Here is a 279036-nt window from a genome sequence, read left to right as displayed (position 1 = left end):
TGAAACTCATTCATCTTCTGCTCTCGAGCGCAGTCTGAAAAGTACTTATTGTAAAAAGCTTCCACAAAGGCATCCCACACCCGGGCCGTACCTTCGGGAAATACCCTCCTCTGGGTAGCTTCCCACCAAGTACTGGCGTTACCTTGCAATTGGTAGATTGCCAGTGTCACCTTGTCTTCATCTGTACATCTCAATAAGGCAAAAACCTTTTCCAACTCCCTAATCCAGAGGGTTGCAGCCTCAGGATCACCCGCGCCAGTGAACTTGGGCGGCTTGAGTTTCAGAAATTGCTCCACCTACTTGTGCATAGGCTGATTCCCATTTCCATTGCCAGCTAACGGAACATCTACAGGCACAAGCGTAGGTGCAGGCACAGGTGCAGGCTCAGCAGCGGCAGTTTGATTCTGGGCTTGCTGCCCTACTAAGATCTGTAAAGCCTGCAGGATCTGGTCCAATCTAGGATCCCCTGGTGCTCTCCTTCTGGCACCAGCCTGACCTGGTTCGGCCCTCCTCCTAGGGGCTCTCGGTTCAGGATTGTCCATCTCGCAGGATCTTTACAGAAACCTGCTTTCCAATTCCAACAAGGAATTAGAATTCCTGAGCAACCTACTTACGAATGAGAAAGCTAACAACCAAACACAGGCACTTAGTGTCTTCCTAACTCACTATCCCAAAACCCATCGCACCTTATCACTCCAGGTTTCGACCAAACTTGGATCGAGCTGACCTTGCTTTGATACCAATTTGGACGGGGATGTCACGCCCCGAACCCCGCTATGGTCGTTATGATGCGACGACCCAGGACTCGTCGCCGACCCTTTTCTTTTTATCTTTTAATTACGCATGCGGAAACGATCACAACAATCCCCGGACAACAACAATAAACAGGGATAGTTAGGAAAACAATTCACAACAGTCAAACTACACTATTTTGATTTTCGCTTGATTAACCCCTGGGAACATTCTTACAAGCCCACATCGGGCGCTACCACAAAAGCCAGCAAAAAGAGTAAAGGCTAGGGTTAATCTACTCCATCAACAAGTCGATCCCAAAAGCCGCCTTCCGACGCCCGAACCAAACCGGTGCAACAACATGCTAGGGGCCCGAAAAGTGGTTAACAACAACAAATGAGACGAAAGTCTCAATAAGTTAATGCCTAAGCCCCGCTTAGGAGGCTAACTCGCACGGGGTCCCTAACCGTGCAATACAAAGATCAACAAGACATCATTAAACAATCACAGGCATCCTTACCTCGCCTTGGGACACTCGTTGATGAAATGCATATGTCGCAAACTCGAAGCATCTAGATCAATTACTCATGCATCAATGCATCATAAGCGGGCGTGTCCCGATTATAAGATAGAATCCACTTGAGCACGTCCCATACCATGCCTAGCAGTTTCTACCACATAATCGAGCACTATGCATCACACGTATTCCAGCTTATTACGCCTGGGGCCACCACACATCAAGCGATACGCAGCAAGATGGCGGTCTACCGGTAAAAACCGGGCTCCGTCCCGCCCCGTCGGGCACGGCTACGTCAAACGATCTACAGTAAGACGGCATTCCAATACGGCAACATCAAACGATCTACAGTAAGATGGTATCCCGTAAGGAGCATCAAGTCCGGCCTCGGGCCGCGACAAGGCATCCGGGGTATCGACACTCCAGATAATCCCCAGGCATCCGATAAATCGGGCATCGTCAAGCGATACACAGCAAGACGGCTCCAACGTGTGACCACACGAGCACACAAGCATTCCGGCCAATTATTATCTTCTCAATTAGCCCATGCATACATGAATCGTGCTCTCCTCGATGTCATACAATAATACCAAGTGGCCACACATGCAAACAGTCAATCAATTCTTGCAAGCTTCGATATCAAACACGAATATCAACTACCAAGTATCACTAACATTACTTGGCATAACAGAATAAAATAATTTAATTCCAAAAGTCTCATAAATTTTCCACAGAAACTTTCGATCAAACAATTTTCCATAAAATCAATTTAATACGACAATACGCGGCAAAATCGCCAACATTCAAGCTAGAAATCATAATTTGAAATTATAAATTTTCCGAAATAACAATAAATTAAATTCGGAATTAATTAATTACTAATATCCGAAAATAATTTAATTTTCCAAAATGTCAAAATATTTCCTCGAATCGAAATCATTCAAATCATTTCCTAAATACGCCAACTTATACGGCGAAAACCAACATTGGCATCGCAATTTGACGCTAGAAATTTTCCGAAAATAATAACATTTAAATTTCGGAAATTAATTATTTAATAATAAAATATTAATATTTAATCCGAATTTATCATTTAATAATAAAATAATATTTAATTCCGAAATAAATTCATTTAATAAAATAATCAACAATAATAAAATAATTAATAACCTATCATCAAAGATCATCTAATAATCCAACATTAACTTAATCTAAACCTTAATTAATCTACCGTAAGCAAGTTTAACACCCTAAACACGGGATTAGGGGTTAACTTACTCGGCTAACGCCGGCGATGACGCGAGGACGACGGCAGCGACGAGGGCGGTCCGCGGTGGTTTCCGGCTCGGCCCGGCGAGTGACGGACGGGCGACGAACGAGCGCGGCTGCTGTGGGGGCTGCTCCGGCGTGGCTTGGCTGTTCCCGACGACTGGGACAGCAGCAGCGACGGTCGTAGGTGGACGGCGAAGTCGGTCCCGGCAGCAAACGGAGCTGGGTAGGGCGAGCTCGGTCCGGCGAACGTCCGGGACGGCGGTGGTTCACAGCGGGGAGGAGCGGCGCTCGGCGGTGGAGGAAGAAAAGCGGGCGGACCGGCGAGGACACGACCCGAGCATGGCTCGGTGGTCCGACGATGAGCGGTTTTGGGGTGACAGCGGCAGCGCAGCTCGACTAGAGCGGAGCCACGGTGGCGCGACGAGCGGCCGGTTCTGGCGAGGAGCGATCGGCGTGAACAGAAGCAAGAACAAGAAGCCAGAAGGGGACGCGAAAGGGATGAAGAAGAAGCAACGGCGAGGAGGAGGAAAAGAGAAGAAAAGGAAAAGAAAAAGAAAAGGAAAAAGAGAGGAAATGATGGGTTGGTGGGGAGTGTCAGGCGCATGGGGGGGAAGCCGGCGGGAAAAGAGGGGAGGAGAGAGAGAGAGAGAATGGTCAAATCGTACTCAAGTGCGATCCGACGGTCACGGTTTAAACCCGAAAAACGATCCGACGGTCCCCGAAAAATCCTAATTAATATTTTTAGGATTTGGCCAAAATGGTGCTAATAAAAACACACCGCGAGGGTGGTCTACCAGTCCAAATTCGCACCCGATCAAAAATTCATTTTTCACGTATCCTGGTTAATATCGAGATTGGCCACACTAATATCGACACCGTCCAATTAAATTCGTTCTGGAATTCCGAGAAATTCGACACCAAAGTTTGGGCTCTAAATAACGGCCAAATTCGATCGAATGCGATTCTTAGCGAAATCTCAATTTTAAAAACAATAACCGGGAGTGATCAGTTCCCGGGCGAGATTTTACTATAAGCACACCGACGAATTACACGTTTTATAAATCCCAAAAAGGGGTCGAAATTCGGAATGTCACATGATTAGAGACTATACATCTTGACAATGAAAAAAACGCATGATGCGAAGGAAACACCACAAGGTAATAATGAATCGATGTAACCAATGAAACACCGTTATCCATTTTCTATGAATCTCATCCTTACTTGACATAATGCCCGTATGCATCTCACTTGTAATCAGTTGATTACTCACATGTTATTGCCACAAGGTGTGCATCCATCATTGAAATTGTTGTGGTCATAGCTAGAGAGCTTTGGCATTGGAATTGCAAGCTACCAAGCTGCTTTACCTGCGACGAAGATATTATTTTTAGGATGTTCCGTATATGAGCCTATTCAAATTGAGCTTGCAAAAGCTTGTGATTTTTTTCTCTATGTAGATAGTTTACCATGACAAGTGGGTATAGAGTTTGGAAAAAAAAAATTCTCGAGTTCAAATTGGAGCTCGCCCGACCCGACTCAGCCCGGCCCGTACATCAAACTTGTCTACCGGCCACTCAGAAGTGGCAAAGCAATGCAAGTAAAGGCATCTAAAGGAGAGTGTTTTGTTTGTTTTGATCAAACCCAGAAGGGGGGGGGGGGAGGTTTTCAAAACTCCCCTTTTTGACTCCATATTGAGCAATGGTCTCTCTAATTGCTAGATTATTATACTAGAATGACATTGAGATGGACTATAATCTCACGCAAACCCTAGTCACTTTTCAGCCACTAATTGTGCTTGTGTAGCATGAAAAGGAGCAACACAACTCCATTAAGCAATTGCCAACCGAGCATTCCAAGAACTCTGACCCGACCCGATCCACCACTCCCACTTTTCGAATTCAAACGGTTTAATCGTGTGGGACACGCTGCAATTAGCTTTTGTGTGGTGTTTTTCCTTTTTGTCTATTGCCAAGAAACAGGGCCCAATTCCATAAAAAACCCCAAACTTTAGCCTTTGTCCCAATTATATCCCAAACTTTTTTTTGTCTCATAAAAAACCCCAAACTTTTACTTTTGTCCCAAATCTACCCCGTTTACTATTCATCCAATTTTTTAATATTATTTTTTCGAATTTTTTTCTTTTTTCTTTTCTTTTTTTCACCCTCAACCTCCGGCCGGCGAGGTCGGCCCCGCCGGCTGCCCGGCGAGGTCGGCCTCGCCAAAGAACGGCGAGGCCGAGCCTCGCCGGCGGCCGGCGGGGCCGAGCCTCGCCGGATCTGGCGAGGCTCGGCCTCGCCGTTGCTTCAGGCGAGCCGACCTCGCCGGGGCGGCCGGCGGGGCCGAGCCTCGCCGTTCTTTGGCGAGGCTCGGTCTCGCCGTTGCTTTGGCGAGGCCGAGCCTCGCCGGCTACCGGCGGGGCCGAGCCTCGCCATATCCGGCGAGGCTCGGCCTCGCCGTTGCCGGCGAGGCCGACCTCGCCGGGCGGCCGGCGGGCCGAGACTCGCCCGGCGAGGGCGAGGCCGACCTCGCCAGTGCCGCGGGCCGAGCCTCGCCGGATCCGGCGAGGCTCGGCCCCGTCGGCCCCGGCCCCGGCGAGGTCGGCCTCGCCCGGCCAGCGCGAGGCTCGGCCTCGCCCGGCGCAGCCGGGGGGCCGACCTCGCCGGCCCTCGCCTGCGGCCGGTCGCCCGGTCCGGCGGCCGGCCGGAGGTGAGGGTGAAAAAAGAAAAGAAAAAGAAAAAAATTCGAAAAAATAATATTAAAAAATTGGATGAATAGTAAACGGGGTAGATTTGGGACAAAAGTAAAAGTTTGGGGTTTTTTATGAGACAAAAAAAAGTTTGGGATATAATTGGGACAAAGGTTAAAGTTTGGGTTTTTTTATGGAATTGGGCCCAAGAAACAGGAATAAAGTCTAAAGTGAGACCTGACAGTAGCAACTTTTGGTGATGCTTCGTGAGCTGGGTTTCCATTCCTGACACTGCCATAGACAATACATATCTGTTTTTCATGTACAAGCATGTGACTGCATATGGATAACTGGTAATTAAGTAAGAACACTATTATTCTTGGGCAGTGTTTGCATAGACAAAACTCTTTTAAGTTTATCTCGAAGAGCTCGTCAAAGAGAGAAGATACTCTGTACTAATTAAGTGTATTGATATAATTGGTCCATGAATGTTTTTTCGTCGTTATATGATCGTCCCCGAACCTATTTTTTAGTTCAGTTCTATTTTAGAGTTTTCAAAAGTCGACCCAATCTTAATCCTTCATTTTGAAAAAGCCTAATGACATTAACTAACGTAGACGTCAACCTCGTAACTTGCCATGCATCGATTTGTTTGTGTGGTTTGTCCACCTGGAGTCAAATAACACCATCACTCGCTACCTCCATCAAGCTCACACATCGCTTTCCACTCCTACCAAACTCGACAAAGCTCAGATACTAGCACCAAAGCTCAGCTCCGCCACCGCATGCTTGAGTAGATTAGCACTGATCCGCCACCGCCAACATCACCAAAGACCTAAGCTTCAACACACTCGGCGCTGCTCTACTTACAACTAGTCCATCGAACACCAACCCATCTCCCGGAAAATGATATCTCAAGGAATCATAGATAATCCCAGACGAAAGATGCTCGAAAAAGTGGAATTCTATGCTTAGCACCAGTTGCCAAAATCAATTATGCTCAGCCTAAAGCTACTTTAACTCTCGTTTCTTATGTCTTGTGATTCCATATCCGTTAGCACTTACCGCACATGCATGCAACCCAAATTTCATAACGTGGCAGTTCCTTTACATTTTTCTTTTGGCCCTAAGCTCCCGTTCAGCATCAAGTATTTTCACCTAACGACCGTCTCTATCATATTCATTTGGGGTTAACCAAGATAACCTAATAAAGGCCAAAAAGCACAAATCACCCTCCCCCACCACCTCCCACCACCCCCACCCACCACTACCACCACCTTTATTCATACACTATAACTCTCCAAAACCAAAACCACCAAGATCTCTGGCTTCTAACCCTACCTTTCCAGTTGTCAACCTCCCAAATCTTGCCACGTGTCCTCGCCTATCCACTTTTGTCTCTTTTTGGTCCTCTCTCTTTTCCACTTTCGAAGTTCCTTCTTTTCCTTGGCCCCTACTCTTTCGCTCTTTTCCTCTTCTCCTGTCTTCTCCACCAACTAAAGTCGCAACAAACTTACTCATCACTCCGCTCTCTATATAAACCCCCATCAACCCCTCTTGCTCTCCTCCATGCCCAACCACAGCTTATCTCTTGAACTATTCTTCAGCACACATTGGCAAGCGCTCTTTAATTTCGCACACCCACCATTGCATTTTCTTGAGCTGATCATCGAGTTGCTCTCTTGAAGTTTCTATCCTCTTCCAAATTTGGTAGACGATTCTGAGAAGATCAAGAACAAGGTATCTGCCATGCTGAAGCAGATGCTCATGGCCTTGTCGGCGATGGCCAAGTCGAAGTCAATGGCTCTCAGGAGGAAGACGAACGCCCTCCGGACCCGCCTCATCATCTTCTCGCTGCTGCACCACAACAAGAAGTTCTTCGTCAGCACCCTCTCTCACAAGATCCAGAACCTCCTCTCGCATCACCACCACCACCAAGACGAGAAGAAGCCCCGCGAGGAGGCCGACGATGCCGACGTGGCGGCGGAGCAGCCAAGCGAGAATTCCATTGTTAGCTACTACAACAGCAAAGCCCTGGCGCACGAGTCTATGCCCATTCCGACTCACTGCGAGCCGGCCAAAGACGAAGAAGAAGAAGAAGATGATGATGATGAAGTTGACGAGAAGTACCCAGATTTGAGACACACGTTGTTTGATGACATCGAGGACTCGTCGCTGGGTGGGTCGGTAATCGAGTTGGTGAAGCACTCCAAGGAAGACAGAGGAGAGGAGTTCGTGCTGGAGAACGAGATCGACCACGTCGCTGATCTGTTCATAAAGAGGTTCCATCGGCAGATGAGGTTGCAGAAGATGGAGTCTTTCAAGAATTACCTGGAGATGCTCAGTAGAAGCGTCTGATTATCGACCATCGCTAAGGATTGACCATTATTTCATTACGACAAGACTTCATGTGCAGTTGTATCTAACGTTTTAAAAGAAGAAAAAGAATATTAATCTTCTCAATAACAAAGTTAGTCAGCAGTTGTTTTCTAGTCTCTTTAATTTTGCTTTTGTTTCTCGTATTGAGAAAATTATGAATGCCTTCTGGTGGTTTTTGGATTAATGCCAGAAGAGGTGTTGTAATTTGGCTTTCGCCCCATATAATAAGAGACTGAGCTTTTATGGAGACGTGTAATTCTTTCCTTCCTGAAGCAAACTCTTTCTTTTTCCCCCTGAACTAGGGATGAGCGGTTCCAGGTTCCGGGTAGGTTCCGCCTGGAACCTGAAACCTACCCTCGGGTACAGGTTCCTCAAAATGAGGAACCTGGAACCTACCCGTCGGAACATGGAACCTGGAACCTACCCTGTCACAGGTTCCAGGGTCGGTTTCAGGTTCCAACAGATTCTTTTTTATTTTTTATTTTTTTTTAGTTAATCAAAACGAAAATGAACATTCATAAAAAAGAATACAAAAGACAAATTATAGAAAAGACAAATTGCACCATCCCCCACCCTACAACAATGTAAAACAACATCAAATGGCTTATAGAAAATGCAGACAGAAAAAGAATCAAGAATTGGAGTGCCATGAAAAACTGAGCAAGAAAACCATGCAGTAGAGAAGAAATAGCATAAGTTTGCAAAATTAACTAGCTTAAGTATGCTCTTTTGAATCATATAACATAAAGTCCATTCAACAAACCTCTAAATGGACCACCCAACTATTTGCACCAGATCCAGAGCCATTGTGAAGATGATAACCAGGCAATGTACCATCTAAGCAGACTGAACATTGTAGAACAAGATTAAATGAGAACCTCAAACATCAATTTTTTAGCTTCGAATATTCTCAAAAAAACACCCAAAAAAAAAAAGAGAAAAACCTTGTCATTCTACCGTGAGCTCAAACGAAACAGGCAAAACAACCAATGGCACGAGGATGTTAGGAACAGAACAGTGGATCAACCAAAAGAAAATCTCTAAGAAATAAGACGCGAGCCCGTCTTAGTTACATGCACAATAATCAACATCTGGAAAAGCGAGAGCAGAATTCTAACCGGGGACACAAAATAACGAAGCTTAATAAACAAGAAAGACCAAAATCTTGTAAATCCATAAGTTGCCTACGAATGAAGCGAACCCAGACACTACTACATACAGAGAAACACCAACCTTCTTAACTATGAATCCCGCACCACTTACGAGCAGAAAGTCATTAAAAAAATGGGGGGCTGTTAAGAAAAGTTTGAGAAAGTACCAGCTCCTTTGGCAGCAGCACCCTCAATGAGAGTGAGGCCAACCATGAGCTCACTCATGGTTGTTTCCCCTTTGGCAGCAGCAACAAAAAGAGCAAATCTCGAAGGCCCTTAAGATACGATCGCAATCGACAATTAACCAATCGGTTAACTCCCCCCCGCCCTTCCTTCTCTCTCCTCACATTCAATCGGGGACAGATCCACCGCATTTTCCCTCTCCTTACATTCACTAAGCGATGAATCTAGATGAATGTGCACGCAAGAGCACGATTTCACGCAACTCAGGCACGATCGTTGTGACTTAATTCAATCGATCGATGCAAAAGATGAACAGAAGCAATGGTGGGAATTCAAAGAGAGAAGGCGTGAATGGCAGGGGTTGTTCGAAGACGTTACGTACTAGAGCGACGGAGCTTCAGAGGAGGAAGACGGCGGCGAGCCCGAATAATCGCAGCGAATCCGCGTGGGGAGATCACGAGACCTGCGGCGAAGAAGGCGGAGCGAGGCGGAAGCGGGAGAGAACCGCGGAAGCGGGAGCGAGGAGCAAGGCGAAAGCAAGAAGCGGGAGCGAGGAGCGAGGCAGAAGTGGAAGCAGGAGCGACCGAGCGAGGAGCAAGGCAGAAGCGAAAGCGGGAGCGAGGCGGAAGTGGAAGCAGGAGGGACAAGATGGAGGGACAAGGTGAATTAGGGTTTCTAAATACCAAATGTGTAGTTTATGTTTTAATTTTTAGGGATCCGGTTCCTGATCTCGGTTCTTGGTTCCGGTTCCGATCCGGTTCCGGTTCCTGGTTCTGATCCGGTTCCGGTTCCAGGTTCCGGTTCCGGTTCCTATAGGAACCGGAACCGGAATAGCCGGGTCCTAAAAATGAGGAACCGAGAACCGGACCCTCTGTCCATGGAACCTGGAACCGAACCGGACCCACCGGGTCCGGTTCTCCGGTTCCCGGTTCTACCCTAGAACCGCGCTCACCCTTACCCTGAACTGCTGTTGTGTGTGTGTGTGTTTTTCTATCCTAAAGTGAAAGTATCGTAACAAGTTAGTAAGTTAGCACACCTTATGATCACATCTAAGGCTGATAATTTTCGGGAAAAGTGCCAAAAAAGTCCTAAACCTTTTACATTAGTGCCAATTTAGTCCTAAACCTTTTTTTGTTGCAATTCAGTCCTAAACCTTTTGCATTGGTGCCAATTTAGTCTTAAACCTTTTTTTGGTGCCAATTCAGTCCTAAACCTTTTAAATTGGTGCCAATTCAGTCCTAAACCTTTTGTTTTTGTGCCAATTTAATCTTTCCGGCCAATTTTGACCAGAATTTGCCAACGTGGACGCATGCCAGCCGGCGGCCAGTCACTGGCGCTGACGTGGCGCCGACATGGACAACTTTAATATTATTTTAATATTTTTTTGAATTTTTATTTTTTTCCTTTTTTTTCTTTTTTTTCCACTTTTTTTTTTGGTCTCTCCCTCTTCCCTCAGAGGCCAGAGGCCGGCAAGCTCGACCTCGCCGGCCACTGGCGAGGGCGGCCTCGCCCGGCGACCTCGCCTCGGCCTTCGGCGAGGTCGAGCCTCGCCCGACCAAGGCGAGGCTCGCCCTCGCCGGGCGAGGCCGCTCTTGCCAGTGGCCGGCGAGGTCAAGCTCGCCGGCCTCTGGCCGATCGCCGGTCGCCGGACCGGCGACCGGCCAGAGGGAGGAGGAAGAGACCAAAAAAAAAAGTGGAAAAAAAAATAAAAAAAGGAAAGAAAAATAAAAATTCAAAAAATTATTAAAGTTGTCCACATCGGTGCCATGTCAGCGCCGGTGACCGGCCGCCGGCCGGCAGGCATCCACGTTGGCAAATTCTGGTCAAAATTGGCCGGAAGGACTAAATTGGCACAAAAACAAAAGGTTTAGGACTGAATTGGCACCAATTTAAAAGATTTAGGACTGAATTGGCACCAAAAAAAGGTTTAGGACTAAATTGGCACCAATGCAAAAGGTTTAGGACTGAATTGGCACCAAAAAAAGGTTTAAGACTAAATTGGCACTAATGCAAAAGGTTTAGGACTTTTTTGGCACTTTTCCCGATAATTTTCGGTACCACCAGTTGACATGACATATAATTGAGTGCGTTCGTGTCAAACTTAAATAGTCCCAGCCGTAAACAATTCAACTAGCTTATATATAAATAATTAACGTGTTATGTGCGAATTGACCCTTTTAATCCGTTTATGACACATTTAGGCATGCTTAGTAATACGGATATAACATATTCCTCGTGCAACATGGTACTTTCAGACATGTTCCGATGCGTTCATACACATTTTGCATGTTCATGTATAGGTGTCCATATCTCAAATGCGTGAAACTATTATGTTGTGTAACCTGCTAATAAACATCTTGAAATTTGGATTTTGATTTGGTGGGACAATTAATAAACTTGGTGAGACGCAATTAAGAGGCAACATAAATAACAACATGAGGACACAGAATTACCGGCCCTCATCACATGATCCTAACATTACCGATCGAAAGGGAGGAATTGGAATAGCCATATCTTCCGCCATCCCTGTGGTTTTTTTAGTATAGTTCCTCTAACCAGTTTTACGATTGTTGGATCAAATAAGCATCGATTACTTCCGGTGAAGCAAGTATTCTATAGATCGTACCTATATTGGACCAAGCTAATAATTACATTCTCGACCTCTAAATCATTTGAACATTGTCAATGATCTAGTCCAAGAATTTGTTCATGAGAATGTCCAACATATCTGGCTTTTAGCTATAGCCGTGGCCAAATTGGACCCAAGATACTGCAACGCCCGTCCCAGCTTGCACTGGAGACCACCTAGAAAGGCCCACTCAGCCACCCAGTCTCTTGTTGATGAACCATGAAGATGGTAAATCTATCAATTATGTCACACGATAAGTTTTCCATCGTTTGTAATTTATTTAATTTCGGGTTAATATTACGAAAAATTCCAAACTAATACACGTGTGATAAATTCACCCCAAACTTATTTTTTGACCATCGAAAACCTCCAAACAGATACACCCGTGATAAATTTACTCAAAACTAAATTTTTTACCAACCAAAGACCCCAAATTGGTACACTGATGACAAATTTACTGTTGAAAATATGTCTCGAGTTTGAGCCCGAAGTAAAAATCTGAATATTTTAAATTGGATATTTCCTGATATGAAATTGGAATCAGCGAAGAAAGAAAGAATATTATTCTTTCCTAATTCTTGTGGACTTCACGGCCAGAAGAGGAAAGAAGAAATAAAATTAAAAGAAAAGAAAAGCATGGCTGGATTTTGTTTCCTGATCCTAATCTGCGTGGGCTTCTTTTGTTGACCAACATGGGACTACTTTTCAGGCGTTGGATATACGTGTATATATATGTTTATGGTCAGGGGATGCTTTTTCAGAAAAGACTACTTGAAGCGCCGCTTGCTTGCGAGTGCTTGGCAGTGGGTTCGTGATTTTGTTCGTGAAATTACACCAAGAGTTTAAGTGTTCGTAGCGATTAAATCTTGTAGCAAGATTTGTATATAATTCTTTCGCGAGATTGAGAGATTATTTTGTGAGGAATTGTGGGGCTAAACACTGTGTGAGTTATTGGGTGTAATTGGAGCTTGGAAAACACTTAGAGTGTTTGAGTGACTCGAGTGTGGTTGTAATCTCCGTTGTATCGCTTGATCTATAGTAGAATTCCGTGCTGCTCTCCCCGTGGACGTAGGTCACTACGACCGAATCACGTAAATCTGGTGTCCGATTTATTTTCTTATTCTGTCAATTTTATTGTTCGATCGCTTGACTTCCGCAACATTTACCCTCCGTTAGTTCTGTTAAATTGGATTTATAACATGAAAAATCACAAATCGGTACACATGTGACGTACGGAGGGTAAAATCGAAAACCGGTATACCTGTGAATTGTCATATGTCATCCAACTAAACAATTTGACTGTAAAATTTAACAGAAATTAAAGGAGGGTAAATTTATCATAAGTGTACCAGTTTAGAGTTTTTTTATGGTAAAAAAATTAGTTTTGGCTAGATTTATCATAGGTGTACTAGTTTGGGGTTTTTCTGGTATTAACCATTTGATTTCTGACTTCTCTTCGTGTACTTAGCCTATTGGTATACTTAGGGTATGTTTATTTGAGGTGAAAGAATTTTCCGCAAGTTAGTTTTCTGAACTTTCACGCGTTTGGTTTACTAAAAATGATTAGTCAATGAAAAATCATTTACGATCAAAGAAAATATGCATGATTAAAGTTAAAAAAAGGAATTCTCTAACCTTAAAAGGGGAAATCGTTGTTATCCTGGAAAATTTTTTCCCGAAAAGCATTTTCCTTTACCATGAAGTTTTCCCCGAAACAAATACACCCTTAATTTTGAATGTGTCAATGGGTCGGTTCGGATCGGGTTTTCATGATACCCGACCCGACCCGACCCGAAATACTGGACATTTGTGCTCGGCCCGACCTGAGACAAGACCCAAACAGGATATAGCCAAGTGGTATGGTATGGTCAGGTCGGATCAGGTCGGGCCAGGTTCCATGTTTCAAACTATGAATTCTACAAAGTCATAGCAGTGGTTCGTCCCCAAATCGTTGCCACGCTCTCGAGCTCCCTCCGGCCACAACAAGAACTCAAGAAGGAAAAACTCACGCGAGGGCGGAGGGTGGGTTCCACCCGAGGTGGCGGCGGCGGCCGCTTCGTGAGCTACTTGCCTCAGGATGAGGCCGTGACGAGCAGGCTCTGCGCTGAGGAGGAAGGGTCAGATCCGGTGGAGTCATGGCAGGAAGTGGATCTTCTTAACGGAGAGTTGTCGTGGGTGGTGGAGTCGTATTGCCCCCGCCGTAGCCACCGCCCCTGCCACCATAGCCCCACCCCCTCCCCTGCCACCGTAATCCCACCCCTGCTCGGCCCGCCGCTACGATTGCTCCCCCGCACCGTGGCGCTGCCGAGGCTAGTCATGTCGCCGATGAGTTTGCCGTCGGACTCGATCTGGAACTCGATGGTCTTGCCCTCGGCGAGGCTGCGAAAGCCCTGCGTGAAGACTCAGAAATCGCAGAAGAGATCACAAAAGAGGCAAGAGAGTGAGAGAGACGTGGAAGAGAGATCTAAAGGGTTTCCTTGTTTGGGTTGGGCTTGGGTACCCGGCCAATAAATTCAAAACAATACCCAAATGTTTCTCTGGTTACCCAAACAAGTTGAGGCCTAAGCCGATCCAATACGAAAATTTCGGATCGGGTCGGGTTTGACCTGGTTATTTTGACAGCCCTAATTTTGATTATGTATATACTCTTTATTTTTCCTAGCAAATATAAGCACATCTTCTAATATTTTCTTAAAAATGATTGATTGTATTACTTATAAAAATGAAATTATTCTCATCGTCCATGAAGTTGTTTAGACATAATTTGTTGCCGATAATGAAAATAGTTTTTATTGTCTTATTATTTCGAGCAATACGAGCGATCATATTTAGGAAAATATTTTCCGGATCATTTATTTTTTGCGAAATAAATAAAACCTAATGGCATCATTATGTGGGCACTAACTATCCCATATCAATAATTATTCATCAGTTCATGGCTTTGTGTGACAAAATTCGGCAGCAGATGTATTAGCCTTGAAATCTATTGACTAATGATTGTGGGCGTTGCACAATGTAACTATATCTAAAGCCAGTACACGATATATATATATATATATATATACACGATATATATATATAATTTCCACTTATTATATGCTTTTCTCATGTAATTTTAGGACTATATCCTATTGTAAATAATATACCTAGCATGGTACTATTTGTTGATCAAAAAAATTAAACAGAAATAATAACTCTAAGAAAGCGATAACAAAATTAATAACGACTAAGTCAATGTTTAAATAATCTTAACAAATAGATATGACTGAATTACACAGCAAATATAGACTTGCTAGATGCTATGACATCGAAAACACGAGGTGATGTACGGATTACCGAATCTACTTAAGGCAATTAGTTCCTGCGAACGGAACATTGTAGATTTGCAAACTATGCCTCTCAAGTTACAACACCTTACACCATTTGTAATAGCACTATACGAACATGTCTTTATCGAACATTTTTTGAAACCGGCACATCTCAGAGAAACACTCCTTAAGAACTAAAGAGACATGTCATTTTAAAGACAAAGAAAACTGCTGCATAAATCTGAAATGACGTGAACTCAAAAGTCATGTCGGTTATGCTCGCATTTGTTGAGCCATTAACCCATACTTGCAACAATTATGAATGATCCGAAGAGACATAACTGCTGCAAAAAACGGAAAGGACATTATCTGAAAAGACATAACTTTAAAGACACTCTTGTTAATTACAACATATTCAATAGCCTTGCCATCAGGCGACCTTCAATTTCAACTGGGAAGCTGCTGATTTTCTGTTAATTTCTGTACGTTATGTGCTCAGAAGAGCAGACAGGCTGAATTAGAATTCTCTGTTCCCAGCTAAACAAAAACTATCTTTTGGGATCGCGCACGCTATTTAATGTTGTAAAAATATAATACTAATGACAAATCTTAGTGGCAGCAGCAGACCCATCATTAGCTAAGATTACTAAGGGCCCGTTTGGTAACGTGCCAAACAGTGAAAATTTCTATTCTTTTGTTCCCAGAAATAGTTTAGGAACAGAAATGCGTTTGGTAAACTTTTTGTTCCTGGGCACATTTTTGCAAATATTTGTGTTGAGAAACAGTTTTGGAAGAGAAACAAGAAGTAAAAAAAAGTTGCTTCTTGTTTCTCGGCACAATTTTGAGAATCATTTTTTTTTCTTTTTCTTTTTTTTCTTTTCTTCTTCTTGGGTTGTGGCCGGTCGCCGGTGACCGGCCACAGCCCAGGGCCGGCGAGGGCGTCACGGCCCTCGCCAGTCGACGGCGGAGGCGAGGGTCCCCCCTGCCGGCGAGGGCGAGGGCCGGACCCTCGCCGCCGGGCGAGGCGGCTCGCCGTGGGTCGCGACGGCGAGGCTCGGCCTCGCCCGATCTGGGAGAGGCCGACCTCGCCGTGGGTCACGACGTCCTCGCGACGGCCTCGCCCAGATCGGGCGAGGCCGAGCCTCGCCGTCGCGACCCACGGCGAAGCCGACCTCGCCGTGGGTCACGACGTCCTCGCGACGGCCTCGCCCAGATCGGGCGAGGCTGAGCCTCACCGTGGGTCGCAACAGCGAGGCTCGGCCTCGCCCGATCTGAGCGAGGCCGACCTCGCCATGACCGACGGCGAGCCGCCTCGCCCAAGCGGCGAGGGTCCGGCCCTCGCCCTCACCGGCAGGGGGGCCCTCGCCTCCGCCGGGTGGCCGGCGAGGGCGGCCCTCGCCGGTGGCCGGCGAGGGCCGTGATGCCCTCGCCGGCCACAGGGCCGTGGCGGGTCGCCGGCCGCGGTCGCCGGCGACCCGGCCAATGGGAGGCTGTGGCGGGTCGCCGGCCGCCGATCGCCCGGCGACCGGCCATGGCCTGGTAGAAAGAAAAAAAAAATTAAACAATTCAAAATATTATTAAAATATTATTAATAAAAAGAAATTTGTGTGTAGTTACCAAACGCATTTATGTTCTTTTCTATTCCAGGAATAGAAATTTTGGACAGTTTACCAAACGCCTTCAAATGCACAGAAATTGTTTTTTTTTTTATTTATAATCGAGGTGTTCGCGCGGCCGGCGAGCTAGGGCTCAAACCAGCGGTGATGCCCGACTAGTCCTCGAGGGGGGCTAGTGCAGCATCCCACCGCCACGACCCCCCACTTAAATCACCGATGGGCGAGTTTTGAACCCAGGACCTCTCGTGAAAGGAACTGAGCGCAAACCAACGTGGCCACCGATGGGTGGGTAATGCACAGAAATTATTTCCGGGCACAGAATAAAAAAAAATCATTTCTGTTCAGAAATAGTTCCCGGGCACAGAATGATTGTCATGCGCACCCTAAGTGTACTAACTTTGAAATTACCAATCCCATATTAATGGTTACGGTGATCTGACATATAATCAAGGAGACAAAATCAGATCTGTGTCAATATTTAAGGATAGCCCACTATCGATTTGACGATGACTCACATAAGTCACTGACAATGAAGCTTTCCTCTTATGAAATTCTTCTTTTTTTAATAAACTTCTCTATTAAATAGCATTGGAAAAAAAATTTACTACGTTCAAATACAAATACATTCGTTTCGTGAAAAATAAATAATTTGATCCTTAAAATAATTAATTTATATTGCTTATAAAAATGATAGAACGAAAAAAAGTTTCACTGTTCAAAAAAATGAAATATTTTTCATTGACTAATTATTTCAAGCAATATAAATAATCAATTTTTTTAAAAAAATTTCACATTATTTATTTTTCACAAAATAAACGGAGCCTTAATCTAAAATTAGTTTTTATCAGCGATCGCCGATTTCCTAAGTTTTAAATGTAGCAATAATGTTGATTATTTATTTATTTAGCCAGGTCTACTGCTAAAGATTAAAACAAGCTGAAAAATGATAAATTTTATATAGAGGACATGATAGATTAATAGGAGGAGCACATGGTTGATGGGAGTCCACGATTCAATCTTAGATTTTTTAACGGTTTAAAAAATTTAGGAAAATCCCTCCCTCATTTTGTTGCAGAAATCGAGCTCTGAAGTTTGTGTCCGTGGAGTCACAAAGCTTCCCATTTCCAATGTCTAGGAGTAGTAGTAGATCGTGAGAGGACGAAAATCCCATCTTTCTTTCGATTTATATATTTTTTGCTCACCCAACCTAACATAGGCTAGGAATTTGCATGTGATGCCGTGAAAAAGAATAAAGTTTATATAATGGAGCCATTATTGAAGAGATTAGCTCTAGGTTTATATAAGTTCGATGCGTCACTAGGGGTGATAGGTTTCAGGGTGGGTAGGTTCTAGATTTAGAACCTGAAACCTACCTTGTTATAACCGGTTTCTAATTTTTGAACTTGGAACCTACCGTATTTGTCCTAAAACTTGTTTTGGGACATACCCTGTTTTTCTGCCCCATTTCAAGGTCTACCCGAGAACCTATTTTTCTTTTGTTCATTTTTCTGGTTTTATTTTTTACAGCAAAATAATATGAGTAGCAATGAAATAATTTAAAGTAAAAGATGAATAATAAAAATCACTATCCATCAAAAGTAACAATCCCTAAAATGAGCAATAAAAATTACTATCCACCAAAAGTAATAATCCAAATATAGTAATAGTATGATCAACGGTTTTTTTAATACAAGCTAAAAACCTGTTCCAAAACCGGTTCGGGTGGGTCTTCACTTTGAATTGGGAACCAGACCAATTCCAACTGGTTCCCGGACCTGTTTTTGGGGCTTCCCGGGTAAATCCGATTTGATTGCATACCCCTATACGTCACGGTCATTTGATCACGTGGATTGTATATGAGATTCCATATGATTAATATACATCAGACGTATGCAATCATTGTTCAATTTTATGTATCAATACTTGGGCGTGATAGTGGGGCAGCAACAAAATGAAAAGCACACTCAAGTTAGAAAATCTCCAAAGGACGAGTCAACAGAGTTCAAACTCTTGAAATGAACTATGGCATTCTACCCATATACAAAGGTAGCCTGGGAAAGGCGAACGTCACAACATGAAACGAACGGCATCATGGCATACCACGATCGAAAGAGGAAATGCGAATGTAATGTCGCAAGATCTGTTTGTAATCTACGATGCGACGTACCGTGACACTGGCTCATACCGAATTGATTATAATGTGAGATATTAGCTAATAGCTGTGGCAATTTAAGTGCTAAGATCGAAGTAGAAGCACGGTCTCCGACGCGTCGCCAGGAATTGCCGGCCCCATCATAATCTTATATATCCGTGTGCCAGACTCGTGTTGAGTTTGATCTATATCTTTGCTGGTCCCTCTGTTCTTGAAACAGAACCAAGAAAAATCGCATAGATCTAATGGAAAATCAGGGATGAGATAAATGCATTAGATTAGTCATAGCAGGAGGGTGTCCTCTCTCGCTTTTGCTCCATTGAAAATCGTTCTCACGTCCCTCATTTCCGACGCCGCCTAACACATCCAAACACACCCTAAAATCAGACACTGCGAAACCCAAACCGTCTGGCTTGCAGCGAACGGCTTGTCGCCGGTCGATAGACGACTGCAAACGATGTCTTGTCTCTCTTAGTATCTACCAATTGCTGATACAAAGTGACAATGACACAAATACTTTCTAAACTTTAATTTAATGTGCAATGTGATCCCTAAACTTTTAATTTATTCAATATGGTCCCTGAACTTTAGCCAAATATGTAATGTGGTCCATGAACTTTTAAATATAATCCCTAAACTATGTAAAAATATTTCATGTTGTCGTTCCATCAATTTAAGATCATGGACAATATTAAACATTTTCATATAGTTTAAAGACTAAATTGAACATGTATCAAAAGTTTAGGGGTCACATTGCATATTGGGCAAAAGTTCATGGATCGTATTGAACGGGGACCATATTGCATAAAGTCAAAGTTTACGAACTATTTGTGCCATTTTCCTTCGTTCAAACAACAAAAGCTAAATGTAGCTTGGAAAAGCTAGCGAAAGATGTCAAGCTCGAGAAGATTTCCTTACTTTATTCATGGTTCCCGGATTTAGGCCATACCCCATGTTCTTAGACCAACGAGAATCTCTCTTTCCTCTCTCTTTCGGTCCCATTGCATTGTTCTAGAGTTGGATGCCCCAAAATATACGTGAAAACCCAAGTTCTGTCTGCTTATAAGTACGCGAACTTGGCCGGCCTAGGGTTATACTGATCTTTACAGTGAGTCATGGCTTCTTCTCTGTGGTTTCTGTGCCTCGGCTTCTTGCTTCTTGCCTCAAGAGCAAGGAGCGCCGCGCCGAGAAAGCCGGTGGATGTCCCATTTGGTCGCAACTACATGCCGACTTGGGCTTTCGATCACATCAAGTACTTCAATGACGGTTCTGAGATTCAGCTCTCTCTTGACAAATACACTGGTAAGAGCATTGCAACATAAGTACTTGTGCAAGATCCCATAGGACTCAGTTACATTAGATCGACCAGGGTTGCACGCGATCTACTCTGAGAATGTAGCTATTTCCGTTAATACGTTGAATACATTGAAAAGCAGATGCGAAAATCTCTCAAAATGCGAGGTTTTTGGCTGTTACTTTTGCTGTGTTTTCCTTTTGACATTGCCTCTGCTTGTGAAGGGACTGGGTTCCAATCAAAGGGCTCCTACTTGTTCGGCCACTTCAGCATGCAAATAAAGATGGTTCCTGGCGATTCGGCAGGCACGGTCACCGCATTCTACGTAAGTCGCTGCCTTATCTTCTACTTTCCAACCAATTTACACTCTAGTTTTGGAGATTGTTGTTTCACTATTTGAGGAATTATAACTGAAACTCGAGGATTGTTGTTTCATTGTTGCAGTTGTCATCTCAGAACTCAGAGCATGACGAGATAGACTTTGAGTTCTTGGGGAACAGAACTGGTCAGCCATACATTTTGCAGACCAATGTGTTCACCGGCGGTAAAGGAGACAGAGAGCAGAGGATCTATCTGTGGTTTGACCCCACCAAAGACTATCACTCCTACTCTGTGCTCTGGAACTTGTATCAGATTGTGTACGTCTCTTTCGCTTTACTCAACCCATCCGACTCTCGCTATGAAAAATGAGTCAGGCCACAAACAAGCAAAGTTCTAACTATGTGAACTTTGGCTCATCGGCAATTTCACATCGATAAACCGAGTCTAGCTTGACCTTGTTAATACTTGAATCGAGCAGAGAATGAGCTGATCTGTCGTTCTGCTTCGATCCGTTTAAAGATTCCGACTTTTACGAAACTGAAGTCAAGTTATATCTTCTAATTGCACTTGGCACATACTCTGTTTGATCCGACGCCGATCTACGAACAGAGAATGAGCTGATCTGTTGTTCTGCTTCAATCCGTTTAAAGATTCCGACTTTTATGAAACTAAAGTCAAGTTATATCTTCTAATTGCACTTGGCACATACTCTGTTTGATCTGATGCCGTTCTACAATCTTTGAACCACAGATATTTTTTTATCCTAAATGAAATATTTCGGTCTAATTGTGTCTCGGAAATGTGATGTACCCAATAGGTTTTTTGTGGATGATGTGCCCATAAGAGTGTTCAAGAACAGCAAGGACCTCGGGGTGAAGTTCCCCTTCGACCAGCCGATGAAGATCTACTCGAGCCTGTGGAACGCCGACGACTGGGCCACACGCGGGGGGCTCGAGAAGACCGACTGGGCCAAGGCCCCGTTCATGGCCTCCTACAAGAGCTTCCATGTCGATGGCTGCGAGGCCTCAGTTGAAGCCAAGTTCTGCGACACCCAGGGCAAGCGGTGGTGGGACCAGAAGGAGTTCCAGGACCTTGACGCTGAGCAGTTCCGGAGATTGCAGTGGGTCCGAGAGAAGTTCACCATCTACAACTACTGTAGTGATAGAGTTAGGTTCCCCAATGTGGCTCCTGAGTGCAAGAGGGATAGGGACATATGAAATTCTTTCTTCTTTTGTTCAATCTTTTTGGAATTGATAGTTCTTTTTAGGGACTTACTAATTATCTTGCCAGATTTAGCTTCATCCCTCGATGATGGTGTTGTGGATTTTGTTATCTCTAGTGTGTAATAATCAACTTGATTGTTCGTCAATTGTCTCTATTGTTCAGTTTCTTTATGGGACGTAGACGACCCTCATGACTCGGAGAGGTTTTCCACGACCCTGCTGACCCGAGATCTTCTCCGGTTTCCCTCCAAGAAAGATAATCGAATCAAAGAAGATATGCATTCTGGACAGATGATGGTCCAGGAAGTTCCTAATCTTTAATTGCTCTCGAACTGGACAACCGAAAAATGTTTCAGACAACTATGAAATGAAAAGGAGAAGACATAACAGATATTTTGTGAGGCTGATCCAATCTTTTGACTTTTGTCTGCAACATTAGAGGCGACGTTTGTGGATCACAACCCACTGATCTCTTCACCTGTATCTCCATTTTTCTTTTGTTAAATCAAGAAGCATCATCGCTGCGTGGGGTTTTGTTGCTGATGATGCGCTGGACAAGGAGTGAACAAGTTTCTAGGATTACGCCCACTTGACCCAAAAAGTCAACCCTGTTTCAAGATTCGTTCCTTCCAACAATGACTAAAGTAGAGGAGATTGGTTGTATCAAGCACATGGAGTCGATTTTGTTGACCCATTTCTTTCCCCACAGCTCCATATGAATCGTCCAAGGCAACAAGAACCGAAAGAAATATACAGTAAATAATGCTGAGTGTCTTGGATATAAGAACTGGATTCGCGACACATTTTGAGTGAATTGAGTCTGTTCGATTTTAGTTTATTGTGAGAGTAGGTGTAGTGTGCCTTCTATATCGATTATAGTTACATGAACTATAAGATCATATGGATTTTACATGAGACCCACCTGGTCTAACGGTGTGTGCAAGCTAAGTTCACGTGAACCGGGATCGCACGAGCAGTTTCCAATTGAACTATCCTTCTTCCCACTCTTGTATAGCCCTCGTCATGAAGAGTCACAGATTTAGCAATATTCCGCATCCTCTTTGTGGCTTCAAACAGAGCATATAAGTTGCCATTTACATGTCTCGAAATAACTATGCGTCACACATGTTGTTGATACATTGATTGATTCCATCGGCGACATCGGATCTAATAACATGCCAAGAGACCGAGCTGCTCGTATCACGGCACAACAACCTTCACTAACGATGCCCTTACCTGACTCTCAGCTTTTATTTTCATACTTGTCTATTGACGCGGTCCAGACAGGCCAGACTTGAGATGGACAGCGGCAAGTTACATCAAGTGAGCTTGGTGACAGTAACGCTCTCTTGCCACCTCTTCAGGGGCTCGATCTCGTGGCTGCTCCTTGGCTGGCGAGCTCACGCTCCCCCTGCCACTGCCGCCGGGCGACGCCTCTCCAGCGGAGGCTTGCGGCCTCGACTCGGTCCGGACCTCCAGGAGCCTCTGCCTGATCTGCTGCGACTTCTTGGACTGGCGTCGTTTGAGGAGGTAGTCTTCGGGTATGAAGACGTCCATGTTGTTGTCCGATGAAGCAAAAATCTGGCCGCTCCTCTCCACTCCTCTGCTTCTTCTCCTTCCCCACGAAAGTGGGAATTCGATGTCGTTGTCATGATCGGTGATCGCTTCGAACGATTCGCCTCTTTGGATAAATTCTCTTCTTGTAGATTCCAGTGGCTGGTGGCGATGCCCATGCCATTTTGGCGCTCTGCTTTATTCAGTGATTCTGCTGCTTGTTCTCTTGGCTTGTCATGAAGTGGAAGAAGGATGGCCAGTCGTGTTTGGATTCTCATACTGCTAATCGGTGGTAATTTCTTGCATTTTTTTCGTAATTTTAATTACAAAATATTGTAACATGTAACAACTTAAACTCTTTACGATCAACACACGAGTTTTATTCTTTTTTAATTCGACGGTTTCGGAAGGATATGTTCCCCGAAAATACTTAGAAACACCCGAGAAAGAGAGTTACTTCGATGATAGATTGGGACATTGCAAGTGATTCTTGCTCTTTATTATATATAAGGGCAAAAGCAATCAAAAACCTAAATTATGCCTGTGACATATTTACCCTAAATTTTTTTCTGCGACATCAAAAATCCTAAACTTGTACCTTTGTGACACATTTACCCTCCGTCAAAGTTCTGTTAATGAGAACTGTTAAAAATCTGCATAGACGTTAAAAAGCAAATAGTATTGACATGACGTCCATGTGGCTTAAGTGAAAAAAAAAAACGGCGTTATTTTGATTGAAAAATCATTTAACAGAACTTTAACGAAGGATAAATGTGTTATAAAGGTACAAGTTTGAGATTTTTTATGTAAGAGGAAAATGTTTATGGTAAACGTGTCACTGTGAGGGTTTTGATGTCATGAAAAAAAGTTCGGGGTAAATGTGTCACAATGAGCATCATTTGTGATTTTTTGTGGCTTTTTCCCTCCATATGATGTGTTAGTGAAATTGAGAAAATTGTTCAAAAAGTCCTAAATCTATTCAATTCAGTCTTAAACCTTTCAAGTTTGCCAATTGAGTCATAAACATTTTCACTTTTTGCCAATTGAGTCTATCCGGCCAATTTTTGCCGGAAATCGCTGACCTGGACGTCGGCCAATCACGTGGCGCTGACGTGGATATTTTAAAATAATATTTTAATATTTTTTTGAATTTTTTATGGTTTTTTTTTCATTTTCTCTATTTTTTTGGGGGGTTTTGGAGTTAGAGTAAGTGTATTATGTTATAAAAATAAATGGCTTCGAATCAAAAGAGCAATCAAGTCGGACTTTGAGGCGTGATATCATTTTCCTTAACGATTTATTTGCCCCACAATGTTGCTAATGGTCACCGGCAAAAATCCTCCAAGATACAACAAAGTCTCAAAATGAGAATACTAGATAGCAATTCTAGTATTCCTCTAGGGTCTCTCTGGGAAACAATTGACAAATGATGGCTGCAGTTTTCGAAAGAAATCGATCTTCAAGAACATAGGCAACTCTTCACGAAAGGTTGCAAAGCTAACAAAGATGTTCCTTCGGACCAAGTGGCAAACTGAACAAATGCAACCCTTCGGGAAAGATTGAAAACTAAACAAGTATAATCTCCAAAATTTTTCTTTTTACCTTGGAATCATACAAAACAGAATTATCACGTATACGTGACTCTTCCTCAATACGAAGATGTTTCTGTATTTGTTCCAAGGTGAAGTCCTCCGACTTATGCATCGGCTTTTTTCCGTAGTCTTTCCAAGTTGAAGGCAATTTTGCAATAATTGCTCCAACTTGAAAGGTTTCTGGAATTTCAATTTTGAGGGCACGAATTTTGTTGACGAGCACTTGTAATTCGTGGATTTGTTCCAACAAGGGCTTAGTATCAATAAACTTGACATCAAAATACTTTGCGATCAAATACTTATTGGTACCTTGCTCCTCCGCTTTGTACTTGAATTCCAGTGCGTTCCAAATTTCTCTGGCCGACTTCATCTCAGTGAATAAGTCATACAATCTATCAGACAGTGTATTCAGCATGTGTCCACAACATAGCAATTCGTCCTCCTCACGTTTCCTCTTTTCCTTGTTTATCCTTTCAACAGCTTCCGCACTTGGCTGTCCTCCCTCAGTAGTAGGCTTCGGATCTTCAATAGGCGCCAATTTTGGATCCAGAATATAGGATATCTTCAGGGCAGTGAATAGGAACATCATCTTGTCCCTCCAACGAGCATAGTTATTCCCATCGAACTGATCCAGTTTGACCCATGTCTTGGTTCATGATTTTGAGTGTCTCCAACTCCATTGTTGAACAGAAATAAATCCTTAAGATTGTTATAAAAATAAATGGCTTCGAATCAAAAGAGCAATCAAGTCGGATTTTGAGGCGTGATATCACTTTCCTTAAGGATTTATTTGCCCTACAATGTTGCTAATGGTCACCGGCAAAAATCCTCCAGAATACAACAAAGTCTCAAAATGAGAATACTATATAGCAATTCTAGAATTTCTCCAGGGTCTCTCTGGAAAACAATTGAACAATGATGGCTGCAGTTTTCGAAAGAAATCGGTCTTAAAGAACATAGGCAACTCTTCACGAAAGGTTGCAAAGCTAACAAAGATATTCCTTTGGAAGAAGTGGCAAACTGAACAAATGCAATCCTTCGGGAAAGATTGAAAACTGAACAAGTATAATCTCCAAAAGTTGTCTTGAAAAGACACATGTAAAATTCGGAATAAAATAAAATAAAAATATATATAAATAAAATTCCGAATTTTCATAATTTCGCAAATTATTTAATAAACAAAAAACAACCTTTCAACTAATAAAGATTAATGAGATAACCTTACGAAATAGAATAAAAAATAAAGGGATTAGTGCTAATAAAGATTAGTGCTAAGTGCGCCTAATAATCGTGCCAAAATCGCGCACCCGCACGCGGGTATTGTGTGGACTAGCACACACCCCATTATCTTCACTCTCAGGAGCAAGAAGATATTCACAGTTATAAAATGGCCCACTTTCTCAAAACTTTCCTATGTGGGACAAAGGAAAGAGCATTATTTTGTTTGTTTTACAAACAAACATCCAACATATTACACATGTATTACGTAAAGTATACATACACTATGTGATTTCCATTACAGCTTTTGTCTCCCGCACGTTTATTGAACTTATGAAATATGTTCGTTCTTTTAGAGTAAGTGTATTGCACATGTATAATTTAGTTCAAGTTTCAATTCATATGTCAATTATTACATAAATAACAAAAAAAAATGGTTGTTCAATATCATATTCTATCAATTTTCACTAAATAGCACGAAAAGATAAAATTTAATTATTGAATCTAATATTCTAATCTTATAATTCAAACGATACTATTATTATACGCAAGAGTTTTCATTTAAATGCAATTGATTTAAATTCGTAATAACATCATACTTATATTGAATTATAACAGCGCTAAATTTTTGTCACGTGCTTTTAACAAAACTGCTGATATACACCTATCTGCCTCCTTTTCATGTTTAATTATTTTGTAACACAAAAGAAGGTATTTTAGGGTCAAACAATACCATTATAGGTTTTAACATTCTCCGTTAGCTCATTGACTGAGAAAATTAAAAAGTCCGGGTATTACTTTTTCTTCCATTAAAAAATAACAAAGTTAACGGAAGGAATGTCGTTAAATAGAAAATTAGAAGCAAAAAAATTTAATTTCTACAAAGGGTTCCCGAGTATCTATGTTGATAATTTTTGAGATAATGGCACAAATGGTTCATAAACTTTATTATAATATGAAATGCGATCCTTAGACTTTTAATTTGTTCAATGTGATCTCTAAACTTTTTTGTTCAATTTAGCCCCTAAATTATATGAAAATGCTCAATATTATCCTTCAATTAATTCAAGTTCAAGGACAACATTAAATATTTTCATAAGATGCATGGACTAAATTGAATATGTACCGAAAGTCCATGGACCACATTGCACATTAGGGTAAAGTTTAGGAACCACATTGCATATTAGGGTAAAGTTCAGGAACCACATTGCACAAATTAAAAATTTATGGATCACATTGCATATTATGCTAAAGTTCAATGACCATTTGTGTCATGTCTTTTCCGCCAATATTTTCTAAGAGGAAAAAAAATTCCTCAAGGAAAAAAGAAGATATCTTTAAACATCTGCATTTTCTAGAAAAAATAAAATGGTTAATATCACGAAAAACCCCAAACTGGTACACTTGTGACAATTATACCCCGAACTAATTTTTGACCATTAAAAATCCCAAACTAGTACACCTGTGACAAATTTACCCGAACTATTTTTTTGACTACCAAAAACCCCAAATTGTTACATCTATGACAAATTTATTTCGAACTAATTTTTGACCACTAAAAACCCCAAATTAGTAGACATATGACAAATTTACCCCAAACTAATTTTTTGACCATCAAAAATCCTAAACTGGTACACTTGTGCCAAATTTACCCTCCATTAAATTGGATTAATATCACGAAAAGCCACAAAATGATAAACTTGTAACAAACAAAGGGGTAAAACCTTAAACTGGTACACCGATTAACTACCACTTGTCATCAAACTTAGCAATTTGACAGTCAAATTTAATAGAAACTAACGGAGGGTAAATTTGTCACAAATATATCAGTTTGAAATTTTTGGTGGTCAAAAAATTAATTTATGATAAAATTATCACAGGTGCATCAATTTGGTGTTTTTGATAATCAAAAAATTAGTTCGGAATAAAATTATCACTAAGTATACTAGTTTGAGATTTTTTATGATTAAAAAAGTAATTTAAAATAAATTTCTCACATATATACCGATTTGAGGTTTTTCATAATATTAACCCAAAATCACCATCTTTGGTTGCTCTCCCGTGTCCTCCTCATGTTCATATGCAATCCTCTTTCGTGGCAGCCATTGCAGGAGAGCCATTGCTCTCTCTCTCTCTCTTCTCTGCTCTATAATGATTGCTTGTGTTTCGAGCACGCCCGATGCCCTTCAAGGGACAGCCCCAATTTCGTACTCCCCGCCGAGGTTCGGTTCCGAGGATGCTCTGGTCTTGCTCCGAAGGTGCGCGAATTTCGGACAGCTCAAGCAGGTTCACGCGAAGATGATCCGGAGTGGCCTGCCCAGTGACCAGTTACTCGTCCGGAAGATGATTCAAGTTTGCTCCTCGCAGGGCAAGATGGACTACGCCGCTTTGGTGTTTCGTCAGCTCGACAGGCCGCAAGCCTTCACGTGGAATCTCATGATCAGAGAGCACACGATGAATGGCGGGTCGCGGCGGGCGATTCTGTTGTATAATCTCATGCTCTGCAAAGGGTTTGCTCCCGATAAGTTTACTTTCCCATTCGTTGTCAAAGCTTGCGTCGATTCGTCGGTTATCGATAAAGGGAGAGAGGTTCACGGGATGGCCGTGAAGGCGGGGTTCTGGAGGGACGTTTTCTTGCAGAATACTTTGATGGATCTTTATTTCAAGTGTGGGGATAGAGAGTGCGGGTGCAGGGTGTTTGAGAATATGCCTGTGCGTAGTGTGGTCTCGTGGACGACCATGATCAGTGGTCTCATTGCTTGTGGCGACTTGGGTGCTGCCCGAGGGACTTTTGAGCAGATGCCCGATAAAAATGTTGTCACCTGGACCGCAATGATTAATGGGTATGTGAAAAATGGGCAACCTCAGGAGGCGTTTTATTTGTTTCGGAGAATGGAGCTTGATAAAGTTGAGCCAAATGAGTTCACACTGGTTAATCTGTTGAAAGCGTGCACGGAGCTGGGAAGCTTGAAATTGGGTAGATGGATACACGACTATGCTCTCAAGAATGGCTTCAACCTTGGGGTTTTCCTTGGGACAGCTCTTATTGACATGTACAGCAAATGTGGTAGTTTAGTAGATGCAAGACGGGTGTTTGATGAGATGCAGATCAAGAGCTTAGTTACTTGGAATGCAATGATCACTAGTTTAGGCGTCCATGGGTATGGAGAAGCAGCTCTTGCTCTTTTTGGCCAGATGGAGAAGGCAAATGTAGTGCCAGATGCAATTACTTTTGTTGGGGTTTTATGTGCTTGTGTACATATGAACAATCTGGAGAAGGCATATGAGTTATTTGTAAATATGAGAGACCTTTATGGCATCACACCTCTTCCAGAGCATTATGCTTGCTTGCTTGAATTATATAATCGCACCACTGTGCAAGATGAGGACTTTGATTTACTTAGCAACACACAGATGAAGCAGAACGATAAAATATTGGCAGCATTTTTGGAGGCAGATATTGCCCCAGATGTTTCAAGTGCTGATAGAATTTTTCATTCAAGTTTTGAAGAGGCCTCAAAAATGGGTAGTATCTACCAGTGTCAGCTTCCCCGCTTCAAATGGGACGTAGGCTGACAAATTGATGTTTCCATGCCATGGTCCATGTAGTATAGATACTGCCCGACTAATGTAGTCATTAGTATCGTCTTGACTACCAGCTACAGCTTTCATGCAGTTGAAGTTATGATCCTAAAGCTCCCTGACATGGCTTGAGCTGACGTTTAAATTTTGTCTTTGGAAGAACCTTTTACGCTGTATACATGATGATTTTCAAGCTTCTGCAACTTGGCTTGTGATGATGCTCTGATCAATTAAAAACTTTTTGTTTCAATCTCTACAGCATAGGTGGAATGGATTATTTGAGTTGCTATGTGATCCATTATTCTATTTTCAGTTTCATTGCACTCGTGTATGCTCTGACCAAGTGAAAAATTGCATGGCACTGTGATAATCCATAGCATGGACCCTGAGCTTAGATTTTCTTTTTTTACTTCTGTTCAATTGCAATGCGCTGTTGTATCAATGATATCAGATGTCATTGACAATTTTTATAGTTGGAGTTAGAAAATCTATCTGTCTAGCATAATAGCTTGGAGAGGATTGATAGGATTTCTAAAGTCCCTGGACAAAATGTTCTCTTGTAGATTGTTGGCTTGTATTGGTGCACTATTGCACAACCTTATTCCGAAAGCATTTTCTATGTTTTGTTGTCATTCTTTTATCGGATCCCCTTATCATTTTGCTTTTTTATCAACCTCTCAGTTTGCTGGTGTATCTGAAGTAAATCAATAGAGACATCTATAATTCAATCTTTTTCTCAATTGCTTGGCCTAATCACTCAATTACAGAACTACTTCAGAAACATATGTGGAATTAAGAAAGGAACAAGCATGTGGTTTACAAACTTGTGCAAAGATAAGTGAGGTTTGATATTCAAGGATTACAGCTAAAGAGCCGAGCGCTGGTGAGCCGAGATGTTAGATGGGTCACATGAGCTCCTCATGCAAACTTTGGCAGGATCCTCTTTTGAGAAAGCATAACTCTTGCTTAACCTGTTTAGAATTTGAAAGATCTTGGAAGCATGTAAATATAAGTCAGTTTCGCCTCACATTGGTAGTCCACATTATTTCATGGCTGAATCAGCACGGTCAGATTTGTTGGATCTAATTCTCAACCAAGGTAAGTATGGGGCATCGCCAAACTGTTAGAAGCGAGATGCGGTAGGTTTGTTTTGATTTAATGGTAAGTACTTCCATTATCTTTATTCATGCTCATCTGTTTTCCTTTTCATATTCAATTTCCTAGGAAGAATTAAAGTTTGTGAAGTAGATGTTTTATAGTCCTTACCCCATTACGTATGATGTGGTTTACTTATGCTTTTCCAGTGCGTCACATTTTTGGATTGACTGGGGCTGGAGCATGAGGCTGCTTTAGTTGATGTGATGTGAGATGATTCCACTTTTAAATTGCATAATGACATGCAAATAAGTTCATTGGTGTCGAACTATACAAAAAGTCTATTGATGCCTAAGAATCAATAAGTAGCAGATAGTAAGCCTAGCATCAAGCAATGTTGCGTCGGCTACTTGTTCGCAGATAATGAGGTTAAAATATCGAAATATACCTCACTGCCTGCTTGATTTTTTTGTTCTTTAACCAACTGGTTTTAATTGAATCTTCCCAAAGGTGAATGGAGTTGAAAAAATGTATGATTGTGATATTATTTTCTCTTCTTGAAGCCCGAGACAAATTATTCATGTTGGGCTTGTGGGAAGATCAAGAATCTTCGGAACATCAACTTTTCATTTTTAATAAGTGATGATGATCAAGTTACCTTTTGTTTGTCAAGTTTGTGCGTCCTAATCAAAAGTGAGCTACTTCTTTTCCACCTGATGGGATGATGCATTATAATTAATTTTGCTTTTCAATTATGTGCACTCTTTTAAAGTACAGTACTTCTTTCCTGTGACAGGAGGGTAACAAAAAAACTTGAAGCTGTTCAAGCTTGTCCCTAATAAGTGATGATGATCAAGTGACATTTTGTATGTCAAGTTTTGTGCGTCCTAATCAAAAGTGAGCTACTCCTTTTCCACCTGATGGGATGATGCATTATAGTTCATTTTGCTTTTCAATTATGTGCACTCTTTTAAAGTAGAGTATTTCTTTCCTGTGACAGGAGGGTAACAAAAAAACTTAAAATTGTTCAAGCTTGTCCATAACAAAAGAAATGCCCGAAGCATGAGCAAGTAGCAAAATGCTCAAACGAGGAGGAGCTTGTTGAACTATGATAGGAGAACTAGATGGTCATAGAGCTTTCAGTCTTCCAAGGTAACCGGCACATTGATTCCCTTCCCTGTAGCTGTAAAGAATGCAATCTCTCTCTTTAGTTTATAGATCTTTATGGTCCCTTTTGTGTACCTCCTCCGGTTATGTTGAATAGCATCTGCAGAACAAACTTCTACTTGTTTATGCTTTTAACCGGTTCTAGGTTTTGATGAGCCCATTCTTGGTAAGGTAGGCGGTGGAAGCCCCTGATGCATTATTAACAAAAAATCTGAGTATACTCTGTCTTTGTGCTTTGCCTCATTCAAATCACAGAAATTAACCTATTCAGTATATAGGGTGCCATGGCAAGTGGCATTCTTGTGAACTTAAAACTTACATAGCTAATTTGTTTGCTTGTGCCCACATTTATGCATAATATAATGAGCCAGAATCTGTTGATCTTACATAAGACAAGCTACATGCTGATGAGAGACCTTTGAAAAGGCTATTTTCCTTTGTTCAAGCCTGTCCAGGTTGTCTGGGCCCCTGTTGATGTGATGAGTACAAGACACATGATTGTCCTCACTCCAATATGTTTCTTAGTAGGAAGTGTCTTATGCATCAAATATAGAATTTGTAATTAACAAATTACATCTGGTGTAGCAAACTAATTAAGAATGCGATATTTAGAAATCAGAATACGAAATTGGTTTTCTTCTTATGTAAATGATGTAACTCCTTCATAAATTGAGCCTGCGAGCACGCGCGTGTGTGGAGCATTATTAATGCTAGGTATGCATATTTCGTAATGTTTCTGGTCAAGTTGTCCTGAAGAGACAGGCTTTTAATAAGTCTCAAATGACCAAGTGAATTTTTATTTAGATTGGTTTATGAATTTAGGCCAGATTGAAAATACAAGCGGGAGAATTTATGATTTAATCCTGAAATGCTTTTTCAAACTGAAGATTCTAATTTGACTTCAGGTGGGGAATTGTTCTTGGAAGTATTCACTATGAACGTGCAAAATTGGCAACCCTTCGACATTTCTCTTCGTGAAGCTATATGTAACAGGGAATCTTTTGCCGCCACTCATTTCGCTTTGTTTTAGCTTTTATTGGAAATATAAAGATTAGCGCCTGTCATATAATTTGGTAACAGAAACAACCACATCAAAATCTCCTACCGACACGTGGCCAAATGAGGGCGACAATCACAAGGGGACCACGTCATTGGCAGTGTCAAAAGCTTGTCCTATAATTGTAGCACTTTAGGCCATGGCCAAGAGGAAGTGATCCAAGAAGTAGGATAATTCTAGTTTCCAACTCTTTGATGGTAGGTCTTTTCATATTTCTCATAGGAACTTCCTGGAGCTGCAATTACTTTAGCACGGTAGGAGAAGCTTTGTCTTTCTGGGAACTATGGAGAGGCCTTCCAGCAGCATATGCCGGGTCAGTGGAGATCACCATGCAGGCCTTTTGTGCCACTACCTTCTTCAAAATGGCTCTGCCCAATTTGTTCTCCTCAATGTATACGAGGGATGTTATGCAGGCATCAGCCGATACCATAGCTTCCACGCCGAAACAAATGCCCATATATGTGCATCCTGCAATGGCCTGATTCTGCTCACTCTTTCATCGGCAAACACCTTCTCTTACCACATTTATGATCTGTTTGCCAAGCAGTGTGTCTCCCTTCCACAGCCTCATATCACAAGGCAAAGCATCAGTACGGGATTAGCTTTTAACGGCCAACACTACCAAGTTGTGCGGGTCTTTAGAGTTGAAGCTAAATCAGTTACTGCAGACTCCCCATCAGCATCTTCGGAAGAGGATTGGCTAGAAATGGAAGTTTTCTCATCTGAAACAGGCATGTGGAATCACTATTGTCCCTTAATCCGTCTACCACCTGAGCTTCCAAAACTCAGCACAGCCCCTCTCTTCGCGAATGGAGCAATACACTGGGAAGTTGGTGGATACTTGCTTACATGCACTCTCAGCCAGTGCAACTGTAAGCTCACTAGACTTCCGAACCATTCTCCGAATTGGACGTGGCACACGATGACCTTTGGACAGTGCTTGTGGGAATCTGAAGGTTTGGTACACTATTGTTACTCTAATTTCGAAGGAATCCACACTTGGGCTCTTCTCGAGGGACAAGATCGCAGCAACTATCCCAGTTACTCGAAATGCGATATTGCAAGTTTCAAGTGGAAACTAGTCCACACTGTCAAACACGAAACCTTAATCTCATGCAACCCAGATGTTTTCAGGAGAATTGAATCACTTGTTCACACTGTCAAACACGAAACCTTATTCTCATGCAGGCCAGATGTTTTCACGGAACTTGAGCAGAACAGGTATTGCTTTTCGTTGTTGAACTGGAAGCCGTACTCTATATATCCTTGCGGGTATAGCTCAGTTTTGAAGGTCATCTACCTGAGGCTTCCCGGTGTTATCCTTTCCTTCGATCCAAGTACCCGAATTTTGAGTGAGATCTGCACATTTGAATGCCCAAACTTGGGCTTCTACAACTGCTCAGTCTTCGTGGTCGACTATTGTCTTCAGGGGGAGTCTAGGATGGAAAACGCCGGATCATCCAGGGGAAAGGAGGAGCTCGTGCATCTGCCATTAGCAGATTTGATATCTACAAAGAAATGTAATGAGAGTCGTCAGTGAAACGAGAGTGGGGGAGCTTTTCTCTTTGTTCGCCAAGAGTATGTTTCGTTTTCTCTGGCTGAATTGCAGGATGTTTTGTTATTGTTCATTGTTGGTATTTTGCGTTCTTCAGAGTGTTACCATCGACATATTTTCACTTCACAGGTTGGATCAACCGTCCTTTATGTGATACACCGTTGAAGTTTGTGACAACCTCTACTGGTTTAGGGGGGCTTGGGCCTTCTTGACCTCTGTTTTCGCTCCTACCTTTGGGCTTCTGGCTTCCTATCCAAGGCTTTAAACTGCTATCTGGCATCGAAAGCCAGTTGAAAGCTAACCTGTGAAGGCCAAAACTTGGAGTCGTTCGCTCCTGTTGGCCGGTACTTTGACTTTCGGGTGAATACTTGTGAAGGGAAAATTCAACTCTGCCCTTTTGGCCTGCAATTTCTGGCCACAGAGAAGAGAGGGATGAGCTTCTTCGAGAGGCCGCCGGCTAACGCCGCGACCACTTGAAAATCCATCAACGGCAATGAATCATAGGGCTTCGTTAGTCTACTAGTTAGAGTGAGAGATTGTGTGGCCCTCCCATGTCATTGGCGAGGGTCGCGGTCGCGGGCCCTCGTTGAGGCTCTCGCCTGGGCTGTCGCCGGCGCCCCTAGTTAACTTAAGACCCTAATCTCCCCGTCTCTTTTTTTTTTCTTTTGGGCTGGTTCTCTTCGTTTTATTTTTCGTTTTTTGATGTTTGGGCTATTTTCTGACGTGAAGCCACATTAACATCACATCTCCTTGGAACTGGTGAAAAACATCACATTAAGTTTTCGATGCGCCACGTTTAGTAAATTTTTTGACATCTCGTCGGAAGGACTTGATTTTACCGAATTCAAACCTACTTTCATGACTGTTGATGCAATTTTCCCAATTTAAGTAAAACTCGCAAGAATGACAATCATTGAAGTTAACAATTCTGAAACAAGAAATTTATGGGCAGTGTTATTAGCACAGCTGGAATGGCTTCATGGACACAGCCTGCTTAGTTTGATTACCAAAATTGTGGTTGTAGGCTTGTACCCTTTGAATGAAATTTGGAGGGAAAGAATCGGTCTTCCAATTGTAAATGATTATCTAAGATGAAAATAAACCAAATTATGATTCTGTTACTTTCATGGAAAATGAATAATTTGAAAAATATTTTCTTAAAAATATCACTTGTATCAATTACAAAAATGAATGAGAGAAAAAAATATTTTATCATTCACGGAAATGTTTAGAAATAAATTATTGTCGATAGTGAAAAATTATTTCATTGACTGATTATTTCTAGCGATATAATGATCATTTTTAGAAAAATATTTTTTCAAATCATTTAATTTCGGGAAACAAACGGACCCTAAAATGGTAAATATCAAATTTGGCCCGCAAGTTTCGCCTCGAAAAATAGCAAATTGGATAAGTGTGTAGGTGGAAAGAGGACTAAGCACATCAGACCCAATCACAAGGCCCAATAGCCTTGAAAAGTCGAACTCAAAACCACACTTCTTCAAGATCTCTAAGGGTACGTTTGATAACCATTCTGTTACCAGAAATAATTTCTGCTCAGAAGTGATTTTTTTTATTCCATTCCTGAAAATAATTTCTAAGCATTTGAAGGCGTTTGGTAACTGCCCAAAATTTCTATTCCTGAAATAGAAAACGAAAAAAAATTCATTTGGTAACTGCATAATATTTATTTTTATTAATAATATTTTGAATTTTTTAATATTTCTTTCTCTCTTTTTTTCCTTTTTTTTTCTTTTCTTTTTTTCTTCTTCCCCTTCCTTGGCCCATGGCCAGGTTGCCAGCACTGGCAACGGCGACCAACCACAGGCCAAGGCTGACGAGGGCCGCCCTCGCCAGCTCCGGCGAGGGCTGGACCCTCGCCATCACCCTCACCAGATTCGACGAGGGAGGCTCACAGCCTAGGCGAGGGCCGCCCTCGCTGGATTTGGCAAGGGCTGGACCCTCGTCGCCGCCCTCGCTAGATTCGTTGAGGGCAGCTCGCGACTTGGCGAGGTTCGCAACGCCCTCACTAGCCCTGGCTTGTGGCCAGTCACCGGTGGCCGGCGGCCGACGACCGGCCTCAAGCCAAGAAAAGTGAAGAAGACCAACCAAGAAGAAGTAGAAGAAGAAGAAATTCTTTTCCATTTCTGATTCTTGTTCCCAGAATCAAGAATCAACTTTTTTTTTTATTCTTGATTCTATTCCAAAACTAATTCTGAGAACAAATTTGTGCCCGAGAATAAAAAATTTACCAAACGAATTTCTGTTTTTTTTTGTTCCAGGGAACAAAAGAACATAATCGGGTACTGTTTGGCAGGTTACCAAACAGCCCCTAACTTGCCGCCACTGAAAAAAAAAAACTTCTTAGACCCTTTTGAACTGATTATATAAATCAATCTCGATATTTAGGTGCTCTCGAAGAATTACGTCAACCGATCCAACCAACGACGACAAGGAATGGAAAATGCTGCTCATTTCATTACCTTTCATGCAAAATAAAGGGAAAATGATACAAATGATCCATGAACTTTGACTTAATGTGCAATGTGGTTTTTGAACTTTTGATTTGCTCAATGTGGTTACTGAACTTTAACCCAATATGCAATATGGTCCCTCAATTGTTAATTTTTTAATGTGGTCCAAGAACTTTTGGCATATGTTTAAACTAGTCCCTGGAATATATGAAGATGTTTAATGTTGTCTTTTCATTAATTTAAGTTTAGGGACAACATTGCATATTTTTATATAGTTCAGTGACTATTTTGAATATATACCAAAAGTTCAGAATTCACATTGAACAAATTAAAAGTTTAGAGACTACATTGCACATTGAACTAAAGTTCAAGGACCACATTGAATAAATTGAAAATTCAGGGATCACATTACACATTAAGTTAAAATTCAGAAAATACTTGAATATCATCGACCCGACATGTATGTGTTCGTGATTTGTCGAGTGGGCAAATGACGCGAACCTCGAAGAGAATCCAGACACTCGCTTTACGTTATTGCATATGATTAGCATTACTGAGGTATTTGAGATTCGAAGATAGTGGTTTCACTGTGGCGGGGTTGTCGTCAATTTCAGTGGCGTGAGCTTTCCTTGGAACGAGGAAAAAGACAATTTCATAATGCTTGCGAACTACGCAACGAAGTTGAAGTCAGCACAAAGTGGAGGGGCCAGATTGGTCGCAAATACCAAAGGGTTCAAACAAGATCAAATATTCATTTATGACTTTGAAGTTAATTTATATTCTGAGTTAGATACTCTCTCGGTATCTCTCTATACCTGTAGATTGCTAAAAAGTCATATGGATTATGTAGGACATATGACAATACTTAAAGTACTTATCGCTGATTTGGCTAGACTTTATCTATACAACAATGAGTCAGTCAATCGGTTTGTTGCTCGATTTAAGAAGACTAGAAATAGATGCCTCACTTCGCTCTCAAAAAATGTTTTCAGGAGCCTGACTTTCGATGAATTGAAATTCACTCTTAAAGAAAAATTCAAAGGCCAAGACATTGCCGATATATTTCAATTGGCAACGAGAGTATCTAAATATGAGTAATTGTTAAAAGACAGACAATAAAAGAGCCACATCAAGGCTTTATAGAAAACGTGGCTTTAATGAAAAATTATGTGTAGAATTTGACCCAAATGAAAATATTGAAATAAATGTGGCAAGAACGATGCTCGACAAGCCTTACGTTTGTCAATCCTTAAAGCCTCCCAAACTAAAAAATAAAAGAATTGTTAGGACTGAAGACACTCAAGTTTAATCGCTTAACTTTAATAAGTTAGATGAAATCTTCGATTTACTCTTAAAAAATGGCTTGATAAAAATTAGTGGAAGGCCAAGTTATCCCGAGTAAAGAAAATTTAGTAAACAAACAAATTGCAAGTGGCCCCATTCATAGAACCATAACATAGTTAATTGTGTTTTTTTCAAAAAAAAAATTCAAGAGGCAATTTTGCAAGGAAAAATTAAATTTGCCGATGACAAAGGAGCATATGATGGCTCTTGATATTTTAATTTAAAAGAATCAAATGATTCATCAATCATTCGATTCTTTTAAAAATGGGCATTTGTTGACACCAAAAAATGATCAACTTTTGGTTATTATCGACAAACATTAGACTAAATTGATGAGAGTAGAGTTTGATCAACAATGAAGTCAACAGTAGACAACTTGAAAGGATTCGACAACTCTCCAATAAAGTCATCAACACCAAACATCAGTTATCAATGAGAACCTTCACTAGTTAACGATATTTTCGACAACCATTGTAGATTTTTACTAAGTCTTTGAACTCGAACGCAATAATAATGATACAACACTAAAACATAACTGCTAAGTGATTATGTTATAACTTATCATAGATAAGTGTTGCTTCATAGTCGGAGATTGCGAAGTAACTTCTTATAACTGCAAATAGGATTATGAAGCTTTTTGTTCTTTCCAATTCAATAAACATTGTATGTAACTGCTATAGGTAATCATCTGTTAGGAGTGTACAAAGGAACCGGGAACTACCCAGAACCGGATCAGACCAGCCCAAAACCGGTGGTTCCTAAGGGGTTCGATCTGGTTCTCGATTCCAATAAATTGGAACCGGTGGGTACCGATCCAGTTCCCGGTTCCAAGTGTGGAACCATCCATCCGTCCACCCGGACCGATAATATAATATAATATATATTATATTATATATTTATTTAATTTTTAATTAAAAAATCATAAATCCTTAAACCTAAATTGCTCAATACTCTCACTCTCTCACTCTTCTCGGTCGATGTCATGGATAACTCGATACTGTGCTAGCTGACAAAGTGCTTCACCATTGGAAGAAGATTATTATGTGTGAGTGTTGTACAGATTCCACCATTTTCACGGCTCGTTGAAGCTTGAAATGATTCAACGCATTTTGCTGAAGTTCACTGTCTGCTTTTGCCCATTCATATCAGTGTAGTGCTATATGGCTTCTTCACATATAAAAGGAGTGGAAAGTTAAGACAAGTAGCTATTGCAATGTCTTTGGCTCGGGCTTGTTAGGAAGTTCTTGGCATAAATGTCTTTATGCGGTCATATTTGAAAAGTTTGAACAATAGGTGAAGGTTTCCACTTTCCAGTCCTTGGCTCTGGCTTGTTAGGAAGTTCCTAACTTGAAGAGCAATGTCCTAACTTGAACAGTAGGCGAAGTTGTATTTTTGTGTAATTTTTTTTGTTGCATATTACAATGCTGACGTGTGAAGCTTAGTAGGACCGGTTTCATGAACCCACCTGGGATCCGGACCGAATCGACGGTCTGGTTCGCGAGTAGATCCATGGAATCACCGGGCAGTTCCCAATTCCAATTTTTCGGAACCGGTCCTTGGTGGGCGGTTCCTAGTTCTAGTGTGGGAATTGTCCACTCTGACCATGCTCACTCCTATCGTCTGTAGATGATTATAGATACCTAAAGTGTATTGGTTGTAAGGACCTTATCATCAATTAAAGAACACACGTTCTCGCAAATTTATATTTTATCTTTACTTTCCTATAATTTACATGACTATCAGCAATTGCCTCCGGTCTCCTTATCTTTAATTTTCTTGTTATTTACTTTCCTATCCAAAATGCAACCTTTGTCGATTCACTTATCGATCCATCCATACTTGAAGGATTATTCATCATCTTTTGGTGAAACACTACTTAAGGTTTGTTATTCCTTTCACTCTTTCTGTTATTATAGGAAGAATCCAAATATCTCGACTTGTTTAATTTCATGAATGTAATTCCACTTGCTTTAATATTTTTCTTTTGTTTAAGCAGTAGAGTGATGTCCGAGCCAACTTTCAAGTATCTTGACTAGTCCATCTTCCCGAGCAATAATTAGGGTGCACTCCCTCACATCGATATGATGCATTCAAAATTTTACTTTTGAAGTACTCCCAACAGGGCTCCAACTCGAGACCATAAGGAAAGGTCTACTTTCCAGGAGATTAGAGAGTGGTGCTCCATGACATGTAGCTTGACTAGAAAGATCTCAAGAGCAAACTCCATTGTCATCTAAACCAACCCTTTGTCGGTACTTTATTCCTTACTTGCAGCATATCTAATGTGTGTTCACGACATTGTGGCCACTTGATCAGGTCTCGCTACATTCTTCTGCACAATTCTTCTCATTAGCGTTGATCATCAGCTTAGTATTTCAAATTGATAATTTTAGTGTATAAATATCATTTTTAAATGTTCTTGAGGCGCGTTTTGCGAGCGAGCTCGGGGAAAATGCTTCGAGTGCACTAAATGCATGTATTGTTGGACACGAAAATGGCACGCCCAGGATCACCATAATCAGAAACCGAAACACGATAATGGAGAAATTGTCGATTCGCGTACCTGGTTTGGAATCCATCGGACTTAAAGCGGAATTGGCGACGGTTTCAGAACACGAACTCAAGATCTTCTCCCCTATACCCTTCGTTAGAACACTGGCCTAATGAGATTGCCACTCACGAGAAGAAAGTTCTCTCTAGATCCGTATGTGAGTCAAATTGTGCATCATCAGGTTAGGGGAGGGACTTGAGCGCTATTTATAGAGTCTTCGACCACGGGCCCTCTCATTACGGGCCGGGCCGTACTCGGCCCACACCAGCCAGTCCCATATTAGACTTATTAAGAACCCATATATCTTACCTTTATTAGACCAAACTAATTCAGTCAATTTCAATTAATGAAGCCCACATTAGGAAATTCTTACATTCTCCCACTTGGGCGATATTAATTGAAAAAGAACTGTGTGCGCACCCTTATATTGGTCTAGAGATTATTCTTAATAGTCAATCCGATCCCATAAAGTCTCGAACACCGAATCATGGCGGTAACTGCATGTACTCACGCAGAGCCTTCCATGGTCACGAGTGCTTTTAACTTTACTAATATGGATTCAATATGGTAGTGTGTCAAATGGACAATACCTCATAATGAGTGATACTTTATGTGTTGTCCACTTTGTTAGTCCAAATTCTCTCTCCTTAAGTGTCACAAAACCTAATGTGTCACCAGAGAATATCCTTCATGGTTCCAACGAACCTTCATATGTCTTACCTTGATAGTTAACTGTACTTTATGTGTAACAAGACATATCGTTAAGGCTAATACTAAGAATGCCCCATAGCCTGTACTCAAGGTTTACACAATGTCTCGAGATTTTTCATCAAATATGTATACTCAACTTGATAAATCTACATTCACAAATGCCTCATTGAATGCAAAAGAGTTGATACATATTCAAATATTACAAAATGTAACAAAATCAGATACAAACTTCATAAGAGCAACATAAAACTAAACAGCTCCCACTAATTAACAGTATCCCATGATACTCCTAAGCCCATGTTAATGACATGTCGATCAAATACACAAGGGCGAAGGCCTTTAGTTAGCGGATCTGCAATCATATCATCTGTTGAAATGTGCTCTACTGCAATGTCACCATCCTGAACTTTTTCCTTTATAGTCAGGTACTTGACTTCCATATGCTTAGATCCCTTGAGACCTCTGTTGTTGTTAACAAACAACACTGCAGAGTTATTGTCACAATACAACTGTATGGGCCTATCCACAAAATCAAATACGGTCAACTCCTTAATGAGGTTCCGGAGCCAAATTGCCTGAGTAGCGGCCGAAAAGCATGCTACAAACTCCGCTTGCATGGTAGAGGATGTCATTGATTTCTGTTTCTCACTTTTCCATGATACTGCACCTCCTGCTAACTTAAAGATGTAACCTGTTGTCGACTTCTTTTCATCTTGACAGCCAGCAAAGTCTGAATCCGAATATCCAACTAGCTGTAGGTCCTGAACATGTTTGTAAATCAGCATATAGTCTTTTGTCCTCTTTAAGTACCTCAAAACCTTCTTGGCAGCAACCCAATGATCGTGTCCTGGATTTGACTGATATCTGCCTAGAAGTCCTGTTGCAAAAGCAATATCTGGTCTAGTACATACTTGAGCATACATAATACTCCCAAGTGCACTAGCATAAGGTATATTCTTCATTTGGGCTTTCTCAAAATCTGAATGAGGACATTGTGACAGACTCAACTTATCACCCTTACTGACAGGAGCAATTCCTGGCTTGCATTGTTGCATGTTGAATCTTTCTAAGATACGATCAACATATGCCCTCTGAGATAAGCCCAATCGTCGGCGAGAACGATTCCTATGAATCTCAATACCAAGGACAAAAGACGCCTCACCAAGGTCTTTCATATCAAAGTTCTTTGACAACATCCGCTTTGTCTCATGCAGTAAACCAAGGTCACTGCTTGCAAGCACAATATCATCAACATAGAGTATAAGGAAAATGAATTTCCTCCCACTGACCTTGCAGTATATACACTGATCTACTCTGTTCTCAACAAAACCAAATGAAGCGACAACACTATGAAACTTCAAGTACCATTGTCTAGAAGCTTGCTTGAGACCATAAATAGACTTTTTCAGTCTACATACAAGCGTACCTGAATCATCTGCCGCAAAACCTTCGGGTTGCATCATATAGACTTCTTCATTAAGGTCTCCATTGAGAAATGCAGTTTTAACATCCATCTGGTGTAACTCCATATCGAAATGAGCTACCAATGCCATGATCACTCTGAAAGAATCTTTCGAAGAGACTGGAGAAAAAGTTGCTTCATAGTCTACTCCTTCTCTCTGAGTAAAACCCTTGGCTACCAGTCTGGCTTTAAACTTCTCAATCTTTCCTTTGGAGTCCCTTTTAGTCTTATACACCCATTTGCAGCCAATGGGTCTATGACCTTCAGGTAATTCAACAAGTTCCCAAACTCCATTATGCTTCATAGACTGTATTTCATCTCTCATTGCATCCAACCACAGTTCCGACTGAGGACAAGAAACAGACTTCCATATAAGTCACTGGATCGCCTACGTAACCAATATCGTAGTCTTGCTCTCCTATATATACTAAATAGTCTCGGTGGTATAGCTGATCGTCTCTCCCTAATGGATCTCCTTATCGGAACAACAAATGGCCTCATCCCGTACACCGAGAGCCTTGAGGAACTTCATTAGGAGCGTCTCGACAACAGGATCCTGAGTCTCAACAGGTTCAGTCTGTGGTGTGGGAGTCTCCACAATTATCTGTATGGGAGGAGATAAAGATACAACATTACCCACCGTACTATTATCCTCAATAGTCTGTGAGCAGCTACTTTCTTCGGCCACATCAAACTCCAGAAACTTGGCTGTCTGTGATTCCACAATTCTTGTGCCTCCATTGGGATTATAGAACCGATATCCCTTCGAATGATCAGGGTAAGATACAAAGTAACACCGAGTGGTTCTGGAGTCCAACTTACTTAATGTTGGATTGTATAACTTCACTTCTGCAGGACATCCCCAAACCTTAAGATGGTTTAAGCTAGGCTTACGTCCAGTCCATAACTCAAAAGGAGTCAATGGAACAGCTTTAGTAGGTACACGATTCAGAATGTACAAAGCTGTTTTCAAAGCTTCACCCCACAGAAAAACAGGTAAATTTGTCCTACTTATCATACTCCTCACCATTTCCATAAGGGTGCGATTGCGCCTTTCGGCTACACCATTTTGCTCAGGACTTCCAGGCATAGTAAACTGAGCCACTATCCCAGAATCCTCTAAGTATTTGGCAAATGGCCCCTTAAGCTGTCCGGCATCGCCATGTTTGCCATAATACTCTCCACCTCGGTCAGATCTAACAACCTTTATGACCTTTCCCAACTGTTTCTCGACTTCAGTCCGAAAAATCTTGAACTTGTCAAGAGACTCAGACTTTTCTTTAATCAAGTACAGATAGCCATATCGAGAATAGTCATCAATAAATGTAATGAAATAAAAATTTCTACATAAGGTTGCCGTATAGGGTCCACTTATATCGGTGTGAATGACCTCCAACAGTCGAACTTGATGACGAGCTTTTCTTCCTTATCTTGGTCATTTTACCTCTACAACAGTCTCACGCATATCTCTAGGTCATCTTTAAGAGCAGGCAGGATGTTAGTCTTTATCACCCTTTCTACTCTATCCTTAGAGATATGACCAAGCCTTTTATGCCACAATGCATAAGACTGTTCCTTAGGTAGTGGTCTTTTGGAAACAACCTTTTCACCGTATAAGCGACGTATATGTCATTGGGAGACAAACACAATCAGTACAATCCGTTGGACATATAACAAAGACCCAACCTTATTTGAATTAAGAAACAAAGAAATAACATTGTTCTTGATTTCAAAAGAGTAGCCATACATGTCCAAACACGATACGGAAACTAAGTTCCGTCTAAAAGAAGGTACATAAAAGGTGTCTTTCAACATTAATCTAAAACCGTAGTCTAGAATCAAGATTACATCTCCCACAAACACAACATCGCCTTTCTCGTTATTTCCACACAGTGAGTCTTGACTCATCCTCGATTTGGCTTCCTCCGGTTTATGAATCCCTGTATGGTAAACGCAACATGATTAGTTGCACCGCTATCGAGCCACCAAGAACTGGATGGTGCTTCTGATAGGTTGGATTCACAAACAAGTGCCAAAGAATCATTACCTGTAGGCTCACGTTTGGACAACCAAGCTTTAAACTTTCCACAGTCCTTCTTTATGTGACCTTTCTTCTTACAAAAGAAGCAGTGGCCACCATCCCTTTTGAAGGATGTTTTCTTTGGACCCATATTGTCAGATTGACCGGTAGTTTCATGAGTACCTTTATGAGTACGATTTCTGAACTTCTTATCCTTCTTTTTGTGGGAACCAGAAACATATAAGGCTAGATGCCCTTTTTCCTTCTTAAGTTTCTCTTCCTCTGCCACCACCCTTGCTATCAAGTCATTCACTGACCAAGTCTCATCTTGGGAATTATAATTTGTCTTTATAATCCCAAAATCAGATGGAAGGGTGTTCAAGGCTTGATGCACAATACAAGCATCAGGAATGGAAACATTAAGAGCTTGAAGCTTCGTCTTTAGGTCTACCATCCTAAGGACATAATCTCTAACCCCAGCAGTACCATCATACTTCATATTGAAGAGCTTTTGAAGAAGTGTACCAACCTCAGCATTAGATGAAATGCGGTTTCTAGCCTCTAAGGCTGCCATCATTTCCTTAGCAGTACAGTCAGCTGGCAAACCACTTTTCAAGTGTTCTTGAATGGATTTCTTCATTGTCAATAAGCAAATCCGATTGCTCTTTTCCCAGCAAGATAGTCCGTTTTCTCGCTTTCAAGATCGGTGGCCATGATATCTCGCCCTTATCCTTTGTAAGAGCAATGTGAACATCCGCCAGCTCCATTCCAAATAGAAAATCCTCTTTCCATTTCTTAAAGTTCAAACCAGTAAGGACCTCAATGGAAATGGAATTGCCGTTTACGTAAAAGGTGACTGAAAACAAACAAACAATACAATCAAGATCATGTGAGTACTTATACAGAGAGTTACATACATCATCACATAATCACCTTTGGGCGAGAAAATATGACATGCGCTTGTACACTCTCCACATGACAATGCCCATGAGAACATATTCTAATCTTTCGTGAAATCACCACCTTTGGGTGTATGAACCACTAAGATCAGTCATTTCTCAAGCACATGCTATACATGTACCCCTCCATGAACTAGTACGAGATCACCTCCTTTGGGAGTATGATCACGCAATAGAACAGGAGACATCCCACCACAATATGAGACCGATATTTCTCAAACCCAATCAAGTGTGCCACTTTGGCGGTCACAACCCAACTGAATTCTTGAAAATCTCTCATACCAGGGATATGAGCTTTATGTATCACATTTACTATATGCATGTAATGCCAGACGTAAAGACAGGGGCGTATGTCTTTGAAATTACATGCCATGCTAATTATACTGTTCCATTCATTGATAGACAATGAATTACACTCTACACAGTCCTTATGTGGTGATATATATGTGAGCTACCATATGTATTTCCGAAACCATAGAGAAATACAAGAAAATACGCAAAAATACCCTAAAAATACGCGTATATAGGGTTCTATACGTATTTTCACATCTGTAAAAGCTTCAAACATGCAAAATAAATACACCACAATGTAGAGCATCTCGATACGAGCGCGTCGGTACCAAGATCGTCCAAAACGGACATCGGACACGCCCGCACGCGCCGTCGGAAGACGCGGCGCGTGCGCGCGTGTCAAAACCGGTCAAACCGGTCAGCAAGCCGGTCCGACCGGGCGACCGGTCCAACCGGTCAACGGTCAACGTACCGGTCCGACCGGTCATGGTCAACGGAGATCCGACCGGTTGACCGGTCGGGTCAGGATCCGGGTCGGGTCAACGGTCGGGTCGGGACCGGGTCAAGCCGGATCCGCGCCTCGGCCGACGTCATGCTTGACGTCGGCATGCGGTTTACGGCGGAAAGACGCGCCGGTTGGCACGACGCGCGTGTCCGTCACGCGCCGCCGCGCCTAGGGCGCGTGAAGGCGCGTGAAGGCGCGTCCGGCCTTCTCCGGCGACGTTCCGCCCACCATTTTTCTCGTCTCGACGAGTAGATTCCAAATATATAATAAAATTTAAATTTCATCCGACAAAAATTTTCGAAACTGGGCAAAAACCTCTCGGACAAAACGAAAACGGTCCTAATCCGCATGTTTCAGTTCTAATCTATGGCAGGCTCTGATACCACATGTTGGACACGAAAATGGCACGCCCAGGATCACCATAATCAGAAACCGAAACACGATAATGGAGAAATTGTCGATTCGCGTACCTGGTTTGGAATCCATCGGACTTAAAGCGGAATTGGCGACGGTTTCAGAACACGAACTCAAGATCTTCTCCCCTATACCCTTCGTTAGAACACTGGCCTAATGAGATTGCCACTCACGAGAAGAAAGTTCTCTCTAGATCCGTATGTGAGTCAAATTGTGCATCATCAGGTTAGGGGAGGGACTTGAGCGCTATTTATAGAGTCTTCGACCACGGGCCCTCTCATTACGGGCCGGGCCGTACTCGGCCCACACCAGCCAGTCCCATATTAGACTTATTAAGAACCCATATATCTTACCTTTATTAGACCAAACTAATTCAGTCAATTTCAATTAATGAAGCCCACATTAGGAAATTCTTACATGTATACTTGGTGCACCTCGGTTCCTCAGATGGTATACATAACTACGAACTAAGAGGAGCTGGCCGGTGCGGGTTCTTGCCTTCTTGACTAACCTCTTCGTGGATGGTGCAATTTTTATCGGGGGATAATGGCATCGCTAGCCCCTACAGTTTTTCATTATGCTCAATCTTATCCCTATTTTTTTTTTTTGTTAATGCGGTCCTTAAACTATATGTTTTCCATTCAAGTTACGTTTAATTCTTGTGATTGCAATTAATGAAGTTTATCTAAGATTCTCAAATAGTTGTTTCACCGTCACGGAGTGATCAACTATCTCATCAGTACGAGCTTGCCTAGAATGAGAAAAAAAAAAGATTAATACCACGAAAATCCCCAAACAGGTACACCTGTGACAAATTTACTCCAAATGAATATTTTGACCGCCAAAAATCCCAAACTGGTACACCCGTGATAAATTTACCCTAAACTAATTTTTCGACCCCTAAAAACTCTAAACTAGTACATTTGTGAGAAATTTTCCCTCCGTTGAATTGGATTAGTACTACAAACAATCACAAACTGGTACACCTGTGACAAATGGAGGGTAAAACCTCAAACTGGTATACCTATCAACTGCCACATATCATCCAACTCAGAAATTTGAAAGTAAAATTTAACGGAAATTAGTGGAGGGTAAAATTGTCACATGTGTACTAGTTTAGGGTTTTTTGCGGTTAAAAAATTACTTTTGAGTAAATTTATCACAAGTGTACCGATTTAGAGTTTTTCATGATATTAATCCTTAAAAAAAAAAAGACAACTTCATTGTTTGACGATTTCAATTTGGCTTTCTCCTTGTGCTTTTGGACATATCTTGAAGAAGCAAAAAGTGCGCACACGCTCTTAACTTCAGCTAATCAAATGCATAACGACGAAGGGGTCAAGCAAGATTACTGTGTATTAGCGACAGTTTTGCTAACCTAAGCAATGAGGTCAAGTCAACCGCGAGCGGTGGGGCGAGATTGATCGCATAATTTCAATAATCTACGGAATAAATATGTATTTATGACCTATACGTAGATTTATATATTCCGAGTGAGGTACTCTGGAGCATTTCTTTATGTTCGTAGATTACGAAAAAAAAGTCATATAAAAATGTGTAAGCAGAAGACTAATTTGCTTCTTCAACTGTCTTGAGGACTACCTGAAGAAGTGCTCGTAGATCTTATCTAATGAGGAAGAAAATTGGTTTGAGTATGGGTTCCACATAACACGAGAAAAAGTCTATTCATCGGAAATTATGACCTTTGATTATAGAACAAGTACTCAAGTGTGGATCCCACATGCCACGAGAAAAAAGTCTATTCATCGGAAATTATGACCTCTGATTATAAAATAAATACTCGGAGGACGCTCTTCTCTTATGAGAAAACCGTGAATATATATGATATAGGATTTTGTTGTCGGATGCCTCCAAGACGCTCGTTACATAAATAAAAAAAATATATTGTCATTCTCAATTTATTGTTTCTTTTTTGTTATGAATAATCAATGCATTGAAAATGACTATCTTTCGTAGTTAAGTATAGTTAAGGAGTGTCTTTACCCACTTTCCAGAGTACATCCAAGATGAAAAACAAAGAGGCATATGCAAGCGTGAACCGTTGGAACAAGATATCTCTTCCTGTGAAGATTGGTTCTTTTGGCAGTACGAAACGATGCACGTGCATGATAAATCCGTTTAAATCCTTTCGTATGAAGAGTTAAAACCACTCAAATCGATTACTTTCATGAATGTAATCTTCCACTTACCTTATTCCTTTTTCTTTTGTTTTAGCGGTAAGGTGGTGCCTGAGCTAGCTTTCGAGCATCTCAACTAGTCCACCTCCCCCGACGATCTTTAAGTACTTACTCCTTCATATTTGCTCGATGCATTCATGATTATACTTCCAAAATGCTCCCGTCAAGACTTCAACTCAAGAACACAAGGAAATAAACAAAATCTCTTGTCATCTAGCCATCACCTTGTTGGTACTTTATTCCTGATTCGCAGAATACTAAGTGTATTTGCGACATTGTGGCCCACTTGATCATGTGTCGCTACATTTTTCTACGCAATTTCTTGCTACTAAGTGTATTTCCTTCTCTTCTGACCAAAAAAAAAAGTGTATTTCCTTCTCAAACGTTTTTTAGGTGGGCGTTACAAGTGAGATCCAAATATGACTCGAGTGCACTGGATGCATGTATACTTGGTGCACCTTGGTTCTTCAGATGGGTTAGATAGTGACGGACTGAGAGAAGTTGGCGTGTGCGTGTTGCTGCCTACTAGACTTCCTGGTTCATGCCTAGGGCAATTTTTGTCGAGGGATAATGAAACGGCTAGTCCCTATGTTTTTCAATTTGTTTGATCTCATTTCTGTACTTTTTTTTGCCAAAATATATAGTCTCCAAATCATCTGTTTTTTTTTTTGTGTTCAAGTGAGTTCTTTTGTTAGAAAAGCAATGGGATAAATGCACTAAAAGTCCTAAAACTTGTCGCGAAAATACAATTGAGTCCTAAAATTTTGAAAATGTGCAATTAAGTCCTAAGACTTGTCAAATTTATGCAATTAAGTCCTTCCGTTAACACCGTCAATTTATTTAATGAAAAATGCCGACGTGACTTATTTAAATTACTTTCTCTCTCTCTCTTATGTGGTATTCTTTATTATTTTCTTCTTCAAATCTTATTTTCACGAGATTAAAAAAAAGCTAAAATTTTATTTAAAAAACAAAACAGAAAAAAAAATGGCAAGGTAGGGTAGGGCCTCGCTAGTGGGCACTACCGCCGCCCATTGCCAAAGGGGCCGGCAGAGGTTGCCGTGTAAGAATAATTGTGGCTCACGTGATGTCATTAATTAATGATTTAATAAATTAAGTGCTAAAATGTATTGGTTATGAAAAAGATGAAAGGACGCAATTATATGGAGAAGTTACAATTCCTCTGAGGAGGTGCGACTATTACGAAATGAAATGTGCTTTAATGGAAGGCACCTATTGATAGCCCATACAAATAGAGTCTAGTCCTCTTTCCACCCAAGAAGAAAGAACGTTGTATTTTATCCTCTATTAGATAAGATACGTTAAAGCGAAAAGTGGGTTAAGGGAGAGAAATTAGATTCCTTCATTTCTTCTATTTTCTGTAACAATTATCTTCAAAGGGTATTACTATGGATAAAGGTACATCTTCATCCCTTTTATTGTGAAAAATCATGAAAATCTAAGATCTTGGATTTCAGAGTTTTTCCACATAAAAGAATTACGATAATTCTTATAGTTGGTATCAAAGCGTGGTTTGGGATCTCATCATTTTTCCAATTATTGAAGATATGTATGGTTTATGGATACAGTTCACCGAACCTAATTAAAGTAAGATTTGAAGAAGAAAATAATTTTAAAAAATGCCACGTAGGAGAGAGAAAGTAATTTAAAAACGCCACGTCAACATTTTCAATTAAATAAATTGATGGTGTTAATGGAAAGATTTAATTGCACCAATTTGATAAGTTTTAGGACTTCATTACATTTTTTCAAAATGTTATAACTTAATTGCATTTTCTCGACAAGTTTTAGGACTTCTCACGCACTTATTCCAAAAGAAATTAAAAAGTTGACGTGAACCGCCACAACAGTGCCACGTTAGTAATGACTGACAAACAAGTGATGGTTGGCAAACAAGTGATGGCATGGGTTTTTTTTATGCCAAATGGACCAAAATATTAGAAAATCGAAAAAAAAAAAACCTCAAACAAGAGAGATGGTGGTTGAAATAGGCAACAAATTGCCTCACTAGGATTGCGCAACCACAGGCAAGACTGAATCTGCACAAGGTCATCGGCCCTCGTGACCATAAGGATTGGGACTGCGCAACACCCAGTCTATTGTAAATCGGTTATGCGTTCATTAGATATGATTTTAATATGAAACGACGAAAAGATTTATGAAATTTACTAAACTAAATGTATTAGAACGGTGATTTATATGCACTCAAAAATAAGAGCCATGACATTGTAAAAATTAGAGAAAATTCTAAATAAGGGCATGAAGTGTCCTCATTTTCTCAAATAAAGGCTTGAAGTAGATCTTGTGTTAAATAAGGGCCTAAAGTGGTTATAACAGTTTCAAATAAGGGTTTGAAATGGTTATAACAATTTCAAATAAGGGCCTAACCCCGCCGGCTCGCCGATCGGCCAAATTTTCCGACCGGTCAAGGGTATTTTCATTAAAAAATAATTTTAACATAAATTTTAGTTAAATTAAATTAAAAAAAATTAAAAAAAAGTTATAAAAAAAAAAACACAAAAAAGCAAGCAGGAGGCCCTGTGGCCGTCGCCCCATCGCTAGTAGGGCGGCAGCAATGGCCAACAGGGTTGCCAGTGCCTCAGTGAGGGCTAGTAGGCCCTCACCAAAATTGGGAGAGGGCGGCGACCCTCTACCAAATCTGAGCGAGGGTCGTCGGCCCTCGCCCAGACCGAGTGGAGGGCTGACGATTCTTGCCCAGATCTGGGAGAGGGTTGTCGCCCTCTCCCAGTTCTGGCAAGGGTCATCGGCCATTGCCGCCGCCCCACCGATGATGGGGTAGCGGTCACAGGCAGCCCTCCCGCTTGTTTTTTTTTTTTAACTTTAGCTTTTTTTTTCTTTTGTTTTTTTATGAAAAGAAAAAAAAGAAAAGGAAAAAAAATTAAAAGATGAAAATGCCCTTGACCCTAGTGAAGTCATACCCTTTTTTGAGACTAACATAGCCACTTCATACCCTTATTTGAAATAAGGTTCACTTTAAGCACTTCAAACCCTTATTTAAAATAAGATTCATTTCGGGTCCTTATTTGAGAAAATGAAGACAAATGCTCTTATTTGACACAGGGTCCAATTTGAGCCCTTATTTGAGAAAATGAGGGCACTTCATGCCCTTATTTGAAATTTTTCCTACAAATTATTAACCTCTCAATTGACATACTTTCTAAGGCATTGATTTATTTATTTTTTTAGTTTTTTGCCTACGAGAGGCTAGGAGATCAGCCTATTGCAAGTTAGAGCCGCATATCAAACGAGACAACGGAAAAGATGAGAATAGAGGTGGCCACGGTTCGGAACCGGCGGTTCCGGTTCGTGGCCAAGCGTGAACCGGAACCGTAACCGCCTCTGGCGGTTCCGGTTCCGGGTCGGAACCGTACGGTTCAGGTCCGGTTCCGGGTCGGAACCGTACGGTTCAGGTCCGGTTCCGGTTCGGAACCGGTTCCGGGCCGGTTCCTATTTTTTCTGTTTTTTTTCTTTTCCTTTTCCTTTTCTTTTTTTTTCTTCCTCCGCGGCCGGCCATAGCCGGGGCCGGCGCGGAGGTCGCCGGCCTCTAGGCGAGGCGGCCCTCGCCGGCGTCGGCGAGGCCGCCCTCGCTTAGGGCCGGGCGAGGCCGGCCGGCCTCGCCTCGACGCCGACGAGGTCGAGCCTCGCCGGTTGCGAGGCGAGGCCGAGCCTTGCCGGCGTCGGGCGAGGCCGGCCTCGCCCGGCCCCAGGCGAGGGCCGGCCTCGCCGGCGCCGGCGAGGTCGAGCCTCGCCCGGTTCGAGCGAGGCCGAGCCTCGCCCGACCTCGCCCGATTGCGAGCGAGGCCGAGCCTTGCCGGCGTCGGGCGAGGCCGGCCTCGCCACCAGCGAGGGCGGCCTCGCCCGACGCAGCGAGGGCCGGCCTCGCCCGACGCCGCGAGGTCGAGCCTCGCTGGTTGCAGCGAGGCCGAGCCTCGCCTCGCCGGGGCGTCCGGCGAGGCCGGCCTCGCCCGGCCCGGCGAGGCCGCCTCGCCCGACGCCGGCGAGGGCCCCCTCGCCCGGACGCCGGCGACCTCCGCGCGGCCCGGCCATGGCCGGCCGGCCGCGGCATGGAGGAAGAAAAAAAAATTAAAATATAAATTATAATTTTAAAAAACAGAAACAAGGAAAAAGACAAAAGAGAAAAAGGAAAAACAGAAAAGGAAAAGGAAAAGAAAAAAAAAAAAACAGAAAAGGAAAAACAGAAATGAAAATAAAAAAAATTAAAAAAATACTATTCTTGTGATAGAACATTATTCAATATAAATTGTGATTAAAATGTAAATTGTACTCAAATTTGGGGACAAAAAGACAAGAGAGAAAGAGAGGGCTTCAACTTAATAAATTATCATTAAGCACATTACAATTCGTTACAACGATCTTAAAAAAAAAGGAGTACAATATATATACCCTAAAATTATCCCAAAACCTAAGCATTCCGTGCGCAGGGGACCAGAGGTCACATATCGTCGGATTATATTTCGGTTTCCCTAAGCTCACGTGGGCATACCCGGTATGAGAAACAAGAGTTCCCGAAATATTTGCCAACTCCAATAGTTCTTTTACTCTCAATCGTCACTACCCGTTCCAGTACCGATAGTGGTAGCGGTAGTATCTCCGTCGTTAAAGAATTCGGATTCATTATTCCGATCTATCTCTTGTTGCCGGTATTGAGCCTTCGTCCAATCAGCAACACAAGCTTGCATCTCCACTGATTCTGGATATAATCTTGAACGATGTTCGTTCAAAATATTACCTCCGGCACTGAATGCTTGTTCGACCGCAACTGTAGAACAAGGGGTTGAAAAAATCTGTTTTGCAATAAGAGAAAGGATTGGGTATTGGCTTGCGTGCCTCTTCCACCAATCCAAAATAAAAAATCTGTACCACCTTCAGCTGAGAAACTCAAATAAAATGGTTAGATAACTCTCTAATTCAGAAATATTTCCTATTACTCCCTTTTGTTTTTTTTGTTTATGTAATAAAAGTTGGTACCCTCTACTAATTTTACCTGTACTGTCATTTTGTATCTCCGTAGATTGAGAAGATCTAATATCACCTAAATTATATTTAGTATAAAATTCATTATATAATTCTATTACTACGTTTTTAACCTCACGTACTATGGTTGTAACATTTGTCACATCATAATGTAAACATTGATAATACGCACGCAAAAAATCATTTAAGCCATCCAATTTGCAACGCGGATCAAAAACACAAGCAACTAAATAAATCATGGGAATTTCACTATAATAATGAAGCCATTTCATTTTCATTGCAACTACAGTAGGTTGTAATTCAACATCATTTTCATATTCATCAAAAGTTCCGACAATATTAGTACACTCTACTAAAAATAAATGTGTAGTAGGATAATAAACACCAGACAAAGTATAAGTTGCATCATTAAAAACCTTTAAAAGATCTAAAATTTTTTGGCAAATATGCCACTCTTGTGGGTATAAATTAATCTCAGGTATATTATTAGAAATGAATGCACATAATAAATCTTTATATGCTAAAGATTCACTAAGCAAGTGGAAAGTAGAATTCCAACGAGTTGGAACATCTCTTGGAAATCTTTTTGGCTTTTTGCCATTATCTCTACAAAATCTACCCCATTCTTTCATTTTTTTGGGGTGTTTCCATAAAAATTGAATCGCCGTTTTTATTGGTTGAAGAAAAATATCAAGAGTTTTCAAACCATCTTGTACACATAAATTTAAAACATGACAAGCACATCTAATGTGAAAAAATTTTCCACCAAAAGCGGGTTTACAAATATTTTCTAACTCGGCAATTGAAGCGGTATTTGCTGCGGCATTATCAAAACCAATTGAAAAAATTTTGTTAAGCAAATAATATTCTTCTAAAACTTGCCTAATTAGTCTATAAATATTATTTGCCGTATGATGATCATCGAAAACTCTAAATGCAATAACTCTTTTTTGAATAGTCCACTCGTCATCTATCCAATGACATGTTATGCCCATGTAAGAATGATTTTGCCAATGATCACTCCAAATATCACTACCTATATGCACGCATCCATTAAATTGCATAAAAAAGTTTTGTAAATCATTTTTTCCATTTTTGTAAAGATCTTTAATTACTCGTTTAGTTATATTTCTAGAAACACGTTTTGCTTGTGGAGCACATGCTTTTTGTACAAATTCATTAAAACCAAATCTTTCTCCAAAATTAAATGCTAAATGCTCAACGGAAATAAATTTGCCTAATTCTTCCTTATAAGTTTTTTCATTAAAACGAAATAAAGGGGAAGTGTTAGGATTGACGTACCCAGAAATTTGTTGTTGCCCGATATCGATTCCCGTTTCAGTTGGATGTTTGCTCACAAGATGTCGTTTAAATGTTCCATATCCTTGTCCACCTGTATATTTATATATTTTTCCACAATATTTACAAATTAGATCATACCTTTTTTGACCGATATCAAACCTTTCCATTTTCGTGAAGTGATTCCAAATGTCGGATGTAAATTCCCGTTCCGCTTCCTTTGTTGTAGATATTTCAGCAGGAGGATGAAAACTTTCTTGCGTCGGGACGCGCTCCACATCGTGAAAAATGTTGATTTCATCATCTTGAAAATCTGCATATTCACGAGGATCAAAAGAATGATGGGATTCCGTTGCGATATTCTTACCTTTGCCAGTTGGCACTCGACTTCCACTTGCCATTTTTCGAATGGATTGAGAGAATTGAGCGGATTAATTGGGAGAATTAAGAAAGAATTGCGTGGATTGAGAAAATTGAGAGAATTTCAGAGAATTTGAGAGAATTTCGAGTATTGAGAAAATTTGAGACTTGAGAGAAGAGAATTTGAGAGAATTGTATGTGTATTGTGAGAATTTGAGAGAATTTATAGGAAAAAAATAGAAGAAAATTTAGAATTAAACAAAATAAAACATAACCGTTGCAATTTTGCAACGGTTATGTGTTTTTTTTTTTTTTAAATTATCAAAATGCCCGTTGGGGCGTAGCCGTTGCCCCAACGGGCTGCAAGCCTGCGGCGGCGCAGCAGGGCCTGCACGTCTGCAGGCCCTGCTGCAAATAAATCTTTTTTTTTTTTTTTTTTTGTTGGGCCGTCCGTTGGCCCGTTCTCCTGCGGGTGCAGGCTGCTGCAGCGTGGCCTGCACTGCAGGCTGTGCTGTAGCCTGCACCGGCAGGCTTTTTTTTTTTTTTTTTTTTTTTCAGAACCGGCCCGGAACCGGCGGTTCTGGGCCGGTTCAAGTTTTTCAGGAACCGGAACCGGGACCGTATGCCACGGGCCGGTTCCGGTTCCGAACCGCGGGCCCGGTCAACGGGCCGGGCCCGGGTTTGACCGGGCCGGTTCCGGTCCGGTTCCGGGCCAAAACCGGCCCGTGGCCACCTCTAGATGAGAAAGATAAAATCTTCTTGGTTAATTTTTTTTTTTAATAAATGTTAAGTAAGGATGAGATAAGACATGGCTGCAAGTGGGCTTTTTAAAAGAACCTCATTTGAACACACATAGAAGATGGGCAAGAGTTTACAGCAGTCTAACATGCTAGTTCCGAAAGGACAACATTAGAAATCACGAACCAAATAGAATCGTTCCTCCGCGAGTTGGCATCAACCTTAATACTCTTTTGAGTATTTGTGCTCTCAAAATTAGTCCCAGGACTTAGAAACAACAAATAACTCTTGTGAGTTGACATAGTTAGTAGACATTGAGCCTCTCTTCCTAATCATATTTGATGGAGATTGACACCACAAATATCGTAACTTTCGTACAACGCTCACTTGAATATTATAACTTTTTTTTTCCGATCATTTGAATGTCACGACTTCTAATAAACGTTCACTTAAATACCATAACTTTCAATTGATTACTTAAGTCCTATAACTTTTTTAAAACGTTCACTCAAGTGTTAAAAATTTGACGTGACACGGTACCTATAGTAAACGTTTTAAAAAGTCATGTTACCGAATTGATCGATTGGAAATTTCTATGACACTCGAGTGATTGAATAAAAAAAGTTATAATACTCAAATAAGCGCTATATGAAAGTTATAATACTCAAATGATTGAAAAAATATTTACCGGAGCATCATACAAAACATGTAGTATTCTTTTCCCATATTTGATAGTAGACAATAACAGTAACCAAGGGATGCTCACCCTGGGGTCTTTGGTTACTGTTAACCCTAAGGATCATTACCTGGAAGGGTGGAGAGTAAATCCTTTCCGACTCTCCCATACACGCCTTGTTTTATGTCCTGGCGGCCGGACCCCCTCAAGCTCTCATGTTCCCCTCATTTGTTTATCTTTCTTGAGGGGAGGGAATACTTGTCTGTACTTTACATCCCGAGTGAAGTCTTTTAAGCACACGTTCAAGACCAAATTTGTTAGAATTAAAGCTGCATATTAAATGAAATAAAGAAAAGTCCCTACAATCAAAGACAAGAATCGAGGGCGATTTCTCCACAGAAGAGCAGAAAAAGGTAAAACTTCAATCTAGAAACAGCCGAGCTCACAAAACAGCTTCTTTTCTTCATCATCAACCTCGGAACTTTTGGAGAGACTTTTACTCCCAGAGCAATCATTCCTTCTCTGCGTCGGCGTTTCTTCCATCACCCCACAACGCCTACCCTCCCCCACAGAATCTCGCCACCCTCTCTGCCTATTCCTTGTTTCTCCCCTCCACCCTCCTGAGTTCTACATACTATACGTAACGTGTGTATATTTTTATGCTTATGTATGCCGATATGGTTGTTGTCCTTCGTCTGCGAATCTGTCGACCCAGTAGCCGATGGCTATGAGATAGATGGAGTGCATTGAGTAGGTGTGCGTCCGTGAGATTTAGAAAAATGGGCTCTGCCCGTCTGGCGAGATTCGATTAGATTTAGATTCAGATTGCTGTTCTTCGTCAACCCGAGAAGATATTCTTTCTTGTCATTCTTGTCGACCTTTCGTGCGTTGAACGTTCTTGGTTATTCAATTCGCCACACTTTAAGCCTGGATTTCTTTATTCGTCCCCGGTCTTCAACAGCCGGATAAAAGAATTGACCAAAAATCTCTGATGTCAATCCGCCCACCAATGAAAGCTCAGCTCTCTCGTTCGCTCTGGGTTGTCGCAGAGTAGTTCTTCTTCCATCTTCCTCATCCTCATGATCGAGTAAAAAAGCGTTTTTGTGGATACCCTTTTGGCAAACAGCGAGATTACTGTTAGGCCGTGCGTCGCGACGTTGAAGAAAGTAAGCCTTTTCGTCTCTGTAGTTCCTGGACGTTTTCCTGGTCAATCTTGAACGGCTATATCAGGAGAGAGAGAGAGAGACAGAGACAGAGAAACCAACTAAGGATATTGTTTGCCATTTCTTGGAATTCTTCTTCTTCTTCTTTTTGGCAGATTTTTTGGTATTTAATTTATGTGGTTTTGCCATGTTTAGGTCAATATAATAAGAGTGTCAAAACATTATACAAGGATGGTGCTTCCTCAAAGTCATCATCTTGCAGTGGCATGTAAAAGTCTCCTATTTCTTCCCGCTTCCAGATTTGACCACCTCCACCCCGGCTACTTTCGCCGTCTTCCTCGACGTCCGAACCTCCGATCTGGTGCTGGGAAGTCGGCGATGGCATCTTACGAATCGGACGATTCGGTGAGATCTTACAGCCGCCCGTCGGACAGGAGCTTGACGACGTCGCACCACCTGCGCCACGTGGATTCGCTGGCCACTCTGCCCTCCGGGGCTGGCAGGATCTCGCATTTGAATGCTGTGATCCTCGGCGAAGCTCTCGCCTCCGAAGAGAACGATCTCGTCTTCCCCAGTGATGAATTTTGCAAGCAGGCCCTTGTCCCATCTCCGCAAAAGGTAAGAGTTTTTCTTTCCTCTGTTTTCCAGGTTTGAGTTCTTCCTTTTTTGGGCTTCGGGTCGTTGAGGCACTTTAGCAAGTGCTTGGTGGGTCGATCTGACTCTGTCCCGTTTCGACGTGGTCAGTACTTGGAGATGTACAAAAGGTCTATTGAGGACCCGGCTGGCTTCTGGTCTGATATTGCATCTGAATTCTACTGGAAAAAGAAGTGGGGTGAGCCAGTATGCTATGAGAATCTCGATGTGCGGAATGGCGAAGTCAAGATCGAGGTTCACCTCTCTTGCCATGTCATGAATAATCTGAAGTTTTTCGAATTTTTTTTCTTTCGGAAAGGAATGCATCATTCCCATTTTTGTGATTTCGCTTGTTGACTGAGCAGTGGTTCAAAGGTGGTGTTACCAACATTTGCTACAATTGCTTGGATAGAAACGTGGAAGCTGGACTTGGAGACAAGATCGCGATCTACTGGGAAGGGAACGAGCCCGGTTATGATGGCACCTTGACCTACTCAGAGCTGCTTCAAAAAATATGCCAGGTTGATACGATGCTTATATGCATTATGTTGCTAGCGAGCATGTTGGATCATGAAGTAGTCTCTGTCAAAAGATGTTCAGTTAATTGTGATTGGTAACTGTGTATTGGTTCAGCTTGCAAATTACTTGAAGGACATCGGTGTTAAGAAGGGTGATGCGGTGGTAATTTATCTTCCCATGTTAATGGAACTGCCAATAGCCATGCTTGCTTGCGCGCGTATTGGTGCTGTACACTCGGTATTGCTAGATCTCTTTATCTCCCATATACATTTCGTTCTCCAGTACTTGATGTTCCTATACCAATTGCTTCGTTTCTTGTTTCTTTAAGGTTGTGTTTGCTGGATTCTCTGCTGAGTCTCTTTCCCAAAGAATCGTGGATTGCAAATCGAAGGTTGTTATTACTTGCAATGCAGTTAAAAGAGGTTCCAAGGTCATACATCTGAAAGACATAGTTGATGCTGCCCTTGTTGAGTCATCTGGCAATGGAGTTTCTGTAGGTATGGGATTTACCAATATTTACTTGTGATCTGATGAACAAATTGTCTTCCCTTGTTGTCTTCTCTTCCTTGCGAGCTTTGATTCAGTTAGGACCTAGAAGATGTTGATGATAGATGTATGGTCAATCTGGACTTAGTACTGCAACTTTAAAAAGGTCATTCACTAATTCATGGGATGAATGGTAAACTGATATTGAAGTAATATTACTAATTCATAAGGGAAAACATTGTCTTGAAGAATTGTTCTCATGAAAATCTGTAGCGGCATTTACAAAATCATGAATAATAATTTGGTAACTGTTATTATCCAAATCAATCTTCCAAGGTGATGTGAGCCTTCTTATGTTAGAGTAGAAGCTTTGTTGTCCATTTGCAATGTGGTAACCTTATCCTTTTAGAAAGGAGAACATGGATAGCTTCTCATATGGACCTTACTGGTTTATTTGCTTCTGGCTGCCTTCTTTTAAACCAATTGCTGCTGAGAGGCCAATGGAGTAAAGTGTCAAACTAGTCTATCTTGAAATCTTTTATCTAGTCTGAGGTGTACAAAAGACCCATACTTAGCCCTATAATTCTGCTCGTTAAAGCGATAATCTTGATAAGATATCTTTCTCCCATTCAATTATGATCGATTTTACTGAATGTGCTTTGATATGTTTGTTGTTCATGTCCTCAAATGACTTAACTAATTTCCTTTTCGGGCAGGTGTATGCTTAACGTATGAAAATGAATTAGCCATGAACAGAGAAAGCACCAAATGGAAGGAAGGGAGAGATATATGGTGGCAGGTTCATATAACTAAATTCTTGAAATCCTATATTTAGAAGATGGAATCACTCTATTCGGACAATTTCACCGGCATGTATAGTAGATTCTTCAAAAAGGGAACTTATTGTCCACTCGTTAGAAGAGTTGGACAATTTATAACTTTTGGATTGCTAGGCTCTCAACTTAGAAGAGTTTGAATTGGATTGTGGTGGTTGCTTTATAGTTGAAACTGATGAGCGATGTTTGGCTTCTAGGACGTTGTTCCTAAGTATCCAACGACATGTGAAGTAGAGTGGGTTGATGCAGAGGATCCACTTTTTCTCCTCTACACCAGTGGTAGCACTGGAAAACCGAAGGTAGGTTCAAGACTCGATTCATTCAGGATCATGCATCTTTCTTTGTTTCTTTTAGTATGTGCTAATATGAAGCTTCTTATAGGGTGTTCTCCATACTACCGGAGGATATATGTTATACACTGCCACGACATTCAAGTATGCGTTTGACTATAAACCAAATGACATCTTCTGGTAAGTCAATTCATCCATTATGTCCATGAAAAGGTCGCATCCACAATCTCTTCGACTATTTTGCAACTCATATTTCCGTTTCTACCCACCTGGTCTAGGTGCACTGCTGACTGTGGCTGGATTACTGGGCACAGTTACGTTACCTATGGACCTTTGCTCAATGGAGCATCTGTTGTAGTTTTTGAAGGGGTAATGCTTCACAGTCTTCCTTACAACATTTTATGTTTGCATATGGAGTGTGGGGACCTCATAAATAATTCATTCATGACTTTGCAATTTGAGTGTTCAGAACTTCAGATGAGGTTGATGTATGTCATTTGAATTCATAATTCCTTAAAAAAGTGAATCAGACTAGTTCATTGAAGTACTTGGTGACTTAGATCCTCTAAAAAAGAAATGCATGCTATTTGTTTTGGTTTTCTGTTATTTGCTTGCGATTAGCCAATGCTCGACCAGGTTATATTACCAGGGAGCTATTAAATAGATAATATTTGAGTACCATCACCAAATGAATCTAAGGAAGTTTGGCAATTTAGCATTCTATGAAGTGGAAGAATGCTCTTTTAACCCAAATAGAAGTATCATTGATGAAACAGTCAGAAACAGAATTAGAAAACTATAATAGCAGAAAGAAAAGGTGGTTCTCTAGTCCAAGAGTAAGAGAGTATCCATATTTTGTTCCTGCTATCAAAGTCAGTTGTACTGGAGACAGTAATTATGAAAACAGGAATCATTCTCTTGCCTGTATTGTTTTATGCTCATTTTGTTTGCACTCGCATTTAACCAATTATGTTGATTTGCTGCAGGCACCAAATTATCCAGACTCCGGACGCTGTTGGGATATCGTCGACAAATTCAAGGTGACAATTTTCTATACTGCGCCTACGTTGGTGAGATCGCTCATGCGTGATGGTGATGAGGCAAGTCTTTCTAAGATTTGACACCTAACTTTGTGGTTAGAAACTTAGCAATCCTCTGTTACCTTGAACTAATGTGGATCTTGACTTGAAGGTGTCTTGTCTAGATATATTGTTACTGAAAGTAATTCCATGTAACTTCCTCTTGTGTCAACTGACTTCCTCATCCATGTCCATTTAACCTAATTAACCATCTGAAAAACGGTTGGCTGATTGAGTGTCCTTTCAATGTATGTACCCCTGCATGTACATGCTGTTGAATTTCACCTACAGCCACTCTGTTTCTTCCATTATGTTGCGGTCATGAGTCTAGAAGCTCTTTAAAGTCAGCTTCATGATGGTACAACAATGTCATCAAGTTGCTTCTGGTGCTGCAGCATGTTACCAAGTATTCACGCAAATCCTTGCGGGTCTTAGGAAGTGTTGGCGAGCCTATCAATCCAAGTGCATGGAGGTGCAGAGCTTTATCCTAACTTTCTGATGTAGATAATTTTTCACTAGATCCATAAACCTGTGTACATTTCTTCAGGTGGTTTTTCAATTTAGTTGGGGATTCAAGGTGCCCTATATCTGATACTTGGTGGCAAACTGAAACTGGCGGCTTCATGGTACATTTTTATTCTTCGTTTGGGTTCATGTTAGAATTTTTCACAAAGAATGCCCGCAAAATTCACTTTATGGTCTCAATCTGACTCCGGTGACACTGACCTACCTTGCAGATCACACCATTACCTGGTGCCTGGCCTCAGAAACCTGGTTCTGCTACTTTTCCTTTCTTTGGGGTTCAGGTCTCTAAACTCTTTCATTCCCTTGACCTTTGAAAAACTCATTAGCCTTTCACAAGTGTCTCTCCGACTAATTTCCACCTTTGTTTTGTGCAGCCTGTCATAGTGGATGAGAAAGGGATTGAAATTGAAGGCGAGTGTAGTGGATACCTGTGCATTAAAAGTTCATGGCCTGGGGCATTTCGTACACTTTATGGTGATCATGAGCGATACGAAACCACATACTTCAAGCCATTCCCAGGATACTATTTTACTGGTGACGGCTGCAGCAGGTTAGTTGTTACCCATCAAATTATTGGTTTAGTTACTTGCATTATGCCTGTGTTCTTACTAGGGATGTTTGTACAATTCCTTCTTAAATATTCTTGTTTTTATATATCTTTAGAAGGTGTAGTTATGGTTATATCTTTTGCACTGTAAGTTGTACAATTTGACTTCATTATTTTTTAATTCGCTCAACCATTGATGCAGGGACAAGGATGGTTACCACTGGCTGACTGGTAGAGTTGATGATGTCATCAATGTCAGGTACTGCATAAATTTCTCATGATCTTCTCTTTAATACCTCTGCATTTGAACAGTTTTGTCGTGCTCATACAATGTGGCTTTGTTTTTGTTGAGCAACTTCCAAAGACCAATTCTTTTCCTTCTTAAAGCACTCAGTAATCCTTAGATACTGGACTTTTTATCTGATGATGCTTCACTTGCCTCTGCAGCGGACACCGGATAGGTACAGCAGAAGTGGAATCTGCTCTTGTCTCACATCCCAAATGTGCGGAAGCTGCAGTTGTTGCCGTTGAGCATGAGGTACTTTTGCGCGCTTCTTCCTCTGTGTTCTTTGTTTGCATGAGAGAGAGAGAGAGAGAGAGAGAGAGAGAGAGAGAGAGTAATTGATGAAAGTTTCTCTATGCTTGCTTTAAATGCTAACAAATCATGTTTTTGTCTCTAGGTTAAAGGACAGGGTATTTACGCCTTTGTCACTCTGGTGGAAGGTGAACCTTACAGCGAAGAACTGAGAAAAAGCCTCGTACTCAACGTCAGGAAACAGGTTTGCATCCTATTAACACTCAATTCTTTATTTGAAAACTAAGCACTCTTGCTTTCTGAAAACTCCCCTAAGTGACTTAAATTTGTCATCCGACAGTATGCAAGTTCTGGACATAGTAAATTTTTATTGTGATGATGATTGTGACGGTATCTCATTTTCATTCCACATACTAATCCCACTCAAAACAAATATCATTGAACCTCTTGTTTACTTACTCCTTTTAATCTGTCTTTGGGCTTTGCAAACAGTGCTCAATCCCTCCGTAATTACCATGGGGCACCTAATGCTATAGATCTCACTCCTACTACTCATTTGATTATTAGATACCTCTAATTTTTTAGTTGATTCCCTGATGACGTCTAATGATTTTGACCTTAGCTATCTAGAAGTTTTCTGATTCAAATGAACGTATTCATCACATGGAGCTCTATCTCTCTTTCCTTACATGAGGTGTATAACAAGAATGATCAAAGAGTGGAACACATGCTAAATGGGAACTTTTGGCTGATGGATCATGATGAACTCACTGCCTCTAACACTTCGCCAATATCTTTTCTTTTTGGTTTCTTTCTTTCTTTTTAACTTTTGTTAAATTCGTGTCGCTGTATGTATAAATGATAGCAAATGTAGGGCCAGGTTCCATTATATGTTGCAGGGCCTTTTTGGCTTCCTGTGCTATTATTGGCTTAATCGGGCTTCACAATAAACTCAATCTTCGTTTATGAACTAATAAACAGTTGAAATCTATTTTTCGGTCCATCTTGTGTAACTTCTGAGAGCTAATTCATAAACGTAACTTTCGACTAGGCAATCTGATTTATTGGTTGTCTGACTTTTAGATTGGAGCCTTTGCGGCACCTGACAAAATTCACTGGGCGCCTGGCCTACCGAAAACCCGCAGTGGAAAGATAATGAGGAGAATCCTGAGGAAGATCGCATCGAGGCAATTAGACGAGCTTGGAGACACCAGCACACTGGCAGATCCATCTGTTGTCGATCAGCTGATCTCGCTTGCTGATACCTGAACCACCAAAGTTTTTACTTATGAGGTCATTATCAGGATTTTCAGCCTCAGGCTCTCATCGTCGTTGGATATTTTGAGTTTGTAAGTGGCAAGATAGTGCTTATTCCGAGTCAGCTATTTCTTGAGCACTTCTCTGAACCTGTTGGCGTCTGACCTTTGTCAAAAGAACAATGAAATAGGTTGTTCTCCTCTTCTGGAACTGATTCTATATTAGCGGTGTAAAAACTTACTCGTTTGTCCGCGAGAACGTCAACATCATCAATTCTTTGGAATAACGTTAACAATCGCCTTTCTTCTTCTTCTTCTTTATTCATCTTTTTGTCCAAGAAACAAAAAGAACAGGCTGATCCGTGATCCAATTCATGGTAAAATCGTTGAAAAAGTCCTAAACCTATTGCACTTTTGCCAATTTAGTTATAAATATTTTTAATTTTGCCAATTAAGTCATAAATATTTTCACGTTTTGCCAATTGCGTCCTCCTGGCCAATCTTGCCTGAAAATCGCCGACGTCGACGCCGGCCGTCCTACGTGACACGACCGGCACTGACGTGAATAATTTTTAATAATATTTTTCCGAATTTTTATATATTTTCTTTTCTTTTTTTTTCTTTCTCCCTTCTTTTTCCTCCCGCCAATCGCTGGGCTTGGGCGATGGCCGGTGCCTGGCCAAAGGAAACACTTGGCGAGGACCGCCCACGCCGGAGGCCAGCAAGGGCTGGCCTCATCAGCTACATGAATTAACATGACCTGACCCGAACACCAATTATGTAGAATTTTAACAGCGCGGCGAATTCTGCAAGACTACAAATGCATTTCGGTTTAGTAGATAAATTATTTTTGTCATGTGGTGGAGAACGTGCTGGTGTTTGACCTTTCAAAACGCATTGAAAGTAAACCATCACATTTTTTATCCACTGTACCCACCCAAAGGAAGCCGTTGCGAGTACAAATAATCACCCTATACTTGTGGCTATATCTTCTTGGCAAAGGGCCATCGTCGAAAGAGGCGAGGATGAAGTGCGGCGATGGTGATGACCACGTTTGGCGAGGCATTCTTTACTTGCAAATTTCTTGTTGCGTAAGGCGAAAACGAACGATGTTGACTTCCGGCGAGTGGTGTTAGGGATGACGGTATAGGCATACGAACTGGAAAATTATCAAAAAAGTCCTAAACCTTTTGCAGTTGTGTCAATTCAGTCCTAAACCTTTTTTTTGGGCCAATTCAGTCCTAAACCTTTTGCAAACCGGCCAATTCAGTCATTTTGACCAGCCGGCGCTGACGTGGCCGCCGGCCGGCTGACGTGGCGCCAGCCGGCGTCCACGTGGTAATATTTTAATATTTTTTATTATTATTTTTGAATTTTTTCCCTTTTTTTCTTTTCCTTCTCCCCCCTGGCCTGTCCGGCCAGGGGGAGGCTCGCCGGCGAGGGCCCAGCTCCGGCGAGGCGAGCTGGGCCCCTCGCCGCCGCTGGGCGAGGGCGGAGCTTGCCCAACCAAGGCGAGCTCCGCGTCGCCGGAGCTGGGCATGCCATGGCGAGCTCCGCCTCACCAGATCTGGGTGAGGGCGAAGCCCGCCCAGCCATGGCGAGCTGGGCCCTCGCCGCCGCTGGGCGAGCCTCGCCAGATCTGGGCGAGGGCAGAGCTCGCCCAGCCATGGCAAGCTCGCCCAGCTCCGGCGACGTGGAGCTCGCCTTGGCTGGGCGAGCTCCGCCCTCGCCCAGATCTGGCGAGGCGAAGCTCGCCTAGCCATGGCGAGCTGGGCCCTCGCCGCCGCTAGGCGAGGGCGGAGCTCGCCCTGCCATGGCGAGCTCGCCCAGCCATGGCGAGCTCCGCCTCGTCGGAGTTGGGCAAGCTCGCCCAGCGGCTGCGAGGGCCCAGCTCGCCTCGCCGGAGCTGGGCCCTCGCCGGCGAGCCTCCCCCTGGCCGTACAGGCCAGGGGGAGAAGGAAAAGAGAAAAAAAAGAAAAAAGAGAAAAAAATTCGAAAATAATAAAATATTGCCACGTGGAGGCCGGTTGGCGGCCACGTCAGTGCCGGCCGGCCAAAAGGACTGAATTGGCTGGTTTGCAAAAAGTTTAGGACTGAATTGGCACAACTGCAAAAGGTTTAGGACTTTTTTGGTAATTTTCCCGCATGCGAACTTACCGGCATCCCAACTCTCTTGCACTTAGTAGAAGGCATTTGAGAGAGGATTTGGTCGTCGTGCTTGCGAGATGATGATTTTCTCAAGAGTGTCCAGAGTCTCCCTACTGGCACTAGGATGACCGTAAAGCGTCTTGATAGTGTTAAATGAAGAAGCCACTTCGATTGAGGCTCAAACAAAATGTAACATCTAATCCGTATCAACATGGAAATGGTAAGTCCAATTCTATACTATAGAAAACCACACGGGCTTTCGGTCTCCGAAAGAGTCGAGAATTCGATCTTCATTGGGTCGAGAATTTGATCTTCATCGGCATTATCCTTCCGGCGACGATCTCTACTGCTAATTTAGGAGATCGATTAGCCTTGGCCTTGAAAAGGGACATAGCATGACTCCCCGGGAGTTGCCGTCAGAAAATGATTGCTTAGACATCAAATACGAGATCGTACTATTAAATGAAACCAAACATCGCCGATTTTCCGACTGTTGAGAGAGCGATAAACGAAACTGGCGAAGATTCTGTGAATAATCGGACTATACATAACAAAATTTCATCTGAGACCATTAGCCATTCCAAATTTACATTTGAAGACTAAAATATGCTCGAACGGTGACAATTGTGTAACCCTGGCTCCTACCCTTTGCCAAAAGAAAACCAAAATTACAAACAAGAAGATTATCCTCTGTTTGCTCTTCGAGACCCGAAAGACAGCGCTATTCTGCTGTACAAATATAGCTTTTTGGGAATGATCTGCTGAAGAATCGATAGAAAACAGGGGAATCGCTTAAATAATGAACCTCCCGGAAATGACCACTGGACCACGCTTCACTAAAATCCGTCAATTTACAGAACAGTGTCCATGCTGCATCAGCGACGGAAGGCAGCAGAAGCCTTAAAGCTTGAGGGGCTGGGTAGGTTGCGCTCGATGTTCAATTGGCATGTGAGCAATCATGTCAAATTTGGAATGTTACGGTGATTGTCGGCGAATTCTCGTACCAAACGTTTTAAGACTCTCCCTCCCTTTCCTTGCATATGCCCACAGTTACTCTTAACCCCATCCGAGCTCCAACTGTCAAGACACTCAGACGCTGCGCCAGCAAGTGCCTTTAACCAAAGCGGGACCAGATTTTCTGACTCACCCAGTGTCAGATACTCTACTGGAAGACCTTGTACCTGCCAATGCAGTAAAGGGAATGATAGAACAACAATTTTGAAAGCAGGTGGCATATCATTTAAAAAACACGTGCATGAGAGAGAGAGAGAGAGAGAGAGAGAGAGACCGCAGCTTGGAGCCATGAATGCAAAGAGTCCCAACTGAGAATCGCCTTCCAGGATGTCCTTTCGCTAAAGCTGCAAATTGCAGCCACCTGTTGCAAGATTGCGGCGCACTTGTGAACCTGTCAAAAGAAAGCACCTTTACGTTCCCGTCATATAGCTATTCTACAAGATGAATGACTGTGACATAAGCTTATGGCAAGGCATTTAACATAGCCTGAAACCTAAGCGGTCCAACTTTTAAGTGAAGGTTTGAACAAAATAGGCTGCATGTAGCTTCATCGCTTCAAAATGCACTAAATATTCGTGCCAAATATTTTATTCCTTTATTTGCTTAATATTCTGTATTAAGATTAATATACAAATAGTTTACAATTGAGAGCACTTACTGAAATATCTAGACAACCGTAACTGCACACGCTAAGAGAAACTCTCAAAACAAGTTACCTCATCTGAATGAGCAGAATACCCAGTCTAGAATTGAAAAAGTGAAACTTTTTTCTTCATTTCTAGTCCAAAAATTGGAAATAAAAAATTAGTTGAAAAGGAATGTTATACAAGCTGCTAGTCAGCCTAAAAATTCCTATCCCGGCTCGGTAGTTTCAGCATAAAAAATATCTAAAGAAGTTTAATTAAAGAAAGCATTCAGAATAAATATTTATGCCTCCCACCCCAGCCCCTAGAAAGAAAAAGAAAAGGAATAAAAAGGAAACTTAATCCAACATGCAAGTGCCAAAACATTGAAATACAAGCATAACATCCTTACCCTTGACATTGCAGAAACACCAAGCAGAGCGTAGAAAAGGTTTGATACAAGTCCCTCACCACAATGACATGCAACATGAATGACCATGGCATTAAAGGGCTCCTCGGGCACACAAGCTATTGTTTCTGTTAAAGAGGTCAAAGCTGCCTCCAGGAAACCTGAAAGAATAGACAAAAATAATAGACCTTAAAGCAATTGCCATCAGCAAGATATCCATAAGTTGACAATTCTACATCAATAAAGTAAAATGATAAAGAAATTCAAGCAGGATGAAGAATATAAATCATCTAGTGGATAAGGCCACGATCTTGGAGAAATTCCACAACAATGTGAAAAATTAACCGTCGACTGCATGGTATGGTATGGTTTCTTATTCTCAAAGAGGCAAAGCTTTGAGGACCCCGTAAGCACATTCCTCGAATTCACGAGAATTTTTCAGACAGAAGTTATGCCATTAAGACAAAAATATCTTGGATTCGAGGAGTTAATGACTCCGACACAAAAAGAAAAAGCAATTGAATTGCTGCAGTTCATTGCAACTGGTGTAACAGAAAAGAACAGTTTAAGAGAGAGATAACAGGGTAACCATAAGAACAAAATGTCGGATCACCAAGGAGCACATATGCACTAGAGAAAACGTTACTGGCAGCTAGACTTCGCATTTAAATATGCATTAACAGATGTAATACGAGCTGTCAATTTGAATCAAATACATACAAGATAGATATGACATTGCAGCCAGAGCTGCACCACGATGCATAGCTGTGGAGCATATTGCTGCCTTTTGGAAGGAAACTTGAAGAGACGAAGCAGACACAGCCAGTACATCCTGAGGTATTAGAAGCAAAAAAAAAGTCATTCAACTTTAACAGATGTATTATCTCTAACAGCATCCTGTAAATCATCTAATCATGAATAAAAGGACAGGATGCATTGAACCTTATGTAGTCCTCGAATAAATGTTGATGCAAAGTTCATGTAGGCCTCCACTAAATCGGGTTCTTGGTCACATACGTAGGATGAGTTCAGCGACATCACTGATGCTGCCTGAGTAAATCTTTCAAAAGTGGTGACAAATAGAGGTCCATACTCTTCCTTTTGGCCAAATTCCTCAATGACAATAGAAGCTGACGAGAAGTTTGTTGCCACACATAAGCAAAAGAAATGAAAATATACTGACTATACGATTCATGTATCACCGCTGACATATTAAATAAAAGGTCCAATGCAAAACATCATGCTGATGATGAGATTGTAACAATAATGGTTGGTGATGATCCAGTGGGTCCCATTTATCAGTGACCTGCATTCTGAATAACTCTGTCCACCCAAGCATACAAACCCAACATAATACCAAATTGGAAACTGCTTGCTTCTGAAACAACTGCACCTTCAACTAAGTTGCAAAACTATATACAGGCTACATATTAATTCATCACTATTTCATAACAGCAAGCATGTGGTGAACCTCACCAATATCTCAGAACAGCTATGGACAAAAAAAAAACTTAGATGAATCAGTATGACTGAAACTGTCTTACAATGCACTAATGCATTATTCTTTCTCTTAGCAAAGTTAATCACATTACTAAACTTCAGATTAGTAAGCCAAGTTCAAGGACCTGTCAGGATACGAGAACTTTTTTTTATGGGTGAATCCGGAATAATTACCTACCAACTTCAGTTACACTGGCGTACCTGTTCTTATGAAGCATTCTCGATCTTGGAACATTGAAAAATTGGCTGAAAGGCAGTCTAGTATGCTGGGTAATAGAGTCAAGAAATGCTGCCCTACAAATTTAAACAAGTTCCGCTTCATACAATCGGCATACCAAAAACATCCTAAAGAAAAAATAGAAACCAAAACCTGAGGACTGAATCGCCTGTGAGAGAGCTCGGCAAGCTGCAGTGGACAAGTTACCATTCTCCATGTGTTGAGACCTAAATAATTTCTCCAAAATAGGCCAAAACACCCTTAGTAGGGCGAGTATTGGATCATCATCGGCAGGTCCACTTGGATGAGGCGTTGAAAGATAACTGAACACAGTTCCCATCCTGGAAGTGCACGACATTCACACTTTAACAAAACAAAATTATGGACCAACACAGCAAAGGAAATGTTGAGAAAAGTAACGTCACATGCCAAACAACAAGCAACCAACCAGCTATACAAAGTGCTAACTCAATATTCATCCAAAAGTTCATCAGCATGACCTCCACAGAAGAGGACAGTAGATAGGAAGTTATTAAATAAATCTTAAGCATGAGCCATAACATAATCAGTAAAGCAGTGAATGCAGACCTGTACAACCCTCTGGTGGCAGAGGACAAAGTTTGTGCATAAGTTGCTGGATTTGGTCTCAGAGCATGGCTGCCGTTTTCACTAATCTGAGAAATGATTAAGTATCGATGGTAAACTCATACATGCAGTCAAATGTAATTACGTAAGCAGCTAACTGCATTCAACCAAAAGTTCTGGGTCTTTGCCAATCAAAATTGATCATCTGGATATGCTAGGAGTACAAAATACTTTTGTGTGTAAAGAAGATGAAAACAAAGTCAGATCCATGGTTTGGGCACTAGCTCATGAGCAGGCAAAAGAAAAACACAGCTGCCCTTTGGAATTTCCTCCACTTGAGAATTTGAGATGCCTATTTGCAAGAAATCCAAAGCAGATTAGACACCTAACAACGTTTAAATTTGTTTTTCTTTCCTTTTCACATCTCTTAGTACAAAATTGAGCTGCCCCAAGTGATGTTTTCCCGCTTGAGCTAAAAACTTTCTGCCAGAACACCCAATCAATCCCATTACTTTTCTTTAATCATACCTCATATTTCAGAATGTCGCTTCTCTTAACTCTATCAAAACTTAGGGCTGAAGTCAGAGCAAAAGACTTACAGTTTGTTTTCTAGTGACAATATAAGTACCCTTCCTATCAAAAGATTCTCCTATTTCTTCAAAGTATATCCCGTAACTTTATCAGCTTTCTCCTGCCCATTTCACCATGCATCTCCATCATAATATCACATCTTTTCATTGGAGCATCTAAATTCTGTCTTCCACAGGAGCATCTAGTATGAATTTCTTCTCCACACAGATCAAAAACATAGTGACACTCCTATTGCATCCTCTAAGACACTTCTATTTGCAAAAGAACTCCACAACCGAAGTATGAGATTCACAGTTCCAGAGCCTCAAAATTTATGGAATTCTACTCCTAAACAGTGACCTTTTTCTGTTGCCAAGTAAAAGTTATATGCCAAAAAGGTACTGATGGATTAGAGGCCCACCTAAGAGAGAAATTTGAAACTCTAATAAAAGCACAGTCAAAGTACCACAAAATTTGGCCCATGTACTGCTCAAGAGGAAACCATTAACCAGTAATGAGACTAAACCTTTGCCATTAAAAATCTTCTATACTTGCAGTTCTAACTAAACAGGGACTTATTGATGACAATTGATAGTACTCCCTAAGTTTGCAAATAATGAGAAGCTTTAACAGGATATGTTAGGGATATTCTGTTTGTTGGCTTTAAAGTAATTATATCCTTATAAGAGATTGGAACAAAAATTGACCTCGTCGCTTTAGAAGCTGTTCAATAATGGCATGAAAATGGTAATTGACGGTACATTCGCTAAAGAGAATCTGCAAGCCTATAACAAGAAGCTAACATGAGAACTCGTAATGATCTTTCATGCAAATGGATATCCTTCTAAGGCTGTCATTTGAGAATTGCTATGGATTGATCACACTTGTAAAGCAAGGAAATCAAAGCATTAAAAAAACGTTTTTGTCTTCATTAACAAAGGCTTCAGTGATCCAAACAGATTAGCTGGATCTTGGATTCTTGAAAAATCAAGGGTTTAGAAAAAGAGAAATAATCTTGGGACAATTGTTGACGTGAATTTTCATCATTCGTTGAGATTCTTCCAACGAGTACCGAGAAGAATATAAAAGGTCTGCATGCCTAAATATCTGAAAAAAAATAGTAAACAATCAAGGAAACAATCTGAGGTGGAAGCTTCACTTACAAGTTTACTAATGGCATCATAACTAGCAGAGAGCAATCTAGTCAACAGATTATTCTTCAACTCTCTGTTAGGTAGTGAGCTGAGAACTAAACTAATTGCACTTACAACCTCCTCCTCATCTTCCAAAGGCAGATGTCTCTTCTCCAAACCCTGAACCAGAAGATATAGAAAAAAAAATAAGCGAAAAAGCTGCATTTATGAGCACGAGAGAGAGAGAGAGAGAGAGAGAGAGAGAGAGAGGGAGGGAGGGAGGGAGGGAGGGAGGGGACGGACAAACAAAATTCCAGATGCGATGAAACTTTTGCCTCAAAATAAGAGGTTTTTCAGGAAAAAAATAGCAGAGGCTTCTCTCACTTGAGCAACACGTGATGACCAGTAACAGAGAAAAGACTACCTAATCAGTAAAAAGGATTAGAGGATGGAGAGGAAAACTTGTTTCTGCGCTCTCTAGCCAACAGATTTAGCATGGTCATCCACAGCTAAGTACATGGTTTAAAAATAACCATATTGGAACACACACCGTCAAATGAAGCAACAAATAAGTGCTTGCCAAGGTCATAGCAGATCAGAAAGATATTCACCTCTCCAATCCACACCAAAATTTCCAAATTGGATGGTTCATAAAGTACTGCAGAAGCATCTTCACAAAATTTACGAAGGGCGGAAGCACAAGAATTGGATGATGGAAGTTCTGATATGCCTGTTGCAAGAAATAATCTGAAAGCATCGATTCAGTACAAAAAATAAACGCGCAAGTCTTAAACACAAGTTGTAGACAACATTTTTACGATACTTCAAATGATGTCAGAAAATAACCAATAAGGTAAAAAACATATAAAGGAGACGTAAAAAATAACTCTAAGATGTGCCCCCCTGAACCTCCATAAAAGAGAGGCTGCATTTTGAAATGTACTGATTTGAATGAACTAGATGAAGGAGCTCCTTACAATAAGGGCCTTGCATTTGATTGGAAAGCAGAGAACCACTTGGAATAGGAACCAATAATGTCCGCAAGTGCTCTATAAACCTACAAAGTAGAAGCCCTACTTAAAAAGTAAAGATCAAATGGATCATCCCTGATGTGAAAGTTCAGCATTTTATCTGTACTTGAGTTCCTATGGGACTAGTAAAATAATATATGTACGGAAAGGCTACATCTGACATACAAGGCACATAAAGCCCTTCAGCTCAGCAGAAGGCCTGGCTGATAATGCTATCACTAGCTGCATAATTGCAGAGAAGTCTGGGCTTTGGCCTTCTTGAAGGACAACTTCAGAAACCTGGAATATTTAAAATCCGGACAATTAAACAGCAGAAAACAAGATGACAAGGCTATCCTTACAAACTAAGCCACTTATGAATGACCGCAAGCATACATTCCTGATTAAAACCACGCAAGCAGCCACCATAGAGATGCAGCAGTTTGAAAATTGAAGCTGCTTCCCTAGAACATAACAGCAGGAAGTTTTCATTGTTTTATATCTTGAGTTACTTACTCTAGTAGACATATGGACAACGCAATTTCACAATTTAACTAGCTGTGGGCATAGCTTTTTCATCAATAAAACAACAATGCCCTTGAAGGAAGCAAATAAGCAAGGTAGAGCCCTAGCAACAGTGTATTCAAAGCTGCGCCCACTCCACAGATAAACAGTTCCTTCTTCCCTTCGTTAACCTTTCTAATCTAAGTTATCTACTTCTCTCTTTATTTTGATTGTTTGATCAGCAAAAGTCTCTCGCGTGACCATTATGTTGCACAGGATGAAAAGAAGGATTCCAAAATTCACCCTTAACAATGAGAAATGACAATCGGCCTTTCATAAATGTCGGGAAACAGATTTCAAACCCTTTTTCTCCCTTCACTTGCACTGCACTTGAGCGCTAACAGGTGACTTCACCCTCAGAATTCACTCATGCAGGCAAAGTTAAATCTTAAGTTAACCCTAAATTGAGGTACTCCAATATAAAGACCAATGATGATGCCTTTCATGAGCAGATCAAACCATTAAAACCACTCGAACAAACACAAGACATTAGAGAATGAAGAGAATATCCAATCTGCCAAGAAGAAACGCATGGTACAAAAATCAAATTGCAGATGCTCTAATCAAACAGATTGTGATTGCCAAGTCCAGAACTTATAATTGACCCCATCTCCTCCCTTGAACATGACTTTCAATTGAAATCCAATGAATCCATCTTATGAAAAGGGCCGTGTGACCGATTTGGTTGATTTTGTTGATGGTTTTGTTCATACTTTTGCAAAGTTGGAGAGATTGAACTTAATTGACTCAGATATTGTGATTTTTATTTTGTTTGGTGATGAGGTCAGTTTAGTTAAGGATTCAAAGGGGGCACTCATTTTCATAACTTGCCCATCTACAATTTTGGTTTATGATGAGCAGCACATATAGGATTCATCAACAAGACCATTTGGCGGGAGGGGGAGGGACGGTAGAAGGGAGAGAGAGTCTAGTAAACTTCAGAAGGAAATAGGAGGGATTGAGAGCTCATCTAGGAGGCTTTCCATATAAATGAGAAAGTTCTTATATAGCCGGGTCAAATTTCGACCAATTGGTAAAAGATTTGTACCAGTAGCCACATAGGCTGTGTCTGTGTTAGAATTTATCGTTTAGCACTCATTAAAGTGAGATAGCAAATCCTTTTGTACTTCAATTATTCCAATCAGTCGCGTGCATTATCAAAACCAAATTCCTGTGATTGCTTGGATTATATTTGATTTAAATAACGTGATTAAACCAACTAAGCACTTGCACTGCTTTTATATCGTTAGTTAGGGCCGTTCTTTTGACTTATTTTAAGCAAAAAGTCACTTAATGACTTTCCCGCCAAAACTTCAAATATTATTCAAACAAAAAAATTAGGGGAAAATATACTCAAATTAGGTAGGGCCGCTCTTTTGACTTATTTTAAGCAAAAAGTCACTTAATGACTTTCCCGCCAAAACTTCAAATACTATTCAAACATAAAAATTTAGGGGAAAATATACTCAAATTACATGTCAAAATTCGTATGTTTTGAAACATTTTAAGCGTTCCTTGTTAAATGAAAATCAAGTTGCATGAGCCACAAGATTTGGGAAAAAAAATAAAGTAAAAAGCTAAATAGTAAAAATCAGTCTGTCCAATGTATATTTAACAAGAGAAATATTGCAAGTAGCCACAGTTAACTTATAATGAATAAACACAAGCTGCTCATTCTTGCACAATGAAAAAGTCCACAACATAAACCTGATCAAGAAGCTCGTAGTGTTCCATTTAATTATCAACTATGCTAGCAAATCCAAGGACCCCAATTATTGATTCGTGTGATGAATCTGATGTTTCAACTACTTCTTTGAATATGTGCATTTATATTAAGATATAAAGTATTTGACTGGACTTTACTAGCCATCATGCCCAACATAGAAGCACCACTACAATATTACCAGATAAGGTATCTTAAAGTTTGACAAGCGACAAATTGAGTCCAAATTACTGATACAAAGAAGAGAACACAAAACGAATGAGTATGTGAAAAGGCATCTACATACATGTTTATACGTACACACATAAATACAAATGAGAAAGGGATAATGACACAAACGGTCCCTGAACTTTGGCCCAATGTGTAATGTGGTCCTTGAAATTTTAATCGTTCAATGCGGTCCCTGAACTTTAGCCCAATGTGCAATGTGGTCCCTAAACTTTCAATTTATTCAATGTGGTCCCTGGACTTTTGATACATGTTCAACTTAATCCCTGAATTACATGAAAATGCTCAATGTTGTCCTTCCATTAATTCAAGTTCAGGGACAACATTGAACATTTTTACATAATTTAGGGACTAAATTGAACATGTATTAAAAGTCCAGGAACTACATTGAACAAATTGAAAGTTCAAGGACCACATTACACATTGGGCTATAGTTCAGGGACCACATTGGGCCAAAGTTCAAGAACCATTTGTGTTATTTTCCCAATGAGAAAAACATGCCAGAGACTAGCATGTAATGTAGACTTTTAGGTATTAGTCTATCGAATATACTTTAAGTACCAATTACCTAAGAAGAGTCCAAATTCCACAATGCAATGACTATCAAAACTAGAATAAAGAGCAAATAAGTGTGAGTTTTAATTCCTATAAGTGCTTACCACATTAAGAGCGAATAATTTGGCTTCCACCTCCTTCCATGGTGGTGGTACATTCACTGGCATCCAACCACCGCAAAAGATCTACCAATAAATAAATGACGATTCAGCAACGTCAACCTAAAAATCTATTACACAGATAGAGTAAAAGGCAGGAAAAGGACAAAAAGGAAAACATGAGAGGCATAACAATTAGATATATATATGCAAGAAAAACAGGAATATCAGGAGCAAATTGACATGACGCAATGGCCTAGGAAGCACGGACACTCTACGAGGGTCTTCGTGTTGGTGTCGGTGTCGGACACCAACACGCGTCCGACACGCGACCGACACGTGGTCAACAGGTGTCAGACATCTGACACGTGATTCATGCTCCTGACACACCAGCAACACGTGAGTCCAGCATCCCGACATGCCATTCCAACACTCACAGAGTCAATTTTAAACATTTTCAATAAATTAGGGATCAAAATGTAAATTCATTCTACGCTATTTTTTTATTATTTATTTATTTGTGGATGAATCAAATTAATTTGATTGAAATAATCATAAAAATGATAATTTATCATGTATAAATAAAAATATACATTTAATATACAACATATCCCAACGTGTCGAAATTCTCTATTTTTTGAGAAATGACATGTCGTGCCGTGTCGTGTCACGTGTCGGTATCGGTGCTATTTAGGCGATGGCCATGGAAACTTATGGTGCAAAGGATCAAAGTCCATTGATTTCAGTCTTGCAGTCATTGGAGTAATTAAGGTACAAATTATAAAACAAAAGTTCCCAATAATACAGAAAAGAAAAGGAATCAGTAATTTCTCCTTTGCACCTTTTGCATGAACGTAGCAGATCCTAAAAGCTGACAAATATCCACCAACAGTTCAACAAGATTCATCCTGAATTGGACAAGGCCATCAGGTAGATCAACCACTCCACTATCATCATTGAATGTAGATTCGTCAACCTGCAAAACAACAAATTCAAGTGTTTAAACAACTCAAGGAGAATGTTTAAATAATAGCATTAAGTGAAAACCACACATCCTTACCAGAAGGAAAAAAAAATCTGAACAAACTATGTCAAGAAGATACTTTAACCAGCGATAGAGGTAAACTCCTGAGGATAAAACAATGACAAACATGTGGTTGTAATTTACGTTTTATTCCCTTTGTTCAACCCTTCCTCTTCATCTAAGTAAATCGAGCTCAAAATCAGGACAGCCAAAGATAAACAAAATCGTCACAAGGAAGATGTATTGAATAGATTTAACCAACAAAATCCAAATCTCACTCTTTCTAATACGTAATTAAATTGTACTGATCACCCAGGGCTGAAAGAGGCATTGCAAGCAAACCAACCAGGTATAAAAGATTCCATCTATTGATCAAATGCCCAAAATTTATCACACATCTATTGATGCCAGGTTGGATGCTAAGATGAAGGTACAATAACCAAATTTGATGGGCATTCATGAAGCAAAAAAAGAGAGAAAACAAGTCTTTTCATGTTTTCGCTCTTTAGACTTTAGTAATAAATCGATAGCAGCATACATATATCTCATGCAAACAGTCGGAGAGAGAAAGAATTCAGAGTTTCTATGTACCTTGAGGACAAGAAAAGTAAAAGAAATAAGTCAATCCCAATTTTACTATTGGTAAAAATTTAGGAGCTTCATGTGTTTGCTTAACTTGCAACAAGATCTTAAATTTCCATTGTCGTTCCGGAGCATGATTGACTATGTTTAGCAAAACAATCTTTACAAGTGCCATTGGAAATAAAAAGCAAAGTTACATTTCTTCCTAGCCCTTTTACTTGTTGCAGATGCCAAAATAGAAATTCTAATGAACTACGGGAGGTAGGGAAGAGATGAAGAAAGAAAAGTGGAAGAATAGCAAAATATTTTGGGGCACACAATGGACATAGATAAGCACCTCTGCTGGTTCTCCTCGATGCTTCATTTATCAAACATGTGTCTAACATCCATGTGGCAACCCTAATATTGACTCGACACTGGTTATTGTTTTGTTCCTAAAACACCTAACAGTATAACTGAATCCCTTGTACAGAAGAGCATGTCATAGCCTTTCCAGATACCACTGGTCTTGCCCCGTGGCATGCATATTTTCAAAATGCAGAGTTCACAACTCAAGTTGACCTTAAAGATATCAAATTTGTCACAGTTGCCCACCCCACAATATGCACTACCTTCATGATAAGAGTTGCTCCATATCTTTTATTTTGTCAACTATAATGCAATGTCTCAATGCCCTTTTTCCGTTAGAAGATGGACACATGAGGACACACTTATTCAAATCCGACCCAAAGTTGAACTAGGTGTCAGAGATGAGAAGAAACCTGAGCACGCAATAAAAGAGCATCAAGCAATGCCGAGAATATAGAAATAAAAACATCTTCAAAGTGCTTCCTAATGTTTGCAATGTCCACATCAAGGCCAAGCATAAAACTTGCAAGGGTAGACCTGAAAGTAAAGATGATGAATAGAGCTCAAATTTAATTTGCCTTCACAATAGTAAAGATGCGAGCTCAAAACTTGCAAGTGTTCACTTATTCAAAGGAGAGCATAACAAAGTTCGCTATCATATAAGATAATAAGGAGATACTGTCACATCAAGTACAATCCAAGTGTCCCCAATTCCAGTAAATGTTCCAAGAATGTCATTTCCGTAGTGCAAGAGACAATGGCTTCAAATGGTAGGCTCATCAATTATCATTTCAATACGGCACACCTATTTAAAGAATCAACCAGCGAGACAGTAAAGAAATTTACAAGTGTTTCACAGAGAGCCTAAAAAAACCTGTTCAAGTTTGGAGCTTAAGCATGGCAGAAAGCCTACACGATGATGATAGCCGAGACACTAGACATCCCTGGTATGTGAACCCCCTAAACCACCCCAAATTCACATCTCAACCCAGTCAATGGTGTGTGGTCACTCTTTTATGTTTCCTCCAATAATCAAAATTCCGTGCTCTAGTTTTCCTCTACAGAACAAATAAGAAGATACAACCGATTGGATATACCTAGCCTACTATATTGTATCCGCTAAGATCACTAAAAATGTTGAAATGAATTAGAGATGATTTTCAGCAAACAATTTTATCACAAGCTCACAGAGACAGAAGTAAAACAAAAAAATCAACTCATCTATTTTAAACATGCATTCGAATTATAAAAAGAAGAGTGAAGGTCAACAGCCGTCAAGACTGAAGCACAAGAGCAGTCTACTGAATATCATATCAGATCTAAGTCTAATGACTTCTGTCTACTTGAATTAACGGAACCAAACAAAATCTAGCATACCAAAAATCAAGAGAAATTGATCGACAATAATTACCAAAATTGCAAAGTTGAGTCTGCAATCTCCCAATCCTCGCTTGGAAATTTGACACAGCTGTCATTACAGCAAAGAGTAAGACATTGCCATAACATTAAAGTTCCAAAGGGTTCAACTAGTCCTTTGATGCACTGCATTCTAAGCCCATGGTATTTAACGTATAAAGAAATTAAAGACATTCAACTGCCCATTATACAGAACAAAATTGTAGTTAAACTGTAGAATCACATATCACCTCAACAGCGCCTCTGCTAATGCAAGTGCTTCGGCACTTGCTTCTGCAATCAAAGCAGGGGCCTGGTTCACATTGAGCAAAGGGAATGAAAAGCTAGTTAACAAGGTAATGTATAGAATATATGAGATATTTTAGCAGGAAAAAATCAGAGAGAGACTAAACTTTTCCAGCAGGCCATTTACCACGGCAGGAGTGTAGGAAATTTCTCAACCACTGCAATGGTCTGTAGCTAAATGAAGTAAAACATGATTCCACAAGGTACTTACTGCTTGTCCAATTTCTGAAAGTAAGCGCGCAAGACCAGCAATTACTTTCTCATCTCCATTGGTAAGAGCCGGTAGAAGAAGCATTTCGTTAAGAAAACGTATCCTAGATAATAAAACTGGGGGTAGCCCCTAGAAGAAGCAAGAAAAGTCACAAAGTGTAATGAAGAGTACTAGAAATATATACGGACACTAGTAACATCAAATGCCAAAAATGGCCAAGATGCATCCACAGAGGCAGACCCCCATTCTTGAAATCACAAATTTACAGCACTTTGGAGTTGAAGACTGGCTCTGCAGTTAATTATTCACAGTCTTTTGATACTCAGAAGCACAACAATTTTATATGCTAACCGGCACCAGACAGAGTGGTCCAAAAATTATCCCCATGCAAAAAAACCACACAATTGAAATAATAGAGGCATTCCACCTTAATAAAAAAGGTGCAAGCTTACAAGAATTTTCATATCCAACCAGATGGTCCAAATTAGGTATAAACTGACACACTGTCTCATGTTGAAGAGATGGTTCTTGGGCAAGAGGAAGAATATCTTCTACAGGTAACAATAATTCCACAACACTACAAATATAATGAAGACATTAAGATATAAGATGGTCCCATCAAATGGCATTACTATACCTCATGTCGAGTTATAAGTTCAGTAAGAACTTCAATTGCTGAGTCAAATGAAGATGAGACCTATAACAACAATAGAAAAGGCATTAGGGCTTATACATATGTACAACATTACAAATATTATGTATAGATAGAACAAACAATGACTGTCATAATAAATTAAACCATTCCTAGAACACACAGATAATCTGAAGTTTTCGTTTTACTTATGCATCACTTAATGTATACTTTCTTTTTCACATTATTATTCACAAGCTCTGCATACAAATACTGGGACACCCTTTCATTTGCACTGTGGATAATATCATTTGAAACAGGGTGATTTCACTCCCCAATGATTCAAGAAAAGGATTAAGAAACTTCAAGAAATAAAATATAATGATTAGTTATGTCCTGAATAAGCATTTGCATGTTACATCATGTAGAAATTGAAGCAATGATCTTATGTGAAGCTCCATAAGTGTTAACCCTGGTTAAGTCAAGTCACACATTATCCTCTCAGATTGAAATATCATACAAACTCACTATTTATTGCACAAAAAACATTTATTACACATGGTGAAAACTGCATATACTCACATCAGACAAGACCATTACAAAAGAACTAACAAATTATAATTACCTGCAAAGAATTAAATACAACATTAAGAAGAGGATGTGCAGACAGTGACCCCTGTGGAATCTCAGAAAAGCACCCAGCTCGAACCTACAATAAAAATCTTTATCACAAAAACCAAGAATTTCACATTACCAACTGTACAAGAGACAATATACTACATTTTTTTATATTAGTGAGAATAAGGAATGATACACTCAGAAACCACATCCATCGAAAAATTCGGGTAAAGCTACTGAAGAACATGACTCCACATATAGAAAGATGCACAAGGAGTTTAATCCTTTAATTAAACACTATGAATAAATACAGTAGAAAGGAGGTTAGCCATTAAAACATTACAACTCTTACCCAGCTCAATAAACATCGTAAGATTTTTCTATTTTGTTCTGGGAGTTGCATAACGCCATCAAAACCTTTTTCAGACTGCTGCAGCAGAAACTCGAGAACCATAGGAGTCTGTGCAAGAAGCTGGTCCAGGAAGTGACATGAACAAATCAAGACAAAGCAAGAGGGTAAGAGAAAACGTAGAGATCTAAATGCAACAGGAATATATTCATGAACCTCTTGGCCATGCTGGCTTCTACAAGCAGCACTTAATCTGCAATCAGCGTTCTGTTTGTCAACTACTTCTTCAGGCAGAACAGTAAGCATTTCTAGTACAGCCAAATTGCCACCATCCTGGCTCTGCAGATTCCGGAGACTATAAAAGAGCTGTTCAATTGGTTTCTCATGCTCACCAGCATGAACTATGAGTGCTGAGAGCGCAAGGCAGATTTGTGTCAAAAGCTGTCATTAAGAAAGTATGACCCTCATCAAATCGTTACATGCACAAACAAATAATTGAGGCAGTATCAAAGAAACATTATCTCAAGAATCCTCCACTCGTAGAATAAAGTGACACGTTGCATCTATTTGACATGGCAAAGAACCGTCAAAGTCCCATTAGGAGAGAAAGGAAGCACCTGAGGGGGACCAGAACTAAATCTTTTTGCAGCCACAAGAAGCGCGTTAAGCAAGGCTTCTTTAGCCCCTAACTGCAAACAGTGCCCTTCATTTTGGATCTGCAAGAAGAGAAAAGAAACACATTGACAGTCATATCACGGTTCAAGGCAACAAAGAAAGATAGTTTCACCATGAGTACTTTTGCATGTTTCCATTCTCTCGCTGATTTCAAGCAATAAACAACCTTTAAACTGCAATAGGCCAAAGGAGGACAAAGGAGATGGAGATCGCTATCTTACGGAAATCCCTACTATCCAGAAATGACTCCTAATATGCCTATCAATGCCACGAAGCTTTCTTCTATAGCATGAGCATAAAACTGTTCTTCATGCTCATAAACTGGCCTGAGAGATAGCTCAATTTCCAACGTCGACTTCTGATGGAATACCTGCTTGCCATAGGCATTTATGAGCCGGGGTATTCTCTTAAATAAGATTGCCTTGACCAGGTCTTCCCTTGTTCCATTATACTCAACCGACCTTTTTCTTATACCTAATGAAAATGGAAGATAAGCTCCTGTGTATCCCCATCATGCTTCTTCATTGTCCGGTCCAATAAATGTCAACCTCAGAAAGCGAGTCCCTTTTCCGCAAGATTACATGACATTTCAAATGGCTCAAACGCCGGAACTAAAGTCAAGTGTACCAAAATTTCCTAGTGATTGGACATCTGAATTTGCCCAACCCCCCTCCCCCAGGCGGCCCCAACCAAAAAGAAAATTCCAAAAAAATCAAGACTTTAACCAAGAAAAGAAAAAAAGGCCTAATGATTGAGGAAAAAAAGCCCGACCTCGCCGCAGCCCAGCTCCCCAAGTCCCCAGAGAAACAGGTATATCACCAAAATTTCATGAAGATGACCAAGCCAAAACATCCGCAGATGGAAAGAAACCAAAGAAACAGGTATATCACCAAAATTTCATGAAGATGACCAAGCAAGAACATCCGCAGATGGAAAGAAACTAAAGGGAGAGAGAGAGCAGCATCGCGACCACTGTCAGATTCCAGTATCACCAAATTAACACACTTCATACTATCTATACGCGACGTTTTGCTGAGCTCAACCGCCCTGAATGCTAAAGCACATACAACTCCTTTAATCCGGTTCCGATCATTCAATTCCCCAACGTACGCCTAGCGCAACTACCATCTCCATCGAAGAGCTCAGCCACTAAGGAGCCTAAAAACCACAATCAAAGCATTCGACTTTCGACCTCCGAACCGACCAGCACCACCACAACGACAACAAGAAGAAGAAGAAGAAGCCGCCCCCGTCGCAGAGCGGAGGTCGATCGGGAGGGAGGGAGGGAGGGGGGAGGCGGACCTTGCGCTTGAGGATCTGAGCGGCGAAGAACTCGACCTCGAGATCGGAGGAGCGGAGGTGGTCGGGGGAGGCGAGGAGGGAGGTGGCGACCTCCCAGACGGCGTCGGTGTGCTGGAACTGGACCAGCCATTGGTTGGCGGCGACGCGGTTGCAGGACTGGGCGTCGTGGTTGAGCACGTGGACGGCTTGCGCCACCTTGATCCGCAAGTCCATACAAAAGCAAAAGCACACACAGCCCCCCCGCCCCCCGCAACGACGACGGCGTCGTCCCGACCTCCCTCGCTCCTCGCTGCCCGTCCCCTTCCCTTTAAAGCTTTTGCTTTCGTCCGTCTCGCTCGTACGCGCAGAGGAGAGAAGAGAGAGAGAGAGAGGGGGGGGGGGGAGGAAACGAGAGAGCGACGCCTGGAATTCTTCTTGCTGCTGCGGCTGCGAGGAGAGAGAGGGGGGGAGAGTGCTGGGGGCTCGATCTGACGGCTATTTTCGCTGTTTGGTGATAATGTGGTGGGGCTACTTTTCTTTCTTTCTATTTTTCTAGAAAAATTTCTGCCCAAGAAAAGGGGTATAAATTCTCTTTCTGAAAAAAAAAATGGCCATGTATGAATCAGCCTAATCACCTAATAAACCCTGAATTTTAGGTCCGGTTTCAATTCCACCCCCGAACTGATTTTTGTCTGAATTTTTGGGTCGGTCTCAATTCTACGCCGTACTTTTTCTTGTTTAAAAGAAAAAAAATCAAACTGTAAATCTAGTCCCGGATATGTCCCGAACCTTTTTTTTTTGTGTGTTTTAAAGAAACTACCAACTTTAGTGTTAATGCCATATTTCCTTTGAGCTCTCTTTTTTTTTTTTGTTTGGTTTACAAAAAAAAAATCACGAGCTTTCAATGCAATCTCGAATCTGCCTCCGTTAACCTTCCGTCCAAAAATCGACATTAGCTATTCGATGTGGTATTTCCACGTCGGTAACAAATCCATGTCAGTAAGGTGATGCAGAAAATTATCTCGCAAACGAGATCGTTCTTTGATAAGAAAATTAGGGAAATTAGGGACGATTAACGACGATTTTTGGACAAAAGGGGCAAATTTGGGATTAGAGTTAAAATTCAGGGTAGATTTGGGACTCGATCTAAAGTTTGATTTTTTTTAGACCAAACAAAGTTCATGGTAGATTTGGACTGGACTTAAAGTTATGAGTTTTTATAGACAAAAAAAAGTTCGAAATACAATTGGGACTTAACCTAAAATTTGGGATTTTTTACGGAATTAGTCCGGTATAGATCTAGAGATGAACAAATTAAATGAATGCTTGAGCAAATTGGGAAATTTTACTTCTAGAAGTGGATTTTTTCTATGATTAACTAGTCAGGCATATATGTTCATAAATATATCTTTATATTCGTCCATACAAAGTAAAATTCTCAATCTAAATGTAGATCTGGAAATGTATACCAAATTGTGTTAATTTGGATAAACGGAGTAAAATCGCTTTATAATGCGAAAGAAAAATCTTTTGATATTTTTTCTTCTCTGGAAGAGAGTTTTGATGGTGTAACCCCAAATCAAACATCACCAAATTTACATCCTCTTCACGTCCTTGGTTTGATCCGAAGTCGAAGACGATTGGCATCTTGATAAACTGAATCCAATGGAGTTCTTGAAAAAGTCTTGATAAGAATCAGCATCCGCGAAAACTTCACGTATGTCTCCTTCTATCGGAGTGATGAAATAAACGGAGAAACCACCTATTTATAAAACTTTTATCCGCAAATATTCGATCTTTTGACTGGGATCAATGTCAATTTGATTTGTGTATTTAACTAACTATTGATTAAAACTTATTTCTTACTTGACTTTTTCTCGAAAAATAACTCAAATTCAAATTTATTGGATTTTGGAAAAAAAATTATATTCATTTTCGTTTTTGGCTAAATGAATTTTTACTTCAAATGATATAAGCTATATTTAAAACAAGTGGAATTAAAGATAAGTGCCTTTTAACAGGAGGGGAATAAAACTAAATGAAACGTAAACATGAGAGTTTTGAATAAGTTGTAATTTTTATTCTTTTATTGTAATTTAAAATTTACTTACTATTAAGTGAGATTTATTCATGTAATAAAATTTATCCATCAAACTTTTCAAATTTATTACATATTCATGTAATTAACAAAAGCTATACCTCAAGTTGTAAATATGATTCATGTAATAAGATTTATTTCTCCTTTTTACTTAATTTCAAATTAAACGGATAAACAATATACTTAAAGATACTCTATTGTTATTTGCCTTTTCAAAATAAAATGAACGAGATAAGACTAGAGATATAATTGTTTGGGAAAGATACTAAAAATATATTTATCTTTTTCATTGGATTTAAAATACATTTCAAAAAACTTTCTTTCATTCATTTTTTTTAATTTAATAAATGATAGAACGTTTGACTTTCGAGGACGACAAATCATTAACCCAACTAACAATTAGTTGAACATGGGCTGCGTGGCAATCACGAAAAAAAAGTTAAGTGCCACGTGAAACCACTGGAGCGAATATTCTCTCAATTTTGATTTTAACTATATATATATACTTAATTCTAAGAAAAAAGTACTAAATTTTATTTTGAGCGAACTTTTTTTTGTCTCGCAAAAAATTACAAACCTTTACTTAAATTTCAAATCTAGCCCAAACAATTTTAAATTTTTACATCACAGGAACCGGATTTGGGACTTAAATTAAAATTTGGGCTTTTTATTGAGACAAATAAATTGTTCAGATCAAAATTATCACTCAAGGTATAATTGATGTTTTTTCTTTTTGAAATTATATATATAATAGAATTAGATAGATTTAATGGGTGAACCAAGGTAGTGCCAAAAGGCCCAAAATGTCTGCCAGTTCATTCGGCTGAAAACCCACTTTTAGGTGGTCCAGGGTCGCGAAGAGTCATGATTAGATTTGGTTCTAGAAAAAAAAAAAGTATCTGAGTGTGCTTTGATAAATTTTTTACCTTTTTTTAATCCAAAACTTTGAGGACATGTGAATATATATAAATGGGAAATTGTCAAATAAGGACCCAAAGTGAGTGCCTTTATTCAAAAGAGGACCTTAAGTGAACAAAGTATCAATTAAGGACCCAAATGCCCAAACTAGTATCAAATAAGGACCTGAGCTTGCCGGCCGGCGACCGGCCGAGTCCCCTTCCCGCTCCAAGTTCTCCCCACGGAAGCCCCCGCCGGAGTCCCCGGGCTCTGCCGCCAGCCCTGCCCCGCCTGATGCGGCCCTCGACAACCCGGATCTCGGGCCCTTCCTCCTGAAGCTCGCGCGCGACACCATCGCCTCTGGCAACGGCCCCGCCAAGGCCCTCGACTACGTGATCCGGGCGAGGCCGGCCTCCTTGAGCTCGCCTAGATCTAGGCGGAGCTCGCCATGGCCGGCGAGCTCGAGCTCGCCCAGATCTGGGCGGAGCTCGCCGGCAGCTCGCCATGGCCGGCGAGCTCGAGCTCCGCCGGTCGCCGGGAAGGGGAACATTTGGCCCGCCGGCGAACTCAGGTCCTTATTTGATACTAGTTTGGGCATTTGGGTCCTTAATTGATACTTTATCCACTTGGGGTCCTCTTTTGAAAAAAGGCACCCACTTTGGGTCCTTATTTGACAATTTCCCTATATAAACAAGTAGTTTCCCAAGTAACTATTTCATAATTTTTTGAAATTCAAATAATATTATAAATTTTACGAAAAGGTAGAAAAGATTTTTTTCTTGCTTTTACTTAATCCGTGACAATCAGTCCCTCAAATTAAATCAACAAAGCAAGTACGAGTTACAAATGATTGGCGATCCACTAATGCAAAACAAATATCCATTTGGTTAATCTCGATCCTTAGTTTTACCATGCTTTATGCTATTTAGGAAGTCCAATTCTAAAAAAATTTAGGATCCCGCTTTTTGGGCTCTATTTTGACTTTTACACTCCCTAAAATTGTGTTTTGATTATATTATTTGTGGGGTCCCACTTTTCTAGAGCCCAACCTTTTTAGGGCATGTTTGGTTCGGTTTTGGGGAATGCCTTTGGCAAAATGTAAAGACCTTTGAGCTAAAAGGGTTTTTCGAAATGAAAGCAGTATTTGGTAATATGTTTTTTAAAATCACATTTGAAAGCAACTTTGGTCTAAATACCATTTGGTAAAAATTATTTGCAAAAGACTTTTGCTGATATTTAAAAAAAAAAAAAAACTGGCCAACCGACCACTACCGTCGGCCAAATCTGGTCGCCGGCCAACCGCTGACGGCTAGCTCTAGTCGCCGGCGACCTCAGGCGATGTCGTCTGACCTCGGCGACCACAGCCTGAGGTTGCGCGACCCCAGGCGGCGGTCGCCTGGGGGTCGGGTGACTCCGGCGAAGCCGCCTGAGGTTGCCGGATCTCAGGCGGTCGCTTGGGGTCGCCGGACCTCGGGCGGCGGTCGCCTGGGGGTCGCGCGACTCCGGCGAAGCCGCCCGAGGTGCCGGATCTCGGGCGGTCGCTTGGGGTCGCCGGACCTCGGGCGGCGGTCGCACAGGGTCGCGCGACTCCGTGGCCGCCCGAGGTGCGGATCTCGGGCGGTCGCTTGGGGTCGCCGGACCTCGGGCGGCGGTCGCACGGGGTCGCGCGACTCCGGCGAAGCCGCCCGAGGTGCCGGATCTCGGGCGGTCGCCGGACCTCGGGCGCGGTCGCTGGGGGTCGCGCGACTCCGGCGAAGCCGCCTGAGGTTGCCGGATCTCAGGCGGTCGCTTGGGGTCGCCGGACCTCGGGCGGCGGTCGCCTGGGGGTCGCGCGACTCCGGCGAAGCCGCCTGAGGTTGCCGGATCTCAGGCGGTCGCTTGGGGTCGCCGGACCTCGGGCGGCGGTCGCCTGGGGGTCGCGCGACCCCGGCGACGCCGCCTGAGGTACGGCGACCCCCAGGCAACGGTCACCGGGGCGCTAGCCCTCAGGCGGCGGTGGCCGGCCGCCGGATCATCTGCTTGGAAGACGATGAACAGTGCCCGATTACATTCCGAAAATGCAACTTCTCAAAGCTCCTCATGGGCTCTATTCAGCCAAAGGCCCTTGGAAAACTTTGGAGATGCAATTGCATCTCCTTAAAGCTTCCCAAAAAATTTGCCAAATAACTTCGCATTTGCACAAGGGACTTTAGACCCCCAAAGCAACTTTTAAATGCTGAACCAAACAGGCCCTTAGAGCGTTCCACTTGTTTTCTTTGTTCTTCTTTCTTTTTCTTCCGTATCTCTGTATTCTCTCTTTTTTGCTTGTTCGACCGATAGTTCCCACGGGTGAGGTGTATATATAGGATGCACGGACCGATAAAGGAGTTGTAAGTGATGAACAAGGAGAAGGGTTTGGCTCCTACAGAATGGAGGGCGGCAATGGAGAGGAGCTTTCACAAGATGGACGAGGAGGTGATCGCGTGGAACAAGGGCATAGTGGCAATGCACTAGAGGTGCAGGTGCGAGCTTCACTCGCCGGAGTGCAATGATGTCGGGTCGACAACCGTTGTCACCATCGTCACCCCTGACAAGATCGTTGTCGCCAACTGCGACGACTCTAGGGTCGTGATCCTGCACAAAAATTTCTCCCCGTAACTCTCCGTTCTCTCTTGCATTGAGCATTTAATTCTATAAAAAGAATGAAGAGTCAATAGTATATCTGATCATGGCCAGACAGACAATAGACCACCTAAGCTCGCCCGTGCCAAAAGGGTGTGGAGATCAATTTCAAGGGGACCTTGGCAAAGAGACTTGGTTATAATGCTCGGCCAAATCCAATTGGGCCCCATCAAAAGAGCAAATAGACAATATGCACAAATATAAAGAGAGTAGGGATAGAGATTTATAGTGGCTCGGCCCCCCACCTACTCCACCTCCCGAATCCGCTCGGGAGGTTCCCCAGCTCCACTAGAAGCGAAGGAAAGCAACGCTATTTCATGGTTTGAGGCTCCGATGAAAATGAACCTACACAAATTTCTTCGGCGCGACCCCAATGAGGTTTAAACAGTGTCAATGTGCTAAAACCTACACCAAGCAGGTGGAACATATGTTGCTTCCCCTCGAATCGATTCTAAAAGGCATGAACACGGATAAGTTACGGATGGTAAGGTCGGCGAATGATCATTAGGCCATCAGAACTCATAGTTGTTTCACTGAGGATCTTGTCTGTATCTATTTTCGATCGAACACTAAAACGAGCGTATTACAGGAAGCATATCTCACAGTATATGTTGCATTAACCATCATAGTAGGTGCATCCACAACCAAAACTGACAACTCAACCACTGCAAGGAAAGCTCGAAACATAGAGTTGCAGGAAGCATACTTCAAGCACAGTGAGTACAGTGGGGAATTGTGAGCAAACTGTATATCCTACTTGGTGGCTTGGGCAATAATGGTACTTATTGAACTCTGTTGTTCCTTTGCAGCTTCCACCAGTGAATCCTATCACGAGATGGCAAAGTGGTCTTTAGATCAGAGAAGCTCAAATAAAAGTTCATAAGAAAGCACGTAACAAATTGAACAACCCAGCAGTCGAAAGATAGAGAGAGAGAGAGAGAGAGAGAGAGAGAGAGAGAGAGAGAGAGAGAGAGAGAGAGAGAGAGAGAGAGAGAGAGAGACCTGAGCTGCTATCAACCGTGCGACTGTTTTCTTGCTTGACTCTTGAAGTTCACCAGCAATCAAAAGCTCATCCAAAACATAGTAAGCCTTAAATGTTGATAGCACCAAACATTTCACAAATCATTTATCCTCACAGATAAAAACGAATAAAGCAATACGAAAAGAAGATAAAGATGTAATCTCTTGTACTGAATGAGCATAACCTACCTTATGGAAGTTAAATATCAAGTCCAACTCGCAAACCTGTGAAGAATTCAAGATATTGTGGTGAGATCTGGAACTCAACACAAACATCTTAGTATTTCATGAATAAAAAAGTTTGTACTCACACTGCCAAAGTACCGGTCCAAAATCTCAACAAAATGATGAATTATCTCCAGGACCTCCAATTCATTGTCATCCTGATCAATGCACATACAAAAATAGAGACTGGCATATCTGCACAACATCATTGAAACAAACTTGGTCGAAAACAATATATGGCGCAAAGTGCCACAAACTGAACCCATGTACTCTTCTGTGGATGAAAATCTAAAAACTCTATATAAATTACCTTTTGTAAACAACCTTAAGTCCTCTCCACTCCACAAAATTACAGAGTTTAGGTCCTCTAGTAAGAACCAATCCACTGAGCTCTCGGATGACCTTCTCAGATGTCAGGGTAACCCATACGAGCATATCAGTAAAATGGGGTGCGAAGAAACAATATATCAACAGAGCAATACAAAAAGGTATGTGACAATAACTTCAGCAAGCAGCCACTAAGCTCAGGTGCTCAAATCTTATCAGTTTATCAAGAATCATTGACAAGGTTTAAAGAAACAGTATATCAGAATAAAAAAAATACCTTATTTCTCTCCTTCTGTGTGTATGGAGAATACCATTTTGTCAACCTGACCTTCCCTTGACGACTGATTAGAAGTACAAACTGAATCTAAAACACGGCACAGAAGAGAAAGAAGTTAAAATCCAGCTTTAGTCAAATGACGGCCAACATAGGAAATTGACTTAAGAGAGAGAGACAGAGAGAGCTGCTTATGTGTGATGCAATCATATTCAAATGAGAAGCACATATAATTAACAAAGAGAAAGTAGGAGAAACCCAACTTTGGGAATTAATGCGCGATTGATAGTCATATATCTATCTTCAGCCAGATAAGCTTCTCTATAATATATGGTGCCATCAGAATCTAGAAGCACAGCTCTTGGATGCAAAATGTCTATTCATGCTCTCATCGACCATGCTCGAAGCGAGTCCTCAAGCAAAGCACATAGAATCAAGCCGACCAACAGAGTTGCTTTATCTTGTCAGAAGCTCCATGTTAAACATTTTCGCACACAACAAATTTCTGGAAAGTCGGAAACCGCATCCACAAGCTCGTCATTTGACAGAAACCACATGACGACCCTCTTCAAATTTAAAGACAGATTTGATCAACAAAAAACAAAGCTCCCCCACCAAACCCCCTCCTAAAATGAAAAGAGCTATCATTATCTTCTTCAATTACGATCAAGAACAAAGAAAAACAGCCGAAAAAAAGAACCAATGAATCGCGATGAAGCTCTTCACCGATTTAATTCAGAGAAACAACGTCGATTTGGAGGAACTAATCAACTACGACAGACGACGGTATTCAATTTCACGTAGAAGTCGAAAAGTCACGTAAAAAAATGATCTCAACCGGCGATCAAAGTCATGAGACAGGAGCTAATTTCACACAGAACAAATCCCAAGAGGGGAGCCCAACATAACAACATCGACAAATCTAACAGCCTGAATCAAGAAAGTCAACTAAAGCCGCAAGAGATCATCAGAATTCCAAGAACGAGAGGCGCGACATCATCGGCAAACAGGAAACGGATTCGCGGGTCGACGGAGAAGCTTGTTCCCGACTAACCCGGATGAGCAAAAACGTAAAAGGGTGTACCATGATGGAGCTCGTCAGATCGAATTCAAGTTCTTCCAATTCCGCATCAACAACGCCGGCGACTCGGGGGTTGATCTTCTCGTTCACGCTGTCTCGGCTTCGGCGTCGTCCTCGAAGAGCCTTAAGGAATGGAGGAGGGCTGCCTCAGGCCGTGATGGGCCTGGAGAGCTTCGTGCCATATGCGTCACGGGCCAGGAATCTTGGCCCTCCCAGGAACCCAACTCGTGATAAAAGCCAGTCCATTGAAGGTCGAGCCCTTCTCCTTCTTCTCTGGGGTTAATTCCAAAAAAAAACATCAACTTTAAGTCGAGAGACAATTCTGGCCCGAACTTTTTTTTATTCCATAAAAAAACACCAACTTTAGGTCGAGGGATAATTCTGGCGCGAACTTTTTTTTGTCCCATAAAAAAGCATCAACTTTAGGTCGATGGACAATTCTGGCCCGAACTTTTTTTTATCTCGTAAAAGAGCACAAACTTTCATTTAAATCCCAAATTTGGCCCCCCATTGACTTAATATCTGAAGTTACCCTTGTTTGAGAAAAAAAGTTATGGTGGTGAGCCTAGCGAATCTCTTCCATGGCGTCTGTCGACGGGCGGTGGTCTACAGTTTTAGATTACGACAAAACGACGAAGTTTGGCTAGAAAGATTCAATCTGGAGATATTTTTGACTTGCCGGTGAAGTGAAGGAGACGAACAGTTTCACCGTTATTCTTCAAGTTGTGGTTTAGAGAATAAGACAATGAATAATGCTTTAAATCCAGTCAGCAAGTCACGTGGATTTATTGCTAAGGTGGAATAGTCAAGTTGGAAAATCAATTGTTTTAAATCAATAAGGGCCAGATTTGGGATTTAAGTGAAAGTTTGTGCTTTTTTACGAGACAAAAAAAAGTTCGGACCATAATTGTCCCTCGACTTAAAGTTGATGCTTTTTTATGGAACAAAAAAAAGTTCGGGCCAAAATTGTCCCTTGACCTAAAATTGGTGCTTTTTTTTGGAATTAACCCTCTTCTCTGTGTTGGGTTTTCATAGATTTTATTGATAGCGTTCAAATTCTTCAGGTCCCTCATTGAAGTTTTAGCCTCATTCTTCCCATGCAAACGGGTTACCCCTGTTGACCTTCATCCCTCGACATAGGTCTTCTTCACCCTTCTAAGTATCCCTTCAGTTTGCAGGAATTTTCTTCTCTGCAAAATTCCGAGAACATTTTAAACATTCAGAGTCAATACGAAATCTCTCTACATTGGTGCCGCCCTCCCGCAATCAGATGCTCTGGGCATATACTCTGTTCTCTACCGAATTTTCTTCATTTAACCTTTATTTTGTGTTAATTCAAGATTAGTGTTTGCGTCCACCGATCATCGGTAGCCAACAGTTCTGTTAGTTAGTGAATACACGTGACGTGGATCAACAAACAAAATGAGATTAACAGATCCCAATCCATCATATCTTCATTTGAAAACTAGAAGGATCATGGGATGCTTAGGGCCCGTTTGGTGACGTGCCAAACAGTAAAAATTTCTATTCTTTTGTTCCCAGAAATAGTTTGGGAACAGAAATGCGTTTGGTAAACTTTTTGTTCCCGGGCACATGTTTGCAAAAATTTGTGCCCAGAAACAGTTTTGGAAGAGAAACAAGAAGTAAAAAAAAGTTGCTTTTTGTTTCTCGGCACAATTTTGAGAATCAGTTTTTTTCTTCTTTTTCTTCTTTTTGTGTTGCTCTTCTTGGGCTGTGGCCGGCGAGGGCATCACGGCCCTCGTCGGCCGCCGGCGGAGGCGAGGGTCCCCCTTGCCAGCGAGGGCAAGGGCTGGACCCTCGCCGCCTGAGCGAGGCGGCTCGCCGTCGGTCATGGCAAGGTTGGCCTCGCCCAGATCGAGAGAGGTCGAGCCTCGCCGTGGGTTGCGACGGCGAGGCTCGGCCTCGCCAGATCTGGGAGAGGCCGACCTCGCCGTCACGACCCACGACGAGGTCGGCCTCGCTCAGATCTGGCGAGGTAGGCGGCGAGGGCCGCGACGCCCTGGCCTGTGGCCGGTCGCCGGCGCCGGCGACCCGCCATGGCCAAAGAAGGAAGGATAGAAAGAAAAAAAAAAGAAAAAAAATATTAAACAATTTAAAATATTATTAATAAAAAGAAATTTTGTGTAGTTACCAAACGTATTTCTGTTCTTTTCTATCCCAGGAATAGAAATTTTGGACAGTTACCAAACGCCTTCAAATGCTTAGAAATTATTTCCGGGCATAGAATAAAAAAGAACCATTTCTGAGTAGAAATAGTTCCCCGGCATAGAAACATTGTCATACGCACCCTTAAGATACTCAACTTGGCCATTGCAAAACATGAGACAAAAGACGATTCTTTTAGGTCATCTTTTGACCCTTAATCTTGTCCAAAAAATCTTAGACCTATCATAGACCTTTCAATTATGCCAATTGAGTCCCAAACCTTTTCACGTTTTGCCAACTGAGTCCATCCAATCCATTTTGGCTGGAAATTGCTGACGTCAATGTCGATCGTCCTATGTGGCACAGCCGACGCTAACGTTGACAATTTTTAATTATATTTTAGTAATTTTTTTTTTCGATTTTTATTAATTATTTTATTTTTATTTTTTCTTTTCTTTTTCCTTTCCTTTCCTTTCCTTGCTTTTCTTTTCTTTTTCTTTGTTTCTTTTTTATATATGGCTGGCGAGGGCACGGAGGCTCTTGCCTGTGGCTGACGAGGATATGTAAAAAAAAAGAACAAAAAATAAAAAATAAAAAAATTATTTAAAAAATTATTAAAAAAATTATCCACATCAATGCTGGCCGTGCCATGTAGGACGGCCGACGTCCACATCGGCGATTTCTAGCCAAGATTGGCCGAATGGACTCAATTGATAAAACATGGAAATGTTTAGGATTCAATTGGTAATATTGAAATGTTTAGGGTTAAATTGGTAAAAGTGTAATAGGTTTAGGACTTTTTGGATAATTTTCTTCTCAACTTGGCCATTGCAAAACATGAAACAAAAAAAACGTATTTTAGGTTATCTTTTGACCTCTGATCTTGTGGCCGCTGATGATCCTATGATACTAAAATGGAAAAATGACACAAACAGTCTCTGAACTATGACTCAATATGCAATTTGGTCCATAAACTTTTAATTTGTTCAATGTAGTCCCTGAACTTTAACCCAATGTTCAATATGGTCCATGAACTTTTAATTTGTTCAATGTAGTCCATGAACTTTTGGTACATGTTTAATATAGTCCCTGAACTTTATAAAAATGTTCAATGTAGTCCTTCCATTAATCCAAGTTCAGGGACTATATTATACATTTTCATATAGTTCAGGAATTAAATTGAACATGTACCAAAAGTTCAGGGGCTACACTGAACAAATTAAAGATTCGGGGACCACAATAAACATTAGGCTAAAGTTTAGGGACTACATTGAATAAATTAAAAGTTCAAGGACCAAATTGCACATTGAGTCAAAGTTCAGGGATTGTTTGTGTCATTATCCCTACTAAAATCTTTGCATGTTCATGTCCAAAATGGGATTCATGGTGCAATCTTCATGAGATGTTTAGTCGAATAGTTTCACCCACCTCGATCCTTTCAGCAATGCGTGAGGAACTTGGATGCCCACTGCAATATCCATGGTTCTATATAATATGATATTGATGATGATTGAGAAAGGTTACATAAAAGTAAGGAACTGCTGGGTATTTGTCGTTTTGTGTTGACTTTGATTGAAGATCGATATCTAGCTTACAGTAATGCAGTCATTAATCTTTTTTATATACTCAATAAACAGTTTCATTTTTATATGTATACACATATGCTGATCAAAAGCAACTCTTTCCTTCCTTTTGTCCACTCAGCATGTCTACTGACGACTCCTAAGATTATTGGATCTTGAAAAACACATCACCACATAAAAAAGGGGACAATGGTACCACGAGTACCTAAGCTTTCATCCTTTTTCACTTTTGCTCAATTAAGTGTCTGGGCTTTTCAAATGTGGGTTAATGGGAGGCCTTTGTTAAAAGTGCGCGTGATAAATGCTAACTCGGATACAACTGCCGTTAAATAGTCACTAGTTACCAACTTATTAGATTCAATGTTACCTCTTAAGATGATGCCATGTTAGTAGAGACATATTGGGTGATTAAAACTGTCTAAGTCAACACTCTCTCTTTCCTTATCATCCAACACCTAAATGGAGATGGCACAGTTAATGCCAACTTGGATACAATTTCCGTTAAATAGTCATTAGGTATCCACTTATTAGATTCAATATTACCTCTTAAGATGATGCCATGTTAGTAGAGATATATTGGGTGATTAAAATCGTCTAAGTCAACACTCTCTCTTTCTTCATCATTCAATACCTAAATGGAGATGACACAGTTTTTGCTAAGTAAACAAGTTGAGTAAAAGAAAAAAAATGGGTAAATTTTCCAAATATAGATCTGAAATGTTGAATCATTGACTTAAAATTATGAAAAAAAAAAAATTTAAGTAGCACCGAAATTATGCTATGAAGAAGCAACTGTACATAATACAGGTTGCAGATAAGTCTATAAAAAAAAAGCAACTCCTTTCAATTTGGGGTACTTGTAATTTTTGGATCACTGAGATCTAACCGATCTTGACAAGGAAGAATAGACCTCAACATTTTATCAATTATATCACTAGGACTCGTCCGATTTACAGTCAGTTCCTCGCTAAAACTAAGGACAAGAAAACCACTGAAAAAGACTCTTTATGTGGTTGCCTCAAAGGCTCAAGGATGACTTATCAGATATGGTCACCATCTTTGTTTTGCCGCTGAAGATTTCGCATCAAACACAAGCTTCCTGCAGAGAGGGCATGTGAACTGAGACCTCTCCAACCACCTCTCAATGCAGTCCATGTGGAACATGTGGCCACATCTCTGGAGCTTGCTCACCAGGTCCTCTCCCTCATAATCCACCAAGCAGATAGAGCAAGTCTTTTCATGATCACCATCTTCTACTTCACCAGATTTCTGCAAATCTTGAAACCTACCCACCGGGAGTTGGAAACTGGACGAGCTCTCTTGGGGTTGATACTTGCAGAAGATGAAGGCAAGGACTCTTGAAATGGCTCTCCTCAGCTGCATCAGGGGAAGCCACATGCAAGTGTAGAAGATCAACATAGCAGTGGAGACACCAGATTGTGCATACACTAGGCAATACATTTTCTTGAACTTTTTCTTTTTGTCTCTCTCTCTGGATTTCAAAAGGGTTTCTTGTTTTTTTTTTTTTCGTTTTCTGGGTGTGTGTGATTGATGAAGTAATCACCAAAGCAAAGGTTGATGTGAGCAAGGTAGGGAAGAATATGGTCCTATATATAGCGAGATGGGCAGCAAGTCAAGAATGCCCTCCTTCGTGGTTTAATGTTTCTGGTTTCCGGGATAGATCAAACAATATTCTCGGTAGATAGGCTCTGACTTTACAGTGATTATTTTATTCTCTAACATAATTTAATTAAAGGTTTGGAAATTTGGGGGTGTGCTCCATCAGAAGAAGTAATTTAATTGGGCTACTTAGTATTTTAAGGTGGTCATCGAACATTGAACGCGGCGGAGATGCAGGGACGGCGCCGACCCCCACATTCCCCGATTCCTATGTTTAATAATTGAATCCTGACAAACAACATATGATCTAATTCACTTGTAAACCATTCTAGCCCAAAAGGAAAAAGAAAAAAAAAAGAAACACTAAAGCAGTATTGACAAAACAATGTTTAGGGTTTGCTTAATGCTTCATTATGCAGTTTTGTTTTGGCTTACTTCATCCCTAATCTTTGCTTTATAAGTCAGTACAGTGTACTCGGTAAGTAATTATTACAAAATGCAATTGGGTCTTCGATCTTTTTGGGTATAATCGTATAAGTGCATTGAAAGTCCTGAAATTTGTCATGCAAGTGCAATGAAGTTCTAAAACTTTCAAAAAAAGCAATTAAACCCTAAAACTTGTTATGAAAGTGCAATTTAGTCCTAAAACTTTCAAAAAATATAATCAAGTCTTAGAACTTATCAAATCGGTCCAATCAAGTCCTTTCATTGATTGCATATTTTGAAAATTTTAGGACTCGATTATACTTTTGTGATAAGTTATAGGACTTGATTGCATTTTTAGAAAGTTTAGGACTCAGTTGTACTTTGTGACCAGTTTTATGACTTCTAATACGCTAATCTCATCTTTTTGGAAGGACCTTGGAGTTTTCACTGCAATTAAATGCTCTAGCTCTTTTATTAGTAGGAAAAATTTCCTTTTGTTGCAAGTTGTCATTGATACCGGAGAGATCGGAGATTTAGAAGGTAACACAAGAGCGACAACAGAATAGCTTATCACCTAAGGAATACACCTCAAGACATGCGGCATATGACAGGAAGATGCTCCCCACCTAAAGAATTCACATTATGATACATTTTATGTGATTTACCACTTAATGGAATCCATTAAGACACTCACTCACCTTCAAGAAAACCTTAGAGGGTTTTATACATACATGATTTGAATTAACCCTCCAAATATAGGAATATCCCAAGATACTAACCTCCAACGATTCCTCAACCAAAATATAAATACTAACATTGACCACCGTGAAAGACAAAGATGCTAACCGCTGTGAGCCACCGTAGTCAAGTCGGTCAGCCCAACGACCACCACCACGATGGTCACATTTGACCACTATGAAAGACAAAGAGTGATATGAGCACAAGATGTAGATATGATTTTGCATCTCAGTTGCCAAGTTGACCACCATGATGGTGGTCTCAAGAGTCGGAGTGGTTGTCAACCACCTACAAACGTAAAAATCAAATTAGTAGAGACAGAACAAGGATAAGGGTAGAGAGGCTTCAATCTATCGCTGTCGTTGGCGTCGCGGTTGGGGTCACGTAGTCAGAAGAAATATTCTCCCCCTTGCTTTTTTTTTTTTTTAATTGTTTTAGTTATTTATTTTTATCCAGGTGGAATTGGTTATTTTGTAGGTATCTTATCAATGAGTAAAGCGAAAATTGATATGTTTCCTATTTATCTTTCATGTAAATTAATAAGATGATTTTACAAAATATTATCAAATGTCAATATTTACATATATGCAATGCGTAAAGTGTCTATGTTACTTATATAGTGAAAATTTAAAATTGTTGTTCACTCTTAAAGTGTTCAACATATCCCTAAAAGTAATAAACATCGATATCCTTTTGTCTTCATCAATCGGGCAAACAAAATTACAATAACAAAGAAGAAATAATTTGAAAAATTCTTTTTCTTTCACTGTTTAAACGCCTGTCACATAAAGTGTTTCTTCTTGCTAGAGATTCATGATTGTTCTGCTATCTTCAATTTTAATTTCTGAAACAAAGTCAACCCCTAAAGAAAAATAAAGGTTGAGATCGAGACTTTATACTTTGAACTTGAAAAGGACAATCTCCATCAACGACATGAACCTTGACTTCCACTCAATTTTTATTTTTTCCGAAAACACTTTCTTCAGATGATTCTTAGTTCCATCAGTTTATTTGCTGCATGATCTATCAAATCTTCCAACTTTAAGGATTTGAAAATTCATGAAAGTCAACTCAATGTAATCAGTTCATTAATCTACCATTAAAAAAAAGGTTTAAAGTCAAGTCCAAACGCTAACTCCTCTTCTGAGCATGACCGTGGCACGACCATTAGAAGCAACATGACATGCATGCCATATGAAAAAAAATACTAAATGATGTCCTTATAATGAAATTTGTCAACGCTCATCACATGATTTGATGTAGATAAGGAGATTTGTCAACGCTCATGAAAAGTAGAGTGGCAACCAATGGAAATAATGTGCAAATTCCAGCAAGTATTTCAAATGGAAAAATTGTGCCATAAGTTCGATCAAGTACTGAATCTTTACCAAAAAGTGCAATTGAATCATAAACTGCTCAATTGGTTCAATTACGTCATCAACCTTTATTAGAAAATGCTATAAAGCCCTAAAAGTATATTGAGAAATGCAATTTAAAGATGTCACATAAGTACTTTTTGATTGACATGTAGGTAATTTTGAGTACCGTTCATAAAAAAAAAAACTTAATTGCACTTCTTGAAAGTCTATTGAGAGGTTCAAGACTGCATACTGTACATAAGGTTTAGGACTTCTTGTGTAATTTTCCGTCAAGTAAATGATAGAAACAAATATGAAGAAAGATAAGGAGAGTGGTGAGAAAAAAAAGAGCTTGCTTGGCGATTCATAGTGGTTCGGCGGCCTCTTACCTACACCGCTCTCTAAGCCCGTTTAGCAATTATCATTCTCATTATTCCAATCCAATTATTATAGCGGCAAAAAATTTTAAAAAAATCCCAAAATTAACGCGTCGTGATCTATCCATGAGGAAGGCTTTTACACTTCCCCACAAATGTATCAATTTGTATAAATGTTGTAACAAGGACTATTATATATATAAGAGTAACTAGAAGAATAGGGTAACTCTAGCAGCCGCAAGCAAGATTACCCTATATTTTAACAAAATCTCTATTGCCTTCGTAATCTTTCTTGATTATGGGGAAAAAATCTTGATTTTCCTTTAACCCATGCAAGAACACCCACTCAAGTCATAGTCATGAATTGACGATCTACCCCCATTAGGGCCATTCTTGGCTAAGATCCATAGCCCCACCTCAATGTAACAGTCCCTCTCTCTCTCTAGCAATATAACAAAAGCCGACCAAATCGCAGAGATCTTCTTGGGTGTTGGAAACCTGGCTCTTGGAGGGGGAGTTGTGCCTCGGAGATGATTAGATTAGTGAAGGTCGGACATGTTTATCATTAGTTTAGTGGGTATGCTTTATATAAACAAATGCACACGCCACGGTTATGGAGATGCATCTTTCCGAAACTTGCTCTTTCGCTTTTCTCTTCTATTTTCTGCAATTAAACTATGGAAGATCACGTGAAATCCACAACCGACCCAGCTAAAATGAAGAGCCCATTTTCATGAATCAATCCTGTCATGACCCGGATGCGTTAGATAGATGTATCTTCGGTTATACTTTTACTGTTGAAACTCCGGTTGCGAAAGAACCACATGATGCCACCGCCGGTTTGACTTAATTGCGTTCCATGTTATCTGAGTAAACATGGAATTTCGCTACTCGTTATTGCCCTATTCTCAGTTTGATACGAAGAGAGCAGAACATCCAATGTTGTGGCAATTGGTAAATGGCATCGACATGAAGACAGTTGTTCAGAAAGTTCACTGTTTAGCTAAGCAGAAAAAAGAGAGAATACGAGCCAGAACAAAGACATGTTCGGCAAAAGATACGGCAATCAGGTATAGACCAAATTTCACAACTCAAATGCGACTTACCTATCAGTCTGCTTAGTACCACTGCTGATTATATGTCAGAAGACACAAATAAAGGAATCCATTTCCACTATAGGATTGAACAATTCAAAAACTTGTTATTCATGAAATCACACTTCAACGCCACTCTTGCGTCGAGAGAGGTTACAAAGCTATCATTCTGATTGTCTCCGAATTGGCAAGTAATGATTAAACTCTAGTTGAGAAACAAGAAAATGAGAGAGAAACGGGTCTTCTTCTTAAACGGGAATTCCAAAAACCCCATGAATTGAATCACACGCAAGTCTCGTGCTGAGAGAGATTGCAAGTTCTTGCAGAGAATTATTTCCGAATTGGCAAGGTGGCGATTAAACTCCAATTGAGAAGTAGAGAGAAATGGATCGTATTCTTGGTTTGTGACCCATATCTTGAACTTCAGAAGATGAATACTTATATTTGTCTTAGATTTCTCTTTTTAATAATATTTGGTAAACTTAGGATAAAATAATTACTCATATACAAAATGACATAGAAATTAAAAATCAAGAATAAGTATTCCTCAAGTTTCCGTATTTCATATGGCAAATCAAATATAATTTGAACTATTAACAATTAGTTGTTACTTATTATAAACGAATGCATTTGCCTAGATCCTAGAAATAACAAAGCAAAAGATTATAACTTTAATAAATAATTAATATCTTAAATACAATTGAACTCAACAATTTAATCATATTTGAAGCTTAATTCATCATGATTGGGGGTTCAGATGGAAATAATAGAGATCTAAAACATGCATGCTATCCTATTTTAGGGAACTCGGGTGTAATAAACTTTCCGATCCACACGGGATATATACAGAGTGACAAATGAGTCCTGAAACTGACTCATCTTTTCAAATTCTGAGTTGAGTATAGAGAATTTTGAAGAGTACCGAGAGAGGAAAGTATACGAAATTCAAACTCTTTCGCCAACTCTTATTCATAGACTTGCCTTATATAAAGGAGGTCGGGGGCATTAAAAACCTTTTACAAGCTAGTACGGCTTACGTAAGTGGCCAACAAAACATACAAAGCATATTAGGGTCACATGTGGCTTTATCTGGCACCAGTTGCTGGGTTTCCCCATCGCTTGTTGCTGCTAGTCCCAGGGTTCTCCAAGGTTCACCATGCCCCATGGGTTCCGAGAATCATTTATTGACTTTAACAGGCTTAGTTTGGGTTTTGCGAATGCTTGCTGGATGACATCTCTGATCGACTTATATGATTGAAAATAATCCAGCGGCATCTGTTCTTGGTATGCATCGGGCTATATGTTTTAGGCTCAGATTCAAAATGTCCCTTGAAATTTTTCTGGGAAAATTATATAAAACAAAGTCCTATATCTATTACACTTGTGCCAATTCAATCATAAAGCTTTATTATGTCAATTGAGTTCTGAACCTTTTCACATTTTGCCAATTAAGTCTATCCATCCAATTTTAGCTGGAAATCTCTATCGTGAATGCCGGCCATCCTATGTAGGACGGCCGGTGCCGATACTAAGACTTGTCCAATTTACATCAGTTCCTCGCTAAAACTAAGGACGAGAAGATAACTGAAAAAGGACTCTTTATGTGGTTGCCTCAAAGGCTCAAGGATGACTTATCAGATATGGTCACTATCTTTGTTTTGCTGCTGAAGATTTCACACCAAACACAAGCTTCCTGCAGAGAGGGCATGTGAACTGAGACCTCTCCAACCACCTCTCGATGCAGTCCATGTGGAACACGTGGCCACATCTATGGAGCTTGCTCACCAAGTCCTCTCCCTCATAATCCAACAAGCAAATAGAGCAAGTCTTTTCATGATCACCATCTTCTTCTTCACTAGGTTTTTGCAAATCTTGAAACATACCCACTGGGAGTTGGAAACTGCAGGAGCTCTCTGGGGCTTGATACTTGCAAAAGATGAAGGCAAGGACTCTTGAAATGGCTTTTCTCAGCTGCATAAGGGGAAGCCACATGCAAGTGTAGAAGATCAACATAGCTGTGGAGACACCAGATTGGGCATACACTAGGCAATACATTTTCTTGGAATTTTCTTGTCTCTCTCTTTCTCGATCTCGATTTCAAGAGGGTTTCTTTTTTCTTTTTCTTTTGTTTTCTGGGTGTGTGTGATTGATGAAGTAATCACCAAAGGAAAGGTTGATGTGAGCAAGGTAGGGAAGAATACGGTCCTATATATAGCAGATGGGAAGCAAGTCAAGAATGCCTTTCTTCGTACTTTAATGTTTCTGGTTCTCGCGATAGATCATACAATATTCTTGGTTGATAGGCTCTGACTTTGCGGAGATTATCTTATTCTCTAACATTATTAAATTAAAGGTTGGAAAATTTGGGGGTGTGCTCCATCAGAAGAAGTAATTTAATTGGGGTGTTAGTATTTTAAGGTGGTCATCGAACACTGAACGCGGCGGAGATGCAGGGACGGCGCCGACCCCACATTCCCCGATTCCTATGTTTAAAATCGAATCCTGACAAACAACAAATGATCTAATTCACTTGTAAAGCACTCTAGCTCAAAAGGAATTACTAAAGCAACATTGACAAAACAATGCTTAGGGTTTGCTTAATGCTTCATTATACAGTCTTTTTGGCTTACTTCATCCCTAATCTTTGCTTTATAAGTCAGTAAAGTATACTCAGTAAGTATTGTTACCACATGCAATTGGGTCTTCAATTTTTTTGGACGGACCTTGAAATTCTCATGGCCATTAAATGCTCTAGCTAGCTCTTTTATTAGCAGGAAAAAAAAATCCTTTTGTCACCAATTGTTATTGATATAGGAGATTTGGAAGGTGACACAAGAGCGACAATGGAAATGCTTACCGCCTAAGGAATCCACCACAAGACACGTGGCATGTGATCGGAAGATGCTCACCACCTAAGGAATTCACATTACAATACATGGCGTGTCATTGTTTTTTTCGGGAAAATTACCAAAAAAGTCCTAAACCTTTTGTAATTGTGCCAATTCAGTCCTAAATCTTTTTTTTTTTTGCCATTTCAGTCCTAAACATTTTACAATTGTGCTAATTCAGTCCATCTGGGCACTTTTGGCTGGCCGGCGCTGACGTGGACGCCGGCCGGCTGAAGTGGCATTATTTTAATATTTTTTTCATTTTTTTTTCCTTCTTCCCCCTGGCCGGACCGGCAAGGGGGAGGCTCGCCGGCGAGGTGACCTCGCCGGCCATGGCGAGGCCGACCTCGTCGGCCATGGGCGAGGCCGACCTCGCCCGACCATGGCGAGGTCGAGCTCGTCGGTCATGGGCGACGGCGAGGCCTCGCCTAGATCTGGCAAGACCTCGCCGTCACTGGGCGAGCTCGACCTCGCCCGGCCATGGCGAGGTCGAGCTCGCCCAGCGACGGCGAGGTCGAGCTCGCCGGCCATGGGCGAGCTCATCCTTGCCCAGCGACGGCGAGGCCTCGCCGTCACCCATGGCCGGCGAGGTGACCTCGCCGGCGAGCCTCCCCTTGGCCTGTCCGGCCAGAGGGAAGAAGGAAAAAAAAAAGGAAAAAAATATTAAAATAATGCCACGTCAGCTGGCCGGCGCCGGCGGGCGCCGGCCGGCGTCCACGTCAGCGCCGGCTAGCCAAAAGTGGCCGGATGGACTGAATTGGCACAATTGTAAAAGGTTTAGGACTGAAATGGCCAAAAAAAATGTTTAGGACTGAATTGGTACAATTGCAAAAGGTTTAGGACTTTTTTGGTAATTTCCCCGTTTTTTTGCTCGACTTGGCATGTCATTCACTACTTAATGGAATCCACTAAAAATATAGAGAGTTAAGTTGAATCTCCATTCCAAGAGCTCAATTGTAGAAACTTATTAAAACACTCACTCACCTTCAAGAAAATCTTAGAGGGTTTTATACAGACACGACTTGAAACAACCCTCCAAATATCGGTATATCCCAAGATACTAACCTTTTAATTTTCAAGATAAAGACCAACAATCCCTAAACCAAATATACGAACGTTGACTCTTGACTCAATTCTAGAAACAAAATGCAATGCATATGACTCAATAAATACATAGAAAGACTAAAAGGCTCTTCCCGCTTTTGCCGACCATCATTGATTATTCTAAGCATAACTTCCTCTAGGATACTCCAAATTGTATGAAATGTGATTAATTTGAAAGTTGACATGTAGAGCTTTCCAAACATATATAATGGGACCATATTGAAGAAAGAAAACCCTGTGAAATATCTAATCAAAGTGACCCTTAAAATTTTGTCGGCAGATATGGACTTAACCTATTAGCCATTTTACATTAAGGCTGCATTTGGACGCCGAGAGATTAGACTATGACAGGACAATAAATGCGGGGATATTTGTCATATCTTATATACATGTATATATAAATATCACGGTACTAATAAAAATATATTTTGAAAATATTACTTAAAATAGTCAAGAAAAGACAAAAAAAATAAAACACAAAATAAAGAAACAAGGGTAGCGAGTCTTGAGGCTAAAGATACTAACCACTGCGAGCCACCGTATTTAAGTTGGTCAGCCCAATGATCCCTGCCATGATGGTCGCATTCGACCACCGTGAAAGACAAAGAGTGATATGAGCACAAGATCTAGATATGGATTTGGATCTGAGTTGCCAAGCTGACCACCGTGATGGTGGTGGTCTCAAGAGTCGGAATGGTTGTCAACCGCAAACAAAAGTAAAAATCAAATAAAGAGGGAGAACGAGGGCGAGGGTTGAGAGGCTTCAATCTACCGCTGCCATTGACACTGCGGTTGGGGTCACTTAGTTGGAAGAAATCTTCTCCCTCTTGCCTTTTTTTTTTTAAAAAATAATTTTTTTAGTTATTTATTTTTATCCGGGCGGAATTGGTTATTTTGTAGCTATCTTATCAATGAGTAAAGCGAAAATTGATGATTCCTATTTACCTTTCATGTAAATTAATATGACGATTTTACAAAATATTATTAAATGTCAATATTTACATATATGCAATGCGTAAAATGTATGTATTACTTGTAAAGCGAAAGTTTAAAATTGTTGTTCACTCTTAAAGTGTTCAACATATCCCTAAAAGTAATAAGCATCGATATCCTTTTTCCTTTGTCCATCGAGCAAATGAAATTGCAATAGCAAAGAAAAAATAACTTGAATAATTCCATCTCTTTCACTGTTTAGACGCGTGTCACATAAACAGTTTCTTTTTGCTTAGAGATTCATGATTGATTTGCTAACTTTAATTTTAATTTCTGAAACAAAGTCAACCCCCAAAAGAAAAATAAAGGGTGAGATTGAGACTTTATACTCGGAACTTGGAAGGGATAATCTCCATCGACGACATGAACCTTGACTTCCACTCAATTTTTATTTTTTCGAAAATTATTTCTATAAATGATTCTTAGTTCCATCAGTTTATCTGCTGCATGATCTGTCAAATCTTCCACTTTGAGGAATTGAAGATTCATGAAAGTCAACTTAATTTTAATCTATTCATCAAACTACCATTAGAGAAAAAGGGAAAACAAAAGGTTTAAAGTCAAATCCAAACGCCAACTCCTCTTCTGCGCATGACTGAGGCACGACCATCAGAAGCAACATGACATGCATACCATATGAAAAATAATAAAATGTGTCCTTTTAACTAAATTTGTCAACACTCATCAAATGATTTGATGTAGATAGGGAGATTTGTCAACGCTCATGAAAAGTAGAATGGCAATCCATGGAAATAATGTGCAAATTCCAGCAAGTATTTCAAATAAACGGGAAAACTGCACCACAAGTTCTAAACAATATGTACGAAATGCGATTGAGTCTTAAACCTTTCAATTGGTTCAATCAAGTGCTGAACTTTTACCAGAAAGTGCAATTGAATCATAATTTGCTCAATTGGTTCAATTAAGTTCTCAGCCTTTTATTGGAAAATACAATTAAGCCCTGAAAGTATGTTGAAAAGTGTAATATAAGGATGTCACATAAGCACTTTTTGAGTGATATGTATGTAATTTTAGATACTATCACAAAAAAGAAAAAGACTTGATTGCACTTTTTGAAGAAGGTGTATCGAAAGGTTTAAGACTACCTCCCATACATAAAATTTAAGAGTTCCCGCGTAATTTTTAGTCAAGCAAACAACAGAAAACCAATATGAACAAAGATAGGGAGAGTGATGATGGAAAAAAGCTTGCTTGGCGATTTGTAGTGGTTCGGCCTCTTACATACTCCACTCTCTATGCCCGTTTAGCAATTATCATTCTCATTACTACAATCCAAAAATTATTGTGGAAAAAAATAAAACTTCCCAAAATTATCACATCCTATTGATTAGTATCTAACTCATCTATCCACAAGGCTTTTACACTTCCCCCACAAGTGTATCAATCTGTACATATGTAGTAACAAGGACTGTTATATAAATTTTTGTTATAATGATAGTACTTGTATTATATATATAATATATAGTAACTAGAAGAATAGGGTAACTCTAGTAGCCGCAAGCAAGATCACCCTGTATTTTAATAAAATCTCTATTTCCTGCAGAATCTTTCTTGATTATGGGGAAAAAATCTTGATTTTCCTTTAACAAATACAATAACACCCCACTCAAGTCACAATCATGATTTGATGATCTGCCCCATCAGGGCCATTTTAGGCCAAGATCCGTAGCCCCACCTCAATGTAACAGTCCTCTCTCTCTAGCCATGTAACAAAAGCCGACCAAATCGCAGAGATCTTCCTGGGTGTTGGAAACCTGGTTCTTGGAGAGTGGAGTCGTGCCTAGGATATGATTAGATTAGTGAAGGTCGGAGATGTTTATGATTAGTTTAGTGGGTGTGCTTTTATATAAACAAATGCACTTATGGAGATGCGTCTTCCGAAACTTGCTCCTTCACTTTTCTCTTCTTTTTTTCTGCAATTAAACTACGAAAGATCACGTGGAATACACAACTAAGGCAGCTAAAATGGAGAGCCCCAGTTTCATGAATCGCTCCTGTCATGACCCGGTTGTGTTGGATGGATGTATCTTCGTTTATACTTTTATTGTTGAAACCCACCGCCGGTTTGACTTGAATTGCGTTTCATGTTGTTTGAGAAAACACGAAATTTCTCTCTTCGTTATCAGTTATAACCCCTATCCTCGGTTCTATACGAAGAGAGTAGAACATCTGATGTTGTGGCAATTGGTAAATGGGATCGACATGAAGACACTTGTTCAAGAAGTTCACTGTTTAGCTAAGCGGAAAAAGGAAGAATACAACATGAGCAAGAACAAAGTCATGTTCGGACAGCAATCGGGCATAAATCAAATTTCACTACTCAAATATGACACTTAAGCTATCAGCCTGCCAATGCTGATTATATGTAATGTCAGAAGGCACAATTGAAAAAGACCCATTTCCACTGTAGGATTGAACAATTCAGAAACCTTTTATTCATGAAATTGACACTCATAACCCAGTAAAACGCCATTCTTGCGCCGAGAGAGATTACAAAGCTGCCGAGAACGATTACAAAGGTATCGTTCGGATTGTCTCCGAACTGGTGAGTGATGATTAAACTCCAGTTGAAAAACAAGAAATGTGAGAGAAACGGGTAGTCTTTTTCTTCGATGCTTGTGAGGCCATATCTTAAAATTTAGAAGATGAACACAATTAAGAAAAAAAAAACCATTTCCACTAAAGAATTAAAGAATCCAGAAGCCCTATTATTCAAGACAATTAACATCATAACCCTTGAATTGAATCACACGCCAGTCTCGTGCTAAGAGAGATAACAAGTTCTTGAAGAGAATTGTTTCCGAATGGGCAAGGTGATGATTAAAACTCCAATTGAGAAGTAGAGAGAAACGGGTCGTCTTCTTAGTTTGTGACCTGTATCTTGAACTTAAGAAAATGAATATTTGTATTTGTCTTAAATTTCTATTTTTTTTATAATATTTAGTAAGCTTAGGATGAAATAATTACTCATATTCAAAAAATGAAATAGAAATTCAAAATCGGGAATAAGTATTCCTCAAGTTTCCGTATTTCATAGGGCAAATCAAATATAATTTAAACTATTAATAATTATTTGTTACTTATTATATACGAATGCATTTGCCAACTTCCTGTCAAATAACAAAGAATAAAATTATAACTTCAATAAATAATAATATAATAAATATAATTGCACTCAGCAATTTAACCATATTTGAAGTTTAATTTATCATTATTTGGGGTTAAAGATGGAAATAATAGAGATTTGAGACAGTAGGCTATCCTACTTTAGGCGCTCGGTCTAATAAACTTTCTGATCCACAAGATGCAAAGTGACAAGTGGGAGCATACTCATGGAACCGACTCATCTTATCAGGTTTTGAGCTAAAGTAGAGAGTGATCAAAAGAGTATTGAGAGAGGGAATTATGTTGAATTCAAACTCTTAGCCAACTCTTATTCAGAAACTTGCCTTATATAGAGGAGGCTGGAGGCATTACCGACCTTTTACAAGCTGGTGAGGCTTACATAATTGGCCAACAAAACATACAAAGCCTATTAGGGTCGCATGCGGCTGTATCCGGCACCAGTTGCTGAGTTTCCTCATTGATTGCTACTGCTGGTCCCCGGGTTCTCCAATGCTCACCATGTCCCATGGGTTCTGAGAATCATCTGTTGGCTCTGGCGGGCTTTGTTTGGATTCTGCGAATGCTTGCTGGATGGCATCTCCGGTCGACTAATATGATTGAAAATAATCCCATGGCATCTCTTCCCGGTATGCGCCGGGCCATATGTTTTAGCCTCTTGAAAATTTTCTCTGTGGTAATTTGCCACCTTAAAATTCTAAGAGTGAGTCGTTCCACCCCATTGTGTCATTTTACTGGATGTGTTTCAGATGGAATCGTGAAAATGATTCAAAGTGCCCCCTCATCTACTGTTCCTTTTGTTTGCTCTTGGACACCTATCGAGTGTATCCGATTGCCTCTAAACTTAGAAAAATGGACAATCGAGTTCCGCCGGTGATGATTGAGACGGACGTTGTAATAGGGGACTGATTCCGACAACTTAGGATCTGGCTAACAGCGACTTAAATATCGATGCACGTTGACCATTGGATCCATTGGAAGCAGCTCAAGATTGAAACATACAGAGTGGGTTGATGATGATGATCGCGTAAGACCTACCAGCATTCGTCCTTGGAGATGAATGGCTTAGATGAATAAGGTAGATGGCGAACTGGGATTGATTGCAGTGATTGTGAATCCAGCTGCATCAACACAAGACCGATCATAAGCGACTCAAGTTTAACCACTTACTAGGACCGACATGCTACGATTTGGACCAACCGACGGCAACTAATGGCCTAGCGATAGCCAGAGGCAGGGTGAGTGACGACGATTCATGGTGAAACTGCATCGGACTATGTATCAACTAGGCATTGAGGCGATCCAATACTCTTGAACACACTCTATGGAGCAAACTAACACAAAAGATACATTGAGGGTATTCCCACAAATGCACTTTGCAAGATGACGAATTGGAGTTAATTGACTCATTTCCAATTTTGATGGGGGCAATGTAAAGACAGAATTTTAACCTGCGCCAAATGTCGAAATCAATTCAAATGTTTTGCTATGAAACAGAATCATTGAAATGATGACATCTCGAGTTCATGATTCAAAATATGGTATAAAAAAGAAAAACAAACAAAAGAAAAACGGGGTTTCGGAAATCTGAGGAAGGATTAATTTGAACCCAATTGCAATTTGCAACGCCTAGCAGCATAGAAATTCTGTTGAGGGTTCATCAACTCTGAAAGTACCTTTGTTTCCTGCCCTTGCCCTGCGATCTCTACTGCGTAGGCAACGCATGCCTCGAAGTATAAAAGAAGTAGCAGTAGTTGAGTTGCGGCGTCGGTGGATGATTTGCGAAGTGTGAGTTGAACACAGCATTAGGATGATTGCAGCAACCGCAACGGTATTTTCATGCATTTTTTCCCTCCATATCAGTATGATCAAGTAGCAATGCAGTCTTTCATGATGACAGGATTTAATTGTATAAATCGAAAAATCTAAGGATTCAAATTTCGCAAATGGCATACTTGAAGGGCCAACCATAGAATGATCCCTAGTACTAATGTCTGTTTCCCACCCCTAGCCGATCTACTGCTGCAGTTCATGAGTGCTGCTCCTTTTTTGTCTGTCATGCCCTCTCAAACTGTCTTGGTGACAGTACTTTTTGATAGAATTTCATCCCCTCTGCTTCATCTGCTCCAAGATTCACAGTTCGACTGTTGCTATCCTAGATAATGAGAAAAACATGCAACAAAAGCATGAAAGCATACTGCTTCAAAGACCATACTTTTCAAGAAACATTACTGCTAATGCAAAATAGATTGCGGTGTGACATTTTCTACTGTTAAAGCTGCAACTCTATACCATCCGAGGTCTGGTACTTAAGAGAACATACAACTCCAATTAAGTTGCAATCGTAGACTGGAGCTAGCTAAAGTAAAAACCTCGTCAATGGATACCCCCGCCAATTCGAAGAAGCCAGCTTCTAGGGAAACAATAAATTCAGGTCGGATGCAACGGCAGTGCACTATTTCACAGCTCACAATTAGAAGTGACACTCTTCCGCTTTCTATAATCACTGATCAATGAGTGTGCTCATTCAGGACGGCGAGGGGCATGGTGGTCCAGTTGTTAGATTGCCTGCATAGTCACCTATAACTTAAAAACAATAGTCCATACACAGCTCCAAGCTGTCAAGAAGGTGCTTCCTCACAAAATTTGACACCCAGGGAGATTAATCCTTGGCCTGAGATCGTGTGGACAAAAGATTCAAAGGATCTGCATAGCAGATCAATGACTAGCCGTAGTTTCTGAACTAGTAGCTCCAGAGCATTTCCCACACAAGAAGCCGGGGTGCGCCCCCCCAATTCAAAAGTTAAAATGGACCGTATAGTTCATCAATCATCATTGAATTCTAGGAGAAACGGAAACAAAAAACCTTAAATGTGGAGATACTTTAGGTAGTATAGAAATAACACCTGACGAGTAATGTTTGAACTACATAATAAACTTTAAGGAAGAAACAAGCTTTTTGACAGGAATCAAGACAGCCAATATTAAACCTGAAACCATATGCAATCATGCATCGATTCAGAGTATCTACAATGATCATTCATCGAGTCATATCTACAATGATCATTCATCAACTATAAATCTCCCAGTCCATCCACACTAGACCATGATGGATTCAGAACAAGAATCAGAGATGCTAGGCACCCTAGAATTATAGACTTGGCAATCACATTCACTCGGCTAGCCAGTGGATCTGTGAGCTTTCAAAGTGCACTGGTGCATTCAAATGAGCATTCATTTCATCTCACCTATGAAGAAAACAATACATCGCTCGATCCAATCTCCATAAGAAGTTTTCCCTTCAACCAAGCACACCAAGCAAACCACCAGCAAACAACATCATTAAAGCCACGCAAAGAGTCTACAGATTAGATACCAAAATTTTGGGCTGAATTTGCCAAAAGGATCATTTCACTCAGCATCTGAATTGTTTGACTAGAACCATATACAAGATGACTTCACCTCAAGCATCAAGGATACATAATAACAGCTGAAGCTATTCTACAAAAATTTTGTAAGAATGAACGAAGGATGTAACTACTACCTCATGTGAATCCTCTAGTCAAACCGAACTTAAGTAAGAACTTCTTTTGATCACAATCCAGCATCTCACTCAAGCTACAGCTTAAGTTCCTTTGGCTCAAAAGTTTGTAACGTCGCTCTAGTCTCTTTTTCAGACTATGGCGAAAGAAGTCGGGATAATCAGCAGCTTCATCGAGTTGTCTACCCATTATATCTATCAAAAACCTAATACGAGGTTTTAAAGAGTTGTTAATGCTTTTAATCAGAACTGGAGGATAACCAGTCACCAAATTTGCTATCTGCCCATGGTTGAATCCGCAGCTTTTCAGAAAATCGAAATTATGTCTTAGAATCTTGTTCACATCTCGACACAAGACTTCTGGGAAGTTCATCACCACCTTTTGAAGATCCACCTCTGCAAGACCTAATGATTTCAAAAACTCAGAGGTGGGGCGCAGTCTCTTCTCAACACTATAGCCCATAATAAACGGGTTCTTCACCAGAACTTTGCCTATCGTTCCTTCTCTTGTAAGGCCAAGACTACCAAGAAAGTTCACAGTCTCCGTTAGCTTCGACTCAATGCTGTAGCTAATGAGCCTCGGGTTAAGCAAAACGATTTTCCCAACTTGCTTTTCGGGGACCCCCATTGCCTGAAAAAAGGCCAGTAGCGGACAGAGCTTCTCTTCCACGCTATGGGAAAGTATGTGAGGGAACTTCGCAATGGCAGAGGCAACTTCAGTAGGTCTTGTTCCTAGTGTAGCGAGGCATTGTACCATCGGCATAAGCTTCTCGTTGAGGCCAAGTGCGAGGATTTTCGGGCATTTAGAAACAATATGAGGAAGCTTCCTCTCCTCAATGCCAATGCTCCTCAAGTACTCCCAATTTTCAGAAGCCCTTTCCTTTTGCACGGATTCAAGGCGCTTGCACCTTTTGAACATTTCCTTTATACTTTTATCGTCGAAACCCCGGTTGCGGAAGAACCACATGATGCCACCGCCAGTTTGGCTTGAATTGCATTCCATGCTGTCTGTGAGAACATGAAATTCCTCTGGTTATCATCCTATTCACAGTTCGGTACAAAGAGAGCAGAACATTTAACGTTGCGGCAATTGGTAAATGGCATGTACATGAAGACAGTTCACTCTTTTGCTAAGCGATAATTGAAAGAGTACTATATGAACAAGAACAATGCCATCTAACACACAAGTCCAGCACAGGATACAGCAATCAGACGTAACCAAGTTTCAGCACTCAATCAGCCCTTCACTCTTTTAGCCAAGCAATAAATGAGAGAGTACCATATGAACAAGAACAATGTCATCTAACACACAAGTCCAGCAAAAGATACAGCAATCAGACGTAACCAAGTTTCAGCACTCAATCAGCCCTTCACTTGCTTAGAACCTAGCCAACAATACCAGAAACCACGGTTAAAAGAAACCCATTTCCACTAGAGGATTGAGGAATCCAAAAACCCCTATCATTCATGAAAATAAACACTCAACATCATGAATTGAATCGTACGCCATTCTCGCGCTGAGAGAGCTTACAGGTCGGTTATTGAAGGGAGCTTCTGATTGTATCCGAATTGGCAGGCGATGTTTAAACTCCAGTTGGGAAGAGGGAAAAGAGAGGGAAAAGGGTCGTCTTCTTCTTCGACCCTGCGGCCATATCCTGGACTTCAGAAGATGAACGTTTGCATTTGTCTCTGAAACCTTATCTGTGATGCCTGTAATTTTTATGCTTGCGAGGGGAGACGGAGATGTATTCTGTGTGATGCGTACAGGCTCGATCTGACGGCTATCTTGCTCTTTGGTGATAATGTGGGGCTCTTTTCTTTTTCTTTCTTTTTTTATTTTCCTTTTTCTATTTGAAATAAATATAGTTTGTAATTTTTTGAGGTATTAACTCTAAATTTTGGTGTATTTGTGACACGAAAAAAAGTTTGATGTATTGAAGTCACATTGGGTAAAATTTAGTTTCTTAAAGAAATTTTTCAGATCCATGTTAGCTTCGTTTGCTTGCCATTTTCCGATGAGCCACCATGTTGAATCTTTAATAGCAATCTTGAACAAAACTATGACGAAGGGTATTTTTGGGTTATTTATACAAGTCTGAAGTTTTGGTGACAGAAGAAAAACGGGTGAATTCCAAAAAAACCCTTCAACTTTAGGTCAAGTCCAAAATCTACTCCGAACTTTTTTTTATCTCAGAAAAAAATTTCAAAATTTAGATACAGTCCCAAATCTGCCTCGAACTTTTTTTTGTCTCAGAAAAAAACCTAAACTTTAACTTCAGTCCCAAATCTGCCCCAAATTTTGTTTTGTGTAAAAAAATCAGTAAATTTTTTTTATTTTCAAAAATATACCCCATTATCCAGTTCTAACTTGACATGGCACTTTGACGTCGATAATAAATTCACATTAGCAAAGTAATGTGACGATAGGTACAGGCCGAGTCGCATTTCCAATTCAATAACAAACCCAACTCAATAAAAATTGGACCGATCTAGAATATGAAAGTGAGGGACGATAACAAATCCACCCCAAAAAACTTTTTTTAATATAAAAAAACCCAATTTTTAAGTTGAGTCCAAATTTACCCCGAACTTTTCTTTGTCTAAAAAAAAAATCCCATTACTTTGTTAATGTGGATTTGTTATCGACGTGGAAGTGCCACATCAAGTTGATTGGATCATGTGGTTATATTTTTGAAAATAAATTGAATTTTGATGATTTTTTTACACAAAACAAAATTTAGGCAGATTTGGGGCTTGACTTAAAGTTTGGAATTTTTTCCGAGATAAAAAAAAAGTTCGAAGCATATTTGGGACTGGACCTAAAGTTTGAGGTATTTTTTTAGACAAAAAAAAAGTTCAAGATAGATTTGGGACTTGATCTAAAGTTGGAGTTTTTTCAGAGAATTAGGCCGAAGAAAATGTGTTCGGAGTTCTGGTTATCCAAGTGGGAATAGTTTTCGATTATTGTGACGTTTTTCGCTTTTTATTTGATATTTGGTCAACGTAGGAAATGAATAGAAATTCGAGATCAGGAATAAAGAATTCCTTAAGTTTCCGTATTACATATGGCAAATCAAATATAAGTTTAACTACTAATAATTATTTGTCACTCATCACGTGCAAATACAATTGCCTAGATCATGTCAAATAACAAATTAAAATATTACAAAGTCAAATAATAACATAAATACAATCGAACTCAATAATTTAATCACGTTCGAAGCTAAATTCATCATTGTTTTTCTAGTCTATAAAAAATTAGGGATATATTTACTAGAAGTCCTAAAACTTGTTGCAAAAGTGCAATTGAATCTTAAAACTTATAAAAAGTACAATCGAGTCCTAAAACTTGTCAAATTGGTTTAATCAAGTCTTAAAGTTAACACCGTCAATTTGTGTAACGGAAAATGCTAACGTAGCATTTTAAAATGATTTTCTCTCTTCTATGTGGCATTTATTATTATTATTTTATTCAAATCTTATATAAATTGAATTAAAAAAATCTAAAAATTACTTAAAAAAATAAAATTGAAAAAAAAAAACACTAAGGCTAAGTTGGGAGTTGCAGCCGCCGCCCATCGCCGGAGGGGAGCCGGCTGTGGTCGTCGGCCCTTGCCAGCCCGGGCTAGGCCTCGCCGGCCCAAGGCCAGGGCACCCAGATATGGGCGACGCCTGCCCTTTGCCTGAGGCCGGCGAGGCTTGCCGGTCTTGGGCGAGGGCCGACGTCGCCCAGATCTGGGGGCCCTCAACCCAGATCTGGGCGGGCGATGGTCACCGGCCCCAGGCGAGGGCTGGCGTCGCCTAGATCTGGGCGCCCTCGCCCGAGGCTAGCCTCGCCGGCCCCCCTCCGGCGAAGCTGCTTCTCTCTTCTTCTTTTTTCCAGTTTTGTTTTTAATTTTTAGCCTTTTAATTTAATTCAAATATGATTTGAATAAAAAATATAAAAATGCCATGTAGGAGAGAGAAATTCATTTTAAAATGCCACGTCAGCATTTTCCGTTAGAAAAATTAACGGTGTTAACTTTAGAACTAGATTGAATAAATTTGACAAGTTTTAGGACTCGATTATACTTTTTGTAAGTTTTAGGACTCAATTGCACTTTTGCGATAAGTTTTAGAACTTCTAGTGAACATATCCCAAAAAATTATGGTAGAACCAGTAGCAAATAAAATAGAACTTTTACTAATATTGAAAATGACCTAATTGTTTTATATCCATCCACCTATGATTTACCATACTTAATATATATTTTGTAGATTAATCTTGGTACTACTCGATTCACTTACCATATCGACACCTCTGCATTCTCTACGCGTTTGTTCATTCGTGGAGGTGAAAAGGTATTTCAAGCGAGTAATGTTTGCCGCGAGCAAGCTTGCAATCCGTTAACCTAGTGCAATGTCCCCAGTTCCTTCATGATCACACAAAAACAGGGATAATTGTTCAAAAAATCCTAGACTTATCGTATGACGGCCAATTCATTCTTAAACTTTTTAATTGTGCCAATTCAGTCTTAAATCTTTTGATGATTTGCCAAAATCGTTCTAAACCTTTCAATTGCATCAATTTAGTCCTAAACCGTTTAAATATTTGCCAATTCAGTCATAAACCTATTATTTGGATAATTGACCGAAATGACTGCATTAACAAATTGTCAAAATGTTTAGAATTAAATTGGTAAATCGTCAAAATGTTTAGGACTAAATTGGCATCATTAAAAAGTTTATGACTAAATTGACAAATCATCAAAAGATTTTAGACTAAATTGACAAAATTAAAAAATTTAGGACTGAGCTGACCGTCGTACAATAAATTTAAGATTTTTTGGATAATTTTCCCCACAAAAACATATCCTAGCTCATTATAATGCTAATTGCAAACAGACAGTAATTTTTTGAGTTAGGAATTCATCTTGTCCAGAGACCCTTCTCAATTCGTACTTAATTTGCAAGAAATTGCCGCCCGGCATTTTCGAGTGTGAAATGTTACAAGATTTTCAAATCAGGCGCAGGTGGCGACCCTCTTGTGCCGCCTGAAGCTAAATGGACAGAGATATTTCGCTAACTTGCTGCACAACGCGAGCGACAGAGCGCACGAGCACAAGTGCACCCACAAACTCACAAACAGATATCAGGCCGACTTCCTCATAGGCAGGGGAACATTTTAAAGCCACAAAGGTCTTGAACAATCAGTACCAAGAGATGTCTGGATACAGTGGATATGATGGTTTGGAAACTAGCACCATGCTTAATCTTCAAACAATCTGTTCAACTTTAACAGTAATCTGCTTCCTAGATAAGAGTATAAACTGCAAAAATCTGCGAAAGGAAGCATCAAATTGAAGAAGAAGACGCAGAGACCAGACAAATGAGTGATGGCTAACCCAGGCAATAAGTTAGGCCTGATCCTCAGGTTGCCAAGGCCCGCCCCATGACCACTTCTAGTTTGAATCATTAGAAAATACCAGAGCATGAAGGAGGAGATAATTGTTCCCACAGATGAGAGATAAGGTATCGCACGAGGAGGTGGAAAGTATATTTGGCTGATCTATGTTGTAATTCAAGGCAACAAAGGAGCTTGTATATGTCAATATGTCACAACAGATTTCGCTCCGTGACGAACCTCCAAGTCGGGCACCACATTCACGCAGGACAGAGCCAGCATCAATCATCTTTCAATCTCTTGAGGAGCTTTGAAACCCAACCTCGGACCCGACGTTTTAAAGTGTAGCCCAAGAAAATGCCAGCAACGAGGGAAATTGCACAGAGCTTCGAACAAGTCCCCAAAGATACCACCCCTCTGCAGTAAGACAACAATGGTAAAAAAATGCAATCATGGACTTATTCCGGTCTCGTGTAGCAAAAACACTATAGACTCGGATGAATTACGAAAGAATCACTTTGCAGATGTTCAACAACCACTCCTAAAAAGAGCATCAACATAGCTCAACATATAGCAGGTATAGTCCACATCAGGAAAACATTCTCCATCTTGAAGCGAATATCAGACGAAGTGATATTTAAGACAAAGAGTAAGGCAACTAAAGCCAAAGGACATGAGCATATGCTTGTTTACACGCCAGAACTTCGAAAGCCGAGGAATCACGACAATGCGCGATACCCCAAGAAGTTAAAAATTGCTTCTTTCGAAAAGACTGAATTAGCCAAAACAATGACTGCATGCAAACTAAAACTGAAAGCACAATTCACCAACTATCTTGCAATCGCCGGACTGAATTCGCCGAAACAAAGACTTTGCATTGGCCGTGATTTAGAAAGCAATTTGAGCTGAAAGGACAATCCACCATGCTGTGATTATGAAATCACGTCCTCAAAGAACAATCTCCTCCCCCGACCAACCTATTCCCACTTCTTCCCCTGCATCTCAACTCCTCACACCCACAATCATCCAGAACCCAAAACCAAGCTAAGCCCTTCCAACAACATCGAACCCTAGCCCCACTTCGTTTGCCCAGACAAGCTGCGCTACTTCGAAATGCATCAAAACCACGGTCGGTACGAAATTGGAAAGTGGGGGGGGGGGGGGGGTCGTGAAATTACCGAGGATTCCTGCTGAACAGAACAGGAGGATGCTCCGGCGCCGACAGAGCGACCCCGACTCCGGGAGCCCTTCCTTCTCCGCCGAAACGCGCGCCTCCGGACGACGGCGGCGACGGCGAGGGCGAGGTGCTCAACTTCACGTCCCTCACCATGTCGCGCACGGCCTTCTGTATGCTTTCCATGCCGCTCGAGATCTTCACACGAGCTCTCGAGCTCGGTCGCCTCGATGCATTGGCGAGCGATTAGGGTTTTTAGGGTTTTTTGGTAAATGCCCCAAAATGCCCTGCTGGCGGGGGGCAAATTCGTCCTAAAATTTCCGTCTCTAAGAACTCGTTCGATTGCTCCACTAGGATTCTCACAATCTTTACCTATGATTCTCTATGAAAATTCAATTTAGGGTTTACGTTCCCTCGATTTTGGGGTTTAGGATTTAGTTGTGCTACCAGGTCACGAGCCGCCGCGTAAATGAATTGAAATGAAATGGAAGGTTCGGGACGAAATTGCCCCTGCCCGACAGTGGGCACCTGGCCCCGGCCCTGGCGATCTCATTAGACTGCCAAATTTTTATCATCCGTGATTAGGGGGTTCAATTCGGACAACAAAGGAGGGGCTTTGCCATTTTCGCTACGTCCTCGATCAATGTGGTACGCGATTGCTTCCAAGCAACGAACATAGGGACCGGCGTCCTCTATATGTCCCTTTAGCAACACCGTTTGCCCGAACCTGCAATAGCGCGCTGCGGTCTGGGCGATCCGAGCAACAATAAGATCGCCGATCACATCCGTATCGAGACCTCCGTACCGTTTTCTCTCCATCAACACTGTTTCCGGCAATCGATTGACAATAGTATTAATCCTGTCTGCAAATTTCCGGCCAGGCTTATACAGTTGTTCGAGTTCATCAAATTGATTACTGAACCGAATGAACAACGATGCAGAGACACTTGCAAGAAGAATACAATGTGTTGAGCCTTATGCAGTGCACAACTGACAAACTATACTCTTCATAGAATGCTAAACTTCTCTTGCACATATTCAGTAAACCCCAAGAGAAGGAAAGACAGAGAAAGAGAGGCAAGACAGTTCTGTTAAGTATACTCAGCTCGACTTCCCTTCCCTTGAAGATCACAAATTGTTCTTTCCAGCTCTTTCGATTCTCGACACATTCCGGGGTCGACCCGCCTTTAGTATGCTCTATATGCTTCCGAATCTGATGAGAGACGAACACGAAAACGAGAACACGGATCGCCTTCTCTACCCATAGCACAAAACAAAATTTCGCTAAATTCTCTGCTTAAACAAATTATCTTAGCCCCTAGAATTTCGCTAGCCGATCAAGATAGATTGTCGTACCGACCGTTTCCGCATTTTTAAAGCGAAGGGTTGGTCATTTACTTCCCTGGCTCAAGGGAATTGGAAAGTGGACCCGCCGGACTCTGTCGTGCCTCCCTGTGGTGGGTTGATGGCGATCCACATCAAGGATATGGTGATTGCTATGAGGCCGGACCAGACGAAAACGATCGTCGGCGTCTTCCCTCTCCTCCCCATCAAGCCCTTGGCGAAAGGATACAAGTGAGCCAACACCCAGAAGCTGAAGAAAGCTCCTCCGATGAACTTGCTCCACTGAGGGACAGTGCTGTATATCGTCTTGGAGAACGCGAAAGCGATGGCTATAATGTTGACCATCGCGATGACGATCGGCGGGATCATCAGAGAAGACCACTTCACCAGATACAGATCCGCAAAGATGTCTTCTTCGTCGTCTGCTGCGGATTTGGATGTCAGAGTGAATGAGATTTCGATCCCTGCTATGACTTTCAGGAGGCCTTGGACCACGGCGTACAAGTGGGCACTCGTCCCGGAGATGAGCCAGAACTGTTCGTTCCTCCACCACTCTTCGAGCGCCACGCCGGACCATTTCACCTCCAGGATGGCGAGGCCGACCAGGCATAGCGTAATGATGAGCAAGTAGATCAAGAACGTCACGTTTAAAGTCTGCACGATGAAGCTCCCCGAGAAAAGGGATAGAGCGGGGAGGAAGCAATAGACGATTAAGAATATAGATGTGAATGGATAGATGCCGACGTTGATATACGATAGGCGCTGCAGGAACATGAGCTTTCGAGAGGCTAAAAGAGCATTGTTCCGCGAGAAGAAAATCTCCACCGAACCCGTGGCCCACCTGAGCACTTGATGGAGCCGATCGGTTAGGTTGATTGGAGCTGACCCACGGAACGCGTCACGTTTAGTCACGCAGTAGATTGAGCGCCATCCACGATTGTGCATGCGATATCCCGTCACGACATCCTCGGTGACCGATCCGTAAATCCAGCCGACCCGATCACCCCATTCCGTTTTGTCTTCATACCTGTTGTTCATAGTAAACCGTTTCAGTTACATGTCCTAATACCACGAGAGCAGTAACATCGAATTTTAGCTGCAATTTTCAGCCGACATTTTTTGCTAGGAATTTGAACTCATTCTGAGAACAATTGGGTATGCGAGTATAAGCAGAGGACATACCAACAAGATATGACCGACACGGCTTCAGCAACAGTGGCAGCATCGAGTGGATCGCGTGGGATGCGGAGAGCTCCAGGAGGCCTTCCATATGACACAGACGGATGATCGGCTAGTGGGCGTGCTTGGAACTCAGAAACTGGGATAGACTCGGCCAGTATCGTAGAATTTCCAAATCGCTTGGGCAGTAAATTCACATCCAGGTCGGGGTCGAAGTCGGTGGCGTTTAAGGCTTGGGTCTCGGAGTCGGTTTTAATTTGCATTTTCTTAGGATGTGGAGGATCAAAGCCGTATAAAGCAAAGCGCCTGAACATACAACCTGTGCCGACATAAAATGGCCCCTGATATGACACAAAAGTTGTGACGAACTAAATGAGCTGCAGAAAGAGTCTTATTTCCAGGAACGGAAATTCTTGGGTGTGATAAATGTAATATACCTGCACGCCATCCAGGGCACGCATGTTGCTGTCGAAAAACACGGTGTTACGATTCGCATATCTATCAGAAGGATCGATGCCTTCGAATCTCTGGGGGAACTGAATGTAGCAGATGTCTTCACCGCCTTTATCCAACATGAAGCACATTCCTTCGCGAATAGCTTTGCAATTGTAGATGTAGTGATCGCAATCAAGATTGAGAATGAATGGGCCGTTGGATAATACAGCTGATGCTCGTACCAGGGCATTCATGGCCCCTGCTTTCTTGTTGTGATCGTAGCCCGGACGCTTCTCTCGCGATACATAAACGAACATGGGGAGTCGGGTGTCTATATCCGTGAAGTCAATGAGCTTATCCTCGGCATTCCCCATCAGCGGATCGGGGCTGGGTGGCTTCAACATCACCTTCTCATTTTTTTTTCAAAGAACACAAGTTTGTTGGCTCAACATTGGAAGAACGTAAACTACGGTATGATAACCGATAGATGAACATGAAAATGAAGATGTGGTCTACAATATACCTGAAGAATTCCTGCATGATCACCTTTGGCATGTTCCGCTGCCGAGATGGCCCATGTGCCGGGCCAGTGAGTTCCATCGGCCATCCATGTCGCTTTCTGGACCTTGATTGGCTCCAGCGGATCGCCCCCGCTCTCTCTCATGTGCTTCAGCATCCTCATCTCCTCCCTCGCATGGAACGCATCTGATCTCCTCCTGATTGATTCAGGAAGTGCGTTGATCCTCACCTTAAATTCGTCGTACTCCCTCTTCATCTTTCTCCTGTCTTTGACGAAATCTGATCGGCTCTTGTTCTTGGTGGGGTCAGACTTGATACTGAAGTAGCTCTCGGGATTCCTAGGCTCGATGTTGTGCTTCCGGCAGAAAGGGACCCACAAATCGGCAAAGCTTGCAGCCTCTGCCATTGCCTCGAATGTGAGAAGGGCACCTCCATCATCAGAAATATAGCAGGCTATCTTTTCCACCGGGTAATCGGAGGCTAGGATAGAGAGGACCGTGTTTGCTGTGACAAGTGGAGGCTCTTTTTCGGGGTCTGCTGTAGAGACAAACAAGTCGACACCGGGAAGATCGGAGCGGCCTGTGGGATTGGACGGCGACGGCAGGTCAAACTTGTCGTGGAGGGACTGAAGGTCTGTGGAGCGGTTGATTGGGCAAAGCTTAGGAATCTGATCGAGGATCCAGGAAAATGCAAACCAGACCTCGCACACGACCGACATGAGCCACAACCAGACCGCATCCTCGTTCGGATGCGTTATTCGCCATTGCAGGAAGAAGCCAAGCACCACGAATCGGACCAAGATCAGCAACCTGGTCATATAGGTCACAATTATCTGATAATGAACCGTGATCATTGAACAACATGTGCAAACAGTGATTGTGATGATCGCGATGATTAGGTCTCTAACCTGTAGGGGCTGATGATGCCGTTAGGTATGGGCAATCTCCGACTAAGGGGCTTCCATGGCTTGTCCATCGAGTCCATCATGCCTGCGTGCATTCCCTCATCGCCGTCATCCCCATACATGTCGTCCTCAGGCCAGAACGCACTGCCATAGCCATAAGTGCCTTTAGTTTCGAACAGCCACCGGTTGTGGTCGAACTCGCCAGTTTGGTTCCTCTTCATCATGGTCATGTTGTTCGTGTCCCTCTTGTCCGGGGGCTGCAATTGCAGCGCCCCGCTCGAGAAATCCGGCACATCGTCATCGTAATCTGCTGATTTGTACGGATCCTTGCACCCGGGACACAGACCGGTGTCCTTCTGAGCATCTAAATAGCAGTCTCTACAGATTTTGAACCTGAACATCAAAGCTCGTGTTTTTCAGCTTAAGCAAAAGAAGAAACCACTCATATTCTATGATATAATATCCAGAAACCGACTCATTTTATAGAATCAGGCCTTCCAATGAGTCTTCCATTTCAAATTATCAAATGGGTCTTCCTTAATAAGTTAGAACTCCAAAAATCAATCTTGCCACAATTTGCTCTAGTTTCACGGAGTTGCGAGACACACCAACCTTCCTACAAGTCTTGCAATTCATAACATCTTATATTTTGTATCACATTGACACTAAAGCCTCAAGGAAACATATGATCGAGTGATTCTAGGTCGAAAAGGATGACGGTGCACCTGCATTCGCATGGAGTGATGTCGATGCCGCGCTCATCCTTCATGATCTTGCCGTCACAAGCCGGCATCGAGCAAGAGGAGCCCTTGGCCCCGGCCATCTGGGGATGGCTCACCTCAGATTCGATCACCTTGTCCATCAGGTGTGCACGCGTCACGCTGTTGAATCCCCCCGTGAACAGGGAGTTTGAGACGTACTGCTCCTCGGCCTTCACGGCCACTGACGAGTCCATCGGCTGGTTATCCGGGGTCGGCGGGATGTGCACGGTGTAGTTCATGTAGTCCCCCGATAGCTCCCCCGACATGTCGAGGTCCTCCCTGGACAAACTGACATACCTCCCGCTTGAGGTCCGCCTCGCGAACTTCACCGTCTGCCCGGTCGAACTACGGCTGCCGCCCTGGGAATTGCCCGAGCCAGGGCTCCGGATTGCCTTCTTGGACGGTTGGCTCGAAAGAGATGCCATTGCCCAACACCCTCAAAACAAAAGCTCCAATTCTTGTTGAGTCTTCTGATCCTCCTAGGATTGTATTCTGTAGTTCTCTATCGCACAAATCTGCATCAGGCACTCACCTTCAGATCATTTGCTGAACACGCTAAGGACTCATCATCATCATGGCCTAGTTTCATGAATCGGCGACATTGGGAAGATCAAGAAGCCTATGCGTACAAAGAACTCGCCAATGAACAGCAGATTCTGGGGTCATTTTCTTTTTGGGAACTTAAATGTGGGGAGGAACTCGGAATCTTAACCAAGGAGGGGCTGGAACAATGATTGAACGTGAAAGATTTGGTGTAGGAAAATGGGTTGCACGTAAAAGAAACGGAGACAGAAGGAAGACAAAAAAGAATTGAGGAAATCAAGAAAGAAAATGGCGATGGAGCGGTGGGATTGGATGCAACATGGCAGGAGACTGAGTCAGAGGATGTCTGTTTATGGGGTGTCTGTTCCAACGGTTTTGTAGGAGAGTGCTGCGGAGGATATCTTTGCAGGAAGGCAATATGCTTCTCACGACGAGCAACTACATTTCTTTTTGAGTTATTTCGGTTGTTGATGTTGATTTCTTTTGGTTGGACAGAGTTTGTTTTATGTGGATTCGGTTCCAACATGTTTCTATCTAAAGGGTTACATTATTTTAGGGAGTGAAATCGAATCATTGAAGTGAGAGAGAGGATTCAGTTTAGATTTGAATGAGGTGAGGAAGTTCATGGCATGGCACAAGAGTTTACATTCACCTTTCCAAGTCATGTAGGTTATGCCCATTGTTTATTTGAGCAGTTGTAACCCAGTTGCTGAAACACATGGGCTCTCATGGACCTTCTCTACAGAACTTTAGATCGGAAGATGCTGGTAGGTTTGCTTTAATAGTTTGCGGGGAAACTCGACCCGGCCCAAACATCCGTATGTAAGTTGTATGGTAGGCGGACTTGGACAAATACTCCTAGGTCTGATCGGCCCGTCCAATGATCACCTCTCGTGGAAATGGGTAATGATAAGGAACATAGATGTAGTCGGGCTTCTTAAAAGTGAAATTTGGTCCGAGATTCAAGGGGTTGTTACCTAACTCTCATATGAACAACGAGAACTTCATTTCTATACAACATCCCAATTATTGCTGATGTAATAAAAAGCAGCAAATCATTCATCGCAACTCTATCCCTCTTAAAAGAAATTAGATCCTCGAAATTTAGACGGAATGAATAGCCTTTGTTTTGCAGCACCCAGTCTCTTCGGTCCAAAATCTGTACCTCTCCATCCATGTATGTCGCCTTTTCATCAACCTCGACCGTTTCGAAATCCAGTATGTGGTAGAACGTGATTCATACTTTCTTGACGAAGACAGGAAAACGTCGTATACATTGGAAAGCCTCGACGGTAAAGCCGCGATCCGTATGCCACTCACCAATTCACTCAAGAATTTTGATAGGTCCAATAAGAAGAGCGTTCAACTCGTCCTTCCTATCAAAACGAGAGATACTTTTGATTGGTGATACTCTATGTTGGCGCTTGTCAACGGAGCATCTCACATTTGCTCTGCGCTTATCTAAGTCGATTTCTTCTTGCTCTAACAGCTCTCTTGTTCTAACTTTAGCCTAGTCTGTCAGCGTTTCTCCTACTTCATTCCAGCAAATAGGGGTTCTACACACTCCGCCGTACATCGATTCGGAGTGAGCCATATCATACTCTGTCGATAACTATTGTTGTAGGTAAATCCAAGGAAAAGTACTAAAAAAGTCATGAACTTATTGCATTGGTATCAATTTAGTCCTAAATCTTTTCACATTTGTGTCAATTTAGGCCGGAAATTGCTGATGTGGACATCGGCGGTCCTACGTGGCACCGCTAGCGCTGACGTAAACAAATTTTATAATTTCTTAATAATTTTTTCAGATTTTTTAAATGTTTTTTTTCTTTTTTTCTCTTTTTTTTTCTTTTCCCAGAATTGTTTGGCCAGCGAGGTCACCAGCCACATGTTGGTTCGAGCGAGGGCTGCTGCGCCCTTGCTGGTCATCAGACGAGGGTTTCGGCCCTCGCCAGTGGCCGGAGAGGGCGCGGCGACCCTCGCCTAGACCAGCATGTGGCTAGCAATGGTTGGCCGGCAACCTCGCCGACCAACCAATTCTAGGAAAAGGAAAAACAAAGAGAAAAAAACATTAAAAAACTATGAAAAAATTATTAAAAAATTATAAAATTTGTTAACATCAGCGTCGGCGGTGCCACGTAGGACCACCAACATCCATGTCAATGATTTCCAGCCTAAATTGGTTAGATAGACTAAATTGGTGTCAATGTGAAAAGGTTTAGAATTAAATTGATAAAATTAAAGATTTAGGACTGAAATGGTATCAATGCAATAGGTTTAAGACTTTTTTGGTACTTTTCCCGGCAAATCCAATTAAACGCAAATGGGCATTTGTCCCTCCCTACTACCTACAACATATTTTTCATCGTTGTATCGTTCTTTTTAATTGGCCATTGGTTTATGTTTAGGGATGGAAAGCAACTTTTATTTGGAGTTTAGTCCCTGATGTTGTTTGGAAAGCTCCAAAAATATTAGTAATGAACCTTGGATCTAGATCGGATGTTATGGTCCTTAAAGTAATGTACAATTCGGTTATCTCTCGAAGAATATTAGTGTTTCGTGTCCAAAAAACGCATGGATCTTTTTTACGCACTAATAAATTTCAATAAATATTTATGAGTATCAAAACATTGTTCGTGAAAGTAAACAACCGAAGAGTTGAGAAAACCTAATTTGCAAAGTGGCAACTTCTGTAACTTAATAGTGCTTTTATGAAATCACCAACTTCTTATAATTTGCAAAGTAGCAATTTCTGTACTAACTTGTCACCACTTCGAATTTACAAATTTTTATATGTGTTGAGAAAACCTCATAGTATATTTTGAAGACAACAAAACCGTCCATAGTTTATCTTGAATATGATAAATGCACTGAAGAGTTTTGTTTCGAAAACTACTCATGAAGAGAAGTTCATATCAATCTTGATTATATTCAAACTCTATATACTGCTATTTGAATATCGCGGTTGAAGCTTAAGATAGTCACTTCATGGATATTATCAATATTATTGCATACATATCATCAGAGCAATAGATTACAAAATCTACTTATGGTTATATGTATTCAAACACAAACTCCATTACTAATATCGTCACAGTTAGTCATCTGGCTCGGACTTCCTATATAGAAAGCACTAATTGATCCTCAATCTTAAAGATTGTTTTGCAACAAAATTCTTCAGGCAATATATCTTGATTGATTAGCAATCACTCTATAGACAAGCTATCTACCTTGATCGAAGTACTCTACTTATGAAAACCAAGATTTGTTGGTATGGGCGGCCAAATCAACGAAGATTCAGATCTTATCTCTCAATGACTACTCAATCTTCTTTTTGCACTTTTGTCCAACAGGTTGTTTGGAGAGTGATCCTCTAAAAATTGTCCAACAGATATATTGGAAGCGGAAGAGTATAAAAGGAGACCAATGTATCAAAGAGAAAGAAGAGATCCTGAATAAAAAATTTCAAAGTTCAAGAGGACTTTAGTTTTACATACTTGTCCTTCGTGAGCTATAAAGTGTAATCCTTTTTTTTTTGAATTAAAAAGTGTAATCCTTGAGAGGCATTGAAAGAGCGACTATGTGATATAGTGAGATCTATCACAAACCGGAGTATTATCACTCACTTTTGTAATCTCTTATTGATTGACTAGTGAAATCTAGCTTGTAGGTTGCCAACGTGAGAGAGTGGATGTATGCTTACTCTAAGCTGAACCACTATAAATTCAGTGTACAATGGCTTCTATCTCTCAAACTCTGGTTCATTATTTTTTTATAGAATTTTGCACGCCCGTGAATATCATATTATCATTGTCAATATTCAAACTTTGACTTCACTCGAGTTTGATTATACTCAACTTGATTGTTTTACTTCTGCATTAAATTGTCAAGAGTTCTTAGAATCAACTCTTCACCCCATCTAGATGATATTGCTAGCTATAACAATATGAAATTACTGACATAAATTAGAGTAATTTACTAATTTTTGTTAAATTAAATTACCAACTAGTTTTGGGTCACCAACTCTTATTTGAGTTATTTGCCAACATTAAATTATGAACTAGCTTTGAGTCCCCAAGTTTCTTTTTATCAGACATCATTCTCCAACGTCATTCACATTGGCTAAATTATTCCACAATAGCATCTATGCAGTCTCCGCATTGGCTAAATTTTATCCAATCATACTTCGACATTGTCCTTGACGGCTACTTCAGCCGGAGTTGGTTAGATTTGGTTTAGCAAGGATTTGATTAGAAATTTTGTAAAAATATAAAAATTTGATCAAACAAACCAAAAATATATAAAGTTGATTAGAGAAAAAACATAAGAAATAAAGGGGACGAAAAGCAGAATTTTTTTTGAATTTTGAATTGGATGTCGTGCAAGCTCGTTTAACATCCGATGATACGGCATTACAGATTCCACACTAAAAGCTTCAACTTCACATTTTAATCACTTTGAATCCTATATCTTTTCAATTATATATAGTCTATATATAATTCCTTCCGTTGAAAGTTTTAAGACTCGATTATATTTTCATGGCTAATTTTAGGATTTAATTGCATTTTTTGAAAATTTTAGGACTCAATTGCATTTTCGTGATCAGTTCTAGGACTTTCAGTGCACTTATTCCTTTTTCTTTCGTCTATGATTGAAGAAAATGTTTCCTCTAACCAACATTATGATTAGTTGGTGCATAACAAACATGAAAACTACCCCTATAGTTAATATTGTGTACGTCCTGATATCCATAACTTGTAATTTACCAATTTTAGACAAAAATTAAGGAGGATTTGAAGGCATGGGTCTAATAAGTGGATATAAACTTCTTCCCAAACTTCGATCGCATCGTGTCCCATGTACTTTCCTTTGCCTTTCTGGTCACCGCGCCTTGCTTGGACTTGATCGCACAGAACTAAGGCATGGCCAAATACTTAGGAACATCATCTCCGCAGCATCGAGCTCATGGAGCCGTTCCCGATTAGGCTGAAATCCGATCGGAATGTGCAATCAACATCATGAGTTCCGGAATTTCTTAAGTTAGTGTTCGGTGTGGATCTGGAGAGATTGAACCTTCCCTTTGCCTTCCTTGCCGCACGTATCCATAACTTGTCATCCATGAATCGGAGACGTGATCGGAGGAATCAGGGATAGAGAAAACATAGCTATGTCGTCGCGGTGGAAATAAGTTTTCAGACTCTCTTCTCTGCTCCTTATTTCTCTTTCTTCTGAGCTACATGAATATCAGTCGGATTGGTGTCTACATAAGTGAAAAATGCTAAACTATGTGTTTTACACCCTTATTGATCCTTGGAAAGAAAAGGAAGAAAAATTGAGCAGACTTGTTCATGATCCACGGTATATGGATTGGACGATGGAGCGTACGACGCCGCGTGGCAAGCATTTTCGGATGGTGATATACGAGACCCGCAATATCCAATCGATCGGTCCTGTCGAGGGATGAATACTACTCGCATATCAAAAGCTTTGTTATTGGTTTCGGAAAAATTATCCAAAAAGTCATAAACTTATTGCATTTTTGCCAATTCAGTTCTAAAATTTTTAATTTTGCCAATTGAGTACTAAACATTTTCACATTTTGCCAATTGAGTCTATCTGGCCAATTTTGGCTGGAAATCGCTGACGTGGCAATCCAATTAGCGCCGATCGTCTTACGTGGCACGGCCGGCGTTAATGTGAACAAATTTTAATCTTTAATATATTAACATTTTATTGATTTTTTCCTTTTTCTGTTCTTTTTTTTTTTTCTTTTTTGGTTCAAAGGGCCAAAGGGACTACCAGCCACTGATCGAGGATCAACGACCTCCGACGGCCATTGGGTGAGGGCTGGCGAACCCCGCTAGCCCTAGGCAAGGGTCACGACTCTCGCGGGATCTGGCAAGGGCTCGCGAGCCCTTGCTGTGGCCGGCAAGTTTGTTATGACCCCTTGCCAGATTTGATGAGGCGAGGGTTGTGACCCTTGCCCCGCTAGCCCTTTGAACCAAAAAAGAAAGAAAAGAAAAGAAAAGTATAAAAAATGAATACAAAATTCAAAAAACATTAAAATATTATTAAAATTTATCCATGTTAGCGTCGGTCATGCCATGTAAGATGGCCGACGTCCACGTCAGCGATTTCCGATCAGAACTGACCGGATGGACTCAATCGGCAAAATTTGAATATGTTTAAGACTCAATTAGCAAAATGAAAAGGTTTAGAACTGAATTGGCAAAAAGTGCAATAAATTTATGACTTTTTAGATAATTTTTCCCATCGGTTTCGGATTCTCTTTCTTGTTTGGATGGGATTCATACTAATCGACTTGCTCAATGTGAAAGCAAGTAGAAAAGCTATACCAAAACAGTTCACAACTGATGTACCTGGTCACGCAATGGCCGAGTTGATAAGCCAAGACGCGCTCAATTTTCAATCCTGGAGGCAACTTTTTGTGCATATGTGTTGGGTTTGTGAATTGAAAAGACCGGAGCGTTGTAGTCATAGTCAATTGGGGGTTGGTCTACCACCCGCTTTTGTCTTTTTCTTTTCGAAATGCTTTCGAAGTAATCACGTGACGGTATTTTTATATAGTGGGAACCCGTTCGACTCTTAACCCTTCCGGATTCATTACTACCTTATTATCTAGATTACTAACTCCCCGAAATCTGCTCCTTTCGATCTAGATTACCTGATTCGGTCGATGTCGATTGCTGCTTAACTTTGAATTTCATTTGTTTGATGATGTCCTCGAACTTATGTTTCGTGCTATCAAGTCCTTAATCCTACATAGTTCTATTGGTGCCAAATTGGTCGTCTGTGGTGGCATAAACAAACACGTCGGTTATAATTTGCCGGAGTCGAGGACCAAGGGGACTTGATCGGCCAAATTCTACTTAGTTCAGGGAGTGGAGCACCCAAATTAGATGTTCAAGGTATCATTTTTAAAAGAGAACAGTGCAACTCGACCGACTGATACCGTCAAAGCTTAGGCAGCAGCCAAATCCGACCAAAGAATCGCGTGACCCTCAGACGATTATTGATCCCATCCGAGTGCAAAGCTCTCGAGTGGTTTCATTTTAAACTCGCCCATAAAGTCGAAGATGTCGATCGTGGACTCAGAAACGAGTGCTTTACACCGAATAAAACAGCATATGCTGATTGACACCATGATGTAAGAAACCAAATTCAAGTTGCATACTCTTCGTGAAACACGCCCACTTGCGACCTTCCCCGAAAGAGACCAGTTTTATATGAAATAGTTACCAAACAGATAGAGAGAAAGACATAGGAATACGCGGGGCGGGATGGGGCGGCGTGGGGCGGGATGGGGCGGCGCAGGGCGGGGATTGGAGAAGCATGAGGGATATAAGATGGACTATACAATTGGGTTGTGCTAGTAGTGTAAGAGAATTTGTACTAAAAATCTACAATCATGTAGAAGATGTTCGAAGGCGGGTGGTCACTCATGCATAACTTGTTCGGGCGGTGTTTCCACTCTCCTAATGATGGTCATGGCAAGCTAACACCTATTGTTGCTTAAAATCGAGACACATGGCCCGCTTGAGACACAAGATGCCCGATTTAAAGGGAGACGTGGTACGTTCGGTCACAATGAGAAATCTGACAATACAAGTCATAGGGAGAACCTCATAAGGAGGACCAGCTTGTTGAATCTGCTCTTAGGTGCCGCCTGATTGCAGGAATGAGGCCAATCGGCCTTAGCTGTGACAAATGGTATCAAAGCAGGATTGTCGAATTGGATGTGCAGATGCCATGTTTTGAGCACAAATTGTGGAAGAGATAGAAGATGTGTTCCAGTTAGCGAGCTTAGGCCATTCGCATAAAGCCTAAGGAGAGGCAGTGATTGTGTGGTATGCGAGGAAGCGATAGTGACTGACGTATTTGCTGGGCAAGCATCGACCATTCCTATAAAACCTTTGCAAAGGCAGTTAATGCAATGAAGCGACAAAATAGCTCGCAATAAGGACGTTGCAAAAATTAAGTGAGGGAAAATGTTGCGGTCCGACATTTCTCCATTCCATGAAGGCAGGGATGTGAACTCTGTAGTATCGAGATAAGCACGAGGGATGTGAGATAGACAACAGACTAGGAAATGGGAGTAGTGTCAGAGAATAAGTATTAGAAATCTGCTAATGAAAAGAGTATCATGTGAAAGATGTCCCAATGTAGAGTTGGTCACCCGATTGCAGACTGGTTTAGATTCAACGCCACACCCAATTTGGTTTAGATCCAAGGTTGCCGGGCCTCGATTTGAACTAGATTGAGGCGGTGGCCAAGGCCGACCTCAGATTTGAGGTCGGTGACGGTTGTGATCACGGCGCTCGTGGAGGGGACCCAATTAGAGAGGGGCAACCACCAGCCAAAGGCCGGAAAAAGATAAAGATCCGAGGTGTGAATTTTGAAACTAGGAAAAGCGAGATGTAGATGTGGAAAAAGTTAGAGAATGGTCTTTGGAAATTAACACTTTAAGCTTCGACTTAATCTACCATTATTAACAAAGAATCCTCAGAAGATTTGCGACTCTTCACTTAACTCAATCCTAATTCATCATCACCACCATCATTAACATATCAATGTGCCTTAGGTTGAAGCGCGTCTAAGAAACGCAGTCGATAAAATTAAGAAAAAAATTTGTATTGAACTCTATCCCAGCAAGTATAAAGAATATGCAGAGCACTCAACATGGCTCGAATTCGCAAATGGCTGGAAAAAAATGAACAGAATGGGTGAAATGATACTAGTACAAACAGTCCTCTCTCCTACTTCCCAGATGATGTTTGAATTAGCCACGGGGAAACCTGTGTTTTCCTCGACTCTTTCGCCTCCAATGGCTAACTGTGGCCAGTTTCTTTCCTTTTTGTCTTTCACTTTATTTCTCGTGTTCTTTGTGACAATGTGAGAGCAGGCTTTGCTAAGGAGGGAGGGGCAAGTACAATCATGGTTCAGGAAGAGACCTTCGAGACATCCTTGTTGGACCTGTTGTACTTCATGTGGCTCTTGACGAGCTGGCCGGCTGCCAGAGCTGACATCAGTGAGAGCTCCCCCGCGAGGACTGAGCCGGCCACAACGGTGGCCAAGAGCCTGGAGTTCGACCCCGGCGCTTCTCTGTTGGCCCCCTTCACCCCTAGCAGATTTAAGCACGCCGATTGCGAGGCAAGCTGAGTCCCACCTCCTATTGTTCCCACCTGAAACAAGAGATGGCAATTTTTTTCATGTCAGACTCCAATTCTGCATCCATCAACTAAGAATTCCCAGATTGCGAATTTTTCGAATTAATCATTTCGTTCTGTTCGAATCTAGGAAAAGCGAATTTACCTCAATCGACGGCATCGTGACGGAGACGTGGAGGTCCTTGCCCTCGTTGATGGCTTCCATCATGGTTATGCAATGAGAGCTCTCCACATTCTGGGCCGGGTCTTGGCCTGTGGCAATGTAGATGGCCGAGACGATGTTGCTGGCGTGGGCATTGAACCCTCCAAGGGCTCCGGCCATTGCAGAGCCTGTCAGGTTCTTGAGCATGTTGAGCTCGACCAGTGCCTCAACGCTGGTCTTGAGCACCTTCCTCACCACGTCGCCCTTGATCACGGCCTCGCACACGACCGACTTGCCTCTCCCCTCAATCCAGTTCACGGCTGCAGGCTTCTTGTCCGAGCAGAAGTTGCCGGAGATACCCATGACATCCATGTCGGGGAAGTCCTTCTGCAGGAAATCCATGACGTTCTGGACTCCCTTCGAGACCATGTTCATCCCCATCGCGTCACCGGTGCTGCATGAGAACCTTAGGTAGAGGTTTTTTCCTGCGATTGCGCACTTTATGCTCTGAAGCCGCGCGAATCGGCTAGAACTGCAACAAACAATTCGAATTGAACATCCCAATTGTACAGTAGCAGAAACACAAAGCCAACTACAGATTGTAAAGAGCAAACTTTGCAATTCCAAGATTGAATGGCTACTAATCAGGACTAATCAAGACCGAGACCAACCTGTTGAAAATTGAGGACAGGGATTCGAAATTGGCAGGGCTCTCCAGGTAAAACTTCAGCTCCGCAGCCCTCTTCGCCGAACCGAACCGCACGACTGGTGCCCTCGTCATCCCATCCCTCAGGACAACGCTGCTTGCGCCACCAGAAATGGCGATTGCCTTGCAGCCCCGGTTGGTGCTTGCTACCAGGCACCCTTCGGTCGTGGCCATCGGTACCGAGTATTCTCGCCCGTCAAGCGCCAGCGGCCCTGCAATCCCCACGGGGATCTGCACATACCCGACTGGCATCTCACAGCACTGCCCGAGGATTGACTCATAGTCGAACCCTTCCAGTGGCAATCCAGCAAGCGACTTCCCGGTCGTCCTCTGCAGTGCCTCACGACGGACCGCAGCAGCCCTCCTGCAGTCCCCGAGCTTTGACTCCAGCAAGTACGACGGAGTAGTCCCCGCCACCACCGAGGCAATCACCTCCTCGTCCTCTTGGGTCAGACCGATCGGCTCATCCCATTTCTCGGTCTCGACCGGCTTCACCTTTGGAGCAGCGGGCTTAACCGGGTCGAAATCCAACTTAGAGATCTCGCAATCGAGGGCTTGGCCGCAGGGGGCCTTCTGCAAAACCCCCTCGGCGACAACGGAGACCACCTTCTCATCCTCACAGTCCTCGGCCCAAAGATCAGAGGGGGGGCGGAGGAGGAGGGATTGGAAGAACTCGATGCCGAAGAAGCCAAGGAGGTAGACAGTGGAGGCGGCGAAGACGAGGAGGGCGGCGAGCTCGGGGGCGGAGAGGACGTGGAGTGGGGAGGAGGAGCGTATCTTCTCGCGCCAGCGGGAGAGGAGGTAGTAGAGGACGGTGAAGAAGAGGAAGATGACGGATGCGTTAACAAAGTAGAGGGAGGGCGGGACTTTGAGCGACAGGTCTTCGTCCACATAGTACTTGAGTGGCGAAGGCGAGCGTTTGGATTTGGGGTTGCTGGAGTCCGCGGCCGCGACGGGCTTGGATGGTCGCCGGCGAACGTCCATTGTAGAGAGAAAGAGAGAGAGATTGGATTGACTTCTGAGGATATTCTTGGTGGTGGAGGGTGTTCGGGTTCAAGGGGGGTATTTATAAGGATGGTGGGCGCGAGGAGTCAAAAGAAACGTGAGAGGAAAAGCGCGGCCCTCTGTCTTTTTGTCCTGCTTCGATGATGCTTCTGTTCTGGTCTGAGTTCTGACCACGCTTTGTTAATTTTCTCCTTGCTTCGTTTCCGTGTCCGGTGGCGGCACAACGCTGCTGCGATCCCCGGTTTCGAATTCCCGACTGCGCCGGTGAGATATATTGGAGGGTCGACGGAGACCGACAGGCTCAAGTTGAAGCTCCAGAACTAGAAACAGAAGGATAGCAGATTTGCTAGATATGATAGCATACCAAATTCGCTATGGTGCTTGGCATTATTGGAACCACTAAAGAAGAGTACAGACAAAACCGACATTGTTTCCTGCCATTTTGATCCTAACCTTATCCCAGCACCTTCTCTATTTGGGGTAAATTTATGGCAAAAAATCTTCTAAGAGGAAATAAACATCCCAAAATCTTTGATATACTTGAAATGGAGCTTTCTCATGCTTACCACTCTTGCCACTTATCATTCCTTCATTTATTCCTTTACTGTTTTGAGCATGATGGCATGTGGGCGCATGAATGTTTTTGCTTTGTGCAATGTCATCATTGGATTTTCTTTTTTATACAATCGGGTCTTTGAATTTTCTTATTTCTATTTTTGCGATCCTAGTCCTTTCGTCGGGTGTTTGGAGGAAAAATGCTAATATGGTAGTTAGATCGTCGAGTGCTTACATGACATGTATGCCAGCGGCACATCAAAGCTATCGCCTCAAATAGTTGCTGAGACTCACAAAAAGAATGAAAAGAGAAGGCCAAAATTCAAAATAGAGAAAAAAAATAGAGAGAGTCAAAAAACGAGGAGAGGGGCATGTGGACTTGGGCAGCGGGGGCCAGTGGGGTGGCGTCGGTGATGGCGTGGCCAAGCCACGGGCGAGGATCACAGGAGTGCCAAGCCACCACTAATCATCCACAAACGCATACATCAAGCCAAAGAGAGGGTTTGACAATGGTGCTCGAGCAGGTTTTGATGACTTCGCTACTATGTTCATGTTCGTCTTCATCTTCGTCTTCGTCTTTCTCCCTGCACACGGAACCTTGCCCACAATTGAACGAGGATTACCCTAATCTGGGCAAGGCGGCTTGCGGTTGAGTGTCTGTGCATTCACATATGACAAAAAGAGAGAGGTAGGCGAGGCAGTTGCAGCCCTTGTCTGCTTGGCCGGTGGTCGGCAAGGATCTCAATCCCTTGCCAATCACCTCCAATGGCTAACCCTCGCCATAGATTTGACGAGGATCACCCCTTGCTAGATTTACAATTGTAGGTTTGCTGCGAGGGCCATAAACCCTCGCCCAGATTTGGTGCAACGTACTTAAACTGCGAGGAGGAATGTGACTTAGTGGGCCTAAGTTGAGGTGTTGATTTGTTTTGCTATGGGAGTTTTATGCAATTTTCTATTTTGAGAATGTAAGTTCGAGAAGGTGAATAGTGATGAAGGAAGAGAGAGCATATGAATATTAAACAGTGAAAAATGAACTGTACAGATTAAGGTATATGAAAAATCGATGCTCCGAGATTTGCTCGAAAGATCGACCATGATTGATAGAGAAACTAAAGGTCACGATTGCTTTTTATTATGCCGCCATCGAGGGAGATTGTGATAGCTAATCCGAGAGCCTAGAGCAATTGCCAATGTAAATTTCTCTGCATGCCGGGCGCATATCTTGTAGTAAAACAAAAGTTGATGCGATGGGTGTCAACTGCATCAATATTTGTCTTTTGAGACATAGATTGTTAATTCTAATAGCCCAAAATTTGTGACGTCTTGTTTTGCTCTATTTGTTTTGCATCGATCGCCAAGGCAAAAAGGGAAAACATGCGAAAGCCATTTGCCCTCTACCTAACCTGAAGAGACTAAGAGTGGGAGGCACGTGTAAGAGGTGGTTTTAAATGAACAATTGACTTGTGACACGTATTCAATTTATATTGGCAGGCTGAAAAGCACAACTCGATGGGTAGACTTATGAAAACATGATTTAAGTACCCGAGCAGTACAATTGATAGCACTTGACGAGACACCATTTTAAAATCACTTCATTAAAGGAAAAATATGGTGTTACTATTATTTAAAAGGCTAGATATGCATTGATCCCTTATCAAGCCATCTCATCAACTTGTCATTTGAAGAACACACCTCTTAAGCATCACCCAACAGCCTACTAGAAGGGTAACCTATAAATAGCACTCGGCATCCCTAATTTTTTTTAGCACAACTCGATGGGTAGATTTTTAAAAACATGATTTAAGCACCTGAGCGATTGATAGCACTTGACGAGACACCACTTTAAAATCATCTCATTAAAGGAAAAAATGGCGCGACTATTATTTAAAAGGCTAGACATGCATAGATCCCTTGTCAAGCCATCTCATCAACTTGTCATTTGAAGAACACACCTCTCAAGTATCACCCAACAGCCTACTAGAAGGGTAACCTATAAATAGCGCTCGTCATCCCTAATTCCTCCTCAAAATTCTCTCTCTCTCTCTCTCATAAATGTTCACTTATGCATTAGAGGGTTTATCGGGTACAAAACCTGGACGTCTTGACTCAATTTTGGTGTACGTCAATTTCTTGGTGAGAGCGCCAACCAAGTACGCGACTTTCGTTTTGAGTATCAGCACCATACATGAAGCCAAAATCCATGAGAGACTGGTTATAAATGAAAATCCACGAACTAATATAGCCAAAAAGAGAGAAATTAAGAAGAAAGAAGCCTTACATTCAAAAGATTAATCCATAAATAATTGTATGAGTGGATGAGTTTGTTCTACCTCTTCTCTTTCTCGAGGAGATCTTCTATTCCTTCTTTCTGCGGCTTTAAAAAAGGAAGAAGCAATAGCACAATTCAAAAAGCAAGAATTGATTTATAAATTTTTTTTAACAAAAAGCTTAATATTGGAAAGGCTGTGATCTGCCTTTATTTAGGCCGTTTTTTTAGGCCGTTTACTTAGGAAGTTTTGTGTGCACATCTTTTTTTTTATTACTTTTTATTGGTGGTCTTTGTATTTTTGGTAGTTTAGCCTAATTAGGAGTTTGTTTGATAGCTGTATATTCTTGTATATATGTTACGTTTCTGTGGCAATGAAGCACAGAATTCTCATTCCAAAATTCCTCAGTTCTTTTGCATGGTATCAGAGCCATGGCTGATGAAAAAAAAGGTGAGGAGAGTTCTGGAACGGACAAGAAAACCTCTAGTCCTTACACACTGAATACGAATGACAACCCGGGTAACCTGATTACCCAAGTTCAGTTGAAGGGCGAGAATTATGAAGAATGGGTGCGAGCTATGCGGACTGCATTACGAGCCAAGAAGAAATATTGTTTTATTGATGGATCTGTCAAGCAACCAGCAGATGATTCGCTGGAACTTGAAGATTGGTGGACGGTTAATTCCATGTTGGTTTCTTGGGTGTTTAATACCATTGAACCGACACTTCACTCGACTATCTCTCACATGGAGAACGTGAAAGATCTGTGGGAGGATATCAAGCAGAGATTCTCGATTAGGAATGGTCCACGGATGCAGCAACTGAGATCGGATTTGGCCAATTATAGGCAGGATGGTCAACCCATCGTGTCTTATTTCGGTAAACTCAAAACCTTGTGGGATAAAATAAATAACTATGATAAGAAACCAGTGTGTGTTTGTACAGGTTGCAGATGCAATCTTACCATTGAATTGGAAAGAAAGCGTGAAGAAGAGAGAGTTCATCAGTTTTTGATGGGCTTAGATGAAGAAGGATATGGAACAGTGCACGCTAATATTTTGAGCACTGAACCTTTGCCTAATCTGAATCGTGTCTATGCTATGGCTGTTCAGCAAGAGCGAGTGCGAACTATGACACTAACCAAGGATGAAAGAGGCAATCCCATGAGTGCAATCCAGGCAGGTGGTCAAAATTCAAGGGGGGATAAAGATAAAATCCCGTTTTGTTCTAATTGCAGCCGAGAGGGACATGATGCTGAAAGTTGTTTCCAGCTGATAGAATATCCAGAATGGTGGGGTAATAGACCACGTGGAACCTCTGCTGGACAAGGTAGTGGTCAAAAGCGTGGTAATAGAGGTGGATGTAACAAGGGAGGAGGTGCTCGTGCCAACGTCTCACAAGCAACTGGAGTTGATGGTGGGCGAGGAGTTGTGACGGATTCAAATCGAAAGGGTCTTAGTGGATTGAATGATGAGCAGTGGGCGATTTTACTGGGAATGTTAAGTTCTCATCAGAATGGTGCCCATGAGAGGCTGACAGGTAAGCAGAGTATTTTTCCTTGGATTATTGACACAGGAGCTTCCCACCATATGACAGGAACGTTGGCATTTTTGAGAGAATTGCGTGACATTGTGCCATGCTTAGTCGAGTTACCTGATGGAGAAAAGACCATGGCGGTGAAAGAAGGAACTGTGTTGCTTGGAGGAGACTTGAAATTGCGACGAGTTCTTTTTGTGCCCAATTTGAAATGCAATCTAATTTATGTATCACAACTTCTTAATGATTCAAATTTGGTTATCCAACTCACTAACAAAATATGTGCTATATAGGACCTAAATTCGATTGGATGGGTGAGGAACGCAAGGGGCTTTACTTTCTCAAGGGAGTGACTTCGGTACATGCTTGAACGGTGACTGATATGGAATCCTTTGAGCTTTGGCATAAAAGAATGGGTCATCCTTCTTCTAAGGTGGTGGAGTTAATTCTAGAAGCTGGCAAAATGGTTAGGAAAACCAATAAAACTTGTGAGGTTTGTTTTAGAGCAAAACAAACAAGAGAGATCTTCTTTTCTAGTGACAATAAAGCTAAAGATTGTTTTGAATTGATGCATTGTGATTTGTGGGGACCTTATAGAGTCCCAGCTTCATGTGGAGCAATTTATTTCTTGACAATTGTTGATGATTACTCTTGTGCTATGTGGATATATTTGCTGAATGGAAAAAAAATGAAGTGGCTTGTGTTCTTAGGAAATTTATTGCGATGGTTAAATGCCAATTTGAGAAAAATGTGAAAATCGTTAGAAGTGATAACGGAAGTGAATTTTTGTGTTTGAAAGAATATTTTGATGAACATGGGATATTGCATCAGACTTCTTGTGTTGGAACACCTCAACAAAATGGCCGAGTGGAAAGGAAGCATCGCCATATCCTTAATGTTGCAAGAGCTTTGCGTTTTCAAGCAAATTTACCCATAGAATTTTGGGGAGAATATGAAATCGCAGCTGGGTATTTGATTAACAGGACTCCATCTATATTATTGAATGGTAAAACCCCATATGAGATTATCTTTGGCCAACTTCCTTCTTACAAACATATTCGGATTTTTGGTTGTTTGTGCTATGCGCATAATCAGAATCGGGATAAAGATAAATTTGCTAGTAGAAGTCATCGGTGTGTTTTTGTTGGTTATCCGTTGGGAAAGAAGGGGTGGAAATTGTATGATTTAGAAGCTGATGAATACTTTGTATCAAGAGATGTAGTGTTTGCTGAAACAGAATTTCCATATGCTGATGAGAAAACAGTAAGTGATGAACTCATTAAAAATAGAGTTATGTAGTTGGGTGATGAAGTTGATGATTTAAAAAGTGACTTGAGAGAGGAGCACGTCGAAAGTGTAGATGGAGAAAATGAGGTGAATCATGAAATGGAAAAATTGATCCACACAAACAACGAGGACGTGGAAAGAAGTGAAGTCGTCAAAGAGCAGCTAGGTAGGGGACAAAAGGTCAAGCAACCTTCTGTTCGTTTGAAAGATTATGTGACAAACGCCATCAGAATAAGCCCCTCAACATGCTCATCTGCCCGATATGATTCCTCGTGTACGCCTTATTCTATAGCACGTTATGTGAGTTATGAAAAATTTTCTGCGCAACAACGGTGTTTCTTGGCAGCAGTTACTGCAGGACATGAACCAAACTCTTATACGGAAGCGATTAAAGATGAACAGTGGAGAGAGGCCATGAGTAAAGAAATACAGGCTTTAGAAGATAATGGCACATGGACAGTCGAAAATTTGCCGCCTGGGAAGAAAGCAATTAGGAGCAAGTGGGTGTATAAAATTAAGTACAATTCCGATGGAAGTGTTGAACGATACAAGGCACGGTTGGTGATACTGGGAAATAATTAAGTTGAAGGCATAGATTATCAGGAGACTTTTGCTCCTAAGGCAAAAATGTGCACTGTACGCACCTTTCTTGCCGTTGCGGCTACAAAGAATTGGGAACTTCATCAGATGGACATTCAAAATGCTTTCTTACATGGGAATTTAGAGGAAGAGGTTTACATGAAGATACCGCCTGGATTTGCCTCTCAATCATCAAGGAAGGTATGTAGACTCCAGAAATCTCTATACGGTTTGCGGCAAGCACCTAGATGTTGGTTTGCGAAATTGGCTGCATCTTTGAAAGCTTATGGATTTCAGCAATCATATTCAGATTACTCCTTGTTCACTTTTCGAGTTGGGACTGCTCAATTGAATGTGCTTATTTATGTTGATGATCTCATTATCTTCGGTAATGATATTTCCGCTGTGCAAAAGTTCAAGAACTATTTGAGTCGTTTTCATATGAAAGACTTGGGGAAGCTGAAATTTTTCTTGGGGATTGAAGTGGCGAGAAACTCGGATGGTATTTTTTTGTGTCAACGTAAGTATGTGTTGGATGTGATTTCTGAGGTCGGATTGCTGGGTTCCAAGCCGGCTAAAACTCCTCTTGAACAAAATCACAATCTGGCCCTTACTGAGAGCGATGATGTAGACAACCCTGCTCAGTATAGGCGCCTAGTGGGTCAACTTATTTATCTAACAATAACTCGACCTGAATTGTCTTACTGTATGCATATTCTTGCACAATTCATGCAGCGGCCGAAGAAAACTCATTGGGAGGCAGCTGTGAGAGTTCTGCGTTAATTGAAAGGAAATCCAGGTCAGGGTATTATGTTGTGTGCCAATTGTGACCTTAAATTGTCTGCTTACTGCAATTCTGACTGGGCTAGTTGTCCTTTGACGAGACGATCTTTGACTGGTTACTTTGTTCTTTTGGGAGAATCACCTATCTCGTGGAAGACTAAGAAGCAACAGACAATGTCTCGCTTATCCGCTGAAGCTGAATACAGGTCTATAACTACTACAGTTTGCGAACTTAACTGGTTGAAAGGATTATTGGATTGTCTTGGTGTGGCACATTCTCAACCTATGCACTTGTATTGCGATAGTCAGGCAGCTTTACATATAGCTGCCAATCTTGTCTATCATGAACGTACCAAGCATATTGAAGTGGACTGTCATTTTATTCGTAATGAGATACTTAATAGTAACATTCAAACAGATTACGTACGTAGTTCAATGCAGCCAGCTAATATCTTTACGAAGGCGTTGGGAAAGGATCAATTTAACTTTCTTCTTCGCAAGTTGGGCATTCGAGATCCCCATGCTCCAACTTGAAGGGGGTATTGGAAAGGCTGCGATCTGCCTTTATTTAGGCCGTTTACTTAGGAAGTTTTGTGTGCATATCTTTTTTTTTATTACTTTTTATTGTGTGGTCTTTGTATTTTTGGTAGTTTAGCCTAATTAGGAGTTTGTTTGATAGCTGTATCTTCTTGTATATATGTTACGTTTTTGTGGCAATGAAGCACAGAATTCTCATTCCAAAATTCCTCAGTTCTTTTACACTCAAAGATCATGAGCGCTCCAAACAAGCCAACAAAAATTCCATCAAAACGTTCTACAAGGTTTAATAAAAAACCAAAGTTAGTTAATTTTCTTAAATATAAAAAGTTGTTGAGAGCACATAGCAGAAGCCCGATACCTTTGCTTGGGAAGATCGCCAAAAGGGAGCCCATGTCCAAGCCTGTTAACATGTTCAGTTGAACCACCTTCACTCAAAAGCTTAAGCTAATGGGTTATGGGCCAATTAGGAGCTTAAGCCAATGAGTTATGAGCCAATTGTGTGATATATTAATTTCTATACATCGCACCAATTCTCCGATGTGGGATTTCTCTATGTAAGTGCATCTTAACAATCTCCCCCTCACGTGTGTGCTAAGTGTTAAGTCTGCTCCCCCTTGATGTAGGTATCTTTCTGCATCAAGATATCTTACACCACAACGCCCGCCGCTCGGAAATCACGCCCAACTTAATCCACCAAACACCGGAACAGATTTGGGAGCCCACCAATTTACCATTGGCTTTAATATCTATTGTTGAGCACGCAATAGAAGCCCAATACCTTCACTCGAGGAGATTACCGAAAGGGGAGGCCAAGTTCGAGCCCCTCGACATATCTAATTGAACCCATCTTCACTCAAAAATTTAAGCCAATGAGTTATGGGCCAACTAGGATATATTAACTACTGTACACCATACAAATTCTCCGATGTTGGATTTCTTGTGAGTGTATCCTAACAAAACCTAACCTTGATGACCTTTGTGATGCCGCAGATGATAGAGAGCCTAAAAACAGAAGCTAAAACATGATTAAGAAGGGTTACTTCCTCACAGACCTATTAAAATGGGTTTTAAACCCATATATGACCTATTAATTTTTTAAATGGCCCATCTTAAATAGGTGTTAAAGTTTTGAACCAATCATAAATGGGTCTAAATGGGTTGAGTGTAGAACCCATTTCTGACCCACCCATTAGGCCCACACACACTTTCCCCCTTTTTGTAAAAATATTTTTCAAAAAATCGAAATTATACTTGTTTTTATTTTTTCTATTTTTCTTTTATTTTTATTTTTTCTTTTCTTTTCTTTCTTTTTTCATTTTTCTTTATTTTCGGCCGGTGGTGGCCGGCCAGGGTGATAGCCAGTGACCGGCCACAGGGGAGGACGACCTCGCCAGCCTCTTGCAAGCCTTGAGCTCGCCCAATTCTGGCGAGCCGAGCCTTGCTAGTGTTAGGCAAGGTTCTACCTCGCTAGATCAGGTGAGGTAGAGCTCGTCCGATTCTAGTGAGCTCGAGGCCTCGCCAACCTGTGGCGAGACTCCAACCTCGCCGATCTAACGAGACTCAAGCTCGTCGGCCTCGGGCGAGCTCGACCTCTCCGGAATCGGGTGAGCTCAATGCTCGCCTGAGGTTGGCGAGCTTGTCCTTGCCTGTGGCCGGCTGCCTTGGCCAGCCTTCGGCTAAAAATAAAGGAAAAATAAAAATAATTAAAAATAAAAAATTAAAGTTATTAAAATGAATGCACGAAGTAAAATCAAATTAGATTTTATATACCAAACGTCAGAAAATTTTTTCTAGTTCATTTTCAGGTTTCAGCCAAACACAAGAAATTTTTTTATTTTCTTAGATAATGACTTCATGGAAAATATTTTCTAAAAATTTGCATTTTTTGAGAATAAAAAAAAACTCAATTTAAAAAAAATTATAAAAATGGTTCACTAGCTTTGTATGAAAATGTTTTAGCAGTATAATTTTTAAAAAAAGTTATAAAAATAAGTTTTCCTAAATTGGATTAAATATAGAAGTGTTTTAGTAATATGGGTTAGGTTGGGTATGAGTTGGATACGGGTCGGGTCGGGTATGGGTCGAGATATTTATATTACAAATAAATTAATTATAAACGAGTTAATGGATCAATTTGGGTCGGACCATTTATGACCCGACCCAAATCCGACCCGATTCACCCATTTAACAGATCTACTTCCTCGCTTGTCAAAACTCTATTTATATTATTCAAATTATAAGCTAATAAAAGAAAAGGCTTCATGATGGATGTGCATTATCAAAAGGACGAACGTCCCATCTAAACATGACGTTAGATAAGATTAGAGGATATATAAAAGGGTTAATACCATGAAAAACCCTAAACTGGTACACTTGTGACAAATTTACCCAAAACTATTTTTTTGACCATAAAAAACCCCAAACTAGTACACCTATGACAATTTTACCTAGAATTATTTTTTTGACCACCAAAAACCCCAAACTGGTACACTTGCGATAATTTTACCCCAACCTAATTTTTTTATTTTAATTTTTTTATTTTTTCGAATTTTTTTTATTTTTTATTTTTTCTTTTCTTTTCTTTTCTTTTTCCTTTCCTTTTCTTTTCTTTTTTCTTTTTTCTTTCATCTTCTTTCTCTTCAACCTATGGCCGGTCGCCGGTCCGGCGATCGGCTAGAGGCGGGGGTTGGCGAGGTCGGCCTTGCCCACCTTTGGCGAGGTTCAACCTCGCCGGTTGCCGGCGAGGGGTCGTCCTCGCCGTCGTTGGCGAGGCTGAGCCTCGCCAGCAATGGCGAAATCCCAACCGTTTCGTCCAGCGATCGCGAAGCCGCATCGCTCCAAGCGCGAAGCGTTTCTCTCTCGATTTTCCCTTCCCCGATCGGAGGACCGGAGCCATGGTCGGCGTCTCTCTCAAGTGCGTCGACTGTGGCGCCCTCTTGAAGTCTATGGAGGAAGCTCAAGGGAACGCCGAGCTCACCTCTCACTCTAACTTCTCCGAGTCCACCGAGGCCGTCCTCAATCTCATCTGCAGCTCCTACGGGAAGCCCTGCCGATGAAAGATTGTACGCCAAATCCCTGCCTTTTGTGGCGTTCTGATCTGTTGCGCTAGCCATTGATTTGGTTTTTGAGCGACGGCGAGGTCGGCCTCGCCAACGGCCGGTGGGACCGAGCCTCGCCATCGACGGCGACCGCGATTTGCCATCGCCATCGACGGCGAAGTCGAACCTCGCCAGGGGTGGGCAGGGCTGACCTTGCCATTTTCCGGCGAGGTCGGCCTTGCCCAGCAACGGCGAGGTCAGCCTCGCTAGTGGCCGGCGGGGCCGACCTCGTCGGCCCCCGTCTTTGGCCGATCGCCGGACCGACGACCGGCCATAGGTTGAAGATAAAGAAGATGAAGGGAAAAAAAAAAAAGAAAAGGAAAGGAAAAAGAAAATAAAAGAAAAAAAAATAAAAAAAATTCGAAAAAATAAAAAAAATAATATTAAAAAATTAGGTCGGGGTAAAATTGTCGCAAGTGTACCAGTTTGGGGTTTTTGGTGGTTAAAAAAATAGTTCGGGGTAAAATTGTCACAGGTGTACCAATTTGAGATTTTTTTTTTGTCAAAAAAATAGTTTGAGGTAAATTTGTCACAAGTGTACCAGTTTAGGGTTTTTCGTGGTATTAACCCTATATAAAATTGCAAACCCTAGTTTTGTAATGTCCCATGAAGTTCCGCCCCTAGTTTAGATGATCAAACCATTTCTAAACCAGCTAAGAAAATGAAAAGCAGTCCATTGCATGCATCCGTGCATGCATTACTGTGAAATCATAAATCCGGACAATCACATGTAGAAAACATACACAGTGAATGTTAATCAGACTCTACATTACCGTCAACCAACTAAACCTTACAGCAGCATCTTAACTATATATGTTCCACTTGTTCCAGGGGCTTGGTTCTTGGTACTTAATACCCTCTTCAATTTTCAGGTTGTTTCTTGAATGACTGTTCAGATCCAACCAAATTTCATCTCCATTCGAATGGGACGGCAAATGTTAATCAAACTCTACATTCACTCTCCCTCTCCCCAAATACAATTGATGGATCAATTAATTGATCGACAATAATGACGGTGCGTCCCTATGGAACATATTACGAATATATCAACAAAAATAAATAAGCAATTCGATTTATAATCTAACGAAATCTTGAGATTAGTCAACATCCGCATTAGGTGTTTAGACGTGCACGTCAATGCCCAGACTCTGCTCTTCTTCTCCATTATTAATGGGGGTGATTCATTGTGAAAGCTCCACGTTTGCTCGTTTTGAGAAAGGTACATAATAATATTAGCTTATGCGTTGTATTCACACATGCTCACTACATAAGTAGAACGAGTTGCCTAATGTTGACCAAATATGTGTGCAAAAGAAACAAGTGATTGGTCATCAACCCAATGCCAAAAAGTCTGCAGTGGCTGGCGCCAAATTCACTACACTAAAGAAATAAATGATGGCATAATGTGCTTTAGCTTAAAGCATCTTAAGAAATTCAATGTACAATATCGAGAAACAATCGTATTGAACTTCATAGCAATGGGAAAAAGACTACACTCCCACTGAAGCATATTGTAGCTCATAATTTTTCTTTTGCCCATTCATCTATCTTTACAGTTTCACACCGCAAAATTTACAGGTTTAAGAGCTAAAAATGGAGCAAACAGTGAGAAATCACAAAAAACGAACAGAGAGATCGAAGCTAAAAAGAAAAAGTCATAGAATAAACAGAAGAGTTAATACCACGAAAAACCCCAAACTGGTACACCTGTGATAATTTTACCCTGAACTAATTTTTTGACCATAAAAACTCTAAACCGGTACACCCGTGACAAATTTATTTCGAACTATTTTTTTGACCACACACTGGTACACTTGCAACAATTTTACCCCGAACTAATTTTTTGACCATAAAAAATTCCAAATCGGTACACCTACGACAATTTTACCCCAACTAATTTTTTGACTACTAAAAATCTCAAACTAGTACATTTGTAACAAATTTACCCTTCGTTAGTGTCCGTTAAATTGGATTAATATCACGAAAAATCACAAATTGATAAACTTGTGACAAACAGAGGGGTAAAACCCCAAATTGATATACCCATCAAATATCATGTATCATCAAATTTAGTAATTTGACAGTAAAATTTAACGGAAACTAATGGAGGGTAAATTTGTTATAGGTATACCAATTTAGGTTTTTTGGTGGTCAAAAAATTAGTTCGGGGTAAAATTATCACAAGTGTATTAGTGTGGGGTTTTTGATGATAAAAAATAGTTATAGATAAAATTGTCACAGGTGTATCAGTTTAAAGGTTTTTATGGTAAAAAAAATAGTTTGAGGTAAATTTGTTACGAATGTATCAGTTTGAAATTTTTCATGGTATTAACCCTAAACAGAATTAACCCCCACCCCCAAACCTGCGCCTTTGGATCACCACCATAAAAGAAAAGCCAAAGGGGAACTGTGGCCAAGTGTACTTTCAGTCACCTATCTGTTTCTTTTACTGCCGTCCTTGTGTCCAATGAAAAATAAGAACCACCACAGTAACTCACCAGCCTCGTCGCCACTCGCAAACTCGGCACCGAGCAGCTAGGCGCAACCTCCAGCATCGATCCCCTAGCCATCGAGCTTTGCACTATGTTCTTGTGCGTTGTGCGTTGGATTAGGGATCGGGATGTTGGATCCGACATCGTCGAGCCCAAATCCGGCTTTGCCAACCTTGAGCAACCTTAGACATGGTTTTGCCCACGGCCAGCCACATCATCTGCAGCGGTCGTCAACCTTGAGGACGAGAGTTGACGGTGGCGGCAGCTCGTGATTAGGGTTTGCTTCTTGGCCCTAATTTGGGAATGATTTGTCAATTTAGAGAAAAAAAACAAAGGCCAACGACATCGTTTTTTGCTGATTAGATATCTCAGGCGAGCCATATCAGCTGAATAAATTAATGTCGCGTTGAATTTTCCGGTATTGGAAATTGCATAGTATTGAAATAATCGATTCTCATTATTAAAGTTCTAATAGTGAAGTAAGCGTTGTGCCAAAATTATGAAACTTTTAGTATTCCTTTTTCTCAGCAAGTATACAGAATAAATCGAGCCCTCAACAATCAACATAGATCGAATTCCCAAAGGATTGAAATTAATGAACTGAATGTGTGAAATGACACAAATACAGGCAGTCGTGTCTCCCCTCGTCCTCTGACGATCTATCTTTCACTGAACCACAGAGAAACCTTTTTCCCCAAACTCTTTCACCTCCAATGGCTAACTGTGGCCAATTTCTTTCCTTTTTGTTTATTCCTCGTCTTCTTCGACACTGTCAGCGAAGGCTTTTGAAGCAAGGAGGGGCAAGTTCAATAATGGTTCAGGAAGAGACCTTGGAGACATCCTTGTTGGACCTGTTGTACTTCATGTGGCTCTTGACGAGCTGGCCAGCTGCCAGAGCCGACATCAGAGAGAGCTCTCCCGCAAGGACTGAGCCGGCCACAACGGTGGCCAAGAGCCTCGAGTTCGACCCCGGCGCTTCTCGGTTGGCCCCCTTCACTCCGAGCAGATTCAAGCATGCGGATTGTGAGGCAAGCTGAGTCCCACCTCCAACAGTTCCCACCTGAAACAAAAGATGGCAATTTTTTTCATGTCAGACACAAATTCTACATCCATCAAGTAAGAGTTCCTAGCTTGTGAATTCTTGAATTAACCATTTTGTCCTGTTGGAATCTAGGAAAAGCGTATTTACCTCAATCGATGGCATCGTTACGGAGACATGGAGGTTGTTAAGAGAATAGTTGATTTAGTAGGAATTGAGGAGAGAGGAGGGGAAAGAAGGAAGAGAGGTAGGATCAGAATTGTAATTGCTTACTCTTTAGTGTAATCTAATGGCCCTTTAAATAGCCGAGTACACATATGGATATCAATTATAAATGGAAACTAATTAATGGCTATCCTTATAGATAGAAACTAATTGATGGCTATCGTTATTAATGCTGATTACTATCCTCGTCATAAATGGAATGCGATTCTCCTTAGCCTTGTTTAGGCATGTTCTTGCGCCGTGAATATACTTGCAATCCTTGGGACGTAACATTCCTTCCCCCATAGAGAGACGACTTGTCCTCAAGTCGAATATTATCCAAGAGGTGCTCATCCTCCCAACTGGAGTCGTCGGGCACGAGGTCCTGCCACTGAACTAACACTTGTGAGACCGGCTTAGAATCCTTTATAATAACTCGTTGACCCAAAATTGCTAGTGGCTTGTGAATGGGTTGGTGATCAACAACTGCCTCTGGGAGTGGGTGCACTCTAGTGGAGTGTGAAGCCATATACGGTTTGAGTAGTGAACAATGAAAAACTGGGTGTATGCGACTGGAAGCTGGCAAGGAAAGTCGATAAGCCACTTGTCCCACGCATTCCTCCACAAGGAACGGACCATAGTAGTGAAGTCCAAGTTTGTGGGCTGAGTCTTTGCGAGCTGACAGCTGGCGATAAGGATGAAGATGAAGAAGCACCATGTCGCCTGGTTTGAAAGAAATATCAGTGTGGTGCTTATCTACCTGGGTTTTCATGACCGCCTGAGCTTTGGATAAATTGACACGTAACTAAGACAAGATTATATCGCGTGAGCGCAAGTCATGATCAACTGCTTTGACAGCACTGGTGCCTGTACAATAGGCCAAGAGGGAGGGAGGTTTTCTGCCGAATGTCACCTCGAAGGGCGTCATACCTGTAGAAGCCTAGAACGTGGTGTTGTAGTGGTACTCTGCCCAGCTAAGTATCTTGGACCACTTGGAGGGTTGATCATGAGCAAATGAACGAAGGAACTGTTCAATGCAGCGATTGACACACTCTGTTTGTCCGTCCGATTGCGGGTGGTAAGCGAATGAGAAGTGCAGCTTTGTTCCCTGGAGTTTAAACAACTCCTTCCAAAAGGCACTCTGAAAAATGGGGTCACGATCGAAAATAATGGAGTAAGGTATGCCGTGTAGCTTTCCCACTATAGTCCAGAAAACTTGGGCCACCTTGGTGGCAGTGTAACGTGGTGGCAAAGAAACGAGGTGGGCCCCCTTGGAAAAACGATCAACGACCACTAATATAGCCGTATACCCAACAGATGGTGGTAAATGTGTGATGAAATCCATAGAGAGATCGGTCCATAATGAGTCGGGTGGAGCAATGGGTTGAAGTAATCCGTAGGGGTGATGGTTGGTGGGTTTGCACTTTTGGCAAACATCACATGCTTGGACGAACTTGGCTATGTCCTTGGGCATGCCGTCCCACTGAAAATGCGCAGAGATGCGTTGTAAGGTTCGTTGTACCCCAGAGTGACCACCATGTAAGTTGGAGTGATAATCTGACAGAAGGAAAGGCACAAGGGAGGAGTCCACCGGCAAGAACAAGCGGCCACGGTGACGGAGCAAACCTGATGAGTAAGACCACCCGGGCTGGGAGTCAGGTGCACGCTGGAGGTCGTCAATGATCCTCTTTGTACGCTGGTTTAGCAACAACTCGGCACGAAGGGTGTCAAGGTTAGTATTCACGGGACGGGATAATGTCAAAAGTGCGCTCTCCTAGTTATTGTCATCATAAACCCTTGATAGGGCATCTGCCGCTGTGTTTTTCTTGCCCGACTTATACTCGATAGAGTAGTCAAAGCCGACCAATTTCGAGAGGAACTGCTGTTGTTCTGGTGTCTGGATGGTTTGCTTAAGAAGATGGTGTTGTGGCCTATGATTGGTCCCGATAATGAAGTGAGCGCCAAGCAGATATTGACGCCACTTCTGAATGGCGGACTGTATTACGAACAACTCACGCACATAAGTTGACTTGCTGCGCATGATGGGAGAAAGTTTGCAACTGTAGAAGGCCAGTGGGTGTTTAGACTGCATCAATACTGCGCCAATTCCTACGCCGCTGGCATCGATCTCCACAACAAAGGGAATGGAAAAATCAGGTAGTGCCAATACCGGGGCATGACTCAAAGCTTCCTTGAGGGAGTTGAAGGCGTGCTCGGCTTGTGTGCACCATGCGAATCCGTCCTTGGTGAGGAGGTCCCTGAGGGGGGTGGCTAACGTCGCGTAGTGGCGGATGAAACGACGATAATAGCCGGTCAACCCCAAGAAGCCGCGAACCTGCTTGGGCGTTGTTGGGAGTGGCCAGCCTCGAACCGCTTCATGTCACGCCCCGAACCCTAACGGGCTCGCAACACCCCTCCGACGGTCATATTGAACGCGACGTCCCAGGACCCATCGCCGACCCATACGAAACACGCAAAGACGTACGCAAGCGGAAGCGAAATATAATCAACCCAGATAGTAAACAATGACAAAGGGATAGCACTTTCACGAATCAATAAACGTATATCATAAGCTTGACAATTACCTACAGCATTCACAAATACACAACATCAAAAGGGAGCAGTGGTTGGGTAGCCTACTCCACTATACAAAAGGGGGGCATCCAAAGATGAAATGAAGCATCAAATGCCCAAGGTCACTCCTGGTCTCTGAACCGCACGTGGCGACTATCCGTCACTCCAAACCTGAAAATGTTTAATAACAGGGATGAGATAAATCTCAATAAGTAGACAACCTAAACCCCACATAGGCCAATGCGTACCCAGACGAGCCTCAGCATGCAATCTAACAATTGACATATTCGAATTCACATAAACACACTTACCTCGCCTCAAATCACACGCCAACTCTGCACATTAGTCAAATTATTATTAATATAATAACACTCAATGTACATATCACTATCACCCGAGCGATATACACACGTACATTCACCCAATTCAATCAAGTACATTACACATACGCATCCATCCAACTTTCTCACGACCCGGGTCAACACCCTATAGGTCCTTTCTCGCCACCCGCGTCAACACACTCCAAGCTGGCAGCCCTCCGATCAATCCGGGCTTTGTCCCGCGTCAACACACCTTAGGACCTTTCTCACGACCCGCGTAAACACGCCTCAGGTCAGCCTTCCTATCAATCCGGGTTTTGTCCCGCGTCAACACGCCTCAGGACCTTTCTCACGACCCGCGTAAACACACCTCAGGTCAGCCCTCCGATCAATCCGGGCTTTGTCCCGCGTCAACACACCTCAGAACCTTTCTCACGACCCGGGGGGTCAACACCCCACAGGTCCTTTCTCACAGCCCAGGTCAACACCGTACAGGTTGGCAGCCCTCCGATCGATCCGGGCTTGGTCAAGCAAACACACACGACACTTAATTCAATCAATTCCCACGTCATTCACATAATCAAACCACGCCATAATATACTCAATCGCCACTCATTCCAATCAATCCATGCGAGTATCAAATTCGTTCCTTAAGGCATCACAAGTTCGCCACATTGCACAACTATTATTCTAACACAATTCAAGTGCCCAATTCCAAGTCATGAACTCACCATAATAGCCCACGATTCCGGCATTCAAGCCGGACATAACCGGCCCACAACCCAACACGAATTTGGCCACCCTAGAGTATCGAGATTCACTCACAAACTTCACAATAAATCAACCACGAACAGCCACCAAATTACCTCAAACATCATCACAATTTAATCTAAAACCTAGTCACAAATAGTCCTCAAACCGGCCCTTAACTTATCCAACAGCACTAAACAAACCCTAAACAAGTCCGTATAATACCCAAAGTACTAAGTAGGGTTTAGGGAGTCACTTACCTAGGTTTGGCCTTGGGAAAACTGTCAAGGGGCCAAAATGGCCCGGTCAGGGCAGCGGTGGCTCAGTGCGGGCGAGGGCGCAACGAGCAAGCTGGTCAGCAAGGCTCGGCACAACCTTCGGCCACGGCGTGGGGAGGAGGAGCGGATCTTCTCGCGCAAGCAGGAGAGGAGGTAGTAGAGGACGGTGAAGAAGAGGAAGATGACAGATCGTTAACAAAGTAGAGGGAAGGCGGGACTTTGAGCGACGGGTCTTCGTCGACATAATACTTGAGTGGCGAAGGCGAGTGTTTGGATTTGGCATCGCGGGAGTCCGCAGCCACGACTGGCTTGGATGGTCGCCAGTGAGCGTCCATTGTAGAGAGAGAGAGAGAGAGAGAGAGAGAGAGAGAGAGAGAGATCGGCTTGACTTCTGAGGTTTTTCTTGGTGGTGGAGGGTGTTCGGGTTCAAAGGGGGTATTTATAGGGATGGTGGGAGTGAGGAGAAGAAACGCGAGGAAAAAGTGCGGCTCTCCGTCGTTTCTCTTTGGGGGCTTCGATGATGTTTCTGTTCCGGTCTGAGTTCTGACCACGCTTTGATTCATCCTTTGTTAATTTCTCTTGCTTCGATTCCGTGTCTGGCAGCATGATTCTGTTGCTCCGGCGTCGGTTTCAAATTCTGACTGCGCCGGTGAAATGGAAGGATGCATGGAGACGGCCACGACTTAGTTTACATTCCAAAGGAGAGTTCGCTTGACTAGATGATAGCATTACTAAATTTGCTATTCTTGGCAATAGTGTAACTACTAAAAGAGTTCAGATCAGATGGACATTATTTACAACCATTTTGATGCTATTCTTATCCCAGGACCTTCTCTTTCGGGGTAATTTATGTCAAATATCTTTTCAGAGAAGATGAGTGGCTCAAAGTACTCAGATGGAAAATGCCAATGTGGCCGTCAGACCGTTAAGTGCTTACATGACGCGTACATCAGCGCCACATTGGTGATATTGTGGCTGACGTGGACTAAAAGAATTAATGTTTTTTTTTGGTTGAAGACTAAAAGAATTAATATAGAAGGCCAAACTTAAAAAAGTTAAAAAAAATAGAGTCAAATGGAGAGAGGGGCAAGCGGAATTGGGCAATGGGGGCCGCGGGGGTGGCGGTGGTGACGACATTGCCAAGCCACAGGCGAGGATCACTGGAGTATGCCGCCGCTAATCATCCACAAGCACACACACCAAGTCTAAGAGAGGGTTTATTCAAGTTGCAGTTGTATAGACTTGGGAAAGTTCGAGCTAAACATAAGTTTAGTAATCCATTAGCTTTCCCTTGAGTGGTTTGCCTCTGAGAAATTTGCGACAGGCGAGGCCCCCCTCACCAAAATATGGCGAGGTTGACCCTTGCTCAGGTCAAGGCGACCTCACTACGTGTTGCCTGGTTATGATTCCGCAGTTGTTGTTGCAAGAACAACTCCAATTGCAATTGGTGCCGCTCTCTCTATTTCATCCTAGAAAAGCCATTGTCGTATCCACATCCATTGTTGTTGGCCGCAACAGCAAAACCTTCGGAAGAGTCCCATATTGACAACCCAACGCCAACGATATTCCTAGGTTACAATTGCGCTTGAATGGCCATTTCTCTTTCTTCCGTAACAGCAATGCGCCAATTAAACCAAACACCCACTACCCCAGAAGCCTTCTTTCGACCGATTCTACTCCAAAGCCGAACAGCCACACTTATGGCCGACAAACACCCAGGCGAGGCTCACCGGCCCGACGAGGGTCAACCTCGCCAAATCTGGTGAAGGAGCCACACCCCCCCTCGCTGGCACTCACCCTCACCCTAGCACGGCTCGGCGAGGCTGACCGCCATCGACAAAAAGAGAAGGGAAAGACAAGGAAAAGAAAAAAAAATATAAAAACTCATTAAATGAATATTAAAAAAATATCCACGTTAGTGCCGACCGTGCCACGTAGGACCACTGATATCTACGTCAGCGATTTCCAACCTAAATTGACCGGATGGACTGAATTGGTACTATTGTGAAAATGTTTAGGACTAAATTGGCCCAATTGAAATGTTTAACACTAAATTGGTATCAATGCAATAGGTTTGGGTCGAGGTCCATCTAGGTGCTAGTTCCTCGATGCCGGCGCTCGGGTCTGGGTCCATCAAGTTTGGACCCGAGACTCTGGTGCTCGTATCGGTTTCCTAGCTGCCCATATGCAATTTACTAGCGCCTGAATAGTGTATGTATATTTAGGAAACCATACCTAATTACGGAAAATATTTTCCAGTTAATTTTCAGGTTTCAACCAAACATCGGAAAATATTATCATTTTCCAGGAAAATGACTTCTTGAAAAATAATTTTCAAAAATATCATATTTTTTGCGAAATAAACGGAATCTTAACAATGGAAGTGCATTATCAAAAGGACGAATGTCCCATCCAAACATTATGTTAGATTTGATTAGAGAATATATAAAATCTGCAAACCCTAGTTTTATATAGTCCAGACGAACTTTCGCCCCTAGTTTTGATGAGTAAACAGTTTCTAAAGTCAAGGAAATGAAGGTTTTTTCTAGATACTTAGAAAATTAAAAGGAGTCCGTTGCATGCCTATGTGCATGCATTAGTGTGATTGAATAAAAGGGAAAAGCCACAAAAAATTATTATGCCCATGATGGCACATTTATCCTGAATATTTTTCTGTGACACCAAAAATATCAAACTTGTAATTGTGTGACACATTTATTTCCCGTCAAAGTTCTGTTAATGAGAATTGTTTAAAATGTACCTATATGGATGCCAGGAATTAAACAATTTTGACATGGCGCCCACGTGGCTTAAGTCAAATAAAAAAACGTTATTTTTGCTAAAAAACTATCTAACAGAACATTGACAGGGTAAATGTATCACATAGGTATATATTTTGGGTCAAGAAAAAATTAGGGTAAATGTATCACAATTGTTGAGAAAACATTTTATGTTTTACGGATAAATGCGTTAAGTGTTCATGTTTCAGGTAATATTCATGTTGAAATGATTCTCTTTGAGAGAAAAACTTGCATGAACAAGTCTAGTGGAATGTAAATTTGTATTGACTTGGAAAGGCATGGTTTTATGTCTACATAATCTACATTGCTATGATTGCTAAACTATTTTGGTAAGAACAGTTTATCATATTCAAGAGGTCAGAAAAAAGTGAACTGCGTGAATATCAGCAAAAGAATTGCTTGAATATCAGCAAAAGAATTGCTTGAATATCAGCAAGACTACTCAATGAATATCAACTTGATTACTGAATGAATATTATCAAGGGTTTCATCGTATTATCAGCAATGTAAACGCTAGCTATTAGCAAGGAAGATGCCAGATATCAGATAGGCAAATGTGAATATTATCATAATATATACTTTAATATCAGCAGAAAGCTGAATATCATTAAAGGAATGCGATGGCTAAATATTAGCAATACACTTATTTTACCTACGTCGAGCTTCTTGTCATGAACTTTAATATCATTATTTTGGGACATCATATAACTTCCCTTGACAGCTTATGATCTGGTATGAATTCCCTCTTAAGAAGAATTTGATTGACTTTCTATCTAGAGATTATCTTTGCGATACATTTAATTACGCAAGATATCTTGATAGATTACTAACCATTCCGAAAGTAAGATTCTTTCTATAGTTGAAGAACTCCACTTATGGAAACCAAGATTTGTTTGTATTTGGATATCTAATTGTTTTAACTCAATGACTACCCTAATCTTCTTATCAATTGTCCAATGGCTAGCATGGAGATTGATCCTCGTAGACATTATCCAACAGGAAGTTTTGGATGCTAAGGATTATAAAAGAAGACCAAGGCACTAAAGAGAAAGAGAGATCGTGAGAAAACAATTCCAAAGCTTGAGAGAACTTCACAGATTCTAGTTATCTTCCGTGAATTTACAATTGTAATCAATTGAGAAGGGTTGGCAATGTGATAGTTAGTGCTTTGGTGTGAGATAGAGAGTCATATCTACTTGTGTATAAGCAGCACCAATGTCGAGGAGAAGTACTTGAGAATAAGTAGCACTTACTATTGTAATTTCTCATTGATTTTCTAGTGGAACCTAGCTAGTAGGCTATCAACGTGGGAGAGTCAACGTAGGTTAACACTAAGCTGAACTACTATAACTTTTGTGTGCAAAGCTTTTTATCTCTGTACTCATACTTATTTACTGCTTGATTAAATAATTGCACTTGACAACCTAGATATTGCCAGAATCTGATCATATCTACCCTCTATTCTTCCTATTGTTGATCATAACCATCTTGACTCGTTCAATTCCGCAATATTTTGTCAAGATCTTGTGAAATCAACTATTCAAACCCCCCCTCTATCGCTCGTTTTGAGGAAATAACTAATGCATTGAATTTACACATGCACACTATATAAGTAGAACGAGTAGCCTAATGCTGACCAAATGCGTGTGCGAAAGAAATAAATGATTGGTCATCAACCCAATGCAAAAAGTCTGCAGTGGCTGGCGCCAAATTCACTACACTAGAGAAACAAATGATGGCACAACGTACGTTCCTTGAAGTATCGAAAAAATTCAATGTATAATATCAAAAAATAATTGTAATGAATAAATACATCAAAAGCGTCATAATTTTTATACGACGATTATTCTATTGTCAAAACTTTCCAAGCGATCAATAAAATTTTAAGTCCTACGTGGCTTACTTATTAAAAAAAAGGAAATTCAACGTGTACAAAAAAGATAATACGACGTGGCAATCTTGACAAAAAATTAAAATGATCATCAACCCATTTCCTCTAACCTAAAAAACCCTCATATAGAACGTCTTCATGCTTCACATTCTCTTTTTTGTCATTATCCTAAACCGTCGTCTCCTCCATCACGAAGAGACTATTCAGATCTTAGTGAAAATCCTAACGAGGAAGACCATCATCATCGAGGTCGAGTCGAGCGATACCATCAGCAACTTCTTCAATTCCATAAAACGTACAACCCATCTGCATTACAAAGACTACTACACACCCACTGAAGCATATTATAGCCCAGAATTTTTCTGTTGCTCATTCATCTATCTTTCAGTTTCACGCAGCAAAATTTGCAGGGTTAAGAATTGACAATGGAGTAAACAGTGAGAAATCACCTAAAACAAACACTGGTATTTTTTATTTTTTATTTTTGGTCAAAGAGGAAGCTTTCATCACTAAACCACGGAAGAAGCGCCACAAGGTTCAGAATCAGTACATAATAAAACCCATAATGGGCGGGGGGCTTAGATAGTCAATTGATGGGAAGTAAATTTCTCTGGTGAGTTTTGACAACCCAATCCACAGTCAAATTAGCTTCGCGGGGCTCATACTTAACTGAGACTCCGTTAAGTTGCGCCAAACTAGATTTGCAATCTTGAATAATCGTCCGCACTGTCCATGGGTTTTGGACTTGGCCTGATAAGCACTCCACAGCTGATAAGCTATCTGTAACTACTTCCACTTTCACGCACAGATCAACTGAAGACTTTAGTTTCTGTGTCTCCACCAGCCTCGACAAAACCTCACGGAGGGCTAGGTTTTCTATCACAAGGGCCGAAGAGGCGTGGGCGTTCATGGCAAAGCCATCGGTGACAATGCCATCGGAGTTCCTGCAAATTCCGGCTACGGATCCCTCAAGCGAGTCAACAGACCATGAGCCATCCACGTTGTATTTCAGAACTCCCTTCTCAGGTGGAACCCATCGCTCAGGTAACTTGATATCCTCTTTTCTTCAATTTCTTTCTTCTGGGTTCCATCTTTTGAATAGTTTGTTCTCTGCAATTGCTGATTCTATGATTTCGCTTGGACTTGGTGGTCAGCCTTGGAAGACCAGCATGTTTCTCTCTTTCCAAATAAACCAAAGGGTCCCGGCGAGCAGCTCTTTCAATGGTGGGTCATTGCCTTCGGTGAGACTATCTAGTATCCACTTGTCGATTCTAGTTAAATGCTAAGGGGAGGAGTCAATTTTTAGTTTTGGATCTGACCATATGGCTTTTGTCTAATCACACAGGATGAAGAGATGCTCCAGGGTTTTCGGTGCTCGATGGCATATGGGGCACATCGGGGCAGGTATCATTTTCCTCCTGTGTAGGTTTTCCTTTGTTGGAAGTGCATTTCTACATAATCTCCATATAAAAAACCTAATCTTTGGGTGGGTAAGGAGATGCCATATCATGTTCCATAGAGTTTTGGGAGGCTGGTATGATGTGGAGGCCTGGTTTTTGTTGCTATGGGTGTCTACTGTATAGATTCTGTTGTATCCACTTTTGACCGAGTAAAATCCCGATTTATTCCCAGTCCAAATTTGCTTATCGGTCCCCATGATAGGGCTAAGTGGAATAGCAAGAATTTCGTGCACTAGGTTCTCTTCAAAAAAGATTGACAGCTTCTCTACATCCCATTGCTTAGATTCCTGATTAATCAACTCTGCCACAAGCTGAGGTTCACCTTGGTTTGCTGGGCCTCCAATTCGTCCCCGATTCAACCTCTTGTCTTCTGTAATTTTAATCTCGGTGCCATCTCCCACTGACCACATGACTTCGTGGTTTAAGGATTCTCTACATGCCAGTAGGCTTTGCCAACCCCAAGAAGGCCTAGACCCTTTTTTTGCATTCCAGAATCCCCCACTTGGAAAGTATATTCCTTTCATCAATTGACCCCATAAGGCTGAAGGGGCTTGTATAAGTCTCCACGCCTGCTTACCTAGCATGACTTTGTTAAAAGCAACAAGATCCTTAAAACCCAAACCCCCAAAATCTTTCCTGATTTTCAGTAGCTCCCATCTCTTCCAGTGAACCCTGGCTTTTGTATTACTTTCATTCCACCAAAAAGATGCAATTTTTTTCTCAATCGCTTTGCAAATCGAGATAGGGATCTTGAATATGGACATTGCATATTGCGGCAGTGCTTGCACTACTATTTTAATAAAGATTATCTTACCCGCCTTCGTCATTAGCTTTTCCTTCCACCCCTCAAATTTCATATTCACCCTCGCTAGGACCCAGGAGAACATCGCTTTCTTCGACTGTCCCCAATCCGACGGAATACCAAGATATTTTCCCGTCTTGTCAATGATCGGGACTCTTAATTCTGCTGCCATGTTCTTCTTTAGTTGCTGGGGGCAACTGTTACCGAAGAATGTGCCCGACTTGTTTAGGTTGATAGCTCGCCCCGATGCAAAGTAATACTGATTCAATAGGTTGCCCTTGTTTTGGCATTCCTTCACGGTTCCATCTAGAAAGAATATTGCATCATCGGCAAAGAGTAAATGCGAGAGCTTTGGACAGAACCTATTTAATTTGATTCCTTTCACACTACCATCCCCAGGTGCTTTTTTTATAAGCGAAGACAACACATTAGCCACAATAATAAATAGATAAGAAACACTGGCATTGAAGATATAAAGAAAGTCACAGAGAAAACAAAAAGGTAAAAACAACCAAAAACCCTAAATTATGCTCACTGTGACACATTTATCCTAAACTTTTTTCTATGACACCAAAAATTCCAAACTTGTATCTATGTGATTCATTTACCCTTCGTTAAAGTTTTACCAATTAGAACAATTAAAAATCTGCCTACATAAACGCTAGAAAGTAGATAGTGTTGATATGGTGCCCACATGGTTTAAGCGAAATGAAAACAATGTAGTTTTGGCTAAAAAAATCATCTGACAGAACCTTAACGGAGAGTAAATATATCACATATTACAAGTTTTGGGTTTTTTGTTATAAGAAAAAGTTTAGAGTAAATGTGTCATATTGAAATTTTTTATGTCAAAAAAAAAATTCAGGGTAAATGTGTCATGATGAGCATAGTTTAGGGTTTTTTTGTGACTTTTTCCGAAATGACCTATCACACATTTTCTGTGGTCACCAGCCTTGAGAACCAGAGTTCATGATGTCAGATCAATTTGGGCCAAAAACAAAGGCCAACAACGTCGTTTTTTGCTGATTAGATTTCTTCGATGAGCCACATTAGCCAATTTATAATAAGTAAATACCACGTCAATTTTTTTAGCAAAGGAAATTGCCGATGGCACTGAAGTAAATCAATTCTTTTACCAAAGTGGCACTCAAGTGATTACTCGAAGTTTTGATATTGAGATGAGCGCAGTAAGAAAGTTATAGCACTTCTTCTATCATTTTTCCTCTCAACAAGTACACCGAATATGCAGAGCCCTCAGCATAGATCGAATTCACAAAGGGTTGAAAAAAATATGAACTGAATGTGTGAAATAATACAAATCCGGACAGTCGTGTCTCTCCTCCTTCCCTGATGATCTGTCTTTGAATTTGCCAGAGATTTTTTTTTTCAAACTCTTTCACCTCCAATGGCTAACTGTGACCAATTTCTTTCCTTTTTGTTTATTCCTCGTGTTCTTTGACACTGTAAGCGAAGGCTTTTGAAGCAGAGAGGGCAAGTTCAATCATGGTTCAGGAAGAGACCTTGGAGACATCCTTGTTGGACCTGTTGTACTTCATGTGGCTCTTGACGAGCTGGCCAGCTGCCAGAGCCGACATCAGAGAGAGCTCTCCCGCAAGGACTGAGCCGGCCACAACGGTGGCCAGGAGCCTCGAGTTCGATCCCGGCGCTTCTCTGTTGGCCCCCTTCACTCCAAGCAGATTCAAGCACGCCGATTGCGACGCAAGCTGAGTCCCACCTCCAACTGTTCCCACCTGAAACAAAAGACGGTGATTTTTTTCATGTCAGACACAAATTCTACATTCATCAACTAAGAGTTCCCAGCTTGTGAATTCTTGAATTAACTATTTTGTTCTGTTCAAATGCAGGAAAAGCATATTTACCTCAATCGACGGCATTGTTACGGAGACATGGAGGTCCTTGCCGTCATTGACCGCTTCCATCATGGTAATACAATGAGAACTTTCCACATTCTGGGCGGGGTCTTGGCCTGTGGCAATGTAGATCGCCGAGACGATGTTGCTGGCATGGGCATTGAACCCTCCGAGGGCTCCGGCCATCGCGGAGCCGGTCAGGTTCTTGAGCATGTTGAGCTCGACCAGTGCCTCGATGCTGGTCTTGAGCACCTTCCTCACCACGTCGCCCTTGATCACGGCCTCGCATACAACCGACTTGCCCCTCCCCTCAATCCAGTTCACGGCCGCAGGCTTCTTGTCCGAACAGAAGTTGCCGGAGATCCCCATCACGTCCATGTCGGGGAAGTCGTTCTGCAGGAAATCCATGACGTTCTGGACTCCCTTCGAGACCATGTTCATCCCCATCGCGTCACCGGTGCTGCATGAGAACCTTAGGTAGAGGTTTTTGCCAGCGATTGCACATTTTATGCTCTGAAGCCGCGCGAATCGGCTTGAACTGCAACAAACAATTCGAATTGAACATCCCAATTGTACAGTAGCAGAAACACAGCCGACTATAGATTGTAAAGAGCAAACTTTGCAATTCCAAGATTGAATTAGTACTAATCAGGACTAATCAAGACCGAGACCAACCTGTTGAAAATTGAGGACAGGGATTCGAAATTGGCAGGGCTCTCCAGGTAAAACTTCAGCTCCGCAGCCCTCTTCGCCGACCCGAACCGCACGACCGGCGCCCTCGTCATCCCATCTCTCAGGACAACGCTGCTTGCACCGCCGGATATGGCGATCGCCTTGCAGCCCCGGTTAGTGCTCGCTACCAGGCACCCTTCAGTAGTGGCCATTGGGACTGAGTACTCCCGCCCATCGAGCGCAAGCGGTCCTGCAATCCCCACAGGGATCTGCACGTACCCGACCGGCATCTCGCAGCACTGCCCGAGAATCGACTCATAGTCGAACCCTTCCAGCGGCAATCCAGCCAGCGACTTGCCTGTCGTCCTCTGCAGTGCCTCGCGGCGAACCGCAGTGGCCTTCCTGCAGTCCCCGAGTTTTGACTCCAGCGAGTACGACGGCGTCGTCCCCGCCACCACCGAGGCGATCACCTCCTCGTCGTCTTCAGTCATATCGATCGGCTCATCCCATTTCTTGGTCTCCACCGGCTTCGCCTTTGGAGCAGCAGGCTTAACCGGGTCGAAATCCAACTTGGGGGTCTCGCAGTCAAGGCCTTGGCCGCAGGGGGCTTTCTGCGCACCCCCCTCAGTGACGACGGAGACCACCCTCTCTTCCTCGCAGTCATCGGTCCAGAGGTCGGAAGGGGGACGGAGGAGGAGGGATTGGAAGAACTCGATGCCGAAGAAGCCGAGGAGGTAGACCGAGGAGGCGGCGAAGGCGAGGAGGGCGGCGAGATCAGGGGCGGAGAGGACGTGGAGTGGGGAGGAGGAGCGGATCTTCTCGCGCCAGCGGGAGAGGAGGTAGTAGAGGACGGTGAAGAAGAGGAAGATGACGGAGGCGTTAACAAAGTAGAGGGAGGGTGGGACTTTGAGCGACGGGTCTTCATCGACATAGTACTTGAGTGACGAAGGCGAGTGTTTGGATTTGGGGTCGGGGGAGTCCGCGGCCGCGACGGGCTTGGATGGTTGCCGGCGAACGTCCATTGTAGAGGGAGAGAGAGAGGGAGAGGGAGAGGGAGGGAGGGAGGGAGATTGGCTTGACGTGTGAGGTTTTTCTCGGTGGTGGAGGGTGTTTGGGTTCAAAGGGGGTATTTATAAGGATGGTGGGGTGAGAAGTCAAAAGAAATGTGAGGAAAAAGTGCGGCTCTGTGTCGTTTGTAGTTGGCTTCGATGATGCTTCTGTTCTGGTCTGAGTTCTGACCACGCTTTGATTCATCTTTTGTTGATCACTCCTTGCTTCGGTTCCGTGTACGGTAGCGGGATTCCGCCGGTCCCTCCGGCTTTGGATACAAGATTTGCTTAGATGATAGCATTACCAAGTTTGCTATGATGCTTGGCATTGGTGTAACTACTGAAGAAGAGTACAGATACAGTGGACATTGTTTCCTACCATTTTGATGCTAACCTTATCCCGTGACCTTCTCTATTTGGGGTAATTTATGGCAAAAGTCTTTCAAGAGGAGATAAATGTCCCAAAGTTGACATCTTAGATAGACTAGAAGGGGAAATGATTAGGTGACAGCCTTTAATGTACTACGAGAATAACACTCTATTCTTGACCACGAAAAATCAAATAATAAATAATCATAAATTGTTGTGAGGTCCACTCCTTCGAAAATTTGTGGCTCACAATAAATTATTATTCCTACGGCGGCCCAAAGATTAATATGTTAGCAAAGCCCTACTAGAAAACTAGTTCTCTCGTACTTACCACTTATCATCCCTCCATTTGTTCCCTTAACTTTTTTTCAGAACAATGGCATGTGGGTGCATGAATTTTTCAATCTACGTAATGTCATCCCGTGATTTCCTTTTGTTATGTAATTTGATACTTGAAGTTTTTGCGATTTCTGCAATATCAGTCCTTTAGTCTTATACTTGGATGAAAAAAAGCCAACGTGGCGGTTAAAAGGCCGTTAAGTACTTACATGACAGATGCGCCAGTGCCACATCAGTACTACCACCTCGAATAGTTGCTGACATGGACAAAAAAATGAAAAAAAAAAGAGAGGAAAAAAACAGTAGTAGAGAGAGTCTAGAGAGAGAGAGAGAGAGAGAGGCGGGGGGGACTTGGTAGTGGTGTCCGGGAGGGTGGCGCCTGCGTGGCGGTGTTGCTAAGGTACTAGCTAGGATCACTAGAGTGAACCTCATCGGTCGCTTGGCAAAGCCACATGCCACCTCTAATCATCCACAAACTATTCAACCATAATCTAACCCGAGTTTTACCTAAATTAATTGGTGGCAACTTTAGTCTAAAATTTCATTTTACGATCATATCTTGATCCGGTACTTACCCGAACCTAGGATTGGGGAAGATTGTGGGGACCAGGCACCACTAGCTACTACTTCCTAGTTCGGAAGATTCAAGGTGCAACGAGTCCCTCAGTCAGGGCCATTAGCACCTCCCGTGCCCTATGTACAATGGAGGAGAGGGGATGTGCTTCCAGTATGTCGGGACAACCCGTTATCCTGATAGAGATTCCGAGTGAAATCATTTCTTCCGGAACGGTAGCTAGGCCCCCAGGGCAGGGAAGAGAGCTACGTACGTCCAACGTCTCTTATCGACCACCTGAGTTGACTTAACTGTTCAAGAAAACAGCCAAGGAATATACTTTCTCACCCCGAAGGAAGACATGAATGGAGATTATTATGGCGTTCGGAGTAAGTTCAACCGGCAAGAAGCCAATGGCGCAGAGGGCACCACCTAGATGTGAAGGTATTGGCAACCTAAGTCTGGCAACTAAGCGCTTCTCGAGATGCATATGCGGTCGAGCTTAGACGTGCAAGCCCACTTCTTGAAGTCAAGGCGGTGAAGGATGAAGTTCCCTAGGTATTTGGTATTTTTCCTTGATGTTAGCCAAATCAATCTTAAAAATAGGGACAATACCAAGTCGGTCCTAAATATATTATATGAATGTCAATTCAGTCCTAAACTTTTCAATTTTGTCAATATAGTCCTAAACATTTATGTGAAATTCCAATATATTCCTCGCAGCCAATTATTGCCAGAAAGCACTAACATTGCATCTAGCCATCGTCGGCCTGCCAACCTTTTGGCATGTCATACAACTTTACTCAAAATAACGTCCTATGGGGATCGTCATATCAGTGATTTCAGCGGCAATTTGTCGAAAGAACTACATTACGTAAATGTTTAGGAACTTAGTAGCAAAATTTGAAAAATTTAGAACTGAACCAACATTCGTAAAATATGTTTAGGACTAAATTGGTCATTTTCCCTTGTAAGTAAGTAAGCTAGAGCAGTCACCCGCGCTGAACCAAGGGGGTCCTCGTCTCCCGTTGCGCCGGAGGTCGTGGAGACCTTTGGGGTGGAGGTTGTGGGCGGCGCAACGAAATTGACCAATAGAAGGAAGGCGGCTCGGTGGGCCTAAGTCGAGGAGTTGAAGACTGACACGTAGGAACCATGATGTCGGGTTAAGACATTGAGCTAGCCATTTGATCGTCAAAGGAGAGGAAAAGGGTGGATTTGATTTTGAATATAGGAGTCCATTGCAATTTTTTTTTTTTTTGAGAAAGTAAGATGACTCGAGATGAAGGAAGAGAGAGAATTCGAACCTCAATACACGAGAAATGAACAGTATGGATCAAGCAATTTGATAAATCGATGCTTCAAGACTTGCCCAAAAATTCCCGTTTAAAAAGAACGGTCACGATTACGTTGTTAGTTATGCCGCCATCGGCATGCTGGATTGCTCTAGCTAATCCAACCGCTAAGAGCGAATGTCCTTGTAACTTCCTTTGCATGCCTAGCGCATATTTCTTAGTAAAATAGAAGTTGATGATTTGGGTGTCAGTCACATCAATGTCTGAAGGTTGAGATATAGACTGCTAAATCTAATGATCCAAAATTTATGACATCTTGATTTCTTCTATGCCTTTTGCATTGATCCGTAGGCCAAAGAGCGAAAATATATGAAAGCCATTTACCCTAAGCCTGTTAGGTATCCCTGACGAGACTGAGAGTGGGGGTCGCAAGTGCTAAATAATTGACTTTTGACACGTGCTCCGTTTTGCAGATGAATTAAGTAGCACAACCAGATGTGAAAACCAATCAAAACACGATTTCAGCATCCGAGCAGCCCGACTAATAGCACATGACAAGACATGACTTTAGGATCGCCTTATTGAAGGAGATTTTTTTTTTTTTGGTCTAGACCTTATTGAAGGAGATTGAAAGGCTAGACACGTCACTTTTAAGCCATCAAAACACGATTTCAGCACCCGAGCGGCCTGACTAATAGCACATGACGAGAGATGACTTTAGGATCACCTTATTGAAGGAGAGAACAATGTGACTATTTGACAGGCTAGACATGTCACTTTTAAGTCATCTCATCCACTTGTCATCTGAAAATCGCCACCTATCAAACATCACCCGATAACCTACCAAAGAGATAGCCTACAAATAGTAATTCAAGTACATAGGTACGTGGTTGGCCATTTTTATCTCCCTGATTCCATCTCAAACTCTTCTCTCTTTTTACATAAAAACACAGATTTTAAGCATCAAGGCCTATCGGGTTACAAAACCCGGACGTCTTGACCCGGTTTTATTGGTGTAGCTCAATTTCCCAATGAGAGCTCTGGCCAAGTTCGCAGCTCTTGTTTTAAGCATCAACACCGTGCATGAAACAAAAATCCATGACAAACTGGCCGTAAATAAAGATCCAGAAACTAATATAGCCAAAAGGAGAGAAATTAAGAAGAAAGAAGCCATACATGCAAAAGATCAATCAAGCACGAGTTGATGAGTTTTTTCCGCCTCTTCTCTTTCTCGAGGATGAAATCTTCTATCCTTTCTTTCGGCAACTCTGATAAAAATAAAAGGAAGCAATAACACAATTGAAAAAGGCAAGATTCAATTGATAAAACTGATTTGACAAAATCAAAAAAGCTTAAAAATCATGAGCGCTCCGAACGAGCCAATGAAAATTCCATTAATACGTTCTTAAAAGGTTCAATTAAAAACCACAATCAGTTAAATTTTCTTAGATCACAAAACTTAATTTTGATGACCTTCCTAATGCCACATATGATGGGGACCCTAAAAACAGAAGCTAAAACATGATTAAGAAGGGCTAATTCCTTTCTGGTCAAAACCCTACGCTCATATTATTTGAATTATACGCTAATAAAAAAATACACATTCACACCACCCGCCTGAGTGGCGCTGCTGGAAAGGGCACTCTTCCTCTCGTAAAAGGTTGGGTGTTCGAATCCCGGGCGCCGCAGGGTGACTTAACCGGTGCATGTGTGTGGTGGCTAGCACATGTCGCCCCCAGGGTTTACCTCCCGGCTGTCGGCCGTGCAGGGGTTCCCTGGGTTATCAAAAAAAAAAAAAAATACACATTCATGATGGGCGTGCATTATTAGTGGAGGAACGTCCCATCTAAACATGATGTTAAATATGATCAGAGAATGTATCAAAATTGAAAACCCTAGTTTTATTAAGTCCTGACGAACTTTCGCCCCTAGTTTTAGATGATCAAACCATTTCTAAGGTCAAGCAAAGGTAGGGGTTTTTCCATGTATTTAGAATAAGAAAATGAGAAGACAATCCATTGCATGCATACGCTCATGCATTAGTGTGACGTCATAAATTCAGACAACCACACGCAGGAAAACATCATGGTGAATGTTAATCAAACTCTAACATTACCATTAACCAGCTAAACCGTATAGCACGATTTAAATAATATATGGTCCACTTGTACTAGGTTGTAACTCTTAGTAATCAATATCCTATTCGATTTTTAGGTTGCCAAACTCCGTCTCCATTTGAATGGGTCGGCGAATGTTAATTGGACTCCACATTTACTAGCCCCGATTACCGCTATCGAATCAACCGGTAGGTCGACAGCGACGACGACGTGTCCTGTCCTGTAAATTCCCGTATGAAACGTAGTACGAATATATGAATATGTGTTTTGACTAATGCGCACATTAATGCCCCATCGACTCTGCTCTTCTTCGGCAACCCCATTAATGGTGGGTGGTCCACTACGACAGCTCCACGTTTGCTCGTTTTGAGAAACACGCATATATAATTAACCAGTGCATCGAATTCACACATGCACACTCCATAAAGTCGAACGAGCGGCAGCCGAACGTTGACCAAACGTGGGTGGGAAAGACACCAATAAATTGCCAATTTGTCATGGACCCAGTGCAGGGAAAGTCTGCAGTGGCTGGCGCCAACTTCATTGCACTGAAGTCCTCCAGTATCTCATGCTGTTGGATAGATGTGAACGCGTGTAGTCAATGCCAGACTCGGTGAGTGTGTGGAGTCAGTGATGAACGATAATGTGTCGCATTGGTTTTGGATTCATGCCAAACCGTGGTTGAAAATCTCATTTTTTAGCTTGATGATGAGAATAGTTCGCTCGAAAAGGTGGACCTCTTCGGTGAAGTAGCCAGACCGCCATTAATAGCATACTCTAATCGACTTCATCGAGGAACACCAGAAGACATGACTGCAAGAAGCAATGAATCTTCCTGCAAGAAGACCGCCATTGGTGGTCCGTGTGGGTGGAATTATGGGATAAGGCTTGATCAATTATTGCTTGAAATTTTCTCATTTAAATCCACGATTGGTACTGAGAATATGATTTTGTCTTCTGCTTTGAATTGATTGAGACAGTGGCTAAAAACTAGGGGCTCGAAAAATAAGTGCTGGAAATATAAGTATTGAATATTGAGAGCAAAATGAGAATGTAAAGTTGTTCGATAAACGGACTAATTTCCAAAAAAAAAAAGAGCATAAACTCTACCTTAAGTGACAATTCTGGCCCATACTTTCTTTTTGTCTCATAAAAAATCATCAACTTTAACTTAAATCCCAAATTTGACCCGAACAATTTGAAAATTTCACATTTCAGAAGCCAAATTTGGGACTTGAGGAAAATTTGGTGCTTTTTATTGAGATAAAAAAAAGTTTGGGTCAATATTGTTATTCAAAGTAAAATTTATGCTTTTTTTTGGAATTCCCCTTTGATAAACGAATGAAAATTGAATAAAAAATTCTATTGCTTTCTTACCAAACATGGAATAGTGATCATTATTGGAATTCTTTGTTTTTTTTTTTTGATAACCCAGGAACCCCCCGCACGGCCGACAGCCGGAGGGGTAAACCTGGGGTGACGCTAGCGCAGGACCCACCACCACGGCGCCACACTTAAGAATCCCTAACGACTACGCTGGGGTTCGAACTCCGATCCCTTCGTGGGGGGGACAAGAGCGCAAGCCAACGCAGCCGCTGCGGGCGGTGGTATTATTGGAATTCTTTGACACTATCATTGGCAAGATTTTATTTTCCATTGTACTTAACCAATTAAGTAAGTCATTTTTACATACAACATTGAGTGATTTTTTACTTGAACCGGCCAATTATGTTGTGTGTAATTGGGTGTTATCAAACGCACTTAACGACATTAGAACCTTGCTAAGCTAACGGCACCGTTCCGACCAAAAAAAAAACGGCACCGTTATTCCTCATATATAACCGTGCCTTTTTTACCACAAAGTGCCATTGAGTTGCAATTGGCAACCGGTGAGTATTTCTCGGACAGAAAGTTCTCAAATATTGACACTATTTCTTTCTTCCAAAAAGGAAATGTAACCAACAAGAACTAAGTACCGCAGGTGAACTTTTTTTAAACTTTGAATAACTACTTAAATATAAAACTCATTTGAGGAGCGAATAGAAACTTTGCTAGATCTTTTTTATTGATTAAGGCTCCATTTGTTTCGTAGAAAAAGAACAATTTAAAAAATATTTTCTGAAAAATGATCATTTGTATCGCTTGTAGTAATCAGTTGGTGAAAATATTTTCATTACGACAACAGTTTATGTTCAAATATTTTCGTGGACGATGATAATATTTTTCATTTATTCATTTTTGTAAACAAAATAAGTGATCATTTTTAGGAAAATATTTTTCAAATCGTTCATTTTCCATGAAACAAACAAAACCTAAGTTTGTCATGTTTTGTATATGGTCTTATTTAGAGTCATGTAGAATTAGACCACATCAAAGTGATTTTCTTGTTAATTGTCCATATGTAGATGACTTACTTTTTACTGAATTGAGAAGGCAAATTTGTAGTCTACTATGTGAAAATCATGTTAGATATCATTTTTTTCGTAACAACCAAAAAAAAAAAAACTGTGACATGAAACCGGTAAAGCAAAGAAGAATAATAAGAAGGACAATGCTAGGCTAACAGTGCCTTAAGTGCTGTAAACACGAAAAACCTTCAAGTCCAAATGGGAAATTTGAATTCCCAAATAAAAAATTAATGGAATCCCAGGCAGTGAGATTTGCAACAATCCCTCCAAATGGGATTTTGATTTCCCAAGGAAATCGGACAATTCATCAGATTTTCATGCAAAATATGTGTACCTATGCAATAACCCTGTAATATATATGGGAAGCGTCGAAGCCTTAGGGCGTGTTTGATAACCACGGTTAAGTGCTGTAAATTAAACTTGTTTGCACGTAATGTGAGCATCAGCTTTTGCTCTCCTGTTGCCATAGCTCACAGGGGCCTCTTGCTCATGACTGACCAAAAACAGCGATCTCCGTTATCGTCGTCAATAGTCGTTTCGGGCGATCAATCTGTTCTTGTTCCCTAGAGTGTTCAGCTCTCTGAGGATAGTGTTTGCTGTAATTTTGGGGGGAACTGGTTTATTCGTTTGGACATCATCGCTTGCTTTCTGTTCTGTTCTGTTCTGTTCCTCTAGATGATACATAGCTGTGAATGTAATATGAAGATTTGGTTTGTTGTTTGAGCATACTGATTTCTGACCCGTCTCTAGATTTTCAATCTTCTGTTTGGCACACCATATATTCCTGGCAAATTCTTGAGGGAGTTGACAGAGTCCTCTCAACTGAAGAATTTCTGAAGGAAAGGATCTGAATGCTTGATAGACTTTAAGGTTCGTTTCAGCTTTTAGCTTTATAAAAGAACTGCAATGGAAAGGGAAAAGATTAACCTTGGACTTGGACTGCTTCCTCAATCATTATCAGCATGAGCATGAAGAGAACTGCCAATCATACCGATGATTCAGTTAAATTTACCCTACTTATTGCCATCTTCCTTAACTAAACTTTAATATTTAAAATAAATACTCATTCCTTCTACGGGAGAATCGACTAGCCCCGAAGCCATTCCCGCTGACGGGATCACCGGTAACAAATCAGTCGATGAGTAGCTTGCTCAACATCGTTCTCTAAATTGAAATTTTCACGAATTATCTTATATTTCTAATCCCAATTGTTCAGATTTCCTATGTCATTCTTGATGATCTTCTGAAAAAAAGAAAAAAGATGATTATTCAACAAAAAAGAACTATTGGAGGTCCGTCAAATAAGATGACAAAAACTCAGTCTTCAATTGAAGCGACCAAATAGTATTTATACACACGAGTAATCAACCAATTGAAGCCTAATAATAATAATAAAAATAAAGAAAATGGAGCAACTTTCTTGCCCACGTCGCTTTTGAACAGCAAGGTCGTATAAAACGTTGGTCAGTCAACGGTCAAAGAGTGAAAAAAGAGACGTGCATGGAATCCTAAGTTGTCTTCAGCTAGGGTGTGGTGATTGGTCGTTGTTGGGCTGCCTCTAACATTGCCTAATGGGACTCGGACGATTAATGTATGAGTGCATCATCATCCGTTAATTAAAGTTGTCGTTGAAGGTCCATGCCCAGAGATCACATGTTGTCCACGTTTATTGACTTAAATTTATTGTTGGAAACTCGAATTATTTGATTTCTAAATGAAATTGTTGAATGGCGCGTCGGCCGTACATGATAAGGGAGGAAATGGACTAGACAATGGGACGAGATTAGTGGACTCATAGGACTCGAGCGATCATTGCTCAATAACATAAATTGGTATCGGTGCGATGTTATCGACGAGACTCGTGATCTTCTTGACTCCGTTTATTTCACAAAAAAATCGTGAATTAGAAAATATTTTCTTAATTCTTGGTAGTTTGTACCATTTGAGAAAATGAGAGTCAATATGATGGGTTTTCGTTAGTAATAGAAATTGATGCCTAAAAGATTTCCTTGGCAGTGAAAATATTTTCAGGAAATTATCGAAAGCAGTCCTCATATTATTATCGGAGTTCAATTTTGGTCCCTATACCATGTTTTTTCAATCATTCAGTCCGTCAACTTATCTCCCGGAACAAATGAAGGACGGTTTTCCATATTTTATCCAAACGTGGACGGAGTATGCCGTGTCAGCACCGGGAGTCGCAAGTGGCGCTGATGTGGACCGATCGACAGAAAAGTAGCTGGGTCAGTCCCGTCGTGTAGAGAAAATAGGCGGGGATAGGTGCCGTCGCATGGTTCGATCCTGAGATGTGCTTTCGTTCAAAGGCCCTGGAAGATCCTGAGGACAGGCTTGAGAAGTCACAGCGCCAGGAAGAGGGATGTGATTATGTTGATGGGTCATCACCATTGTCGTTCTCCTCCGTGTTTTGCCTGATAAAGACATTAACGACTCTATACCCACCTGGCTCTGGTTGGATCCTTCAGGACAGTTTCATGCGAATTATGACAAAGTTCAAGGAAGTTTCCATACCCTGATGAAGGTAGCCCCGGTAGGCAGTAATAGGCCTGTCAAGCATTGCCACACTTGCTTTGGGTTGATCCCCGTGTTGTACAAAACAACATCCTGCAATACCTGAGTTGGAGCACCTGGGATATGTATAGAATTATCACTAACTTTGCCACGATGTTTCAAAAACTGGACCGAAGCGACCAATTCAACCGGTACAGGCCAGGCCACTGGTCCGGTTCACACCTTTACACCGTTGATGGTTCAAATCAGTTGAGAACTGGACAAATAGATCAAACCGTTTCGATTTAAACTAGATTAGACGGGGTCCATTTTGAATAACTTTTTAACTTTGTGAAAAATAAGTGATGTAGTAGAGGGCATGATGCGAATTATAATCTGTTGGAAACCATTCATTCACTTTGCCATTAAAACTGCGTAGAGCCTTCTGCTCAATTACTGGCAAACAATTAATTTATAGGCTTATTCTTTCACCTTTTTCAGAAAAGCTCTAATCGGGTGAGATTCAATCCCATGACCTCCAAAATAAGTGGAGAAAACTCTACCAGCTCCACCTTGGATGAATACCTGGGAAGTCCTGCCTGCAGTTTATATGGTTGTCATTTTTCAAGCCACCAAGTCTTTTCGGTTGAACCGGCTGATACGCACTCCGTTCGCTCGATCTGTATGACTTCCGGTACAGTTCTTAAGTCATTGCTTTGCCCTTGCATGCCCAATATTATGCCCAAACTGCCTGCATCTGGTGCATCTCGTCTGCAGTTTGCCCCTACCAGCTCTATATGGATTCACAATCTCATCTGGATACTAGAGGTGTGATCATTCGATTGGATACATGGTTCCTACTGCCCGGGTTCAGGAAGGATGATGGTTGGGGGACTTGCTCTCATGTCATTTCTTGATTCCCAGCAGTCCAACCTTGCGAACGAAGTAGCACATTTGAAGGCCGAGATTGCGCGGCGACATCGCAACAGAGTAGAAATAAAATCAATTTTCTTCACGTTTCTTGCGATTGCAATTCCAGCTTGCTTTGGTCGCATCTACATTTCCCGCGAGTTAGTTTCAAGCAGTTTATATTTCCCTGCTCTTCAATTGCAAGCACTTTCGCTATGCTCTCTAAAGTTGACATGTGCTTGAACCTGGAAATCCCCAAAGGATTTGAGTTTAGCACTGTTTTGAACTTGAATACTTTGCGATCGAGTTGAGAGGACACATCAATATCGATTCTTGCATTTCCAATAGCTCGAAATCATATTTTGCATCTTCCATGGGAATTTTATCCACGGTTTCAGATGTTGGTCGTGTTATGATCTTATGAGAACAAATGAGAAATTGATTGACCTATCAGAAAGGAGTCTTGTTAACAAGTACCCTGCCGCACCAGTTTTCTATGGTACACCTAGACAAAATGAACGTAAACATATTTCCAGAGAATAATATCCTTTCAATAGAGATGCTTATATTTCTTAAGTACAATTAATAACCCGTAACGAGTGCCCTGAACATTCATTTATAAAATTCAAACGTCTTGCACCAATTGAGGATTGAGGTCCTCCCTAGAGTCCCTAGGCATTCACATATGCTTCTTTGACCAACTTTTACTATATAACCTTGTTTCTGTTCTTCTTTCTCTCTTATTTGGCTAGTGTTTTTTTTTGGTAAGGTAAGTATTATATTGACTTTTCAACACACAAATTACAAGGGAGTAGCCGAACACAAAAACCTCGAACCTGAGAAGACAAAGGATGTCCCGACAGGTGCAAAGGTGTTGCGACTAAGGGAGAAGCACCAAGAGTGCACTAAGCGGCAAGGACAGCCATCCCGCAAAAAGAAAGGAAAAACAGCTATACAAGGGTCACATAAAGATGGACGCCGCAATACCCCAATTGACCTGCAGTGTTCTGTTCCGGGGATTGTCTAGTGTTTATATATTAGGTTTCCGAAAAAGTACTAATGGATCCTTATTTGAAGGAAAAAGCGTCCACCAGTCACCAAATTGCCGAGGTAAAAACTATCTTAAGACTATTAACTTTACTATAATACAGAAATAAGTGGAAGTGAACAAACATAGAGGATTTATTGGAAATCACCAGTAAAACCACCAAAAGATACATTCCACATGAGTCATGCTTCGCGCTAAGCCGCTAATATAAGATCCTTGATTTCTCATCTTATCAGGTGCATATGGACACAGAAGAATCAAATTACAAAGTTTCAAACGTAACTTACTCACTGGTCAAAACTGTTCGGTCTCAATTCGATAGGGTAGCGGCGGGCTCTAACTGAGTCTGATCCTGGTTAAAAGATTCCCAGTCGACTTGCTTGAGCATGTTAAACCGCTCATCTAATGTTATAAACCCAGCTTCAGGAGCAACCACATCATATTTCCCAGCCTTGTAAAGCAAAAGAACACTGGCCCCCATATCAGGACCGTGGAGCTTTCCTGTTAACAATACTCTCAGGGGCATGAAAAGTGATTTTCCCTGAAACGGCAGTAACAATCAAAGTGTGAATTTTGTAATCTTCTGAGAACTAAAGCAAAAACAAATATGACAATGTGAATTATATCGGTGGAGCCATTAAAGGCTCACCTTGCGCTTTAGTGATTTGCCGAAGCCCTTCACCCACTTCTGCCACCCTGTATGGCCTTCTTCAAGTGCACCTACGAGCTCACCACTGTCATAGGCAGCTACGAGGCTTGCTGAGACTTCAGGAAGCTTATCTTCTACAATCACTTTACCTTCAGAGCTAAAGATAAAATTGTATCGGTCATCACCAATCCGGAAGCACACTTTAGCCAACTTTTCATCAATCTTGATTTCATCTCACCCATTCTCCCATTTTATAAAAGCTAATGCACATGTTCTATCAGTTCTTGTTGCAGTTAGCAGGGGAATTTGCACAGGATTAACTTGAAATCAACAGCAACAGAAAGTGATACAACACCCAATATATGAAAGTAAAAAACATCTTTTAAAGTGAATACGACCAATTAAGGTAATCACCTTGTCAATGTAGCATGTAAAGGATACGCCAACAAGTTAGTTAGCGCTTTATCGGAGTCCGTTATCAGGTCAATCCCATCTTTGAGAAGTTGAACTGCCTCCTGTAGATGCCATACCATCACAGATTAAAGCATGCACCATAGCACAACAGCAAATAATCTAGTAACAAAATGGACTTTGCAGGCCAAAAGTTCTGAAAGGAAAATGCCAATTCTTCCCTTTAACATAGTCAGTAACACTAAACTGTTGTGGGAATAGCTAAACAAGACATGTAATCTACCATAAACTATATGTAGCATAGTGCATTTGCATAACATATCAAATCCACAAAGACATAGGACAGCCTTCTAGTTATGGATTAGGAAACTATTTGACACAGCAGTAAATAGGAACTCACATCAACAAATGGCCCGTCCGAATCTTTCAAAGTGCCAGTGTTCTTCCAGCGCTGACCAATAAGCTTGGTCAATGCCTCTGATGGAATCGCTCCTAAATGCTGACCATTCATCCACCTTTAGTTCAGACATGTCAAAGTAAATTCTTTCAGTAAATATCAATACAACTATCTAGGGGCAGAGGTGGCAGAGCACACAAAGTAAATGCACTGCAGCTGCATGCTATAGGCAGCTGTCAATGATAAAGGGAGGGATGAAAGCAGAGGCTAGCTAAAAAGTAATTATTACCTTAGCTTAGTAGAATCAAAGATTGCACCACTTTTGTTGACTCGCTCGATTGTGAACTTTTCAACTGTGAATTGCATAAGAGTACCCGTGTTAAGGAATTAGCCAAATGAAAAGGGGGCCTTTGGACAATAATCTGTAGTTCAACAACCAAGGACGTAAGTGAAAGTCAAAGACAAAACACAAACCAAGTTGCTCGAGGGTGAAAAATTCATTTTCAGTTCCATCTCCCCATCCTAACAGAGCCAGATAGTTCACCATTGCCTGAGGGAGATATCCCATCTCCCTAAACTGTCACATGTAATTACAGAGGATTATATGTCTTATCCTAGTAAGAACTTCGACTAGAAGTGAAGCTAAAGTCTTAAGCAGAATCAGATAGAAAACAGATATAATGTTTGATCAAAATAATTTACCTGGCCCACTGAAGTTGCACCATGCCTTTTTGACAATTTACTTCTATCAGGTGCAAGGATCAAGGAAACATGTGCAAAGTAAGGCATTGGGAAGCCCAGAGCCTGCATTGAGAGTAAGAGAAAAAATTTATGCTGCCGATTTCAGATGAACCGATAAGGAACCACGAAAACCCATTACTAAATATAAGAGGCATGAATCACATTACCTTATATATAAGTGCTTGCCTAAGAGTATTTGGCAGATGCTCTTCCGCTCTGATGCACACATGTCAGGAGAATGAGGTGAAGTATGACGCAAAGCCTAAAACTATAGATGACTTGGGGAAAAGAAATTAACTTGCAAATACCCCGACTACTTATGTGAGTAACAAATATTAAGTACCTTATAACATGTGAAATTGCCATAGTTGCGTCATCGACAGTGACACAGAAATTGTAAACTGGCTGTCCATTGCTCCGCATAATTACAAAATCTCCAAGTGTGTCCAAGTTCCAACTAACCTTCATAACACTATCCATAAGGTCAACAGCATGTACCATCGGATAAAAAGGGACACATACATTTCATCAAACATAGAAGTTATTGTGATCAAACTGACTTTTTCAAGTCAAGCGATTTTCTAGTATTCATTAGCTATGTTTACAAGCAAATAATGGAAGCTAGCACTGAAAAGCAGCCCAAGCAGCACAAATTAAACATTTACTGATGCTGAAATGCACTAGTCTTTTAGACGTAATGACTATCATTGAAGGTGTTAATGGCCACCATTAATTTGACATGTGGAGTATCACGGAGATATTTGTTTTTAACTTCATCAGAGTTCATGCCCACAAAGTACTTGGGTTTTTCTTTTTTCAATTTTTCTTTAGACCAAAAGTTTGGAATGCATAGATCGGATAACTTGCCAAACTCTACCTTCCATAAATTATGGCTGCACTAGTGTTCAGCTTCACAAAATATCTTATCGCTTTGGGACAGAACTTATGCACAGACATCTTTTGTTTCATAAGAATATGAAAAAGTCAGAATGTAAGGTGACATTATTGAAACATAACTTACTTCTCCCCGGATAAGATCGCTTATTTTCAAACTACCCTCCTTTGGCACACGAAAACGATATGTGAAAGGGGTTCCCTTTGCCAACTCTTCTTGCAATTCTTCTTCGCTTGCAGTAGCCCATCGCCCAGTATAAACTGGAGGCAGTTGCTTTAGTTTCGCAATCTCCTTCATTTTCTCAAGCTCCTGGAGTAATAATCTAATAGCTTTAAGCATTTCAAGCTAAAGTTTGATAGAAACATGACAAACGATTCTGATTCTTAAAAACAATGGGAGTATCTCTAGATGAATTGTCAGATGTGAAACTAAATCAGATTAGTATTGACTGACCAATACATCCAGCTAGATAACACCAATTGGTAAAACCATAAGTAAACAAGGCAATTCAAGCTGACAACCGTTGAAATTTCATGTACGTATCGTTTCAATCATGCCTCGCAAAAGAAGGGAGATGGCAAGCAGCCACATCTGAGGTTGCAGTCTTACTTGCATATATTAAATCAGAGACAAATATTCCTCACTTTCAAAATCAAGCTACTAAATAATCCTCTCTAATTGAAATTTCAATACAATCTTCTTGGCAAGTACAGAGCTTCTAGCATGAATTGAACTAATGAAGTTCGGAGATCAAAAGCTAGAAGAGACTACCTCATTCGAACAAAAGCAGCGGTAGACATGACCAGATTCTAAAAGCTTCTGAGCATGCTCCTTGTAAAGGGAGTTCCTTTCAGATTGCCGGTACGGTCCAAAATCTCCACCAATGCCAGGGCCTAGAAGATTTTACCCAAGATATTGTCATGGCTTAAGTAAACGAGAAAGTCCACAAAACACAATATCAACATTAATAATCAAAAGGGCGAAAAGTCTACAACACACCTCAAAGAGCCAGGAGCAAACCAAGCAACAAAACTAACTAAAAACATGTCCATACAGACACAATTCCCAACAAAGGATTTGAAATTGGGACTGACAATTCACAGTTAATTGCGCAAGTAGCACGAAGAACTTCCCCCTGTTTCGATAAAAATTAGATGTGAAGCACTTCAGAGAAGCAAGGGGAAAATGAAAACCTTCATCCCAATCAAGCCCAAGCCAAGACAGATCCTGTAACATTGCCTCCTCGGACTCCTTGGTTGACCTCTCCAAGTCGGTGTCCTCAATTCTAAGCACAAATTTCCCGCCTTTCGACCTGCATTAGCTCCAAGAACAGGAAAGAGTAAGAGGCCACCAAAACCACAACCCATACAGGCGCGAAAGAGAGAGAGAGAAAACTGAGAGGAACAACTACCTAGCGAACAGGTAATTGAAAAGCGCGGTCCTGGCGCCGCCGACGTGGAGGTTGCCGGTCGGGGAAGGAGCGAACCGGACGCGGACCTGACCGTCGGAGGCCGCGTAGGCGGAGGCGGAGGCGGAGACGGCGAAGCCTCGCCGGGGGAGAGGGACGGCGATTGACCTCAGGCGGCGACGGGAGCATTGGCAGAGGACCGGAGGATGGGCGAGGGTGATCTCGCCGATCGACCTGAGCCTGACCCAATAAGGCGAACCGACGAAAGTCGCCATTTTTATCTGCTCGCGCTTCGCAGAGCTGAGAAGCTCCGCCGGTGGTGGTGGTGGTGGCGGTGGTGGACCTTGTGAAGAGCGGAGTCGGAAGTGAAGAAGAAGGGATAACGAGAGAGAGAGAGACTCGGAGTCGCTTGTACGCTTCGCGTTTTTGGATCGATGCTGGAGATGGGGACGTACGGACGCATTGTCGTTTTTGCGTGTATGAAGATATGAAATTGTTTAGAAGTAAAAGTGTAGGTGTGTGAGGAAATATTCAGTAGTTTGCACGTGCCACGTCAACGGCTGACGTGGCGTGCATAGTTTACTCTCGTCCACTAACAAATGGACACATGGCTGCTGATGTGTATTAAAAAAATAACGTGGAATTTCTTTTTTTCTTCCTTCTTCAGAACTCCTTCAACCTACGCTCCGCTGGGCTTGGCTACCTCCACCGCCAAGCCGCCGCCGCCACCACCATCCTTGAGCCATCGCCCCACCGTGGCCAGCACCGTCCGCGGCAAAGTTGTTGAGCTTGTCGCCGGCAACCATGGACGAGCCAAGACTCGAGCTGAAAGCTGTTAAGCAGCAAACCAGATTTGGCTGTTGAGCGACGGTCAATCACCGCATCCAGGCCAACCTCCGCGTCCATCCTCTCCGTTGTCCCGGCGGCTAAGTCTTGGCCGCGAGCGCTCGTCCACAGATATGGAGATGCAGAGTAGCGGTCAGCCATGGACGGCCTCTCGTCCACAGATCTGAGCGACGACCTCCGCGGCCAAATCTGGCGTTCTTTCAAAAACCACGCGGCCATGGACGGTGGCGCGAGTCATTTGACCCTACCGACAGGATGAAGTTCTGGGAATGAAGTTCTGTGTACTGCGTGGGGTTTTCTCGATTTGTGTTTCAAGATGCCTACTGCTCCAGATTTGGATTTCGTTGGTGAATGAACAGAGGAAGAAGAAGTGCTCGTCCATGGCCGACCTCCGCGCGATTTATGGACGAGCCACCGTCCATGGCCACCCAACCTGCTCAAGTCATGGCTTCAGATCTGGTGTTCTCTCGCGGCCATGGATGGTGCCTTGAGTCATTTGGCCCTAGTTTTAAAGTTCGGCCACCATTGCTCCAGATCTGGAGTTCGTTCGTGGATGAACAGAGGAAGACAAAACGCTCGTCCATGACCGACCTCCGCGCGATTTCTGGACGAGCCACCGTCCATGGCCACCCCTCCTGCACGTCTTCAGATCTGTGACGAGAAGTCGTGCCGCCGTCGCCAGTGGATGAGCGGCCGTCCATACCGGCCGCCGTCGTCCATGGAAACCCAGATGAAGAAGGAGTGCGTTGTTGAAGAACGAAGAAAAAGAAAAATTCCACATCATTTTTTTAATACACATCAGCAGCCATGTGTCCATTTGTTAGTGGATGAGAGTAAACTATGCACGCCACGTCAGCCGTTGACGTTGCACGTGCAAACTACTGAATATTACCTCGGTGTGTTCGAAGAATTGTGCTATTACCTTTTTTAAATTACAATTTACTACGTTTCATACTAGTGCATGGTTAACCGAGAATGCTAGTAAAATACATGATTTATATGGAGATCTTATAAAAAAATTTAAGCTTAAAATACTTAATCTATATCATCATTTTGATAAATAAAAAAAAATAAGATCATCGTATCTCAGACCAAAAGAAAAAATGGTTAATACCACCAAAAACCTCAAACTAGTACACTTATAATAAATTTACTCCAAACATTATACATCTATGATAAATTTACCCTCCGTTAGTTTTCGTTAAATTTATCGTCAAATTGTTGAATTGGATGACACGTAACAGTTGTCGGGTATATCAGTTTGGGATTTTACTCTCTGTTTGTACGAGTTTGGGGTTTTTTGTAGTATTAATACAATTTAACGAAAACTAACGGAGAGTAAATTTGTTACGGGCGTACTAGTTTGAAGTTTTTGGTCAAAAAATTAGTTTTGAATAAATTTGTCATAGGCGTACTAGTTTGAGATTTTTGGTGTTCAAAAAATTAATTTGGGGTAAATTTGTTATAAGTGTACCAATTTGGGATATTTCATGATATTAACCCAAGAAAAAAAATTGGGAACATTTTATCAATCGGACATTATCTTTTCACATGATCCGCTTGGTGATCAAATGCATTCTCTTCGATTGTAATACGATTCGAAATCAATTTGGGTGCTGGATGTTCTATTTTTCGAGAACTCAAGGTTACTTCACCATCGATCTCGCTTTCCTTTCGCATCTCAATACGGACGACAAACAACCTTAGGGAGTATAGAGAACACAATGAAAAGCGACATAAAAGACGCTTTTCAATTTGAAGTATAGAAGAATTTCTTCATTAACATTGGTCCATGATTCATCCTACCGGCAAAAGATAAAAAAGCATCTTATGAACGAGTATTTCTAAAACACTTATAAAATAGATTATGAAGAGACTTTCAATTTTCAATATACCCATTATATACTTTACAAGGACAATCAATGCATGAAAATATTTAAACATACTTAGGGTGTGCTTATTTTGTGAAAAATGAATAATTTGAAAAATATTTTTTCCTAAAAATGATCGGTTGCATTATTTGCAAAAATGAATAAACGAAAAATATTTTCAACGTTCATGAAAATATTTTTATTTAAAAATAGGGATAATGACACAAATAATTAATGAACTTTAGCCACAATTCGTAATGTGGTCCTCAAACTTTTAATTTGTTCAATATGATCTCTTCATTTTAGCCCAATATGCAATATCGTTCTTGACCTTTTAATATGTTCAATGTGATCCCTGAACTTTTGGTAAATGTTCAAACCGGTCCCTAAACTATAAATTCAATATTTTCATATAGTCCTAGAATTAGTTTAAACATATACCAAAAGTTCAGAGATCATAAGTTCGGAGGTGACATTACAGATTAAGCCAAAGTTCAAGAACCACACTGAACAAATTAAAAGTGTGGGGACTGCATTATATAGTAGGTCCTAGTTCAAGAATCATTTGTGTATAGTCCTACAACTAGTTTAAACATGTACCAAAAGTTCAAGGACCATAAGTTCGGAGATGACATTATACATTAGGCAAAAGTTCAAGAATCACACTGAATAAATTAAAAGTGTGAGGACCGTATTGTATATTAGATCATAGTTCAAGGACCATTTGTGTATTGTTATCGATAACAAAAATATTTTTCAATCAACTAATTATTTCTAGCGATATAAACAATTATTTTTATTTATTTTTCCCAAAATAAACAGGAGCCTAAGAAATTAATAATTTTTCTAGTGAATATTTGGGTTAATTCCAAAAAAAAGCACAAACTTTAGGTCGAGGGACAATTTTGGCCCGAACTTTTTTTTGTTCCATAAAAAAGCATCAACTTTAGGTCGATGGACAATTATGGCCCGAACTTTTTTTTGTCCCGTAAAAAAGCACCAACTTTAGGTCGAGGGACAATTCTGGCCCGAACTTTTTTTTGTCTCGTAAAAAAGCACCAACTTTCACTTAAATCCCAAATCTGGCCCTTATTGACTTAAAACCATTGATTTTCCAACTTGACTATTCCACCTTAACAATAAATCCACGTGACTTGCTGACTGAATTTAAAGCATTATTCATTGTCTTATTCTCTGAACCACAGCTTGAAGAATAACGGTGAAACTGTTCATCTCCTTCACTTCACCGACAAGTCAAAAATATCTCCAGATTGAATCTTTCTGGCCAAACTTTGTCGTTTTGTCGTAATCTGAAGCTGTAGACCACCGTCCGTCGACAGATGCCATGGAAGAGATTTGCCAGGCTCACCACCATAACTTTTTTTCTCAAACAAGGGTAACTTCAGACAGAAAGTCAATGGGGGGCCAAATTTGGGATTTAAATGAAAGTTTGTGCTTTTTTACGAGACAAAAAAAAGTTCGGGCCAGAATTGTTCCTCGACCTAAAGTTGGTGCTTTTTTATGGGACAAAAAAAAGTTCGGGCCAGATTGTCTCTCGACCTAAAGTTGGTGTTTTTTTATGGAACAAAAAAAAGTTTGGGCCAGAATTATCCCTCGACTTGGTAGCGAATGATAACCATTCTGTTCCGGAATGAGTTCCTGAACCAGAAATAGATTTTTCTATTTCTGGTTCCTGGATGAGTTTCTGAGAAAAAAAACCCGTTTGATAATAACAAAAAATTTCTATTTCTAGAACAGAATCCCGTTTGATAACAGCACAAATTTTCTATTTCCTGAAATAAAAACCCGTTTGATAAACAACAGAAAATTCTATTTCCAGGAACAAAATTCCATTTTTTTAGAAATGGAATAAAAATAATAAAAAATCCGAAAAATTCATAAAAATCTTTAAAAAAATTCAGAAAATCCCAAAAAATTGAAAAATTCCAGAAAAAATCATCAAAATGTCGAGAAAATAAAAAAAATTTAGATTTCGGGAAAATAGGAAATTTGTTGAATTTTTTCAAAAAAAATCAAGAAATCAAAAATTTCAAAACTTCACAGAATTGCTTAGAATACTGCACCCACTTTTAGTGAAATTTAAATTTTTTAGGTGCTAAAAAAAATCAAAAAATCAAAAATTTCAAAACTTCACAGAATAGTTTAGAATACATGTGGCCACCCACTTTGAGTGAAATTTAAATTTTTTAAGGTGCCCAAAAAAATTCAAAAACTCAAAAATTTCAAAACTTTACAGAATGGCTTAGAATACCTATGGCCACCCACTTTGAGTGAAATTTTAATTTTTGAAGGTGAAAAAAAAGCAAAAAATCAAAAATTTCAAAACTTCACAGAATGACTTAGAATACATGTGGCTATCCACTATGAGTGAAATTTAAATTTTTTTAGGTGAAAAAAAACATAAAAAATAAAAAATTTCAAAACTTCACAGAATGACTTACAATACCTCTAGCCACCCACTTTGAGTAAAATTTAATTTTTTTTAGATGCCCAAATGGTATTTTTTATTATTTTTTATTTTTTTTGGTTCCTAAAGAAAATTAAATTTCACTCAAAGTGGATGGCCACATGTATTTTAAGCCACTCTGTGAAGTTTTGAAAATTTTTCTTTTTTGCTTATTTTTATTTTTTTTTTCGACACCTAAAAAAATTAAATTTCACTCAAAGTGGGTGGCCACAGGTATTCTAAGCAATTATGTGAAGTTTTTTATTTTTTTATTTTTTTCGGGACCTAAAAAAAATTAAATTTCGCTTAAAGTGGATGGCCACAGGTATTCTAAGCCATTTTGTGAAGTTTTGAAATTTTTTCTTTTTTCTTTTTTATTTTTTTCGGCACCTAAAAAAATAAAATTTCGCTCAAAGTGGGTGGCCACAGGTATTTTAAGCCATTCTGTAAAGTTTTGAAATTTTTGCTTTTTTGCTTATTTTTATTTTTTTTAGCATATAAAAAAATTTAAATTTCACTCAAAGCGGGTGGCCACAGGTATTTTAAGCTATTCTGTAAAGTTTTGAAATTTTTTATTTTTTTTATTTTTTTCGGCACCTAAAAAAATTAAAATTTCACTCAAAGTGGATAGCCACAAGTATTCTAAGCCATTCTGTGAAGTTTTGAAATTTTTGATTTTTTGCTTTTTTTAAAATTTTTTTTGGCACCTAAAAAAATAAAATTTCGCTCAAATTGGGTGGCCACAGGTATTCTAAGATATTCTGTGAAGTTTTTAAATTTTAGAATTTTTTATTTTTTTTGGCAACTAAAAAAATTAAATTTTGCTCAAAGTGGGTGGCCATAGGTTTTCTAAGTCATTTTGTGAAATTTTGAAATTTTTTATTTTTATTTATTTTTTTTATTTTTTTCAGTACCTAAAAAAATTTAAATTTCATTGAAAGTGGGTAGCCATGATTCTAAACCATTCATTAAGTTTTGAAATTTTGATTTTTGCTTTTTTTCTCACCTCGAAGATCGTGACTTCCATATGAATATGTGTGTTGAAGAAAATGAATTCCTTATAAATGGTTCTCACTTTTGTTCCAGAAATGAAAAACCAACTTTTTTTTGGTTCTCATTTCTGGTTTCAGAATCAGTTTTGAAAGCAAACTTGTCCGGAAATAGAAAAATGAAATTGCGTTCTGAAACGGGTTTACATTCAAACGATTCTGAACAAAAACCAGGTTAGAGACAAGCAGGAATGGTTTTCGTGCAGCACCTTAAAGTTGGTGCTTTTTTTTGGAATTAACCCGGTGAATATTTTAACAAGGACTAGGAGAGACAGCAGTTAACAAATCGAAGAAAACATAACAGCTCACCGTTCACTCCTTTCGCACACGTTCAGTCCGACCGACGATGAACGCCGTGCGGATTCCGACTCCACTTCGCTCTCTCCCCTCCGTTCCCCTCTCCGGGTCGACCCGCCGTCCCCGGCCGCCGCCGCCGCTCCTCCCGAAGGCCATGAGGGCTTCGATGAGGGACCGGAGCAAGAACCGGAAGCCGCTCCAGAAGGGGCGGACCCTCAGCATCGAGGCCATCCAAGCCGTGCAGGCGCTGAAGCGAGCCGGCGGCAAGGGCCCGCGGTCGCTCGAGCTGGCCCGCCGCTCCGCCTTCGGGCGCCTCCTGAAGGGCGACATGATCGCGGTGCTCCGCGAGCTGCTCCGGCAGAGCCGCTGCGACCTGGCCCTCGAGGTGTTCGCTCTATTATGCTTTTCCTCGTCGTGGGTCTTGCGGCCGCTGCAGATTCTTGCACCTGTGAATGAGTTGTCATTGGATGTTTTTTGTTTTGCTGCTCGCTTGTAGCTTTCGATTCGTTCGTTTTTCTCTTTGGTAGTTGAATTGACCCTAGGCCTCTTCGGAGGAAAATGCAACTGCGATGCGTCACCAAAGATGTCAGAGGTTTGCTTTGAGGTTTTGAAGTACTTAGGCCGCCGGGTGAGTTTTTCTCGTAGCAGGTTCGTACTTTAACAAGCAGGGATCTTGGGGTGTCTGGACCTGTGACTGTATCACAATTGTTCCTCAAGAATGAAATTATCTCGTCTTGCCTGTCTTAATGTGATTGTTTGTCACACTACTGTGAAAGCTCATTTTGAAGAATGTGGCATCTCTAATGGACTGACCAATTAGTTGGAGGCATATTCTTGCAACTGCTCATAAATCCATGATTTCCTCTTCTGCACTGCCACTCCGAGTATATGCAGTTAACATGTGAGATTGACAATTGTTTTTGCTTTTTGAGTCCTAAGAGAGCGAGTAAATAAGTAGATTAGGAATATCTAAAGTGGAGTTGGTGCATCGGGATCTACTGCCTCTTCTCACGGTCGCCACGCCCTTGAGGTTCCATCCTCAGTTATGACTTCTGCTGCTGTATGCCAAATGGGAGTTTTGGGTTAGCAAAAAAGAATGGTAAACTAGAAGTACCTGTCTCCGTGCTAGAGATAGAAGACAATAACCGCACTTTATCTGGCACAGCAATGCAATCCCGATGGCCAGTTTTTGTTTGTGCAGTCAGGCCTGGAGTTTGGGTGGGGAGAGAGGAAGTGTGACTTTATGATAGGTGCATAGGTCAAAGGAGGGTGGGGTGCTTGAGACCATTTGGGTGTAAACTTCAAAAGGCAGTCCTGGTTACAAGGACCTTTACATGGACAGGGTATTAAATAAGATCAATGACACTAGAGGAGTGTCATCCCTGTCTCTCGTAACAATCTTGCTGTTGTGGTTGCTCAAAAGGACGGGACAAATTATCTTGTGTGCTTTCCCATTGTCTTGGATGCCATATGGCGATAATTTATATACCTACTCTAATACATGTGATTTAGGTACTCGAGTATTGTTCGTTTTCCGCTCTGTAATTTTTGTACTGATCAAGTATTACTCTCTGCTAACTTCTTTTAAATGCTTTGACTCATTCCTCCAGGTTTTTGAAGATATTCGTAAGGAGTACTGGTATAAGGCTCAAGTAATGTTGTATGCTGAGATGTTTTCAGTCTTTGCTGGCAATGGATTGTTTGAGGATGTTAAACTTCTTTACCTGTATTTGAGAACAGAAGATAATATCGAGCCTCATCTTGAGGGGTTTAATAGTGTCTTGAGAACTTTCATGAGTTTTAGTCTCGTTGAATTGGCAACAGACTGCTATTACTTCATGAAAGAAATAGGATGTGAACCAGATAGGTCATCGTTTAGGATTCTTATAAATGGTCTTGAATCAATGGGAGAACAGGTTGCTTCAGCTAAGCTAAGAGAGGAGGCTCAGAAGTATTATGGGGGATCTCTGGAGTTTTTACAGGAGACTGAAGAGATGATATGCCAATCTTGATCATACATATCACTATATAAAGAGTTCAAAAGGCATGTCTGCTGTGCCTTCATCTTCAGCTTCAACTGAAACGAAGTGTTTTAGCGAAAAGATAAAAAGGAAGTGGAGTTGGTACATATCCTCATGTGTTGTACATTCTAACTTAATTGCAGCTCAACATAATATTCCAACATATTTGATTTTTGGTAGAAAAATGACTGATATTTGCTCTATGCCTTTTCTTTTCCATTTTCTTAACTTGGTCATCTGGACATTTGATTATTTGCTTCTGGTTGCTTTGTAATCTGGCAATCAAAGTCTTCCTTGATTGGAATTACACTTTTTGATGTGGTGAATCTTTTGAGTTCCTGTTTCCCCGAATTGATTATTCCTTTTGCACGATAGCATCAATTCGATTCAAACAAGTTCTCATGTACAGCTTGATACTTACAAGAATGCAGAATCCCTTTGTACTTGACACGTACATCGTTAGTTCCGGGCAAAATATCATAAAGCATCAATCTGTAGCTTAAATGTGTAAGTTTTGGCCTTTTTGCTCTCAAAATTATTTGGGTTGCAGTGAGTTCAAATGAGCTTGGGAAATCCAATGGCGTCAGTTAGCAATACGTACTCCTTATAACCTTAGGCAGGTATATGGAAATACACAAGCTTACTCCAATTGCCCAATGTAAATGCATTGCTGGGCAATGAAGGCATGCATCCGCCTTTTGATCATTAACACAATACAATGAGACAAAACTGGGTCCTTGTATTCATGGTCTATTCAACTGTCTTACGCAACTTTGCTACCCTCTTGTGGTTGCTACTATGTTCATGGTACAAAGAAGACATGATAGAAATCTGCTTCTAATATGAATGCTTTGCCCTGAAGCTTGGCGTGAAATGCTGGCAGTATGTCTTTCCCGTTCTTCATGGTTTTCCATGTTAGAACTGTTTCCCTTCGAATGTCTGACTGAACTGCCAGCTCGGCGGAGCCACATTGTAAGATGTGAGGGTTCTTCTGTCGCTGGTGGTCACCTCGAAAGAGAGAGGCTGTCCTCTAAGGTCGACGCTGCATTGCCAATTTTGGCCCCAGTTTCTCGCCATCGGTATCCACCCTGTTCTCGATCCCTTCACCTTCACGGCAATCGCCTCCCCATCTAGTCCTACATTCGTTACCAAGACTTGAAAGAAGCGAGAGTTTCCACTCAATGTGAATCTCAGACCACCGCTTCTCACACAGCTCACCCTGTTAATGTTTACACAGAGTCGAAAGATATTAGGAATCAAGTTTTCAAATACATCCGAGAAAGTAGCTGCATTCGTGTCGGTTGCTTTTATCATACCTCCTGTACTGAACAGGCACCATATCAGCTCTTCGCTCCGCAATCTCGGCGAAGGCCGCCTCCGACATCTCGAAGTGCTCTTGCGGGAAGTTGCACCACCCGCCGTAATCTGCCGAAAGTCCGTAGTTCGGAGGACAGAAGTCGGTGGCGGTGAGGATCACCGGCGGACTGCCGGGGAGGCACCACCGGATGTGGTCGACGCACCGGAGCTCAAAGCAAGCCCCGCAGGTACTCCCTCTGTTAAACAGCATCGCACTTAAGCCGGCACTGTACTTGCCATAGGTGGCCCTGTGAAGGTCCCCATAACCACAAGCCCCTCCTGCCAACATCGGAAACAAAGTTGAGGAAATGACTGAAAACAGAGGAACTAGTGCAAGGAAGAGAAAAGGGATTACCAGTTATTAAAGATCCATCCGTCTCTTTGGAGTATGTTGCCGTAGCAGACCTCCATTCACCAGCAGCGTCAGAGGCGGCAACAAGCTTGCAGGTTTGCATAACAATCAGGCAGAGAAACGTGGACCGAAGAACACCCATTTGAGCATCAATGTTCCTAGGATGTTTGGCTTGTACTTCACTTAGGATACCTCACCTTTTCTTCTCATTGCCATGGGGATTTGGACTTGCTAGTGGCCTGGAGAGAGGAAAGGAATAAGGAAGGGACCAAATGACGGATAACCCCCCGAACCCTTTGACGAAAAGCAACAAATAGCAGACTCGGTTCACACCGTGGGACATTCCAAAGAGCGTGCTTTGCGAAACTTTGGGTGTAAACCGAGGAAGAGAAGAGAAGACAAGAGAAGGGTTGGAGGCTTTATGCTGGTGGCAGACACAGGGAGGGAAAGTGGAAAGCCCTAGAAGCCGGTTCATCCGAAGAGTTAAAGGGTATTTTTCTACACTTTGCTGCAGAAATGCGGGCTCCTGTTCAGGCTCTTCTTTTGAGAAGAGCACGAGAGATAGGGAGAGAGAGACTCCATTGTCAATAAAGTTTGACTGATTGAAGGAAGAAACGCTAATCAATGATTCGGCGGGAAAGGAGTGCTCTCTGGGACTTTGCAATTATGTGAGGTGAACAGAGTAAATGCATGCGTTCTTTACTTTGTCATATGGTAATAGCCCAATTCGCGAGTTGACAGTAGGCCAGGGCAACTAAATCTGGGCGATCCTAAAGGCTAGGGCAACTAAGGGTGCGCATGGAATGCATTCCAGAATAAAAATTCTATTCCGAAATGCATTCCGGAACAGAATGGCGTTTGTTAAAAATTTTTTGAAATGTATTCTGGAGCGATTTTTGCATTCTGGAATAAAAATGCGTTTGTTAAAAATACTTGATTTCAGAATGTATTCTTGATTCCAGAATGCATTTTTGATTCCGGAACGAGTTTTTGGCAAGAAAAAGAGAAGCTACTTTTTGTAGCTTCTTGATTCCGGAACGCATTCTCCCTATTTTCTCACAAATTTTTTTTTCATAAAATGCATAAAAATTGAAAAATTCTAGAAAAATTCATAAAAATTTCCAGAAAATAAAAAAAAGTCAGATTTCGGGAAAATATGAAATTTGGTGAATTTTTTTTTAAAAAATAAAAAAAAAATCAAAAATTTCAAAACTTCACAGAATAGCTTAAAACACATGTGGCCACCCACTTTGAGTGAAATTTAAATTTTTTGAGGAGCTCAAAAAAAATCAAAAATTTCAAAACTTCACAAAATGGCTTAAAATACCTGTGGCCACCTACTTTGAGTGAAATTTAAATTTTTTGAGGTGCCCAAAAAAAAATAATAATAAAATAAAAATTTTCAAAACTTCACAAAATGGCTTAAAATACCTGTGGCCACCCACTTTGAGTGAAATTTAAATTTTTTGAGGTGCCCAAAAAAATAAAAAAAAATAAAAAATTTCAAAACTTCACAGAATGGCTTAGAATATCTGTAGCCACCCACTTTGAGTAAAATTTAAATATTTTGAGGTGCCCAAAAAAATAAAAAAAATAAAAAATTCAAAACTTCACAAAATGGCTTAGAATACCTGTGGCCACCCACTTTGAGTGAAATTTAAATTTTTTTAGGTGCCCAAAAAAAATTAAAAAAAATCAAAAATATCAAAACTTTACAGAATGGCTTATAATACATGTGGCCACCCACTTTGAGTAAAATTTAAATTTTTTTAGGTGAAAAAAAAATCAACAAATCAAAACAGATTTTTGTTCCAGAAATCCATTTCTGGAGCAGAATTAGTCATGTTTTACCAAACAGATTTCTCCTCCAGAAATCAATTTCTGGCAAGAATTCCAGAAATCAATTTCTAGCAAGAATTTGATTTCTAGAGCAGAATGGTTACCATTCGCACCCTAAATCTGGACGATCCTAACTTTTTTTGCTACTCAACAGGTCTCAAGATCTATATGGTGAAGGGGTTTCGAACCCGTGGCTTTTGTCGTTCGTAACCCTAGCGGTCTCTATCCGGGTTAGCGCGCGACATTGAAGGCTGTTGACTGAATGACCAGTATGTTTTTCCGTCATGTCGTTTAATTTCGGGCCGAATTATCTAACAAATACTCAAGTTTATGTTTAGTCCTAATTCTACCCCAAATTTTTTTTAACTAAAAAAACCCAAATTTTAGGTTTAGTCTTAATTCCGTTCCAAACTTTTTTTTTGTCTAAAAGAAAACCTTAAACTTTAGATTCAGTCGCAAATCTACCCTGTTGATGCTTAATAGGTCTCAAGTTCCGTACATTGAAGGGGTTTCAAACCCACGACTTTGTTGTAAATCTCGTTGAGTCTCGTCGCCAAGCCACGTGCCTAGTGGTCTGTATTCGGCTTAGCGCGCGACATTGAAGGCCATTGACTGAATGACTAGTATGTGTTTCCATCATGTCATTTAATTTAGGGCCGAATTCCCTAACAGACACTCAACTTTAGGTCCGGTCTCAATTCTATTTCAAATCTTTTTTAACTAAAAAAACCCAAATTTTAGGTTTAGTCTTAATTCCGTTCCGAACTTATTTTTTTTGTCTAAAAGAAATCCTCAAACTTTAGGTTTAGTCGCAAATCTACCACGAACTTTTTTTTGTAAAAAAAAAAGTCACCAACTTTAATCATAGTCTCAAATTTGCTTCAAACTTTTTTTTGTCTAAACTTTTAATATAATCTCAAATCTCCCTTTATTAACCTTTTGTCCAAAAATCACCTGTAGTTGTTTGACGCAGCATTTCCATGTTAGTAACAAATCTACATCCGCAAGGTGACTTGGAAAATAATCTCCAAAACAAAACCATTCGTTGATATGAAAATTAGGAAATTAGGGATGATTAACGGCGATTTTTGGACAGAAGGCCCATGGAGGCAAATTTTGGACTAGAGTTAAAATTTGTGATTGTTTTAGACAAAAAAGGTCAGGGTAAATTTGGAACTAAAGTTGGGTTTTTTTAAATAAAATAAGTTCGAGACAGATTTGGATTGGATGTAAAATTGGGGTTTTTTTAGATAAAAAAAATTCATGGCAGAATTGGGATTGAACCAAAATTATAGGGATTTTTTTTTATTGATTTATACATTCAATTTAGCTTTACCTTTTTAAGGAGGTTGTGTTTTTTTCCACCCCATTCTTTTCTTTGGACATGCCCTATTATTTTGAACTGATCACATTATTTTTTGCGGGTCCCACTTATCATGCTGTTGAAACTTCAAATTATTCATTATTCTAGCCACACAATGAAAACTGAGGTCGTATGTGATATGCACTCTTGATTTAAGCTTATTTCTAACTCTTTGTTTTTTATTATTCTTTCGGTTTCTTTCTCTCTCTTTTTCCATTTGAAATAAAACTAGTGTGTGTTCCTCTTTTCCAAAAAAACAAAGTAGTTTATTTGATAAATACAACTAGTTATTGTGTTAACGAGTTGTATATATATTTTTATTTTATAGTAGCAAGACAATTATTCGAAAAACAAATTAATCACAAGTAGTGAGAAGAATCATCTACTAATTTCAATGAATGCATTTGGCTTAATTATAAGTTTGATATATGTCATTACATGATAGTCCGTATATTTTAACTGCTCAACTTTCATTTTATTCGGTGAATATAATAGTCCAATTTTTATTTATTTTCATTAAATCGTGTATTAAAGATACTTTAAAAAGAAATTACTAATTTGACAAAGTTAAATACATTAAAAATTCTAAACATCCAATATTATTGTACAAATTCATAAGGAAGAGCTCCTTAAAACCGTATTACATGGAATATTATCGTTTTCCCTGATTACATGGTATAATAAAGGAATATAACTTGTGTGTAATGTATACATCAATCATAATATTCAATTTTCGGGTAAATTCTTGTAAAATTTTTACTGCAAAAGAAGAGGGGGAAGTAAAGTGAACAATGTGTAAATAAAACCAACTTTTCTTTACTCCGCTGTATGATTAATGCTTGCACATATTACAATGAATAAGTTTAGAAGAAGACAAACATTCAGTAAATATGAACATATAAGGGGTTGGAAGAAGTGGCCCTAGAGGGAAAAAAACGTTGTTTGAGAGGAGTGAGCCCTACATTCGACCTTAGTCTTCATCGCGTGGGTAGAATTGTAGTTGAAAAATCTTATATTTTAACGTTATGCTAATCGGAACCCCCAAAGTGGTAAAGGATTTCTGCACTCAAGTGGTAGAAGGTCTCTGTACTCACAAATGAGGTGGAAAAAGCGTGATCCTTTTAAGGGAATAGACTGTCCCGTAATGTCACGATCTCTGAACGGGTAACATATGTCCGTGACGTACAGCACAAGTCGATTTCATAGCCGCTTACCATGAGTTAGCGCCAACATATGCCGACTTCAAAAAGGAAGTTCTTACTTGAGGATGTTATTACACAACAAAGGATAGATTGTACATGAATGATTAAAAGAACACGGACGACATGGTTTAGAAGGGCTCGGACTCATCGGGCGATACTATGATGTCTTCCAAGGGTACGACCTGGCCGACCTCGGACTCGCCGCCCTTGTTGCGAATGGCGAGGGAGGCGAAGTCGAAAAGGCCGTCTTTGCTACTTTTGCCCTCGGAATCGGAATAGAGCTTGTGCGCTGCTTGATCCAATGTCCCTTCTCTGTATACATAAACCTGCTCGTCCTCCTCCAGAGCATGCCACTTCCTATAGAGATCAACTCGGTTCATGGGCATGCCCCTGTATATCATGAAATATACATAAGATTAAAAAAAAAAAAGCAGAGTAATCAATTCTACAATTGTTGGTACTCCGGAAAATTTCAAATAAAAACCTGAGATTCAAAGTTGACTATGTAATAAGTAAATTGAGCGGTTTCAAGGTCGGTTCAGGTTCCATGTAATAAATAGAATTGAGCGGTTCCAAAGTCGGTTTAGGTCTACTTGGAACTTGGAACTTAGGACTTGGAACCTACCTGTAAGAATCGGTTCCTAAATTTTTGAAACTTAGGAACCTACCCTGCATACTTTGAAACCTGGGCTCCAAATTCGATTCCAAAGTCTATCCCGGTTCTACCTTTATTCTTAATTGAATAATTATAGTGAATCATTATCTCTAAGAACCACTATTTGCTGCTACAATTCATTGACTACAACTCATATTTAGACACACGAAAATGTGAAACATTAACAAAGTAAAAGTTTACGTTATGAATATCGTCATAAATTAAAATTCAGACTAGTGATTCCAAATTACACACTCCTCATCGGAGCCATAGAATATCACATGATTTTGCATGAAGATGTAAAACAAGAAAAATACAAACGCTAGTTGCAAGTTCCAAGTTTTAAGTTTCATGTGAAACCTGGAATTTACCTGACGAAAACGGTTCCCCAATTTTTAGAATCTGAAACCTATTACATACCCTGATATGTGGAACCGGACCGGGTTCCCAACCAGTCAAACTACCAAGAATTTAATCAGAAATAATTTCCTGTTTCATTAAGATGAAAAGAATTTAAGATAACTACAAAATACTCCTTGTCGGTGATCGTCTCTACATTGCATTAAATAGTTTATTAATTCAGATTCTGTTATCTACTCAAACTAGTAAGTGCATTAATTGCTAGGACTTGGCCCGTATCAACAACCCTAATAATTATGGGATCCACATTTATGATATTTAGTGGAAGAAATTTCATATTTTCCAGAATTTTCTTCCACCGGCAAGTATGTAAACACAATCCAAGCTAACACCATTGTACTGAATTAGCTGAAAATTGAATTTTGAAAAGTGAGATTGAATTTGCAATTTTGGTGAGCATTATCATCTGCCTAAACTGACTTGCAGAAATCCGACCAGAAAAAAAAAAAATTTGACTTGGAGAACTCGTCCTCATGAACTGAAATTGTGAAACTTGAAAAGACGATTTTCAAGTTTGGTAAAAATTATTATCTGCCTAAACTGATTTTTGCGGACTTTGAAGAGAAAAGATTGTAAAATCCACCTTATTTGCTACGGCATCGCATTAACAAAGCGGGCCGCATAAGGAATATGACGTACCTACTTAATATCACGACGTAACGCATATACCCGAATCACCTGAATGGCGCGCATTGGCGCGGAAACATTACTTCAAATCGCGCGTCCATATATATTGCACAGAGGATATGAGAGAAAGCTCGTAGCCGTACCTAACATGAAAAACGGTCGAGATGTCGTACATCCGGAGATGGAAGTTGACCGCCTCTAGGAAAGCCTGGTAGGTGTGGTTGTGGAGGCCGTCGATCCTCGGGTACGGCAGCCTCGGCCGCGGGAGGCTGTGCGCCCCGGCGGCGAACACGTACTCTCTCCAGGTAATGCCGCCGTCGAAGCTCGGCGAGGCCGGCGGGAGGGCGGTGAAGCCGAGGGTGGACATGATCGGCTCCAGCTGCTTGTGGCTGAACAAGGGCTTGAAGTTTCTCGAGTACCACAGGGCCAGCTTCCTCATGCTCGAGGGTATCGTGGTTCGCTTGTCTTCCATTGGGAGCTGCTCCTCTCAAAGACGTTCTTGATCTTGATCTTGATTTCGATCTTGGTCTTGATCTTGATGTTGCTCCAACTAAGAAGAAGGAGAAGAAGGGAAACGCAGAGGATCTTGTATCTCCACGTTGAGGATTGTGCAATGATCTTCGTTGTGATTGGGGGCTGTGGGAGTGTGCTAAGCCATGGTGCAACGAGTCATGGGGTTTGGCCAAAGAACAAGAATTTTCAATCAAGGCCAAGTGATTTTTTTTTTTATTGGGAAGGTTAGTAAAGAGAGTTCAAATTTGGGGAGGAGAGATTGGTTTATTTCATTTTAATTTTTTTGGGTATTTGAAACTACATCCGAAAGGAGTTTTTGGGTTGTTGATACTCAATAAGGACTTATCGCTTTGGGGGATTTATTTCCCTAACAGTCTTCTTTCCTTAATTTTAGTGATTTATTTCGTTTTAGGAAACACCCTCTCTCTTCTCTTTCTTTTTTTCTTTGTTTTAACCTTCTTTCCCCAAAAACCGATTAAATGCACTTTTACCCCCTAAAACCTATTTGGGTTAATACCACGGAAAACCCTAAACTGGTACACTTGTGGCAAATTTATCCAAAACTAATTTTTTTTGCCACGGAAAATCCCAAAATTGGTACACCTGTGACAATTTTACCATTCGTTAGTTTCCGTTAAATTTTACCGTCAAATTTCTGAGTTAAATGATACGTGGTGGTTGACGGATGTACCAGTTCGAAGTTTTACCCCCCCGTCTGTCACGGGGTGTACCATTTTGTGGTTTTTCGTAATATTAATCAAATTTAACGAAGGGTAAATTTGTCATAAATATATCTGTTTGGGGTTTTTGATGGTTAAAAAATTAGTTTATGGTAAATCTATCATAGGTGTACTAATTTGGGGTAAATTTGTCACATGTATACAGATTTGTGGTTTTTCGTGATTTTAACCCAACCTATTTTCACTTGAAGTCCTCCTGATCAAATTGTATGACATGAATCATGACATACAATAGAAATATTTTTTCTTTATATTTTCGTTTTTCTAAAAGAAAAAAAAAAGAACTCTTTACTAAGATAATTTCTTTGCCGTATTTAGTAACATGGAATTCCTCATTCGACTTCCCTTCCTTTTCTAGCAGAAGTCTGGCCAAGATCTTGTGAATCTAGAAGAGCAAACATGGGACACTCCACGAATGGCAATCTTTCTGTCTTTGTCCCATACATATGGTCCTTAGGATACTTGAGAAAATACGCTGATTTCACTAATGGAACTAATACAATAACGGCGGGGCGGCGCAACCGATTGACGCGCATCCCGACTACTTAGCAGCGATAGCCCCGGAAGCGAAGATGTAAAATAACAGGCATTCAAAGGATACATGAGCACCCAATAAGATGGTCAAGCTTATTAATGCGATTCCTAAGTGGTTTTTTTCTTTGGTTTTTTTTGGTTTGTGAAATGTGCAAAAGATGGTCAAGCTTGTCTATGTCACACGACAATGAGCCAGTAACCGTAGATTGTAGTGGGGCTGGCAGTTCGCGACAGTTACTACTCACGGCGACTCAGCAAAATCCCAGGAGGACTTGTTTGCTTCGGGAACACTCACCTTTTCACTTTCAGCAGAAGGTTTCTCGCAGTTTTGCTGACCAAATCGCACGCACACCACCACGAGAGGGGCGAGAAAGAGGAGCTGTTGCAGTCCTGATTAGTGGAAGTTGTGATGAGCGATGAGGCTTGTGAATGGTGTAAGGTTGCGGCTCTCGCTGTTCGCGGTGGCGGTGCTGTTCTTGGGCGGTGTCGTTGAAGGAAGAGGAGGAGCTTTGATGGCAGGTGGCGGTTCAGTTTCGGCTTCAGGTGTTGGAGACGTGAGAGCAGATAGGGCAAGTCCTTTGGATCGGAAGAGAAGGGTCCGTTCGGCTGTTTTCGATGTTAAGAGATTCGGCGCCCTCGCCGATGGCCGGACCGACGACCGCAAGGTTTTTCCTCTTCGCTACCTTCCTCCATCTCTCTCTGTATGAAAGATGAATAAAGAAATCAAGATCATAGCTAGATAGTCAGCGTAGTTTTAGATGACTATAAAGTTCCAAACTTTAAGTGCGACTTAGAAGCTGATTTTGTTTGCCTTTACGGAAGAACAATCATGTGCTTTTGCATATCCTGAGGAATTACGGAATCCGAGGAAAGAATGTTTGAGAGATGAGAGATGCCGCCGGTTCACATCGATTACGTAAAGTTTTCTCGCCGGGCTGTCTCCAACGGGAGCCGTTTCTACTTCGGTTATGCTCTCGCCTACTTCGGTCAGGATATCTTGATGTTTAATTGGGGATAGCGACCGGCAACAACACAGACACACAACTCCAGCTCTGCTCAGGAACTCGTGTTCTTACTGCAGGCATTTGAGGCAGCATGGAATGAGGCGTGCGGATTGACCGGCAGAGTAAATCTTCTGATACCTAAAGGCACGTACTTGCTCGGCCCCGTAAGGTTCGCCGGTCCTTGTACCAACGTGTCCTCGCTAACGGTCACCGTGAAGGCAAGAGTTCAAATTCTACTCGGCTAAATCACACATACTTCATAGGATTACCTGTTATTTATGATACTTGCCTTCTGTGGCGGCATTAATAGAGATCAAAGTGCAGGGTCACCTGAAGGCTTCGACAAACTTGTCGCAGTACGGATCGGATGCCGGCTGGGTCGAGTTCGGATGGGTTGAAGGGCTAAGTTTAACCGGAGGAGGACTGTTCGATGGTCGAGGCGCAAAGGCGTGGCTGCACAACAACTGCCTCGTCGATTTTGATTGCAAGCTCCTTCCAACTGTATGCTTCATAGCCCAAGATACATGCATAAATCTTAGTTGTTATGACCATTCGATTCGTGCATATATGCTATGAGGCGGAAAAAACAACTAAGCCGGATCTCGGGCATTGTGATGCGCAGTTGCATCTGAAGTCTCTCTTTTGCCTGAATTGTGTGTTTTTACTTGCCAAAGAAATATGCAGAAACAAAGATTTCAGGAATGCCCTAACAAAGACAGCACTTTCTTGTTCTAGAACATAAAGTTTATCTCCATGAACAAGACCAGCGTCCGCGGCGTAACGTCCCTAAACAGCAAGTCCTTTCACATTGCTCTGGTGGAGTGCGACGGCTTCAGAGGCAGCAAGATCAGGATTTCTGCACCAGCGGATAGCCCGAACACGGATGGCATCCATATCGAGCGAAGCTCGGGGGTCTATATCTCCAAGTCCCGTATCAGGACCGGCGACGACTGCATTTCTATCGGACAAGGCAATTCTCTGGTCAGGATAACAAATATCGACTGCGGACCGGGCCATGGAATCAGGTAACAATCATCTCAAGTCTTATGGTGTCGGGGGCCGTTTCAAGTGGTCGAAGTTTCGTTTCGGTGAATCGTAGATATGGCTAACTTACCTTTCTTTTCCCCGTTTTCCCGCGATCGTAGCGTGGGAAGTCTGGGAAGATATCGGCACGAAGGCAACGTGAGCGGAGTCTTGGTGCAAGACTGCAACATGACTGGGACAGCCAATGGCATTCGGATCAAGACGTGGCCCGACTCCCCCGACAGCAGCATCGCCACCAACATGACCTTTGAGAACATAAGGATGAACAACGTGACGAACCCGATCATCATCGACCAGACCTACTGTCCGTTCGCCTCTTGCTCGTTCAAGGTAAGTACTGAGTACTAGGAACTAAAAGACCACAACCTGAGAAAACCGAAACAACTCGAATCGACACCCCATCACACACTCGATCTTGTCCTTTAACTTTCCTCGGCGATTTCTTTCTTGCAGGAACCGTCGCGGGTCAAGCTGAGCGACATCTATTTCAAGAACATACGGGGGACTTCGTCGTCGCCGGTGGCGGTGGCGCTGGAATGCAGCAGAGGGTTTCCATGCCAGGACATTTACCTCCAAGATGTGCACTTGGATCTCCTGGATGGGAAGACACAGAGGAACGTGACTTCGTCATGCAAGAACGTGAAAGCCAAGTACATCGGCACTCAAATCCCGCCGCCATGTGCCTAGCGGTCCACCGATCCGAGCCCATCACAACCATTAGATCATATATGGGATCCGAGCCGCCCCTCACATTGTAAATCTCTATAAAATCGATGTTTTGCAATCAGACCCCTTTTTTTAATTATGTTTTTTCGATATAAATGAATGTTTTTTTTTTGTGCGCTGTCAATAGAAAAAGCTATCAAAAAGTTTTATTTATTAATTTATTTTGGCTAAACGTTACAAAAATCGTTAATCACTTTCCATTTCCTTAATTAACTAAAAAGTGAATTAGAAGGAAAGACCCAAAAAAATAAAAATAGAAGTGCTTCGAGCTTCCGACGTCTTTCCGCCGCGAACCAGCGGGAGGAGCAGGACGGACAAGGATCCGCCGCGAACAAGCAAAGAAGTGCTTCGAGCTTCCGACGTCTTTCCGCCGCTCCGTCGTCGGATCCGTACCCGCGACCGCCGCGAACCGACCGCCGGGATCGAATCGGGCCGGCGAAGAGAGCGAGGAGCGATGGAGAGCGCGTCGGAGATGGTGCCGTTCCCGTTGCTGCAGACGCCGATCGAGTCGAACTACAGGGCCTGCACCATCCCGTACCGGTTCCCCTCCGACCACCCGAAGCGGCCCACCCCGACCGAGCTCGCCTGGATCGATCTCTTCCGCAACTCCATCCCCTCCTTCAGGTAAAGGGCGCGCCGCGTTTGCTGTTCGCTACGTTCGCGCGGCGCGGATGAGTTCGTAGGCACTGAGTTTTTTGGGCCTTTTGTTGCAATCGGAGGTTGGAATCAGCTGAAACAGTTTTAGATGGCGGCAAGTGTAGATTTTGTGGAGTGGGTCGCGGTCGGATTTTTGGAAAACAATCGCTTCGATGAATCGGTTGAAAGCGTGAAGCGAAATGTCTTGTTCTGCTGAGATGAGGATGTTGAATTATTCCAATTTAAAGTTGAATAGGAGCTGTGAAGTAATCAGGGGGAGCTTTTGTCGTGGAATGAGATGTGCTATTGAGCTTGATATGGGTTTTGCAGGAATCGGGCGGAGAGCGATCCTACCGTCCCTGATGCCCCTGTTAGAGCTCAAAAATTCGCTGAAAGGTACATTTGTTTTTGCTTTTTCCCTGCTTCATTTCATTGGAAAAGTGCAGCCGTGGATTAATCTGCTTGTGGTAGAATGTGATATAGCTTCATGGTCTGGTAGACGTGGACCGTGATTTCAAAATAAGGTCTCAACCGAAGCTAGTAATCACTACCCGCGAAGGAGTGGGCTGTGATATTACTTCTCCCCCACACCTCCTAGTTTCTTTTGCTGCTCCTGCCTTACATAACCAGCACCGCCCGACTTGGTCTCGATGTATAATCTTCTTCGTAATCGTGTTCCATGTATGGATTTACATAGTTGGATATAACAATGCCAAAGTGTGTATTTGTCGAAATTAGGCATTCCTGGAGACATTTATATGTCCTGTTTCTTGGTAGTTCTGGGTCCTCCTATGGCTTATTTTCTGTCATAGCCGTCGGAGGTATTAAATCAAAATGATATGGAAGATGCTTATATAGTATTTAGGACAGTTGCAGGCTCATGCAATTTCCTAAAGATGCTTTAGCGTAACCTTTTTGAAGACTCAAAACTCTGTTGTTGATGTAATAACATCCTTACATGCTATATCACCTGATTCAAAAGATTTAATGTCTCATCCATCGGCATGGTTTTCTCAGTATGTGTTCTTTGTGAAGTGCTTCCCTTGTGCAACTGCTGCTTAAATGTTGTGGATCTGTCAAACTATTAAATGTTGTGGTGTACATTGTCCTTTAGTGGTGAATTATGAGACTCTAGAAGTTCAAGTTTTGACGACCATGTTCTCTTCCCACAAATGCGCATGGGCACTGTTGCGTGCACCCATAGACACACACACCCTAGAGTAAGAGCATGCACATGTGTGTGTGTGCCAAATAGAAGGGGGAACCTGGTTGGATGAGGGAGAAGAAGAGTTGCAAAGTGGGGAAAGTGAAAGGGAGTTAGAGAGAGAGAATTGGAATCATGGGATGTTGAAATTATATCTCATCATGATAATGCACTTCTCAAGTTTCTTCTTTAGGATTAGGAAAAGAAATTTCATTGCCTAAATTGATGAACAAAATCCACCAAAATTTTTTTAATTAATAAGAAGATGACCAGTTTTATATAATATCTTCTGATTAAAGTGTGTCCAATCATGATACATGAAGGTATGGTGCAATATTAGAGGACCTTAAGAAAGATCCAGAAAGTCATGGTGGGCCCCCTGATTGCATTGTAAGTTGAATATCACATCTGAACCTTAAGCATAAGCTAGAGAATACCAAGGTTATGTGGAGGCTCTATTACCTCTTTGTGACCTTGTGATTTGTTTTATATGGGGTTCCTACAGCTTCTGTGCAGACTAAGAGAGCAGGTTCTTCGAGAGTTGGGTTTTCGAGACATATTCAAAAAAGTTAAGGTAATTATTGCACACATTTTTCTGTCTTCTGTACAAACTCCACGGACAATATTCAGCATGGAAAGATTATACCATTATCTTGTGGTGAAAGCCTAGCAAAGTGTTTGGCATTTTCAGTTAGGAGACCTTGTTGATAAAGGGGAGAAAAGATAAAATAGCTTTAAGTTGAAAATTCATGATCAAGATAAGTGTTGTGGCCTACTTGGATACTTGGACATCGTGGGTGCTATTCTTTTCCTCCCTACGTTCCGTACTGATCTCTTCCCCTTTTTGTGAATTTGTCATTGAGCATGACAGGATGAAGAGAATGCAAAAGCCATATCCCTTTTCAGTGATGTAGTTAATCTTAATGATGCAATTGAAGATGAGGGCAGGCGACTGGAAAATCTAGTTAAAGGAATATTTGCAGGAAACATCTTTGATCTTGGATCTGCTCAGGTTCGTATGTTCGGTCGTCTTCTACTTTTGCAATTATACTGCAATTGCCATTTGGCTTTTTGTGGAGCACCCACATGAAAACTGCCGCAAATTACTTTGTAGTTTTGCAATTTTATGAGTGCCATAATTTAATACCATTATAGAATTTTGGCGCTCCATGGAGGGCCTTGTGGAAAGTTGATATGGGGCCCATTTGATGGTTGCCACCATCACTTCCCTATGCTTTTATCTTTTTGTTTCTTTTTCCCTTTTCATTTTCCAGAAATAACTGACTTATAAAAAAAACTTATATTATGTGGATACCACTCCAACTCACATAGTTTTGACTTTTTTTTTTTTTTTTTTTAATTTATAAAAATAATTTATTCTCGATAAAATAATATTGATTAAAATTAAAAAAAACTGAAAAATATCTAGATATCATTGTAACAATCACAATGCATGAAAATTTTCAACACAACGCATGAATAATCTGTATATACACAATATTAACCTAATGTGAAAATATTTTTCTACATTAACATCATTTTCTTTGAACAGAAAATTATAAGATAAGACAAGAAAGATTAGAAGATAATCTTGAATTTGGAAATAGAAAATTATTTTCAAGTCAGTCGAACTATAGCTTCATGAAATGATAGGACAGACTACATATTCTACAAAACTCCCATAATTTATCTAACTCCAAATTAATCTCTTTTACTTCCTTCATGTTGTGTCATGTTAAATTTGTTTTACATTATATGAACTTAAATTCATCCACTTTCTTTTTATAAATTATCTATCTCCAAATTGATTTCGATAAATCATGTGACATTAGAATATGTTATGTAGTGTAATTTAAATTAGTTTTTCTCCCCTGTGTAGCACAGGCCATAAGTCTAGTGGAACTGTATAATCATGAACTTCTTGTCTGTCAAACACATTAGAATGTGAACATTTGGATGGATATATTTATTATCAAAATGGTGAGCCCGAAGAGATGCTTCTTACGAATTGTGATGCTTAACCTCGCTTTTCGTTTGTAATTTTTGAAGCTCGCAGAGGTTTTCTCCAGGGATGGGATGTCCTTTTTGGCTAGTTGCCAGAATCTTCTCCCACGACCTTGGGTTATTGATGATTTAGACACTTTAAAATTGAAGTGGAGCAAAAAATCCTGGAAGAAGGCAAGCTTGTACAACTTTTCTAACATTATTTGCTCTTTATGCACTTTTTGGGTTCACAGCAAAATTTGTACTTTCCTTCCTGACCAGATCCTTTATGACAGGCTATCATATTTGTTGATAACTCTGGTGCAGATATCATTTTGGGTATTTTACCGTTTGCCAGAGAATTACTTCGTCGTGGGACTCAGGTTTACTTTCCTGTTTATTTCTTTTAATTAGAAAGTGGTCATAGTGATTACTCTAGCCACAATATGCAGTACTAGATTTCGGTATAGTGTATCTTTTACCGGTCATAGTGATTACTCTATCCACAATATGCAGTACTAGATATCAGTATAGTGTATCTTTCACATTTAAGTTCTCTGGTGCAAGAGGTTGGCCAGTCTTCCATATTTTTTTGGGATAGTAATTCGTGCATCACGTGTGGGATATCTTCCATTATTTGCTGCCGAATTTTGCATGAGAAATTAAGAGAGAATGAGCATCACCAATGAGACAAATAGAACTTGTTGTTTATGGGGAAATTTATTTGCATTTTCAACATAAATATTGGTAAACAATGTTTTGGGTATTATGTTTGTGTCTAATTTGTGTTGTCTAGGGACTTGCATTTATTGTTTACTGAATGGATGTGTACCCTGTTACTAGTACAGTGATAGTGAGATTACTTTGTTGGTGTGATATTGTCATACTGCTCTCAGTTTCTGGGCACTAATGACTGCATGGTATATTTCAGTGCTTTGACTGCTTCAGTCTGTGCTACTGAAAGATGATGTTTGACTACGGTTGTTAAAATTTATCCCTGCCCCCACCTTCATTGACCGTGCCAAAGATTACAAAATTTGCAATCAGATCTCACTAGTATATCATAATTAAGCATTTCTGGGTTTGATGCAACTGTAATTTGTCATGTGAATTTTGGGCGTTTTTTGTGACTTGGCAACTTTTTGGATCTCTGTTCCAGCTAACAATTATCATTGTCCCGATTGCCAGAGTTGAGTAATTGACAAAAATTGATTTTAGCTTTGGGTAGGCCTAAATTTTTTTTGACTTTGTTACTTATGCCAGTTCATTAGATATATCATTGATAGAAAAAAAGAAAAAGAAAGGAGTCCTCGCCAACAGAAAAAGAAAAAGAAAAAAAGAGGAGTTTAATTAGGTGTGTTTCCCAGTTTTCTTAACTCTTGGATGGTAGATTCAGATATACTTCTGTCTATTCTTACCTTGTGGTTGCCTAACCTTCTCTCGCGCTTTCCAGGTTGTGCTTGCTGCTAATGACTTGCCATCTATTAACGATGTCACCTACCCTGAACTAATTGAGATTATATCTAAGGTATGAGTAGAAATATTTTTAAATGTGATGTGAATATACCATATTGGTCCTGACATTGTTCCAATAACCAGCTGAAGGATGAGGATGGGAAGTTAATGGGTGTTGATGCTTCAAACCTCTTGATTGCTAATTCTGGGAATGATTTGCCTGTAAGAAATTCGAGTCTGTGCTGTTGTTAACCTACCCTCATATTTTGCTTTCCTGTTGATTGATAAATATAGTGAACTCCATATCATGAACAGTCTTTCTCTTCAATTTTTTGTAGGTTATTGATCTTTCACAGGTATCACAAGAGCTAGCCTTTCTGGCGGCTGACGCAGATTTAGTTATTATGGAAGGAATGGTAAGTTTGGACTGGTAAAATGCAAGCAGATTTGTGGCACATTTAAGTTCTTTTTCAGTGGAGTTGCCTTTGAGATTGTGGGGCAGATGAGAATGCATTATTGTCTAATTGCTATCCATCATGGAAATTTGGAATGGTTGTTAAAATTTGTTTGTTTCTTTTGTAATTTTTTTTTCTTTTGTAATTGAGATGCATGAAAACTGATTCATACGTGTACACAGATTTCTCGATACAGCGCAGATTCAGGAGTATAATTCTGCTGGTTGAATGCTAAAAGAGACTGACATGTTTAGACAATTTTAAGGGAACCTGAATAAAAGATCTGGAGATATAAGTACAACTTAGTTTTGTGATTGTTCTTAACAGTACCCTTGCATTTCCTTTTAATGCTCACAATCTCATATGCTGTGTGTGTGCAACATTAGCTGCATGTCCTTTTCGCCCCCTCATTCTTGGACTTTCTGCCTTGCGTAATAGATGCATATATTGAGAGCCAAAACCACCTTAATGATGCATAATTTTTTTGTGTTCTGATTGTTGGATATTCATCCTTTTCTTGCTGGAATAGACATTTGGAGAGCCACAACTACCTCTTCAATGTATAAGTCTATTGTGTCCTGATTCTTGGACTTCCTACTTCCCTTGCACTGGAATAGACATTCTTTTGGTCATATCTTGCTTCAAATTCAATGGATAAATTCATTTTTCTGGTTTCACCTGCTCATAATGCATGATATGCTCCTTTATCGATCTTTAGAGTACTAGCTTCAAGAATCTAGATCGACTATTTGATGCAAAAGAAGAGGTATTGGCATAGAGGTTTATTAAGGCATGCCTAATGATTGCTTGAAATGTCAAATTATATGATGTTTGCTCACTTATGACTGGCATTCCTTTTGGCAGGGCCGGGGGATAGAGACTAACCTATATGCGCAGTTTAAATGCGATTCTCTCAAAATTGCAATGGTGCTTGAGTTGATCCTTCTGCTTTCAATTTACAAGTTCTGTTTCGTTGATTATCGGCTGGTGTAATCGCTGCCAAATATTATTCAACAGGTGAAACATCCAGAGGTTGCTCAGTTTCTTGGAGGACGGCTTTATGATTGCGTCTTCAAGTACAGTGACATATCGGGTTGATGGGAGATTTCTTTCTGCACCATTCGCCAAATCACGTTATATCTATGAATTATTTGATCCAAGCTCTTGCCTGAAGAATATGCTTCCTTCAGGAGGATTCTCACTGAAAACTGCAGAGGCATGAAACCATCCTGTACTATGTATGGACGGACATCTTCTGACAGAATCCTCATTCAAAGTCATGGATGTATGTTCTAGCACGTGCGCATGGCATTAAGCATGCTTTATGTACACTACAAAGGAAATAATTTGCACACGATTAAAGTCTATCATCATTGCTTTTTAGTTCGTCCATTTTGGTTATGATTGTCATTTCTGTTGCATTTCTTCGGTCTTTAAGCAATCTTTGCCGATGATGGTAGATCAACATCGACATATGGCAAGAGTTTAGAAGTACTGGAGAGGACCTCAGGGGACCCTAGATCAAAGGGCTGTTGCACCTTTAACATGTTTTTCACAAGGTTGACTTTCCTCAATAAACAAGATCTGATACCCAATTCAAGCTCGACCGAGCTTGATCTATTGCGGTTCGAGGCACTAAGGTACTCGATGCCATCAATAGTCTTGGAACAATTTACGGCGCATTCCTCACTTCCTAACTCAGATTGTTCTAGTAACGCGTGGATACGTCCGTTCCTACTTCCTAAAGCACAAGATTCGTTTGCAGGTGACTATGATCGATTACTGTACCTATAGGATTCTCTTACTGATCGACGGACTCGGACTTGATCAAATCAACTCGTCACCGACTCTGCCTTGGACAAACCATCCCCAGCTCTTCCTTACCTAACAATTCGGAATATCCCTAATCGCAGTATTCGGATTCCACCCAAGTCATTGAATTAGAGAGCGCGAGGGATGTGCGTGTATTCCACACTTCACAATCGACTAGGAATTGGACCTCTCTTCTCACTCTATGCCCACGTTCTTCACATGTTCCAAACAGAAAATGATAATAATAAGGTTGTCCATCTTGTCCAAAGAGCAAACACATGGCAATGGCAAGGCAAAGTCTAAAAAGAAATGCTCATTCCACGACCTTTTTGCAGGTAGATATTTCATGTATCAAACATTACTGAGTACTCTTTATTTCGTAATTAAATATTAAATCACGCCTTTATTTAACGGGTTAAGCTTTTAAAACAGTTGACAGTGGTTTCATAAAATCTCATATGGTATTAGAAGAGGAGGTCCTGAGATTAAGCGAGTCTAAAGCTTTTAAAACAGTTAGCAATAGTCCCATAAAGTCTCACATGTAAAAAACTCGAAGACAAGTTCTCTTTACACAGGTTAGTCCGGACAAACGGCTATCCAAGGTTAGAAGGAGATCTTTACAGGCAAAGCCGATAAAATGAACTCATATAATTCATTGAGACCCGCTTGCTGTATAAACGAGAAATTACAGAGACCGGGTATCCGATAAAACAAAGTCCCTGGGATAAAAATGTCTCAAACTAAACAAATGTTGGACTATTTAGCCTCAAACTAAAGAAGATTTTGTGCTCCTGCCCTATAATATATATGAAAATAAGAAATCTTGTATTGACCCCGCACCAATCGGTCATCCACCTCCCCCACATACCATTAAAAACAGCCTTGTGATGGATGAAGCTGCGAACACTACATCTCACCAGTATCTCTCTCTCTCTCTCTCTCTCTCTCTCTCTCTCTCTCTCTCTCTCCATATTCTTCACTTTCTCATTGCTGTAGAGGCACAACGATGAGCTCCATAGTCGAGAGCATCCAAAAGAGCACCTCCATAATTCCCAGGATCCTCCCAAACCAAGCCCACCGTGACCTTCCACTCTCACAACCACGCTCCACCACTCATGAGGAGCAAGCTGGTGGGGATGGCGGCAGCGGCGGCGGCTTGAGGAGGAGGATAATGTCTTCTCTTTCTCTCAGGATTCAACCCAACTCTTATCCTTCAGCTCCTTCCTGGCCATTCCGCAGATCCAAGTCCATGTCCTCCATTGGAGACCAAGCAGGTTAAGTCCAACTAAGTCCTCTTAGCATTATCAATATAAAGAACTTGACCTGGGTTATAGCTCGGCACAGGACCGCATACGCGACACGGTTGGACACAAAATACATAGAGAGACTCCGATAATGACACGGCACAAGCAATGTTCGTACGATCCCGAAACAGTTAGCTGAGATCTAGATTTTTGCGTTAGGTGTATGATATTCGCCGCTTGAATTGAATGGTAGGAATGCTCACACGATGGAAGCATTGAAAAAATAGGAAGGATTCAACTGGATTGGTTATTACCTGTTAGCATGCGTGAAATTAGAGAGTTTGGTGTTAGAACTGGCGATTTTATAGAGAACACAAGCATGTTTCAAGGCCAATGAAGTGATGCATTAGTACCGCAACGAAATAACTTTTGTATAAACAGTGAAAACATGGCGAATCGAAAGTTTTTCTTCTATAGAAATAACTCTGTGGTGTCGATACAATGCACTGACTCGCATCGATCCGGACTTGAACATGGCACAGGCAATTCGATCAGGAAGTGGTGGGAGTGGGGTTGGTCTTGGATCACGTCGAGAAAGCCAGTCTTCGCCCAAGATCTGGAGATGAACGAGGAAGAAATCAGGGTCCTCGGCGGCTTCCAGAACAGAGGAAGCTGGAGACATGTTCTGTACAAGGTTAGGTCCGAGATCCGAAGGATTGTTCGATCCGACAACGTGGGTCTCCCCCAAACTATCAAATGATTACTCAAGGTTCGTACGTACGTACGACAACTATAAATTATCCATGAAATCTCGACGACGACGACGACGCAGTCATGCAAGCGCCAGGAGAAAGTGAAAAGATCCAGAGATATGCAGTGCGTTTTGTGGGATTGGCCAATGTTTATTACTTCTATTCTTTGGTTAGTTGAGTGAGTTAAATGGACAGAGTTGCTATGTAATTAGAGTGAATATATCCAAGTTATTACTTCCCTATTTTATGATTATGTACTTAATAATCAAGTAACAATATCAAGAATCGTTGTTTGAGAGTAGGGTTTTCTAAGTGTAGGTAACTAAGAAAGTTAGCCAAAGTAGGTAATAGTTATCTACTAATTAAGTACGAGTTTAACATGGGACCACTATCATAAGTTTAGTCGGAGTACTTTCGTAGAGCATAGCGTTATTTTGAATATCTACTTACCATTTTATCATATCACCTAATAAATCAATTTTTTGCATATCCTCCAGTCTGAACATGTAAATTCAACAAACTATACACATAAAACTCCAATCCCACACGAAGGTGAGAAGATGTTGATAACGTGATAATGAAGCCAAAGACCCATACTCATCTCGGTATTCCTTTTGAGAGCTTTATCTCAGCACAATTTCGAGGCAATTAGGATATAATATAGGGGTATTGACACCGCAGTGCATAAATTTTTCATGTTTCACAATCGAGTACTTCAACTTTTTTTTTATTCATATAAGTATTACAACTTTTCAAATTTGATTTAATGTGAGGCCTCCATTAAATAAATTGTCATGTTATGTGATTTTACTGATGTGACTTGCTTACTCAGATAATTTCACCTTGCAATATGTCTCTATTGATGTGGCATCATCTCAAATGCCCACATTTAACACTAATATGGACAATCAATGGCTATTTCATGATGTTCTTGTGCATGTTAGCATTTTTCCGTCTGTGATTTTAATGAATACTTTAGTGGCACTACCCCTATAACGTGATAGTAGAACATAAACCTACTATATACTCTCGTGGTTCGAAATGGCAAATACACATTGATCATGCTTCTATAAGTATAATTCGAGATAGCGATAGAAAGCACAACAAACCCATCAACTTTGATTTGGAATTCGATTTCGACTGTGCTATGCAATTAGTACGGTATTCCCCTGTTTCATATTTCTTAAAAAAAAAACTCCTAGAGAAACATGTGTCGAATAGTGACTTGGAACCAAAGGTCGCCCATTTCAAACCCCGCTAATTACGTGCAAACTATTCTGGGTGAGGGCCTCATGTACCTAGCAAAGACTCGGACTTAACCGGTTCATGAAACGTATAGAGTGTTCTATAAGCATCCACATAATCGAATCTCTACACTCATGCTGTTTTTTCGTTCTTGTAGAGTAAAGGAGACAGAGGCCAAAGATGTATGATCACTGTTGTGATTTGGACTGGATACTTGCCAATGGATGCTGTGATATTCCAACGACCAAATGCTGCTTCTGGTTCTCCAATTGGTCGTGTAATGAACCGTTCAGCTCGAGTGTCGGTGGTGACAGAGGGACGCGCAACAATCGAAAGAGACGCCAATCATTTGCCAGCTCACGATGACAGTCTCATGGTGGCTTCCATGTCTCTTCTTCTGTTCTTTTTGGGATCCTATCACTTGCTTGCTCGCTAGAAAGGACCACTTTTGGAAGGAACAGCGACTAGGGTTTTCACTACTTGCTTGTGAAAATCAGCGTTGGTGTTTGAATTTTTCTTTTTTCTTTTTAATTATTTCGAATATGCACTTATAGTAATTGCTCGCTCTATAAGCTAATTTTAGTACGCACTGAGCTCAAATCTATCGGTTGCACGAAATAATTGTATATCTATTTCACATTTGATGATTCACTTAACCTGTCATGCCTCAAATGGTCGCTACCTTATAATCACTCAGAATGTTCCTGTTCGTAAAATTCTGCACGTGTCAACGAACGTGTTGAACAAGTAATATAATGATGAGAAGAGTATCGTCCCATAGAGATTGATAATAATAAACCGATTAAATATTAAAAATGGACTAATTCTAAAATTTATCTAACTGATCAAAATATAATTGAGAACAAATAAAAATTGACAATTTTTAAAAACGAAATTTTATAAACTAAAGGCAGATAATCAATCAGGTAAAATATGTTAGAGCATCCGATTTCACCATAACCACTAGATATGAATTTCGGATTATAATGCATACAAGAACAATATCAAATATGTGATAGCGGAATTTCCTAGTCTATTTACTATCCTATCTCTAGGTATAGCAAACCTACTCAGTTTATCAATTCACTATATTTCTATGTGAATTTAAATAAACATAAGCGCATTAAAATCTGTGAATATTACCGGTTTACAATGAATCTTTTGGACCACCTTATCACCGAAAGCTACACAAATAACATAGTATATTTCTATCCACATTTAATTCATGGTTATATATTATAAGGAGCAATTGCATATTATCACTTCTCAGTCTCAAACATGCACATCAGATCATTCAAGTGGTGGCCAGTCACCTAAGCGCATTAAGCACAATAATATATAACTCACATGAATGAAATTACTTGCAAAGCATAAAAAGCATGAAATTCATATCATCATGGTTAGGCTACATCGTAGCTCTAACAAAGAAAATTAGAACATAATAGAAGAAGAAACGACAATAGAAATTAAACCAAACATCTTGAATCAAAGAACAAGAATTCTGTCACCACTTTTGTCTTCTCTTCAAAATTCTTAAACAACTCTCAGAACACTAAAAACAAAAATGATCTCAAAGAAAAAACTTCATGTTCCCCCAAGTTATCCTATTTATATGATAACATCCAAGACTCCTCTCACAAGGCAATTGCTTTTTTTTTCGTATAAAATTAGGGAATAAATCGCAGAATTCCCAATGTGATATCCACCTTCTAACTCTTCTCTGGGTTGCATATTCATTTCCTTCTTTTTGCCATATTTTTCTTATTTTCTCCATATCTCAATATTCTGCATAAATAAGGAAAAATTAAGTAAATAAAAGGAAATCCAAATATATTCTAACAAATATTGCATTATTTATTGCCTAGAGTAGATAAAATAACTCTATTTTTATAGAGTTATCAGTTCCTATTAAAGGCTAAGACAATATGAAACAAGATGGACGATTACAAAATGTTATGGTAGTTGCCTATGAACTTCGCCGTACAGACGGCCTCCAAAAGACATTAACTTTTGCTTAGCTTCTTTTAGGGGATGTCAACTCCACAAATTTGATCAATTGGCGATATCTTGATGAACTATACAAAACTGCTTATAATTCACTTTTCAAACCGTTTTATATACTCCAAAAAAGTAAAATTTCAATCATCGATTAGAAATGGGACTAAACCCTAAACCCTCGACCCCAAAAGGGACAACGAAATAAAAAGCCCGCCGGGGATAATTTTTATAGATATTTTATCCTTTTATCTTGCACTAAACATAGCAGCTCATATACGTGAACTTAAAGACAGTAAGCTTAGCTATAGAAGATAGAGGGCACATCTCAATTCATGTTTCATTCTTTTCAATTTCTGATCAAGCTTTAAATTAATCGACCAACTTATGACCTTGATCAACTCTTCATCGTGTACTTTCAATTGATTCATAATTACGGGTCGTGCTATCAAATTATACTGCTATCGAATGTCTCTGAAACATTCATTAAGAAGCCCAATGCAAATATATCAGGGTTTTTCAAGGTAATCGATGCTATATTTTTTTCTCATACCGCATTATGTATGTCAACAGCACTTTGGAAATTAAAACTTTTTCCCATTAAAATTATTCATGAAATTCTTACCATAGCTCTTTTTTTTTCTTTATATTCTTTGTACATACATATCTTATAGCCAGTACTTGCGTGGTAATGAATTGCAGAACAAGTAATGCCTTGGGAAAATTTAGCAGCAAAGGTTGGATCGAGAGATGAGGATCCTTGTGGCTCAAAGTTGCCCAAAAGATTGCCCTGAATAAAGCCCATGATGTAGAGGCAATAAATGCTTTCACTTATCAATTAATTGGGTCAAAATGGTCGGTCCAGCCCAAATACTATATCGACACTCGGGGAGGAGAATTTGCACGTCTGTCATCATCCTTGCAATACCGCTGTGGATATGTACTTTTTGCACCTCCTCGTTGCGTCAATTACACAGAAAAATTCTAAACCGTGCACATTGTACTATCGATACGCCAATTTTTTTGAAGTCGCCAAATTCCCTAAAATTGCACCCCCAATGTGACAAATATACCCTTCATCACACTTCCATCCAAAAAGGCCATCAAAAATCTTACGTGGCGGCTTGCGTGGACAACGACAGGCAAACGAAGCTCGCATGGATCTGACGTGGCTTGATCCGTCTAGGAAAATCTCTCTGTACTAATCTCATTCTTTTGACTCGGAGCCAAGATTGTTAGAAGTATTCTTTTGTCATGTAGGCTTAGCTAGGGGTGAGCACGGTCCCAGGGTAGAATCGGGAACCGAAAAACCGAATCGGCGGGTCCGGTTCGGTTCCCGGTTCTAGGGTGGGAGGTTCCGGTTCCCGGTTCCAATTTTTTAGGGACCACCGGTTCCGGTTCCCGATTTCTATAGGAACCGGAACCGAAACCAGCACTCTCTCTCCTACTAAAAAGTAAAAACCCTAACTTTTAGTTTCTTTCCAAATTTCCTCTCAGTTGGTTGCTCCTCCATTGCGCTCTCTCTCCCACTCCCCACACCCACGACTCAACGAGACCCTCTCGCCTCTCCTTGCTCTGTTCGGCGTCCGCCTCGGCTCTTCCTCTGTCTTCATCAACCGCGGTCTAGCTCGTCTGCGGCGGAGGTGGGCTTCGCTTCACGGCTTCAAGCGACATCCTTTGTCTTCGTCTTTGTTCGGGCTCACGCGCCGCCGCACGCGCACCCTCTTGAGCTCGCTGTCTCGGCTCTTCCTCCTCTCGTCTCTCCGCAAGATCGGCGTTGCTTCTCGCCAAACGTGGTTCCTCTCCGGGCAAGGTTCGTGTCAGCCTCCGAGTTTGAAAAAAAAACTGGTAACATGCTTGTTCTTTTTCTTTATTTGGGTTGCAATTTGGGGAGGGAATAGGGGGGAAGGAGGGTTGGAATTCAATTATTCAACTTCTGAATGTTTCAGACCCCAGACCCAAATCCACAGAACAAATACTTCTACATAAGTTACAGAGATTTATTTCTGATTTGAGCAGAACTGAAGAATAGTACTTGCAATTTTTATGTTGTTTGGGTGTCTATTGGGACTCTGGGAACGCAAAGTAGACATTACTATGCCAGAGAGCGTACATAAGTCATTCCAAAAAAAAACAATGAGCAGACTCATCCGGTATCCAACATCTCGGGGAAGCAACTGATTGTTTCTGTGTTTTTTTCCAGATTCCGTTCGATTGCGCTACTGTAGAGGTTTCTCTGAGCATTGATTCGGGAGGAAACTTGTAGCTTGCAGACATAACTTCCTAGTTGTTTGCTTGGCCAGTGTCGTTTGTTTGATTCGGGAGGAAAATATTTTGAGTGTGTCTTAAGCCTTTGGGTTTGCAAATCCTTGCCAATCTTCCTTGGGTCATATCTGCTCTGCTTTCCTTGTATTAGATGTGCTTTAGTATTATTAGAATTCTTCGGTTTTCTTGTTGCTCCTGCATCAAAAGATTTTAAAGTGTTGATGGTGTCTTATAGTGGCATATGGCTCATTGGTTTGTATGTTTTAATTGAACATAAATGTTACAAGAGCAGTTTCAATCATCATTACCTTTGCGTTCACTGATAATTCTTTTTCCTTTCATCTTCATTGTCATCTTCTTTTATTCTCCTGCTGCGTGAATTTGGGGGGGGGGGGGGGGGAGGATGGGGACATATTTGAGGCTTGAGAGTTGAGCAAAAGAGATATGCAGCGATGAAAGAACTAATACTGAAGCAAGGACATCATATGTTACTCTTAATGTTATTGCTAAAGTCCTTCATAGTTGTCTATGAACTGTATAAATGGTAGCAACTGACAACTCTAATATAAAAGATATTTGACTTTTGCAGCTCAGAGAGAAGATATTGGATAAACAGCTACACAGTTTGCTAGAGCAATTGGTAGCAAAGCAGGTAATTTAATTGTTTAAGTGATGTGCACTTCTTCCTACATAAAAAATTCAGGCAACTTTTCTGGAGGAAGACATTAGAAGTCGTTCTGTTAATTGTAGGCCCAAGCAGAAGCCTTGGTGAGTAAAGTTCATCAGAAAGAAAAGGAACTAGAGGGGTTGAGTGGGCTGTGGAAGACGCTGGAGAGTAATTCTTTGGAGGTGAATGCTACGAGAAACCGGTTTGGAAGAAGCATATTTGACAAAGGTTCTGCTTCTTCAGATTGCATAGTTGACGTGCAACACAAACCCCTCTTTACCATTGGCCGATGGGACAGCCTGCAGAGGCCTGCTCTGCTGAGGTCGGGTTTTGTGCTTTATATTTTAGCTTTGCAGATCCTAGTCTTCCTCAAGATTTCTTTTTAAGAAAGTTTTCTGGTTTCCTGCGGAATCAGGTGTATGTGTTCCCTTGTAGATGCTCTTTGTATGTCTTGCATTACTAATAAAGGTACATGTTCTATCTATATCATAAATTATCTATTTATCGCTTTAGTCCCTTTCCCTTTTGTGATCTTTTTAAGTGTGACACTTTGGGGATTTCATTTCCTAATCTGGTTTAACTGTTGCTTCTTACCCTGTCACACGAAGTCTTCTCCTCTCCCTTCAATCGAATTGGAGTTATTACAATCTCGTTATGCATCCTTATAAATTGGTTCATTTTGTGAATGTGTCTGTTCACTTGTAGATCTAAAAAACCCTGAGGTAGAGCTCCCTCCCCCCCCCCCCCTCCTCTCTCTCTCTCTCTCTCTCTCTCTCTCTCTCTCTCTCATGTTTATCTGACATCTTTTATTGCAGATTTCTGTTCTAGTTGAGCTGCTATCCCTTTCGGCTGTTTCGAGTGGGTTGAAGATTAAGATTGAACTGGGTGAATTAGGTCCGTCAGTGTTGCCCTTTTCTTCCTTCAACTTCCTATCTTAGTTTTAGTGCATAGTTGCGATTTTCATTATGTGCGCTGGTCTCTTTGATGTTGCGGATGGTAATTTGTTCTCGTGTTGTTTGCTTGGCTAGTGTTGTTTGCTTGACTTATCAAGATAACATGTCAATGGAGGTGAAGGGAAGTGAGGAGATGACTCCGATCACAGAATTGGAATTGTCGGGCAATGAAAATGAAGAAGAGCCATCCCATACCATGAGTGCGACAAACGAGGTACTTGGTCTTCCTCCTTGTGATAAGAAGTATACATCCGATTGTTGGAATCATTATGAGAGAATCAAAGATAAGGATGGAAAAACATATCAGGTGAAGTGCTTTCATTGTAAGTCTATGTTAAAGTACCGTGTTGCTAATGGTACTTCCGCAATGAGGAAGCACTTGACAACGTGCAAGAAATTTCCTCTCAATGTAGATAAGAGGCAGAAATTCTTTGCACCACGTAATGTAGACGTGGCTGGTAAGGCAGTGGGAGATTCGAGTACTGGTAGTGGCTTATCGACATGGTCTTTTAATCAAGAACGTTCTAGGGAAATGCTTGCTCGGTTCATCATAATTGATGAACAACCTTTTTCCATGGTTGAGCGTGTTGGATTTCATGAGTTTGTCACTGAGTTACAACCTATCTTCAAACATTTATCACGCTTCACAGTGGCTAGAGATTGCATGAAGCTGTATTTCTATGAAAGAACTTGTTTGAAGACTTACTTTGGTAAGATTAATTCTAGGATCGCACTCACAACTGATACATGGACTTCCATTCAAAATCTAAATTATTTGTGTCTCACTGCACGTTTTATTGATGAAAATTGAAAGTTACATAAAAGAATTATCAATTTTGTTGTGATGCATAGTCACAAGGGTAGGGAAATTGGGAAAATGGTGGAGAAATGCATCTTCGAGTGGGGAATAGAAAAAAAGGTGTCCACAATCACCGTTGATAATGCTAATTCGAATGATGTTGCAATTGCTTATTTGAAGGAAAGACTTTCAAGAGAAAGGTTATTGATCTTAGATGATAGTGTTTTACACATGAGGTGCACCGCTCATATATTAAATTTGATTGTTAGAGATGGCTTGACTACAGTACGTGAATCTATTGCACGTATCCGAAATGTGGTTAGGTATGTGAGGAGTTCTCCTATGAGGGCCAACACATTTCAATCTTGCATTGAGGGTGAAAGGATCACCTACAGGGATTCAGTTATTCTTGACGTTGCCACTAGATGGAACTCCACTTACCACATGTTAGACACCACCATAAAATTCAGAAAAGCTTTTGAAAGGATGGAAGAAGACGATCCATCTTCTGTAGGTGAGCTTAACGATGATCTTCCTAAAGATGATGATTGAAAAAATGCCATTGTTCTTTCGGAATTTCTAAAACTATTCTATGATGCCATCAATCGGATGTCGGGGAGTTCATATGTTACTTCAAATGATTACTTTGATGGGATAGCTTTTTTGTATAAATACCTGAAAAATGTGGCGGCGGATGCTTCGGATCCTAAACTTCAAACTATGGGTAGGAAAATGAACGAAAAATTTGACAAATATTATGGGAGTTTGGATAAAGTGAATATGATAGTGTTGATTGCGGTTGTGTTGGATCCTAGAGCCAAGTTGAATTATGTGAATTTCTTATATGAACAAAGCTATGATGATGAATCGAAAGTTAATGAGATGCATTATAAGGTGAAGGACGCATTGGAGCGTTTGTATGAATTTTATGAGCAATCTTCTCTTGCTTCAAGTGATCGAAATTTTGGTGTCCAAGGTTTGAGTGCAAGTAGTAGTGGTTCTAATACCGCTGTCGGTGGTAACAAAGGTAAGAAGAAGTATGACCCTCAAGCTTTTTGGAGAACCTTTATGCACTCAAATCAAACAGAGTGCGATGATAACAAATCTGAGCTTACTCGGTATCTTCAAGATAAAAATGAAAATATTCTTGATCTTGACCTTTTGATATGGTGGAAGACTAGCGGCTCAAAATATAAGATCCTATCTTTGATGGCTCGAGATGTTTTGTCTATTCCCGTAACTATTGTTGCTTCAGAGTTGACTTTTAGTACATCGGGTCGTGTGCTTGATGGCTTTCGAAGTTCTTTGACACCCAAAGTAGTGGAAGCTTTGATTTGCACTCAAGATTGGTTGAGAGCCGTTCGTGTGTCGATTAACGTTGAAGAGTGTATCGAGAATGCAGAAAAATTTGAGTTGGGTAAGTGATGTTTATATCTTTATATATTGCAATTCCTTTTATATATCTAATAAGTGAATATTTAATTTAGTCTCGTTTTTTTTTAGATATGGATTGTCTTGATGAGGAGATTTTTGTCAGTAAATAGAGTTTACCAGTTGAAGAATGAATATATGTGTTGAGGCTTTTTAATATTTATTTTATTTTACTGCTTCAATGGCCAAAAGTGTTCTTTTATAACAATCTGCATTAATGAAATTGTTTATTTATTGCCATGCCTGTCTTCATGGATCTGCATGCCACTATTTAATCTTTTAGTGATGCTTTTGAGGTTCATCTACTTTGAGTGTATAAAAGTGCCATATCGAAAACCATAGACTTGTTGGGTCCAATCTATTATTGTAAATGCACATTATTTTCTCACCAGTGCCTTCTGCGTAGTTTTTGTATTTGAGTGTGGCCTAATGTTGTGAGTGTTATCACATGACCTCTGCTTTTTACTTTTCTCTGTGCAGGCTGGCATACATACTTCTGGATAGCATTCATTCCATTCATTGTGAGTTACCTGTTATGTTCCCCTTAAATTTATTGCACATGTCTATCTTCATGGTAGCCATTTATGTAAAAGCGCATATATGGCTGTGATTAATGAACTAAAAATGGAAAATATGAAGCAGGTGCTGGAAAGCTCTTTCTAAATTGTGTTTTCTGCAAGTATGGGTGAAAATTTTAAATAAAATTTGATGGAGAATCTAACTGAGTTTGTCACTTAAAAGGTCTTATAGTTAGGATTAACTCTCATGTGAGGATGGAATGATAGGCCACATTGAGAATGTGAAGTGTTTTTGATGTTTTAAGATTCAAGGATTTGGTTGGTACTTAAGAAAGTGGTTTTAATGTTCAACCAAAAAAACAAAAAAAGAAAGTGGTTTTAATGGGTTATGCCCATAACAACAGCTCCTGTAAATGCCGTTTAATTTGGATGAAAGTGATAGATTTTCCCTGAAGAGTAGTCAGTGTGTTGGACTGATATTGAAAGAAGTCCATGGTTTTATTGGTAACTTTGCTTTAGCATTTAAGGATGCTGTTTTTACTCTTTGTTGATAAGGGATGTGCCATGAGCCATGTAGGCTGCTGGATTTGCCTCATCCTTATCATGTTATTATTGTTAACATTCCGCTTCCTGTTTGACCCAATTATCGACGCTCAGTTTCCGTGTTTCTCCTCTTTCTACATTGCTTTTGTTGCCAGTGGTTCTCTTGGAGGTTTGATTGCCACTACACAACTAATTCCTTTCAGTATTGCAAGTGGTGGAGGAGCTTGGAGGAGCAACTTGTTTTGATGACCAGAAACAAAAAAATCTCAACTTTGGAGAAGCTTGGAGGGGAGCATGTTTTGTACTTTTTGTTGAGAAAAATGTGGCATCTTGCCTTGGAATTAAAGTCATGTATTGCATCCCAACAATTACTATTTGTACGTTCTATCCCTTTTCTATTAAGCGAAATGTTGCTTTCCAATAATTAGTCATTGTTGCGTTTATTTTCGTTTTGTTTAACTAAAAATGAAATTAAAAAAAAGAACCTGTTGGAACCTGGAACCGACCCTGGAACCTGTGACAGGGTAGGTTCTAGGTTCCGCGTTCCGACGGGTAGGTTTCAGATTTCAAAAAATGAGAAGCATGTACCCGAGGGTAGGTTCCAGGTTCCAGGTGGAACCTGTGAGAAACCTGGAACCGCTCACCCCTAGGCTTAGCCACCATAAGAAGTAGTGAATGTGCGTGTGCCCATTTGCATTGGCCGCTAATAGAGTTGTAATTGATATTGTGCTTATTTTCGTGATAACCGGATTGGTCGAGTGTTCTCTTTTATGTCTCCATGGATGATGCACTACATCAATCTTTGATACAATAAACGTTCTTACACACTAGTTTGATGCATTTTCATGGTGCATCTGGCAATTTCACCATGCATGATGCACGTAGAGCAATTTTTCTCGTATAGATGCGGTTGGTCGGTAATTTTAACACGATAGGTGTCACGTGAGAGTGGAAATAAAAATTCCCTTTTTGCATACTTAGATTATTTAAGGATTGCGACATCCTTCCACAGTGTTTTAGGTATGCATAAAATTCAGATGTTACGTACATATCTTGCATATTGGTAATTTAGATTGCATTTTCCTAACAGAATCACGTACAAATATCCTCGGGATTTGCATTTGTATTTGGGATAAAAATTGCATACTTCTGGTCTAAAGTAGATTTAATTTCCACTTTTGCATTTTCCTCTTTAGGAAAATAATTTGCACGAGTCATATATGAATATTGATATAAGCATTTTTCGCATGGTAGATTTAAGGCAATATTCACATCGAATACTTTAGATTACTCCATGATAAATTTCATTTCCGTAATTATTGGCTCTTCTTAGGAAAGTAATTTATTCAAGACATATTCTCGCATAGTATATTGCATTTGCATATTCAATCACTTGTTATAGATTGGTTTACTTTAGGTAATAAGTATAACATCTTTAGACTTTTAATTTACCGCTCACGGCGTCTTGTCCCGAAGCTCAACTACGAGATCATTTTTAATTATTGCTCAAGATGGCTTTGGATTTTTTTTTTTTGGTCGAAGAACAAATTTATTCATTTACGGAGATGATCTGAAAAGTCCAAAACAAGGAGAATCTAAGCATAAGAGAGCCTAAAGGGCTTGCGGGAGTGCAGAAAGCCAATATTGTGGAAGAGAGCCAAGACATTGGCTCTTTGCGATCTAATCGGTAGCTGCATTTAAAGCCCGTGGACAATGGGCTATGCGGATTGAGGGGTGAGCTTGAGCTGAAGACAATCCATGATAAGGAGTCGCTCCTCTCAATTGAATAAATCTGCGGATCCACTTCTCAGAGCTTCTATAAGATCTACACAGTCGGACTCCATTATTAAGTTATCAATTATGTCTTCGTTCGACGCTGCAATTTGGAGTGCTTCCAGGACGGCTAGGTTTTCAACTTGAGAGACAAAGGAAACCTTCACCAATTTAGCGAAGCCCGTGATAATTGCGCCTGTATAATCTCGACATATACAAGATGGCTTTGGATGATGGTTTTGGATGATTGCTTTCTTTTTAACATATTCTCGGTGTTGACTTTATTATAGCAAGAGCATTATGAAGTGATATATAAGCGAGAATTGAAAAATGAAAAAAAAAAATGAGAAGGAATGAAGCCGGTTTATAGAGGAGATGGTGCCGACTCGCCGTTGGACGTTCACCTATTCCCAATGAATGACTGTTCACTGACTATTTGATCAACGGTGACCGATCCCTTCTGGTTTTTGGGGCCGACCGTCGATCATTTTCCTGGCATGGTCATGCCTGAACCGAGCCGGCACGACTCGTTGGCCACCCTCAGCCGGTACCCTCGTGGTGCGTTCTTAAATGAAATCTTATTTATCATCGGAAAAAAATATCGTTCCACAACTTTACCGTAGTGGTGTCAAAATCTTGTTAGTATTTCGCTTTTGATAATTTTCATCCCTTGCATTAAACATGAAGGTCACATTGTCTTGGGAGCATTTAGCCAAGCAAAATGCTTTGTGACTCTCACTAACTCAACAAGAATATTCCTCTGCCACTCTCCAAGATTCAATTTTTATTCAAAGTCCATGCTCGCCTTGCCAAATTCGACCGGTGTTTTCCTCTGGTCCGTGCGTCTCTCTCTCTCGGTAAGTTGAATCAATCCGCTCTTCTTGGTCTCGCTTCCCCCCACCTTCGTCTTCTTCCTTCTTCTTCTTCTGGGTACGAAGGGAAAGAAGGAGAAGAGCGAAGGTCATTCGAGGAAATGGCATTAGCATCAGCCTCTGCAACGAGCAGGACTTCCATACTGTCATCCCACGCGAGGACACCGCCATCGCCGAAGCTTCAGAAGCTTCGGGCTTTCCACCCTTTTCCCACTCCTGGCCTCCACTGCAATCCCTTCTCTCTGTCCCATCAGGCTCGGCTCTCTTCGATCCCTTGTGCTTCGCCGTCCATAGCCAGTTCGCCAATCCCACGTGTCGAAGTTCCTGAGAGCACCACCGATGATAGTAAGTGACGAATTCCTTGTCTTGTATTGATAAATTTTTTCAGTCTGCGAAGTGGGTATGTGGGAAAATTTCATCTTTCGCTGAGTTTATTCTTGTAGAAGATTGGAAGGCGGTGTTCTGCTGTGGCGTGATTTCAAAGGAAACAATCGTGTGATTGAAGCGAATGTTCATTGTTCTGAATCCATATCATCTTCAAACTGAAACTTTTACTCAGTTTAATCTGGTCAAAATACTGTGAGGAGGGATTTCTTTTGTCATTGTTCTGGTCAGATTCCTTTAGCAAAAAATGCAATGATGTTATAATAATGTTCAAACTGAGAGCTTTATTTGATTGCCTGAGGTTTTCGATTCGATGTTGTGTATGTGAATAGCCTGGAGAGAATTCGCCAGAAACATATCTGGCGAGTGGGATGGGTTCGGGGCGGACTTCTCCAGCGAAGGGAAGCCAATTGAGCTTCCTGAGTCGGTTGTGCCCGAAGCTTACAGGGAGTGGGAGGTGAAAGTGTTTGATTGGCAGACTCAATGCCCTACTCTTGCGAATGCTGAAGAGCGTATTCTTGATTACAAGACGATTAAGTTGCTCCCCACCGTCGGATGTGAAGCCGATGCAGCCACGCGCTATAGCGTCGATGAGAGATATGTTGGGGAAGCAAACGGCAAAGCTGCTGCATTTGCCTATCAATCTAGCGGCTGTTATGTTTCTGTTTGGCCAACGGAAGATAAGGTCAAGGATAAGATGTTGGAAGTGGAGTTTTGTTTGATTAATCCCCTAGACCGGGAGTCCCGTGTGAGGATAACTCAGGTCATACATGTGTCCAACAACAAAGTTCTGCTTAAAGGCGTTAGGGTTTTTTGCGAGCAATGGTATGGGCCATTTAGAAATGGTGACCAACTGGGGGGATGTGCTATCCGCGATTCTGCTTTTGCATCTACTCCTGCCACGGCAGCGTCTGATGTTCTTGGTGTTTGGCAGGGCCCCACTTCCACGGCAAATTTCCACAGTTCTCAAGATGTGAGTCTCCTTCCTTTCATTCACTTTTCTGTTCACTAAGTCTAAACATATGGTGTTTCTTACATGGATCCTTAGTTGCTGATGACCTTTTTGCCTTTCTTCTGCGCTAAACTTGTCTTGGACTTATTTCTCTTTACACACAGGCACTGCTTCTTTTATTGTTGATTCTCTGTGATGATGTTGCAATGAACCGAGTTAATCTGTCATGTGCTTTAGTGGTGCACTGTCTTGCGCGATGCATAGAAGAGACATAGTTTAGTTGTCTTATTGGGCATTCCCTTTGATTTTGAGTTCAACTTTTGAGTGATAAAAAACCCAAGTTCAGTAGGACCTTCAGGAACAATGCCATATAGATAGAAGAGGCTAAGGAGACGAGAATAGTTGTTCTTCTGAAAGCACTGTAGTTATCTTCTGATGATCTAGACTTGTTTGATAAATTTTTTACACCAAATCAAGTATGATGTCACAAACATTAGGCAAAAGTGTTGGTGTTGATGTTTCATCAACATGACTATGCCATTACCCTCACACAGAATTCTAGTTATGGAACCAACAATCTTCTTAGATTCATATTAGAAAAGGATTTTAGTCATTGGAACGTATTGTTATTATGGGAAAATACCAAATACCACCCTCATATTTTACTCCATTACCACTTTCACTCCTTATTTTTAGAATTAACACTTACAGTCCTGAGCATCTTGGATACCAATTTACAGCTTAGATCGGTTATCATTCTATAATAAGTTACAAAATGACACTTTCTTCCTAAATTGCCCTTATCTCAGCTCTAAATTTCCCAAACTTGGAACATAAGCTACCCTTACCAAGTTTCAGTCGCTATGTCCACCACCACAGCCACTACCGCACCGGTGCTGTCTCAGCCTTCTCACCCGCGTCAATCCAAGCATCCCCTTCATCCGTCTCTCTCTATTATTTGTGGCACCAGCTAATCACCATGCATGGAGGTCAGAGTCTGGACACCATGGATCCACCATCAAGCCCAAGGTCGACGCCTCCTTGGCTGCAGAGATTAGCCTCCAAATCTGGAGGCTTGACGCCTCTGCCGGAGGAATCTGAGCTCAACGCTGGTGTCAAACTCAATGCTAGAGAGAGCACAAACCAGAGAGAGAGATCACACCCCCCCAAAAAAATCAGAAATAGAGCATCAAAGGGGGCTTTGGGGTCGAGGGTGGTGGTGGAGATGGACAATGGGAGACATGGCTGGAGGTGGCGGGACAGCGTACGGCAACAGAGGCTGTGGTGGGTGGAAGAAGCGAGGCTTCATGTGTGTTGCTGTTGGGGCTTAGGAATTAGAGTTTGGAGGGGTTGGCTTTTGTGGTTGGTGAGTTGAGAGTTATGCTTGTTTTCTAGACGGAGGCTGTTGAAGTATTATCCCACATCGATTGAGAACGGGTCCTAAATGCTCTATTCATGTGGTCTCCCTCCACCTAATAGCTTAAGCTTTTAGGTTGGACTTTCTAACATGGTATCAGAGCTAATGCTATCCCTTTCGCGAATGTGTGTGGAAAAATTTCCATATGAATGTGCGATGCCAAAATTTCACATGCTGCTCGTAATCCGGCTTCCACGTGAGTGGGGGTGTTGAAGTATTATCCCACATTGATTGACAACGGGTCCTAAATGCTCTTTATATTCATGTGGTCTCCCTTCACCTAATAGCTTAAGCTTTTGGGTTGGACTTTCGAACAGAGGCCAATTTAGTCCTTTTTCCCATAAAGTTTTATCTAAGGATGAAAATTGGTGTTAGGAGAAATAGAGGAGAAATAGTGGTAATGGAGTAAACGTGAGAATGAAATTGGTTTTTTTTTTTTCCTATTATTATCTTCAAATTCAATTTGAAAGGGATTCATGGCTCATTATCAATACATTTTGGTTGAACTATCATTGGTACCTTTAATATCATCTCTTGCATTCTTTACGGCGGACAGCTGTTTGCACCTCTTTTTGGTTTTGTAATTGACTCATTTGTCTGTTCATTCGAGTTTTATTTTGTGAGAGCTGCCTGTAAGGACTTCAATTAATCGGAAAATCATTACTCAAAGATCTTTCAGTCGCTTCTAATTGTTCTACAACCTGGATAGGGTCCAAAAGTCAATTATCTTCAAGGTTTAAGCGTTTGTTGTACGTAACGGTTGAGGCTTATGGCATGACCAACCTAAAAAAAAAGAATTATTTCTTTATCTTTAAAAAACAAAAATCATTGCATTGTATTGTAAGGGCAATATCCCTTCGCACGTTTACTCTCTCCGGGTATACATTGGCTATGTATATAGAGGAATATTGCATATGTAGATCGTAGAAAAGAAAAGGAATTGGTTCATGAGAAGATGACGGAGAGCATCGTACCAGACCAAAGGAAGCATAGTAGCTAGGAAAGGAATTTCATTCCAAACTGAGGATCTCCCCCCTAATCTTGGATAGGTCGTCCGAGGGTTTGCATGGGGGTATTAAGCAATGTAGTTCTTGGAACTGCTTTGTGATGTTTCCATCAACTTGAAAATTTTGTAAATGTGACTTATAAGCTGCTAAGGGCAATAAGGCTTTGTTGAAGATACATAGGATGTGGGTGGGGTATTAATTTAGTTTTTCCTGGAAATTAGGCTATGAAGTTAGTCAAATATAGTTTTCGTTTGGAGATATGGCTGCATTCTTTGTTCAAGTAACTTTGCAACTTTTAGTAGTCGAAGTTTGCTTCTATATCCCAATGTCTTGAATCAGCTGATCAATATGTTCGGAATCTGTCAAATAATTTCAGAAACTCTTGGAACTTATGGAGGTTGGTGTACAAAGATTGGTGAGGGACGATAGCAACCTGGTGTTGCTTCCAAAACAATTGTGGTGTTCACTTCGAGAAAGAGAAAATGGTGAAACTTGTAGTGAGGCAGGATGGCTGTTCGATAATGGGCGTGCTATCACATCAAGATGCATATTATCAAGGGATGCAGAGGCGAAGGTAAGTGCATTCAGTGTGCGTGCATGTGTACATCTTATGGATGCACAGAGAGAGAGAGAGAGAGAGAGAGAGAGAGATTCTTTTTGTGAGTATAGCCCAGATTTATCTAGTGCTGGAGTCTCTTTTTCCCCATAAGATTCTCGTAGAAGTTCATCCAAAAAAAGTACTTCCCCCAATTCAGTTTAGGGTAAGCATAGATATGTTTTTTGCTCTCTGGAGTAAGCAAAGATTTAGATAGTGTCACATGTTTTCTTTTTCTTTCGTCCTATATTGTAAGGAGATTAGCTCTGCAATATTGAACAGAAAAGGAAATCCTGCTGTTCATGCTTCTACAGGAGTACCATTATGAGTAACTGGATTTGAACCTTCAAATCATAGCTATTGCCAAGTAGGAAATGATATAATGTGCTTGGATGGATGTACTTGGACTAGATAACATCCAATCATGAAACCTTAAAGTTCAGTCGATAGGCACAGTGTTAAGCGAAGCTTATGGAAATCCTAAGGAATGTAGCCTCGACACTCCATTTGCAGTTTCTCTCTCATAAATTGAACTTACTTTTTTACATTCAGAACATCCAAGTTGACCATGACGATATTTGTCCTGTTACGTGAAGTGAGGTTAAATATGGTGTAGGTGATTCTGCTATTTGTGCTCATGATTTCCTTTGAGAGACTGAAGTCTCTTGATGCTACCTCTTGCGGTTATTGATCATAACTGATGCATTGCACTGTTTATTTTGCAGGAGATATCAATAGCGCTTGAAACTGCATCGATGGATAACGTATAAAGATCTATGACAGCCAAAACTTCCAAAGTGACGCTGCAAACTAGACTCAGTTTCAAGTATTTTTGCTTAAGCACTCAAGCTTCATAAGTAGAGAACTCATTATCGTGTTGAAAAAGAGATCAGCCATTTGAATGAGAGAAATAACCTACCCATCATGGAGGGGATACAATGGATTACATTGCAAAGACATGTTAGCTCTAAAATTATGTTTTGTATTGCTCTCCAGATGAACACCATCGCTGTTCGGTAATAATTTTGCAATAGAATTGAATTTGTATAGTAATTATGAAGTGGAAATATAATAAGATTGATCGGTGTACACATCAAGCAATCGCATGAATTAAGTGAGAAATACTTCAAAACGTCTCGCCGTATCTTAATTCATACGTACATGATAAAATTAATTCGTCTATCCACGACACAATAGACTCCATTATCTTACTCATAGAATTAGAATATATAAAATGCAATATGGGTTATTAATAAACATTCAAAAATAAATTACAGATAAAACCCATAAGAAGTATAGACAAGAATACTAGTTAGATGGTATAAGACAAGTTAAAAAAATGATATATTTTTAGCCAATTATAGGTTTATGTGTTTTCTTATACGTATATAATGTGAGTGCAATGAACATGCAGGATCCAAAAGTTTAAAATGCATCTGGATATCTTTTGTTAAAGCAACAAATCATAAGGCGAAAAATCAAAACTGTTGCAGTGCAGAAAAGATCTCTACATGATTAACTCGTGGGCATAAAGAAAATAGAGAATTGAGCCGATGGAGTGATGCTTTTCATTGAGATAGCATAAATAGAGATTTCATCGCCTCTAATTACGGTGGAAGTCAAAGATAAAAGATGACAATTTTATCTACATGGAAATTAAATAAAAGACGAATCAGAAAAGATCTCCAGACGATCAACTCATGGATACTCCGCTTGATGTGTTATCTTCGTGCTGATTCGTTGAAGATTCTACGTCGCAACAATTCCGATTTTTTGCTTTTTTGATCGGTTACTTACCATTCGGTTCCAAACTCAAACCAGCTGTGTACCATTGGCATTGGGAACCCTGCCCTTACACTCCCATCTCTCACAATTACTCGCGTGCTTTCATAGGACATTGGGAACATCCCCTCCTGTCTCATTTTCATAAACCTTAGCATCATAAAACCAATCCTAGTCATTACCAAGAAGCTACTCCTCCCAAAGACCAAACCAACCAAATGATTTAATGGGTCCATTACTTCTAGACGCACATAACAAGACGATAGACAAGAAACTAATTTCTTTTCACGAAAAATAAGGTAAAAGACATGATCCTTCAAAAAGGCATAATCGTTTCGGCTCATAATCTTCATGGACGGCCCCTGATCAGTTGGGCACATCCAACTGCCGAAATCTTATCAGAACCCATTATATTAAGCTCATCCTCCTCTCGAGTGGAAATCACTTGTGCAAAGAAAAACAAACGCATGGCTACTCCTCTTGCAACTTTTGTCCCGCTCTGCGAAAATAGGAGACTTCGCGAAATCCAGCTCGACCACCAGCTCGCGAATCTCGCGAGAATTCGCGGAACCCAGCAGAGTGCAGATGCCGCGAGGACAGCAGACATGTACACCGAATGCGATTTCAATTGGCAGTGCCAGTTCGTTCGATCTGATTTATGTTTTTTTTTCTTCTTCTTCTTTTGGCTTTTTCGTGCGTTTGTTAGAGCGGTTGGTGCAGCGCGCAATGCCCTGGCTTTGGCTGAGAATGCCTATTTCTACGAAGGTTTCCGGGTCCTCAACAGATGGATGATAGACGTACATGACATGGACGAGGTAGGAGCTTTGATGGACCTGTTGACTCAATTTACACGCCCCTATCCGCTCGAGAAGGTTAGAATCAACGACCATGACCCCGAAGGAGGAGCCATAGATGCCCATGTTATTGAACAGATGAGGGAGAAACTCGTGATGGGCGGATTCGTGCACGACCACGGGTACAGTGGTTCTTTGCTCTCTCTCTCTTTTTATTAATTTTTTTGTGCCTTCTTTTTTTCTTCTTTTTCATTTTTGATCTATTTACAGGAACATTTACAACATTCCTCCGGCTGGTGTCCAAGGAGAGGACGATTAACCACTGGTTTTCTTTATTTTGCCCTTAATCTGTACCTTGTACAGTTTGAATAAGAACTCGTTTTTGCACCTTATATTTCTGGCACGGAATTGTTCCTTGCTTGTCAATTCATCATGTTGTTATTTTTCCTCATCTGCTTGCACACTGGAAACAAACATGTTGGTCTTTCTTCCATTCATGGCCAGATGCTGCAATGCATCGATAGCACCTTATTGTTTGTAAGGATCGGTGAGAAGTGACAAACAGGAGGGTAAAAATCCAAGGCGTCGCTAAATGGACAACTTTGCATTGAGCATTTGACAGTCAATAATGTCTCACGCGAACTGTGATTAATCTGAAAGGCAGTTGGTTGATGAACAATGGCTGTTGTATGTCATCATCTTCAATCTGTTGATGAAGCCTTTGCCTGAAAGCTGAAGTACTTCTATGCCCGAACATAAAGTGCAAGCTCTTCATGGATGACCCCTGAACAGAAAAGAGCATATGAATCTTTACATTTAAGAATCAAAGAAATCCAGGAGACACACTGGTTACTTCTGGTAAATAGAAAGCTCCACATTGGGATCAGAGAAATTTAACGAACACAAGTAGACAAGAGATGCCAACACTCAAACAGCTGAAATCACTTTCGACACTATCTTGACACGGCACAGCCACGGGAAGGATAACCAGGAAAGTATCTTCGCTTTAAGCAAAAGAAGAACAAGAAAAGGAAATTAATCAGCATAAGAAATCTTCTGCATGGTTATCGAATTTTTAGATGATTGTGTTCGTTCTCTTCCCATTTGGTCCTTCAACCAGAACATGAGCAGCAACTCACAACATAAGAGAACCCCCACTTGGCACAGGAAAGCTTGACGGTCCTAACAGGGTTAGGAAAAGAAAATATAGAACAATCTACTGGGTAAGAGTGTTGAAAGTTGTTTTATTTGATAAATGTGCGGCCATGCATTCTTGCACTTGAAAGCACTTTTGCATTTAGTAATCTAAAGTTCTAAACTAGAAGAAGTTTCCGCTGTCGATAGTCCCAAGATGTGGTCCGCAGCAGACTCGCTATGTTTAGTTCATACAAAGAAAAACACCAAAATGACAACATGGCAGCAAGCCTTCAATAATAAATCATCGGATTTCCAATTCTTTTACTTACATTGCCTCCAAAAATGTTTCCAAATTCACCTGAACTATCCACTCACACAGTATAGAAATCCTCACATTGCAAACCTATCACTTTGAAGGATATCCTGCATATCTTGTGCTAATTCTCATTTTCCTGAGCTTACAGGACATTGGGAACTTTGCCCGTTAAAAAGATTCTGGTGTATCTAAGAAATCTATGATGATTTCTAGCGGATGCGGATTAGGTGAGGGAAACGCACACATTTATCTTGATCTTTTCTGTTGAAAATATTGCGGAGGAGAGGGATCTCACACAAAAATTTGGTAATGTGAGATTAATATTCTGTGATTTCTCATGGCATATGAATTGATGATCGTGTTTTGAAAGAACAGGATCATATTTTTCTGGTAACTTATACTTGGTGGCAGACAAGCTCTCGGAGAGCAGACCGCATAACAGATGGGAAAAACCTTTCATGAGCAGCCTTCTATCCCTTAAAAACATAAAATCTGCTCATTATTTTGGGCCACATTCCTCAATCTGCTATTTCAGCATAAAGAGATCCATCTTTGAGTCTAAAATTGGCATAGAGTTGGACCTGTACGAGTCTCAACGTTGGGCGATGCACTTATATACTTTCAAGTGACAACTGTTCCTAATAATGTTCTCCTGACCGGACAGCCCTATTCAACCATGTCTAGAAAAATCACCATTCACATAGCAGGATCCTACAATTTTTGAAATCAGGGAAAAACATGTAGTATAAGTAGGAGGATCCTATTGATTCGGTTGTCATATAAATCTAGTATATTTAATATTGCAAATTGCATAAGTTGATATATTAGATTATGGAATATTGCCTGTTCTTTCAATTTTAGCCTTTCGGAGTTATGATCTCAAACATTATCATATTTGGTAAATTTTACATGACAATTCTAGTTTATTTCTTTTGTGAAATTTTTAGGATCTTATGATTTTCAATCTGTTCATACAATTCAATCTGTCGAACATCCCCATCGATCCTAAGCAGAATCAGATTTTAACAACCTTGTGTTCAAACTGGTTACACTAAGATACAAGAACCTGGTCTTGTTTGGTCTTCTTTTATAATCCGTTTTCAATGAAGAGTCTTGAAGCGCAGCCTCAAACATTTGAGAGCGCAAACCGATCGCTTTGCTAGACTAGAATTTGCGTCCATGGTATAATTACTTTATATAGGCTACCTACCTTTTGAAATCTATGTCACCAACCAGCAAGTCCAACTATTCCAACCAGTTAAACTGTTGATCAGCAAAGTGCTAGCCTGATCGGCTCTTACACCAGTGCAAAAACCTTGCGAGATGATTTTATTTCATGTTCTCACCACTTTGCACTCACTAAGAGGACTGTATATGGTATGCTCAATGATTATCGCACTTCTGAGGTTCTTTAGGCCCCAAATATTTTGAGTTCAAACCGATCACTCATTTAAGGGGCAGAAAAGGAAATGCCTGTCATAAGGGGCTTTTCCATCAATTTCTTCCTTGTGATATAATCAGTCAGATTACCTTGAGATCAAATAGGACTACATGAACAATCTAACCCAAACATGTTTCTCAAACAGCTGAGTGAAATGCTGGCAAGGACATTTTCAATGTAAACATCATCCTCATGGCCCAACCCAAACACCCAGCTAACAATGAAGCGACACCAAAAGAAAATCATCATAAAAGGAACACTGCCAAACAGATTCTAACTACCGGCCACTACAAAATACCCAGCTAAAACCTCCTTCTCTTCTCCTCTCCTCTCCCTTTCTCTTCGCTTCAGTCACTCCTCCCCATTCGAAATGGGTAGGTGTTCCTACAAACAGAATACAAAATGAAAAAGAAAAGAAGGAATAAAAAAAGAGAGAGAGCAGAGCACTAAACTACCCTTCCAAGAGCTCCAATCCGCTAGCCTGCATTTCTCTCATTCCTTCAACATCCGCATCAATCATTTCTTCAGGGGGAGTTGCGCCATGAACTCTCACCCTGCTAAGCCTATGGGGCCGCGGATCTTCGTCCAATAGAGCGATCAGTGCTTCGACCTCCTCCGGGGAAAGGAGGACAATCTTTCTTTTGTTGAAGCCATTTTGTTTTTGCATTGCAGATATCGCAATGAACAACACACAATAAAGCCAAAAAAAAAAAACAGAAATCAAATTAAATAAAACTCGCATCGCTAATTGAAATCGCATTTTGACCATGTACCTCTTTTTCCATTTTGTATTAGGATTAGGTGCACAAACATAACGAAATAGAGAGCAAAAGTGAGAAAGAGAAATCGAGACGTAAGGTTTATTTTGATTTACCATTCAATTAGGGCTACATCCAATAAAGATAGCACTTCCCACCTCTTAATTACAACTCACAATTATAATAAAAAGAGATTATACATAAGCAATATCTATTCATGAAATCATATACCTTCCTATCGATAAAGAGCATGAACCACACGTCCTAACATTTTGATGATTGTTGATATTAACTCCTTGCAGCGCTCCTGCATCTTCCATCAACTCTCACATCACAAGAGGACCCTTCTTGATTACCGAGACAAAGAGAATTAATGTGTCGATACCCTTTTGAGAAGACCCGGTCTCTTTCCTTTGTTTTAAAGAATAAATTCAGCAATATTATATTGATCTTTGCTATATTAACTCCTTGCCCGCTTCTACGTCTTTCATTTGCTCCCACATCAAAAGCGGACCTTTCTTTATAATCGAGACAGAGAGAATTAATGATCGATGCCCTTATAAGAAATCTATTTCCTTTGTTTTAAAGAAATAAATCCAGCACTTCTATTTTGATCATTGTTGATATTAACCCCTTGCAGTGCTCCTACGTCTTCCACATACTCGAGCATCAAAAGCAGACCCTCCTCGATTAACGGAACAGAGAGAGTTAATGGTCGATGTCCTTATAAGAAAATCCGATCTCTTTCCTTTGTTTTCAAGAAATAAATTCAGCGGTTCCATTTGAATCATTGCTCATATTAACTTCTTGAAGAACTATTGCATCTTCCAGCTACTCTCACATCAAAAGCGAGACCTTCTTGATTACCCAGACAGAGAGAAATAATGGTTGATACATTTATAAGAAAACCTTGTCCGTTTCCTTTGTTTTAAAAGAATAAATTCAGCAGTTCTATTTGGATTGTTGTTGATATTAACTCCTTGCAACGCGCTTGCGTCTTCCACCTACTCCCTCATCAAATGCATACCCTTCTTGATTACCGAGACAGAGAGAATTAATGATTGATGCTCTTATAAGAAAATCCGGTCTCTTTCCTTTGTTTTAAAGAAATAAATTCAGCGCTTCTGTTTTGATCATTAACGATGTTAATCCGTTGCAGCGCTCGTGCGTTATCAACCTACTCCCCATATCAAAAGTGGACCCTACTTGATTATCGGAACAGCGAGAATTAATGGTCGATGCCCTTATAAGAAAACCCGATCTCTTTCATTTGTTTCAAAGAAGTAAATTCAGCGGTTCAATTTTGATCATTTCTGATATTAACTCCTTACAGCGGTCCTACGTCTTCCAACTACGCCCACGTCAAAAGCAGAAACCTTCTTGATTACCGAGATAAGAGAGAATTAATAGTCGATGCCCCTTATAAGAAAACCCGGTCTCTTCCCATTGTTTTAAAGAAATAAATTTGAAACAGTTCTAATTTGATCATTGCTCATAGTAACTCCTTGCACGGCTCTGTGTCTTCCATCTACTCCCACATCAAAAGTGGACCCTTCTTGATTACCAAGACAGAGAGAAAATTAATGGTCAATACCCTAACAACAATACCTGATCTTCTCTTTCATTTGTTTTAAAGAAATAGATTCGGCAGTTCTATTTTGATCAATGCTGATATCAACTACTTGCAATGCGGCTGCGTCTTCTATGCGAACCCTTCTTGATTACCGAGATAAGAGAGAATTAATGGTTGATACCCTTATAAGAAAACCCGATCTCTTTCCTTCGTTTTAAATAAATAAATTCGGCAGTTCTATTTTGATCATTGTTGATATTAAATCCTTGCAACGCTCCTGCGTCTTCCACGTACTCCCACATCAAAAACACACCCTTCCTGATTACCGAGACAAAGTGAAGTAATAGTCGATGCATTTATAAATAAAAAAACATGGTCCCTTTCCTTTGTTTTAAAGAAATAAATTAATGTTTTTGTTTCGTTTTTTGCTCGGTTGAACTAATTAAATGATCTGTACATGTTACGTAGCAACCACTGGAAGAAGGAAGCCGATTTTGAAGTGACTCGTGAGGTTCGCTTGAACCCAATTGAATTTTCCAAATCATACCGTTGAAAAAACGACCAATAAATTATTTCTCCGTGAATCGAGGGTAAGATAAGAGTTAAGAAGCTTTAAAAGGCAGTTATAAAATGGTGTTCTCGAGAATTAGAACCAAAGGCGTAAATCTGTTGGATTTTACTTGGTGTCCTGTTTACAAAGTACAAATCCATTTGGGGCAAATTTTGTTACAACTTAATTAAATCCTTTATGAAAACCCTAGAATCAACCCGTTTCAAAAGAATTTGAATGTAGACCTGTCGAGTATACACTATTGTGAGCTAGAGCACAACAAATTTGCCATGCTCGAATCCCACAAATCGATGTTGACAAGCTAATTATAAAAAATGTAGGCAATTTTCCTGTGCACATGGTCACAAGAGCTTAGAACTAGGGCTCATCTAGGCATCACTGTTCGATTGTCTGAGACAATCTTATGTCCCATGCAAGCTTACTAATGACGGAAGCACATAGATACGTGGGAATGGGTTATAGGCAAAAACTTAACCATGTCAAGGAACATTTCTAGATGTGATGTTTTAAGCTTTTATTTATGCAATCAATGGCAGAATTCAAAATATTCTCATTAATTTCCTCCTAAAAGTATTATTCATCTAATATATAATATATTATAATAGATGATTGGTTAGGTGGACGAACATTTCTAGATGTGATCTTATGAGATTTTGTTGTGTATTGGCTGGTATTTCTAGATATATCCTTTGAGAGTTTCAGGAGGAACATTTCTAGATGTGATCTTTTAAGATTTTGTTGTGTATTGGTGGGTATTTTTAAGATTTACCTATGAAATTTTGACATCCGATCTTTGAGATGTTAACTAGACTTAATAGCAGCACGGGAGATGGTCAAATTCTTAGATTGTAGTGCATTTCATATTTTAACATCATATATGATTTAGATAAACCAATAAATCAATAGCATTTTGGAGATAGATAAATTAACTAAAACTTGTAAACGAATTTGATACCAGGTAATGTAAAACAAATTTAATATGGCATGACGTAAAGGAAGTAAAAGAATTTTTTGTTTTGAAATTAGACAAATTAGGAGAGTTTTGTACAATATGTGCACCATTGACATTTCATTTCACAACACTATAGTATATTTTCTGTATACATATTTCTGAGATTATCTCGTAATCTTTCACGTTTTATCTTACGTAAATAAGACGACAATAATAAAATGTTGGTGCATTAGTGATTCTTGTAACTACATTGCAAAATAGTCGGTGATTCTAGCGTTTACGCTTTGACCATGGACGAATTGCTCTTAGATGTTCATACGATTGCTTTAGTATGAGTTCGAGTATCCACTACTAAAATTTGTATAATTTTGTGGATCAATTGTTCTTAAGGAACTTAGCGGTAAGATTTGCTTGGCGAACTATATCTGTCTATACAGATCCCAGGTTTCCGAGCCGGCTTTTACTGTGAAACTGTTTCATTGAAAGATTTGAATGATAATCACTCTTTCGATCTGCTTGCTCGCAATCAGAGTAACTACTGAAAAGTGCTCCTTTTCTCCTTTCAGGACAATGCTGATAGCTAATGCAGGGGACTGCAGGGCGATGTTGGGCAAGCTTGGAAAGGCAATTGAGCTGTCCAGAGGCCATAAACCTGCTTCTACATCAGAGCGGCTCAGAATCGAGAAACCCGAATCGAAAAACTCGGTAGGTGCTGTTTACTATGGTTATATGAATGGTGATCTGTTTGTTGCACGAGATATTGGAGACTGGCCCATACATTCCGGTTGCGGAGGAGTGACCGGAGCGGAGAGAAACGGAGAGGAGAGAAGAGTACGAGGTTTTCGCTGGGTATTTGAAGTTATATTCGAAGTGTGATTTACCTAAGTAATAAGTGGTTAGAGTTTGGTGTTTGTCCGTAAAGTATTACGAGTTTAGGTTTGTGACTCATGATATTTTACGGGCAGACACTGTACTATAATCGCTGAGTGCTTAGATAAATCACCCTTCAAATATACTTCAAATACCCAACTACAACCTACTACTCTAATCTCCTCCCCTTCTCTCCGCTCCGGTCACTCCTCCACAACCGGAATGCCGTGGGTGCTCCTACAAATAGGATAAAAATGATAAAAAGAAGGGACAAAACAAAAGGGCAATATACTCTCGGTGGAGATGGAATCCGCCGGCCGTCCGCCACTATACTCTCATTTCTTAGACATGCTACTTCTCATTATTCATCTCCCACATCCACGCTCTTTCACTTTCAGATCATCACTGGGCATGCAAAAGTTAAGCAGCTAGGCAAGCTACCAATATGAAATGCACATTGTAATCCCAATGTGCTATGTATAACATAATTTGAGATTCCTCACAATCACAACTGACATTCGTTTAACAAGTTACAGCTAAAGCATTGCTACATTCAAACTGCCTTCCTAACCATGAGCGGTTTGGGCGGCGATAGAGATCTAATCTCTGGCGCTGAACTAGGAAATATCGTGTTCAGCTTGTGCATGAGAATGTCGGCCCTCGACGGAATCTCATTCAGAAGAAACTGTTGAACAATCGGTTTCTTAAACCACTCCATGACTGAATCCCCTGGAGCTCTAAGGACCACTTTGCTCACCTCAAATGGAGATTCCACAGAGTTCAATATCTGCGCAACTACAATCTTCAAAGTGGGCCCCGTGACCAACTTTATTCTTCTTGGAACAACACCGTAATACAACATTCTCTTCCTAAACCTATGCAGCGTGTGCAAAACTGCTATTAGAGCAGCTCCCACAGACAAGTTTCTCACATCAAGTGACCAAGCGATATGCTGATCAAAAACAATTGCTTTAGGGAAAAGCTTATTCTCGTATGCGACTTTCCAAATGCACCGTGCTCGATTTATTTGCCCCATAAGGACAAGGTAATTAAGAAGAACATTAACAAAGTATCTAGCTGCACTTTCTTCAAGTTCATAATCAATACCCTGGAAGAACTCCCGCACAAATGACAAAACAGGTTGTTCCCTCTGTTCAGGGCCTGTGAAGAGCCCACACATGAACGAATGTGCTTTGTGCTTCGTGGCACTAAGAATCGACATCAAATGCCTCTCATTCTGCTCTTCTTGGCATCTCACAAGATGGGCCAGAATCGAAGTGTAAAGTATGAGATCCACCTTTGCAGCAGAATTCACATAGGTTTCAAGAAGAGGCTTTGCCGACTCATACAAGCCGTTCTTCATGCAAGATTCAAACAACTGTCTAATTATAAAATTATTTGTCCTAATTCCAGATGAACCCATGAACTGTAGCCACCTTAAAGCAAGATCAACAGAACCCTCTTTGATATAAACCATCAAGACATCACTAGCGCTCACATCAACAGAAAACCCCATGGCTTTCATCTCGAGAAGTATTTTAGCAGCCACATCTACAAGCTTCTTATTAGCCAGGAGAAGTAAAAGGGCAGTGTAAGTGCTTAAGCCAGGCCTCAGACCAGCATTTATCATCGAATTGTACAGCTTCATGGCAGCATCTACCTGTCCAGATGCAGCGTGCATCTCCAAGAGGCAAGAGTATGTAGATGGGGTGGGCAAAAACCCAGCCTTCTCCATATCTGCAAAGGCAGACATTGCAATGTCAAGTTTCCCTGATTTTGCATGGGACTCAACAATCATCGTGTATAAGCCATAATTGGGCCTATATCCAGCTGCCTTCATCTCATCCCACAGCCTAATCGCTGAATCCAACTTGCCAGCTTTCGCAAATGACTCAATCAGAGAGACATACATAGTTGCAGATGGCCTCAGACCAAAGCCCTGCAATTCCATGTAAATTTTCATAGAGGTATCCAGCCGCCCAGCTTTCCCCATCGAATCAACAAGTGAAGCAAAAACATTATAGCTTGGTTTAAAGTTCCTAACTTTCATCTCTTGAAACAGCTTAAAGGCTGCGTCCAGTCGACCTGATTTTGCTAAGCTAGGTATCATCAACTCATACGTGGATCCATTCAGCACACTTGTTGCCCCTTCCATACTCTCATATATCTCGAATGCCTTGTAAGGCAAGCCCTTGTTCAAAAACAAGCTCATAACGCAATTATAAGTTTCAGCATCAATTTGCCAACCCGCATCCTGAACTTTCTTGAAACAACAAAAGCAAACCTCTAATTTCTCCGCTTTGGCCAAATACTGAATCACCTTGTTATAAGCTGTAAAAGAAGGAGCCCCAGTTGTACCGGAGATCATCTCCTCAAACAAGGATTGAATCCCATCAAAGTCCCTATTTTGATTCAACCCGTCAAACAAAACAAGGTAGCACTCATCGTCGTGGACATACCACGGCTGTCTCTTCGCCCATCGGAACAAACTCAACGACGCGTCGCTCTCTTTAACAACCTTCAGCGCCTGAACGACGTGAGTCGTGCTCGGCACAAACTGGAGCTTGTCCAACTGGGTCTCCAAATCGGGCCCCCATTTCCACCTCTTCACAACCTCGACGATCTTTGCGACCGCCGACGCGTTCACCAACGGCTTCTTGAGGCTGCCTATAAGCACATGATTGTCCAACCCCGGCTCCACCGACCGGACCCCCTTACCGGAGTATATGACACTACCCGATTCATCTAAATACTCTATTTCCTCAGTCCACTCGCTCGACTTAGCACCATCACCACCACTATTGATCCCAGAACAGTAGCTCCTAAAAGAATGACAACCAGGGTATTCCCCGAAACTGGGGACTTTAACTCCACGCCCCACGAAAGAACTCAAGAAACAGTAATTTCTGGAGAACTCACCGACCCGCCATGTGAACGGACCGGGTGTTTGTGAACTGGCGCGAGGCGAAGACAACAAGCCGGGACCCTTAATCAGGCGGGATACCTTGAGAGGGATTGACTTTCTGCTGCGAATCATCAGTGCCATCAGAGTTCGGACATTTTTTTCATGGGTCGACGCTTACCAGAGCCTTGAGTCAGTAATTCGTTGCGGAGAGACGTCGAACGGCGCTACTTCGTGCTAGGTGCCGCCATAGCCGACGCCAGGGTTTAATCGAAGTGAAGTCACAGAAGAGAGAGAGGGAGAGAGAGAGGGGAGGAGAGAGAGAATGAGAGCGGGAGATAGAGAAGAAGCCAGAGTAAAGAACCAAAGCTCGGGGTCGGGTCAGGTCGGGTCGGGCCTTAGAAGATACGGGCTGACGGGCTCCTCGGCCTGTTGAAGGTCTTGGTAAGCCGTTTCACATGGTTAGTGAATTACCCAGGAAGTACCAATCAAACAGGTTGACATTTATACAATTTTACTCATAAAAAACACTTCCAATTTGTTAACAACATTACAGAATTATACCATCACGGCAAATCGATCCGGTTTTGCCCAAACGGAACGTCAGACTTTTCCGGTAAATCCCAATGTATTGTGCACTGCTTGCATCTTTGGATCTCTCTGTCACTTTGCCCTTTACATTGATTTTAATGACTTGCATTGCAGCAAGAATCAACAGGCCTAGAAGTTTGAAATTGAAATACTACCACCCTTCAAACTGTATACATCTGAAACAGCGAAAAAGATGTGATCTTCTCGGGCCTAACTCGGGTATGCGTTGCGTTAATCTTGTGCATAACACTGTCGGCCCTCGGCAGGTGGGGTCTGACCGGAAGTCTGCCCGTTTCTCCATTCATAAAGTAGCTCGAGACTGGAGCCACGGTGTGGCTTCTTCCGATTATCGATTGACTTCCGACTGTTTCGGCATGAGCTGTTGTTCACATTTTAGTGGAGATATGGACACGGCGCGAAGCTCCATACGCTGGGAAATACAAAAGGAATGGCGGTTGAGCTCCGAAGATGAACTTATGGAACCTGCTTTTGCCCGGCTGTGAATGCTGGAGAACTAAACCTCTGTGCATAGTGAAGAAGCTACAGGTGTAGGAAAAGGAGATGAGTTACTTGCACAAGAATCTACTTCACTGGCTTTAGTTTTCACTCGGCTGGATCTGCTCATGCTAAATGAGTCTTGAGTTTTCAGATCGAAACAAGCACAAATTGCGTCTCGTTAGTCATAAAGATTGGCCAGAGAAGTGAAATATGCGAACCATGTGGCGTATTCGGCGTGAGGAAGCTAGACATTTTTCGTGCGAACCAGGTGAAACTCTAGAACAACTCATGATTCTTGAAGGCAGGAGTTGACAGAAAACATTATTATCTTTTGTAGTTCCAGTCATCTTCAATGGCTGACTGCAACTTCCCATTTGACGAATTCTAGGGGTCCTAAACGTATGCCCAAAAGCCAAGCTTTCTTTTTTCTTGTTTTGATATTGTAAGTGCAACGTTTCCGTAAACCGCCCTCGATCAGATACAAAAAGGGTTCAGAACTTTATTACATCCATGAATCGAAGAAAGCCAGATGACTCTAGTTACTTTTCCTTCTGAACAGTACAAGGCTCCACATAGAGTTTTCCTAAAATTTAGCAGCTCAAATAACTGAGAGACATGTACAATGGTACATTGCCATCTTCAATCATACAGGGCGCAAGATAATAACAGGGAAATGCTCCATACAAAACGAACTAGAACTTCCATCTACCTGACGGGATTTCACACCGAGAGGGAGTAAATCCATTCTGCAATCATCATGATCTCTCTTCCCAATTCTGCTATCCATCCAGTCAGAAACTATTGAAGAAGTTTTGATCAGTCATACATTGTCAGAATAAATGCTGTTAAGTCGAAAGGCCGACATGAACCTTCTAGGCTTATACCTCTGCGGGACATTCTCAACTGGAAGCTACAGAGCAACCTGCGGACCTCTCATGCTAATGTTTAAACTGTTTGTCATTGTCCGTCTCCCGATTCCAGCATTCCCCTTTTGCATCATGGCAACGAATTCACCATAATCGATTCTTCCATCCTTAATAGCAGATGAAACAGAAACTTTTGAGGATCATAGTGAGAGGGCAAGTTTGAATGACATTTCAAAAGTCCGGCCACAAACATCCTTATACAGATATGCCAGTGCACAAACAAATGTGTGGGCACAGGTGTTGCTTGTAGTATATTATATCTTATGTCTTGAGATATCCCGATGAAATAGGTAAGTGTTATATGCCACACATGGTAAGGAGGAACCTCATCAACCAGCACATCATAATCTTTCCAAACAAAACGACATTTTATCTATAGGAAACACAAGCTCAAACTCATCTTTATGAGTAGATGCATCATATAGCAAATAGGGTAAAAATTTAGTATACTTATCGTCTCTATGACAGCTATCTTTGCTCGTGCTCAAGGGGCATTCTTGTATGGCTATCAGACAACTAACATTCCAACAACAAATACTAGATCCATTTCACTACTAAAAAAGAAAGCTCGATATTGGTCATATTTTCATGGACTTACATTATCTTGATCAACTTCTCTGATGATATCTTCAATGAAAACATCAGTCATATTATGCTCGGCGCAAGCTTGCTGGAGCTCATCGACCGTAATATAACCACTTCCATCCTTGTCAAAGTACTGAAAGGCTGCAATTAGGTGCTCTTCGCGTTCAAATTTGTTAAGGTGAATCGTTGCAGCTATGAATTCGCCATAGTCTATTGTTCCGCTGTTGTCCACATCAGCCTGAAGAATGAAATTAGACATCACTCTAAGATGGCCGAATATATGCATCAGATAGACTAATTATCAGGTTGGTTGAGTCGATGTTCGACATGATAGTGTAAAGAAACTAAACATGATATACTTTAAGGACTGCTTGGAAAAGGTTGACTGAGGATGACAATTTAAAGACTCAGTCTTAGGTAAAAACAAAAGAACCTAAGAGCAATATACTTACAGCATCCATGAGATCACGTATCTCCGTGTCCTTCATCGTGGAACCATATCTTCGCAAGCCAGCTTTAAGTTCATCGAAGGTGATTGCTCCACTGTTATCAGTATCCATCGCTTTAAACATTTCTTTCAAACCAGCAATCTCCTCTTCGGAGAGACTTTCAGCAATTACCTGGTGAGACCAGCACGAGCAATAGAGTTTGTCACAATTAAACCCCATTTTCATAATCCACAGAGGACTTGGTGCAGATCAAATAACATGTAAGTTTTGTACAGTTAAATCAGAGTGTCCGAATTTGCAGGAATCTTAAAATAGATAACAAGATGAAAAGGGGACTTGCAAACTTTTGGATGAAAAGGGGACTTGCACTTTGAATTTGAAATTTATGTAATTCCAACAAGAATAACGATTTGAAATCCGCCATAAAGCACAAGTTCATACAAGAAATGTGAAGAACGCAACACAATCTAGCACTCATGATAAAGAAACAGCTCCCCAATAAAGTGCGCCGTATGTCAATCAAAGCGAGAGAAATTAATAGAAAGGTGTCACATATTTACCCGTAGAGCCATCTTCTTTAACTTATTCATTGCAGAGAAATGTTTGAGCCGAGATAGAACTGCTGGATCTAGTGCTCTATCAGGGGCAACTCCATTCTCGCATATCCATGGATGGCCTGAAAATCATTTTCTTCAGACTCCTAAACAAAATATAGCCTCAAACAACAGAAAGACCCTTCTCAGTCGTTACAATTAAAAGTTAAAAATTTATAATTCCTTCATGATAAAGAAGAAGAAAAGAGAGGAAGGAAGAAATGGTAATTTTATTGGCCCCACTAAGTTGAAAATAATGCAACTGACAGTGAAAAGGTAGGCAAATTGCACTGTGAAACATAGATATTCAGTTCCATTAGATTGGGAAGCGTCAATTTTTTTTATCCCAGATGAAGCAAGAAAACCTGTGTTTATAGTGCCTGAGCACCATTTTAGCACTGACGAATTCATACGGGTGCTAAGAGCATTTTTTTAAGTAAACAGTACGAGTGATGTTGAGAAACAATGTTTGGCTCCTTGAGACAATGCATTCCATAAGAGTATGTTTAGATGATTGAGAACCAGCTAAAGGAACTGAGCATACATAATACTTCATGAGCTGTCAAGCGATTTGATGGTCGACAGCATAGCATCTTCCTGATCAGGTCCTTTGCACTGTCAGATATTAGGGGCCATGGATCTGAGTCGAAGTCGATGTGTCCCTTCAGCACAGCATCGAAGATTCCCTGCTGTGTTTCTACGATAGAGAATGTATCTACTTATTAGCTTCTGGCATAATGAAGAACTACAAGATTTTTTGTCACAAACAAGGATTACCTGCCCAAAATGGAGGCACACCGCTCAACAGGATGTACAATATTACACCCGCTGTCCAAACATCTGCTGCTGGCCCATAATGCTTTAGAAGTACCTCAGGGGCAACATAATATGGACTTCCAACCACATCAGTGAATATTTGCCCTGAAGTAGAGAGCATGAGTGAAGTTTTTCTGATACCGCATGAAAAGGGTAAACAAACACAGTAACACTTGTCAATTGCATGAAATGCCATGTTCTATTAAATAATTTTACTTGGCCAGATTTGATGGGGATGGACTCTACTTTCGTCGGTGCATTTGTGCTTCTAACTTGTGCAAGAATAATCACAAAGCTTCATATTGAACGAGTGGTTCTCTTGCAAGTCATCTGCTATATTTGGATGACAAATTTCACTGATTCGACTCCAGTCAATGCCAACAAGATGCAAACAGCCACAGAAAGGAACGGCTCAAATGCTCGAGTAAATGTGCAAAATTATGATTGCTTCGATGCTGGAGGTGAAATTGGAGAGAGATAGCATCTTGTTGTTTAATGTGCCTGACTTGAGTTAATGTGTAATAGAAAACCTGGGCCAAACAAGGTCCTATCTATACCTGGTTTGAAGAAAATGGAGAGTCCAAAGTCGATGGCTTTGAGAGAGAAATCGTCGTCCTTGTTGAGCAGCAGAAAATTTTCAGGCTTCAGGTCCCTATGCATTACTCCGAGTGAATGACAAGCCTCAACGACGCCGACAATGATTTTCGTTAGCTCAGCGGCCTTCCTCTCACTATAATGCCCCCTCTGGATAATCCGGTCAAACAGCTCACCGCCAGAGCAGAGCTCCATAACGATGTGGACGTACAATGGATCCTCGTACGCACCCTTAATCATGACGATATTCTTTTGACCAGCCAAATGGTGCATTATCTGGATCTCCCTCCTAACATCCTCCACATCCTCCCTAGCGATCAACTTCCGCTTTGTGATTGACTTGCACGCATAGTCAATACCCGTGGCGATCTCAGTACATAAGTAAGTAGTCCCGAATTGACCCTGCCCCAACTTTCGACCTAGCGTGTAGAGGTCCCGGATGTTAGCGGTTTTATGGCCTAATACATAATAAGCCTGGTTATCAGCGCTCCTCCTCATGACGATATCTTTCTTACTAGGACTAACGAGCGGTAAATTATCGTTACTTCTGCTATCTTTCTTCTCGTCGAACTCTGGCGCCACGAGCTGCTGAGAGGTCAAGCAAGACAGCGAGTGACAAGAATTGGACCGATCAGATGGCGGGTTCCTCCCGGGATCGGTGGAATTCTCTAGGGGCTGATCGTAGCCCTGAAAGTATTTCTCATGGAGAGATCCTTGGCATGCGTTGCCCATAAAAGCAAAAACCTATCACGATCCCTTCGCAGCTTTTACCTCATCCAAATAGGTCTCATCAATCACACAGCTGCAGAGGGGTTACGGAAAAAACAAGAAACAAAGACAAAATTTTGAGCTAAACCCAGATTAGATGCCTCAAACTTGAATAGCATGCCACGTATTAACAGGCAATATCTTGCAAGATTCGAAGATTTCCATGACAAATCAAAGCTTTTGGCTACATTTGTTTAGAGCTGGAAATTTTACGAGGACAAACAAGAACAGGGTAAAGATAGATCAAACAGAGCTTCATATATCTATACACAGATGGTTCCTGCCTCTGCAAAATCTGGGAAAGACGAATGTTGCATAAAGCATCACACGTAGAGACGTGCGTACATCAACATGCAGCGGGGAGAGAGAGAGAGAGAGGGAGGGACCTGGTACAGAAGTGCGTAGGAATTGAAGGCGACGAAAAGGGTTGACGAAACTTTGTGTCCGAGACAAAGATGGAGATCACGTTGCCACGAAAGAAGAGGAAAAGGAGATGGTGAGGACGACGACGATGACGAAACTCTGTTTTGTTGGAGACAGTTTCTCCGTTATTTTTGGGTGCCTGTCGTGTTCCATCCGTGGTCATTTTGTTGACCGCTGGTCAAGGGAAAAAAGCAAAGGACATTGTTCTCCCTCGTATCATGCGGCTCTACGAGTTTCTTCTCTCTCGTCCATTGTTCTCTCCATCGTCATTCTTCTTCTTCTTCTTCTTTTTTGTTGCGAAATGAAGAAAAATCGAAGCAGCCTCTACTTGGTCGGACCATTTCTTACGTAGACCAGGATCTACTGCATCAAGTCCATGGATGACGGTCGACCTCGCACGTGGGACCCACAAAATCAAATGCGGAGATCGACCCGATCCGATGGATATTTGGTCTAGGGAAGAGTTTCTCCGACTCCAAACACCTAACCACGCGTCCGGAAGTAATTGTCCGAAGCTATGTCCTATAGAAACTTTCAAACATTGTGCCCTCATGAGGAGGTGGGATTGGGATGCGAATGTCGTCCCAAACTTGTCCCTAACCTGTCATGTGGTTGTTGACACCTAATTTTTACCTATCTATTTTAGGTTAATCACATATAAAACTAGGTTAATTTTTTACCCTAAACAAAAATATTTTCATTAAATTACATAACATATAGACATTAGGTACACTTGCATTAACAGGATCTATCGGGCATATTTTTCTTGTTTAAAAAGAAGAAAATCCGGGTCGGTCCGACCCGATTTGAGTGGACTAGATCAGACCGGCCCGGTTTGATTTCCTTTCTCGCGTGGGCCGGCCCAGCCCGTTTCCCCCCTTTGGCCCGGCCCGCGCTGTTCATCTTCCCCTCCACCGTTTCTCTGCAGCGAGAAGCGGAGGGGGCGGCGCAGGTACGACGAAAAGGGCAGGAGCGCGCCGCAGCAGAAGGAGCGTCGCGCGGCATCGAAGGGGGAGATGTCGGGTAGGGGTGTCAGTGGGCCGGTTCGGATCGGGTTTTCATGATACCCGATCCGACTCGAAACACCTGACATGTCAACTTGACCCGACCCGAAACAAGACCCGAACAGAATATTGTCAAGTGATCGAGACGGGTCGGGTCGAGTCAGTTCGGGTCGGGTTCCGTGTTTCAAACAATAAATTAGCAGTAGTGGTTCGTCCCCAAATCTTTGCCACATCGTCGCCATGCTCTCGTGCTCCCAGTGCTCCCTCCGGCGTCCGCCGGCTTCGGATCGATCGAAGAAATCGAATCTAAGATCATGAAGGCAGGAGGCGCCGCATCACTTCCGACGACGAGGAGAGGCGGTCAAGCTCGTCCATCATGACGGCGAGGTCGTCGTCGATGCAGTGGGAGATGAGGGCGTTGAGGTCGGAGTCGGGGAGCTGGTACTTGAGGGCGAAGCGGGGCGCGACGGCGAGGGTGGGGAAGAGGGGGGAGGCGGCCGCAGAGGCGTGGTCGACGGTGACGATGCGGGTCTCGCCGCCGTGGTAGAAGAGGGACTTGGAGTGGGGGCGTGGGGCCACGCCTACGCTGTAGCTGCACATGAGGCGGAGCTTCGAGGAGGCGGAGGGTTGCGGCGGCGGCGGCTCCATCGTGGCGGAGAGAGAAGTGGAAGAGAGATTGCAAAAGAGATCGCAGAAGAGGCAAGAGAGGGAGAGAGATGTGGAAGAGAGATGTAAGGTTTCTTGTTTGGGTTTTTTTGTTTGGGTTGGGTTTAGGTATCCAAGCCTAATAATTTAAAATAATACCTAAATATTTTTATTATTACCTAAACAAATTAAGACACAACCTAGTCCACTACGAAAATTTCTTGTTCGGGTCGGGTCGGGTCGGGTCGGGTCGTGTTTGGACGGGTTCTTTTGACACCCCTAATGTCAGGTATGTACATCTGTGGTCTTAAAGAGAAAAGGAGAGACCGAGAGAGAAAACAAGGGAGGAACCGAGAGTGGAACGGGAGAGAAAAGGAATAAAAGAGAGGGACAGTCCTTTTGGGGGAAGGGATTTTCTTGGCCTCTTGGGGGGGTGGTTTCTCCTTCTCGGGGACTTCCCGCAGTCCCTCTCATAGATCGCCCGACCAGCCACTCTCAAGGTTGCCGTCCGTCCGACGATCTCTGGCCGGCTCCCTCGCGACCTCTCTCTCGATCGATCGATCGATCTGTGGCATTTCCGATGGAGGTGGGGCGTTCTCAGTAGGTTGAAGAAGACATATTGAATGAGCAAAAGGAAGGAGGGGATAGGGAGTGTTGTCTTGAGGGGGATTGCGAGATAGAGGGATGGAGAGTTGCAGAGGAGGCTCTCTCTCTCTCTGGACCACCGATATTCATTCACACGGATTGGTAGAGATTCCGAGAGAGAGACAGAGAGAGGGAGCGGATTTTCTGAGAGAACGCGCTCTTTCTCATCGTGCTCGATTCCGCAACGGTGGAGTTTGAGGGAGGCGAATTCCGTGCGAAGTTCGTCTGAAAGTGTTCATGGCCGCGGCTCCTCGGTGCTCTTGAGCCGCTTGCTTCTCGCTCTGTTTTCCTTCGGCTTTCCCGGCGACGAGAACTGGGAAGCGCTAGATCCCGTCTAGAAACTTCCGTCGCTAGTTGCGAGTCCCATTCGTGGACGGTCGTGAGAGTTTCAATCTCGAAATCGAGTATCCACGACGGCCTAGAAGATATTATTGATAAACCAGGTAACATCATTTTTCCTCTTTCTCGACGGGTGACCGAATCTCTTTTGTGTAATTTGCGAGTAACTCGTTTGAGGTTGAGGCTGAACTGAATGATGTGCAAAGGCTTGCGATATTAATACTAATTTTAAGTGAGATTGCGGTTCGGATTTCTCAGCCAAAAGTCCCATTCTTCTTTGTTGCACATATGGCGTTTGACAAAATACCTCAAAGGTGCAACTGAAAAAACTGTCGATGCTATCATCAGATTCTGAAGCGTGTGAATCCGGATCGCTTGTTTCGGTTGTTTTTTTAGCATATAAACCTGATTCCGTTTCACGTCTTCTTATTACCAAATCTGAATCCTTTCTTTTGTCCTGTTGCCGCTGTTTTCTTTGATTTGCCACATTCTCTGCATCAACTGGTCTTCTCATGGCGGCTATCGGCGAGAAGCAACCGGAGGCATGTCACTCGATCGCGGATGTTTCAACAGGATTTGTAGCCAGGTTAATTTACATTAGTTTTCACGCTTGATTGCCTTGCATGCGTAGAATAGTGATTTGGCTGAGGGAAGTGGTCGTCGGGAACGGCCTGCCGACGAGTAAGATAGCAGGTCGGAGTAGCCGGACAATGGCGAAGGTGAGTTCGTGGTGATGATTGCCGGCGTTGGCCGGTGAGCGCCGGTGGTTGGAGAAAGATTGCTCCGGCAATGGAGGATGAAGGTCTTGGTGAAGAGCTCTCGGTGAGCTCATGGGGGGAAGAAAAACAGAGATAGAATAGAAAAAGGGGAATTAAAAAATTGGAAAAGAGATATTTAAAGGGGAGCCCCAGGCGGGTCAAATAGTCGGGTCAGCTAGCCGGGCAGATCGGGTGAGGGGATCCAGTTCGGAATTATTATTTTATTAATAAAATAATTATAATATAAAAAAATTCCAAAAAAATTCCAAAAAAATTCGAAAATGTTTAAAAAAACCAAAAAATATTAAAAAGTCTGAAAAACATTAAAAAACATTAAAAAAATTTCAGAAAACTTAAAATATATATAAATAATAAATAATAATATCGAAAAATTCCAAAAAATCCAGGAAATTAGCAATTATGCTCAGAAATCATTTTTTGGCTTAATTTCACTAGATATTAGTGTTTATCTCTTTCTAAACTTAGTTTTAAAAGCTTAGAAAAAATTGAGAAAACCTTTAAAAAAATTTCCCAAGAATTCGAACAAGTCGTTAGGGCTTTACTTTAGGGCTTTTGATTGCCTTTTCTTTTTTAGAGACGATGTTAGGTCGCTGGTTGTTTATTTTCTTTATGATTATTTGGTTGCGCACTCTTAATATATTGGTTGTTATTTTCCATTTTTATTATGGTTAGGACGAGGTTTGGGCTTCTCGATAGGCTGCCCTGGTGCGTTAGTTAGCGAGCGATCAAGTTTAGGTACCGAAAGGATACTAGTTAGATCGCTAGTGTAATCAAGTCCCCAATCCTCAAAATTTCTGATTTTTGCACGTATCGAGACGACACTCCCGCGTCTCGATTAGGATTTCTAGCCAACTCTTGATTATGGATAGTGGCAACTCCAATTGAATGCTTAATTTAGATAATTCCCGTCGCATGAGGTATGAGGCTTGGAAGTGCCTCGGTCCTTGGATTAATGAACCATTTGGATTGTCCTTCAAACGAATCAATCAATGTTGGACAAATACCTCTTGACCTAACCAATCAATTTTTTATCCCCTGATCGGGACGAGTAAGTCGCGACAGTGATTTTAATATAGGATCTCAAATCCACGCATCAAAGTAGTCCGATACTCGCAATATGTAATAGCATTTTTATTAAAGCAGTCAAATTATTCAAACCTTGCAATCCTAAAATAGAAGATTGAGAATAAATTTAAGATAAGTGATCATTAAAATAGAAAATTTTAACAATTCTAAAATGAGAACCCATACTTGAAATGGTGGCCCTTACTGATTATAACTAAAATTATATATAAGTAAACCTAAATTTTTTAATAGGGTAGCCTTGCAAATGATTTATTGAGTTGAGGGTTCGAAATTACATATCAAGTAAATTTCAAAACTATCACAAACCCTACTAGGGTTAGAATAGTTATGTATATTTACTAAAATTACCCAAGGAGTACAAAGGAAAACGCGACATTTAGGTCGTTTATACATATCAGATCAACCCCATACCTGTCTCAATCCATATAGGATTTTCAGCAATTGACCCAAACCTAACCCGCTTCCCCTCGGAACGATTGAGTACAAGATTATATTTATCTACCTACACACTTATGACGCTTTATCCTAAGTATAAAAATGTCATAAAATGTGGTATTTTCACTTTATAATTTTATTACATTTCGTCATTAATCAAATGAGGGAATGCAAATCGTATAAAAAAACACTCGCACCAAACAACGTAGGTAAAGAGTTGGATAGGTCCAGATTATCTATAACTTTGGACAGGCCTTCATTGACATTTTGACTTGCGGGTCGGGACCTTATGTTTACATCTCAGAAAACCCCTCTCTTTCTCTACAAAATTGGATCTTCGTGTGCAATTAATGCTATATAAAGGTGCAAAACTTTGAAAATCTTTTGATATTATTATAACGATTTTGATAGGTTGTTTAGTTCTCTGTAAACTTATCTGGTGTGCAATCAACGGGTTGATAGAATTATGAAGCTACAAGTATTTGCAAGACCAAGAAGCCCCCATTGGACCTCAAATTAAGAAAAGGCAGTAATTTTTTTTCCATTTCTTAGGAGGATCAGCAAATTGTATTTCTTTTAAAGATTAAACTGTGATGAGACCATATATATAATAGGGGTGAACATGATCTAGGTGGTCGCTTGAAATCAAGAACCAAGCCGGCAGGCTGGTTCCTGAAAACCCGAAATGAAGTGCCAAAGCAACCTTACCTTGGAACTGGCCCGAAACCAACGCAACCCTTTTTTTTTGCCACCAATTCTCTATTTAAATTAACTTGTAATTCGCAATTCTAGCTTTTTTTGGAGAACTAGCCTCTCTATCCTTCAATCGAATAGTAAGCTTACATGATAAATAACGCCACACAATATAGTCATTACATATTCATAACACAACATACAGGGGAGGAAGGGAAAATAAACATCACAATCCATACAAGTACAATACCAAAAAGGGGAAGATGATCTTGTAATGTAGTTCTTCCCTTCTTACCCCAAAAACAAAAATTGGCTACTCAAATGAGCGAGGAACAATCCCATAAGTAACTAATGTGAGGATAAAGTCTGCAAATTGAGTAAGTGCAGAAAAAAAATGGCAACTTGAGAAGGGGAGATAACTTGTGTGGCAAGAAAACAAGGGTGTTCAAAAACCTGTTTTCTAGCCTCTCTATATGTGCTCAGACTTCGCTTGTTCATACAACATTAGAAATGTGTCCACATGACCATTGAGCGGAGCAAGCAGCCGTTACAACTACGTGAATAAAGCTCCGACAATCGGTATAGCAAAACCATTTGAGCCTTTAAGATTTTCGGAATAAGTGGGTAATTGTGGATTGATCTGAGACGGGGAGAAGAAAGCTGTACAGTGAAGGCTAGACTTCGTCTTTAATGAACTGCGGTGAATCTGGAAGTTTGGCAGAGGTAGATGAGCTTCCTCTAGTTTGGGAAAGAAACTGGTTGATTCAGGAGGCTGTTAGAACTCAACTTGATAAATTAGCTTCTGTTGGTTTTCTACGGATCTACGGAACATGCATAGTTAAATTAAATATAAACGCAGCGGAAAGATATAAACATACATGTATCTTCAAAGGTGTTGTTCGTGCGTTTCAATCAAAGATCGGAAGATCATAAGGGGTTAAACGGATTACCTCTTGTAGCGTGTCCAAAACGATTTCGGTTCAGATGTTATTCAATTCAAGCCCCACAATCGTCGGACCTCTAGTTCAAACACACCATCAATCGCACAACGAACGGAAGAAAGAACTTGCGGGTAATCACCACTATAATTGTGCTAGCAATCTCGTGGCGACAATTCTCCGCACTCTCGATTTTTAAGTCACGGCGCCGGAAGAGAGAAAACGTAATTTTTAACTCTCAAGAACACATAATATTGCATACGCTCATTTTCATCATCATGCAACTGTTGCCGATCGCGCTTTTTATATGTCCGATCAGCAACAGTTGCTGATCGCATGCACGATCAACAACCATTGCCGATCATGTGCAATGTGCACGCACAGTTGCTGATCGTGTGTCACGCACACGGTCAGCAACGGTTGCTGATTGTGTGTCACGCACACGGTCAGCAACGGTTGCTGAACGTGTGTCACGCACACGGTCAGCAACGGTTGCTGACCGTGTGCATGAGCCATTTTTTTTTAAAATTAACCTCACACGATGGGCAACAGTTGCTAATCATGTGATGCACTTTTAATTAATTTAATACATAAAACTGGACGACCAACATATGTGTATTTCGTGAGCATCGTATGCACACACGCTCATGACAAAACTTAAATTAAATTAAATCACATTTAATTTCATTTCATTCCTACTCAATTCGATGGCAAACATATTTGTAATATTGTCTCTTCCGTACAACGTCATCCTAAATTTGTTATGATGTGTGATATCCCTAGGTCATCACTGAGCTAGTAGTAAAACTTGCACTAACACATTAGTACTCACAAGAGAATTGATTGTCCCGATCAACCTCTAAGTCCTACAAGTCATGATTGACATCTAGCAATATGTCATGGCTACCCAGACGATGTGAATGCTTTAAGAACATATGAATCTGTCAGCTTTGGTTACAGTGTAATTCAATCCCTCTGCCTTATTATATCCCGATCGAACAAAGACCATGGAATATTTGTCGAGCCACCAATTCGATCATATGCACAAACCTAATTGACATGCATTTTATATGAGACATGAATAGTTTATTCACGGTTACAACCTCGGCCGAGGATTTCAATGTAGGGTTAAGATTAGATTGCGTAGAACATCATTATTGTACTTTGCATATAACAAGGAGACAGATTCCATTTTGCGCACACGTCAAGACCAGAGCATGAACAATTAGACATTGACAATGCTAAAAGCTTCCATGTTGCTAATCGTTCTATGCATGTCACGTTCAATGAACTTGTCTGGTATAAGCACCTGTATTTTAATTCAGGCATCACAGTACCCAATGACTCGTGACTCATTATTCCCTTAAGTGTCCAATACTTAATAGTGAAGGAACACACCGGTTTCAACAGAATCATTAATATCCACTTAATGATCCATCTACCGGGAACAATTTAAAGATTCAATTTAACTGTGAACCTGTCACACATATTCTTAACATCTCAAGAATAGGTCCAATCACAACTGATCTTATGGAATTATTCATATATTTAAATAATTGGACAAATGAATGGAAAATTTCAAATCAGTACCCAAAGTTGGGTCATTTTATCAAAAAAGGATCCAAAGTGGACATAGTGTCAAATAAAGGCCTGAAGTGCCTAATCAGTCTCAAATAAGAGCCTGAAGTGCCCAATGAGTCTCAAGTAGGGGCCTGAGTTCGCCGGCCAGTCAAATGCTCACCGGCTAGCAAGCACGCCACTGTTCCGGCGATCGGAATAAGGGCAATTTCGTCTTTTACTTTTTAAATTGTTTTTGTTTCTTTTTTTCCTTTTTTTGTTTTTTTTCTTTTCCTTTTCCTTTTATTCTTCTTTTTTCTTCCTCTTTTCCCTCCACCGGCCATAGCCGGTGGAGATTGCCGGCGTCAGGCAGAGGCTACCCTTGCCGGCGTCGGGCGAGGGTTGCTCTCGCCAAATCTGGCGAGGGTGGCCCTCGCCCGCCCAACCCAAGCTAGGGCAACCCTCGCCCGACGCCCTGGGTTGCCCTCGCTTGGGCTGGGCGGGTGAGGGCCACCCTCGCTAGATCCGGCAAGAGCAACCCTCGTCCTCGCCGACGTTGAGCGAGGGCTGCCTTCACTTGGGCTGGGCTGGGCAACCGAGGGTCGACCCTCGCCAGATCCAGCAAGGGCGAAGGTTGCTCTCGCCGGATCTGGCAAGGGTCGCCCTCGCTCGCCCAGCCCAGGCGAGGCGACCCTCACCCGACACCGGCGAGGGCAACCCTCACCCGACCCTGGGTTGCTCTCACCTGGGCTGGTCGGGCGAGGGCTGCCCTCGCCAGATCCAGCGAGGGCGAGGGTTGCTCTCGCCGGATTTGGCGCCCTCGTCGGATCTGGCGAGGGTCGACCCTCAACCGCCCAGCCCAGGCGAAGGCGGCCCTCGCCCGAGGTCGACAACCTCCACCAACCCCGGCTATAGCCGACGGAGGGAAAAGAGGAAAAGAAAAAATAATAATTTAAAAAATAAAAGATGAAATTTCTCTTATTCCGATTGCCGGAACAATGACATGCTTGCCGACCGGTGAGCATTTGACCGGCCGGCGAACCCAGACCCTTACTTGAGACTCATTGGGTACTTCGAGCCCCTATTTGAAACCGATTGGGCACTTCATGCCCTTATTTGACACTATATCCACTTTGGATCCTTTTTTGAGAAAATGATCCCACTTTGGATACTGATTTGAAATTTTCCCACAAATGAATACGTCCTTGCCATTAAATAAATGATGAAATTGATAGTACAACTTAAATCCCTAACATGTAACCATTACATGATAACTTTAGGGCATACATCTAACAATCTTCTTCTTCTAGGCGACTGCGACTCCCTCCACTGGTAGGCCTGAGAAATTGGAACAGAATAAATAATCAAATGCTGTCTTCAACAAGAAAGCAGAAATATAGACTCTAAACACAGAAATCCCCATATAGTAAAAAGCAAGCCTTTTGCGACGAGGGAATTGACTATAATGAGGGTGTTCATCAGCGTATCGAACAATCCACGACAGCAGAGAAAAACTTATACGGTCTACCATCTGGAAAAGGGTATAAGTTGTCCCAGCAACTGAACCGAGGTTATATCTTTATTGCGTCCAATATCTTCTACACGACAACAGAGAAAAACTTGTAAGGTCTACCATCTGGAAAAGGGTATAAGTTGTCCCAGCAACTGAACCGAGGTTATATCTTTATTGCGTCCAATATCTTCCATAAAAATTTGAATTTCATTTACCAATTACTTTCTATTATCACATGTTTCGTCCTCCATTTTCGTTCTTCGTTTTTTTCAGATGAATCCCAAGATACTAGCAAAGTTATTCAGTGGATTTTCAGTAAAATGTGAAAATGCCACGCCTTAGAGGGATGATCAAGTCAATGCTTTGTTTAACTAAATAGACCAAATTAACAACAAATTGCACCTCACTTTACCACGATCAAACTGAGATTCCCACAATTTAATGCTAGAAAATTTCGGTATTTAATTAGACGTTTCCAGCAAAAGCATATAGCATGGATCCTGCAAGTGATGATGTTTAACTAGATGCATCAAGTCAATATCAGATAGAGCTAAAGACGCAGAAAAATGAGCACATTGCGCATCATAGAATCAGTTAATTCAAATACTTCTCATTGGGGAAAAGTGCCAAAAAAGTCCTAAACATTTTGCATCAGTGCCAATTTAGTCCTAAACCTTTTTTTTTATGTCAATTCAGTCCTAAACCTTTTGCATTTGTGCCAATTTAGTCCTAAACCTTTTTTTGGTGTCAATTAAGTCCTAAACCTTTTAAATTGATGCCAATTCAGTCCTAAACCTTTTGTTTTTGTGTCAATTTAGTCCTTCCAGTCAATTTTGACCGGAATTCGCCGAACCGGCGACCGGCCAGAGGAAGGAGGGAGAGAACCAAAAAAAAAAGTGGAAAAAAAAAGAAGAAAAAAGGAAAAAAATAAAAATTCAAAAAATATTAAAATATTATTAAAGTTGTCCACGTCGGCGCCGGTGACCGGCCGGCAGGCGTCCACATCGGCAAATTCCGATCAAAATTGGCCGGAAGGACTAAATTGGCACAAAAACAAAAAGTTTAGGACTGAATTGACACCAATTTAAAAGGTTTAGGACTTAATTGGCACTAAAAAAAGGTTTAGGACTAAATTGGTACCAATGCAAAAGGTTTAGGACTAAATTGGCATCAAAAAAAGGTTTAGAACTAAATTGGCACTAATGCAAAAGGTTTAGGACTTTTTTGGCAATTTTCCCCTTCTCATTGGTTAGCATTAAGTCAATAAAGCAATGAATCATTAGCAACTTCTTGACGAAATGGAAAGGCAAAGTATACTTACAGTCCGCTTAGCACTTTAATCGTGTCGTACATGAACCACTGCAACGTAACAACAGGTCCCACGATCATGATACGAACAGGAAGGCTTCTTCTAAACATATTGACAAAGCCAATATCCTTCACTGCCTAAGACAAAAAAAAGAAAAGTTGGAAATCTTAAAATTCATCACTCCAGAGTACAGAGAAACAACGAGCAACAAACTAAAGCTTCACAGGACAGATACCTGTAAGACATTTTTGGCTTTTCTGTTGTAGAGAGATGCAACGATGTTGTCAGCGGGGTTGGAAATCACAGTACCAACAGCACCGGCTGCATAACCCGCCAAACAAGTGACGCCAAGCTGTTGGGCTCTTGAGCACTCCTCTCTCCTTTTGAGAACTTGCCGATACATCAGATCCACTGAATGCTCAAATGTGGAGAACATTACCATAGAGACTGTGCCACGGAAAAGCAATGAGAACGAGCTTGACCAAGAAGAAATTAAAACAGACAGCATAACACTGCAAACCTATCCGTGCATTTCCGATAAGCGGAATGGCATAGAAGGAGTTGACAAACTCAAGGTGTAACCGCATAATTAATGTCTTAATTAGGCGCCACTAACTACGCTTCTGTTTCTAGGGAACCGCAAGATCACTCAGCACTAAAGTGGCAGAAGTGTAACTTCTTTAATTCATTACCAAGAAAAATTGCATCACATGCCTAATATAGTAATACATCTTGCATGAGGATTATATAAAGAAAACCCTTATCCGGAAACTTAAATCTACTATTCTGACATGTTACAAAGAGAGAGAGATTCAGTTAGCCCTCCTCCAAGACCTAACATGTCAAGTATACCTTTCTATGTCAGAAGGCTGTTCATAAACATGAAAAACAGATCAAGCGAACTAACAAGCATCAATCAGAAATTTTTTTTTTTTTTTTGGCATCAATCAGAAATTATCTGCAGCTACATGGAGATAAAACCAAGGAAATGGATGGGGCAGAGTGCATAAAACAGGCATCGCTACATCCAATATGAATATGAGCTACCAAGGAATGATATGGAAGGGCCAATGACCATCAGACTTTAATCAACATTTCAGCCTATAGATACAAGCAACTAGTATGAGAATCATAGTATTCACAGCGATAGTGTTTAGTCGTCCTCGTAGTCTAACAATTGGCGCTTATGAAAGTTTGTTTTGACATCAAAAGACCATGTGACCACTACAATCTACTAAACACAAGAAAAATGAAAGTGGCCGTCATGCCAATGAGCTTACACGGAAGGTTACGGCCCCAGAGCGGAAGTATCCCACGGTAGAAGCTGCAGTAAAATATAAACTTCAAACACAATTGATTTATTTTAAAAAGAAAAGCAAGATCAAAGTTTCGTTACCATACCCAGAGAGACCTTCTGTCCTGTACAGTTTTGGAATCCCCTCAACTAAGCCCTTTGCAAAGCCGGGCTGCGTTTGGACACGAACCTTGACAGCTTCAAAGGGACTTAGAGCCACGTCTGCGAACACTTGAGCAGAAGCGCTGCTTAGAAAGAATATGAGACTCCTGTTGTGGTCAACCAGCATATCAGAGTAACGTTTCTTGAAGTACTCATAGAGACCGAATTTGCAGCCGCCCTGGATGCCATATCCAAACAACTTGCTGGACCAACCTCTCCAGAGATAAGAAGGCCCTTGCTCTCTCCAGAGAACCGATAATCCCGACGCCATGCCGTTATATTTAATCGGATTAACCTGGAGCATATTAATTAACTTTGGCTATCAGATGGGAAGTCATAGAGTTCGGAGGAAAACGAGTTTTCCGTTCACCTCCATGCCTGTCTATTGAAAATTGACATGTCTTTTTGGCACAAGTATATAAGAAAGATTGGTCATCTTAGCCAAATCTGGGGTTGCTATGCAATTCTTTGTTTACTCCAGGCAATTCGACTCTATCACCTATCTGCTACTTTCTCCTCGTTTTCTAAAACACCAAGAGTATGAGTAAGTAAATTAAGAGAGCCAATTGGCACCAGAGAGATACTGGTAAAATGCCTTTGGTGATCACATGGCTGACCTCACAATGCACTACTAAGATTCAATTAACTTGAGGTTTTCCTTTTCATTTCTCCATGATGGAAAGAGCATGGATATGAGAGATGACACTATCCCATTCCCATTGGTACAGCAGAAGAATTTAGACCTTACTCTGTCACGGTATTGGTACAGTGTGAAATCCTTTGACTTTGCATTAAGCGACAAACTCGGACGAAAATTGTACCTTCCATAGATTTTACACCCTATCACACACAGAATGAAAGTCCGCCCTCCCCCCTTTTCATGTAACCTACGCGGACACGCACGCACAAGAGAAAACAACAAAAAACGAGGATCATGCAATCCATGTGCAGTGGAGCATAGGAAAGAGAGAGGCGAATAGAGTCGCGTCAGCAATAAAGCACAAAGGAAAAGGACGAGCAATTGGTTCGCAATGCAATCAATATTGGTTCAGAATCAGAAGGTACACACAAGCACAACATCGTTGCAAAGCTACAGGAATGCTGACATTTGGAGACGGCACTAGTACAAATTAATCAAGCAAAGTTTCACGTCGAGCTTATTTGGGTACAACACAGCAAGAACCAAACTGTGCAACCACGAAACCAACGCAAACGAACAAATCAGAGCATGCCCATCTGGGTTTTGATCCTTCGATATTCTTTCTTCGGGGTTAATAACTCGAGAACTGACCTGCATGTTCACTTTCAAGACATCAAGAGGCGTGACCGCGAGATGGGCAGTACCAGCACTCAGCATACCCCCAGCGGTGCAGATGCCGTAGTACCCAGGTGAGAACTCCTCAAAGAGCCTCCCTTCGACCCCTCTCATTCCTCTCCCTTCCCTTCTTGCCTATTCCGATCCATCCTTCACATTTGGAACCGGAGGAATAATTAAGAAGGGGACCCGAAGGAGACCCGACAAAGGAGCGGAGGAATATGTGGGGAAGGATGTTGGCGTTACGCACTCCACAAGTGGGAGCATGAACACGTGTCCACGTCAGCGTGGTCCCGGGCCACTCAGGAAGCGCCACGTGGTCCACGTGATTCGCGTGGCCCACATGGCGCTCGTGGGGGCGTCTCGGGAGAAAGCCGCCCACTTCACGTGGACCACGTGGCGCTTGTGGGGGCGTCTCGGGAGAAAGCCGCCCACTATTTTCTCCCAAAAAAAAAAAAACAAGATAATTTCCATCCCCTTTCCTAGCCTGGACGCTGGCCCTACGCCACATCTCTCTGCGCTCTGCAATTCTCTCTCCTCTCTATCCTTTCCTGTCCTGTCCTTTCCTTTCCTCATCAGAAGACGACGAAGGAGAAAAGCAAATATCTTTCCTCTCCAGCGTCTCCGTCTCTCTCTCTCTCTCTCTCTCTCCAGCAAACACGCCTTTCAAATTTTGAATCTCTTTTTCGGTTCTCAGATTTTGCTTCTCCCCTCGTTTCTGCTCCGGCGTTCGTCAAGCGGCCGTTCCCCCCGCCGTCGCCGACGAAGCACATTAAGGCCGCCCCCCTCGCGCGCCCGAAAGGGAGTGAGGCAGAGGCCGAGGGGCCGGTGACCAATAAACAGGCCACAGAAAATCTGCAATTTGCACATCACTTTTGGAAAAGCTAAGCACCATGTATTGGTATACCACCTATTCGAGACAGACTCCTGCTTTTAAAACATTTAAAACATTCAGAGATTTCATCAAGCAAACATTTCCAGAAGGGAGACTTAGCTTGCATTTCACATTCACTCTTTCAAGCAATCATTCTCAAGAAGCCAGTGTTCTTCACCTAATCAGATTTACCAAATAGGGACCATGCAGTTTCCAATCATGCTGAATGTGATGTCCGAGCAGGGAACATGAAGCTGCAACAAAACCAAATTTGTGACCCCACGACAACCAAAATCCGTCATCTGCGAATGATCTGAAGCTAACATCAATTAAAGCAAGAAACAATCAAAAGCAACACGATACCCTCTTCGAGCGGAAATCAGAATACGCTAAAATCAGAATGGACAGCAAGCACACAACATGGGTTCATGCTGCGAGTGAACATGTTCGACTCCAAAATTACCGTCCCCTACACACACTCTAGTAAAGAACACAGCACCGACTCATTTCTTGGCCTTCTTCACCGGCGTCTTCTTCAGCTTCTCTTGGGAGCTGCCGCCTTCGACCCAAAAAAAAAGAAAGAAAAAAGAAGATTGCCCTCTCCCAACCTCGTCCCTAAAAGCTCGTATTTGCTCCCGAAAAACTTCGAGAACCCGAAGCTCTTGTCGAGGGCGGCGGTCACCCGCCCCTCGGCCTCTGAGATTCAAAATTTGCAAGCGTTTTTACTGGAGAGAGAGAGAGAGAGAGAGAGAGAGACGCAGGAGAGAGGAGAGATATTTTGCTTTTCTCCCTTCGTCGTCTTCTGATGGGTGAGGAAAGGAAACGACGGAGAGGGAGACAGAATTGCAGAGCAGAGAGAGACGTGGCGTAGGGCTAGCGTGCATGCGGCCAGGAATGGAACGGGGAGGAGAGAAAACCGTGGGGGCTGGCGAGCCGCCGGCCCCCACGAGCGCCGCGTGGGACCACGTGGCGCTTCCTGAGTGGTCCGGGACCGTGACGTGGGGGGGGGGGGGTCCTTGTTGCTCCTGATAGGTACGTCCACGTTTGAGAACACGCCAAGGGGCTTTGTGTGTGTGTGAAAAGAAGAAAAGAAGGGTAGGAAAGATGGGAAGAGCCGGGGGGCCCCGCCCTTCTGGGGCTGTTGAAAAGATCGAAAAGTTTCTTGGAGTCCGGGAGAGACGCGGCGGAAGTCGAACGGCTGATGGGAAATTTCCAGATTTTCCCAGAATCCCAGGTTGGTTTTGTTATCGAATTATCTGTAAATGGGGTCGTTCCCAATTGAGTTGATTGAAAGCAATTCCCATGTCACTCCCATTTTTTTTATTTTTTTGATAATTCGAATTCCCGTACCGGCCGAACTACAAGGATCCGACCGGCCAATCACCAACCGAAGGAGAGCTAATCTGGCCCCACAAACTAGCCTCCATGTAAGTCAAGAGTATGATAAGGCTATGCTGCAGAGGGGACTCGAACTTGGGACTTGGGACCCCAAGTCCTACACCCTTACCAACACAGCCAACCTCTTGGAGGCATGTCACTCCCGTTTATTTCGCCAAAAAAATAAATAATCTCAAAATAACTTTTTTTTAGGATTAAAATCACGAATTACCTCAAATTTATATATCCATAACAAATTTACCTCAAACTAGTTTTTTTTTACCACCAAAAGCCCCACGATCGGTACAACTACGACAAATATACCCTCCCTTAATTTTCGTTAAATTTTACCGTCGAATTACTATATTGAATGACATGTGATAGTTGACGGGTGTACCAGTTTAGGGTTTTATTATCCGTTTGTTACATGTGTACCAGTTTGTGATTTTTCGTAATATAAATTCAATTAAACGGAAACTGACGGAGAATAAATTTGTCACAAATGTACTAATTTTGGTGATTTTTTGTGGTCAAAAAATTCGTTTGAGGTAAATTTACATAAATGGACCGGTTTTGAATTTTTAGTGGTAAAAAAATTAATTTGTGATAAATTTATTGCAAATATACTAGTTCGAGGTTTTTCATGATATTGATTTTTTTTATTATCACTGTCATTTGTAAATATGAGTTGATGAGAAGTATTTTTACTGCCTTTGACCATCTATTTCTATTTTTTTTAATAATGAAAATATATTTCATGGATTAATTTTTCTAAATCATATAAATGACCAATAATATTTTTAAAAAATTCCCTTTCAAGTTATTGATATTCCACGAAATAAACGGGACCAGCTTTTGATTTTTTTTGTTCACTAGAATTTATTTTAATGAATGGTGTATATAATTAGCTGAAAGTTGTCATAAATTGCGTATGTTAATATTTTTCCTTAATTTGTGAAACAAGAGGATTTTTGCATATCTGCTTGCCAACATGTGCGTGGCTCTATGATTTATGTGTATATTCGCCACGTTCATTGAGTTTTGTATAAATCTACTTAATTTAAAGTTATATTTAATTTCGACAAAAAAACACAAAGTTATATTCAACTAAGTATGAGTAGAAACAGACAACATGAATAAAAAGAGCTGATATTGAGAATCGTTACTTTTTTTATACTCTCTCTCTCTCTCTCTCTCTCTCTCTCTCTCTCTCTCTCTCTCTCTCTCTCTCTCTCTCTCTCTCTCTCTCTCTCTCTCTCTCTCTCTCTCTCTCTCTCTCTCTCTCTTAAGTTGGATTGTAAAGAATATCAAAGTACATGAAAAATTAGTTCAAATTGTTATTATAAGATGAGAAATTTTTTAACCCGATTTAGAAGTTTTGAGAGACTTATGAGATTGCCACAATAATCACAACCATTTTAATAAATACACGATTTTGTTAGTTATATATTATAAAAAAAATATAGGTCCATCTTATTGTTTAATAAATGTTCACCAGCATTCCGTCGTAATTGATATTAGCAACTATTTTCTTTTTATAACTTACTGAAGATTAAAATAAATAGTGAGATAGAGCTCGCTTATGTATAAAAGTAATTTATACAGCCTATGAACCATACAAAAAAGAATATAAGTTATCATATATCACAAAAATTTTAGGTGAAGGGGGCATTTGAGGGAGCTTTTCGGAAATGCCTGTGCATAAATGCAAATGACTTTAGGTTAAAGGGTTTTAATGAAATATAAATAGTGTTTTTTTTGTCAATAAATACAAATAGTGTTTTATTGTATACTTGATAAACACTATTTAAAACACTATTTACTTTTAGGCTAAATGGTCTTTTATGAAATGTAAATAGTATTTGGTAGGACTTTGGTAGAAAAAGAAAAAACAAAAACTACAACCGACCCAACTCAAGCTAACCTATAAGGTCGGCCACGATGGTCGCAAAGGTCACACAACCCCAAGCTAGGCGTTGTCGAGGTCGTGTGACCCTAGGCTATTGGTTGTCGAGGTCGAGCGAGCCTAGGCGAGGCAATGCCGAGGTCGCACGACCTCATGCAAGTCACATTTGACGAAGACGACAAGCCTCAAGTCTCGAAATCGACCACACTCGACCAAAGCTCGTTCGACTCCATCAATGAGGGCTCGAAATTGAGGATGAGCATCATGCGACCCTCGGCAGGCGTTAAGACTAGTTGCGGTGACCATCGGTGAGTCTTGGCGACCCTCGATTCTCCAGATCTTGCATTGACCCTCCATATCTGGTCGGACCGACCTGCAACCATTGATTGTTGACCCTCAATGATTGTCCCTCGATTCGCACAGTACCCTTATTCAGAGAGAGAGATGATGAGCAGAGGAGAGAGATGAATCATGCCGATTTCAAGGGTAAAAGATGAATATGAAAAATGTCACTAATCATGGGCTCATCATTCCGACAAAGGCAAAATGCCCAGTGTCGGTGAATCCCTTTGAGCCAAAAAGTCTTTTTGAAGGACTTTGAAAATGCAATGCATTTCTCCAATGGGCTCTCCAAATTTTTTATAAGGAAAATGACACAAATAGTCCCTGAACTTTGATTTAATGTGCAATTTGGTCCCTGAACTTTTAATTTGTTCAATGTAGTCCCTGAACTTTAACCTAATGTTCAATTTGGTCCCTGAACTTTTGATTTGTTCAATGTGGTCCCTGAACTTTTAATATGTGTTCAATTTAGTCCCTGAACTATTTGAAAATGTTCAATATAGTCCTTCCATTAATTCAAGTACAGGGACTATATTGAACATTTTCATATAGTTCAGGGACTAAATTGAACACATATTAAAAGTTCAGGGACCACATTGAACAAATCAAAAGTTCAGGGACCAAATTGAACATTAGGTTAAAGTTCAGGGACTACATTGAATAAATTAAAAGTTCAGGGACCAAATTGCACATTAGGTCAAAGTTTAGGGACTATTTGTGTCATTATCCCTTTTTTATAAAACGCTTTAACATTTGCCCAATGGTCTTTAGATGCACAAAGAACTTTGAAAATGCGTAACCAAATGCACCTGAAGATGATTTATTTGAAAATTTAGTGGTGACCACAGTTTTTTTTTTATCGCCAATTATCTATTCGAGTCTAAAAATGATATTTCTTTGGTATTTTATCTACATCTCACGCTATTTTCACTATCTGAATGGTTATAACACTTCTTAACTTATTCAATTATCGACAATAATCTCAAGAGAACTAATTAATCGGGGAAAAGGTGAAAATTGCTATTCTGTGGAAATGCAAAAAATCACGTATTATCATGAAAATACAAAAGTGTCTCTATCGGTCAAACAATTTGTTTTACTCCACCACCTTATGGTATTTCCCGTTCGTTTTTATAGACTCTAGTTCCTCTCTTCTACTTGCTATTGTGCCCATGCTGATTTCTGCAAAGCTTTTTTTATAATGAGTGTGAACATTGATGTCGATCTTTGTTAATTAACGTGCTTTAAATATATATTATGATCATAAACAGTTCGCGACTTTAAACAAAGAATTCCTCTAAGAAGAACTTGAACTAAAGAATTGTATACTGCAAGGGGTTATTACAAATTGAACTTTGGAAAGACATTGTAAATAAATGTATGGTATTAATATTCCCTTAAATTACAATCTTTTTTTTTTTTTTGGTAACCGAGGATCCGCCACCATTCTCCGGGGACGAGCCCGCACAGGTAATCGGGGCGCCTATACCTCGGGGGAGACTAGCCCAGCAACCCACCGCCAGGGCCCCCACTTAATTAAATTACGGAACCAAGCGGGGATTCGAACCCAGAACCTTTGAGGAGGGAAGGAAAGCACCCGCCAACTCGGCCATGCGCAGGTGGGTCTTAAATTACAATCTCAATCATTAAATAATTCACAATACTCGAATGTTAAATGATTCTCGTAAAAATGTTAGATTGATTGATCTGTATGGGAAGGTATTAATTTTTCGTCTTTCATCAATCTTACCGTTAATGCGGTCTCATTAGATTGTTTAGGTGTTTAAACGTATTAGGGTTGAGCTGTAAAAGACACATGCATGCCCAGATTGAAGCATTTTTCGTGAATTGTGAGAAGTTTTGCAAATTGATTAATAAGTAAGACAAATCCCTCAAAGGACCGTTTCCAGACGCAACTCGTGCTATCGACGAGGTAGACGGTTCTAGATACGAGCCTCTACGGTCCTGCCGGGAAGACCCGGATCTTTATCAATTTTAATTGGAATCAAATTCGGAGATGCCTTTTGGCGTCCGCATGGAGCGAAAGTGAAAGCGGGGTTGGGAGATTCCTCGAGAGAAATGCTTCTTCTCTAAAGAAGTTTTTCGTTTTTTTTTTGGGTCGAAAAAGTCGCGGACATCGATAGTCAAGAGTTTCTAGACAAGAAGCCCAAATCAGGGAGCATCGAAACACAGTAAATAATCCCAAAAGGGTTAGGGAGGATGAGCTAACCAAGAAGATAGAGGTAAACGATTTAAACGACGAGATTTAGCTACCCAATCCGCAACTTTGGTTGCAACCCTTCCACAATGGGCCAAGGAAATCTTGTCAAAATGGGCCATGCTGGTTTGGAAAAAGAAAAGTAAAAGATTGGTACGGTAGAAAATACAGAGAAAGTATTGAGGTTGGAAAAAAAAAAGAACTTCATGAATCGAGAGAGAAAAATGACGATCGAAACGAGCACGCTATTGCGCAAAATCGGAAGTGTAGAAAAAACCGGAATGACCCGAGTGAGAAATAAATGCAGAAAAGTGAAACCCAACATATCGGATCTACATGGTTCGGCGGTGTGCCTATTTTCGGAAGAGAGATCGAAGAGACGGTTATATTATAATTAGCAAAGACAAGATTGCGATTGTTCAATCACACTCATTTACATGTGTTTTCGCAACCCCCATATACATCAACAAGCCCTTGAGAGAAGAGCTCTCTCGCCTAAGAAAATCTCGTTACACAAATTCGGTCCACGTAGACAATACCGAAACGACTCGAGCGAGAAATGAATGCAGAAAAGTGAAACCCAACGTATCAGATTTATATGATTCGGCGGTGTGCCTATTTTCGAAAGAGAGATCGACGAGACACCTTAATCAGGGGGCGTTCTTTGGATCCTTGGTGTGTGTGTGTTAAGGTGTAACCTCACCAAAGAACGGGAGTTTTTGCTCCTATGAAGGCTTCCGCATCCTGTCCACTTCAGCAAGAGGTGCCGGGCTCTACGGATGCACACTTTATTTTAACGTGTCGAGTCCCGCACACCCCATACACCCCAATTCCCTCCTTATCTATATCTTCTCGGGAGAGAGGGAATACCTTCTAATTGCTTTACATCCTAGGGATTTTGAGATTCGAGTGAGGCTTAAGATGAAGCCTCTTTTGGTCTTGCTCAGGACCGTGGTTCTATTATAATCAGCAAAGACAAGAGTACAATCTCTCGATCACACTCATTTACGTGTATTTCCCGACCCGGATACATCAAGAAAAGCCAGCCACTCGAGAGAGAGAGACCCCACCTAAGAAAATCTCGGATCGGACTCGGACTCGGACTCGGACTCGAGAGGTCGGAATCGGGCTACGCCGACGAAGGATAGCAAAGCCCGCGTATCCAAACACCCTTCGGCCGGCTCGCCCCGCTAGTCCGGCTCCAAAAAGCCGGTCTCTCGCCTCGGCTCGGCTCGGCTCGGCTCGGCTTTTGTTTGACTCGGCGCTCCTCGTCGCGGTCGTCGTCGTCGTGCTCGTCGTCGCTTCCACGGTTCGTCATCAAAGCACAAGACGAAAGAACAAAGCGCCATTAAAGCCTTCTCGGAATCCTCGACCTCCTCTCGCTAGCTGGACCTGATCCGTTGCGTTTTCCGGCCGGCCATGTTCCGTGCCCGCGCGACGCCCTCGCCGCCGCGTGAACAAGCTCCTCCGCGACTTCCGGTTCCTCCTCCTCGCCGCGGCGGCGGCGGCGGCGGCGTTCATCTGCATCCAGGTGATTTCTTGGTCGGTCCCCGGTTCACCCTCGCGATCTGGAAATTTTTTGCGGTTTTTGAGTTACCGATCGACGTGCATTTGCGCTCACAGCTGCTTAGGTTGAGCCTAGATTGTTGGGACTCGTGAGCTATATATGCTGAGAGGAGTGTGTGTGTTTGCTTCTTTCATGGCAAGAATCATTCTTGAGGTTATTGTTAGATTACTGATGAAGGGTTTCCATGTCGTTCTGTAGGTTTTTGTTGTTTCACTTTCTTTCTCAAAAAACGCCGTTTTGCGCATAAAAGAGAATTCAGAAGCTGAGACTTGACGTGAACAAATGGCAAAAAAAAAGAGAGTAGTTTCCTCGGCTCAACTTTCAGTTTGCTAATGCTCATGATGATGGACTGAAAAGCCGGACAAATTCAAATGCGGCTTTTATCTTAGCTTTATGTATTTTGATGCTAACCAGGGATTCCGTCCCTTTTTCGCCGGCTTGCATCAGTTGCTGAGCTAAAGTAATTACAAAACATGTGAATGAAGTGTTTGTTGCAGAACAAATCAGAAGAGGTTGTTAGTGCTGGATTGTCTACTCCTAGTATTGATGCATAAAATAATACTGGCTGTGGGTCGTCTATTAATCACGGAAGGTCTCGTAACTTTCGAATACCGTAATTTTAGATGGTAGTTGCCTTCTGGGCTCTGTCGCGGTGTTACTCTGGAGGATTTTGCTTTGATGACCGTGGACATATAGTACTTTGGGAATTTCAGATCCAATTCTAGGTAATTTGCTGGAAAAAAATTAATAGATGCTTTGATTCAAGAGGTAAAATATGGGTCCATTAACTTGGGTATTTGATGCTTTGGTGGTAGTATTTTAGGTGAAACTTGTATTTCTTTTCTCCGCAGGTCTGGTTTCTGGTAAAGGACAGGACACCTTATGATTGAGTACTTTATCGTATTGCCTTTGCCCTCATTCATGTATTTTTACTTATCAAGGAACCATCGAGAATTATCGTAATACTATCCTAAGACATACTAATATTCTATAACCACATTTACACTTTTTTTCTTTAGATTCACCTTTTTTTTTTGGACGTATTTAGATTCACCTTCAGCTGCTGCCTTTTTAGCCCTTTAGCTCTCCAATTTCATGTATAAACTATTGTTCAATGGTTTGGGAGATGCCTTATCTTATGATAATAAAAAACAGATATCCAAAACAGTTCCTGGCCAGGAAAAAGGATTCGTGTTCAACTTTTCTTTTCTCCAGTTTCGGTTAAATCTTTCAGTTCAGCTTCTTCCTCAACTTTATCGTTTTTCTTTGGCTTTAAAGAGGTGCTTCAGCATCGAGCAATGTACATACCTATGTAGCAGTCATGTTGGCTTTCGTGACCAATTCTTCTTGCAGTAGTAGACGTATCCAATGGTTGTCCTTACTTCATCTGCAGAATTAAGGCACTTTGTACAGATCAGTTCTCTTATTATTGGATTCTTTTCATTTTCCAGTTATCAGAATGCCGTTGCTTCGAAGTACCCACTTTATGTATCCCAGGTAGTATACCCTCAGTTCCTGTTCTAGCCAAACAAATCTAGCAATCCTTTATTGCAGTGCTAGCTTTCCCCCCAGCCCCCCCTCTCCTTCTTTAACGTTTTTGTTCCGAGATATTTGTGTTTGACCACAAAGATTGTTTCCGTAGGATGGGTCTGATCCACAAGTTAGAAAGAAGGCCTCGAGTTATGATCAGTTAACCTACATGCAGGTGAGCCGCTGAGGTCTTTCACGGTACACGTTTTGCTCAATTGTTTCTTTATCATCTGAAAATCATGAAACTGAGGAGAGAGAGCTGTTTGTCATTGGACCATGTCTAAGATGAAAGTTGTAATCCTGAGCTAGGTTCTTTTGCAGAGATTTTAGTGCTTGCCTGCCTGTGTATCTGAAAAATAACTCGAGTTCATTGCAGCATTTGGATTCTAAGCCGGTGCAAAACCGAAAGGCCTGGGGAGTTTTGATTGCATACTCTACAGAAATTGCATCCAATATCGATTTCTTCTGCTATTGCTTTGATAGGTTTTTGTGCCAATCTCATGCGCGTTCATATCAGGGCATGACGAATGGGGCATTGGATGAACTATTCCACAAACATAACCTCGATCGAGTAAATCATGCTTGAAGGTGAACATGTGTTTTTTTTTTTTCTTTATTTATTTTTGCTGGGTTGCTTTCACTGCATCTAAAGGCGAAGTGCCTATTCACAATCTTTCACCTGATCGCAGATGATACGGAGATTGCACTGGAATTTTTTTATTACTTCGAGACGGCAACAACAACAGCAGCTCTCCTTAACAAAAAAAAACAACAGCAGCTCTCATAGAAAATGATTTAAGTACGAGTTCTGCGGACGCCTAAGCTAATAATTAAAATGAATTTATCCTAGTGGCCACAGTTCCTTCTAGGGACGGGCCCCACCTCCCCGGACGTGGAGCTATATTGAGGGGATAATGACACAAATAGTCCCTGAACTTTGACTCAATGTGCAATTTGGTCCCTGAACTTTTAATTTGTTCAATGTAGTCCCTGAACTTTAACATAATGTTTAATGTGGTTCCTGAACTTTCAATTTGTTCAATGTGGTCCATGAACTTTCGGTACATGTTCAATATATTCCATGAACTTTATAAAAATATTCAATGTAGTCCTTTCATTGATTCAAGTTCAAGGACTATATTGAACATTTTTATAAAGTTCAGGGACTATATTGAACATGTATCGAAAGTTCAGGGACCACATTGAACAAATTGAAAGTTCGGGGACCACATTGAATATTGTGTTAAAGTTCAGGGGCTATATTGAACAAATTAAAAGTTCAGGGACCAAATTGCACATTGAGTCAAAGTTCAGGGATTATTTACGTCATTTTCCCTATATTGGGGCTGTCTTCCCTGCTTCCCCATGGTACGCCCTCTTCTCTTCTCGGCCCCCTCCTCACCCGGTTCTGCTATAAAAGATCGGGCAAGAAACTGTTCTTCTCTATTCAATGTTCCGTGCCCGCGCGACGCCCTCGCCGCCGCGTGATCTTCACGGCTCGCTGCGGCGAATCCCCTCCCCCCCGCCGCTCCGGAGGGACGATGGTGAACAAGTTCCTCTACGACTTCCGGTTCCTCCTCCTCGCCGCGGCGGTGGCGTTCATCTACATCCAGGTGATTTCTTGGTCCCCGATTCCCCTCGCGATCTGGAAATTTTTGCGGTTTTTGAGTTACCGATCGACGTGCATTTGAGTTACAGATGCGTCTTTTCACAACACAATCGGAATATGCCGATCGACTTGCTGCTGCTGTAAGTCCATCCTAATACCTCATGCCGGTCTCTCATTCTGGATTGATGGCCATTTGAACCTCTAGCTTTGTTTCCAAAAGGATACACATTCAATTTTTAAGAAATGTACTTAGTGAACTTCTCATGTGCAGCCAGCATCTAGACTCTCAAGTTAAGTAATTATAAGCTTAGGTAACTTCAGATCTGCAACTCTGTCAGCCTATTGAATATGAAAAAGAAATATTGAGAGTGTGTGGTGGAACCTTTTCCTTACTGTGTGGGAGGAACCATTCTGAATTTGTCATATTGAGCATCTATTTGACAATGCTTAGTGCTGAATCTGTCTTTCATCCAACTTCTAGTAAATTTACAATCTTGCTTGAAATATCGATTTGGGAAGAGTCAATCCGTTCGAGTGAGAATAGGAAACCCCATTAAATGATGGTAGTAATTCTCATGTATCGTGTTTCTATGGTTAGTCAAGAAGTAGTACTGGTGGACCCATTACATTAATTGGTTGGGATGGTCTTATTGTGCTGCTGTCCTTTGGGAGCAGTAGCTTCTGAGAGGATTAACACTTAAATGATGCTAGCAATTCTCATTTATTGTGTTTAACGATTGAGTTAAAAAGTTCCAATGGTGGGCCTGTTTCATTTTTTGGTTGGTTTGGTCTTTGGATGGTCTTGTCATGTATACGTGCTTCCTATGCTTCTGTCCTTTTCGAAGGAGTAGCATGCTATAATTTATGAGAGAGAGGGAGGGAGCGGCAGACACCAGAAATCTAACGTGTGCGTCCCCCCTCTCCTGACCTACATGCACTAGAAATCATCATATATTTCTTAGATACGTCTTTCATTTTACAGGTTGAAGCCGAGACTCGTTGTACAAGTCAAATGCGAAAACTAATTGATCAGATAAGCATGCAAGAAAGCCGTATTGTGGAGCTAGAAGGTGTGATAATTTGCTTGTAAGCATGTGTTTCCCTCATGTTGTTTCTGTAGAGGACCGGAACTATATGGATTGTATGCAAGCTTGCAGCATATAAATCTTTTAGTATTTGTCTGGCTGCGTCAGGAAAATCGCATTCCGCATTTTCTGGATTCTGCCAATTTGGAGTTTGATAGCAATTGTTGTGATGCAGTGCTTTACTTGTGGAAATTCAAAATCTTACTGAGCGACTAAAACTGAAGGAGATTAATTATCATTCTTGTGCTGTGAAGTTCTACTACTTAACCTCTCTTTGATGTTGGAAGAATCCTGATTCATCCTCCCCAATCTGCAATTTATTTGTTTTTGAATGTGCCTTGATCTATTTTGCTGGTGGAATGTCTTAAGCGCTGCTAAAGTTTCTGTTTTGCTAATCTTGCAGTCAAAGGCCTTCAAAGATGTACGGACAAAATACAAGTCTTCTCTTGACAATAACATGTTACTTATCTTCACTCATTTACAAATTCAATTTTGTCAGTCTTGCTGATATCTTTTTGTTGGATATATCAGACCCAAGTGGCAGCAGTGGTGATCGTGGCATGCAACCGCGCTGATTATCTTGAGAGGACCATTAAGTCTATCTTGAAATATGGCAAATCTGTTCTGTAGAGTCTTTTTTGTTTATGAGAGCTTAAGGCACTTTGTACAGATCAGTTCTCCTATTATTGGATTCTTTTCATTTTCCAGTTATCAGAATGCTGTTGCTTCAAAGTACCCACTTTATGTATCCCAGGTAGTATACCCTCAGTTCCTGTTCTAGCAAAACAAATCTGGCAATCCTTTATTGCAGTGCTAGCTTTCCCCCCGGCCCCCCCTCTCCTTCTTTAACGTTTTTGTTCCGAGATATTTGTGTTTGACCACAAAGATTGTTTCCGTAGGATGGGTCTGATCCACAAGTTAGAAAGAAGGCCTCGAGTTATGATCAGTTAACCTACATGCAGGTGAGCCACTGAGGTCTTTCACGGAACACGTTTTGCTCAATTGTTTCTTTATCATCTGAAAATCATGAAACTGAGGGGAGAGAGCTGTTTGTCATTGGACCATGTCTAAGATGAAAGTTGTAATCCTGAGCTAGGTTCTTTTGCAGAGATTTTAGTGCTTGCCTGCCTGTGTATCTGAAAAATAACTCGAGTTCATTGCAGCATTTGGATTCTAAGCCGGTGCAAAACCGAAAGGCCTGGGGAGTTTTGATTGCATACTCTACAGAAATTGCACCCGATATCGATTTCTTCTGCTATTGCTTTGATAGGTTTTTGTGCCAATCTCATGCGCGTTCATATCAGGGCATGACGAATGGGGCATTGGATGAACTATTCCACAAACATAACCTCGATCGAGTAAATCATGCTTGAAGGTGAACATGTTTTTTTTTTTTCTTTATTTTTTTTTGCTGGGTTGCTTTCACTGCATCTAAAAGCGAAGTGCATATTCACAATCTTTCACCTGATCGCAGATGATACGGAGATTGCACCGGAATTTTTTTATTGCTTCGAGACGGCATCAACAACAGCAGTTCTCACCTTACCAAAAAAAAAAAAAAAAAAAAAAAAAAACAACAGCAGTTCTCATAGAAAATGATTTTAAGTATGAATTCTGCAGACGCCTAAGCTAATAATTAAAATGAATTTATCCTAGTGGCCACCGTTCCTTCTACGGACGCGCCCCACCTCCCCGGACGTGGAGGTATATTGGGGCTTCTCTTCCCTGCTTCCCCATGGTACGTCCTCTTCTCTTCTCGGCCCCCTCCTCACCCAGTTCTGCCCAGTTCTGCTATAAAAGATCGGGCAAGAAACTGTTCTTCTCTATTCGAAAACTTCAAGAGGAAGGCTTCTCATCAACCACCCACAAAAAAAAAAAAAAAATGAGAAGGAAGACGTTAAAAAGGATGTGCCATCTGCAGCTGCTCATCCTTCTCGCCTCCGTGGCCACGGCCACCGCCGCCGGCGCCGGCGTTCACGCCGGCACAGCGTCGTACTACAGCTCTCCGTATCTACGTAAGTCTTTGACCCAAAGAAAAAAGGATTAAAAAAAGAAGAAGAAGAAGAAAAGAATAGCTTCCTATGTCACGTTCTTCTTGCTGTTTGATTTAGCGACGGTGTGCAACGGAGATGATCCATCCCAGCTTCCTTCGAACGGCATGTTCGCGGCGGCGGGCGACGAGCTATGGGACAACGGCGCCGCCTGTGGTCGGGAATATACGGTGCGCTGCGTCAGCTTGTCGCGGTCCATCCCTGGAAACTGCACGGACGATGATCCGATCAGGGTCAAGATCATCGACTGGGCACGCTCGTCGAAATCCGCAGCGGCGGCGTCGGCGTCCAAGCAGGCCGGCGAGGAGGGCGGCGCATTCGTCCTGTCCGAGAGAGCGTTTAAATCGATCGCTAAGCCGTTCGCGGATTCGATCGGTGTCGAATATCAAGCGTAAGGGAACAATTCTTCCTCTTCTTTTTGATCAGACGCCCTATTCAAATTGAATTGCGCGATGATGTTGGGGGTGTGGGGGGGGCGGAGGTGAGGGGGAGGGGTTGATGACGGTGGTGCTACGGTGGTTTCTTTTTTTTTTTTGGGGGGTCGCTTTCGCTTACAGTGGCGTTTGAGGGGGTTGGGTTTTTTCTGGTGTGGCTGCGGTACACAGTAAGAGCGGGACACGTCACCTCGACGGTAACACGGGATTTTCATTTGATCTCATCTGTTGTGTACGTGCAGGGTCTGATCCTGGAGATGTGATCGGTGCTAATGATTTGGATTCATTCCGGAGAAGCTTTTGGTAATTAATGGTTTTGATTGTGT

At 41.2% G+C, this 279036-nt stretch overlaps 30 protein-coding genes and 2 long non-coding RNA genes across 41 annotated transcripts in view; 14 read left to right on the top strand and 18 right to left on the bottom strand.

The window, feature by feature from the left end:
• Window positions 1-542, bottom strand: part of LOC130137304 (uncharacterized) — a 1530-nt gene extending 988 nt beyond the window's left edge. Inside the window, exons 1-2 of the mRNA XM_056308087.1 lie at window positions 301-542; window positions 1-219 (exon numbers count right to left, since the gene is read on the bottom strand). The exon at window positions 1-219 is cut by the window's left edge and continues 988 nt beyond it. Of these exons, the coding sequence (XP_056164062.1) occupies window positions 1-219; window positions 301-542 (461 nt within the window). The remainder of the gene's footprint in view (window positions 220-300) is intronic.
• Window positions 543-6774: 6232 nt separating this feature from the next.
• Window positions 6775-7699, top strand: LOC115667529 (uncharacterized). Its single transcript, XM_030589095.2, has one exon. The coding sequence runs from the start codon at window positions 6957-6959 to the stop codon at window positions 7563-7565; it is 609 nt and encodes a 202-aa protein (XP_030444955.1). The 5' UTR covers window positions 6775-6956; the 3' UTR covers window positions 7566-7699.
• An 11804-nt stretch (window positions 7700-19503) lies between these two features.
• On the top strand, window positions 19504-21609 carry LOC115681491 (xyloglucan endotransglucosylase protein 2). Its single transcript, XM_030605456.2, has 4 exons — window positions 19504-19927; window positions 20144-20244; window positions 20364-20557; window positions 21058-21609. Exons 1-4 carry the CDS (start codon window positions 19741-19743, stop codon window positions 21455-21457), a joined length of 882 nt encoding a protein of 293 aa, XP_030461316.1. The 5' UTR covers window positions 19504-19740; the 3' UTR covers window positions 21458-21609.
• Window positions 20884-21608, bottom strand: LOC130136108 (uncharacterized). The gene is made up of 2 exons (XR_008815162.1): window positions 21516-21608; window positions 20884-21428 (listed from the first exon to the last, which is right to left on the bottom strand). It is a non-coding gene; the product is annotated as an uncharacterized LOC130136108 (long non-coding RNA).
• A 149-nt stretch (window positions 21610-21758) lies between the features above and the next one.
• On the bottom strand, window positions 21759-23093 carry LOC130136104 (uncharacterized). Its single transcript, XR_008815159.1, has 2 exons — window positions 22700-23093; window positions 21759-22071 (listed from the first exon to the last, which is right to left on the bottom strand). It is a non-coding gene; the product is annotated as an uncharacterized LOC130136104 (long non-coding RNA).
• A 4824-nt stretch (window positions 23094-27917) lies between these two features.
• On the top strand, window positions 27918-30041 carry LOC115681546 (pentatricopeptide repeat-containing protein At3g26630, chloroplastic). Its single transcript, XM_030605513.2, has one exon. It carries the CDS (start codon window positions 27979-27981, stop codon window positions 29401-29403), a length of 1425 nt encoding a protein of 474 aa, XP_030461373.1. The 5' UTR covers window positions 27918-27978; the 3' UTR covers window positions 29404-30041.
• Window positions 30042-31403: 1362 nt separating this feature from the next.
• Window positions 31404-34924, top strand: LOC115681548 (uncharacterized). Its single transcript, XM_056308827.1, has 2 exons — window positions 31404-31656; window positions 32951-34924. The coding sequence occupies exon 2, from the start codon at window positions 33012-33014 to the stop codon at window positions 34266-34268; it is 1257 nt and encodes a 418-aa protein (XP_056164802.1). The 5' UTR covers window positions 31404-31656; window positions 32951-33011; the 3' UTR covers window positions 34269-34924.
• Window positions 34925-57594: 22670 nt separating this feature from the next.
• On the top strand, window positions 57595-65508 carry LOC115665167 (acetyl-coenzyme A synthetase, chloroplastic/glyoxysomal). 2 transcript variants are annotated; one of them, XM_056308499.1, is made up of 19 exons: window positions 57595-57735; window positions 58681-59103; window positions 59230-59373; window positions 59484-59639; window positions 59752-59874; window positions 59966-60134; window positions 60840-60922; window positions 61157-61258; window positions 61341-61429; window positions 61528-61618; window positions 62236-62349; window positions 62724-62800; window positions 62876-62954; window positions 63066-63134; window positions 63228-63403; window positions 63603-63659; window positions 63848-63938; window positions 64081-64179; window positions 65019-65508. In XM_056308499.1, exons 2-19 carry the CDS (start codon window positions 58717-58719, stop codon window positions 65202-65204), a joined length of 2292 nt encoding a protein of 763 aa, XP_056164474.1. In that variant the 5' UTR covers window positions 57595-57735; window positions 58681-58716; the 3' UTR covers window positions 65205-65508. The 2 variants fall into 2 exon arrangements, with proteins under 2 accessions (XP_056164474.1, XP_056164473.1); XM_056308498.1 differs by lacking the exon at window positions 57595-57735 and adding an exon at window positions 57783-58488.
• Window positions 65509-67863: 2355 nt separating this feature from the next.
• On the bottom strand, window positions 67864-85232 carry LOC115681494 (transportin MOS14). The gene is made up of 24 exons (XM_030605461.2): window positions 85010-85232; window positions 83650-83748; window positions 83249-83473; window positions 83036-83155; window positions 82691-82774; window positions 82072-82131; window positions 81435-81563; window positions 81169-81230; window positions 80934-80990; window positions 79936-80059; window positions 78410-78544; window positions 77575-77655; window positions 74587-74700; window positions 74368-74447; window positions 74002-74137; window positions 73421-73570; window positions 71691-71776; window positions 71256-71443; window positions 71087-71179; window positions 70328-70515; window positions 70106-70217; window positions 69389-69546; window positions 68628-68744; window positions 67864-68520 (listed from the first exon to the last, which is right to left on the bottom strand). The coding sequence occupies exons 1-24, from the start codon at window positions 85220-85222 to the stop codon at window positions 68296-68298; spliced, it is 3036 nt and encodes a 1011-aa protein (XP_030461321.1). The 5' UTR covers window positions 85223-85232; the 3' UTR covers window positions 67864-68295.
• A 5887-nt stretch (window positions 85233-91119) lies between these two features.
• LOC115663708 (AP-1 complex subunit sigma-1) lies at window positions 91120-93733 on the bottom strand. Its single transcript, XM_056303542.1, has 7 exons — window positions 93575-93733; window positions 92494-92580; window positions 92200-92291; window positions 91976-92084; window positions 91854-91889; window positions 91647-91733; window positions 91120-91469 (listed from the first exon to the last, which is right to left on the bottom strand). Exons 1-7 carry the CDS (start codon window positions 93575-93577, stop codon window positions 91398-91400), a joined length of 486 nt encoding a protein of 161 aa, XP_056159517.1. The 5' UTR covers window positions 93578-93733; the 3' UTR covers window positions 91120-91397.
• A 4637-nt stretch (window positions 93734-98370) lies between these two features.
• LOC115663707 (uncharacterized) lies at window positions 98371-104988 on the bottom strand. Its single transcript, XM_030585693.1, has 3 exons — window positions 104654-104988; window positions 100146-100392; window positions 98371-98697 (listed from the first exon to the last, which is right to left on the bottom strand). The coding sequence occupies exons 1-3, from the start codon at window positions 104986-104988 to the stop codon at window positions 98371-98373; spliced, it is 909 nt and encodes a 302-aa protein (XP_030441553.1).
• Window positions 104989-114443: 9455 nt separating this feature from the next.
• LOC115681473 (transcription termination factor MTERF6, chloroplastic/mitochondrial) lies at window positions 114444-116335 on the bottom strand. Of its 2 annotated transcripts, none has more exons than XM_056303734.1 (2): window positions 116135-116335; window positions 114444-115644 (listed from the first exon to the last, which is right to left on the bottom strand). In XM_056303734.1, the coding sequence occupies exon 2, from the start codon at window positions 115604-115606 to the stop codon at window positions 114608-114610; it is 999 nt and encodes a 332-aa protein (XP_056159709.1). In that variant the 5' UTR covers window positions 115607-115644; window positions 116135-116335; the 3' UTR covers window positions 114444-114607. The 2 variants fall into 2 exon arrangements, with proteins under 2 accessions (XP_056159709.1, XP_030461293.1); XM_030605433.2 differs by having other exon boundaries at window positions 114444-115611; window positions 116135-116334.
• Window positions 116336-119831: 3496 nt separating this feature from the next.
• Window positions 119832-121406, bottom strand: LOC115681475 (uncharacterized). Its single transcript, XM_030605435.2, has 2 exons — window positions 121165-121406; window positions 119832-120403 (listed from the first exon to the last, which is right to left on the bottom strand). The coding sequence occupies exons 1-2, from the start codon at window positions 121344-121346 to the stop codon at window positions 120268-120270; spliced, it is 318 nt and encodes a 105-aa protein (XP_030461295.1). The 5' UTR covers window positions 121347-121406; the 3' UTR covers window positions 119832-120267.
• Window positions 121407-122051: 645 nt separating this feature from the next.
• On the bottom strand, window positions 122052-127248 carry LOC115681474 (cellulose synthase-like protein D4). The gene is made up of 6 exons (XM_030605434.2): window positions 126267-127248; window positions 125545-125934; window positions 124642-125446; window positions 124121-124525; window positions 123687-124024; window positions 122052-123531 (listed from the first exon to the last, which is right to left on the bottom strand). Exons 1-6 carry the CDS (start codon window positions 126725-126727, stop codon window positions 122568-122570), a joined length of 3363 nt encoding a protein of 1120 aa, XP_030461294.1. The 5' UTR covers window positions 126728-127248; the 3' UTR covers window positions 122052-122567.
• Window positions 127249-135481: 8233 nt separating this feature from the next.
• On the bottom strand, window positions 135482-137908 carry LOC115681579 (3-hydroxy-3-methylglutaryl-coenzyme A reductase 1-like). The gene is made up of 3 exons (XM_030605558.2): window positions 136847-137908; window positions 136179-136707; window positions 135482-136048 (listed from the first exon to the last, which is right to left on the bottom strand). Exons 1-3 carry the CDS (start codon window positions 137863-137865, stop codon window positions 135806-135808), a joined length of 1791 nt encoding a protein of 596 aa, XP_030461418.1. The 5' UTR covers window positions 137866-137908; the 3' UTR covers window positions 135482-135805.
• A 13817-nt stretch (window positions 137909-151725) lies between these two features.
• Window positions 151726-152798, bottom strand: LOC115681498 (3-hydroxy-3-methylglutaryl-coenzyme A reductase 2-like). Its single transcript, XM_030605466.2, has 3 exons — window positions 152541-152798; window positions 152216-152269; window positions 151726-152086 (listed from the first exon to the last, which is right to left on the bottom strand). Exons 1-3 carry the CDS (start codon window positions 152796-152798, stop codon window positions 151844-151846), a joined length of 555 nt encoding a protein of 184 aa, XP_030461326.1. The 3' UTR covers window positions 151726-151843.
• An 11534-nt stretch (window positions 152799-164332) lies between these two features.
• On the bottom strand, window positions 164333-166786 carry LOC115681581 (3-hydroxy-3-methylglutaryl-coenzyme A reductase 1-like). The gene is made up of 3 exons (XM_030605562.2): window positions 165692-166786; window positions 165026-165554; window positions 164333-164896 (listed from the first exon to the last, which is right to left on the bottom strand). The coding sequence occupies exons 1-3, from the start codon at window positions 166708-166710 to the stop codon at window positions 164654-164656; spliced, it is 1791 nt and encodes a 596-aa protein (XP_030461422.1). The 5' UTR covers window positions 166711-166786; the 3' UTR covers window positions 164333-164653.
• Window positions 166787-178390: 11604 nt separating this feature from the next.
• Window positions 178391-183184, bottom strand: LOC115681526 (glutamate--tRNA ligase, chloroplastic/mitochondrial). The gene is made up of 13 exons (XM_030605490.2): window positions 182785-183184; window positions 182567-182685; window positions 182145-182266; window positions 181500-181682; window positions 180822-180940; window positions 180646-180694; window positions 180440-180541; window positions 180212-180314; window positions 180027-180090; window positions 179741-179855; window positions 179344-179444; window positions 178930-179086; window positions 178391-178821 (listed from the first exon to the last, which is right to left on the bottom strand). The coding sequence occupies exons 1-13, from the start codon at window positions 183054-183056 to the stop codon at window positions 178591-178593; spliced, it is 1737 nt and encodes a 578-aa protein (XP_030461350.1). The 5' UTR covers window positions 183057-183184; the 3' UTR covers window positions 178391-178590.
• Window positions 183185-189292: 6108 nt separating this feature from the next.
• Window positions 189293-191738, top strand: LOC115681529 (protein THYLAKOID ASSEMBLY 8, chloroplastic). Its single transcript, XM_030605492.2, has 2 exons — window positions 189293-189696; window positions 190922-191738. Exons 1-2 carry the CDS (start codon window positions 189361-189363, stop codon window positions 191321-191323), a joined length of 738 nt encoding a protein of 245 aa, XP_030461352.1. The 5' UTR covers window positions 189293-189360; the 3' UTR covers window positions 191324-191738.
• A 234-nt stretch (window positions 191739-191972) lies between these two features.
• LOC115681527 (expansin-A20) lies at window positions 191973-193698 on the bottom strand. The gene is made up of 3 exons (XM_030605491.2): window positions 193044-193698; window positions 192649-192967; window positions 191973-192551 (listed from the first exon to the last, which is right to left on the bottom strand). The coding sequence occupies exons 1-3, from the start codon at window positions 193180-193182 to the stop codon at window positions 192248-192250; spliced, it is 762 nt and encodes a 253-aa protein (XP_030461351.1). The 5' UTR covers window positions 193183-193698; the 3' UTR covers window positions 191973-192247.
• Window positions 193699-197572: 3874 nt separating this feature from the next.
• LOC115681499 (uncharacterized) lies at window positions 197573-199585 on the bottom strand. The gene is made up of 2 exons (XM_030605467.1): window positions 199290-199585; window positions 197573-197834 (listed from the first exon to the last, which is right to left on the bottom strand). Exons 1-2 carry the CDS (start codon window positions 199583-199585, stop codon window positions 197573-197575), a joined length of 558 nt encoding a protein of 185 aa, XP_030461327.1.
• A 1665-nt stretch (window positions 199586-201250) lies between these two features.
• On the top strand, window positions 201251-203816 carry LOC115681500 (exopolygalacturonase-like). Its single transcript, XM_056308922.1, has 6 exons — window positions 201251-201598; window positions 202015-202143; window positions 202250-202438; window positions 202673-202962; window positions 203083-203311; window positions 203435-203816. Exons 1-6 carry the CDS (start codon window positions 201350-201352, stop codon window positions 203666-203668), a joined length of 1320 nt encoding a protein of 439 aa, XP_056164897.1. The 5' UTR covers window positions 201251-201349; the 3' UTR covers window positions 203669-203816.
• Window positions 203817-204003: 187 nt separating this feature from the next.
• On the top strand, window positions 204004-210832 carry LOC115681549 (damage-control phosphatase At2g17340-like). 2 transcript variants are annotated; one of them, XM_030605515.2, is made up of 12 exons: window positions 204004-204331; window positions 204674-204739; window positions 205871-205937; window positions 206053-206121; window positions 206419-206559; window positions 207597-207725; window positions 207827-207913; window positions 208984-209058; window positions 209130-209207; window positions 209324-209401; window positions 210305-210367; window positions 210458-210832. In XM_030605515.2, the coding sequence occupies exons 1-12, from the start codon at window positions 204162-204164 to the stop codon at window positions 210536-210538; spliced, it is 1104 nt and encodes a 367-aa protein (XP_030461375.1). In that variant the 5' UTR covers window positions 204004-204161; the 3' UTR covers window positions 210539-210832. The 2 variants fall into 2 exon arrangements, with proteins under 2 accessions (XP_030461375.1, XP_056164664.1); XM_056308689.1 differs by lacking the exon at window positions 209130-209207.
• Window positions 210833-212164: 1332 nt separating this feature from the next.
• Window positions 212165-213490, top strand: LOC115681582 (uncharacterized). The gene is made up of 2 exons (XM_030605563.2): window positions 212165-212526; window positions 213039-213490. The coding sequence occupies exons 1-2, from the start codon at window positions 212259-212261 to the stop codon at window positions 213254-213256; spliced, it is 486 nt and encodes a 161-aa protein (XP_030461423.1). The 5' UTR covers window positions 212165-212258; the 3' UTR covers window positions 213257-213490.
• LOC130137303 (uncharacterized) lies at window positions 213331-219863 on the top strand. The gene is made up of 5 exons (XM_056308086.1): window positions 213331-213417; window positions 214651-214753; window positions 217963-218336; window positions 219343-219405; window positions 219504-219863. Exons 1-5 carry the CDS (start codon window positions 213331-213333, stop codon window positions 219804-219806), a joined length of 930 nt encoding a protein of 309 aa, XP_056164061.1. The 3' UTR covers window positions 219807-219863.
• Window positions 219864-226218: 6355 nt separating this feature from the next.
• Window positions 226219-231700, top strand: LOC115681577 (uncharacterized). 4 transcript variants are annotated; one of them, XM_056308832.1, is made up of 5 exons: window positions 226230-226654; window positions 227026-227666; window positions 230446-230643; window positions 231217-231276; window positions 231390-231700. In XM_056308832.1, the coding sequence occupies exons 1-4, from the start codon at window positions 226411-226413 to the stop codon at window positions 231256-231258; spliced, it is 1125 nt and encodes a 374-aa protein (XP_056164807.1). In that variant the 5' UTR covers window positions 226230-226410; the 3' UTR covers window positions 231259-231276; window positions 231390-231700. The 4 variants fall into 4 exon arrangements, with proteins under 4 accessions (XP_056164809.1, XP_056164807.1, XP_056164808.1 ...); XM_056308833.1 differs by having other exon boundaries at window positions 231217-231280; XM_030605556.2 differs by lacking the exon at window positions 231217-231276 and having other exon boundaries at window positions 226235-226654.
• A 1087-nt stretch (window positions 231701-232787) lies between these two features.
• On the top strand, window positions 232788-233733 carry LOC115681559 (uncharacterized). Of its 2 annotated transcripts, XM_030605532.2 has the most exons (3): window positions 232788-233053; window positions 233153-233422; window positions 233511-233733. In XM_030605532.2, the coding sequence occupies exons 1-3, from the start codon at window positions 232914-232916 to the stop codon at window positions 233557-233559; spliced, it is 459 nt and encodes a 152-aa protein (XP_030461392.1). In that variant the 5' UTR covers window positions 232788-232913; the 3' UTR covers window positions 233560-233733. The 2 variants fall into 2 exon arrangements, with proteins under 2 accessions (XP_030461392.1, XP_056164744.1); XM_056308769.1 differs by having other exon boundaries at window positions 232788-233422.
• Window positions 233734-241278: 7545 nt separating this feature from the next.
• Window positions 241279-244060, bottom strand: LOC115681554 (pentatricopeptide repeat-containing protein At1g79490, mitochondrial). The gene has a single exon (XM_030605525.2). It carries the CDS (start codon window positions 243902-243904, stop codon window positions 241412-241414), a length of 2493 nt encoding a protein of 830 aa, XP_030461385.1. The 5' UTR covers window positions 243905-244060; the 3' UTR covers window positions 241279-241411.
• A 1266-nt stretch (window positions 244061-245326) lies between these two features.
• LOC115681550 (calcium-dependent protein kinase 26) lies at window positions 245327-250159 on the bottom strand. Of its 2 annotated transcripts, none has more exons than XM_030605519.2 (8): window positions 248776-250159; window positions 248180-248323; window positions 247947-248099; window positions 247370-247485; window positions 246813-246980; window positions 246374-246598; window positions 245734-245882; window positions 245327-245647 (listed from the first exon to the last, which is right to left on the bottom strand). In XM_030605519.2, the coding sequence occupies exons 1-7, from the start codon at window positions 249542-249544 to the stop codon at window positions 245760-245762; spliced, it is 1698 nt and encodes a 565-aa protein (XP_030461379.1). In that variant the 5' UTR covers window positions 249545-250159; the 3' UTR covers window positions 245327-245647; window positions 245734-245759. The 2 variants fall into 2 exon arrangements, with proteins under 2 accessions (XP_030461379.1, XP_030461380.1); XM_030605520.2 differs by having other exon boundaries at window positions 245327-245882; window positions 248776-249614; window positions 249967-250159.
• A 9158-nt stretch (window positions 250160-259317) lies between these two features.
• Window positions 259318-263889, bottom strand: LOC115681551 (mitochondrial phosphate carrier protein 1, mitochondrial). Of its 2 annotated transcripts, XM_030605522.2 has the most exons (6): window positions 263694-263888; window positions 262348-262697; window positions 262227-262270; window positions 261182-261393; window positions 260959-261083; window positions 259318-259462 (listed from the first exon to the last, which is right to left on the bottom strand). In XM_030605522.2, the coding sequence occupies exons 1-6, from the start codon at window positions 263829-263831 to the stop codon at window positions 259414-259416; spliced, it is 918 nt and encodes a 305-aa protein (XP_030461382.2). In that variant the 5' UTR covers window positions 263832-263888; the 3' UTR covers window positions 259318-259413. The 2 variants fall into 2 exon arrangements, with proteins under 2 accessions (XP_030461382.2, XP_056162373.1); XM_056306398.1 differs by lacking the exon at window positions 259318-259462 and having other exon boundaries at window positions 260959-261079; window positions 263694-263889.
• Window positions 263890-275001: 11112 nt separating this feature from the next.
• LOC130137302 (alpha-1,3-mannosyl-glycoprotein 2-beta-N-acetylglucosaminyltransferase-like) lies at window positions 275002-277598 on the top strand. Its single transcript, XM_056308085.1, has 8 exons — window positions 275002-275144; window positions 275230-275280; window positions 276123-276210; window positions 276629-276663; window positions 276757-276833; window positions 276934-276979; window positions 277125-277187; window positions 277389-277598. Exons 1-8 carry the CDS (start codon window positions 275073-275075, stop codon window positions 277596-277598), a joined length of 642 nt encoding a protein of 213 aa, XP_056164060.1. The 5' UTR covers window positions 275002-275072.
• A 500-nt stretch (window positions 277599-278098) lies between these two features.
• On the top strand, window positions 278099-278679 carry LOC130137514 (EG45-like domain containing protein). Its single transcript, XM_056308990.1, has 2 exons — window positions 278099-278240; window positions 278337-278679. Exons 1-2 carry the CDS (start codon window positions 278108-278110, stop codon window positions 278669-278671), a joined length of 468 nt encoding a protein of 155 aa, XP_056164965.1. The 5' UTR covers window positions 278099-278107; the 3' UTR covers window positions 278672-278679.
• Window positions 278680-279036: the final 357 nt, after the last annotated feature.

Source organism: Syzygium oleosum, unplaced genomic scaffold (genome assembly GCF_021117445.2).
Source record: "Syzygium oleosum isolate NSW1041296 unplaced genomic scaffold, Sole_v2.1 Sole_v2.02, whole genome shotgun sequence".
In the NCBI taxonomy this organism is placed as follows: Eukaryota; Viridiplantae; Streptophyta; class Magnoliopsida; order Myrtales; family Myrtaceae; genus Syzygium; species Syzygium oleosum.
This window is presented reverse-complemented; position numbering and strand designations above follow the sequence as displayed.

Coding starts and splice junctions, on each gene's coding strand:
- LOC115681491 (XM_030605456.2), top strand. CDS start 19,741: ATGGCTTCTTCTCTGTGGTTTCTGTGCCTCGGCTTCTTGCTTCTTGCC. Junction 20,245..20,363: donor GCACGGTCACCGCATTCTAC/GTAAGTCGCTGC, acceptor TCATTGTTGCAG/TTGTCATCTCAGAACTCAGA. Junction 20,558..21,057: donor TGGAACTTGTATCAGATTGT/GTACGTCTCTTT, acceptor TGTACCCAATAG/GTTTTTTGTGGATGATGTGC.
- LOC115681475 (XM_030605435.2), bottom strand. CDS start 121,346: ATGGAAAGCATACAGAAGGCCGTGCGCGACATGGTGAGGGACGTGAAG. Junction 120,404..121,164: donor CTGTTCAGCAGGAATCCTCG/GTAATTTCACGA, acceptor GTCTTACTGCAG/AGGGGTGGTATCTTTGGGGA.
- LOC115681527 (XM_030605491.2), bottom strand. CDS start 193,182: ATGGGTGTTCTTCGGTCCACGTTTCTCTGCCTGATTGTTATGCAAACC. Junction 192,968..193,043: donor GGATGGATCTTTAATAACTG/GTAATCCCTTTT, acceptor CGATGTTGGCAG/GAGGGGCTTGTGGTTATGGG. Junction 192,552..192,648: donor GTGCCTGTTCAGTACAGGAG/GTATGATAAAAG, acceptor AAACATTAACAG/GGTGAGCTGTGTGAGAAGCG.
- LOC115681581 (XM_030605562.2), bottom strand. CDS start 166,710: ATGGACGTTCGCCGGCAACCATCCAAGCCCGTCGCGGCCGCGGACTCC. Junction 165,555..165,691: donor CTGTCCTCAATTTTCAACAG/GTTGGTCTCGGT, acceptor TGTTTGTTGCAG/TTCAAGCCGATTCGCGCGGC. Junction 164,897..165,025: donor TAACAATGCCGTCGATTGAG/GTAAATATGCTT, acceptor CTTTTGTTTCAG/GTGGGAACAGTTGGAGGTGG.
- LOC115681473 (XM_056303734.1), bottom strand. CDS start 115,606: ATGGAATGCAATTCAAGCCAAACTGGCGGTGGCATCATGTGGTTCTTC.
- LOC115681550 (XM_030605519.2), bottom strand. CDS start 249,544: ATGGGCAACGCATGCCAAGGATCTCTCCATGAGAAATACTTTCAGGGC. Junction 247,486..247,946: donor GACAGCTCATGAAGTATTAT/GTATGCTCAGTT, acceptor AATGATTTTCAG/GCCATCCATGGATATGCGAG. Junction 246,981..247,369: donor TAAAGAAGATGGCTCTACGG/GTAAATATGTGA, acceptor TGGTCTCACCAG/GTAATTGCTGAAAGTCTCTC.
- LOC115681549 (XM_030605515.2), top strand. CDS start 204,162: ATGGAGAGCGCGTCGGAGATGGTGCCGTTCCCGTTGCTGCAGACGCCG. Junction 206,560..207,596: donor TTGATCTTGGATCTGCTCAG/GTTCGTATGTTC, acceptor TAATTTTTGAAG/CTCGCAGAGGTTTTCTCCAG. Junction 207,914..208,983: donor TACTTCGTCGTGGGACTCAG/GTTTACTTTCCT, acceptor CGCGCTTTCCAG/GTTGTGCTTGCTGCTAATGA.
- LOC115681551 (XM_030605522.2), bottom strand. CDS start 263,831: ATGAGAGGGGTCGAAGGGAGGCTCTTTGAGGAGTTCTCACCTGGGTAC. Junction 262,698..263,693: donor TCTTGAAAGTGAACATGCAG/GTCAGTTCTCGA, acceptor AATATGCTCCAG/GTTAATCCGATTAAATATAA. Junction 261,084..261,181: donor AAGCCAAAAATGTCTTACAG/GTATCTGTCCTG, acceptor TTTTTGTCTTAG/GCAGTGAAGGATATTGGCTT.
- LOC115681498 (XM_030605466.2), bottom strand. CDS start 152,798: ATGGCTTCACACTCCACTAGAGTGCACCCACTCCCAGAGGCAGTTGTT. Junction 152,270..152,540: donor TTACGTCCCAAGGATTGCAA/GTATATTCACGG, acceptor AATTCCTACTAA/ATCAACTATTCTCTTAACAA. Junction 152,087..152,215: donor TAACGATGCCATCGATTGAG/GTAAATACGCTT, acceptor CTTTTGTTTCAG/GTGGGAACTGTTGGAGGTGG.
- LOC115681577 (XM_030605556.2), top strand. CDS start 226,411: ATGGCATTAGCATCAGCCTCTGCAACGAGCAGGACTTCCATACTGTCA. Junction 227,667..230,445: donor ATTTCCACAGTTCTCAAGAT/GTGAGTCTCCTT, acceptor AAATAATTTCAG/AAACTCTTGGAACTTATGGA. Junction 230,644..231,389: donor CAAGGGATGCAGAGGCGAAG/GTAAGTGCATTC, acceptor TTTATTTTGCAG/GAGATATCAATAGCGCTTGA.
- LOC115681494 (XM_030605461.2), bottom strand. CDS start 85,222: ATGGACTTGCGGATCAAGGTGGCGCAAGCCGTCCACGTGCTCAACCAC. Junction 81,564..82,071: donor AACTTATAACTCGACATGAG/GTATAGTAATGC, acceptor TGCTTCTTCTAG/GGGCTACCCCCAGTTTTATT. Junction 80,060..80,933: donor GACTCAACTTTGCAATTTTG/GTAATTATTGTC, acceptor CTTTACTTTCAG/GTCTACCCTTGCAAGTTTTA.
- LOC115681474 (XM_030605434.2), bottom strand. CDS start 126,727: ATGGCATCTCTTTCGAGCCAACCGTCCAAGAAGGCAATCCGGAGCCCT. Junction 125,935..126,266: donor ATCACTCCATGCGAATGCAG/GTGCACCGTCAT, acceptor TTTGATGTTCAG/GTTCAAAATCTGTAGAGACT. Junction 123,532..123,686: donor GTGTCGGTCATATCTTGTTG/GTATGTCCTCTG, acceptor TATGAACAACAG/GTATGAAGACAAAACGGAAT.
- LOC115681546 (XM_030605513.2), top strand. CDS start 27,979: ATGATTGCTTGTGTTTCGAGCACGCCCGATGCCCTTCAAGGGACAGCC.
- LOC115681548 (XM_056308827.1), top strand. CDS start 33,012: ATGGAGAGGCCTTCCAGCAGCATATGCCGGGTCAGTGGAGATCACCAT.
- LOC115665167 (XM_056308499.1), top strand. CDS start 58,717: ATGGTGCTTCCTCAAAGTCATCATCTTGCAGTGGCATGTAAAAGTCTC. Junction 63,404..63,602: donor ACTGGTGACGGCTGCAGCAG/GTTAGTTGTTAC, acceptor CCATTGATGCAG/GGACAAGGATGGTTACCACT. Junction 63,660..63,847: donor GATGATGTCATCAATGTCAG/GTACTGCATAAA, acceptor TTGCCTCTGCAG/CGGACACCGGATAGGTACAG.
- LOC115663707 (XM_030585693.1), bottom strand. CDS start 104,988: ATGTATTGCCTAGTGTATGCCCAATCTGGTGTCTCCACAGCTATGTTG. Junction 100,393..104,653: donor ATCGAGAGGTGGTTGGAGAG/GTCTCAGTTCAC, acceptor TTACGTTTGTAG/GTGGTTGACAACCACTCCGA. Junction 98,698..100,145: donor TGGTTGAGGAATCGTTGGAG/GTTAGTATCTTG, acceptor CCCCTGATGCAG/CTGAGGAGAGCCATTTCAAG.
- LOC115681554 (XM_030605525.2), bottom strand. CDS start 243,904: ATGGCACTGATGATTCGCAGCAGAAAGTCAATCCCTCTCAAGGTATCC.
- LOC115663708 (XM_056303542.1), bottom strand. Junction 92,292..92,493: donor CACAGAAGGAGAGAAATAAG/GTATTTTTTTTA, acceptor ACATCTGAGAAG/GTCATCCGAGAGCTCAGTGG. Junction 91,470..91,646: donor CACGGTTGATAGCAGCTCAG/GTCTCTCTCTCT, acceptor ATCTCGTGATAG/GATTCACTGGTGGAAGCTGC.
- LOC115681500 (XM_056308922.1), top strand. CDS start 201,350: ATGAGGCTTGTGAATGGTGTAAGGTTGCGGCTCTCGCTGTTCGCGGTG. Junction 201,599..202,014: donor GCCGGACCGACGACCGCAAG/GTTTTTCCTCTT, acceptor TTCTTACTGCAG/GCATTTGAGGCAGCATGGAA. Junction 202,439..202,672: donor ATTGCAAGCTCCTTCCAACT/GTATGCTTCATA, acceptor TTCTTGTTCTAG/AACATAAAGTTTATCTCCAT.
- LOC115681499 (XM_030605467.1), bottom strand. CDS start 199,585: ATGAGGAAGCTGGCCCTGTGGTACTCGAGAAACTTCAAGCCCTTGTTC. Junction 197,835..199,289: donor TCGACCGTTTTTCATGTTAG/GTACGGCTACGA, acceptor CATGATATACAG/GGGCATGCCCATGAACCGAG.
- LOC115681559 (XM_056308769.1), top strand. CDS start 232,914: ATGGCTACTCCTCTTGCAACTTTTGTCCCGCTCTGCGAAAATAGGAGA. Junction 233,423..233,510: donor GGATTCGTGCACGACCACGG/GTACAGTGGTTC, acceptor ATCTATTTACAG/GAACATTTACAACATTCCTC.
- LOC115681529 (XM_030605492.2), top strand. CDS start 189,361: ATGAACGCCGTGCGGATTCCGACTCCACTTCGCTCTCTCCCCTCCGTT. Junction 189,697..190,921: donor GCTGCGACCTGGCCCTCGAG/GTGTTCGCTCTA, acceptor TCATTCCTCCAG/GTTTTTGAAGATATTCGTAA.
- LOC115681582 (XM_030605563.2), top strand. CDS start 212,259: ATGAGCTCCATAGTCGAGAGCATCCAAAAGAGCACCTCCATAATTCCC. Junction 212,527..213,038: donor CTCCATTGGAGACCAAGCAG/GTTAAGTCCAAC, acceptor AACATGGCACAG/GCAATTCGATCAGGAAGTGG.
- LOC115667529 (XM_030589095.2), top strand. CDS start 6,957: ATGCTGAAGCAGATGCTCATGGCCTTGTCGGCGATGGCCAAGTCGAAG.
- LOC130137302 (XM_056308085.1), top strand. CDS start 275,073: ATGGTGAACAAGTTCCTCTACGACTTCCGGTTCCTCCTCCTCGCCGCG. Junction 275,145..275,229: donor TGGCGTTCATCTACATCCAG/GTGATTTCTTGG, acceptor TTTGAGTTACAG/ATGCGTCTTTTCACAACACA. Junction 275,281..276,122: donor CCGATCGACTTGCTGCTGCT/GTAAGTCCATCC, acceptor TTCATTTTACAG/GTTGAAGCCGAGACTCGTTG.
- LOC130137514 (XM_056308990.1), top strand. CDS start 278,108: ATGAGAAGGAAGACGTTAAAAAGGATGTGCCATCTGCAGCTGCTCATC. Junction 278,241..278,336: donor CTACAGCTCTCCGTATCTAC/GTAAGTCTTTGA, acceptor TGTTTGATTTAG/CGACGGTGTGCAACGGAGAT.
- LOC115681526 (XM_030605490.2), bottom strand. CDS start 183,056: ATGGCGACTTTCGTCGGTTCGCCTTATTGGGTCAGGCTCAGGTCGATC. Junction 179,856..180,026: donor TTTGATTCTACTAAGCTAAG/GTAATAATTACT, acceptor TCTGAACTAAAG/GTGGATGAATGGTCAGCATT. Junction 178,822..178,929: donor GCAAATCACTAAAGCGCAAG/GTGAGCCTTTAA, acceptor CTGCCGTTTCAG/GGAAAATCACTTTTCATGCC.
- LOC130137303 (XM_056308086.1), top strand. CDS start 213,331: ATGCAAGCGCCAGGAGAAAGTGAAAAGATCCAGAGATATGCAGTGCGT. Junction 214,754..217,962: donor ACGACCAAATGCTGCTTCTG/GTTCTCCAATTG, acceptor CCTAACTTTTAG/TTTCTTTCCAAATTTCCTCT. Junction 219,406..219,503: donor AGCAATTGGTAGCAAAGCAG/GTAATTTAATTG, acceptor TGTTAATTGTAG/GCCCAAGCAGAAGCCTTGGT.
- LOC115681579 (XM_030605558.2), bottom strand. CDS start 137,865: ATGGACGTTCGCCGGCGACCATCCAAGCCCGTCGCGGCCGCGGACTCC. Junction 136,708..136,846: donor CTGTCCTCAATTTTCAACAG/GTTGGTCTCGGT, acceptor TGTTTGTTGCAG/TTCTAGCCGATTCGCGCGGC. Junction 136,049..136,178: donor TCACGATGCCGTCGATTGAG/GTAAATTCGCTT, acceptor CTCTTGTTTCAG/GTGGGAACAATAGGAGGTGG.